Source organism: Saimiri boliviensis, chromosome 8 (genome assembly GCF_048565385.1).
Source record: "Saimiri boliviensis isolate mSaiBol1 chromosome 8, mSaiBol1.pri, whole genome shotgun sequence".
NCBI lineage: Eukaryota > Metazoa > Chordata > Mammalia > Primates > Cebidae > Saimiri > Saimiri boliviensis.
In genome coordinates this window covers 99,498,189-99,786,546 of record NC_133456.1, presented here as the reverse complement: position 1 = coordinate 99,786,546, position 288,358 = coordinate 99,498,189, and the positions used below count along the sequence as shown (strand labels likewise).

At 42.1% G+C, this 288,358-nt stretch overlaps 2 protein-coding genes and 1 long non-coding RNA gene across 6 annotated transcripts; 1 reads left to right on the top strand and 2 right to left on the bottom strand.

Annotated features, from left to right (window-relative positions):
- The first annotated feature begins 47,320 nt into the window (after positions 1-47,320).
- Positions 47,321-117,535, top strand: LOC141585445 (uncharacterized). Of its 2 annotated transcripts, XR_012518921.1 has the most exons (5): positions 47,321-47,398; positions 48,518-48,589; positions 113,049-113,175; positions 113,437-113,513; positions 114,172-117,535. It is a non-coding gene; the product is annotated as an uncharacterized LOC141585445 (long non-coding RNA). The 2 variants fall into 2 exon arrangements; XR_012518920.1 differs by having other exon boundaries at positions 113,437-117,535.
- PIP4K2A (phosphatidylinositol-5-phosphate 4-kinase type 2 alpha) lies at positions 103,311-275,928 on the bottom strand. Of its 3 annotated transcripts, none has more exons than XM_003930664.4 (10): positions 275,503-275,927; positions 175,191-175,288; positions 173,481-173,577; positions 157,382-157,534; positions 139,351-139,497; positions 134,004-134,042; positions 117,793-117,906; positions 109,653-109,896; positions 107,633-107,736; positions 103,311-105,565 (listed from the first exon to the last, which is right to left on the bottom strand). In XM_003930664.4, the coding sequence occupies exons 1-10, from the start codon at positions 275,644-275,646 to the stop codon at positions 105,485-105,487; spliced, it is 1,221 nt and encodes a 406-aa protein (XP_003930713.1). In that variant the 5' UTR covers positions 275,647-275,927; the 3' UTR covers positions 103,311-105,484. The 3 variants fall into 3 exon arrangements, with proteins under 3 accessions (XP_003930713.1, XP_074261028.1, XP_074261027.1); XM_074404927.1 differs by lacking the exon at positions 275,503-275,927 and adding an exon at positions 274,352-274,598; XM_074404926.1 differs by lacking the exon at positions 157,382-157,534 and having other exon boundaries at positions 275,503-275,928.
- Positions 120,535-122,358, bottom strand: LOC141585297 (uncharacterized; the record flags this gene model as incomplete). The annotated part of the gene is given in 2 exon segments (XM_074403512.1): positions 120,535-121,861; positions 121,864-122,358. Coding segments are annotated over 2 exon segments (693 nt in total), but the record flags the coding sequence as incomplete, so codon positions are not given.
- Positions 275,929-288,358: the final 12,430 nt, after the last annotated feature.

The following is a 288,358-nucleotide window of genomic DNA, read 5'->3' as shown; positions in this document are numbered from 1 at the left end:
TTGGAGGAACTTGAGGATTTTAGCCTCTGAGGTCTTGGGAACTTCCCTGGGCCACTTCTCCCTGGGGGAGGCTTAGTTGTTCAACTCTTCCTTGTAAGACTCTTCCTTCCAGTAAATTTACATTTTTACCTAAATTCTTTCCAACTGGTTTTTGTTATTTGCCAATGGAAGAAAGGCATTTTGGAGAAAACCAGTGGACCTGAGCTGGCCTCTGGAAGAATGGTGGGGTGGAGGAAGGAGAGTTGAGTGGAGAGGTCAGAGGAAGGCTCTTAAGGCAATCAATCAGCTTTCTGTCCTGAGTCAGCTAGGGACAAGAGGCTGCCAAGCAGAGAGTTGACTCAGCAGAGTACTGCAAGGGGCCACCCTGAGTGAAGCCGGTTTTTAAATATTCATTTCAAAAGCAACTGCTCTCTTTCCCCTCTCCTGTGCTTAGGTATGTCTTCTACATATCTTGTTGCAACCACTTGAACTCTTTTGTGTCTCCTGCCTCTGCTATCTTCCAAGGCACCAACTAATGTCCAATGAGGCCACAGAGTCTTCTCTTTGATCCCAGGATATTTCTGTGAATTATTAGCCTCTTTATTGAACCTAAGGAAGGAATTCAAATGGTGATTTAATTCGTGCCTTTCTCCCCTCCTGCCCCTTCCCAAGTATCCCATTGTGAGAATTTTGGAGACAAATTCTGCCTCTGATTCAAGCCATGTATGTAAATGAATTTATTGGATTTCACTGAGAAGGCTACATTAGGAAAGGAAATAGAGTTGTGAATTTAAGAAAAATGACAACAAATCTATGTGGGAGGAGGGAAGGAAAAAAGGAGGAATTTGGACCATTTATTTGTAGCCTGTCTTCCTGACAGTTAAATACAGTGGTTTGTTCTGTTTTCTGCCACTCGAGGGTTATTTAATTAAATTCATGACCTAGGACGCTAACCAGCCCCACATCTAAAATAATTGCTTCTCTGTTGGTGAGATGTAAAGCTGGGATTGATTTTCCCCTGGCTGATAGCGCTCCTTTCTGACTCATGAATGTCATCTCCACTCCCTGCCCCACGTAATTTGATCTCTGTATTTGATCCCTATTTAGTACTACACTTCACCAAACAGATGTCTGAGTAATTAAAATCCCACATGGGCACACTCATCAGTGAGTTACATCTATTTAATAGTCAGCTTAGAAACTTTTCACCCTCAGCTTTTCTTCCAACCTGGTGTCATATGTCAATAGCCTTTAGCAGGCTTTAAATATTAGAGTTCAAACCTGTTGTTTGTTTTCCTGCATACATAGAGACGTTCTTTTCATTTTCTAACTGAATTTTCCTCACAAGTCCCTGATCTCTTTCTCCTTCACCTCACCTGGATTTTCTCTATGGTTTTATACCAGCATTCAAATTCTCATTGGATGAGTCACCCTATATTTCATTCATGCCAACACTAGCAATTAAAAAAAAATCAGCCCTGGATTAAGAGTGCCTTTTATTTTTTTCCCTGGAGGCATAGCCAAAATATTTCAGTCTGAACAATCCTCCAATTTTTAAAAATTATTTGAGATCAAATACTGAAAACCTGTTTGGTTGCTACAGGTCACTGAAGGATTTTGATGGCACCGAATTAGGGAAGGAAAGAATGCATATTTGAAGCAGGCAAGGGAGGTCAAAAAAGGCTGATTACAGGGAATTTGTTCACTTTTGAGAGAGAATTTAGATGGACACTTATTTATGAAAATGTTGAATATGAATACTACAGAGACAATGTTCTTATGATAAAAACCTGTGCTACTAAATAACATTTCATAAAACTTCAGAAGAATGCTATATTTACAGTAAATAAAAGGATTTCCATTACAGTTGATGATGCATATTGATTTTAAATTCCAAAGAACTAAACAATGTGAAATAAGTGTAGAGTATATGCATCTGTTCTGATACTCATCAAGCTGGACTTCAACAAAATCAGATAAATGAGTAGGTAATAAATTATAGGAAAAGGATCCTTTATTTTCCTATTTTTAAACAGATGGATTTCTAGTACATTTAGCATGAATCATTTTACAAAAGTAAGTTTCTCAGAGCACACGTTTCTTGTGAAGTTCCTTTGTATTCACAATATTTCAGAACAAAAAAAAATAATGTGATCAAAAAAAACAAGCAACAAGTTTGGAGGTTAATGGACATTGTTTTAGTTCTATGTGAACAAATTCCAAAAGCATTTGTACAAACTTTATTACCATGATTGTATTTAAAAGCTAGATGAAAATCCTATTGTTCAGAGAGAACTTCATCTTGGTGGTTTGTACACAACTTCTGGTTTCATTATCTAAACTAACAAAGGCCATGTAAATAAACAGACATAAATTAACAGCAGGATTCTTAGACTAACAGTGACATGGATTAGTATTTCAGGATGGTAGACAGCTTCCAAATAATGTGAATGCTATGAGTGTGATTTCTCTCAATGTTTATTATGTAGTATCATTATACCCCTTGCTGGCTCATGAACTGGTATGACTTTCATTCTTGCTGTGTTCAGGATAACCTTCCCCAGCCTGTTCCCCAGCTCCTTTCTCTTCTATGCAGCTTGTGTTTAAAGTTCAGAGCACTTTTTTCTGTGATTCAAGCTTTTTAAGCCTTGTTTTCCCTTCAGTCATTCCTTATCACGTGTCTATCCATGCTCTGCAATCTCTTTCAGATATATATATATATATATATATTTTTTTTTAAATGATTAATTCCAATAACCTGTTTGTTGTCTCAGTGTAAATTGGGGAGAATGTTTCCTGACCTCATCACAAAGAAGTTGGGAATGTCAAATGAGCTCTTGCATATAAAAGGGCTTGGTACATAGTTACTAACTTCACGTAGCCAAGGAGCTCCCTCTCCAGTCCCAACTACCTGCCTGGCTCAAATACAGCTTGTACCATTTGCTAGCTGTGTGAACTTCAGCAAGCTCTGTAACTTTTCTGTGCTTCAGTTCCATAAAGTGGAAAATTGGGTTCATAAGAGTACCTAAATCCCGGGGTTGTTTGGTGATGGTTATATGAGATGATTCATGCGTATTATGAGGTCAGAACATGATGAGAACAGTTTCAGTTTTAAGCCCCCAGTAAGTGCTACCACAAGTGCAGGGAGGGATCAGATGGTATTTCCCCACTGAGGTCAGTGTACTTCACAGACTCATTTCTCTGTAGCCTGAGGCGAAAGCTAGGTTATATCCCTTGGGCGTGGTCTGTCACAACTAAGGATGAGGGTGGGGGTAGGGATCCTCCTGGCTGAGCACAGGTCTTTTGAGGACTGACAGGTACTTTTTTAAAAAGACAGAAAGCTGTCTGCCTTTCTCTAAATAGTGTTTACTTGGCTTGGATTCTCCTTTAATAACTTTATTTCGAATGACTTGTTTATGTTAGTTTTTTTCAGTTTGCCGCCTACTTATGCTTAAAGCCACAAAAATACATCCTTCTTAATCTGGAAAATGGGAATAGTAAGTGTATCTACCCCTGGGATTGTAATGAGATCAACTGAACCTCTTCCAAAGGATGTAGGGAAGCACAATAAAGGAACTGGAGAAAAAAGCATCTTCAAATGTCACCCTGAACACAGGAAATGAGGTGAGGACAAACAAAACAAAACATTCAAACGATAAAAACCTAACATTCTAAAAATTCAGTAAGTTAGTGATTCTTCCAAATGATGTCTCCTCTCAAAGTGGTTCTCTGAATTTAGGCTCAGTGATGCTTGTGTTGCCCAAAAGGTTTTGGAATTTCTTCTTTCAAAAGGGTTGTAAAGGACCTGGATGTAAATACTAACTCTTCACTTTATGATAGTCACGACAGATGTCTTTCTGCTTCACAACTTACTATTTGATATTGTTATAATTTTTGGTATACAGATGTTTTAAATGATTATTGCAGATAAATCTATTATTTCTCCCGTTGTTTTGTGGCAGTTCTTTCCCATCCAAAAATGACTTAGTTATCTATCCGTTTAGATTTTTTTTTTTTTTTTTTTTTAGTTATTTGGTAGTTCAGTTTTCACATTTATCTCTTTATCTGGAATGTATTTCAGTCGACTGTACGAACCTTTAATCTGATTTTTTTTCCCCAAATGGTTGGCTGCTTTTCCTAGTGCCAGTTGTTGAATAATCCATGTCCTCCCCATTAGTGATGCTTCATTTACTGAAATACTGAGTTTTCTTTCAGGGCTATCTGTTCTGAAATATTTGTCAACCTTTCCTCAGTAGTTCAATATTATTGTAATTATTAGGGCTTTATAATATTATTAACATCTTGATAGAGTAAATATCCTGTTATTAGTCTTTCTTTTCAAAGTATTCCTGCTGCTCTTTTTTTCCTCCAAATAGAAATGAATGTTTTCAACTTCCAAAAAAGTCCTGTTGGAATTTTAGTTACAATTGCAAATTAAGGGATAGATAACCTTTGTCTAGGAGTGTAACATATTTCTCAATGTATTCAAATCTTTTTGCTTTCATTTTTTTCTCTTTTTCTTTGCATAAATCCCTGTCAGTTCTTGTCAATATTATTTGTATGTGAATAGAGTTTTTTAAAGAAATATATTTGTTCCCAGGTTTCAACAACTGAAAAAAGTTATATTTCCGAACAGGTCATTGCTAGATCAGTAGAAAGTTAATGGATTTTAATAATTATTTTATAATAGATTTTCAATCAAGTTTCTCAAGTTTTCTAGGCAAAAAGTATATGCAAATAAAGGCAATTTGTCTACTGTTTTGCAATATTTTACTTAGTATTTCTGTTTCTTGTCTTATTACAGAATTATTTCAGCACAATTTAAAATAATAGTGGTGAAAGCAGGCCTATTTATACCTGATTTTAATGAAAATGCCTGTCTGTCATTGAGTATGGAAATTTAAAAATATATACAAAAGAAGATGGAATAAAGTCTAATGTGCCTATCACCTAGCCTCAACAATTACCAACATTTTTGCACACACTTTTAGTGGAATTGTAAATTAACCCATTCTGTTTGAATATTAATTTGGAAATATCTATCCAGCTATTGATCTGCAGTTCCATTGCTAGGCATTAATCCAACAAGTACACCTGCACCAGTAGGAAAAAACATTCAAGGATGCTCTGACTGTATATAATTGCAGAAAACTAGAAAACAGTCTAAATATTCCCTAATAGGTGAGTAAAAAATCATGTTTCATTCATGTAACTGTACTCAACCACTATGAAAATTTTGGTAGATCTATATGTGCTGATATGGGAAGATGTAGAAGGTACTTTATGAAATTAAAAAACAAAAAGCAGGCCAGGTGCAGTGGCTCACACCTGTAATCCCAGCACTTTGAGAGGCCAAGGTGGGTGGACCACCTGAGGTCAAGACCAGCCTGGCCAACATGGCGAAACCCCATCTCTACTAAAAATACAAAAATTAGCTGGGCATGGTGGCATGCACTGTAATCCCAGCTACTCAGGAGGCCTTCAGAGAGAAGGTATAAATTTAATTTGGCTGTCTTACCAGTAGCATTATTATTTTTATAAAATCTTATTAAAAGATATGATGTTGGCTATCAGTTTAACATTTACTAAAAGTTTTAAAATATATATAGTTGTTTTAATTGGGAGTAGGTGCTAGATTTTTATCACTTATTGAGATAATAAGGTTTTTATTCTTATATAGCCTACATGTATTTTTATATAAACTATTTTGCTAGTATTGAATCCTGGCATTTCTAGGATAAAATCTACCTGATAGTTTAAAATGATTGACTTTACTGAATTTAATTTGCTGATATTTTTGGTATTTTGGGGGGAGTTCTGGCATTGAGTGTCTTATGTGAAATTTCATCTTTTGAGTGTCCTTTTTTTTATCTTTTCTTTTTGTATCTTTTCTTTTCTTTTCTTATCTTTTCAGGCTGGAGTGCAGTGACAAGATCACGGCTCACTGTAGCCTCAACCTATTGAGCTCAAATGATCCTCCCACTTCATCTTTTCAAGTAGTTAAGACTGCAGGAGCCTACCACCAGGCCAGATAATTATTTACTTTTTGTAAAGATGGGGTCTCTTGGAACTCCTGTGCTCAATCGATCTTCCCACCTTAGCTTCCAAAGTGCTGGGATTACAGGTGTGAGCCATCATGCTTGGCTATACCATTTTTGATGGGTTTTATAGTGAAAATGGTTTCACTCACAAAAAAGTTAAATTTTAGTGTCTTTATTCATTTAGAAAGGGATTTTATGTCTTTCAAAATATGCAAGAATTTGTCTAAAGCCTCTCTCAGTCTTCGGGCCTTTTATTAATTTCTCCCCTGGCTTTAACTTACTTAGTTTTTCTACTTCTAGATTCAATTTAGGTGATACAGTTTTCCAGAAAAAAGTGTTTAGCACATAGCTAATATCACATAGTAGCCTCATATAATTTTTTAAAAGTCTCCATATCTTTCTCCTTTATAATTTTATATTTTCTTTTATCCTTTTTAAAAATAGGTCTATCAGAGATTTCTCCATTTTCTTGATCTTTTTCCAAAGAATTACCTATGGAATTGATCAAAAACATTCTTTTCTAATGATTAATTTCTGCTCCAATCTTTCCCTAATCTTCCATTTCTTGGAGTTTAATTTTTTAAAAAGCATTTAATCAGTTCACTCTTTCTAGTTCAATTTTCTCTGCCAAATGATGTTACTAAACTCGGGGTGGTTTCAAATGACTTGGGTATTTCTAAAAATCTACTCTCAGAGGTGGAAGATTTGCTATCATTGATGATGTCATTTAAAAGAATGTGACTCAGACTCTTGTACGTTTCTAAAGAATTCTAAAAACGTTTGAGTAATGGGAACACAATTGCAGCAAGCTTATGACCTACTCTGAAGAGCCAATTTGTAAAACCTGCACGTTTGCTGAACCTTATCTGCCTTTATGTATTTGGAAATAATCAAGTGCTGGGATTTAAAGAGGAGCTCTCACTTTTGTTTACTGGGATGCCTTCTGATACTGCATGTCTGTAGCCCAAGGTATTCTTTTTTTTTTTTTTTTCCTTCATGAAAATGTATTTAAACACATCATGTGTACAGACAGCCTGGCTTCATTTTTGCTCCCAATGGAAATTAACCTCAGATGAAACATTTTTCAAACAAGGATTAAAAATTTTTTCACAGGCTAGGATGACCAAGTTTTTCTTGCAAAAATCAATTCACTATGATGATGTGGATGAAGGCAGAATATGCTATTAAAATAATTAAATGCTCTGATAGGCTACAATTATAAGCAATGAAAACTATCTTTAATAAAATATATTGTGCCAATAGAAAGGTAAATTTCAGGTGTTACTTTTGCCAAGGTACGTAGTAGAACTTACTAGAGCCATGTGTTCGTAGATTATGTAACAGTTTTTGAGCGGTCAGGAAGGGGAGGATTTTGTGGTCAGAAAAGTGGAAATGTCCTATTTAACATATGACCCTGGCCAGTCCCATCTCAAGTTACTGTTGATCAAGTTACAGATGGTTGGCAGGCCCAGGTGGAAGGGAAGCCTAGAATAAGGCTTGACAAACTTGCAATAAACAGCAGGCCACAAAGCCAGTGGCTGTTATCATTAAAAACACTTACTGAAGTATTTAATATAGAAAATAATGGAAAGAAAAATTGTTTCGCAAAGCACTATAAACCAAAAGTCACTTAAAAAGGCTTTAACATATCCTCCTCTGATGTCTTTAGGAAAGCTAGAACTTGGCCTAAAACATAAGTAGACCCCAAGACTAACAGCTTTGTGATCATGATTTGAAAGCATTTTGTTTTGCACTTGCATGCATCTCAGGTTTAAGTTTCCAAATGTTTAAAGCGTTTAGGTGCCTATGCTCTAGGAATTTACTCTTGAGAGTAAACACCACTAGGAATCAGTAAGTGGAAGCCCAAACTTTCATGATCTCTAGCAACTTCAAATAGGGGCATACCTATAAAAATCTATGTATTCCTCATAGTCTCAATTGGATGCCTTTTAAAGAAGCACTTTGATGGCACTGTAAACTAGAGGCAAAACAGAGAAAACAAAAAATCCGAATTTTGTGTTATTGTGGTTGTGGAATTTTCAGAAAAGCACAGACCTAAAGCCCAAAGGCTGCTAAATGATTCACATGAAGGCAGAGCCTGAGGCCAAGTTTAAGTGGTAAGATTTTATCAGGAGATACAATTCCAGGGTAGTAAGCGTGAAAGGAAAGGTGAAGGAAGGCAAATGCAAGGTGGTGCATTATTGAGCTGAAAACAACTTCACATACAGGACAGCTTCCAGACAACCCATGCAGAACCAGCATGCCTTGGGACTGTGTGGATGGCGGCAGGGAGAGGAGTTTCTATGCTGGCTACTTGGGGCTCTAACTCTCCTACTCCTCCTAAGGCAGCACCTGACCCCTCCAGGTAACTGCTAGGGAAGCAAGGGCATTGCTTCAAATTTCTCACCTGAGTCTGAGTCAGAGCATCCCACCATCGGAGCCACTGTGTCAGGGAGGCAGTGCTGAAGCCTGACCCTCACCTGGGGGAGGCTGTGGGGAGAGGGCACTGGAGGCCAGTCCTCTACCCTAAGCAAGAGGAGCGGGTCGGGGTGGAGATCGACGATGGAACGAGTAAATCCGGGAAGGCACATCAACCGGGTCCGGTAGGGCATGTCCTTCTCGGACCTGAGCTATTCCTGCTGCTAGCGTCCACTGCTTCTCGATTCAGAAAGAGCACGGATTTCGCTCTCAGATTTTTTAAACTGTGATTTTTCTTCCTTATTCCCCAGCAACCCCCTAGCCACGACCTTAATTCTTCCCTTCCCCGCCCCCCAACTTTTGAGGAAATTTTTCTTATAATTTGAATGTTAATAAACTGTACCCATTTAGAAACGACAGTGTGATAATTTGGGGCAACTGTATACGCCATGTTGCCGCTGCTCCTATCAAGATACGAGATTGTCCCACCCCTGCCCCAACGTTCCCCGGCTCCTGTGCATTCCATTCCGTCCTGCTCCACTCCCTTCCCAGGCAACTGCTTTCCTTCGCCACGTTGCTTCTTCTAGAATGTCCTACAAATGGAATCTGGCCGACTATAGCTTTTGGGGTTCTTTCCCCCACAGCAACGCGTTTTTCAGCTCCAACCACTTGGTGTTTCGTGTTAATGCTATGTTAGGACTCGCTCACTGGGAGAACTCATGCGCCGCAAGGGAATTTTAACCTGCATCCTCTCATTTCTATTCTTTCACAACTGAGGAAACTGAGGCGTGCCAGGCGTGTGCACGTGGGAGGGAGCCCCAGGCAGACTCCCGCCCGTCTGTCGGCCTGGACCTGCTGACACCGGCTGTCAAGCCGGAGGGGACAAACGGGGCCTGGCGACGAGGCGAGGCACCGGCTCCGGCAGCCGCGCAGCCCAGGAAGTGGGTGCAACGCACGCCCCACGCCCAAACCCGGGAAGAGGGCACGGAGGGCGTGAGGCTGCGGCGCCCAAGAGGCCGGGGCCGCTAACCCCTCGACCCCCGGACAGCCTCCAGGTCTCCTTGCTCCAGCAGAGAGGCCCGCGGCGGCTACTCTGAGGCGCAGAGGCCAGGCTGCGGCGGACAGCTGGGGCCGAGAAGGAGCGCAGACACGACGCGACCTCCAAAGCGTCACCGCGGCGTCTCCCCGGGCGCGGCCCTATAAAGGCGCGCTGAGCCGTATCACCCTGCGCGTTTCCTTCCGCGCGGGGCCGGCGCTACTTCCAGCACGCCCAGGCCGCCGGGCCCTGAGGCGCGGAGACGTCCGCGAGGCCGTAACCGCCCGCGGCGGCCGCCTCCTTCAGCTCGAGAGCGCTCAGCGCGGTGCGGAGCTCGGCACGCCGCTTCCTCGCGACGGAGGTGGCTGTCGCGCTTCTGCCCGCCGGAAAGGATCGAGCGGGAAGAGTGGCCTCTGGTTTCTGGTGGTATCTGGAGACTTCGTTTCCTGGCACAAGGGAAACAAAGATGCTGGCTCGGAGCGGCCTGCCCACCGCTATTGTCTGGCTGCCTGAAGGGGAGCGGCCGCTTTCGCTTTCTTTTGACCAGCGGGTCGTGGTCCCTCGGGGGCCGCGGAGGGCCTTTCGAGGCAGCTTTGTCCGCGGAGAGGGCGCGCTGCGGGCGGCCTGTCTGAATGGTCACCGCCAGCTTTCGGCGGGAGGCGCGCCGGGGACCGCGGGCGATTTCTTCGCCTCAGCGAAATAAGAGAAACCGAGATTTGCGGCCGCCCGGTCTGCGTTCTCACTGGAGCGCTGGCGTCGGCGGGAGGGGACGCTGCCGTCCGCGCACACCCGCGCCGTCGCCGTCAGTGCCGTGCTCCGTGGGTTTCCGGAGGTTTTCTGCTGCTCCGAGACCGTCTGGGACCAAGTTCTCGCAGCATCGTCTTCTCCTCTCATCGTTTTATGACGTTTTTCGGCAAATCGCGGTTTTATGACGTTTGCTCGGCTGAATCCCCCGGGGCGCCTCAGACGTGGGTCCTGACGACGCCGCCGGCCTGAGGGAGGCGCGGAGAGAGGGGAGGGCGGCGGGAGGGCGGCGGGGCTGCGGGCCGCTTTGGGGATCCCATCATCTTAGGATTTGTATGCGGAGCCAATGGAAGCGCCCGGTCAGAGAAGCGGGCGGAATCCAAGCCTGAGACGGGGGCTCGGAGTCAGCCGGGAAGCATCTATTGTTTATTTTAGTTTTGTTTTTATAGATTCAGGAGGTAAAAGTGCGGTTTTGTTACTTCCAGTTATTGCAGAGTGGTGAAGTCAGGGCTTTCAGTGCAGCCGTCACCTAAATGGTGTCCCTGGGACCCATTAAGTAATTTGTCATCCCTCAGAGTGGGTGCTGTTTAAAAGACATCTATTGTTAGAGCAGGCAAGCTGCAAGGGCAAAAAAAAAAAAAAAAAAAAAAAAAAAAAAAAAAAAAAAAAAAAAGGCAGGGGGGTGGATCGTAGAATATTTTTTGACAGCAGCGAAGTAAAGTTTGGTTTTTATAGAGCTTTTTGTTACTGCCCATCTCCCATTCTCCTGTTTTATTTCCCTTTGTAGCATTGATAACCTCCTAGTGTGATAATGCATTTTACACATTTATTGGCTTCTCTGCCCACTTGATTTTTATCTCCTTTTGGAGAGCAGGGACTTTTGGAGCCTAGCATAGTATACCCAGCAGTGTACTGGGGCTTTGTAAATATTTACTGAATCAGTGGATAAAAAAGAAATAGGGCACATTATCTAAAGGCATTGTGAGACAAAACCAAAAGGCGAATGATGCAAGGAGTCACCTCTGAACCTGCTTTTTGCATTTTGGAGCAGTAATACATAAGGAACAGCCAAGAAGGAGTCACGCCAGCATTCCATTTTCCAAACAACAAAATGAAACAAGTGAGCTCTCACTTCTAGGATGCTTTCCACTTCATTTGAGGGATTGGGTCCCTGAGGTCAACCCACTAAAAATGTATGAAGAAAATGGAAGCCATTTCTTACTGTTCCTCCATGACCCTCGGACATACTCTCATTTCCAGCATTGGGGAGTTAGGGTGGCATGCCTGGTGAGCAAAACATGGGGCTTTGGGACGTTCAGAACACCTACAAGATGGTGGTGTACACTGTGCTTGGAGACATCTGAGGAGTGTTTCTGATGAAAATTGACTGGCCTCATCCTGCTAATACGTGTTTCAAAAATGGCCTTACACGATGCAGATTCTTAAGTGGTGGATTTGTTTTGAGGGAAGTGAAAGGGAGTACGCTTTATTTTTGGAGTGAAGAGGGTCAGAGAAGCCAGCTCCTCTGAGGAATTACTGCAGTCTCGATCTCCATTCCTTTGGAACTTTTCGTTAGGAAAAGGCCACATCTTGGCTGGGAAAGTTTATAACACCTGTTAGTACAGTTGGAAAGTTCTAAATAAAAAATAAGTTGAAGATTTCATGTGTTGATTCCTCAATCACCCAGTAATTATATTATCCTGGTACACAAAACTGGAGGTATCCTTGAAGGTCGTTTATTCATTCAGCAACTACACTGTATTTATTGAGCATTTTTCATGTGCTACGCATTGTTCTAGATGCTGTAGGTATAGCAGTGAACAAAACACAAAAATCTCCTCTTTCATATTGTTTCACTCTCAGGGCCGTTTTATCCTTCACTTCACGACATCTTTTTTCTTATTTTTACATTCGCCACATCTTCTTTGCTAGTTTGTTCCCTTCCTTCACCAATTTTTTAAAAACTCATTTCTATCTTCTGTCCCTCAACTCATCTGAAATATGAACATATAAAAAATATATGATGAAATATAACTTGCAAGTCAGATCCTTTTAAAAAAGCTTTTAACCAGGATGAATCCATTTCTCAAATTTTCTTTTTATGCCTGTAATATTTAAAAGCCTAAAAATGATCTTGGTGGGTTTTTTTTCAGTTGGCTGTTGCGTAGGTGAAAATTACTTGCCAAGTCCTACTACTAGCTATTATAATCAAATCAGCTTTCACTCTTGAGAATGTTTCGTCCTTCACAAGACTTTGGTTGAGAATAACCAATTTTATAGTAATATACAACAACAACAAAAAAATGTAGAGAATAGGAAAAGCACTTTTAAAAAAATACAAGTGTTCTTTTCCCAAGATTTTTTTTTAAAGGGTAAATAGTGTTTGCTCAGAGGCTTAGAATATAAATGTACAATGGGATTCTAGTGCACAGCACAGCCCCATAAGGAATATTCAAGCCTAACTTATCTCAGTTGTATTATCTCTGACTCTCTTCCACTGGTTTTCTGTAAACCTATTTCCTGTCATTCAGTCTAAAATGCTCACTGCCTCAAATGTTCCCTGAAGACTGTGGCTTAACTGTAATTCTTTCCCTTCCACATTTCATATTTAAATGTATTTTATTTCAGACTTGCTTAAACGTTCTTCTGAACTATTCCTACTTCCCTGCTTCTTCTCTTCAGCCTAAATCAAGGAAGCATACTGAGCTCTTTCCTTCTCTCCCCAAAATTGCTAAAGCCTAGGAGTCAGAGCCAGATTACCTAAAATGCTAGTGATTCTCAATGCTTGTAGGTATACTAGAATCACTTAGGAGACTTTAAATTCTGGTGTCCTGGCCTACCCATGACCAAATATATTAGAATCTATTGCATTGGTGTCCCAGCACTGATATTTTTATAGAGCTTCCCAGGAGATTCTACTGAACAGCCAGTTGGATAAACTGCAAGAGGCAGCCCAAGTATATGTCCATGGCAGTGATTCTCAAACTTCAGTGTTGCAGAGTCACCGGAAAGGCTTGTTAAAACACAGATTACTAGACCCTACCCGCTGAGTTAGTGATTCAGCAGATTTGGGTAGAGCCCCCCAAATTAGCATTTCAAACAGGTTCACAGATGATGCTGGTTCAAGGATCATTTTTTGAAATCCGCTGCTCTAAGACACGAACAGAAACAAAGTCATGCAAGAAAAATATTGAAAAGATTTTTTTATTTGATATTTCAAACAAAGCTTTGAAGTAATTATCATGGTACAAATTAGAAACTTGAGTTTCTTTATTGTTTAGTGTGATTTTTTTTTAAATTTAAAATTGTATTTGGGAAAACAGGACTACCATAATTCTTTTATTGTTAGGGGTAATTTCCTCTTAGGCCCTGTGCATATTTTTTTTTTTCATATAAACCTCAGCTTTCACCCTTCCATGAGAATCGTTCACCCAGATTTTGCCTGATCATCAGTCTTGTAGTATCCCACAACAAGGCATTTGTGGAGAATAGCAGCATAAAACACACACGCACACACACGAGTGAGATAGAGCAAGAGAGAGAGTAGAAGAGAGAGATCTCACTTCCAGCAAAAAACCTATAAGGCAGAAATAGTGTTTATCTTGTTTTCCTGGAGATAGGCAAGTGTTATCTTGCATGCTCAAGCCTGTGATAGAGAACTTGACACATGGAGGGCATGCAAATATCATGGCAGAAAACGTCTCCAAGTTATTGAAATAAAGAGTACTTTTGACTAACTTTCCCATCTGTTTTTGCAGTTTATGTTCTCTCCACTAGCTCATGAGATTACATGGAGAAAATCAGGTGCAGGAAGATTTCAAATTTGCCTAGAACCATACAGCTCATTAGGTTTAAAATGAGGGTTCTTGGCTGTCAAACTATTCTTTTCTCTAGAACACGCTGTAATTAAAATGCTAGAACACTGGATCTGACGGGAGGAGAGAAAAAATTTGGTACTCTTTAACCCTGTAAAGTGAAATGGAATAAAAACACACTGCGGTTTTCAAGTTCATGAAACAGAGTTATGAGAATTTAGATGCAATTTATGATACCTGAGGGAAGAACAGTATGAAAAGGAAATAAAGAGAAGTAGAAAAGATTTCAGGGAAAACACCTGTATAGTTAACTAATAGTCCTAGGGCCAGAAGGAGATTCTGTTGGACCTTAAGGAAGATAAGGCAGAAGACTCATCATTTTAGTTTTGGGTGTTACAAAGCCACCCCAAAATTAGTAGCTTAAACCAAGAGCATTTTATTTGCTCACAATTCTTTGGGTTAGAAATTCAGGTGGGGGTCAGGGAGGATGAATCTTTTCTGCTCCATGTGGTCTTGATAGCGGTACCTCAGCTAAGGCTGGAGGATCCAAGTTGGCCTAATTCACAAGTCTGGACCTTGGTCCTCCTCCTTCTGTCTCCATGTGGCCTTAAGTAATTCAGTGGTCTAGTTTAGGCATTTTTACATGGCAACTGTTTATCAAGGGGTGGAAGGAATCACACAGCATTACTTTCATTGTATTCTCTTGCTCAAAGCAAGTCAAAGGGCCATTCTGGATTCAAGGAGCTGGAAAATAGATTGTACTCTTTATGAGAGGATGATACAGGCACATTACAAAAGGAATGTGGTTAAGCTGAGTGAAAGAAACCAGGCACAAAAGAGCACATATATTATGATATTTATATGAAATTCTAGACAAGGGAAACTAGTTTATAGTGACAGAAAGCAGATCACTGATGGCCTGGGGCTAGAAGATGTGGATTGCCAGCAAAAGGGCACGAGGGAATTTTTTGGCATGATAGAAGTGTTTTGTACCTTGTTTGTTGCAGTATATATACAAGTGTATGTATATATTTGTCAAAATATATGCACTTTATTGTAGTTATTAGGTAAAGTATACCTTTAAAAAAAAAAAGGTATGAAATAGGAGGTAGGAAGGATTGTCATGACCACCATCAGAAATGATCTGCCACGTGTAAAAAGTTAGATCTGAAGGGACCTTAAATGATCCTGTGGTCCAATGTCTTCATTATACAGATAAGGAAAGTGAAGCTGAGAAAGCAGACCTTGCCAAAGGATACTCTGCTAGTTAATGATAAAAGCAGGATTGGAATCCAGACTCCTGACCACAGTTTTCCTGTCACTCCTCCCACATTCTCAACAGGATCAGGGAAAAGGATGACATGGCCTGTGTCCCACTGAAACACATAGAATTTCCATGGGTCAGTATAAATAGGTTTCTGTGCTCTGGTCGTAGTTCTGAGAGACTATGGACACATTCCTGTAACTATTCCATGAGTCAATCCTAAGGTGAATGGAAAAATGTTTATAAACCGAACAGAAAACCATGGGGAAAAAAAGAGCACCTATGCCACACATCTGTGACCAGCAGTGCCATCCTGGGTGTCCTAAGAAGGTATTTATGGGAAAAGACAGGGAGGGCTATAGAACAATTGAAGCATTATTTACTAAATTAATAACCCACCTTTCAGGCTTGTAAAGTGAAGGATTATTGCTAGCTTTTGTAATGTGCTCTATAGAGTAAGATAGATTTGAAATAATAAATAGCATAGCAACCCATAGTAAAATGCAAATGTTAGTGTTTCGGGAATCTGAAAAGTGAATATAGTTTACTCTCTTTTTAGTGTGCTTTCTTCACTCAGAAAAAAATGACTTTGAACCTTGTCCAAAGCCTCAGACATTTATCAGATGTATTTAATTCCTTTGGATGCCAAAGATGCTTTTTAAAAATTGACTACAAGAGATGTTAAAATGCTATCAGCTGAATGATTTGCTGCTGGGACATCTGAGAGTAATACCCCGCTGATCTGTGGCAATTACCTAGAGAACAATGGACTTGAAGTGTGGATGGAATCTGAGCTTTTTTCTAACTCAAAGTTATATTTGAAAAATGAATGATTCAGCAGGCAAAGTTTTTTTCAAGAGAACATTACTCTGATACATTTCTGAAAATTGAGTTTTTCTTCATTTTCATTTTGGTTGTGGTTACTTCCTCATTTTTCTAATACCTGAATCTTAAAAATGATTATATAATAAGCATTTTATGAAATGAGGGCTGGAACACTGATTTACATCTTGGAATTGTGGCCTTTGTCTTATAGTTGCAGGCTGGGAGGAGTCTGTTCCTTCACAAACATAAAATGCAGTTGCAGAATAATAACCACTGGCTTAACACTAATGCCGAGTGGAAAGTGATGCAATTACGAAAATAATTCAAGCCGAAAACGTCTACTCTTGTTTGGATAACCCCAGCTGGGAGATGCTTCGGTACCGAATAGATTCCCCTAGCTTTAAGTTGGGTTAAAGAGGGAAAAATGATATGGAATGTAAAGAAATCAGCTTAAGACTCTCTTAGAGTTTAACCTCAGCAATCCTACAAAATGTAGCTTAGCCTGGACCCACAGATTTCCACTAAAGACCTTTTAAAAAGCTGTATTTCCACTCTTGCAGCTGCCATTTTTTGAAACATCTGGACTACCGAACATGTGGTAGTATTCATTACCCATGCAGACTTTTTACTTGGGTAAATGCACATTTTGTCAGTTTTTTTTTTTTTTTTTTTTTTTTTTTCAGTCAACACTGGCTGTCATGTACAGATCACCAGTACTATCTTAGGAACTAAGGAGCCCAGCATGAAATGAGATTCATGACAGGAATGAACCAAAATTTCTAGGTCTCCTACATCCCTGACTACTTGGCTCCCACTTCCCATCATCACTGCCATTCCTGTGGGACATTATTTCTAGCCCACCATCTATGATGCCCTCTTATAACCGGGAGAAAAAAAAAAAAAGAGGTGGAGTGTGGCAAAGGATGCAGGCCAATCTCTTCCAGTAAATACTTTCAATTTTTAAAAAAGCAAATGTTTGCAGAATATCTTGATGTGCTAGCATTAGACTAGGCACAGGGACTTAAAGAGGAGTGGACCACAATCCTATTTGGAAGTAGTCACATGGAGGAGACGGGGAGGACACAAATAGATGATTATAAAACAAACGGATGGATGCAGGAACTGAGATTTGAGTGTGTACTGTGAGAGCATGGTGATGGGAGCATTTATCTAGCAAGGTGAAAGGTCACAGAAATAAGGGACTGTGGCCTGAGCTGGCCTTGAAGGATGAGTAGGAGTTTGCCAACTAGAGAAGGAGAGGAATAGGAGCATCATCTCAGGGAGCAGCCAGTAGTAGCTAGGAACATTGTTCCAGGAGGGTTGTTGGGGAGTTTTCTACTCCTCTCACTGCCCCCACCTCCACCACCCTGCATTTCCCTTTGGTCCTTCTTTCCCCCCTAGGCATCTTCTCTTATTTGTAGAATCAGATTCTTTTCTCATATTGTTCAGGGTCATTGCTGTTGGGGATACAAGTGATGGGAGCAAGAGCAGGGAAGATGAGAGGAGTATGGCAAGGGGGCTGAGGAAATAACAAGAATGAGCTTCACCCACCTGACCATCTTGCCAAAGGCTGCTTCTGAGTGCATGTGTAACACATGCCAGTCACTGGATATACCAAAGACCCCAGTCCCAGAGTTCTGTTATGGAGTGCTCGGATTCCCTGATCACTCATCTGCTGTCATTCCCTGGTGCTCTTGGAATCCTCTCCATACAAACAGCCCAGTTTTCTGAAAAAATAAATTACAAAGGGGGAAAAGGAGAGATGGAAGATGGCCTGTAATTAGAAAAAGACTTAGAAGACAGAACAATCAATTGCAACGCATGTACTTTATTTGGATCTGATTTTTAAGAAATTAAATTATGACAATATGAGACAATGAGAAATTTAAATGTTGACTGATTATCTGGTGACATGAAGGACTGTTAGTTGTTTTAAGCATGATGACAATGTCATGCTTATTTTGACAAGAGAGTAGTCATTATATTTTAGGGCTAAGTAATGAAATGTTCACAGGTGAAATGATATCATATCTAGAATTTGCTTCAAAATAATAAGGAAGGGAGGAAATGGACAAGAGGGTGAGTGAGGCAAGGTTGGCCTTGGGGTTGGTGGTTGTTGCAGCTGAGTGATGGGCACCTAAAGAGTCACTATATAAATATTGCTATGTATGCTTGAAATTTTTATTGTATCGTTTAAAAACAAAACACATGTAATTATTTTCCGGTATAGTATTTTAGGAAAAGAGTTAAAATGAATACTCCTTACCTCAATGTGAAACTGTTAAGTTTAATGTATGATTATATGCAATTTTTAAAATGTATTTTTATATGTGCTAAAATATTCCCCAAAGGGACATCATTTAGAAAAAAATAAGTAAATTCAATTAGGAAGATCTGGTTTTCGAAGTGATAGCTATACAATAATCTATCAATTAGTAACCTACTTTATTTTAGAATTATTACCAGATTATTAGAATTATTACCAGGCAGTTCTTAGGTGCAAAGCAAATTTGGAAAAACGGTTTCTAAGCACATCACCAACAATGTCAGCAATAAGTGGATTTTGAAGTTTGTTCACTTCCACAAAGTCCAAAGTTCTATGAGTTTATTAGTGCGTTTCCAAGGGTGCTTATCAGTGTGGTTGAATGTGGTATAGTGATACTGACATGGGCAGTGCTTTTGGGAAAAATAAAAGCTTTGTTGAATCAGTTTGCGCAACATGGGTTCTTAGAAAGAATATTAAATGTTTTATTATTTGTATCTTCAATTTAACATTGTCTTTGTTTTTTATGATAAATATATTTCAAAACCTAAAGATTCTGTGTCAAAACTTGTTTTTCTTATTTAAACGTGCCCGGTGGACTCTGAGGATGCAGGTTCAACGCCATGCCTCCTGCACCCCACCCACACGAGTATGGAAGTTCTGAATTCAGTGATCCTTGTAACTGATGGTTGTCATTAAAAGTGTGTTTAATTAAAACAGCAATGCCATATATAAAAGTTTTAAGTTTTTAGATTAAAAATATTTCTTACTTCTAAATATATCTGAGTTTTCTACGTGTATGTCTATGTGTGTGTTGCTATATAACTAGGAAGCAGAGGTAGAAAGTTAAGACCTAACCTTTATTGAATGGCTACTCTGTCAGCTAACGTGCTAAGTGCTTTTCAGGTATTGCTTCATTTAACTCTCCTGATACACATTCACAAAGAGTTTTACTATTTCCCCTTTGTACAAAGTAGTAAAGAAGGGCTCGGAGAAAATGAGACCCTTGCCCAAGGTCACACAGCTTGTAAGCAGGGGGAGCAGGGAGTTGGATGCCTATTACCCTGGTTTATACTCTTTCCCCATTGTATTTTGATTAATCATTTTCTCCTCAAGACTGAACACCCCACTCCCCCACCCCCTTCTGTTTTTTAGAGATGGGGCCTTGCTTTGTCACTCAGGCTGGAGTGCAGTGGCACTAGCACAACTACTGCTGCCTCAAATTCCAAGGTGCAAGCCACCCTCCCACCTCAGCTTCCCAAGTAGCTGGTACTACACGTGTGTGCCACCACACCCAGCTAATGTTTTCAAAAATCTTTTTGTAGAGATGGGGTTTTACCATCTTGCCCAGCCTGGTCTTGAACTCCTGGGCTTAAGGGATCTTTCTGACTCAGCCTTGCCATGTGCTGGGATCACAGACGCGAGCCTGTGTGACCTCTTTGAGAGCAGCCTTCCATTAATCTTTGGGGATTTCACAACTCTTTAACTAAAGTTGATATTTAATAGTTATTTGTTAGAAAATCTCAGCAAATCAAAAATGACTCCTCATTTAGCCCAACGTCTTAACAAGAACCCTCAGCATGTTTCTTCTTCCACAGGGCCCTCATGTAATAATCTTGGCAGCAGTAGTGGTACTAATTATAACAGCTAATATTTATATAACACTTTCTATGTATTGGGAACTGTTTTACTGTTTTCTATACACCTGAAACCATTTAATCCTCCCAACAACCCAGTAAAGCAAGTATTAAACTACCATCCTCATTATTTCATTTTATAGAGAAAACTGAGGCCCAGAGAGGTGAGGAGATTTGTCTGAGGCTATATAGCTGGTAGGGGAAGGAGTCAGCCATCAGAATAATGATTCTTGACTTTGATTGCAGTTTGTTGTTTTTGTTTGTTTGTTTTGGAGACAGGGTCTCCCTTTGTCACCCAGACTGGAGTGCAGTGGTGCAATCGTGGCTCACAGCAGCTTCAACCTCCTGGGCTCAAGTGATCCTCCTGTCTCAGCCTCCCGAGTAGCTGGGACCACAGGCATACACCACCATGCCTGGCTACTTAAAAAAAAATTTGTTTGTAAAGGTAGGGTCTTGTTATGTTGCCCAGGCTGGTCTCGAACTCCTGGGCTCAAGCAATCCTCCCATCTCTGCCTCCCAAAGTTCTGGTATTACAGGCATGCGCCACTGTGCCCAGCTGATTGCACTTTGAATGCCTGGGTCTCACCCACCAATCCCCCAAACTGCACTCCAGATTCTAATTTAATTGGCCAGAGATTTTTAAATGCTCCTTGGGTGATTCTAATGAGCTGCCAGAGTGGGGGCTACTGGTCTGGAGGCTGGCATTGCAGCATCATACTATAAAGCCCATGAGAAGCGACTGAGCAGAGGCTATGGCTGGGTTCTTATGACTTTTCCCAATTGGGAACAACTGATTAAAGGAACAGTCAATGGTAGGAGAAGTTTTGTGAATTAAATGACAGCTGGTTGGATATTTAGCTAGCCACATGGTCTTATGCCAGTGACTCAGTTTCTTCATCTGCAAAACAAAAGAATTTGAAATAAGGAATGATCCTTTGGTTCCTTGCAGTGCTATGAGTCTATGAAATCAATATATGAAACCCTGGATTATCCAGGAGTGGATGATCCACAGAAAATGTCTAATCTGAGGACCAGTGTCCTTCAGCCAACCTTCTCATTCATTAGTGTGTGCTCAAAGACTGCACATCAGTTTTATTTTTGGCCTAAGCAGAACATAAATAGGAAGGAAGAAATCATGTGTGTACACATGAAAATCATTCAAAAGATAAATTAAATGATTTGGAGGGATTATCTGCTGTTTGGGATTACCCACATCACTGCCCCCTCCAATAGCGTTGATAATTGAAAGATGCCTGTAGGCTGATTGCCGACAGCTGAAGGATCCATGTTGCCAAGGAACCTGTGGCTGGGTGCCAAGGAACGACTTGTTTCATTATCCTTTTCTTTGTGTCGTCCCGACTCTTCATATTCTTCCCTCACCATAGTGGTGTCCAGTATCAGGAGCATGGAAGAGAACAGTTAGTCCCCCAAAATAAACAGTCCCTATTTCTTGAGGCAGAAAATACGTTGGAGAACTTTTCATTTCCCCTCAGGTCCTATGCTGGCTGCTCTGCTTAGCTAAACCTCAGACCATAATGAAATCAAAGATGGTCTGTCTAGTCACACTGGCTTTCCACATGAAGGGTTTTGGCAAAATGCTGTCTCTTCTTCAATTGTATGCATATGGAGGTTGCAATGTGCAAGACTCCAGCATGAGGACAGGCTACCGTGGCCAACAGGCTAAACCTCATTCCTGGTGGCTTTATACTGACTGGGCTTAAACTAGTCTTTAGCATTTTACTTTGGAGAGTCATATAGATTTATTTATTTATTTTATCATGAACCAGGATGCTAGGTGAGAAATATCTTTATTTCAGGGGAATCTGGGGAAAAGTTTGCACACATTCTGCATACTGGTTACATAGCTAAAACCAGGTTACATAACTGTTTAAACTTGGTATAAGCCATCTATCTGTACACCCATCTGTAAGCAAGCTGGCTGCAGGGGCTGACCCCGCAAGTTTCAAGCTTTAAACAGCATATTGCAAATTCCAAATTAGCATTCCCATCTTTATCTTGACCAAGAGTCTGTACTTGACTTCTGGATAAGCATGGAGGTTTTTCATTTCAGCCGTAAGATAATCTTGTCTTACATATACTGTAATGCAAAAGATGTGGCAATGATTCTTCCTTCCTAAATTCATTCCCTTTAATTCACAGTTTATTTCATAGCCATATAGAATTATGAGTCTTTCTAAAACTAGTTTTTAAATGATTGGTTTTTACGGGGGTATTCAATAGCCATTGAACTGATGGCACTAGCCTGCTTATTTTTATCATTATTACTATTTTTTTATTCTTAGAGACAGGGTGTTGTTCTGTCACCCAGGCTGGAGTGCAGTGGTGCAATCATAGATCACTGTAGCCTTGAACTCCTGGGTGTAAGGGATCCTCATGCTTTAGCCTCCTGTGTAGGTAGAACTACAGGCACACACCACCACCAGCCTCAGCCCTGGGTTTTACTGGATGTGCCAGCCAGGGGCCAGCTCTGCACTCACCTGCTGGGACTTCCCAGTCCTAGCCCTATGCGGGTGGCCTCCGGAAACAACCTTCAGGAAGAAGGATGGTTCCACTCACATCAGAACCTTTTTTTGTCAACTTTGCGTCTTTTAGAGTCAGTTAAGACCTCAGGGCATCTGCTCCATCAGAGGGCTGGCCTCGCCTCAGTGGCTGTGATTATTGCCCTGAGAACTAGCCAGATTTTATGTAAATTTCAAACAAATCTTTTAAGAGTAGGGTCCTATCCTGGAGGCAGCTGGAGGGAGAGAAAATCCCTCTTAGAACTTGGCCTTTGAAGTGAATTCCTTCAGCAAGCTTGCTCTGAGCTTTTCCTGAATACAGCTGTAAATTGATTTGGGGTTTGTCCTAATGGGCTGAAAAACACAGCTTTCCTGTGTTGGGTGGCTCAGTGAAGCCACAATTTTAAAACCACCCAGAGTTCCTTGAAAAGCTACCCTCCATGAGATCATTACAGATACATCCTGAGCTCAATAAAAAAGAAGTTGAGCCTGTGTTTCTATTGGTAGAATAGGCAGGTTCACAGATATTTGGACACTGGTTTGGGCATAGATTTGTGCCTAAGCCATACAAACAGATTAGTCTGGCATCTAAGCCATATAGATTTCACTCTCTGTACATGTCTATAAATATATTTATTAGCTGGTTAATGCCTTCCTTTCAAAGAACAATTTATTTAGCCTTTAGAGAACACAGTGATTTTTTAAAATGTAGCTTTATTAAAGATCTTTAGCCAAACCTAAAATGATTTCACTGGTCCGCACATGCCACAGGTTTACTGGGGTATAAAATACCAAATTCTCTTTATGTGTTCACTAAATTACTTTGTAACCTTATCTTTTGCCCTAAGAATACTTGTTGCAAAATATGGAGGCATACTCAATTTTACTAGTCATTGAAGGAACATAAACTGAAACTAGAAGATAATGATTTTTTTCACCCATCAAATAGTAAAAGGAATGAACATTGTCACATCTGGCTGGTGTGACATCTAGGAACATATCCTGACACAGAATTATTTTTAACTAGGAAGCAGGGTATTATGGGCAAAGTGACTTGCATTACTCTGTAATAATTAAAATTACCCAACAAAGTCTAAATATCTGATTATAAGGGAATGGTTGAACGACTTACCATTTTGTAACTAACAGTGGCTGCAATGAAGACATTGAAAATGTTTCTGATATACAGCTAGGAGAAGAGCAGGACATGACACAGGGTAGAGACTACAACAGCAACTATAGTATTTTTTAAAATGCACTTATAAAATGTGTTTCTGGTAACAGCCCCACCCGCTCCTTCGGTGGCTGCTCAGTGCCTTAAGACATTTGAGGCAATTGCTGACCGGGCCCTCCACACCTGCACTGCTCTGCTTCCATCAGGCCGGCCTGCTGTCCAGTGCAGCCTGCCTCAGGCCTTTGCACTGCTTGTTTCCTGCCCTGATGATGCTTCTCTCCTCCTCATCCTCCTCATCTCAGGCGTTTTAAAATTTTTTGAAGACAGGATCTGGCTCTGTCATCCAGGCTGGAATGCAGTGGCACAATCACAGCTCACTGCAGCCTTGAACTCCTGGGATCAAAGGATCCCTCACCAAGTGCAGCCTTCTGAGTAGCTGGGACTACAGTAGCGTGCCACCATTCCCAGCATTTTTTTTTTGGCTTTTGTAGTGACAGGGCCTTACTATGTTGCCCAGGCTGATCTCAAAATCCTAGGCTCAACCTATCCTCCTGCCTCAACCTCCTGAAGTGCTAGGATTATAGGCGTGAGCCACCACGCCCAGTAAAAAAATAAAAAAGCAACTTCCATTATATATATATTTTTCAATGATTACTCTGACAGCACTGTTTGATGAACCTTAGAAATCGATACCACTTTAAAACTACACAAGAGTGGGTAGTCTGGAGACACTATTTCACAATTGGGTCAAGGTCATGACTATTTTCAATTCTGTGCTCTTAGGCCTCATTAGTCTCATTCTGAGGATGCTTTATTCTTTCCTGGATTGATTGTATTAATAAATAAAGAATGTGGAGGGAGGAATCGCTCCTAAAAGAGGAGCTCACTCATCCTTGAAAGTATGTAGGATTCTTTTTTAAGTGTCTGCCTGGGGAAAATGCTGTGGCGGCATTAATAGAAAACAGCATTTTAATTATGAATCTAATATATTTGTATCAAATATATTAGAAACCTGGCAAAACCTGGCAATTTCAACAAAGTACTGTGATTACACAATGCATTTTTAGAAATGACAAACCTCTGCTGAATATGATTACAAAACACATAAAGATTCCATTTCAATTCTCCTTAGTAGTATCAAATCGTATGGGTGGGTTGGCTGTTTTAGAATGTATTAAATGTAAATTGATTTTGTACTGTCAGAAATAATATTTAGAGACATTCTGCAGTCTCTGTCACGAACCTTGACTGATTCCTGCTCCATGTGTTTCTAATCCCGGAAGATTTATACAGCTTTTAAATTTTCATTATGTGTTCTCCTGCCTGCTTGATAGACACTTGCTGTACTTTGCTTGCCACCAATCTTAGACCTGTCTAACCTGAGCCAGGGTCCAGTCTGGGGACACACACTGAGCACTAAGTTGGGTAAAGCTTTGCAGGAAGGAGTGATCCCAAATGGAGGCTCAGGAGGCAGCTGCATCATTTCCAAGTTCTTTCTCTCACAAGATTGCTGGCTCTGCTACTACCCGGGCCAGCAAACTCTCATCTAAGCTGCAAACATAACATTAGTGTGTCACGCAATGCGAGTTAGGATTTGTCAAATACAGCTTTATTCCATATTTGGCTGGATCGTGAAGCACTCATTGCAAAGTTCCCTGGGGCCTGCAGCAAGGGACCTGGGTAACTGTAACTCTGGTTTGTTCATGGAGTACATTAGTGAGCATAATAAAGTAATCACATGCCTCCTAGGAACTTTCATCTTGTTGAATATGTGAAATCTGCCCCGGATAAATTATTTTTTCAATGAAAGCATGTGAAATATTAGAGGAGAATGCAAGACCTTAAATGATCAACTGCATGGCACAGAAAACTCTTGTCGAGAAGGATGGGGAGGGCCAAGCACAGTGGCTCATGCCTATAATCCCAGCACTTTGGGAGGCTGAGGTGGGAGAATTACTTGAGCCAGGATTCCAAGACCAGACTGGGCAACAGAGTGAGACCCTGTCTCTAAAAAAGTTTTAAAAATTAGCTGGATATGGTGGTGTGTGCTGTAGTCCCAGCTGTTCAAGAGACTGAGGTGAGAAGATTGCTTGAGCCCAGGCCTTGGAGGCTACAAGTGAGCTATGATTGCATCACTATACTTCAGCTGGGCGACAGAGTGAGATCCTGTCTAAAAAAAGGGGGTGGGGGAGGAACCATTTTTCCTTTTTGTTTCTTTTTAAAGGTTTCAGTATGCACAGACTAGCAAACCCTGTGCTCTATGGTTTAGAGGGATGAGGAGTGAGAATCTCCATCTGTCACCCACAGGGCTCTGGGGAAGGACACATGCGTTCGTTGTAATTGGCTGAGTACAGGAAAGCTGGACTTATAGGCAACAGTACCGCAGGGTGGGCCTGTGTAGAAAGCGCTAGAGAAAAAGTCAGGGAATATTCCTCCTTGTGTCTCTGCCCCCTACCAACTAGGTGGTCAAAAATCTCAAAAGAGTTTTGAGTGATGCTGCTCTTGGAAAGCAACAGTTTATTTCACCCATGAAAACAAGTGCTCACCCCAATGCCTTCGGCCTAAAAGAGACCAGACTTTTGGGCATCAGGGAGATCAGGCACTCGACCCTAAAGGTGAAACTGTGCCCAAAGAATTAAAGGAATTGGTAACTAATAGGAATTCTTGAGTTTATCTTACGGCATATAAGGAAGCAACTTGTAACAATCCCCTCCACTTGCAACAAAACTGGCCAGTGGGGTGGTTGCAGTGGCTCAGGCCTTTAATCCCAGCACTTTGTGAAGCCAAGGCAGGAAGATTGCTTGAGCCCAGGAGTTTGAGACCAGCCTGGGCAACATAGCAAGACCTCGTCTCTACAAAAAGAAACAAACAAATGGCCAGTCATGGTGGCACATACTTGTAGTCCCAGCTATGTCAGAGGCTGACGTGGGAAGATCACTTGAGCCCAGAAATTCAACACTGCAGTGAGCCATGATCTCATCACTGCACTCCAGACTCTAGCCTGGGTGACAGAGCAAGAACTTGTCACAAACAAACAAATACAACAACAACAACAACAACAACAACAACAAAACTAGCCAAACTGTCTGAAACTAACTGCAATCAATACGGCTGGTTACAGTCTGTGCAGAATGGTCTTACTTTGCCAGATGTGTGATCTTCTGATGTCACAGTTTGAAGTCATGCCGTATGGTTCATACTTATTACCCCCAAATTTGCACATACAACCACAAAGGAGCGAGAAGAGACAACCGCGCCCACTTAAGGGACTTTCCAAACTTCCCCTCCCTTTCCTCCAATCATTCACCGACCCCAAAGCCCCTCCCCCAGAATTTCTCCTTTAAATATACTGCTTTGAGACCTATGCAAGGAGATGAATTTGAGCCCATCTCTTGTCTCCTTGCACAGCCACCTTGCAATAAGACTTTCTCTCTACAAAAATCTGGCTTTGGTGTTTGGCTTTTCCTTGTGCATGGGCAAATGTACCCAGTTCAGTTAGGGGACGGGGCTCATAATATCCTCACATTCCTGTGCAGCTTGTTTTGCCACCTTTGGTTTGACCTTCATGAAAATTTGTACTGGTACAATGGAATTGACTAGAGCAGAGGCATCCAGCCTTTTGCCAACAAGAACTCTTCTTTATTATTCCTAATCCCCATCAAGGGAAAAAGGAAGTTATAACTAATTGGTTTTCCAGTTTTGTTAGACACTCAGAGCAACTGACCAGCAGTATCAACAAGTATTGCCCCAAAAAGTTGATGTACTTCTAGCCACGTGCCAAGGTTCATGGCATTTTAATTAGACATGGCAACCCTTACAGCAGACCCAGCTCTGATTGTTGTTAGACTTTCTGGAATATTTAAAATCATGTGAGGGGGCTCTTTTCACCGTTACTAAGACTCTTGGCCAGCTGGGCATGTGTGCTGTTGGGCAGAATAAAGCCTGGAGGAAGAATGGCTGGAGACGGCTGACATTGAAATGATGGGTCAGACAACAGCATTGGGTCCAGGACTTTACACCTTTTCTATAAGAAGTGCTGGAGCTGGAAAATGGGAACTCCTGCAGTGCTGAGCAGATCTGTTTCCAGGAGAGGTGGGAGTTGTCGAAGAGATGGAATAGGAACCAGTTAACCTAGCTAGGGGCTCCAGGGACTCAAAGGTCAAAACAAAACAAAACAAAATAAAACTCCTCCCCAAAATCACAACGATATATCTTTTAAAAGCTATCACAAAAGCTTAAAGCAGTAACACACACACACACACACACACACGGAGAAAATATAATGAAGTGTTGCCTTCAGACCATGGGTGACAGATGCGTATTTATTTAAAGAGGGGAAAGACCGTGTCCGCAGGAGAAGTCTGTACTATTGAGCAGGTGCTACGTGCCACATATTGCGTAGGCGCTTTATAGCATTGGGGGTTCTTATACAAGCATGGTGCTTGTCACTCACGATGTTCTCTTGCCTTATCCCAATGGACTTACAGCTAAATCCCTATGTAAAGGGGACAGTAATAGGAACAGTAGCAACATAACATTGACTACAACAAAGACGGCAATAACAACTAATGTTTACTGAATGCTTAACAAAGATCAGGCACTGTGGCAAGCTTTTTACTTGGATCAATTAGTTAAGCCCTGAGGACATCCCTAGTCCAGAGGTACTATTATGATCATCCCCATTTTATAGCTGGAAAAACTGAGGCTCAATGACTGACCCTGGGCCACATAGCTAAAGAAAAGAGTATCTAAAATCTAAATCCCAAGTCTATTTGCCTTCAGAGCCTTTGCTTATAATAGACTAGACTGTCTTCCATTAAATAGGGGGGAATAAAAGCTAAGAGCTGCTTCCCTAACATTTCCCTGGAACATGGAAGTCAAAAATAGCACTCTTGGTGGCCATGAAGATGGAGGCATTATTTATTTTATTTTATTTTATTTATTTTTTAGAGACAGAGTCTTGCTCTGTCACCGAGACTGAAGTGCAGTGGAACAATCATAGCTCACAACAGCTTCCAACTCCTGGGCTCAAGTGATCCTGCTGCCTCAACCTCTACAGTAGTTGGGACTACAGGCATACACTACCATTCCAAGTTGATTATTACTATTTTTGAGATGGAGTCTCACTCTGTGGCCCAGGCTAGCGCGCAGTGGCTTGATTTTGGTTCACTGCAACCTCTGCCTCCTGGGTTTAAGTGATTCTCCACCTCAGCTTCCAGAGTAGCTGGACTACAGGCACCTGCCATCACGCCCGTCTAATTTTTGTATTCTTAGTAGAGACAGGGTTTCTCCATGTTGGCCAGGCTGGTCTTGAAATTCTGACCTCAAGTGATCCACCCACCTCAGCCTCCCACGATGCTGGGATTACATGCGTGAGCCACCGTGCCCGGCCTTTAATTATTTTTATTTTGTACAGATAGGGTCTCAGTACGTTTTTCAGGCTGGTCTCAAGAGATCCTCCCACCTCGGCCTCCAAAAGTCCCGCAATTACAGGCATAAGCCACCATTCCCAGCTGAGACATTCTTAATACAGAGCCTTAGTAAACCCTGGGTGACTGAGGCAGGCCCTGAAGCTCCCTGCTCCCCCAGCTCCATGGCCACACATGACACCCTGCATTGAGTTGGGCAGAAGAATGGAAAATTTCACAATGGCATGAGAACCAAGAGAGACAACTTCCACTCTTTACGTCAGCCACACACTCCCACTGAAGTCCTAGGAGTATTTGGGAGGCTTCTGGGAATCTGAGAAAGAAAGGATGGGAGCTACTCCAGTGAGTCATACTGTGTCCTGAAAAACATGAAATCATGATTATAGATGGGATGCTGTTTCTACTCCCAAATGACGGGGCTGGGAAATATGGCTTACATTTTACATTGAATGCATAGCAGTCTATTTGGCTGATGGGTCTTGTATCTTTTCCACATCATTGTAGGTATTTTCTGAGTTGGAGTTCAGGGTTCTTTTCTACAAAGATTTCCACTGCTTCTTTGTAAAGAAGTTTGCAAAGTGTTGCATGAATGTCAACTTTTTATCTGTTTTTTAGGATGATGGCAAATATTACTAAGGCAAATATTTTCTTCTTCTTTCTCCCTCCTTTGCCTTTAATTCCTGGGGCCTCTCTCCTTGAGAACTCCTTGGTATCTGTACTTTTCCTGGAAATGAGGAAGATGCTCCTCTGCCTTTTTTTTTTTTCTTTAAGACAGGATCTTCCTTTATCCCCCAGGTTGGACTGCCATGGCACAATCATAGCTCACTGCAGCCTTCAACTGCTAGGTTAAGTGATCCTCCTGCCTCAGCCTCCTGAGCAGCTGGAACTACAGGTGCATGCCACCACACCAGGCTAATTTTTTATTTTTTGTAGAGATGGGAGTCTTGCTACGTTGCCCAGGCTGGTCTCGAACTCCTGGCCTCCAGTGATTCTCCCCGCTTCACCTTCCAAAGTGCTGGGATTACGGGCATGAGCTACTGCACCTGTCCTCCACTGCCATTTTTAAAGTCCATTGATTATGTTCACAGTCTGTTAGTTCCTTTGTCTAATACTGACACATCTTAGTTTTAGTGAGTTTGAGCCCCATCTAGGCCATTTGGCTGTTCTGCCATTGGGTAGATTGCTTTATGACCTGAAGTGATTGTTATAGACTACCAAAGTGACCAGAAGGAGGCTACAAGACAGATGGGGTTTCAAAGGCTTTCCCTGTATCACCCTATTCTAGACCTTACAGTGGCTCCCCATGGCTCTAGATCCACCTGAGATTCCATCCCACACTCTCGTTCCTCTTCCCGCCACCACCCACAGGCTCCTGGCTGTGTGCTGCTCTTCCTGCCTCAGCTCCATGTGCTCCGGTGCCTCCACCCGGGGGAGCTCAGGAGGAGAATGTGCTTCACTTCCCAGAGACAGCATCCTATGAAAACTAAACGAAGACAAGCTCCAGCACTTGAGAACTAACACACAGTTCACAGCCTGAGCAGCATCGAGCATTCTGAAAACCAAAATCAGGATTTTGTATTACTGTTTTCAAGAGGAGAGAGAAAGAGAGAAAGAGTGCGCGCTTTAGACTGTTTACCTGTGTCAGCAATTCTACCTGAAGTAATAATAACAACAATAATAATAATAATAATAATAAACCCAGAAAACAGAAGCAGCCTCCTGTTCCAAAGCACTGAGATGTATGAAAATACAAGCAGCACAGACTTCCTGTTACTTTAAAAATGTTTGGAATCCCAGATGCCAAGTAGGATGCTAGGAGCTTCTTGTAGCCGGCACCAAGGGTCAGGAAAACATAAACAAACAAAAACCCTTACATATTGACTCAGTCAAAATAAACATTTCATTACTCCCATAATAAAGACAAGTTCTTGACTGAGTAGATGAAATTCCGGGTAGTCAGATTTCTGGATTGTACTGTGCAGGAAATTTTCAGAAACACTTACTAGTAGTGTGAGTGATAAAGAATTGAATTTGATTGGCTAGAGGGAGATTGAAGGAGAAAGCCAGTACTGTGAGCTCGAGTAATAAGTGCTATTAGGGAATTAGTTGGATGTTTAGACCCACCGACTAACCTGCAATGTACTAGGTGCTTATTGTCAACACCCAGGCCTGCAAATGAACCAATTGTTAAACACATGAGGAGACAGTCTCTATGGACATGTCAGAAAAATAAATCTCAGGCTAGTTTGTGGAATTAAAAAACAAAAGATAAAGGAAAAGAGAGGGGGAGAAGGAAAGAAAGAAGAGGAAAAGAGACAGAAAGAGATGGAGAGAGAAAGGGAGGGAGGAAGGAAGAAAGGAAAAGAGGGGAATAAATGATACAGTGGCTTTGCAATTTTTCTCCCTGGTCACATGAGTAGCAAATCATCCCTTCATTCTGCAAGACATTTCCTCATATTTCATCTTGTTTTATTCTTACCACAACCTCAAGGGAACCCTTTTTAAATTTTTTCATGTTACTTCAGTTTTTTTGGAGATAGGATCTCACTCTGTTGCCCACGCTGAGTGCAGCGGCATGATCATAGCTCACTGCAGCCTCAAACTCCTGGGCTCAACCGATCCTCCCACCTCAGCCTCCTGAGTGGCTGGGACTAAAGGTGCACACCACCATGCCCAGCTAATGTTTTAAAAATGTTTTGTAGAGATGAGGTCCTGCTATGTGGCTTAGATTGTTCTGAAATTCCTGGGCTCGAGATCCTTCCACCCTGGCCTCCCAAAGCGCTGGGATTACAGGCATGTGCCACTGTGCCTGGCCTTAAATAACTGAGAACGCAGAGATTAAATTACTTGCCCAGGATAATACAGCAAACAGTCAAGGGGTGGACACCCCATCTAATCCCTCCAGTGAGCAAATCTAGGAGGCCTGTTTGTTCTGTGCTGTGAAATTAACCCTAATGGCTCTTGCTTGGGCTCCCTCTGCCCTCATGTTGCGTTGGGAGCGAACATATGGAATGATTTAGACTTTCTCTATGAAGGCAGGGGATGGACTTAATGATGCCCCTAGATTCCCTGCCAAATAATGGTTTTCTTGTGATTCTAAAGACACATAGTGGGCCTCTATGGAAACAGAGTCCCGTGAGCAGGAAGTGGGGACTGGGCCCCTTTTCTTGTCATTGATCAGTTGCATATGTCAGGAAAAGGCATGAAAGGAAAGAAACAGATGTTTCCTGATAGGGTAGCTTCCTGATAAGGGGATCTCTTTGCTTGTCCACCAGTGGCCCTACCTGAGTTGTGAAGCCCCAGCCAACAGAGTCAGGAGCCCCAATTAGGTGGCTTCCCCCACGAATCTGCCCCAGGGACTCCTTGTCCTCTATTCTTCCTGGCTCAGAACTGTGGAAGCCTACATCCCTCAGCCCCTTATGGTAGGTAGGGGGAGGGAGGCTCTTTTAGGGAACGAGTCCTGGTAGAGATCTTTGGGATGGGTTTCTTTTTCTTATAAAGATCATCTCCTGGAAAAACAAAACAAAACAAAAAAACCTGCTACCATTTTGACTCTACAACCACTTAATGTGGTGAAGAGTTGCCGTAGCAACATGATTTCTGCCTCAGCTTGACAGAAATTCATGCTTGCCTGTTTTGAAAAGAAAAATTGGACATTCAATCTGCGCTAGATAATGTATACATAGTAGCTGCACATTCTGACTCTCTTATTATTTTTTAACTTTTTAGTATGCATTTTGAGCACATACAAAAGTAGAGAGAATAGTATAGCAATGCTCCTTGTGCTTACCACGGGGCTCCCACAGTGATCGGCATACGGCCGAGCTCGGTTCATTGATCTACTTGCTCATTCCCCAGCCCCCACCCACTGTATTAGTTTTAAAACAAATCCTGGATATTACTTCATTTCACCCACAAATACTACAGTATGAATCTCTAAAAGATGGGGACTCTATTTTTAGCAAATGATTCTCACATGAATAATAAATAAAAGATAAGAATGAAGGAAGATTTCGTAATACAAATTCTGCCTTTCTCCCCAAACATTTTTTAAACTGCATCTATTCACTTTTTAAAAATATCTTTTCTGGGTACAGTGGCTAGAGCCTATAATCCCAGCACTTTGGGAGGTGGAGGTGGGAGGATCACTTGAGGCCAGGAGTTCAAGATCAGCCTGGGCAACGTAGTGAGACCTCCATCTATTACAAACATTTTTTTTTTAATTAGCCAGACATGGTGGCTGCACCTGTCATCCTAGCTACTCTGGAAGGCGTAAGTAGGAAGATCATTTGAACCTGGGAGATTGAGGCTGCAGTGAGCCATGATTTGCACCACTGCATTCCAGCCTGGGCGACAGAGGGAAATCCTGTCTCAAAACAAAAAACAAAACAAAAATATCTTTACTTCAGGCACAATGCTTTGGCTTAAAATATAATAGCATTACTTAGCAGGCAAAGTTCCAAGTTTACATGGATTATCTCATTTAATCCTCGCAACAGTCCTAATATTATCCCGTTTTACAGATGAGGAAAATAAGGTCTGGGGAGATTAGTAACTTGTCCAATATCAAATACTTCGGTTATATAAATAAGCAAACACATTGTTTTAGTTCCTGATCAAGCCTAATCTTACCATTGAAAAGGCTGCATATTTAGGTTACGACTTGCAACTCATCAGTGGTGCATGCATTCCAGTGCTTTGCATTTTTGTACCCACTCTTCAGATGTGACATTAACGTCTTACTGAGCAGATCCCTGTAAGAAGCCACTGTGTGATTTAAGGATTATCCTCAAAATGACCACCCATCTTAATCCCCTCAAAGTCTATTTTTGACTGTTGCATATATTCTATTAAATCCTGAGAAGTCTCCTCCAGTGGAAACTTTTGGGAGGTTAGATCCCTGAGAATCAGTGCTGGGAGGTGGATGCCATGTTAGTTGATGTCATTCAACCACTTTCTGGCTGTGTGACAAGGGAGAATAGCTGGCTGTCCCCCTCAGAAACTTGCCACATTGTTTTGCAATCGTCTACTTACTGATTTGTTTCCTTAGAGGCTTCTTGAGGCCAGGAGCCAATTTGCCATTTGTTGATTTGGCTGTTTTTTTTTTCTGTATCTGAGCATTGACAGTGGTACACAGTAAGTACTCAGTAAATATGCTTTTCCAGATACAGTTCTCTGAGTTCTTCTTATTTTTCTTTCAAATTGAACAAGCAGTGACATATCTGGCCATGACTAAAATACAGAACAGATCAAAGCAGCCATGTAATTCAGGGAAAGTTAACATTTTTTAATTGATTGATTTTCCATGATGTCTGCCTTCACTGACATTGCTTAATGTGCAGTTTCCCAAAGAATTTATTTTTATTTTTTGAGACAGAGTTTCACTCTGTTACCCAGGCTGGTTTGCAGTGATGTAGTCTCAGGTCACTGCAACCTCCACTTCCCAGGTTCAAGCAATTCTTGTGCCTCAGCCACCCGAGTAGCTGAGATCACAGGTGCATGCCACCAAACCCAGCTAGTTTTTGTATTTTTAGTAGAGATGAAGTTTCATCATGTTGGCCAGGCTGATCTTGAACTCCTGGCCTCAGGTGATCTGTCCACTTCAGCCTTCCAAAGTGCTGGGATTACAGATGTGAGCTACCGAGCCTGGCCCAACCAATGACTTTATAGACATAGTCTTTGGGGTTTAACTTGGAACAAATTAGTGCTATATTATCTGAAGATTAATATTTAATGTTTTCATAGTTAAGATTCTTAAGTTGAAGTCTCATTACTAATAGTAATTTTAGGTTTATAACAGATACACAAATGTATACAATAAGAAGTTCGAAAGAACAATTAAAGTCAATATTAAGAGTGTTTAAGTATTTGCAAGTCATTCCAAAATACTTTCCTCACATTTAATAGTACAGTGAAAAGGTCCTCTCATTACCATAGATTGTTCTGAATTTAAATAATTGCCCCATTTCCCAACTCTCTTGCATTTACCATGTCATATGCCAAGTTTGGGCTCAGAAGATATCATTACTGCGTATAATAGGGTAATAACAAAATCAGACTTAGACATTGACTTGACAGTTGTTCTTATTTGAGCTTGTACTTTTTTATTTTTAAATTTCTAAATTTTTTTAGAGATGGAGTCTTGCTATGTTGTCCAGGCTGGTCTTAAACTTCTGGCCTCAAGTGATCCTCCTGCTTTGGCCTCCCAAAGTTTTGGGATTACAGGCATGAGCCACCACACCTGGCCAGCCCTGCAGCTTGTGCTTCTTACTATATTTTATTTCGCATGGCACCAGATACTCAAAGTATCTCATATTATGTTTGTTGGGATTATATTGAAAATGATTTCTCTAGAAATGTGACTGTGTAGTCTATATAGCTGAAACTATATATCCCGAGAAACAGAAATAATTCTAGGCAAGCACTGTGTAAAAAAATGTCATAACTGGTAATTTTCTCTGGTCTTTTTGCTTATTATAAAAACATAGGAAAAAAGAAAACAACATAGAAAATAATTTAGCATTTTATATCACCTATTTTCTGCACTTTGGTCAAGAAAGAGTAAAAATGGTATTTTTGATACTGAAAGGTGTATGTGTTGGTAGAACTCAGAAGTAAGGTATTTGAAATTCCGGTTCAGCTAACTGACTTCTTTGCCACCATTGAGAAACTGCTTAATTTGGCGCAGCTCACTTTAACCTACCAAAAATGGGCAATGTAGGAATCTTCCCCACGGGGTTGTTGAAGATTGTTGAAGATATGACATTGCAAAGTTAAATTATTAGGAAATACAAACACATGTCTAGGCAGCATTGACTGAGTATTCAACAAACATTTATTTGATAAATACTTACTCTTTTGCCTAAAAAATTATCATGGGTGTTATTCCTGGCTCTTAGTCTCTACTTTCTAACCCCAGGGTTAGGTGAGGTCATTCATCCTAGAGTTCTTTTTTAACTCAAGGAAAATAATCAGGCAACTGAAACTTTAAGTATACTAAGAGCAAAAGAAAGGTTTGGTACTGCAGAAGTCACAGTGAAGGACTCTGGAGTGAGCAGGAGGGAAAGCATCTCTGCTGCCCACTCACAGTCCCTGGCTGACATATTGGTGCCCAAGAGCTTGAGAACAAATTGCTCCACTCCTCCTGGGATCCCCACAACCCTGTGGTGCTCTCCTGAGCCTGGCTCTCGATGGAGGCTGCATATGGGCGTGTTGGTCTCACACTGTGCACAATCTCTCACAGGTATGTGTCCCTGGATCTTTTTTCTGCTGGGTTGGGATCAGGCTGGATGTTAGCCAATTGCCATTATTGCTAGGAGCAAACTTTCTGCTAAGTTAAATGTGACCCCTTGTTAGAAACAAAATTGAAAATTGTAATTTCAGGCCAGGTACAGTGGCTCATGCCTATAATCCCAGCACTTTGGAAGGCCAAGGCAAGAGAATTGCTTGAGCCCAGCAATTCAGCCTGGGCAACATGGAAAAACCTTGTCTGTACAAAAAATTAGCTGGGCATCTATAGTACCAGCTACCCAGGAGGGTGAGGTGAGAGGATCAGTTGAACTTAGGACGCTGAGGCTGCAGTGAGCCATGATCTCACCACTGTATCCCAGCCTTGGTGACTCTGTCCCCAAAACAAACAAACAAACAAACAAATAAACACAAAGAAAAGAAAAAAAGAATATTGTGCTTCCTCTCGAAGCTGAGTTTTAGTGTGCCAGGTTCAGAGCAAGGAAGTATCTTCACTTGTGTTTAATGGAAGTACCTGATGCTTGCATAAGTTGTTGACACAAAAGCCAGCCTCTGTCATTCAGTCTGTTGGAGGTCACCCTACAGGCCTCTTTCAGGAACATTTGGAGAGCCGACAGAAGAGTCAACCAAACCAAAAGTCAGCAAGTGTTACATTCATCGGAGAAGAAAGAGCTTTTCCTTGTTGCTGTCATTATAGCTCAGGAGAAGCAGAGTGAGGTGCCACATTTACCTAAGAAACGATACTGAAAACTTTACATTTGTTTCTATCAATTTAAAAATTACAGTCCTTGAAATAAATAAGGTCATTCCTTCTAGTATCATTCATTTTAAATGCAGGCATAATTCTGTGGACAATAGCAGATTCTGGAATGAGTTGTTGGAAGAATCAGACTTTGAGAAGTAAATAATTTAAAAGATAACAACTCTCTGTAAAGAAAACTTGGCACCAAGAGAGTTAAGTGAGTTATCAGCACTAAATAAACACACTGAGACTTACTATGTTGCAGATACTGTGCTAAGGATATTACATGGATTACTGCATTAGTCTATTCAGGCTGCTATAACAAAGTATCTCAGACTTGGTAACTTATAAACAACAGAAATGTATTGCTCATGGTTCTAGGGTCTGGGAATCCAAGACTAAGTGGTATGACCAGTGTCTGATGAGGGCTCAATTTTTGTTTCCTCGCTGGTGACTTCTTGCTGCATCTTCACGTGGCAGAAGAGACAAGCTCTCGCTTACCTCTTTCATAAGGGCATTAATCCCATTCACAAGGGCTCTGTTCCACCTCTTAATACTGTTACATTTAGAATTAGGTTTCAACATATGAATTTTAAAGGGACACAGACATTCACACCACAGCAACTGCCTAATTTAATCTTCAAAACATGTAAGATAAATACTATCACTGTGTCCAGTTTCTAAAGGAGAAAACTGAGGCTTGGAGGTATTTGCTTGCCCAAGGTCACACAGCTAGCAAGTGATAGAGCCTGGCAGGGCTCATGTTCCCCTGGCTACCCTTATACCTGTGCTCTGTCTGCCATGCCACACTGCCTCTAAGCCATGGGAGTATTTTCTCCTTCAGCACTCATGCCAATCAGCCTATGTGATACAGCAAGGGTGATTTCTTTGTTCATAGGAATTAGAGCTTTATATTTTGGCATTAGTATTCCCAGAAAAATAAGCAAATGAGCTGGTTAGAGTGAAATACATTTATAATAATCTATTTTCACAAATCTTAAAACTCCTTGAGAAATTTTAAGATGGTTAAACACCTTGATCCTATATGAAGGAACTACTATAATTCTGTACATACTTTATTTTAGGATTGAAATATGTGTCAAATTTGGCTCTGAAGTGACTTTCTACGGAGTGAATGCTATTTTTCCTTTGAGATTTTCCACTGACTAAAGCTGTAAGTCTATTTTTCACAGGAAATTATCCTGACCTAAAGGTATTAGGATGAGGAAAGTCATCATACTCTACAAAACCTAGTCGTAGGCTTTAATCATGTTTCTAAGTCAAGTATGTCCCCTTTACCCCATTTTCTTCTTCTCTTTCTCTCTCTCTTTCCTTCTTTCCTTCCTTTCTCCCTCCCTCCCTCCCTCCCTCCCTTCCTTCCTTCTTTCTTTTTCTTTTCTTTCTTTTTCTTCCCTTTTTTCTCACTCTGTTGTCCAGGCTGGAGTGCAGTGGTGTAACCATGGCTCACTGCAGCCTCAACCTCCTGGGCTCAAACAATCCTCCTACCTCAGCCTCCCAAGTTGCTGGAACTACAGGTGTGCAGTGCCACACCTGGCTAATTTTTATTTTAATTCTTTTTTAAAAAAAAATGTTTGTGCAGATGGGGGTCTCCCTATGTTGCTCAGGCTGGTCTTGAACCTCTGAGATCAAGTACTCCTCCCACCTTGGCCTCCCAAAGTGCTAGGTTGACAAGCATTAGCCACTGTGCCCACCCTCCATTTTCCTATTATTTTGTCTTCTCTCTTTCTGGCTACAAGGATTTCTCTCAAGAGACAGGTTGGCTTCACGTGCAATTCTTGGTGCTCTTCTTGGGTTGAGTATCTATGGTACCTTCTAGAGCTGGTAATTGCAATGTGACCACCATGGGTACCCATTTGCATGTCTGCTCCACCCCTTCTTTGGGTACATTGCCCCTCTTGTTCCCCAAACAGAACCTAGAGCCTTCCTTCACACTCTCCTCTGCCTTCTTCCCCACATCCAAGTGGTGACCAGAATTTGCCTTTACCCCAGAACATTCTCTCCATGCACAGCCCATTCTTGGCTCAGGCTCTTCTTATTTCTCACTTGGATTAATGCTATGGTTTTTCCTCAACACACATGGTTGGCTTCTGTTCTGGGAGGCTTTTCTTGTCCACCTGCACTCCTCGGTCTTGGCTGGATGCCCTATATCTTTGCACCGCATCTTATCCCATATACGCTGATTATATATTTGACTTTGTCTCTTCGTCCCATTCACCATAATCTTCTTGAGGATGAGAAATGTGTTTTATCTTTGAATGGACAGCTCTGAACAATGCCCAAAACATGGCTAATACTCATTGTTGAGTAAATGGAGGATAATTTGCAGTTGGTGCTGTGTTCTGTGTTCCTGGAGGGAATCTTGTCCTGAGGGATCTGAGTGTGAACACACAACTTCTCTATCTGGCTTTGGGTAACTTGTTCTAGTTGTTGGTTTGTTTTTTTGTTTTGATTTATTTTTTGAGACAGAGTCTCGTTCTGACACCCAGACATGCTTGGCTAGTGTTTGTATTTTTTTTGTAGAGATGGGGTTTCTCCATGTTGCCCAGTCTAGTCTTGAACTCATATGCCCAAGCAATCCTCCAGCCTCAACCTCCCAAAGTACTGTAGGAATACACTTTTTAAATTAAAATAGGCATGTTGAATAGGGTTCAAACCTGAGGATTTAGTTTTTAGGCTCTCTGATGTAGAAAAACATCTATTTTTTCAATATTACCAAAAACTCAGCATATTATATAGTATAATACCTGGTTATAGCAGCTATTTAAAAACAGTAAATAATAAAAATAACAATAATAATAAGAGCTATCATTTGAATGCTTCCCATGTGCTATGTATTTTCTATTCTGAATATTATGTGAATATCGTATTTAGTCCTTACAATAGTTTTATGAAGTTAGTATTATTATTATTATTTTCTCTATTGAACATTTGAGAGCACTGGAGCCCATAGGACTTTAGTGACGTGGTTAAGAACATCTGCAAGTCAGTGATGGCACCAGAGATGGACCTGGTCATCTAATGTCAGAGCCCACTGTGTTAACCACTATGCAAAATCGGTGCACATGTCACTAAATCTGTCATCCTCTACTCAGTTAACTCTCAGCTGGTGAGAGTTTCAGCAGCTGCTGAAATCTGATTTGTAAACATGCAGAGAAAAACCAGGATTTCTGACATCCTTTCTGATAGTCACAGTTAGCTTACTCAAATTCAGGTAAATTATTGAAATAATCACACATGCTCAAGTATGTTTAATATTATGTCTTTTCTCAGCTATAACTGAAGATAGACTTTACTCAAAGGCGTTACTCTCAAAAGACTTATTTTACATCCTTTTCAAAATTATCGTTCTGGAAGATATTTGCTCATATTACTTGATTTGTATAGGAGTTGAGATTTTTTAAAGAGTGGATGAGTGCTAAAACATACAGATTTTTAAATCTTTTCTTGTCATGGCAAAAGGATGAAAACCATCTGCCTACAGCTACCCACACCTTTGGAACAGTCTTTTACCCTAGTTGGCTTGGTTTTTACTTGTGGATTGAGAAAGATAAGTACAACGTGGGCCAGAACCATGTTGGCATGAATATGGGCTGACTCTACAAGCTATTTCAGCCAAAAACTTTTAAAAGGCAGCTCTGAGAATTACCAACAGATGGCTTCTCGGATGACCAGCTTTATCTAAACATGGCCATGTCTCCACCACACTGGGCAGGTTTGCAGGTTTCTTAAAAATAGTTGGTGAAACACATCAACCTTAAAATTTACCCTTTCTCTCTGATGTTCACCACTCTGTATTACCAAACCATAAAAACGTGATCCACTGAGCCTACTCGTATAAAACACCACAGATGTGAAGAGGAAATTAGATTCTATTAATCTAGTGCTTTATTCACTTGTTTAAAATGTGTCTGCCTCAAGCTTTCAGTTATAGTACGTTCACAATGACATTAAGACCTTGGTTTCCTTTTTCCTCATTGTTAAGCACCAGTCCTAAGTTTTTAAACATTACTTAAAAATACAACTTTAGGGCTTACACCCTGTGTCAATTTCTCAAAGACTGAAGGACATGTGGAATGCTTTTTTTGCAATTTGGAGACTCAGTTATCTATGACAAAATTATCAATGTGATGCTGAAAAACATTTCCTCCAAGAGGTGTGCAGAAATAAATGCATTAATTATTGCTTTAATATTAAGAACTAAAAAACAAAGAAACTGTTTTTGAAATTTCAAAGCCATTCCAATAAACTTCCCAGATTAACTTATCCCTCAGTTTGTCTGGTTTCTTAAGGAGCATGCCTGGACTATACTCTGTACAGACAGGAAAATGTTCTTGAATTAAAAAAATCAGTAGCTTAACTTGTGTCCAAAAGAAGGCTGTTGAAAGTAAACTATCAACAACTCATGAAGCTACCATTAAGTTAATAGCTCTTTAACGACCTTTGAAATTGAAAAATGTTAAATAATAAATGAGAATTGAAAAGTCATGGGAAAATTTTTACTACGATGTGTATATACGCGGGAGAAACTAACAAATTAATGCCTCTGCAATATTTGTGAGACAGTATCTTAAATATCAGACTTGATGTTATCTGGGCAAAAGTAGATATCAAGAGTATGCAATGGTTGAAACTCTTACAACTGTAATTCAGATCTTTGCATTTCATTATATGTAAATTATACCTCCACTAAAAATGAAAACAAACAATCTGCAAAATGCTCAAGGTCATAAAAAAACAAGGAAAGCCAGAGAAGCTGTCACAGCCTGCCTAGGAGACATGAGGACTAAATGTGAAATCATGGATGAGATCCAAGACCAGAAAAAGTGGAAAATAAATGAAATCCAAAAGAAATATGGATATTAGTTAATAATAATGTGTGAACATTGGTTCATTAGTTGTGACATGTCCCACACTAAAATGTTAACAGTAGGAGAAACTGGGGGTGGGGTACAGAACTCTGCAACTTTTCTGTAAGCCTAAAACTACTTTATAATTTCAAAAAACTTATTTTTAAAAATAGAAATAAGGAGGATAGAGAAAACAGTGTGACAGTCACTGAAAACATTGCAGGAAGGTCAAGAAATGAACATTAAAAGAGCAGTGTATATTATCTATTTCAAACAATGTTTAAATTAGCGACAAAGGGCAAATTTTTTATCTACTGGGTATTGGCGCTGAATACTTTTTCATCACATTTACGTTCCCATGATAAAACAGGTTAGGTGGTCATTATCCCATTATCTTCTGGCTGGTTGGTGTTAAGAAAAGGCTTGGACACAGGCAAACGGCAATGAACAAATAAACAATATAGCTTTTATTTTCAGCACAAACATAATCCTCTTTGTAAATTAGCTAATGCTACTATTCCGTCCTGCTGAACCCCACCACCCAGGAGTTACACACATTCTTTATATGTATACAAAATCATTTTTGTGCCTGCCAAAACGTTTTGTTTTCAGGTGTGAGTGAGAGTGCGGAGAGACGAGTAAAGAAAAACTCACCATGCCATCTACATCTTTTTGTTAAAAATGCCTTTAAGAGATAATCTGTAATCCTTATCAAATTAAACCCTATGGATACCCATTTTAATACAGAGAGTCTTCCTCCTCATTTTTGGGCGTCGGCGCTAACCAGCCCTGTAAACGGCTCGGAGGGGCAGACCCCGCTGTACGGCGTTGTCCGCCGTCGCCGCATCAGGGCCTGGGTGCAGGAGGCCGGAACCGGGTCCTCGCGGGGTGCAGCACGAACCTTTCTTTGTGGCGTGTGGCTCCATCGGAACGCGGGTTGCGAAGACAAATTCCTCTCCTCCCCCCTCCTCCCCCTCCGCCCCTGTTAACAGTTCTGGGACAGAGGCTGGTGGAGAGAACCAGAGCCCACGTAGACCAAGATGAAGATGAGGAAGAGCAGGAGCAGGAAGAGGCTGCCGGCCGCGGCGGCCACAAGGAAGAGCTCCATGCGTGGCGCAGCCTTCCGCGACCGTGACTCCCTGGCTGAGTCCAGGAGCCGCGTTGCCATAGGAACCGTGGCAGCGCCCCCAGCGAAACTCCTCGTTTGTGGCAGAAGCAGCTAACTCTGGCCGCCCATTCCCACCCGCGCTTCCTCCCCGCCCCCACCCGCCGTGCGCTAAAAGCAGAGACCCGAAAACCGCGGGCAGTAGAAACCACAAACGCTTCGCGCGCATTTCCTGGGGGCTGAGCGCGCGGTCGCGGGCCAGGAACCCACCGCTCTCGGGCTCCCAACCCGGGCGCGACGTCCCCGTGGGCACCGCCTGAGCAGCCCTTTCTTCCCCACGGCTCGGGCGCGTCCCCAGGCTGGGACAGCGGTGCGGGCACAGGGAGCCCCTCCTGCCCATCTCGGGTTTAGCCGACACCCGAGAATCGCGGCGTGGGAAAGGAACCGCAGCGCGGCGTCTGGCCGACTGCGGACGAAGTTCGAGGAGGGAGGGCATTTTCTTTTTTGCAAATCTGCCCCAAAGCTAGGGCCTTATTTACTTACTGTCTCCTTTGCCCCACATACTCTAAGAAAGTAAGAAACATTTTACCCTGAGTCCTATTTATTGGTGAATTTCCTTAACTCGCGGTCTGTCCCCGTAGCCAGAAGGGTACTGCAAGACGCAATGTTTGGGTAATTAACAAAGAAACCTAGCCAGGCTTCTGAAACGCCCGCTGCTGCAGCCGGGCAGCCCTGCACTCGGGCACCGCGCGGTTCCTGGCCTTCGGGATGTTCCCGGCCAGGCCGGACCCTGACCGCTGGCGTAATTAGAAGAAACACAGAAGGTGGACGCTCCCCAATTTTCCCCATCGAGACTTCTCCTCCGGAATCATTGCGAAGCCCCTAGTTCCGGAGACACCGGCTCAGCGCCTGGGCCTGCAAATCCGCCTCCAGCGAGCGCAGGCCCCGTGGCTCCGGGCTATAAATATTAATAAGCTGCGCAGCTCCGGGCTTAATTATCTCCCTTTAATTGCAACTCAACAAAAATCTAGCCTTCTGCCACTCAGCCCCCTAGGTCGGGATCGTTTGGTTTCGGTGTCAGGAGGCTTCCCAGGCTCAGAGTCGTACTTTGTATTCCGCAGTCCAACCTGGAAACCATATGCTGCGCCTCTGTGCCGGTTAAAATCACCCCCAGACAGATTCGAGCTGCCGCCTCTTCGCGTTTCATTCTGTCGCCTTCGTACCCAGCAGCTCCGGGTCTCCAGTTCCCTCCCCTCCGCCAGAGGACCCTGCCTCTATCCTTTCCCTAAGTCCCCCCACACAACTAACGCTATAGCCTGAGGGGGCTAGGAAACAGAAGAGCGGGCCTGGGAGGAGGTGTGATTCGCCCCGGGTGTGACCCGAAGGCACCTGCGGCGGCCCAGGCCCTGGGCGAGGCCTGCGGGCCTTGTAAAGGCCTCCGCGTGTGTGCGCGCAGCAAGGAAGCCCTAACGGTTCCACCGCACCCAGGTCGCTCCTGTCAGCAGGTCCCGCCTGCCCTGCGCCGGACTGCATCCCAGCCGTTCTTCCCCACCGCCCCTGCAGCCCGCTCCCTCCCGCGGGCTTATCTTGTACCCCTAAGGGGCTGCGCGCTGCAGAGCAGGGTTGCCCGACTGGAAGGGGGCCGCTGGCCAGGAATTCAGCGCTCTCTCCCCAAGGTCGTCTCTAGGCCCGGGGGTCGTGCACTGCTGTAGTTCCTCATCATCCACTGCCCTCTCTGGAGACGCGACGCCAAAGTTGAGAGTCGGGACGGTGGTGGGGAGCCAGGGTCTCGCTGCGACTCCAGGGACGCCCAGGCCGACGCTGGCTGTGTCCACCGCTCAGGTCTCCCCCAACATGGGCTCTGCTTCTTGTACCAGGGGCTTGCGACGCCCCGAGGAGGCTGCTTCTTGTCCCCTAGGCTTGGAGCCATCAGCAAGGGGAGGCCTTGGGGGGAGGCCAGCCGCGTTCAGCCCAGGAAAACTGGAGGAGGCGGCCAGGAGCCCGTTCGGAGGACACACCAGTCGCCGCTTGAGAACACCGGGCTCTCAATGCACAGACCTGGTCGCTCGGACTTCTGAGGCACCACTGTAGGCTGAGAGGCGCTGGCTAATTATGTCTTGCCCACTTATTTCAGTTTTAGATTTGTGTGTCCACAAACCGGTGGCCAAGGGAGAGAGGTACTGTCTACTCCCTGGGGATTATGATGATCATTTAAATACATAATTGTCTATTTACTTGATACATTTCCACTTACAAGAGTAAAGTCCAAATTGCAAAATAAGGATTCAGGTAAAGCACCCAAATAAGTTAAATTAGCTCTACTTATATTTCAATTTAGAATGCAGACCCAGCTAAAAGAAATTAAGTGTTCCACAGCCGGAAGTTGTCAGTGATCAGAGTATGATGGTCACAGAGTTTCATGATTGCTAACCTTCCACTGACAAGAGAAACAAGAAATCCACCTGGACTTCTTCAAGACTGTAGCTCTTATGGGCAGTTTCGGCAGGTCACTCTAGGCAAGATCAGCTTTTTTGCTGAATCAAAGTTTTTTGTGTAATTGACATGGGTTCCAGGCTCTGGCGGCAAATAGTTAACTGATGCCCAGAGTTGGGGGCGCCCATTTTGGTGGGCAGGTGGCAGGTTAGTGCTGCTCCGAAAAAAACACTCTGGTTTGCATCTTCCCCTTTCTGTTTCCAGCCCCAACCCCAAGTTTAGCACTCAGGTCACCTGGGTGGGGAAGGAGGCTGCCTGATGGGCAAGAGTTGGTCAACTGGGAGGAGGGGGTCATTGAGGGCAGGAGCAGCAAGACAACAGGATGGCAACAGTGGGCATTTGGGCAGACATGGGTTTTACTTATTATCCCTGCACCCAGCAGGTATTCAGTAAGTATTAAAGGACCCAGAGCTACGTGAAGACCACGTGAGGTTGACCTTGTCTAATGGGGCTTTCAGCTAAGCCACCTCATTTAGAATCAGGCCTCAAGTCTGCTTGGAGTAAAGTGTGTTCTGTCCCACTTTTCTTTCTGTTGTGGTGTGGGTGGAGGCAGGCAGTGGTGGGAGCCAGGCAGCCACAAAGGCCTCCTGTCCCTTTGGAGCACAAGATGGCATCTGGAAATCTGCTAGTGGGAGTATTTCTTGGAATGTCTTGGAAACTCTTTTATCTTGTTGCACGAGGCTGGGATATGCGTTTAGAAATTGTTGTTTGCTAATGACAATCCTGGGTGCTCTCTCCCCTCAATCCCCCCGACCCAACTTTCTCTCTCTCTCCTCTCTCTTACACTCACCCACACATCCATATTCACAAATCTGCCTTCTTTGTATTTTATATTACCCTTTTTAGCTTGATAAAGATCAAAGTCACATATCAACTTGTCTCTCCCAAACACTACACACAACTCCTGGTCTCTGGCAGTAAAAATCTGAAAGCTGTTTTTGAATTCTGCTAGCTCAGCCTCACTCTACCCCTCCCCAGATGATGCAATACTAGAACAGGGCCCAGAAAGCTGCTGTGTCTGTCACCAGCTGGCTGAGTCTTGCCTCATGGTGCCACAGAGAACTGGACCAAACAAGAGCTGTGCTGAGTGATTTTCCCCCAGTGGCTGCTGCAGAAATCACAACATAACACCCTTTGTTGTTATGTCTTTAGATCTGACGGAATCCTTGCTGGTTCCTTATGACAAATCCTTATTATCTGCATTTACAGGTGAAGAAACAAGCCAAGAGAGGTTAAGCAATTAGTCTTGGGCCACATAGAGAGAATGGGGGTCTTGTGTGTCTCTCTTGGGGCTTTTGCTACCACACCCATCACCATCAGGAGTCAACAGGAGACCCTGAGCTATAATCGGTTTTTGGAGAGATTGTTTTGTCCTAGAATTCACATTGCATTTTCACTGTGTGTTGCTGTGTTTAGCAGGAGATGCACAAAACACAGCTCTCAGCAGCAAAGGGACTGGTGAGTGCCTGATATGGTTTGGTTCTGTGTTCCCACCCAAATCTCATCTCATCTCGAATTGTAATCCCCCTGTGTCCACGGAGGGACTTGTAATCCCTATGTATGAAGGAAGGAAAGTGAACGGATCCTGAGGGTGGTTTCCCCTATTGCTGTTCTCATTATGGTGAGGGAGTTCTCGCGAGATCTGACGGTTTTAAAAGGGGAAGTCTTTCCTCTCTCACTTCCGCTCTCGTTTCTCACTTCCGCTTTTGTTTCTCTCTCCCGCTACCTTGTGAGGAAGGTGTCTGCCTCTTCCACGGAGATTGTAAGTTTCCTGAGGCCTCTCCCGCCGTGGAAAATGGTGAGTCAATTAAGCCTTTTTCCTTTATACGTTATCCCATCGCAGGCGTTTCTTTATAGCAGTGTGGGAACTGGCTAATAACCGTGTCTGACAAGAAACCGGGTCCAGTCCAGGCCACAGAACCAAAGGCACTCGGGGGAGCTAGGCCTTTCCGCAGGACACGGGTGTCCAGCTGGGGATATGACATGCATAAGCTGGAAGCCCCCCTTCAAAAAGATAGATAGCACCAGCAGCAGGATCAGCCCCGATACCCACCCCCTTGGCGGCCATAGATCCTGTTTCTCCTCTTCCCCTGATTGGACACAGGTCCGGGCAGTTGCCCTTAATTAGCAATGCAGGCCTGGACTGGGAGTTTTTTTGCCCTCAGAAACTGTGGGATGTGTTACTTATCAGCCCTGGACATTCAGTAACCTCACACCTTTATAACCTACTGGATTTTATACAACATAGTTACCCAGACACACCCGCCACTCATGCTCATAACAGCCAACACTCCTCACACTTCACACCTGGCTAGAACTTGTGAAAAGGAGGCTGGGGTCTAAAATAATTGAATACAGTCTTTCTCTCTTTTGTTGGGATTTTCATATTTGCTACTCAGAGCTGCTCATGTCCTCAGCTTAGTGGCGTAGAAAATACTGGAAAGAACTAGGTGGGTATAATGGAAAAGATGGCGTTCTTTGATGGGTAGGCCTGGGTCTAATGAGCCTTTGGGGGCATAAAAGTTTTTTGTTCACTACTTACAGCTGTGTGAAAATCAGGCTCAGTTGCTATTCTCTAAAGTAGTGAGTCTGGTTGATAATGATAGTGGACATTTATGAGCACCCACTGTGTACAGGGCACTCTGAGCACCTATTGCTTCATTTCATCTTCACCGAAACCCTAATATGGGTTAAGTACTCTGACTGTACCCATTTTACTGGTGAGGTAACTGAGGCATAGAGATCTTCTGTAGCAATGCTGGTAAGTAACAGACTTGGGGTTTGACTAAATTCTGTTCACCTGTGAATTAGCACGAGCCATCAACCAAACAGGTGAAGCCAGTTTCACCAAAGTTGTCACTAATGCCAAATGATTTCATTTGGAAAGTAAATCTTTACTATCTTGGTTCAATCTCAGCTCACCACAACCTCCGCCTCCCGGCGTCAAGTGATCCTCCCACCTCAGCCTCCCAAGTAGCTGCGACTACAGGTGTGTATCACAAGGCTCTGCTAATTTTTGTGGTTCTTTTTTTTTTTTTTTTTTTTGTAGAGATGAGGTTTTGTTATGTTGCCCAGGCTGGTCTTTAACTCCTGAGCGCCAGCGATCCTCCCACCTTTGCTTCCCAAAGTTCTGGGATTACAGGCTTGAGCCACTGTGCCCCACCTAGTCTTTACTATCTTAAGGAGAACGCGTTCCAAGTCATTTTCTCCTCCTCTCACTCCCCTGAATAAGCTGAGATTCCTGTGGCCATGCCTGGAGGAAGGTGGCAAGTGTTAAAAATGGGATGACTTACTGCCCTTGGTTCCTCCTGTAACCTACACAGCTGTCCCACACAGCTCTCCGTCAGCAATGCCCTGGACAGAGTCTGGCCAGGCTGCCATGCACTAGAAAACACCTGCTGCCAGCCATTTGACACTAGATGTGTCTTCTTAGGTCAGTAATGATAGTGCTTTTCACATGAATTACTTGTATTTACAGTCTGTAAAGAAAATTCACTCATGGTCTCTCAGTTTAGGTGTTTCCTTTTTGCACTTGGGGCTTTCTCTCTAATTGCAGAATGAAGGGCTGCTTCACTTGTTAAAAAGATCCCAGGTTAGGCGAGGCTTCCCCCAGATAGAAGCTAGTGATTCACTGTGCCTTCTGAAGGAGGAAAATACAAACCCTTCAACCTCAGGATCAAAAGGAGGTGGGCAATCCTGCCCAGACACTTTCCTATAGGGAGTTTCACCTTCTTTCAACTTGTATTGGTGGTTCACATTGCAATAAATTTTTCCCAAATCGTTCTTTTCCTGTCTACCCTCCCTATCCCCACCCCCAGTCAGAGTTTGGAAACTCTTCTATCCAGGAGCCAACTGGAAGCATGGCTCAGAGCTGCTTTCCTGACTCTCCCGGCCTAATACTCCTTTTTTCCTTTTGGGTGACATTCGGACAGCAGGCCAAATCCAGACTGTTGGGGCAGTTTCTCCAGAAAGGGGATGTGTGTCTTTGACAACATAGAATGTGAGACAGTCACTTGCAGGTTTCTTGATGAGTGGAAGACTGGAGTCAGGTTCCTGTGTGGACAGACCCTTCACTGCCGTGTCAGTTTCCACTAGCTCTGTTAGCAGCATTTCCAGCTTTCTGACTTCTTCCCCTTTTCACAGGGCTGGGACTAGGGTGAGGTGAACAAGGCACTGGCCTTGGGCACAAAATTTAAGGGACTGCCGAAAAACTCTTAGTGATCAAAATAAATATTTTATTTCATTTGAGACACGGTCTCTCTCTGTTGTGCAGGCTGAGTGCAGTGGTACAATCACAGGTGTGTAGTCTGCCTCCTGGACTCAGGTGATCCACCTCAGCCTCCTGACTAGCTGGGACTACAGGTGTGCACCACCACACCTGGCTAATTTTTTTTTTTTTTTTTTTTTTTGTAGAGACAGGATTTTACCATTTTGCCCAGGTTGGTCTTGAACTCCTGAGCTCAAGTAATCCTCCTGCCTTGGCCTCCCAAAGTGCTGGGATAACAGGCATGAGTCATCCATCTGGCCTAGATAAATATTCTAATGCAGTTAAAAAAAATAAAAACACAAAAATTCATGGTCAACAAACAGTCAATTTTAACTAAAAATACTATTACTGATCTTTTTATCCCATGCTTCATTACAGTTTATCATAGCACTGCTTTTTATCTCTTTCTTAAATCAGAGGAAATGAACAGGGATAAAAGCTAACTGAAATAAACCTGAGAAAATAGATGTGAGTGAAATAAAAGCAAAAGTAAAAGCACTGGAAGTGAGAGAGCAAGAGAATGAGAGCAACTGGATTAATATATAGTTTTTAAAAAATCAATGGCTATTAAGGATTTTTGTAGATAACCGTTGGACTCTCCAGCTAGCATCTGATTTTCAGCAATTGTTAAAGATAACCCAACAGTTTACAATGGTTTTTAGGCACATATGTGTTTCCCTTAGTCCTCAAACCTTCTTTTTAGTAATGATACTCTGTTTTAGAGTGCTTCTTTACTTTGCAAAGCACCTTTTCCATGCATATCATCTCATTTATTCTTATATTAAAAGAGTGAGAAAAAACATATTATCCTTTCTCAGAAAATGGGCAGGTGACATTGCAGAAGAAAAAAGTTTTTTGAGTGCTAGGCACTGAGCTTGGTGCTTTACCTACACTTTCTTCTCCAGATATTTGTGTCCTTGTTTGGTGCTTTTGGTTGTTAGTAAAACAAAAAACAAACAAACAAAAAAGCCAATTACATTAAGAAGTTATATTCTGACTCAAAACATGTTTTATACTTTCATATCTGATCAAAGTAACTCCAAGATTTTCTCTTTGCTTCTTCTGAATGGTCCAATATACCTATACCAGAATGAGTCAATCTCTAAAGTGCCAGTTTGATAGAAGTAGAGGATCTCTTAAGATGGAAATACTTTTCATGAAGTAGATGTAAATGATAGCCAGCAAAGCAATTATTTATTTCTTCTTTACAAATGCATATGATTTATGCACTGCCATTTTCCCTTCTGTAAGATTGCAATAGTGAATAATTCTGTTAGCATTGAACAAGAAAACCAGTTTTACCTTAACCTTGATAACATCAAATGTGTGATTTCTTTAAAAAGATGCTACCTGGGCAGGTATAAAATGGTTTCTTGGGATTGTTTTAAATGCATACTTCTTTGATTACAAATGAAGACATATATTTATTAGATGTTCTAATTTGTCCTTCCTCTTACCTGTGAATTGTAGTTAATGTACTTTGCCCATTTATATATTAGTGTCAATGTTTTTCTCATAAATGTGGGTGATCTCTTTATGTCTTATACATAATAATCCTTGTCTTTCATATCTAGTTAAAATACTGTACTGCTCTCTGGTTGGCCTTGTAAGTTTTGGTAGACTGCATTTAAAAAATACTTTAATGATTTAAGTGACCAGTTTTGCAGCCTTGCCAGATAACTCAGTGGTAACTTGATTTACAGTTTATCAAAGCTAATTGAAGTTGATGAGTATGAAGTAGGGAGTAATCTACCTTAACTCTAACAAGTCAAGCTCAAGAAGAGAACACATTTCTGCCATTTTCTGTCATTGAAGTCAGACATACTTAAATAGATTAACTAAAGCAGACCTATGCAACCTTTACATTTTTCATTAAAAATAGTGAGTTATATTTATTTTAACAGAAATTGACATGACCTCTCTGATTTTATGCTTTTTAGCTGTAAAAATATTTCCATGCAAAGAATAGAAATATTTCAAGTTCTGTAAAAGTATTTTCAAGCGAAGAATAGAAATATTTCATTCAAGTCCACTTGAGTTGCCTGAAATGATAGATTTTGTTGTTAACTCAGATTTAGTTTTTACTTTTTTTTTTCCCTAGTACTTTTCCAAAATGGGAAAGAAAAAGTTTTCTGTAATCTTTTTAGGGAGTCTTCCAGACAGCCTCTGGGGGACTACACATAATTTTTCTGCCTTTGTTATAAAGGTTTTCTGAGGTGGAAATAGCATTTATATCAGTTATTTTTTTTTTTCTAATTTAAGGTGCAATCTCTGACCATATGCCTTAAGGTTGTGCATTTTTCTCATGCATGTGCATGCACCTGCATACACACACATGCATGCACGCACATACTGAATCTTTTACAATCCATCCATGGAGGTTTTTATGTGGGGGTGGCCATGGGGTCTCACTCTGTTACCCAGGCAGGACTGCAGTGGCATAATCACAGCTCACTGCAACCTCCATCTCCTGAGTTCAGGTGATCCTCCTGCCTCAGCCTCCCTAGTGGCTGGGACTCTAGGCATGCTCCACCATGCCTGGCTAATTTTTGTATTTTTTTAGAGACAGGGCTTCACCATGTCACTCATAGTGGTCTCGAACTCCTGGACTCATGCTCTCCTTGGCCTCCCAAAGTGCTGGGATTACAGGGTGAGCCACCTTGCCCCACCTTGTTTTTGTTTTAATCTATCTACCTTTAAGGACCAGAAACATATCCATTAGTTGAGAGAATGACATAACTAAAAAGTGTTGCTCTCTCCTGCTAAGCTTCCCCTCCTCCTTACACACACACACATACACACACACACACTCACTCACACTCCTGTTTTGTAAAGTGTCCAGCCCTGGATTGGTTCTGGTGAATCAGAGCTTTGCCTTGAGTTAGACAATCCCTCAGTTTCTCCTTTTTAATATAGGAGAATACATGTCTTTGGCTATCCTGGAAGTCTCTTTGCTGCAAATATGCAGAGGAAAACTCAAAGGATAAAAAGAAGTCAAGAAAATAAAATGTTTACAAAATAGTGCTCACTCTTTGTGAGGGAACTGGCAATTATGGGTCTATTGTCTTTTGGTTTCCTGGGGTTTTTTTTTCCCCTAGATTTTCATTTTTATTTTTGTAGAGGTAGAATACTGTAGAGACAGGGTGCTGCCATATTGCCCAGGCTAGTTGTGAACTCCTTGGGCTCAAGCGATCCTACTGCCTCAACCTCCCAAAGATGTGGCATGACATGCGTAAGCCACTGCACCCAGCCACAGCCCTGTTGTCTTAATGGCCATGGTTGGCATTGCCATTTTTTCTTCTCAGTGCTGGGAAGGAGCCCTGTGTTTCTCTAGGAGACCATCAACTTTTACCAAAGCTCTGCTACCAAAAATGGGTTACATATTCTCAGAATATCAGAGGAGCTTCTCCAGGACTTTGAAGGCAAAGTTCTGAAAATGTAAGTGAGGTGTCAGAGATTATATATTGCTTCCAACAGATGCTACAAACTTGTTGAAAGCACAGTAGCTTCAGAAAACAGGATATCCTTGAACCATGAAGTTAATTTGATCCATGTGGTGTCCAGAATACCAGGAAATCTGTCCTGAGGCAGTTTATCTTGCCAATGTTCTCTCTCTGGCATATTCTGATATGCTGCACTAGATGAACTATTTACAAATCATTTGGCCTTTCTTCTCTAATTATATATTTCCAGATACTTTTCTTTCTGAAATATGCCAACAAGCTAACTGTGTGCCCAGGGTGTGAAATATCTCCTTAAAATCTCTACATTTATACATAAAACCAGTTTATAGGCACTTTTTTTGAGAAAGAGGAGTTAGAAAACTGTGTCCTCTGATGGGTGGTGAATCTTTTTCTAAGAAAACAGATTTATTTGAAACAAACATTGTTCAAATGTTTAAAGATTCACCAGGCCTTCTTCCTACTTGAAGGGAATTCCCCTTTGCTATTTCCTATAAATTATCATTCCAGTGGCTGCAAACATAGCTCCCTGCAGCCTCAACCAGGGCTTAAGTGATCATCCCACCTCAGCCTCCCAAGTAGCTGGGACTACATGTGCATGCCACCATGCCCAGCTAATGTTTCGATTCTTTGTAGAGATGGGGTCTTACCATGTTGCCCAGGCTGATCTTGAACTCCTGGGTTCCTGCTGGCCCAGAAAAACCCTTATTGGCAGGAAACGGGAGATAAGTCATAATTCGTTTGAATTCAGCAGCCACTATATGTTGTACAAAACAGTTCCTGCAGTCTCCCGATTGCATGTTAGCTTCTCTCATTTATGGAAGACCCCGTCCACAGTTCTTTGCAATTTTTGTAAAGGACCAGAATTATTGACTCATCATCTCTGAGGTCAAGTAGGGAAAAGCATTTCTGTCACAGATTTTCTTCAAAATAATTCAACTCAAGTGTCACTGGACTATCAAATGAATACCCTATTGATTTAATAGATAGTAGCTCTTAAGTGAAAGGACCTTTGCTTAATTAATTCAGTAATTCGTTCAATATACATTTATTGTGTGCCTGTCACATGCCCCCACTGGAAGGAACATCTGCCCATCATTCTGTGCTTCCTAAACCAGAGGAATCAAACCATGCAGTAATAGCTGGCATTTATTTGGGTTCAAAACACATGTTGAGCTCTGTGCTAAGGATTCTTCACACATAATTTTATTTAATCTTCTGAACCATCTGTTCAGGTAGATGTTATGATCTTCATTTCAAGCATCAGGAAGCTGAGCCTTACATAGTTTCTCTCTCTGAAACTGTAACAGTACGGCCGGGGTTGACCCCACTTGGCCTAAATCCAAGTATGGCCTGGAATCACCTTAGGTCCCTGACAAGTTCTCCTTTGAGATAATACTAAGAATGTAATAAAGATAAGAGGTGAATCTGGATAAATCATAGAAGGTGTGAAATAAAGTCACTTTACGGCCTTTATTTTTAGTTTGATTGCGGCTGCTTATTTATTTCATATATTGTATTTTTTGTTTTGAGACAGGGTCTTGCCCTGTCACCCAGACTAGAGTGCAGTAACATGAACACAGCTAGCTGCAGTCTGAACCTCCTGAGCTCAAGTGATCCTACTGCCTCAGACTCTTAAGTAGCTGGGGCCACAGGTGTGAGCCACCACACCCAGCTAATTAATTAATATATATATATTTTAATAGTGACAGGGTCTTGCCATGTTGCCCAGCCTGGTCCCAAACTCCCAGGCTCAAGCAGTCCTCCCACCTCAGACTCCCAAGATGCTGGGATAACAGGCATGCGCCCTTGTGCTGAGCTAGATTATCTTATTGATAACCCTGTTGTTGCCTGTTTGTTTATATAGCCATCATTCCTGAATTTAAAATTGTTGTAAATGTATTGTTCCAGGCCTCTGATCAGCAGTCCTTCCTGGTCTGTAATACTTGCATATTCCCAGGGCTCAGGTAAAGCTAACCCTTCCTCTAAGAAGTCCTGCTTGATCACAGAGGTGATGCTGCTCTCTCCCTCCATGAGCTAAGCACAGCCACTGACACCTTTCACTGCACATTGCTTCTTAATGTTTTCCTCTTGAGAAAGAGGGCAGGGCTTCTTTTGTATCCTCCCTGGTGCATTCATCATGGTGGTTCTTTCTTTTTAGAGCCAGGCTCTCTCTCTGTTGCTCAGGCAGGAGTGCAGTGGCACCATCATAGCTCACTGCAGCCTCCAAATCCTGGCCTCAAGTGATCCTCTTGCCTCAGCCTCCCAGGTAGCTGGAACTACAGGCATGTACTGCAGTGCCCAGCAAATTAAAAAAAAAATTTTTTCAGTAAATGTTTAAATTTTTCCTACTGTGTTGCCAGGCTGGTCTCAAACTGCTGGCCTCAAGCAATCCTCTTGCCTTGGTCTCCAAAAGTGGGATTACAGGTGTGAGCCACTGCACCCAACCCACGTGGTACATTTTAAAATACCTACTTGCCAAACGTAGGAACACCACTTAAGACTTTTGAGCAATCACAGAGGTGCAAAGGGCCAAATAGTTTCAGGGTGTGTTGAGTTCTCTGCAAATAATAAGACCTTGGCAGGTGGAAAGGCTCTATCAGACAACACTGTCAGTTTGTTAAGCCCTCAAAGAATCTAGCCTAAAAGAAATGAAGTCCATGTAAAGACTCATAAAGACCAAGTAAGTGTCTTACATGGAAAATGACAAATTCACTGTCAAATTCCAAATGGCAAGTAAGCATGGAAAGTAGCAGTTTAATGTCCTTAAACTTGTCACCGATGGCCAGATGACAGAGCTCGTCAGAGAAACCAGGAGTCGCTTCAGAAACAGACTGCTTTGACCTATAGCATTCATTCCTGGGCCAGTTTCAGAAGACTGGAAGAGGGTGCACCATGAAATCTCAAAAAACCATGTGTCACTTGGCTGTAAAGTTTCCATTTCAGTTTTGCGGGTATTTTGGAAGCTGTATGGATTCTCACTTATGAAAAGGAGTGCTTGCCATGGGAGTCTTTTATGGGAAGTAAAACACATTTGAAAATGTACTCCAATTGCATCATTCCATGTAGTATAAGGTTTTTCTCTTGGAAGACACGTTATGAGTCAGATAGGGCAGGCCCAGCTCGTTTCTTTTATCATCAAGACTTCCTAGATCTGGCCCTGTTTATTAAGTGTATCAGTATTTGTTCAATGTAATGGGGAAGTAAGAATTGCCACACTAAAAATAGGCCAAAATATTCTGAAAGGCCTAAAGAACAACAATGGGGTAAAGAAAACAGTATGCTGATGGAAAGAAATGCTAAGTGGAATAAAGGAACCTGTTCACGACTCGTCTGTCCAATGACATTTACTGGGACTGCAGGTACATGCCACCATGGTTGGCTTTTTTTTTTTTTCTTTAAATGTAGAAATGGGGTCTTGTCGTCTTGCCCAGACTGTTCTTGAACTCCTGGGCTCAAGCGACCTTCCTTACTTGGCCTTCAAAGTGCTGAGGTTACAGGCATGAGCCACCACATTTGACCTTTCACAGTTTTATATCATGTCCTGGGCCCTATACTAGGTGCGGGTCATACAAAGTGAGACAAAGCAGTCATGGTGCTTCCTCTTATGACTCTTAAAGTCTAGTTGGTGAAAGAGACAATAATAGAATGACCATACACATTAATGTAAGATTGCAATTGTGGTTGGTTCCAGGAAGGGGAGAGTACATGGTACTTTAAACCCCTTACCAAAGGAGAGACTTCTTATTGTTGTGTCATTACCTGATGAGTTAATTCTTTAGGGAGTTCCAGTTCATGTACCAACAGAAAGGCTGAATAATGGGAGGGGGACTGGAATGGAAAGTTCAAGCAGCAGCGTTCATGTTGTTTATCCAGTATGCCAGGAGGACATCCCATGGGTTGAGTTGTTTTTCAGCTATATGACCTGGTACAGCTTAGATTACTGTACGAATAATGGCACCTCTGCTGCTAAATGGACAATTTAAATATGCTCAAAATTTTTGCAAATGAACTACTTTTTCCAAGGTCGCACACAAATTCCAACATAATTCAAGTTACACAAAGACAAGACCTTGGCTGTCTTATTCTGTATTGGCAGCACCTGACAGTCTCCATCTTGCCATAGATGCTCAGTAAGTATTAGTTAAATAAATGAATCTATCTAAGTGATTGGTTGGATGTCAGGATCTGCCTCCTATGTCCATTTGTACTGCAGCAATATTTCATCTTTTTCTAATAAGAGGAAGATCATACAAGTTTCCATGCTTGAGGAAGCATTTGCCCAACTCAAGGTCTTCCTGTGTCTGGAGTCTACCATCTCTGGTTGCAAACCTGGCTTTGACCTTCAGCTCTGCAGTGACCTTTGGGTTGGTTCTCTGTACTTAGGTGAGACAGTTGTCCAGCATTGGCTCATCTCTCAATTTCTGACCTTTGTGTGCCCCGAATCCACCTTATTTCTTTGGTTTGCCCTGACACTCAATTTGCAGAGATGCAGCCTTTTGTCTCTGGCTCTTTGTTCTCTCACTCTGATCTCATTACCCACATGACTATGATTGTCAAACCTCCAGCTTCCAAGGGGCAGCATGCCAGCAGGGAGCCAGTGGAATGAAACAACATGCATGGGGCCAGTTGCCTGCTGACTACAAGGCAGCCACAGTGTCACAGGTGCTGCTGCATGGCACCATTACAGAGGGCCAAGGAGTGTTTTTCTAGAGCCACACTATCTAGGTGCAGAGTTAAGGGGCTAGTCTTATTTCTTCAAGGTCTTTTGTAAATTAGATGCTAGTTTTATGTGTTGATAATACTCTTGCTTAAAAAGACTTTTTCTCTGATTAGGAAAGAAAGCATGTTTATGATAGATAATTAGGAAAACATAAGGTGTTATAAAGTAGACACATGGTCCCTGTCTTACTATCTAGGCATACTTAATAAGCCCTGCTAACACCTAGATCCTGATTAGATGCTGTGAGGAAGGAGCCCTGTCTTGCGGTGTATGTGTCATATAAGCCACAGGGACCACTTTCTTCCTATTTAAGGGGACGTCCCATCTTCCCTCCTTCATACAACACGAGAACTGGGCATTATGATTTCACCACAGCAGTGCTTTCCAGCAGCCAATATGGTGTGAGGCTTAGAGTAGCTTTCAGGCCCCTGCAACCTGTTTTGGAAGAAAGCTATGTATCAAGAAAGCAGCTGGCCTCGTGACAGAGATGATTAGCTGCCTGCCAAAACCCATCCTCTCCCTCTATAGGACAGATCTATAGCTAGGAAGCAGTGTGCAAACATGAGCTACATTGCCTGGCCCCCTCTGTAGCCAGGTACAAAGTCTTCATGTGACTGTTCCTCACCAAGACAATGTGAGCAGATGTGTGGCATCTTGGGGCCAAGACCTTTAAGAAGTGGGTGTGCCGCCTCCGTTTCCTCCACCAGCTGGGGTCAGATACTTAGCAATAGAAGATAATGGAACCACACACGAAAGGAGCCTCGGTCCCTAGCCATCACATTGGGGAAGGCCACCTTGCAGCTAGGGATACCCATCAGGGACCACAACTTGAGCAAGAACTAAATTCTAGAGTGTCAGCATCATTGTAAGTCTTGGGCCTATTTGTTACTGGAATGTAGGTGACCTTAACTAATACAGTCCTGCTAAATGTCTAGTGAATCATTAATAAATGAAGACAGTAAGACCACAGTGATATTTTGCCACCACACTGGAGTTTGTAGAGGTTGAGCAGGAAAGACAAACTTAAATACATCTTGTGAGAGGAACTGTTATAGAGGTCTGTGCCTAGCTGTTTTCAAAATGTCCATTGAGTTTGCTCTTGAAAAACCAACTCATTTTAGTCCTCTATTCATGGAGCAGTATTTCATGGGCTAAAACCTTATGCAAAGTAGTTGCTGGAGAAATAAATAGAAATATTTCTATAGAAATATGCAAACCACAACTGCCGTTAGGAATGTCAGAGTCATTCAGATAGGCAAAACTAACTGGTATAACTAGGAACCGACCATTCATGAGCCCATGCAATGGTGTAGACAGCTCAATCCTCTTCTCCAATAAGAAATGTCCCAGAGATTAGGTGTTCCAGTGCCAGGGTAGCTAGCAACCCTGCCTTAACGGTAAATGAAGGGGAGCTGAATAGGGGTGGTTACCATAGCAACCTCCTTTTACCTGGTGGGTGGCTTAATGTCTACCTGTGACCAGAGTCCTTCATGGGAAACTTGTTTATACTGGCAGATGCCCTTGTGGCTCTTGCCTGCCATGGCTGTGGTGCTGGGAGCCTGGCCTGTGTTCTCCTTGGCATCTAAGGGGAAAACCCAGCCTGGGGCAGCCCCTGGTCCTTCGATGAAAGGCACAAATTCAATATACTACCATAGTAGGGAATAAATTAAAAGGTTTTTACCTACAGATTCTAGGCAACAAGACTACAATGAGCCGGGTGGGCAGTCCTCTGTTCCTGGGTCACCAGTGGCAAGAATGAAGGATCAGGCAGAGGCAGAACTGCATGCAGCAATGAACAGTGCAGGAAGTCCCTGACCTGTGGTGGTTTGACTTCGAATATCTGGACTTTATTGTGGTGCAAAAGCCATATGCATCCGGTAGAAACTACTTCAAGGACCCATACAACCATTCTGTTGTTCACTTAGAGTGTTCAGTAAATTACATGAGACATTCAATACATATTACAAAACAGGCCTTGTGTTAGGTAGTGGTGCCCAACTCTAGGCTAATGTAAGTTTTCTGAGTATGTTGAAGGTGGGCTAGGCTGAGCTACGGTGTTCTGTAGGTTAGGTATATCAGTGCATTTCTACTTAGGGTATTTTTAACTTATGATGGCTTTATTGGGACATAACCCCTTTGTACATCAAGGAGCATTTGTATAAAGGAATAGGGCATGGGGCAGTTTAAGTTCACTAGCAAATGTCTGAATGGGTGGTTTGAAGGAACCGTTGTAAAAGTCGGGAGCCCAGCCTGCTAGGTGGGAGAGATGCTTCTCAGTGTTTATCTCTGGCCATTGGCTTAAACCATTTGGGTGTGGCGTAGAACTGGAAACTGTGTTAAAGGTGACTGAGCCCTGCTTCCGGTCTGATAAAGTTAAACTTCTATTCAAAATAGAGGCCAAGGCCACATAAAATAAGAACTCATTACATTAGGGCATTAAGTACTTTTATTTAGTTCAATACCCCCAGAGCAAAGTCCCTGCCTGGTAGCTAAGCTGCAGCTGTAAATTCTGTAAAGCGTGGTAGGTTTGGCTACAAAATTCTGAAATACCCGCTAGGCTTGGTTGCAAATTCTTGGAAGTCCATTTATTTCCAAAGCTGTGATGAGAAATGAATGCAGAAATCTTAGTGCCTTCTTATTGAATTTTAAAAGCACAATTTAGCAATGCCACTCAGATGCCTGTGTGTCTGTATTATGGGAAAGCAATGGCCCAAAGATTTGTTCAACTAGGTGCAAAAGAGCAAGGACTTATTGACTTAACTGTTCCACTCAAAACCATATCTCCTAAGCACTATGGCTGGCAGGTACCACCTCTGCCATTGTAGCTGGGGGAGGTCTGTGCCCCGTCACTCTCTGCCTGAAACCCCACTAGCAGAAAGACCAGTGTAAATCATGACTCCAAATAGCTCAAGATTTTCATCAAACAATGCGATCATTGTCATGAAAAGCAAATCTAGCTGACATTTATCCCGAGTATTTAATTAGTAAGAATTACCCAGTAAGACATGTGGGGTGGTGGGGCATGTGCTTGTACTTTCCCTTCTTCAGGTAAAGGCACGTGTGTGTGTATGTATGTGTGTATGTGTGTGTGTGTCAGTTGCATCCAATTCCAAAGCTTGGAGAGAGTTTCTGAAACATAGTATCCCATGGCTTAAAAACAAGGATTTGTGTGTAGCTGAATCCATTTGCCCTTCTTGGAGATTCCAAGGAGGTGGTGAAGAGGGAAATACTGGCTACATCGTGTCTCCTCTCAAACCCCCTCTGGCTTTCAGAACTGATCTCCAACCAGACCATGCCCTCAGGCTTCTGTGCTTGGGCATGTGCATGGAATACTTGGCCCTGGTAACAGGTGAGGAGAATAAAAATAAATGTGTCTCCACAACGCATTGGTTGCTGGCACCCCAGATGCTTGGAGGCTGGGGTACACCTTCATTGTTTCCAGGTGTGTTCCCCAGAAGGAAAGTAGGTGGAGGGGCTGTTGCACAGCATCATTTAGTTTTGGGGAGGCCTGGTGCCCTTGGAGGTAAGATAATGTCTCAGTTAGAGGAAGGGCAACGTGATCATAACTGCCTTCTGTGGGGTTGTCTCTAAGCCATCCTCTGCTACCACCAGAGCATCTTTTTAAAGCACGACTCTTCCCTTGTCACTCTCCTGCTGAAGTTGACTGTATTGACTCCCTGTGCCTTTTGGATAAAGTCCATCCTCTTAGCAGATACATACGCCCTTTTTTTTTTTTTTTTTTTGTAATCAACTTTATTGAGCTACAATTTACCCAAAATAAAATGCACTGATGTTGCAAATATAGTTCATTGAATGTTGAGAAATGTATTTATCCATGGAACCTCTGCCACCATAATCAGGATTTAGAGCAATTTGCTGACAGCCCTTTCATTTCCGTCCCAATCTGTTGTCTCCAGCCCCTGGAAACTATTGGTGTGCTTTGCGTTGCTGTACTTTTGTCATTTTTTATTTGTTTTAGAATTTTACAGAAATGAATCCTAGAGTATGTAGTCATCTGTGTGGTCTGCTTCTTGGAAGCAGGTGGCCTCTACAGGATGAATACATTTAAAAGGAAAAAGAAAAACAAAACACTCCTGGTATGTTGTTAGACTGGCTGCTTATTAGAGACACAATCCTCATTTCAGCCATGTAGATTTAAGCCACATGAAAGAGCTCATGAGTGGAATTATCTTTTTTTCCGGCAATTGTCAGAGGCAGTGATTGAAAAAGTGTAAGCTGCCAGGGGAGTTGATCAGCCAGCTCAGGTAGACATCAGTATTGCTTAGTTACAAGCAGAGGTGTTTCCATTTTGCTTAGTTACACATATGCACAGGCATTTCCTCTTTCCACATGGAAGAATGCCTTGTGTGGTAGAGTAGGTTCCATGGAGTGAGCTGGGGGAGCCAAGCAGGGGCTGTAAGGCAGAGACCCCGCCCCCAGGGGCACACTGGCCTGGCTGTGGGAGCTGACCTAGGGAGGAATGAGTGTGGAATAGTGAGTGACAATCAGCAAGCTCAGGAAGAAACCACCTGGCAGTTAGTGGTGCCAGAGTGATCAGTGACAACATTCGGGCCTGGCAGAGATGTCTGGGAAAAACTTTGGGGCCAGGACACTTCCGAATGTGGTCCTCAAATTAAATATCAATTTCTGTCAGGCAGAGTGGCTCACACCTGTAATCTCAGCTCTTTGGGAGGCCCAGCTGGGAGGATCACTTGAGGCCAGGAGTTCAAGACCAGCCTGGGCAACACAGCAAGATCCCATCACTACAGAATATTGAAAAAAGCCAGGTGTGGTGGATGCACCTATAGTCCCAGCTGCTCTGGAGGCTGAGGCAGGAGGATCATCTGAGCCCAGGAGTTTGAGGCTGCAGTGAGCTTTGATCACTCCCCTGCACTCCAGTCTGGGTGCTAGAGCAAGACCTCATCTCTAATTAAAAAGATATGTAAATTAAAAAATTAATTTCATTGGGAGGCTGAGGTAGGAGGATAGCTTGAACCCAGGAGTTTGAGGCTACAGTGAGCTGTGATTGCATCACTGTACTCCAACCTGGGTGACAGAGTGAGACCCTATCACTTTAAAAAATAATTTCAGTGACTTTGGATTAATTAGTTTCATTTCCCTTATGTCCCTCTTATGTTTTAGACAGAGAAATACAGAATAAGAATGAAAGGAGAAGAGAAAAAGGAGGTGAGAGAGGGAGAAAAGTTCTCAGACATTGGTGAAGGAACTGAAAAACTACAGAGTGAAATTGAATGCCGAGAAATACGTTTGTCCCAGGTCATTTAAGTTGTTAAAACCTACTGTCATTGGATAGTAAAGAAAGAGCTGTTTAAACTTTGGCAGCTTGGTAGACTTTTTAAAAAGCCTCTTTTGCAAGGTTGACTTTAACATAAATCTTGAGCAAGCATAACATGTAAAACACCACTCAGGGCCATTACAGTTATGTTAAGGTTTTTATTTTCCCTCACCAGTGGGATTTCTCTCCACTGGTATTATATATGCCTGCCAAAACCATGTAAAAAGCGTTCATGGAGAAAAGTTTCCAGTGCCAGAAACCAATCCAGTTTTCTTCCCAGATCTGAAGTTTAACACTGGGCCTGAGACTATTGGGAAATAGATGTTACAAAAGATGTGGAGTGAGGGAAGCGGGGAGGGAAGGTGAATGAATTCAGTGTCCAGTGTTCCCAGGCTTCAGGGCAAAGGATGCAGATGCTTCAATTCATTACTGTGAGAGCTGAAGGAAGACAGAAGTTTGTGGTGTTTTTCAGTGACATTTATCTGCTCATCTGTCAGGAGTTGCTTTCTGTCAACAGGGATAAGCTGCTAAAAAACAAAACCACATGCAACCCTGTGGCTCACAATAATCAGTATGTACCTTGGCACTTTTCACACATATTTATGCCAACACAAGTCATCTTGCTTCCTCTCTCCCTCTTAAAAATAGGAATTACAGAGAGGGCTATAGGAAAAACAATCATTGTCTATAGTAAATAGCTTTGGTGAAACACACACACATACACACACGTATCCTTCATGGCATTTAGACTAACACCAACCTGTCTGGAGCTGATAGTCATAGTTTTTAATGTGACATGGGCCTTATATTCAGGACCATTGAGATAGATAAGACTTTTGAAGGCCCTGGTGATTCTACTGAGTGAGGAACGCTTTGTTTGGCTTCAGGCTCTGTTCTCAGGACAATGGGCTGTGAGTGATATATGCAAATGTGTCCTTTTCCCATTACTGAAAGCGACCTTTATTATTAGATTGGAATAGCAACAACAGTTCCTGGGTTAACATGTCTTATTGGCCTAAGGGAGGAAAGATGTTCTCCTGGCAAGATTTAAAAACTGAGAATTAGGTAAAATTCTTGCCTTCACCATTGCTACAAGATCCTCGTATAATGTTGGAGATACATGTTACCTTTGTGTGTCTCATTTGCTCTGTTTGGAGATTTGGGAAAACCACCTCTCCTAGGAGCATTATGAGCCTTTATTAAGGGTTTCCCAAAAAAAGTTGGAAGAGATGCATCCCTACAAAGCACAATATTTGGATTACTTTAAGCCTAGTGCCATAGAAGAGGCCAGATTAAGAGAAAACCATGTCAGTAAAAATCATTATTAATGAATGTAATGGTTTTTGCTTGTTAGCAAGGTGGTCCTGTTGCAACTAAATACGGAAAGCACAAGAAGGTAATTTCCCTAAGGGAGTGGTGTTGACTTACCAAGCAAACTGTCCCTAGCCATCCTGCAAGCTGGCATCATGAGGCCTTTAACCGTGAGTCTAAGTATAATTTAATTGCTCTTTTCAGACTCATCTTGGTTATTTAATTATTTTGAGATGGAGCCTCACTCTGTTGCCCAGGCTGGAGTGCCGTGGCAAGATCTTGGCTCACTGCAACCTCTGCCTCCTGGGTTCAAGTGATTCTCCTGCCTCAGCCTCCTGAGTAGCTGGGATTACAGGTGCCCACCACCATGCCTGGCTCTTTTTATTTTTGTATTTTTAGTAGAGATGGGGTTTCACCATGCTGGCCAGGCTGGGTCTTGAACTCCTGACCTCAGGTGATCTGCCTGTCTTGGCCTCCCAAAGTGCTAGAATTACAGGTATGAGCTACTTGGGTCACAAATGCCCAGTCTTGTCTTATTTATTTGCTCCACGATAACACCTTACATTAAAAAAATGCCTTAAAATAACCTGATCTGTTTCTCCAAGTCAAAATATATTAAGAAGCAGGGAGAGATAGACTAACCTTAAATACAAAAAGCAAGTTAGCGTGTACTGACAAGTAACTTGGAGTCACTGGCAAAGTGAGCACAGATGAATGAGGTACGTTTTTTAGGAGTCTGGGATTTCAAAAGAAACAAAAAGTAGTAATATCATTGAAAGGAGGAAAGGACTGGCCACTGTTAGAGGAGAGTTGGAACATTTTAAAAAATGAAACAAAAACAAAAGACAAGATTTGCAATTGTGTGAACATTTACACAGTTTACACTCATGGCCTGCAGATAAACTGCTGTTTTAAAGCTCACTTAAAGTGTATCCTTCAAAGGAAGTTAAACGATCTCTTTGCTAAAATATCCTTCTACGTAAAAGAGGCGTTTTTGGCTGGGTTTCCCATCCTTAGGGTTAAAATGATTAAGTATTTAATTGCTTAGGAAGTAATCCTATTATTTCAGATTTCATGCATAATAAATCTTTTTTCCTAATTTGAGGAATTATGAAGGGAAAGAGAGATTCTCTGGTACATTTATTTTTAAAAGAACACTTGATAGATGTTGGAACTTGTAAGCAGCTCTGGTCAGGAAGAGGGTCTTAGCAGTGGATTGAAAATTCTGTCTTGGAGGGTGAGTATGTGAAACCCACGTGACAGTCAAATGAGGTGATGTCTGCCTTTGGTTCAGAGCATAAAATCACCATAAAAACATGACTTTTTAGAAGCAGAGCATAAAGGAATACTTTGTTTTATTAAAGCCTCTAATGTTTCTCATGGGAAGATGGGCATTTGAGCAAATGTCTCGGTCTAAGCATTTAATAGTAAATTTGCACACCTAAGCATTTAACAGTAAATTTACACACCAGTGAGAAGTTGGGGGAAACAGGGTCCGTTTTTATTTCATATTTTTGGTCACAAATGGCCAGACAAGAAGGTGATTCGAAACAGAGAAGAAAAGGACGGATGGGTCAAGGGAGGTGTTGGATGAATAGAGGAATTGCGAGTATCTCGGAGCTCCCAGTACCTAGGACAGGCACCAGTAAACGTTTGCTGCACAGATGGATGACTGGACAGACAGTGAAAGGTTTTGTGGCCACAAAGAAAGGTCAGTTACTGCTTTTTCTTGTAGATTCTCTTCCCTTCCCCCATGATTGGGGAGTGGGGACTTCTGATTAAGTTGATTAATATGCCCTAAACGAACTACTTAATGTCAAAAAAAAGTGTTCAAAGGCCTTAATAACATTCACACCACACAGACCAAGCCAACCATGATTTATGTGACTCTTTGGTGAGTCATAAAGCCCCGAGGACACTGCAGTGCCTGGTGTCATTTATCACCATGCAGCTCAGCAAAACCATTCTGCGAACTCTTGTTCGCAGATAACTTTGATTCTGGAGGACTAGGACTTTCTTTTATTTACATTTTAATTTTAATTTTTAGATGATGAAACATTCTGTTATCTATACTTGAAATTTTGACGAGAGTATTTTACCTGTTGTGGGATTGGGCACCAGCGTCAACCTTTGTGGATGGGTTTGGCCTTTGCTAAGTAGGATTCTCCTTGGGGGAGCTGCTGGGGCTCTGTGGGAAAGGGACCCTTTACTAGTGAGAAGACTTAAGCCACAGCAATAAAATGGAGGGTTTGGAATTTGTGTTGAGGTTTTTCTTTGCGACTTGGACTCTTTTTATAGTTTAATGGGATAAACATCCTTTTTTCTTACGCTTTTAAAACTGCTTCGTTGCTTCTAAGAAGTATTTTTAGGGAGGTTTTTTTTTTAAAAATTTTTGGTTGGCTTTATAGAGATGGGGTCTCACTATGTTGCCCCCTCATTAGGCTGGACTCAAAAACTCTTGAACTCAAGGGATCCTCCTGCCTCAGCCTCCCAAGTAGCTGGGACTACAGGTGTGCTACAATATGGCCAGGAAATTTGTATTATTTAACTTTTGTAATTCAGTGAAACATTTAAGGATCACTTATTCACAACATCCAAGAAGCTGGATGCTCACACAAGAATTCTTCCTATCCTTTCACGTCTCCCCACAAGACAGAGCACACTTATCAGTGTGGTTTCCTTGAATTCCTATTCGAACAGTTGGTTTTTTTCTGAGTTGTATAAAAGTTCCTCTAAAAAAATACTTCAGCAGAGGATCTGCACACATTTTACCTTTGGAGAAAAATCAAGAGAGGAAGCCTATTGTCAGAAAAGGTTTTAGGACGATATTGAGCAAGTGGCTAGATGTTAGATTATGAGGCAAAGCGAGGTTGAAGAAAAACATATCTTGGGTGTTGTTAAGACAGTTTCAGATAAGACTCTCATCCTGACAGACAACCCATCAGAGCAATGTATACATCAGGTCCTGGGAAGCTGTTTTTCTGTTACTGGAGGTGAGAATCTCTAACATGATCTGCCTGGGAGAAACTCCTGTTGGAAAGCTGGCAGCAGGCTGAACGGTCAGCTAGAATGCCTTACCTGTCCTGTTTCCTTGTCCTTTCTGTCAGAGCCCAGGCTTCCTGAGGAATTCCATTGGTTCCATAAAGCTATAATCTTCTCATCAGTGTGTTGCTTTCTTTTATTGCCGAAAAGACATTACTCCCTCTAGGGTACGATCGAATTCTATTTGGTGACTGACATTGGAACCTAACTTTGTCTTACATACAAATCAAATCATAACATCCAAACATTGACCTTGGGCTGACATTAAAGTAGGCATGGTTGGCCTTGCTCTGAAACATCATATGAAGATAGAAGAAAGGAATTTTAAAAGAAAGAATGATTGCAAGGGAAGGACAATGTTCTGATAATAGGGTTCATAAATAGGAAGGAATGAAAATGAGGCATAAAGACAGAGCAGGATGTATCCATAACTCTACAGCATCTGTGGCATCTTACCTGTCTATAATGCAGATGGTTATATGAATATGGCTTCTGTTATTCTGTCTAATAGGAAAACCTGATGAACACCCATGGTCCTGAATGGAAGTGCTAAGCCCTAAAACTAGTCCATAAGTTATCTCAGGTCATCACTAAAACAATCGTGTAACGTGGAAACCGAATCTCTGAAGCCTTCCCAGGGTCATGCTGAAAGGGCTGGGATTCAGCTTCAGATTTAAAGGATTCTAAAGTCTGTGCTTTCCTTACTATGGGATATGCAAGGACAGGCAAGAGGCTTTACACTTGGAATTTGAAGTATGTTGGGAAGACACGTATCTATCCATAGGCAGCAGCAGAGGACAGAGGCCCCGATGCTTAGTGAGAGGGTGCCCCCAGTCCTCCAGTGCTGGCATGAGGTTGCAGTTCTCTTCCAAGCTGGCCTGTAAAGTGCCATAGTTCATTGACTTTTTACAATGCCAGCGGCTCTCACAAGGCTTAACCCATAGTAGGAACCCAATAAAAGTTTGCTCAATGAGATTATGACATAAATTCTGTATAATCAAGTCTTGGAAGTCTGCCCTGTCTGTTCATCTAGAGATCTTGTTTCTTGGCAGCATTGACTCCATTGCAGCTCTATGGTTTATGGGCGTCTGGGACACCTCTGATGGCCCAACCCGGCCTGCCCACACAGCCTGCTGGCTTCCTCTGCTGACTGTTAGAGCTGCTCTCTGCACAAGCACTGGGGCTGCTGTTGACATCTGATTCACACATCTCAGTTGTTTTTGCCCCTGTGAGAATTATGTTTGGGGAATAACAAATAAATGAAAATAAGTGAGAAAATAAAAATGAGAAAGAGAAATCTAGGGGGAAGATTAAACATCCCCTTTTATACAAGTAAAGTTATAAGTGCTGAATTAACATTTGCTCAAAGAATAATGAGGAGGTAAGTCGACAACTGGTACCATCACTGATGCTCATGATTCAATTCAGCCACGAGAACGTCCAGCCAATCAACCAATCATCACCTGGGTGTTGTCAGATTTATGGGCTTTCCTTCAGGGTGCTGAGAAGGTGGAAGTGAGAATGGAACTCCTTATTGTCTCTGCTTAACACACTAGCAGAGATTTCCAGAAGCAAAACCACCAGGAGGAAGGAGATTTAAGTGCAGGCTTGGGCTGCTTTGTGGACGTCTTCCTGCTCTCTCTTCTCTTTAAGTGCCCTTTGAAGCGTCAACAGTTGGCCATTTCCCCACCCCAGAGCAGGCTCTGAGAAATCACACCTTAGAGGGAATGCAGGCTCTAGTGACGGGCAGTCCAGGAAACTTCCAGGCTCCCCCAACCATCAAGCCTCACTGTCTTCTTTATTTTTATGGAAAGAAGTTCCCAGAACAGGGGAGATAGTGAGTGCTCCATGTGATGACAAATAACATTTTAAAAGGCAAAGGTCTTTCCCTTGATTTCAATATCTTCCCATTTTTAAAGAGTTATGATTTAATTTGTATTCTGAACTAAGTAAATAACATGCAAAAGGAATAAAAGGATATATAATGGAGAGAAAGTCCTTCCCACCTGTTTCCTTCCCCTCCCCGGGGGCAAGCAGTGAAACTGGTTTCCTGTATTTTCTCCCTGGGATACTCTATGTATCTGCAGTCTGTACCTCTACATATACATGTAAAACACACAGGGACTTTTCCTCTATACACTGTTTGGCACCATGGTGGTTGTTTTTCTCATTTTTTTAGTTAATCTTGGACAGATCGTTCTAACATCTAACACTGAAATGTGCATCCTAATTTTTTTTTTTTTTTTTTTTTTTTTTTTTGAGATGGAGTCTTGCTCTGTGGTCTAGGCTTGAGTGTAGTGGCGCAATCTCGGCTCACTGCAACCTGTGCCTCCCGGCTTAAGCAATCCTGCCTCAGCCTCCTGAGTATCTGGAACTAAAGACATGTGCCATGATGCCCGGCTAATTTTTGGTATTTTCAGTAGAGATGGGGTTTCGCCATATTGGCTAGATTGGTCGTGAACTCCTGACCTCAAGCAGTCCACCTGCCTCAGCTTCCTAGAGTGTTGGGATTACAGGCGTGAGCCAGTCCAGCCCATCTTCATTCTTTTTAAGGGCTGTGTGGTTGCCCCTTTTTTGGGTAATATCTCATTTATTTAACAGTTCTCTTCTACCAGACATGGAAGTTGCTTTCCACATTTGCTATTACAAACAGTGCTTCAGTGAATGTGCAGACATTATTTCACACGTGTTTGAGTGTATATGTCAGATAGATTCTTATTGGAATTGCTATGTCAAGGGAGAAAATTGAGTACTGACTGTCATTTGCAGATATGATCCGGTGTGTGCTGCCTCATCTTGTTGAGCCTCCTAATACTCTTGGCCTTCAACTTTTTTTTTTTTTTTTTTTTTTTAAATACAGGGTCTTGCTCCGTTGTCCAGGGTGGAGTGCAGTGGCACAGGGCTCACTGCATACTCAATCCCATGGGCTCCAGTGATCCTCCCGCCTCAGCCTTCTGTCTAATTTTTAATTTTTAAAAATAGAGACAGGATCTTGCTATGTTGCTCAGGCTGGTCTCCCACCTTGGCCTACCAAAGTGCTGAGATTACGTGCATGAGCCACCGTGCCTGGCCTTCAAATTTACCTGTCAGCCAGGGGAAACCACTTGAAAATGCTACGCTCTCTCAGACCTCTCTGTCTACTGTTCTGCCTTCCCAAAAAGTCCCTTCTTATGAGCTACTCCACACCCTTTTCTGGAATAGGATCCTTTAGATCTCAGGCAAAATAGCACCATTTGCTTTTGGCAGCTTTCTTTCTCATCCAGAAATGTCATAAATACCTTGCCTAGATGTACCTATGGTACCTATGCTTCCACCTTATAGCAGGGAACTTGCAGAAAATAAAAGATAAGCAAACCAGCACAAATGAAAAACATTACAGGCCATGAGATGGATCATAATGGAAATAAAGAGAATATCATGATAAAGAATTATGGAACAACCTCAGTTTCACAGGATGTTCAGTATGAGAAGGAATGAGTGACATTCACAAGGAATGAGTGACACCTCCTGGAAGGAGATTCCAATATTTGAGAAGAGCAAAGACAAAGATCCTGGGTTGGAAAGAACTAGGCTTGTTTGAGAAACAGCAACAAATCAGGTGTAGTTGGAGCCCGGAGGGAGCTGCTGGGTGAGGGGGAGATAAAATCTACGAAACAGGCAGGGGCAAGGTGATTTCAGTAAGGCCAGGCAGGCCATGTGTAGAGTGTGGATTTTATCCTAAATACTATGGGAAGCCATGGAAGGGTCTTTAAAGATGTGAGTGGTATGTTTGATCTACCTTGTAGGAAGAGAATATACCTTTAAGCAAGAGGATACTCAGAGAGAGATGACAGTGGCCTGGGCCAGCCTCGTAGCAGTGGAAATAGAAGTTGATAGAATGAGATATTTTGAAAGCAGCAGCAGCAGGACTTGCTGCTAGACAATGTGGTAGTGAGGGAAATAAATGAGTAATGAATGTTCCTAGGTTTCTGGCTTGAGTAACTGAATGTACTCTGCTTAAACAAGGCTGTGGCACAGAGGGAAGTGATGGATTTTGAGAGCTCTTTCGGAGGAGAATTAGGAGGGTGTGAGAATCTTGGATGTTGGGGAAGCATGATGTAATTGAAGTTGGAAAGGAATGGCTTCCAAGATTTTGGCTTATATACCTAAATGAGTGGGATAAAATAGGAAAAACTGGAGAAATTCAAGATTTGGGAGGGATAATAGCATGAATTTAGCTTAGGATTGCAGAGTTTTGGGAGTAAGGGCCTCTGAAACAACCAGGTTGAAGAGGTTGAATAGCCAGTCGGCTAAAGAAATGGGCCTTTGAGGAGAGAGATGGGCAGGAGACTTACAAATAGGAGTTGATGCTTAGTTGAAAAGTGGACAGCATTTCAAGGCTGCATTGAGCTACGATAGCACCACTGTATTCTAGCCTGGGGGACAGAGTGAGACTTTCTCTCTTAAGAAAAAAAAAAAAAGAAAAAAGAACAAATTTAAACAGGGCTCCTGGCTGGGTACAGTGACTCACACCTGTAATTCCAACACGGTGGGAAGATCACTGGGGCCCAGGAGTTCAAGACCAGCCTGGGAGACATAGCAAGATCTCATCCCACAAATAATTAAAAAATTAGCCAGGCATGGTAGTGCATGCCTATAGTCCCAGCTACTCAAGAGACTGAGGTGGGAGGATAACTTGAGCCCAGGCAGTCAAGGCTAATGATGGTGCCACTGCAGTCTAGCCCTGGGTGACACAGAGACTCAAACAACATCTCCTGCTGTCCATCCTCCACTGTAAGCTTGTGGGTATGGAAAGCAGGAGAAAGGAAGCTTAAGACACTCAATAAAAAAGAGGAGAGGGGAGCAAAGAACAGAAAAATGTCTCCTCCAGAAAGTCCAATGCAAAATACTGAGTGCAAGTCAAGGCTTGCTAATTCATAGCACTGGCCAGAGGAAACTGACTTGAAAGTATGCAGGAAGAAAGTATTGCTTCTGGGGAAGCCTCAGCAATGTAAGGCAGGGAAAGTACTTTTTGGAGATGTGGCAGTACAGGGAAAAAAAATAGGAGGGGAAAATTAAGGATCCTTCAGAAAAAATGACAATTCCTCTTTTCACCCAGTATTCAAGGGAATATTAAACTCAGGAAAACAATGTAAAAAACTGTAAAATCTTACTAGAAACAAAGATTCAATTTCAAGTGGCCCAAGGAAGAATAAATTCAAATGAAATTTCAAGAAAAGATATGGAAAACCAGGAAAAAACCCAAGAGACAGAAAATGAGGTAAAGAAAGATACACAAAGGATTATAGCAAAACTAGTTGAAACAGAAGACAGGAAAAGTAGGACACCCTGGAAAAGATCAAAGCAATGGAAGTGAACTAGTATTTAAAATCATAATCTAAGAAAAGTTTCTAGAAAAAAAACCCCTGCATTTACCTATTAAAAAGACCAATCAGGCTGGGTGAGGTGGTGCATGCCTTCAATCCCCACACTTTAGGAGTCTGAGGTGGGAAGATCCCTTGACGCCAGGGGTTTGAGAACATCCTGGGCAACAATAGCAAGACCCTGTCTCTACAAAAAAATATATAATAAAACTAGCCAGGCACAGTGATGCATGTCTGTAGTCCTAACTACTTGTGAGGCTGAGGTGGGAGGATCTCACCAGGAGTTTGAGGCTGTAGTGAGCTAAGATGGAATTACTGCACTCCAGCCTGGGTGACAGAGTAAGATCCTGTCTAAAAATAGAAAGGAGAGAAGAGAAGAGAAGAAGGAAGAAAGACCAGTTGGTTCATAATAGCATTATTTACAGTAGCTAAAAATAGATGAATGTCTAACCAAAACATGGCGTTTACATGTAATGAAATATTACTCAGCCTTAGAAAATGAAATTCTGACACATGCTCTAACATGGATGAAGTCTTGGGACATTATGTTAAGTGAAATCAGCCAGTCACGAAAAGACAAATACTATATGATTCCACTTACATGAAATACTTAAATATTTAATGTAACATTAGCTAAGTTTGCAGAGACAGAAAGCAATATGGTGGTTGCCAAGTTCTGGGGTAAGGGGAAAAGTGGGAGTTGTTTAATGGGTACTAAGTTTCAGGTTTGCAAGAAGAAAGGAGTTATGGAGATTGGTTGTGCAACAGTGTGAATGTTTGTAACACGACTGAACTGTACAATTAAGGGTTGAGGTGGTAAATTTCCTGTTATGTGTATTTTACCACTTGGAAGAAAGGACCAACTGGGTACCCTCAAAATTAACCTGGGATGATCCACTTTGAGAACCCTTGTATAATTTTTATCTACAACTATGTAGATAATGATTGTGTTACCTATAACTGTGTAGGTAAAACTGTGTAACAAAAATTACCCCCAAATTTAGCAGCTTAAAATAGCAAACAGTTACCTCAGTGTCTATGGGTCAGGTATCCAGGAGCGGCTTATCTAGGTGCCTCTGCCTAAAGGTCTCTTGTGAAGCTGCAAATAACTTCTCCGTCAGGGCTGTGGCTTCATTTGAAGGCTCAGTTGAGGGAAGACTTTATATTGTTGCTTCAAAACTCTTACTTGTTAAGGTTTTCAGTTCCTTGTCTAGTAGGCTTCAATGTATGTTAGCCTACAACATGACAAATTAATGTCATCAAAGCATTCAAGAGAGCAAGCGAGGGTGAAGACTGGAAGCCAGAGTGCTTTCCTAACCTAATCTTGCAAGTGCATCTCGTTTTTATCATACTCTATTTTTTTTAGAAGTAAGTCACTGCTCCAGCCCACATTTGAGGAAAGATAATTAAACAAAGGCATGGATATCAGGAGGATGGGCTCATTGGAGCCTGCCTGCCAGACCTGATAACATGATTAGACTTCAGAGATAAAGAAGAAATCTTCAGGGTCTGCAAGGAAAAAGACAAGATAATTTTTAATGCTAATAGAGGAATAGCATTCTTAAGAAACTTAAGAAAGTATAAACTAGAAAAATTATTGAGCCAGGCATCCTTCAAGTATCAAGGCTATAGAAAAACAGTTCTGAATGTATGAGAACTTGGGGAATATGGGAGACAGGTGCTTTTCCTAAGAAACCTATTAACGTAGTGGTCAGCAAACTGGCCTGGTGCCTATTTATCTAAATAAAATTTTATTGGCATGCAGCCACACCAATTCATTTATGTAATGCCGATGTCTGTTTTTGCACTACAGTAGCAGGGCTGAGTAATTTCAAAGGATTTCCACAAAGCCTAAAATATTTACTATCAGATCTGTTATTGAAAAAGCTTGCCCACTCCTGTACTAGTGGATGAGTTGCTTCCAAATAAAAGAAACTTGAGAAAACTTTGGTAAAAGGACTGTGGTGAGCATTTCCTATATTTAATTCTAGCGCCCAGGCTAAAATAAGGATGGGGTTATGGATATAAAAATCCATAGTAGTTAATGAAATCAGTTCCTTGACTACTAGGCTTATTTTGATGTTCTGAAAAGTAGAATAAGACTCAGTGGGAAGAGGACAGAGACAGAAGGGAAAGTAGCACAGGATTATTGATTGCTATAGACATAATGGGTGTCAAAGGAAACCTATTAGAAGATAGTAAGAGATTAATAAAAAGAGTCAATTAGGCCATTACAAAAATGCTGACATCAAGGTAACCAGAAGAATAAAAATGCAAACCTTCCTAAATACTCCAAGAAAATGTAAGCAAAGAGAACACATCTAATACAGAAAGAAACGCAATAAATATAACACATCACATGTAGCAAGTGTAACAAAGCATGTAAGAGAATTAAGACCACACTTTTTCAGGCACAAAAATAAGCAAATGGGCATAATTTGTCTATTCAAATGTGCATATAAAGTAAAACACAACTCTGTGCTGTATAGAAGAGACTCATCTAAGATGTAGTGATTGAAAAAAGCAGAAAATAAAGGGGGGAAGATTTTACCAGGCAAGGGAAAAAAATTAGATTCTGATAGTAGAGAAAGCGGAATTTCAAGTGAAAAAGCATTACACGAGACAAAGGAATTTTATAACACTAAAAGTCACATTTCAAGATGAAGATGTAGCAATTATGAATGTGTATGCAACAAATAATACACCCATTATCTATATAAAATAAACTACAGGAGGTTCAAGGAGAAATACTAACAAGAGAACAAGAAACCATTCTCAGTACAAAATAGGTCCTGCCAGGACAGTTCAGATGGGCAAAATTAAAGATGTAAAAGATCTATCTTATTGATTATGCTGTAGATATTTTGTGTATGTATTAAACGTGACTCTGTGATGGTTGAGAATATACATTCTTTAAGTATACAGAAACATTCCTGAAACATGCTCATATGTGAGGACACAAAGAAAATATTACTCATAGTTTCTAAAGACAACACAGTAAAGCTAGATATTAAACACCAAATCAAAAAGGCACTTCTACCTGGAAGTTAAATACCTAAAAAAAAAAAAACCCTCCTATTGGACAAATCTTAGGTTAAAAGAGAAATACAGGCATACTTCGTTTTATTGTGCTTCACTTTATTGAGTTTTGCATGTACCACATTTTTTACAAGTTGAAAATTTGCGGTAAGCCTGAGTCTATCAGCACCATTTTCCCAACAGCTTGTGCTTACTTCATGTCTCCATGTCACATTTTGGGAATTCTTGAAATATTTCAAACTTTCAAATTATTAATAGATTTGTTATGGTGATCTGTGATCAGGGATCTTTGATATTACTGTTGTAATTGTTTTGGGGCATCATAGACTCCACCCATGTAAGATGCTGAACTTAAAATGTTGTGTGTGTTCTAACTGTTCTGACTAGCCATTCCTTCCTGTCTCCCTCCTCACTCCCCCTTTCTCTCCCCTCTCCCCCTCCCCTTCTCTCTCCCTCTCTCTCCCTCTTTCTCTTGCCCTCTTTGGGCCTCCTTCCCTGAGACACAGCAATATTGAAGCTTGGCCAGCTAAAGACTCTGCAATGGCCTCTAAGTGTTCGGGTGAGAGGAAGCATTCCACAACTCTCACTTTAAATCAAAAGCTAGAAATGATTAAGCTTAGGAAGGCAGGCAAGTCAAAAGCCAAGTCAGGCTGAAACCTAGGTCTCTTGCATCAAACAGCCAAGTTGTGAATACAAAGCAAAAGTTCTTGAAGGAAATGAAAAGAGCTTGAATGATAAGGAAGTGAAATAGCTTTATTGCTGATATGGAGAAGATTTTAGTGGTCTGAATAGATGACCAAGCCAGCCACAGTATTCCCTCAAACCAAAGCCTAATCCAGAGCAAGGCTGTAACTCTCTTCGATTCTATGAAGGCTGATGAGGTGAGAAAACTGCAGAAGAAAAGTTGGAAGCTAGCAGGGGTTGATTCATGAGATTTAAGGACAGCAACCATCTCCAAAACACAAAAGTGCAAGGTGAAGCAGCAATGCTGATGGAGAAGCTGCAGTGAGTTACCTAGAGACCTAGCTGAGAAACTGATAAAGGTAGTGACATAATTTATTTTTGGGGTGGGGGGCATGGGGGGTGGCAGTGGGAGGAGACGGGAGTCTTGCTCTGTTGCCAAGGCTGGAGTGTAGTGGTATGATCACAGCTCACAGCAGCTTCAATCTCCTGGCTCAAGCAATCCTCTCCCCTCAGCCTCCTGCGTAGCTAGGATCACAGGCATACACTAGCATACTTGGTTACCTTAAAAAAAAATTTGTAGAGGTGGGATCTCATTATGTTGCACAGGCTGGTCTTGAACTCTTGGGCTGAAGTGATCCTTCTGCCTTGGCTTCCCAAAGCGCTGAAATTGCAGGCACGAGCAACTGCACCTAGCTAAACAACAATATTCAATGTAGATGAAATAGCTTTATTTCTATTAAAAGATGATGCCATCTAGGTTTTTTGGTTTTTTTTTTTTTTTTAAGTTCTGGGGATACATGTTCAGAACATGCAGGGTTGTTACGTATGTATACACGTGTCATGGTTGTCTGCTGCACATATCAACCTGTCGTCTAGGTTTTAAGCCCCACGGGCACTAGGTGTTTGTCCTAATGCTCTCTTTTCCCTTGCCCCCCCACCCTTCTGACGGGCCCCAGTGTGTGATGTTCCCCTTTCTGTGTCCAGTTGTTCTATTGTTCAGCTCCCACTTATGAATGAGAACATGTGATGTTTGGTTTTCTCTTCCTGTATTGCTTTGCTGAGGATGATAGCTTCCAGCTTCATCCATGTCCCTGCAAAGGATATGAACTCACTCTTTTTTATGACTGCATAGTATTCCATGGTGTCTGTGTGCCACCTTTTCCTTGTCCCATCTATCATTGATTGGCATTTGGGTTGGTTCCAAGTCTTTGCTATTGTAAATAGTGCTGCAATAAACATACATGTACATGTGTCTTTATAGTAGAATGATTTATAATCCTTTGGGTATATACCCAGTAATGGGATTGCTGGGTCACATGGTATTTCTAGTTCTAGATCCTTGAAGAACTGCCACACTGTCTTCCATAATGATTGAACTAATTTAGACTCCCACCAACAGTGTAAAAGCCTTCCTATTTCTCCACAGCCTTTGCAGCATCTGTTGTTTCTGGAGTTTTGTTTTGTTTTTTTAAGATGGAGTCTTACTCTGTCACCAGGCTGGAATGCAGTGGCATGATCTTGGCTCACTGCAACCTCTGCCTCTTGGGTTCAAGTGATTCTCCTGCCTCAGTCTCCTGAGTAACTGGGACTGTAGGTGCACACCACCATGCCCAGCTAATTTTTTCATATTTTTAGTAGAGACAGAGTTTCATCATGTTGGCCAGGATGGTCTCGATCTCCTGACCTCATGATCCACCTGCCTTGGCCTCCCAAAGTGTTGGGATTACAGGCATGAGCCACTGCGCCCAGCCTGTTTTCTCACTTTTTAAACATCACCATTAGGAACTAGCATGAGATGGTTTCTCTTTGTGGTTTTGATTTGCATTTCTCTAATAACCAGCAATGATGAGCTTTTTAAATGTATATTAGCCACATAAATGCTTTCTTTTGAACAGTATCTGTTCATATTCTTCGCCCACTTTTTGATGGAATGTTTTTTTTCTTGTAAATTTAAGTTTTTTGTAGATTCTGGATATTAGGCCTTTGTCAGATGGGTAGCTTGCAAGCATTTTCTCCCATTCTGCAGGTTGCCTGTTCACTCTGATGGTGGTTTCTTTTGCTGAGCAGAAGCTTTTTAGTTTGATTAGATTCCATTTGTCAATTTTGGCTTTTGTTGCATTGTTTTTGGTATTTCAGTCATGAAGTCCTTGCGTATGCCTATATCCTGAATGGTATTGCCTAGGTTTTCTTCTAGGGTTTTTATGGTTTTAGGTTTTACATTTAAATCTTTAATCCATCTTGGGTTAATTTTTGTATAAGGTGTAAGAAAGTGGTCCAGTTTCTGTTTTCTGCATATGGCTAGTCAGTTTTCCCAGCACCATTTATTAAATAGCAAATCTTTTCCCCGTTGCTTGTTTTTGTAAGGTTTGTTGAAGATCAGATGGTTGTAGATGTGTGATGGTATTTCTGAGGTCTCTGTACTGTTCTACTGGTCTATATATCTGTTTTGGCACCAGTACCATGCTGTTTTGGTTACTGTAGACTTGTAGTATAATTTGAAGTCAGGAAGTGTGATGCCTCCAGCTTTGTTCTTTTTGCTTAGAATTGTCTTGGCTGTACAGGCTCTTTTTTGGTTCCATATGAAGTTTAGTTTTTTTTCTAATTTTGTGAAGAAAGTCAATGGTAGCTTGATGGGAATAGCATTGAAAGTATAAAGTACTTTGGGCAGTATAGCCATTTTTATGATACTGATTGTTTCTGTCCGTGAGCATAGAATGTTTTCTATTTGTGTCCTCTCTTATTTCCTTGAGCAGTGGTTTGTAGTTCTCCTTAAAGAGGTCGTTTGTGTCCCTTATGAGTTGTATTCCTAGGTATTTTATTCTCTTTTTAGCAATTGTGAATGGGAGTTCACTCATGATTTGGCTCTCTGCTTGTCTATTGTTGGTGTATAGGAATGCTTGTGATTTTGCACATGTATCTTACATCCTTAGACTTTGCTAAAGGTGCTGATCAGCTTAAGGAGTTTTTGGGCTGAAACAATAGGGTTTTCTAAATATACAGTCATATTTGTCATCTGCAAATAGAGACAATTCGAATTCCTCTCTTCCTATTTGAATACCCTTTTTCTTTCTCTGGCTGATTGCCCTGTCCAAAACTTCCAATACTATGTTGAATAGGAGTGGCAAGAGATGGCATCTTTGTCATGCATCAGTTTTTGAAGGGAATGCTTCCAGCTTTTGCCCATTCAGTATGATATTGGCTATGGGTTTGTCATAAATAGCTCTTACTGTTTTGAGATACATTCCATCAATACCGAGCTTATTGAGAGCTTTCAGCATGAATGGGTGTTGAATTTTATCAAAGGCTTTTTCTGTATCTATTGAGATAATTATGTGGTTTTTGTCATTGGTTCTGCTTATGTGATTAATTACTTTTATTGATTTGCGTATTTTGAAACAGCCTTGCATCCCAGGGATGAAGCTGACTTGATCATGGTCGATAAGCTTTTTGATGTGTTGCTGGATTTGATTTGCCGGTATTTTATTGAGGATTTTTGCATCAATGTTCATCAGGGATATTGGCCTGAAATTTTCTTTTTTTGTTGTGTCTCTGTCAGGTTTTGGAATCAGGATGGTGCTGGCCTCATAAAATGAGTTAGAGAGAAGTCCCTCTTTTTCTAATGTTTGGAATAGTTTAAGAAGGAATGGGACCAGTCCTTTGTACCTTTGGTAGAATTTGGCTGTGAATCCTTCTGGCTTTTTTGGGTTGGTAGGCTATTAAATACTGCCTCAATCTCAGAACTTGTTATTGGTCTATTCAGGGATACATCATCTTCTTGGTTTAGTCTTGGGAGGGTGTATGTGCCTAGAAATTTATCCATTTTTTCCCTAGATTTTCTAGTTTATTTGCATAGATATGTTTATAGTATTCTCTGAAGGTAGTTTATATTTCTGTGAGATCAATGGTGATATCCCCCTTATTATTTTTTTATTGTGTCTATTTGATTCTTCTTTCTTTTATTCTTTATTATTCCAACTAGTGGTCCATCTATTTTGTTAATCCTTAAAAACAAACAAACAAACAAAAACCCAGTTCCTGGATTCACTGATTGTTTGAAGGGTTTTTCATGTCTCTATCTCCTTCAGTTTTGCTCTGATCTTAGTTATTTCTTGTCTTCTGCTAGCTTTTGAATTTGTTTGCTCTTGCTTCTGTAGTTCTTTTAATAGTGATGTTAGGGTATCAATTTTACATCTTTCCAGCTTTCTGATGTGGGCATTTAGTACTATAAATTTCCCTCTAAACACTGCTTTAGCCAAGTCCCAGAGATTTTGGTACACTGTCTTTTTGATCTTGTTGGTTTCAGAGAACTTCTTTATTTTTGCCTTAATTTCGTTATTTACCCAGTAGTTATTCAGGAACAAGTTGTTCAATTTCCAGGTAGTTGTGTGGCTTTAAGTGAGTTTCTTAATCCTGAGTTATAATTTGATTGCACTATGGTTTGAGAGACAGTTTATTATGATTTCCATTCTTTTGCATTTGATGAGGAGTGTTTTACTTTCAATTATGTGGTCGATTTTAGAATAAGTGCTATGTGGCTCTGAGAAGAATGTGTATTCTATTGATTTAGGGTGGAGACTTCTGTAGATGTATATTAAGTTTGGTTGGTCCAGAGCTGAGTTCAAGTCCTGAATATCCTTAATTTTCTGTCTGGTTGATCTGTCTAATATTGACAGTGGGGTGTAAATATCTCCCACTATTATTGTGTGAGAGTTTCAGTCTCTTTGTAGGTCTCTAAGAACTTGTTTTATCATTCTGGGTGCTCCTGTATTGGGTGCATATATATTTAGGATAGTTAGCTCTTGTTGCATTGATCCCTTTATAATTATATAATTCCCTACTTTGTCTTTTTTTTTTTTTAAATCTTTGTTGGCTTAAAGTCTGTTTTATCAGAGACTAGGATTGCAACCCCTGCTTTTTTTTGCTTTCCATTTGCTTGGCAAATCTTCCTCCATCCCTTTATTTTGAGCCTACGTGCATCTTTGCATGTGAGATGGGTCTCCTGAATACAGCACACTGATGGGTGTTGACTCTTTATCCAATTTGCCAGTCTCTGTCTTTTAATTGTGGCATTTAGCCTATTTACATTTAAAGTTAATATTGTTATGTATGAATTCAATCTTGTCATGAAGTTAGCTGGCTATTTTGCACATTGGTTGATGCAGTTTCTTTATAGTGCCATTGGTCTTTATATTTTAGTATGTTTCTGCAGTGGCTGATAACAGTTTTTCCTTTCCATATTTATTATTTCCTTCAGGAGCTCTCATAAAGCAGGCCTGGTAGTGACAAAATCCCTTAGCATTTGCTTGTCTTGTCTGGAAAGGATTTATTTCTCCTTCACTTATGAAGCTTAGTTTGGCTGGATATGAAATTCTGGGTTGAAAATTGTTTAAGAACGTTGAATATTGGCCCCCACCCTCTCCTGGCTTGTCTGGTTTCTGCAGAGAGATCTGCTGTTAATCTGATGGGCCTCCCTTTGCAGGTAACCTGACCTTTCTCTCTGGCGGCCCTTAACATTTTTCCTTTGTTTCAACCTTGGAGAATCTGATGATTATGTGTCTTGGGGTTGCTCTTCTTGAGGAGTATCTTTGTGGTGTTTTCTGTATTTCCTGAATTTGAATGTTGGCCTGTCTTGCTAGGTTGGGGAAGTTCTCCTGGATAATATCCTGAAGTGTGTTTTCCAACTTGGTTCCATTCTCCCCATCGCTTTCAGGTACATCAATCAGTTGTAGGTTTGGTGTTTTCACATAGTTCCATATTTCTTGGAGGCTTTGTTCCTTTTCATTCTTTGTTTCCTCTAATCTTGTCTTCATACCTTATTTCAATAAGTTGATCTTCAATCTCTGCTATCCTTTCTTCCACTTTATTTGGCTATTGATAACTTGTGTTTGCTTCACAAAGTTCTTATGGTGTGTTTTTCAGCTCCATCAGGTCATTTATGTTCCTCTTTAAACTGGTTTTTCTAGTTAGCAGTTCCTGTAACCTTTTATCAAGGCTCTTAGCTTCCTTGCATTTGTTTTTCTTCTAAAAGTCAGGCCCCTCTTCTGCAAGCTGCTGCATTTTGCTCAAGGTCTACTCAAGACCCTGTTTGCCTGGGTATCGCAAGTGGAGCAAAGATTGCTGCCTGCTTCTTCCTCTGGAAGCTTCTTCCCAGAGGGGCACCAGCCTGATGCCAGCTGCAGTTCTCCTGTGAGAGGTGTCTGTTGACCCCTGTTGGGAGGTCTCTTCCAGTCGGGAGGCACAGGGGCCAGGGACCCACTTGAGGAGGCAGTTGTTCCCTTAGCAGAGCTGGTGTGCTGTGGTGGGAGAATCTCTCTTGTGAGGATCAATTGCTTCCTTCAGAGCCAGTAGGCAGAAACAATTAAATCTGCTGAAGTTGCACCCATAGCTGCCCCTTCCCTCAGGTTCTCTGTCCCATGCAGATGGGGGTTTTGTCTGTAAGCCTCTGACAGAGGCTATTACCTTTCCCTCAGAGATGCCCTGCCCAGTGAGGAGAATCTAGAGAAACAATCTGGCCACAGCTGCTTTGCCACACCCAGCCCAGATCTCCAGCCTCCTTAGTACTGTCAGGAGAAAACTGCCTATTAAAGCCTCAGTAATGGCAGATGCCCCTCCCCATACCAAGCTCAGCTTCCCAGGTCGACTTCAGACTGCTGTGCTGGCAGTGAGAATTTCACCTCAGTGGTTCATAGCTTGCTTGGCTCCATGGGAGTGGGACCTGCTGTGAGATACCTCTTGGCTCCCTGGCTTCAGCCCATCTTTCCAGAGGAATGAACAATTCTGTCTCAGTGGGGTTCTAGGTGCCACTGGGGTATGAAAGAATACTCCTGTAGCTAGCTCAATGTCTGCCCAAACAGCCACTGTTTTGTACTCGAAACCCAGGGCCCTGGTGGTGTATACACATGAGGGAACCTCCTGATCTGCAGACTGCAAAAACTGTAGGAAAAGCATAGTAACCCAGCTGGGTAGCACAGTACCTCAAGGCTTCCCTTGGCTCAGGGAGGGAGGCCCCCAGCTCCTTACACTTCCTGGGTAAAGTGACACCCCACCCTGCTTCTGCTTGCCCTCCGTGAGTTGGACCCACTGCCTAACCAATCCCAATGAGATGAACTTGGTACCTCAGTTAGAAATGCAGAAATCACCTGCCTAGATAGACCTGTAGCTAATTTAATCAAGGACATATGATGGAAGCAGAGCCAGAGAAAGATGCTATATTGCTAGTTTTGAAGATAAAAGATGAAACCACATACCCAAACAATACAGACAATCTGTGCTGGAAAAGGCAAGGAACAAATTCTTTACCAGGGCTTCCAGAAAGAATGCAGCTCTTCTCTTGGGTATGTTCCTAGGACAAATTCCCAAGTCATAGGTAACCTTTATTTAACCATTCAAGAAAGTCCCAGACCATTTTCCAAAGTAGCTGTGCCATTTTAAACATTCACGGGCAGTGTATGAAGGTTCTAATTCCTCCATATCTTCACCAACACTTGCTTTTTTTTTTTTTTTTTTTTTTTTGAGATGGAGTTTTGCTCTTGTTACCCAGGCTGGAGTGCAATGGCGCGATCTCGGGTCACCGCAACCTCCGCCTCCTGGCTTCAGGCAATTTTCCTGCCTCAGCCTCCTGAGTAGCTGGGATTACAGGCATGCGCCACGATGCCCAGCTAATTTTTTGTATTTTTAGTAGAGACGGGGTTTCACCATGTTGACCAGGATGGTCTCAATCTCTTGACCTTGTGATCCACCTGCCTCGGCCTCCCAAAGTGCTGGGATTACAAGCTTGAGCCACTGCACCCGGCCAACACTTGCTTTTTTATTATAGACATCTAAGCCATAGCCTATGCCTATGTTTTCTTCTGAATCTTAGTTCTTACATTTAAGTCTTTGAAGCACTATGAATTAATTTTCGTATATGTTGTGAGGTAGGGGTCCTATTTGATTCTTTTGCATGTGGATATATGGTTGTCCTAGCATCATTTGTGGAAAAGACTACTCTTTCACCCACTGAATTGTCTTGGCACCCTCATGAAAAATCAGTTGACCATAAATGTAAGGGTTCATTTATGAAATCTGTGTTCTATTTCTTTGATCTATATGCATATCTCTGTCCACACTTTTGATTGCTTTATTTCTGTAACTTTGAAATCTAAAAGTGTGAATCCTCCAACTTTGTACTTTTCAAGTTTGTTTTGGCTATTCTGGGTCCTTTGCATTTCCATACAATTTTAGGATAAGTTTGTCAATTTCTGCAAAGCAACCTGCAGGAATTTAGATAGGGGCTGGATTGAATCTGGAGTATTGCTATCTTAATGATGTTATGCTTTTCATAAATACAGGATTGCTTTCAACTATAAGGTCTTTTTTAATTTTTTTAATGATGTTTTACAGCTTTTAGTCTACAAGTTTTGCATTTTTTGGCTGAGTTTATTTCCAGATTTAAAATTTTTATCAATGTTACTATAAATATAATTGTCTTCATTTAATTTTCAGATTGTTCATTGCTAGCATAGAAATAAAATTGCTTTTTAAAAACTGTTCTTATACCATGGAATCTTACTGAACTTGTTAGCCCTATTAGTTTCTTCTGGTGGATTCCTTAAGATTTTTTTATATGCAAGATCATGCCATCTGCAACTAGAGAAAGTCTTATTTTCTCTACAGGAAAGGGCACTCATCAAGAACTTAACCATGCTGGCATCCAATCTCAGACTTCAAGTCTCCAGAAATGTGAGAAATGAATGTTTGTTGTTTAAGCCACCAGTCTGTGGTAATTTGTTACAGCAGCCCAAACTAATTAAGACAAATGCTGAGTAGAGGTGGCAAGAGTGGGTATCCTTGTCTTGTTCCTGATCTCAGGAGGAAAGTATTCCATCTTTCAGGATTAAGTGCAGTACTGGCTGTGAGTTTTTCACAGATGTCCATGGAGGTTAACAGAGTTGCCTTTTTTTCATAATTTGTTGAATGTTTTATCATGAAAGGATTTTATTTGATGCTTTTCCTGCATTTGTTAAGATCATCAGGCTGTTTATGAATAAAGGCTTTGAGAGTTTTTAGTTTTCAATGTAGTTAGAGTTCAAAAATTTTTCCTCTAAGCATGATTTTGCCTGCATCGGAGTAGTTTTGGCATGTGTGTTTGTTTTCATTCACTTTAAAGTGTCTTAGAATTTCCCTTGTGATTTCTTCTTTAACCCACTAATTATTCAAAAAATGTTATTTAATTTCTACATAGTTCTATGTGTAAATTTCCTAAAATTGCTTCTCTCACTGATTTCTAATTTTCTTCCATTTTGGTCAGAGAACATGTTTTGCATGACTTTAATGGTTTTAAAATTGATTTTAAAAATTAATGAAGGCTTTTGTTATGAACTTAAATAGAGTTTATCTTAGAAAATGTTCCATGGCATTTGAGAAGAATGTGTTTTCTGTTGTTGGGTGGAGCATTCAACAATGTCTGTTAGGTCTTCTTGGTTTATAGCGGTGGAGCAATCTTCTATTTATGTTATGTTCTGCCTACTTGTTCTACCCATTATTGAAAGTAGGATATTGAAGTTTTCAACTATCATTGTTGAATTGTCTATTTCTTATTTTATCAGTTTTTGGTTCATGTATTTGGGGATTCTGTTGTAAGGCCTATACAAAATTATTGTATCTTCCTGATTGATTGCCTTTTTATCATTATGAAATGTCTTTTTTTCTGTCTCCAGTAATAATTTTTATTTGAAAGTCTATTTTGTCTGATAATTAAAATAGCCCATTCAGCTCTCTTTTGGTCACTATTTTTATGGTAAATCTTTTCCATTCTCTTTTCAACTTATTTGTGTCTTTGATTTGAAAACATGCCTCTTGTAGACAGCATATAGCTGTCTATAGCATATGGCTGGACTATATATACATATATATGTGTGTGTATATATATATATATATATATATATATATATATATATTTAAGTTATTCTGCCAATTTCTGCCTTTTGGTTAGAGTGCTTAATGCACTTATGTTTAATATTATTATAAATAAGGTTAGATTTATATCTATCATTTGTTTTCTGTATGTCTTATGTATTTTTGTTCTTACATTACTGCCTTTTTTGTGTTTAATAGATATTTTGGAGTATATCATAATTCCCTCGTTGCTTATTTTTGTGTATTTTTGGCATATTTTCCTAGCAATTGCCCTAGGGATTACAGTTAACATCATAACAATGTAGGCCAGATTACACCAATATAATTTCAATTGTATAAAAAACCTTTGCTCCAAGGTAGCTCCATTCTCTTTGCCTCCTTTGTGCTATTATTGCTGTACAAATTACCTGTTTATACATTATGTGTCCATAAATACAGTGTCATAATATTGTTTTATGCCATTTTCTTTTAAATCAGATTTTTAAAAGGTAAAAAGTTATATTGAAAATTACATTTGTATTTACCTATGTAACTTTATTGGTGCTGTTTATTTTTTTTTCTTTCTTTTTTTTTTTGAGACAGAATCTCACGCTGTAGCACAGGCTGGAGTGCAGTGGCATGATCTTAGATCACTGCAACCTCTGCCTCCCAGGTTCAAGCGATTCTCATGCCTCAGCCTCCCAAGTAGCTGGGATTACAGGTGTGCACAACCACACCAGGCTAATGTTTGTGTTTTTAGTAGAGGTGGTGTCTCACCATATTGGCCAGGTGTCTCACCATATTGGCAGAATAACTTAAACTTGAACTCACCCCAAGTGATCCACCCACATTGGCCTCCCAAAGTCCTGGGATTACAGGTGTGAGCCACTGTGCTCGGGCAGGTGCTGTTTATTTCTTAATGTGCATTTGAATAACTGTCTAGTGTCCTTTCATATCTGCTTGAAGGACCTCATTTAGTATTTACTTAGGGCAGGTATGCTAGCGACAAACTCTGTTTTTGTTTATCTGGAAATGACTTAATGTCTCATTCAGTTTTGAAAGATGGTTTTGCCGTATTTGGAATCCTTGGTTGACAGTCATTTCATCACTGTGCCATCTCACTGCCTTTGGCACTTCATGATTTCTGATGAAAAATGAGATAAAACCTTATTTGAGGATCTCTTGTACATGATGAGTCAATTTTCTCTTGCAGCTTTCAAGAGTCCCTTTTTTTCTTTGTCTTCTGATAAGGACTCCAGTGTGTCCAAATGTGAATTTATTGGAATTCATCTTACCTGGAGTTTGTTGAGTTTTTTGGATGTAATTGTTTTTCCTCAAGTTTAGGAAGATTTTGGCCTTTATTCACATTTCTTGTGTTCCTCTCTTCCCTGTTCCTCTATTATTTATACAGTGGCATGTTTGATATCTCATCAGTCTCTGATAAGGCTGCTCATTTTCCATTACTTTTTTCTTTTTTTCCTTAGTCTGGATAATCTCATTGGACCTTTCTTTAAGTTTGCTTTCTTTCTTCTGCCAGTTCATATCTGCTGTTGTACCCTTATACTATTTTTTTTTTTGCTCCAGTTGTACTATTTTTCACCTCCTGAATTTCTATGTATTCTTTTTCATAATTTTTATTTCAGTATTAAAATTCTCCATTTCTTAAGATAATCTTCCTTTCATATAACTTTTTTTTTTTTTTTTGATACTGAGTTTCACTCTATTGCACAGTCTGGAGTGCAGTGGTGTGATCTCAGCTCACTGCAACCCCCATCTCCTGGATTCAAGCAATTCTCCTCCCTCAGCCTCTGCAATAGCTGGGATTATGGGCACCTGCCACCATGCCCAGCTAATTTCTATAGTTTTTTTTTTTTTAGTTTTAGTAGAGCCGGGGTTTCACCATGTTGGCCTCGAGCTACTGATGTCAAGTGATCTGCCTGCCTTGGTCTCCCAAAATGCAGGAATTAACAGGCGTGAGTCATGGTGTCTGGCCCCTTTAACTCTTTGGGCATAGTTTCCTAGTTTCTACCAACTGTCCTTAATACAAGAGCATATATTCGCCCTGCATCCTTAATGGGAATGATGGCAAAACCTGTTTTCTACTGCCCATCAGTGTTGGTGGTGAGTACTTAAAAAGTGTGCTGGAAGTTTTCAGAGGTCACTAGAGACAAGATGGTGGCAGCAGCAGTAGCATTTAAGCCTCCTGAGGAGGAGCTTGGAGACCTTTACTCCATTGTTCCAGAGGTGCTTCTTCCCCTTGTTACTAGAAAAGCTCTGGAACATCTGGGAGGCTGTTGTAGTAAAGATTCCACCTGAAAAACACAACCAGTAGGTGGTATGTGTTAGGTTTATTGCAAAGGATTGGCTTATGTGATTGCAGGGTAGATTAGACAAGTCTAAATCCATGGGGCTGACTGTCAGGAAGGGAAGGCTGGAATGTCAGGCATGGGCTGAAGCTGCTGTCCACAGGAATAATTTCTTCTGGGAAACCTCAGTTTTGCTCTTCAGGTCTTTCACTGATTGACTCATACCCATCCAGATCATCAGCAGTAATTTTGCTTTGAAGTAAGTTGATTATAGACTTAAAATGCCTCTACAAAATACCTTTACAGCAACACCCAGATGAGTGTTTGCTAGAATACATTAATCTGGTCTCTGGGGAAACTGTGGGGTCAACTCTCAGAAGAAAACAGGTTTCAACAAAAGGTAGAAACAAGGCAAGCCAAATATGACTGTCCAAATCAGATTAAGTATGAACTTAGAGTAAGCAGCTTGACTCTGCATGGATTAAATAGAAGGAAATAAAACAGAACATCTCATATTGTGCACAACTTGACAGTAGAGGTGGTATGATGTAGTGCAATGACCCCTGGCGTTGGATGAGCCAGATGAAGATCTGGCCCACAACTTACTACCTCTCGTGTTCTTAACTGTACAGGAAAATGATAATTAAAATAAAACCATGGGTATGAGGTTTAAATGGGAGAATGTGAAGAAAAATGCTTTGTAAACTGTAGAGCACGATGTAGACCCTTGTGTTTACTCAAGGACTTGGTCAAAACTAAATTTCAACAAACTGATGATTTAAAATCATTTTACGTAACACCATTTGGAATAACCATGAAGAATGGAAGAAGTCAGGAGCATCTACATATATACATACATATATATATATATATATATATATATATATATATATATATATATATACACACACACCCATCTATATACCTATGGCATATACTCATGTGCCTGTGTGAGTATCCTCTACCTGGCCAGGCGTGGTGGCTTATGCCTGTAATCCCATCACTTTGAGAGGCTGAAATGGGTGGATCATGGGGTCAGGAGTTCAAGACCAGCCAGGCTAAGAAGGTGAAACCCCATCTGTACTAAAAACACAAAAATTAGCCAGACACAGTGGCAGGCACCTGTAATCCCAGCTACTCGAGAGGTTGAGGCAGGAGAATTGCTTGAACTCGGGGTGGGGAGCGGATGTTGCAGTGAGCTGAGATCATGCCACTGCACTCCAGCCTGGGTGACAGAGCAAGACTCCATAAAAAAAAAAAAAAACCCACACAGGCATAGTGAACTGTGCCCAGGGAGCAAATCTCAAATGCCATAAGTCTGGCCAATCAGAGCTGTTGTGATTAAACACATAATTCACGTGCATATGTTGGCATGTTTGCTTTTTCTTATTGTTGGGCAAAATGCTCAGTTTATGGTACTTAATTAAAAATTAAGTTCATGTGGGAAAATGTTAAAAGAATGAACGGTTTCATAGTTAGACATTCAGTGTTTGCTTGGAAACTTGTGTTTGACAGGGGGGATCCTCTTCTCTGCATGCCCTGAAGTGCATCTGCATTCACTGCAGTACCATGTTCTACTTACTGTGTGTAATTTACGTATTTCTAGAAACTTAGACCTGCTGATTTTCATGACATAAACTCCATAATCTGGTAAAAGAAAGAGGTGGAAAAGGATGGGTTCTATGCTCAGGAGTTAAACAAAAAACTCCTTCTTTTAGTCTGTTCAAAGCCTGGTTTGGAGAAATATAAGTACAACCAAATAGGAAGAAGTTCCCTTCTGGAATCTGGGGGGAAAATATCGGAGGCCATCTAAGTCACTAAATCCACAGGCTAGTTAGCTGCTGACTCCAGATTACCAGCAAGCTTGAGGGAAAAAAATGCTAAGTAAACACAATCTAAGAAAATACTTAAAATTTAGTACTGCATTTTAGGTTTTGGGGTACATGTGATGAACATGCAAGATTGTTGCATAGGTACACACTTGGCAGTGTGGTTTGCTGCCTTCCGTCCCCTCACCTGTATCTGTCATTTCTCCCCATGCTATCTCTTCCCACGTCCCCACCCCCCGCCCCTCCCCCATTTCCCCCCAACGGACCCCAGTGTGTAGTGCTCCCCTCCCTGTGTCCATGTGTTCTCATTGTTCAACACCCACCTATGAGTGAGAATATACGGTGTTTGATTTTCTGCTCTTGTGTCAGTTTGCTGAGAATGATGGTTTCCAGGTTCATCCATGTCCCTACAAAGGATGTGAGCTCATCGTTTTTGATGGCTGCGTAATATTCCATGGTGAAATTAAGTAAAAATAGTACATATTAATTGCCATGGACTCCTTAACTAATGCGATTGAGGCCAAAAATTTGTAAGTGCCTATAGAGATACAGATGCTGCTTCACTAATGATGGGAGTTTTGTTCCAGTAAACCCATTATAAGTTGAAAATAGCAGAAGTTGAAAATGCACTTAATACACTGAACCTACTGAACATTTTAGCGTAGCCTACTCACTTAAACTAGCCTACGGTTGGGCAAAATCATCTGACATCATGCCCATTTTATAATAGAGTGTCAAATGTCTCATGTAATTCATTGAATACTACACTGAAAGCAAAAAATGCAATAAATATAAGGGTCCTTGAAGTACAGTTTTTACTGAATGCATATGGCTTTTGCACCATCGCAAAGTCAAAAGGATTATAAGTGGAATTATGGTTAAGTTGGGAGCAGTCTGTAGTAAAGGTGTTCTAGAGAAAATAAAATGTCATGTGTTGAAGAACACAACCATCTGTTTTTACAGGATTTTAGCAAACTGACTGAAAAGTTATGACCCTTTTCAAAATGGGTTTCAAAATGACCCTTTTCAATGGGTTTGGATAATCAACTCCATTGGTAACTGCGATGGTAACTTAAAGTTACCACAGCAGTTTACTAAAAAACAAATGCAAAAGGCAGTATAACTTAAAGGGTCATCTGGGGAGCTTTAAAAAATACACAGTCAGAAATTCTGGTTTAATTGGAGAGTGGCTTGGGCATACGGAGTTTTAAATTCCCTCCAGGTGGTTTTAACTTGCATTAAATGGTGGACATGTTGCACCTTTGCACGTGCAAGAATCTGGTTTGTTCTCTTAGACGGGAGGATAAGTCTTCCTTTTGGTCCTAAGTCAAACTGTGCAAAGTTCTTCAGCCCTTGCAGAGGTGGGACTTGATAAAGGCATCCTTTTGACTCAGTGGTTTGCAGTCAGGGGCAATTGTGCTCCCCAGGACATCTGGCAGACACGTTTGGTTGTCACAGCTGGGGTTGGGGCAGGTGCCACAGGGATGGAATGGATGAAAGACAGAGTTACTGCTACACATCGTGCCATGCAACCAGACCGCTTCCCTCCACAAATAACGGTGTGACCCAAAATACTGATGGTGCTGAGGCAGAGAATCTCTGGTTAACTTACCTCATTCCTGCCTTCAGTGGGCTGGGAAGTTCAACATTTCTTTCTTCAATGACTGTTGAGAGTACTGAGCTACAACAGCTTTAGTGAAAATGAAAGAAATCTTGCCACCAGATGGAAGGGCAAAGTTCTCTGTGGACAATACAGGTCTCCAGGAACAGACAACACAATAGTGCAGCTTATGCTTACATGATAAAAGGATCCTGACATTTGACATGATCACAGGAGTTTTATTATCCCCGTGCTGAAATTCTGAGGCATCTAATTAGAGTAAATATATACACTATTAAGAGTAATATGTACAAGGAACTAGAATGAGCCACAGTTGAGAGGCAAAAAAAGGTGATTTGACTTATAGTCTTTAAAAATTTTAGGGGTTCTTTTTTTCTTAACCCCCTAAATCTATCATCCTGATTTGAAAACTAAGGGACTCCAGAACTGGTCACTAAAGTCAGTTACTGTGGATATATATGATGGCGTTAAAAAGCATAATTTTTTCAATCCTAAAATATGCCAAGTTTTTTTTTTAAGTTCTGGGATACATGTGCATAACGTGCAGGTTTGTTACACAAGAATACATGCGCCATAGTGGTTTGCTGCACCTATCAACTCATCATCTAGGTTTTAAGCCCCGCAGGCATTAGATATTCGGCTCTCCCTCCCCTTGCCCCCCACCTTTCAACAGGCCCTGTTACATGATGTTCCCTTCTGTGTGTCCACATGTTCTCATTGTTCAGCTCCCACTTATGAATGAGAACATGTGGTGTTTTGTTTTCTGTTCCTGTGTTACTTTGCTGAGAATGATGACTTCCAGCTTTATCCATGTCCCTGCAAAGGACATTAACTCATTCTTTTTTATGGCTGCATTGTACTCCATGGTATATATGTGCCAGATGGGCATTTGGGTTGGTTCCAAGTTTTTTTCTACAGCAAATAGTGCTGCAATAAACATACATGTGCATGGGTCTTTATAGTAGAATGATTTATAATCCTTTGGGTATGAACCCAGTAATGGGATTGCTAGGTTAAATGTATTTCTAGTTCTAGATCCCTGAGGAATCGCCACATTGTCTTCAACCATGGTTGAACTAATTTACACTCCCCAACAGTGTAAAAGCCTTCCTATTTCTCCACATCCTTGCCAGCATCTGTTGTTTCCTGACTTTTTAATGATTGACATTTTCACTGGCATGAGATGGTATCTCATGTGCTTTTGATTTGCATTTCTCTAATAACCGGTGATGATGAGCTTTTTTTCATATGTTTTTTGGTCACATAAATGTCTCCTTTTGAAAAGTGTCTGTTCATATCCTTTGCTCACTTTTTGATGTTTTTTTTTTTCTTGTAAATTTAAGTTCCTTGTGGATTCTGGATATTAGACCTTTGTCAGATGGACAGATTGCAATAATTTCCCCCATTCTGTAGGTTGCCTGTTCACTCTGATGATAGTTTCTTTTGCTGAGCAGAAGCTCTTTAGTTTCATTAGATCCTGTTTGTCAATTTTGACTTTTGTTGCAATCGCTTTTGATGTTTTAGTCATGAAGTCTTTGTCCATGCCTGTGTCCTGAATGATATTGCCTAGGTTTTCTTCTAGGGTTTTTATGGTTTTACATTTCAGTCTTTAATCCATCTTCAGTTATTTTTTGTATAAGGTGTAAGGAAGGGGTCCAGTTTGTTTCCTTTATATGGTTAGCTAATTTTCTCAGCACCATTTATTAAATAGGGAATCCTTTCCCAATTGGTTGTTTTTGTCAGATTTGTCAAAGATCAGATGGTTGTAAATATGTGTTAGTATTTCTGAGGCCTCTGTTCTGTTCTGCAGGTCTATATATTATCTGTTTTGGTATCAGTACCATGCTGTTTTGGTTAACGTAGCCTTGCAGTATAGTTTGAAGTCAGGTAGCACAATGCCTCCAGCTTTGTTCTTTTTGCTTAGGATTGTCTTGGCTATACAGGCATTTTTTTGGTTCCATATAATGTTTAAAGTAGTATTTTTCTAATTCTGTGAAGGAAGTCAATGGTAGCTTGATGGGAATGGCATTGAATTTGTAAATTACTTTGGGCAGTATGGCCATTTTCATGATATTTATTTTTCCTATCCATGAGCATGGAATGTTTTTCCATCTGTGTCCTCTCTTATTTCCTTGAGCAGTGGTTTGTAGTTCTCCTTGAAGAGGTCCTTCACATCCCCTGTAAGCTGTATTTCTAGGTATTTTATTCTCTTTGTAGCAATTGTAAACGGGAGTTCACTCATGGTTTGGCTCTCTGTCTATTGTTGGTGTATAGTAATGCTTGTGATTTTTGCACATTGTATTCTGAGATGTTGCTGATCAGTTTAAGGAGTTTTGGGGAGATTATGGGGTTATCGTTTATTGATTATGAGATTATTGTTTTCTAAATCTACAATCATGTGTGTCATCTGCAAACAGAGACAATTTGACGACTTCTCTTCCTATCTGAATACTCTTTATATCTTTCTCTTGCCTGATTTCCCTGGCCAGAACTTCCAATACTATGTTGAATGGTGAGACAGGGAATCTTTGTCTTGTGCTGGTTTTCAAAGGGAATGCTTCCAGCTTTTGCCCATTCAGTATGATACTGGCTATGGCTTTGTCATAAATAGCTCTTATTATTTTGAGATACGTTCCATCAATACCTAGTTTACTGAGAGTTTTTAGCATGAAGGGATGCTGAATTTTATTGAGGGCCTTTTGTACATCTATTGAGATTATCATGTGATTTTTGTCTTTGGTTCTGTTTATGTGACGGATTATGTTTATTGATTTGCATATGTTGAACTAGCTTTGCATCCCAGGGATGACACCAACCTGATCGTGGTGGATAAGCTTTTTGATGTGCTGCTGGATTCTGTTCACCAGTATTTTATTGAGGATTTTCACATTGATGTTCATCATGGCTATTGGCCTGATATGTTCTTTTTTTGTGTGTCTCTTCCAGTTTTGGTATCAGGATGATGCTGGCCTCATAAAATGAGTTAGAGAGGATTCCTTCTTCTATTGTTTGGAATAGTTTCAGAAGGAATGATACCAGCTCCTCTATGTAACGCTGGTAGTATTTAGCTGTGAATCCATCTGGTCCTGGGCTTTGATTGGTAGGCTATTAGTTAGTGCCTCAATTTCAGAATTTGTTATTGGTCTATTCAGGGATTCAATTTCTTCCTGGTTTAGTCTTGGGAGGGTGTGTCTAGGAATTTATCAGTTTCTTCTAGATTTTCTAGTTTATTTGTGTAGAGGTTTTTATAGTATTCCCTCAAGGTAGTTTGCGTGTCTGTGGGATCAGTGGCGATATCCCCTTTGTCACTTTTTGTCTATTTGAGTCTTCTCTGTTTTTTTCTTTATTAGTCTGGCCAGCAGTCCATTTATTTTGTTAATCTTTTCAAAAAACCAGCTCGTGGTGGATGCTTGATTTTTTTTAAAGGGCTTTTCATGTCTCTATCTCTGTCAGTTCTGCTCTGATATTTGTTATTTCCTTGTATTTTGCTAGCTTTTGAATTTGGTTGCCCTTGCTTCTCTAGTTCTTTTAATTGTGATATTAGAGTGTCAGTTTCAGATCTTTGCAGATTTCTGATGTGGGCATTTAGTGCTATAAATTTCCTTCTTAACACTGCTTTAGATGTGTCCCAGAGATTCTTGTACATTGTTTCTTTGTTCTCATTGTTTTCAAAGAAGTTCGTTATTTCTGCTTGAATTGCATTATTTATCCAGTTGTCATTCAGGAGCAGGTTGCTCAGCTTCCATGTAGTTGTGTGGTTTTGACTGAGTTTCTTAATCCTGAGTTCTAGTTTGATCATACTGTGGTCTGAGAGACTGTTTGTTATGATTTCCCTTCTTTTGCATTTGCTGAGGAGTGTTTTACTTTCAATTATATGGCTGATTTTAGAATAAGTGCTATGTGGGGCTGAGAATGCATATTCTGCTAATTTGCAGTGGAAATCTCTGTAGATGTTTATTAGGTCCACTTGGTCCATTGCTGAGTTCAAGTTCTGAATATCCTTGTTAATTTTTCTGTCTCATTGATGTGTCTAATACTGACAGTGGGGTGTAAATGTCTCCCACAATTGTGTGGGAGTCTAAGTCTCTTGGTGGGTCTCTAAGAACTTGTTTTATGAATCTGGCTGATTCTGTATTAGGTGCATATATATTTAGGAAAGTTAGCTCTTGTTGCATTGATCCCTTTGCCATTACGTAATGCCCTTATTTGTCTTTATCTTTGTTGGTTTAAAGTCTGTTTCATCAGAGTAGGATTGCCAACCTGTTTTTTTTTTTTTTTTTTTTTTTTTGGTTTTCATTTGCTTCATAAATATTCCTCTGTCCCTTTATTTTGAGCCTACGTGTGTCTTTGCACGTGAGATGGGTCACCTGAATACAGCACACTGATGGGTGTTGACTCTATCCGATTTGCTGGTCTGTATCTTTTAATTGGGGCACATAGTCCATTTACATTTAAGGTTAATATTGTTATGTGTGAATTTGATCCTGTCATCATAATGCTAGCTGGCAATTTTGCACATTAGTTGATACTGTTTCTTCATAGTGCCATTGGTCTTTATATTTTAGTGTGTTTTTGCAGTGGCTGGTACCAGTTTTTCCTCTCTATATTTATTGTTTCCTTCAGGAGCCCTCATACGGCAGGCCTGGTGGTGACAAAATCCCTCAGCATTTGCTTGTCTTGCCTGGAAAGGATTTTATTTCTCCTTCACTTATGAAGCTTATTTTGACTGGATATGAAATTCTGGATTGAAAATTCTTAAATAATGTTGATTATTGGCCCCCACCCTCTTCTGGCTTGTCTGGTTTCTGCAGAGAGATCTGCTGTTAGTGTGATGGGCTTCCCTTTGCAGGTAACCTGACTTTTCTGGTGGCCCTTAACATTTTTCCTCTGTTTCAACCTTGGAGAATGATGATTATGTGTCTTGGGGTTGCTCCTTTCAAGGAGTATCTTTGTGGTGTTCTCTGCATTTCCTGAATTTGAATGTTGGCCTGTCTTTCTAGGTTGGGGAAGTTTTCCTGGATAGTATCCTGAAGTACATTTTCCAGCTTGGTTCCATTCTCCCTGTCGCCTTCAGGTACACCTATCAATTGTAGGTTTAGTCTTTTCACATAGTTGTATATTTCTTGGAGGCTTTGTTTGTTCCTTTTCATTTTTTCCTTTAATCTTTTCTTCACACCTTATTTCAGTAAGTTGATCTTCAATCTGATAGCCTTTCTTCCACTTTATTCAGCTATTGATACTTGTGTATGCTTCACGAAGTTCTTGTGCTGTTTTTTTCAGCTCCCATCAGGTCATTTATGTTCCTCTCTAAACTCGTTATTCTAATTAGCAGTCCCTGCAACCTTTTATCAAGGTTCTTAGCTTCCCTTCCTTGCATTGGGCTAGAACATGCTCCTTTAGCTCAGAGGAGTTTGCTGTTATTACCCACCTTCTGAAGCCTACTTCTATCAATTTGTCAATCTCATCCTCCATCCAGTTTTATGTGCTTGCTGAATAGGAGCTGTGATCATTTGGAGAAGATGCATTCTGGTTTTTGTAATTTTCACCATTTATGTGCTGTTTTTTTCCCCTCATCTTTGTGGATTTCTCTACCTTTGATCTTTGAAGCTGATGCCCTTTGGATGGGGTTTTTGTGTGGTGGTCTTTTGTTGATGTTGATTTGTTAGTTTTTCTTCTAAAAGGCCCCTCTTCTGCAAGCTACTGCATTTTGCTTGTGGTCTACTCAAGACCGTGCCCACCTGGGTATCTCCAGTGGAGGCTGCAGAACAGCAAAGATCGATGCCTGCTCCTTCCTTTGGGAGCTTTGTCCCAGAGTGGCACCAGCCTGATGCCAGCCAGAGCTCTCTTGCAGGTGTCTGTTGACCCCTGTTGGGAGATCTCTCCTAGTTAGGAGGCATGGGGGTCAGAGACCCACTTGAGGAGGCAGTCTGTCCCTTAGCAGAGCTTGAGCACTGTCATGGTGGATCTGCTTGTTTCTTCAGAGCCAGCAGGCAGGTATGTTTGAGTCTGCTGAAGCTGTGCCCACAGCCGCCCCTTCTCCCAGGTGCTGTTTCCCAGGGAGATGGGTGTTTCATCTTTAAGCCCCACTGCCTTTCCTTCAGAGATGCCCTGCCCAGTGAGGAGGAATCCAGAGAGGCAGTCTGGCCATAGCTGCTTTGCCATGCTGTGATGAATTCTGCCCAGCCCAAACCTCCCTGGGGGAGAGAGAGAGATTGCCAAAAAAAGTTTAAAAGCACTGTTAGGGGAAGTCCACCTACTCAAGCCTCAGTAATGGTGGATGTCCCTCCCCCACTGCAAGCTCAGTAGTCCCAGGCCAACTTCAGACTGCTGTGCTGCCAGTAAGAATTTCAAGCCAGAGATTCTTAACTCCCCATGGGAGTGGGACCTGCTGAGTGAGACCACTTGGCTCCCTGCCTTCAGCCCCCTTTCCAGGGGAGTGAATGGTTCTGTCTCGTGGGGCTTCCAGCCACCACTGGGGTATGGAAAAAAGAACTCCTGCAGCTAGGTTGGTGTCTGCCCAAACAGCTGACCAGTTTTGTGCTTGAAATCCAGGGCCCTGTTGGTGTAGGCACATGAGGGAATCTCCTGATCTGCAGATTGCAAAAACCATGGGAAAAGCCTAGTATCCAGGCCAGGTGGCACAGTCCCTCATGGCTTCCTTTGGCTGTGGGAGGGAGGTCTCCTGGCTCCTTGCACTTCCTGGGTAAAGCAGTGCCCCACTTGGCTTCTGCCTGCCCTCCGTGGGCTGCACACACTGCCTAACTAGTCTCGATGAGAGGAACTGGGTACTTCCATTGGAAATGCAGAAATCACCTGCCTTCTGCACTGGTCTTGCTGGGAGTTGCAGACCGCAACTATTCCTATTTGGCCACCTTGCCAGATCCCACCAAGTTTTTAAGATTCAATTTTGTTGGCAAGTCTTGAAATGTTTCTCAAACTTTGCTTTATATCACAGCTGATGGAAAACTTTAAGGAACTGTAGCTGAAGCCCATGGTTTTGCAGAAACTAGGCTGTAATACTAAAATGAGGCTGTCTCAGGGATCAGAAATTCTTTGCTGTGAAGGGTTGGATGTAAATGTTTTGTGGGCCATAATGTCTGCCACTGTGGCTTGAAAGCAGCCCTAGAAAACACTAAATGAATGGGTGTGGCTATGCTTCAGTAAAACTTTATTTCCAATTAAAATCATGTACTGGGTTGGATTTGGTCTTAAGGCTGTAATTTTCTGACTCCTGCTCTAATCAATGAGACATTAACCTGTTAATACATTAGGAAAGAGTACAGAAAAGTGGGTAGAAAGAGGAGGCGGGAGATAGAGAGGGATGAGGGGAGAGAGAGATTGCCAAAAAAGGTTTAAAATTAGTAGCCTGGGCAATGTAGTGAGACTCCATACCTACAAAAAAAAAAATTAAAAACTTAGCTGGGCCTAGTGGCATGCTCCTATAGTCTTAGCTATTCTGAAGGCTGACGAGGGAGGTTCACTTGAGCCCAGAAGTTCAAGGATGCAGTGAGCTCTGATCAGGCCACTGTGCTCCAGCCTGGGCCACAGAGTGAATGCCCATCTGAAAAAAAGAAAACAAACAAACAAAAAAACCCCGTAGTTATCACTGGGAGGGCTTCACTACCTAAGACAAATCTGGTCATTTGGAAGCACCCAGGAAGCCTATTCATGATAGATTTTGAAGTTCTATGTCCACAGACTGCCACTCAGTAGGTCTGTGAATATTTTTATATTCCCCAGTGAGACTCCCTGTTTAAAAAATCAAGAGACTTAAAAATCCACAAAACTGTTAGACTAAGAGAAAGAAACAGGGAAATGAGGTAATATAGATTAATTCTCATTAGGGAAATGGTGAGGTCCCAGGTCCAGAGGGCATGCATTCTATTTTCACTCTTGAGTTGGGGCAGAGAGCTGAGTTCGAATCTTGGCTTTGGCACTGACCACTGCCTGACCTTGAAGAAGTCACTTAGCTTTTCTGGACTGAGGTTTCCTCATCTGTAACATCTTTTCCAGCATCAAGTTCTATAAAAACACAGATCTATCACAGTAGATTCTGGGAAATTCTCATCTTTTGTCCCCTCTCTTATGAAATTAAACCTAGTGTTTAAGAGAGAGAGACAAGCACAGATTAGGGCATTTAATTGCCCTTTGACAGAATTGTCACAGAAATGCAGAACTAGGACAAAATTCTGAAGGGCATGCAGTTGAGAAAAAGTTACTTTACTCCTCAGGATTTTTTGAATGAAATAATTTTCATTGATCCCTCTAGATTAAATTAGCAATTGTAATTTTCCCGGATCACTTCGTTGGTCTTCTGGGCTACTTTACCATGAGCACCCCTTCAATTTGCCAACTGTTTAAAGATACCAGCTCACAGTAACAAAAAGATGGAGTGAAGGCAGGCTGGCCAGAGGCTCCACAAGGTGATGCAGCTGACTCTCTGGGAGAGGAATTCACTATTTAATTTTTTTAGAGACAAGTTTGCCCAAGTTGGAGTGCAGTGGTGTGATCATTGATCACTGCAGCCTCTAACATCTGGGCTCAATTAGATCCTCCTGCTTCAGCCTCCTGAGTAGTTAGTAGCTGGGGACTACAGGCATGGACCACCACACTCAGCTAATTTTTTAAATTTTTAATTGTTATATTTTTAGTGACAGGGTCTCTCTAGGTTGCCCAGGCTGGTCTCAAATTCCAGGCCTTAGGTCCTGATTCCCCTGCAGGTGTGAGCCAGTGAGCCCGGCCTAGCACAGGAATTAAAAAAGCACGGCAGAGTTTCTGCCCTTTAGGAAGAATGACTTCTATGTTTTTAATACAGCAATCTATATTAATTTTTATTTTTATGCTTGTAATATATCTGTATTATAGGAAGGAATGGGGGCTAGTTATTTTCAGAGCTAGAAGATGCATATGTACAAAAGTCACTACAGTCACTGATTTTGTGCTACTTAAAAATTTCAAGAAGGTTGTGTGCAGCAGTCTCGTCTGTGTTCAGCCTCTCAGCCTCATTGTGTACATTTGTACACTATATACATCACCATTTCACAACATGTAGTTTGTAATCTCTTGCATTTAACTCTTTTTTTTTTTGAGTCCTCTTTTTCTGTCTGATACTTTTTTTTTTTTTTTTTTTGAGACGGAGCTTTGCTCTTGTTACCCAGGCTGGAGTGCAATGGCCCGATTTCGGCTCACCGCAACCTCTGCCTCCTGGGTTCAGGCAATTCTCCTGCCTCAGCCTCCTGAGTAGCTGGGATTACAGGCATGCACCACCATGCCCAGCTAATTTTTTGTGTTTTTAGTAGAGACGGGGTTTCACCATGTTGACAAGGATGGTCTCGATCTCTCGACCTCGTGATCCACCCGCCTCGGCCTCCCAAAGTGCTGGGATTACAGGCTTGAGCCACCGCGCCCGGCCGCATTTAACTCTTAACCACCGTTTTCAAAGTGTTGTATTCAGGAGTAATGTTTCATGCTAACTTCTGCCATTCTATGAATTAGAAATAACTTTCCGGAACTACTGTGGATTCTAATTCAGGAACTGAAATAACCAAAACGAATGTCCACATTTAAACCATCCACAAAGAACATTGAATTAAAGCTCCCTGCTGACCACCATCAATTCTACAATAATGCAACATGTCTGTTCATAGAAATCACTGCCCTAGGCAAAGTTGTACAATGAAAATCCCAGAGCTTCCGGGAAAAATGAGACTAGGGACACAACATCCCAAAATGTAATGAATTCCACATTGCAAAGAAAAATTCAATAAAAACAGCAGTTACAAAAACGCTAACTGGTTAGGAAATGTATAAATCATAAAATAGGGCAAGTTACCCTGAAAAAGATTTAAGGCACGCCTTTGGTTGTGGGCATCAGAAGGATAGCAGCTCTTAGGTTATTGTAAAGAGGAGAAAGGTGATCTGATATAAGGTGGAAACATGTAACTTCAGATATGGCCGAGTGCAACAAATCACAGGCGCAGGGATGTGAGGTGCTGGAGATGTCTGAAGTGTGGGTGTGCTGTGTTTCCTTATGCAGCTCAGTTGAGTGCAGTTCTCACCATTCACCTAATGTTCCTTGCACACCAAACAGCACACAAGCAATGTGAAAAGTGCGTTATGCTCAAATTTTTCTCTAGTATGGTGGGTCCCCAATCTTTTTGGCGCCAGGGGCCGGTTTTGTGGAAGACAGTTTTTCCGGACTGGCAGGGGGCTGGGGGGATGGTTTCAGAATGAAACTGTTCCACCTCAGATCATCAGACATTAGTTAGATTCACATAAGGAGTGCTCAACCTAGATTGCACACATGTGTAGTTCACAGTAGGATTCGCACTCCTGTGAGAATCTAATGCTGCTGCTAATCTGAAAGAGGCGGAACCCAGCTGGTAATGCTGGCCAGCTGCTCACGTCCTGCCGTGCAGCCAGGTTAACAGGCCATGGACTGGTGCTGGTCCATGGCCCGGGGGTTGGGGACCCTTGCTATAATACATCAGTTGCATTCAAAGAAATAGGAGTTATCAAAGCAAGTGCTACAGACAAACTGTGGTAACCTGGGACCAAGTGGAACGCTGTAAGTCTTGTATCCATCAGTGACATTCCAGTGAAGTTTCAAAAAATGCTGACACACACAGAACTCAGGTGGCTCAAAACTAAAAACAAAACATATGACTGTATAGGGTATTTATGGAAGAGATTATTTTCCTCTACTTGTTTATCTTGCAGTAAAGTTGTAGAAGTTTCTGTTATCACTGATTAAATAGTTCCCAAACTGAAGGCAAGGCTCTAGAAACTAAAAAGATTAAATTCCACTTTTGTTTCCTTAAGGATTGGCTAAAGACGGTCAGGACCGAGTATTTAAAATGTGTTTGCAACAGAGACACGCAATTGGATTCATCTTGTGAGTCATCAAAGTGCTTTATTTTGTAAAGCCCGGCTCATGACTGGAGTGTATTGTTAGCACTAGGAGATAACAGGGCAAACGTCCTCACTCTGTCCAAATAGTTTATCAACAGAAATAAATGACAGAGACTGTTACAGACAAAAATAATAGCATTTTGTAAACTTCTAAAAGCATATACAGATTGGCCACCAAGGAAATAGTCAAATAACATATGTGTACCTTATCTTTACTTCAGGGTCTCATGGTTATAGTCTTGGGTCAAACCACAGTAAAACTTAAGGACACAAAAACTGATCTGATGCCAGAATTAGTGGTGCAGGAAAAAACCAAATCACAGTATGGATTACTTGAAATACATAAAATACGAATTTCTACACTATGTTACAGTGGTGTTAACACTGTCTGCTGAGGATAACAAATCTATGTAAAATCAGACAGTATAGGGAGGGCATGACCGCTGGCTTTCAAAGATGCTGTGGACTAGATCCATGTTCACTGGGCGCAGCTGCCGTCTGGAGAGCCCTGAAGTAAAGTCCCTGGAAAAGGCAGGACGGCAGGGAGACCTGTTGAGTTGCGATTAATAATTAAAGGGAAGATTTTTTTTCATCATCTTTTGTGAAACTGCCCATAAAAATCGTATCATGTTTTAAACAAGGAGTTTCAAAGGCACGCCTTTAGCGCAGCGTCATATAAGTTGATAACCTATTCTAAGCAAGACTAATATTTAAGCTCAATGCCTTTTGGAAAATGCAGGAGTTGGTAGATACATGATCTAGGTTGGAAATTTATAACATGATTAAAAACAGTCAGCACAGTTTAGGGCAATGAACTTACATAAACCAGATTGGGGTGAACTCTCTTTCTAAAAAAAATCGTTAAGTTGATAAATGTACATTTGGAGTGGAAAAAAATCCTTTTCCTTTTATTTTGAAAGACTGTCTACCATGTACTTTGAATAAAACACTCACGTAAAAACATGACTGCAAGATACGTCTCAAAATATGACAAACATTATTTCACCTACACTGTAAGTGATTTTACATGTAAACTTCAAAAATCACATGCTATACATCAGATTTTTAGATTCAAAAGATATCCCTGTTTTCCTAATAATGTAAACAGTAAAACTGAGGGTTTCAGTTAAAGGGACAATTCTTAACAAAATCCCACTGGTCAAACATGAACACCTTATAATTCAGATCTGTATTCAGTAACAGGAGAATTGAGAGTTTTGACGCTTTGCTGGTTTTCCCACAGTGGGAGATGTAGATACCATTGCCCCAAACCATGCACTTCTCGGGTAAGCTTTACTTTTATTTTGTAGCATTAATTCCTATATTGCAACGTAGGGGTGTAACAATGAAGGCTCCAGGCAAGAAAAAAGAAGCAGTTTTCCTGGACATATTGGCCGGGGTGAAAAATGTACAGGGAATCAGTGGGGCATCAGCTGCTTGTTGGGGGAGGGGTGGGAGCTCTGGACACGGAGGTGGCGGGGCGGTCCTGACAAAGCTGGGGACAGAACCCTGAACCAGTACACATGGAGACGCCAGCATTCTTCCGTCTGGTGCTGGGGGCTCAGGTTACCAGTGTTAGGGAGTGTCTGCGTGCAGGTAGAAGTGGAACATTCGCTGTAGGTTTTTTCCTTGGAAGAATCATCATTATTATTATCATTATTATTATCTTCATTATTATGAATACTGTCTCACATCTTTAAACTCAAAAAAACAAAACGGATCCACAGTTTGTTGTGTGATGCCAACATGGGTGCCTGACATGCACTTCCGTCTCCCCTCCCCCACACATAAGTTCATCCATTCACTCATTCGGCCATGGCTGGAATCAAAGGGTTTCTGTTGGGACACATTCTGACCAAAGTGGATCAGTTTTCATTAATGACTTTAAAATGCACACACACACACGCACACTCACCCCCCCACCCCCCCCACAAAACACACATACAAAGTCAGAAATAGCTAGAACGATGCTGGGAAAATCAGGTAGCTGTAAAGCGAGTAGCCCCCCAAATCAGTCATCTTGGCCTGAAGATGTAAACAAGGAGGTTTGCTTCCTGCAAGATGAGTACTTCACCGAGTTTGGTTTTCATTTTTCCTACACCGAAGCCACCTCTGTCCATCCCATGTTCACGTCCGCCTGAGGCTGCGCGGGAGGTTACGTCAAGATGTGGCCAATAAAGTCCAAAAAGCGCTTTGAATACTGTTCCGGGTTCACGGTGGAGATCTCCGCGCCAGCCTGGGCAGTTGTGAAAAAAGGGCATATTCAAATGATGTTTATGATTTCCCCAAATTACTACTCAGTATCTACAGCTAGTTCCAAAGGTAGCTGAATATACAGCAAGTAATTTTCAAATCTATGCAATCTCTGCTTTAAAAATCATCACTCAAAATACCTTGGTGCTCGTGGCTGAATAATTGAGGTTCTTACGAATCTGCGTCTGCACATGAGACACAAAGGGTGTCGGAACACCAGACGCTACCACACACGTCAGGGCTGTTGCAACTCACAAAAAAATCAAACTGGCCACGTTTGGGATGTTCCTCTCAAACAGTGGAATTGTTCAGAAGCCACAGAAACAATACTTTTATTATAATACTTTCCAAGAAAGCAGATTGGAGCCAGCTTGAGAATGATACCAACATTTGGCAAAAGGGAAACCTTAATGATAATGGCTTAGGACTGCGTCGTTTCTTCAGGACCCCCTTAGTTTCTGACAGAGGCACCCAGCTCAGTGTTCTACCATGAGGGGCAACAACTGCAGTCACAGGTTCTGGGACAGCTGCCCCTAGCCCATTCCCTGCACTGTACCCAGGTGAGGTGCAACACTGCTGGCTGCATGTCACTCACGGGGGAAGGGGCTGGCTTCCCTTGGCAGCAGCACACAGGGGTGCCACTCTTCCCCCTGCACAGAGTCCTGCGGAGAACAAGCAAGCCAGGCCCCTTCCAGAAGCTCAGTGGGGGATTTTCCATTGTGAGATGCAGGGATGCAGGCCAGCACACTCAAAGGAATCACTGGCCAGTTTCCTGAACTGCAAAGGGCAAGATCAGAGTTTTGCTGAGTGAGCAGGTGCTGTTTTTAGACACCCATGTTCATGGGGGAACTTGGAATTCCCAGGCCTCGGCTGCTGGGGTACTCCATGGAGAAGCCCAGGCTCAGAATGAGCGAATGGGTGGTGCACCTGGTACAGACAATGTTTAAAAAGGGTACTCAAGTTTCTGTTGGGTGGAAGCCACCATGTAACTTCCTGACGTGCTCAGGGGTGGTGAGGTCTTGCTCTGCACACAGCAGGACCATAGCTATTGACAGTGTGACTGAAATATTTCTTTGGCAAACAGAATATGGTGTTAGGCTGATTTCCATTTTAAAATAGAAAAAAGGTTTCAAGTGAGTTTTTGGTTCCAGTAAATCTTGGCTAGCTCTATACGGTCTGTGGGAGGCACCTCTCATTCCAGGGACAACAAGCCAGGGCACACATGCGTCTGTGTGAGGTGGATTCTACATCTGCAAAACCAAGATGGTGCCCTACAATGCAAGCTTGAAACTCAGTGAGTTGTAAAGTTCAGCCAGGCAGAAGGGTGGAAATGAACGTGGAGCAGGAGGGGTTGGGTCCTGGGGAGGAATCCCATCTCTAAGACTGCCTAGTATGAGGCCCTGACAAGTTACTCCTGAAGCTGTCCTCAGTTTCTCTAACTGACAAAAGCAGGTATCCTAGTATCTCTTTCATAGGCTACTCATGGGGGATTCAACAGCTTAATACATAGCCAGAGCAGTGATAATTCCTATCAAGCACATTAAAGGTGGGTAATTAATATTATGCAACTCGGATCTGGCACTCAAAAGATTTCTGTAGTGGAAAAAGTACAACTCACTGTGAGAAAAATATCCTGTATATTTTGGAAGTGTCTAAGCAGACAATCATGCATCGATTTTAACATTTCATACTAAAATACTCAAACTATCTTCTTTAGCACTTTTATCTCTGGAACGTTTTTCAAACAGAAAAGAATCTGTATCACATCCTAGTGATGCACATGCCTGTTAGTGTCCCCCCAGTGTAAAAAGAGATGTTCGTGTTTAAGTGTCTTGCGGGAAGCCACGGGGAGCTGTGGTCAGGGCAGGGGCGAGCAGGAGCATTTGTGGGTTCTGCGTCTTACGCTCACAACACGACTCCCACAGGGCACAAGCGTCACTAAAAGGCTTTCATGGCTCAGTAGAAAGCTGAGTGGCAGAAAGGAGTGGTCCCTGCATTATAGACCATACGGAGGAGCCAGGAGAGAGAGAAAAACAAAACAGATACTCACGCCATGTTTAACAGTTTTTGCAGCATGGGCAGCTTTCTTTTTTGCATCATAATGAGTAAGGATGTCAATAATTGCCATGAAGTACACCTCCTTCCTAGGTGAGTCTGCAGAGAGACGAGAGTAATGACTGTGGGATATGTGCCAACACGGGGCCACATCGCTGCTGAGGGAGGGAAAGAGAAGTGAGGCTGGAGGGAGGGGATTCGGCAGGACGCAGATGGAAGGAGTCTAAAGACAAACTCCATACCACTCCTGCGTTTCCCGACTAAACAGGCACCCTGCCTCTCTGATCCACTCCCCCTCCAATTAAAAAGAACAACAAAAACCAGCTTAACACCTGGGTATTTTAAAATAGCATATTTCTTCACACCAAAAACAATTACACAATCATTAAAATGCAGATTAATAGAAGACTCAGTTCCACCCCTGGACCTCCACTGTTGATACCCTGGTGTTACGATGCTGTTTTTTGTTGTTGTTACTGCTTCTTTGTAAATTGGAGGGAGACTGGGTCACAGAGGCAAGCTATTTGTTTTACTAAGGATACAGAGGGAGTGCTATGGAGTTTGTCTGCTATTTAAAAAAGACTCTATAAGGCTTGGTGTAGTGGCTCATGCCTGTAATTCCAGCACTTTGGGAGGCTAAGGCGGGTGGATCACGAGGTCAGGAGACTGAGACCATTCTGGCCAACATGGTGAAACCCCACTTCAACTAAAAATAAAAAAATTAGCTGGGTTGGTGGCGTGTGCCTGTAATCCCAGCTATTCGGGAGGCTGAGGCACAAGAATTGCTTGAACCCAGGAGGCAAGAGTTGCAGTGAGCCAAGATTGCGTCACTGCACTCCAGCTTGGCAATAGATCAAGGCTCTGTCTCAAAAACAAACAAAACCTCCACATACGCTATAGAACAAGTAGAATTATGCTCATTAATCCTTTTCTACCATGTGATGTACTGTTCGTAATTCTTACTGGAGACAGTATCAGAACTGGAAACCCGGATAAAGGCCTACATCCCTCCAATGTCTATTTTTCCAAAAATATGAACAGTAAGAAAAGTACATTTGACTGTATCTAATTTCTTTGTTGAAGAAAACATTTTGGTGAGCAAAGCAGAAAAAAGCAGAACTCAATCCCTTGGCTGATAAGCCATTTGGGATTTAAAAAAAAAAAACTGATGAGCCACACTTTTTATTATTCAAAAAACAATAGGCTGTTTTTATCCTATCACTAAAATATTTTGCTTTTGTCATCGATGGTGCTCAGCTAGGATATAATACTTAAATAACTCAAAGACCCAATCACCTGGATACTGTGCACGAAGGTCTATCTGACTCTAGGGAAGACGACTACAGGCTGCTCCATGGGGAGGATGGCAGAGTCAGACGCGGCAGCAAATCAGATTCCCACCCGACACATGGGGCCCAGCCTCATACCTCTGAGAGGGACAGGGCTGTGGTGATGACAAGATGACAACCCAAGGGTCACAGGGGCCTGTATGTGCCCCAAGCTTAGATTCAGGATGCTTTTGACTCACAGAAGATAACTAGGCAAAAATGCATTAATACTTTAAAGCATTTCTAACGTCATCTGTATATGCATGCGTACATCTGTACATGTGTGGTATAAGTGCGCGTGCGCATGCACACGTGTATTGTATGCATGTGTCTATGCACATGTGTGTTGTATGCCAGTGTGTATACAAGTCTATGTACATAATTGTGTATGTGCATATGTACATGTGTGTTGTAGGTGTGTATACGTGTTGTACAGAGTAGTCTGTGGTTTTGCTCTATTCCCTCAACACTGCAGAATTCAAAGGTTCGATCGCCTTATGTTTCAGCACCGAGATCGTGGTTACCTTTAACATGCTCTTGTCCCCAGATCCATTTCTTTGGAGTTTGGAGAATGAATGAGTGCTGCCAAGCAGCACCCTTGTAACTGGGGTCACGAATACTGGTAAATAACAAGGCCAAAGTCAAACCACCTCATGTGCAAATAGAGTCCACAGTGATAAAACTTACTTTCATGGCACTTAATTCCATAGACGTCGATGTTTGGATCAAACTCCCCAGGAGCCAGGGGTGGTGAGCTGTTCAGTGTATTCCCGGGGCTATCTGGGGGGGTCCCCACCGGGTGGGTGCCATCGCTCTCACCCTCCTCCTCCCCGTCGTTCTCCTCACACTCCACCTCCTCCTGTTCCGCTCTCTCGACATCGTGAATTCCCACCAGCAGGCTGTAGTCCATGAGCTTCAGCTGGGCCAGAAACTGGGGACAGAGGCGACAGTCAGTCAGCCACACCTTAAACATACAAGCAAACATTTAAAGGAGACAAGCTCCAGTTACACTCAGAGGGAAAGCTGCAGGCTGGGGCAGCAGAGGCGCCAGGAGCCTCCTTTCTGATGCTCTTACACTCTTGGGCTGTTTATCTGAAGTGTAGCCTCACACTTCAGGCTGGCTCAGAGCCCAGATTATTTTCCCTAGAAAGCCACATGGATGGGGAGAGGCGTGTGTCTATCACAGGGTGGCTGGATTTGACTAAAGAGAAGGGAGCAGCACCAGCCAGAGATCCAGAAAGAGCCTCGGAATGGGCAGGTTCCTCCCAACGGTTAAGACTGGTTAATGAGGAAACCCAGGCACCTCCTAAGTAGCTCCTGATAGCATCTCCTGATGTGGTTCGGGAAAGCACCTTGGAATTCAGCATGCTCTCTGGAGGCGATCATTATGCTGTGGCAAGTAAGTAAAAGCAAAGGCACCGTGTCCATATCTGGTGAGTAATGCGGTCCTGTCGGGGTCAGCAAGGTGCCAGAGGGGTTTCGCTTTCCACAAGGCAGGGCACACACAGGATTCCCGTCCTCCCCTCCTCCAGCCATGGCTAGAACACAATGTGGGGGCAAGACCCAGCTCTGTGTGTTTGGCTACTCTTGTCTGCCCAGTTCTTTTTTGACTTTTAAGATGATTCTTTTTCTCTTTTCTTATTTGAGACCTTCAGCACAATGTTCCCATATTGCCGTAAAATGTGGACGGTTGTGCTGAGCGCAAACAGTGGAGCCCCTCAGTGGGCTCGACCCATCCAGCTCCCTGACCCCCAGCTGCTGGCTCTGCACAGGGTCCTGTTCCGCTCTGACCTTGGGCTCGGGGTCCAAGAAGGTTCACGGTCCTGGCTCTGGAAGGACTCAGAACCACCTCGCTAGGGAATGCACACTGGCTGAGCTGCCTCTGGGCTACACTGATAGAATTTAAGAAGCAAATGTCCTCACGCAAAGGGCAAGCAGATGAAATTATAGGTCTTGAAGTTCTGGCTAAAGATGAAATCAATTTGCTGAGCCCCGCAGAGCCATTTCTTTTGAGCCTGCTGGGAAGCAGTTCTGTCTCGAAACTTAAAAGAGAAGCCCTGACTCCTTACAGATAAGGAGGAGAGGACCCCTGGGCAAAGGTCTGTCCCACTCTCCAGCTGGTTCCGCTGCCTGCAATTCTCCAGCTGGCACCCTGCTCAGCCCAGCAAACCTGCCAGAGCTCCCACTTGGCTGCCTTCCCACCAGGAATCCCCCAGGGCCAGCTATACATTCTCTATTTGTTTCAAGCTCAGAAAAGAAAAATCACAAATCTTACATTCAGATATTTAAGCAAAGTAGGAAAACCTGTTTGTTTAAAAATAGACAGAGGCAAACCCCTCGTGGAAACAGCGAGGGGCTCCTGTGTTCAGCTTTCTGGACCCCAGAGAGGAGAGGAAGCCACTGCTCCTTGCTCGGGCCTTTCCCCAAACTCCCCCATTACATCAAACATGAGAACTGACTTTTCACCTGCACCTCTCTCTGCCAGACTTCCTTTCCAGCAGTCAAGAGACTGCACATCCTCCCCTAGCATCTCGGCAGCTGCCAGGCTCCGGGGCGCACCTGGCCAGGATCACCTGTCGGAATCGTGTTTGTGGGGGTGGCTGCAGAGGAGAACTCCGTAATATGAGGCTCACCTGAGTCCTTCACCAGTATGGTGAAGCCAGCCAGGTAGCCGGGTCTTGGGCACTAGCTCTGCACACATGGGCCTGCGGATGTGGAAGAGAACTGGGCACTCCGGGGTACAGAAACAAGTGACAAGATCCAAGGCATGTGTGAGACAGCAGGCAGGCTCAGCAGCTGGACAAGAGCCCAAGGATTCAAATCTAAGGAGGGTTTGAATCCAGGGCCTGTTCTGAGCCCGCACTCCCTGCTCTGTATCAGCTACCCCTGGAGGCTGCCTTAAAGCAGCTTTCCTCCATCCTTTTCGAAACCCGAGGCAGGTAATGAGTTAAACAATATCAGCTAGCATTGGAGTAGGCCCTCCACCTGTGACTCAGCGCTGTGGGTCTCCCAAGGGCTGGGTGGCCAGCAGCATGCCTGGCACCACTGTGATCATGAAACCTGTTTCCCCGTCAGAACGCCCTGTGGGCCTGGGGTTTTGGAAGGCCTATTTGGAAAATACTGCATTAGAAGTACCTAGTCGTGCTTTCCAACTCTTGAGGAGTATGACGGGGAGGTGCTCATGGTAGCCCCACTTCTCCTGGACCTGTTGTTCCAGGGCCTTTGGGCTCCTGGAGAACTGGGCCAGGGTCTCCTTTGCCACCTCCACTGTCCCTCCCAAGCCTAGTCTGGTGCCTGGCTCTGCTTCCTGTATCTAGGGCTTCCCGTCTCACTCCTAGAAGCCTCTCTAGGGGTCAGGGAGAGGGCACTGCTGGAAGCACCAGGCTCCAGATGGCAGCATCTGCTCCCAGCATGGGTAGAGGGTGGGTAGGGACGGAGCCAGGCTCCGCCCTGCTAAGCTGGAGCGGTCACAGGGAAAAGTGCCCCTCCCTGCTCCCTCTGGGTGCTTGGAAGGTCCCTGTGAAGTGGTAAAGGCTGAGTGGTGACTCAACCTCCTGTCCAGTCCTCTGCAAAGGGCAGCAGTTTTCAGAATGTGAACCTGATCATATCCTGTCCTGCTTAAGACATTCCTGTGGTGCCATGTTTCCCACGGGGCACAAACAAAACTCTCACGGCCCAGATAACTAGGCCCCATCCCCACTTGAACCCTGCTCCAGCCCCGTTCTGGACTTCTCCCCTGCCGGCAGGTACTTCCTCGTGCGCCTTCAGGTCTCAGCTGCAGGACACCATGTGGGGCAGCACAGCCCCGGAGTCTGGGTACTTAGGGCACCGCATGCTCCTCCCCAATGACACATGGCCTCCCTGCACATTCATTTTTGTTGGAGTATTTGCTCAACTTCTCTCTTAAGCGGGGCAGTTTGACAAGAACTCTCTGGTTTTGACTCCCACTGCATTCCTGACTCCCAGCAGACAAAGGGCTCAGGGAATACTCAGCACTTGTTGGACAAGTGAATGGGATGCCTGCTGCTGTTCCCTACCCATCCCCCCAACTGTCCCTAATTCTCCCCGATCTGCTTCCACCAGGACAAAAAAACCGAAGCCAAATACCAAGAACAAAAGCAACAACAGAAAACCTCTGTCTACGACTGCAAGAGGCAACACCTTTGGGAAGGAAGCCCAAGGCGACTATTTAAGACTCTTCCCTGAACAGGTAAGGCAGGTCTACTGGTTGACCTTCAAATGTTCTTTCAAGTGTGCTTTATTTACAGAAGTCAGGGCTGTCTGTGATTAATTTGCCAAAGGGCAGAGAGGCAATGGGACAACTGGGACTGGCCAGCCGCACTCACCAGGGTGAGCCTTCAGGCCTCTGTCTCCTCTGGCACCCCATTGGAGATGCTCACCAGGCCGGGCAGCCCAGAGAAATTTCCTGGGCCTCAGGCCTGTTGTCAGACCGCTTATTCTTGTCTTGCAGTGAGGAAGAAATAAAGGTGCAGTCGGCTCCTAGCACCACCCATGAAACCATCCGTGCAATGAAAAATGCATCTCTAGGTAAGAAGCTGTTCTGAAGCACCCAAGAAGCCTGAGGAAATTGCAGTCTCAATGGTTATTACACATTTTGTTTTTGAGACGGGGTCTTGCTCTGTTGCCCAGGGTGGAGTACAGTGGTGTAATCACAGATCCCTATGGCCTTGAAGTCCTAGGCTCAAGTGATCTTCCTGCCTCCCAAAGTGCTGGGATTATTCATGTTTTCAAATCTCTGAGACTGAGGCAGAAGTGGAAAAAACCAAGTACAGCACAGTGGTTAAAAGGACAGGTTAGGCTGACAAGGGAGCCCCCTTCCAGAAACAGAGAATCAGCTCTGTAGATGGGCGAGTAAGTCTTGTTTGGTCTTACTAGCTCCATGCTTGATGAGTTTGCCTCTGGGATCCTCAGTCCTTCTGACTGGAAAAGGAGACAATGCCACTTGCCTCACAGGAGGGTGGAAGGATTAAGATAATGAATCTAAGACAAAAAATGTGGTGCCTTGCACAAAATCATGGAAGTTGTTCTTTGTAACTGTCAATGTTGTTTTGATTATGGTAGAGGTCTTTTTTTAACATCAAGTTTCAAATTTAAACAGGTTCCAGTTTGTGGACCAGCGGGGAAAAGCCCGTCAATTCACGAGCTCTTATTTTCACAGCCTTTATTACATTTCTTGATTTTTCAGACAGGATCTGGCTCTGTCACCCAGGCTGGAGTGCAGTGGTGTGATCATGGCTCACTGAAGCTTCAAACACTGGGACTTGAGGGATCCTCCTGCTTCAGCTTTCTTGGTAGCTGGGAGCACAGGCAAGTACCACCGTGTCTGGCTAAGTTGTAAAATTTTCTGCAGAATGAGGGTCTCACTATGTTGCTCAAGCTGGTATCAAGTGATCACCTGGCCTCAAACTTTATTTTAAATCTGTTCTGAGGTAGAGTGAAGGAAGTATGGCAATAAATCTTGAGATTTTCCTTAGGGAAAACTCCTGTGGGCCAGATAGTCAAGGGTGAAGAAAGAACACAAAGGGGGCGTGGGCTCCACTGTGGGGTCTGCTTCGGGCTCACTGCAGGACCACAGTATATATTCGTTCTTTAAGAACATGAGATTCTAAAATGTGAAGACTTTTCCAACTTCCTCAGAAATTACCTGCTAGACCTCAGATCTGCCTCTTTTCCAGCCAGAATAGTCCGTCTCATCTAATTCCTTACTGATTGCTCACTGTGACACATCTGTGAGCCAGGATATTCCTCAAGATCTTTCCGAATCTATGGCTGTCCTTCACAATGGTTTTAAATTGATTTTTTTTTTTTATACTAACACACTGTGTACTGCCAAATCAACATATTCTAAAATGCTATTCAACTGTTTAACAGTTGTACCTTACCACTTGTTAAAAATTATAATAATCCCCTCTTGGAGCAATTATCAGATAACAAAGCCTACACTGGGCTCTCAAAAGCATTTTTAACCTTTGTTTATGTCAGAGTAGTTAAGGATTGTGCCCTCTGAGGGCCTGATGCCCCAGTCTGAATTTAGAAGCTTTGTGCCTTCGAGCAAATTATATAGTGTCTCTGGGCTTGGCTCCCTCATTCATCAAACTAGGGTAGTGACAGGACCACTCTCAAGGGGTGGAAAATGACAAGCAGCCATGACTGCATGGGAAGGACTTGGACTCCATGTGCTCCGCAGATGCTGGCTGCTGCCCGTCCCTGTACTCTTCCCACCCTTTCACCCATCTCCAAGGATGGCGGCTGTACACCTCAGCCAGCTGAAATGCCCTGTGGTGGGATGCCACAGAGGGAGAACAGAATTCTGCATTGTGTGAGTTAGTGAGGAGAGACCAGGGTTGACTCTCCAGGGTCATGATCAGAGCTGACAACAGACAGGGCAGAAGGAAAGAGTGCTTGTCCCTCCTCATTCACTACTTTGTGTGTGCATGCAGAGAAAGACTCACCTGTGTTTAGTTATGTGCAAAGCTATGGGGATGAAAGGGTCCAGCATGGCACAGGAATAGAACAGGGCTTCAATTAGAGAAAATCAACTAGAATCTGGGATGAAAATGGTTTTTCTTCACATGTAGATTTCTTGAGCTGTAATACACTCAGATCTCCTACTTGAGGGATTAAGGAAAAACAGCCACAACAACAAAAACAACTGTACTGAAACACCAACGGGTCAGTCAGCTGAATCAGAAAGCATGGAACTGATGAAAAAATAAAACTCGAGTAAGTTCTAGCCTCATTATCAAGATCAGATGTCAAGCTACTTCACCATAATTACCTGCTTAAAAATTTAATGATGCTTCTGCGTGAATTTCAAAACCACAGACACCGTTACCAGCTATTGAGAATATTTTTAAATTAAAGAATGTTTTATGCCCTGCCTCCATTTCAACGAAACAGCTAAGTGCTTGAGCCATGTACAGGGATTAGACGATCAAGTCCTCTAATCAATTGGTATTATTAGAGACAAAAGAGCTAAGAGGATCCTTCTGTAATTAAACTGTCAATTTGAACTGCTCCAGTTACATTATTTCTGGAGTCTAAATATTAAAGTGATATACTGCCAACAGAAACAATTCTTACCAAAATTGCTAAAACAATATTCTCTGTATCAAAGATTTGCTGATTAAACAATAAAAATTCAAACGAGTATGTTTACTGAGAGTACTTAATAATCAGATCAAATAGATCCCAAAGCAAGGGGGAAATGCTTGACTAATACATTTTATTAATAACCACTGACAACTGATGAAAACTAACCATTTCTTAATGAAAGACTAGAGGAAAATGTTACATGAGAAAAGCAAACTCTTCTTTTTGTTTGAAGTAGATGCTTAAAGGCCAAGCACAGTGGCTCATGCCTTTAATCCCAGCACTTTTGGAGGCTGAGGTGGGAGGATTGCTCGAGGCCAGGAGTTTAAGACCAGCCTGCACAACATAGCAAGAGTCTACACACACCCACAAAAAAAAAAATTCAAAAATTAGCCAGGCACCAGGGTGCAGGCCTGTAGCCCCTGCTACTATGGAGCCTGAGGTGGTAGGGCTGCTTGAGCTGAGCGTTCAAGGCTGCACTGAGCTGTGCTGCTGAAGCCCCTGCAGTCGAGCCTGGCCAAGAGAGCACAACCTTGTCTCTAAAAACAACAATGGCAACAAAAAAGTAGATGCCTATACCCTACACAGTTAACACACAGGTTCTAATCGAAGTATACACCATAAAGGGTAAAAAAGTTACTAATTTATGATCTAACAATAGGAACTATTTATAACTTGGTCAGAGTTTCTTACAATAAAAAGAGCTGTCAAGAAATTATACTGTTTCTCCCTTCATGGGAAACACAAATGTCTAACATTCTTTGGCTTTAGTCATTTTCTTTCTCTGTTTTTTGTTTAATGACATGAAAAAAATCATCTCACAAAGCCTCCTAGTAGCAGATCCATACTGGTGGGCTGGAAAGTGTTTCAAAGTTTTTTAGAAAAGCCTACACGAACGAATGAAAGTCACAGCTAAGAAAAACTTAGGGGCTGCTAAATTCTAATTCCCACTGCACTGTCTTGTAACAACATTAACCTTTTTTCCTGGATTTATTTATAAAAGACTTAAAAGAGCAAATCCAATGGAAAAGCTACAATGCCTTTATCATAAACTCAATGACAGGAAAAGGTACACTTTAAATGTTTAGAACAGTGTTTAAAAGCAAAACTCCATCATTATGGACTAAAGCCCCTTGTACGCCATTTTATTTCTCTCCACTGTCCCCCCATGACCTAGGGTCCCCAGCTGCCCCCGTTCTAGTCCCATGATGTGTAAGGGGGCCTCCCTGGGCCTCATGACATGGTCTGTGATGACTGGTGGAGATAGGAAAGCATTAAGTGACCCAGCACTGACATGTGCTTTAGCGGGAAAAGTGCCGACTCTGATAGTGACTGAACATTTGTCTTTACTAAGCTCTGCTGGTAGACACAGAGTCCACTGCTCCCCCGGCCCCTCCCAAGGTGGTTGGTGTGGGCAGGTCAGCCTCCATGCGCCATCCCAATTCAGAACACAGGAGCCTGGCGCCGGGGATTCCCGGCACATGACAGCAGGTGCTTGCTTGTGTTTGGCGCCAAAATGAGAGGAATGCTAAACCGGCATGGTTTTACTTTAAATCCTGCCACATGCGACACCTTCACATCTGACTGTGATAATGTAGAGTATACATGTTTTTACCTTGGTTGCAGATTTAAATAGATGGTTTTAAAAGCTCCTAAAAACTAACAGGGCGGACACGTACACAATGGGGCTGGCCTCTATGCTGCCTGTTCTTACCTCAACATCCTTCTTCAGTTTTTCCAGGAAGACTTTCTTGTTGTTGTCATCAATATAAATCTTTTGGCCCTCATTAATGAAATCGTTATCTTTCAGAGTTGGCAGTTCTTTGGCCTAAGACAAAGAAGAAGAAGAATGACGAGGCTTGAATAAAATAGAAAAAACCACATACAGCTTCCAACCCTGGACACTGAAGTTTGCCACCCCTCATCACCTCCACAGGGGTCTTACCCAAACAGTAAAATGGAAGGCCTGAATACCACCGGGGGGCACCATTGAGCTGCAACCTCTGGAAGCATTCCCAGTAGCAGTGAGGTGGGGGTCCGACGGACTCCACGTTATAAGGGTTTTTGTAACACATTTCACATTTTTCAGAGGAATGAACTTGACTGCTTTCTTAGATTCCCTTTCTTACAAGAAGTCTTCTGAGTGTGGAATTTGTATTCTTGGACTATTTTCTCAGGAACCTTCAATTTTCTTACTGGTACAACCCAACTCCATCCTTCCTCCCACATTTGGGTAGCCATTGCTGGGCTCACATTACAAATAACATGGTATCTTGTCTCGCAAATGCCCCATCCGTAATCATATCTACTTTCTGCACCACGGAGAACCTGCGGCACGCGGTTAGCCATCTGCCCTTCCAGGCTTTCCTGTTCGCCACTCAGCCAGGAAGGAACTTCTCTTCTCATTTGGACAATACTAAAGAAAATAGGCCTGTCTTAACATAAACGTATTAACATGGGAGGTCTACCTTTTACAGCTGAACAAGAGGGTGAGCAAGTAAACCGCACTTACACCGACCAACACAAAGCAATGTGCGACTATCAGAAATGGGTCATGAGCAGAACACACTGCAGCTTGCATTGCAGCAAACAGGATCATATAGGCATATGGTTTCAAAACGGTGTAGATAAAACTTTGTGCAACCTGCATTCAGTACAAGCTCAAAATAAATCTCCCATCTCTTTCAGCTACCCATGGCTTATTTACTTCAGTGGAAAGAAAGCCAGTGTCATGCACTGCCTGCCTTTCTCTGTATGCTGATGAACCTGGAATGGTCTTTTCCCTACGTGTGAACCAGATGAAAACAAAATAAGCCAAGGAAACCACATGCTGTCCTTCCTGGCTCCCACACTGTTCATCTTCCCTCCTTACTCAGAGCAATACAGGCAAACTCCCTGGGTCCATCTCCCGAATCTCTCACACGCGCAAACTGCTCGCTTCCCCTCTTCTCTGTAAAGTATGGACATACATGTAAACAGTCATATCTATGTACACCCACACATGTATATAAATTATGCATTTCTAAATTCGTCCCTTTGGCTCCTAAGTTGGAAAAAATCTGAACAGTTTTGCAACTTTAAATTAGACATAACCACAATCTTTATAAGCCAAATAGAATTATCCTTACAAAACAGGTACAGCAAAGCTCAGAAATGTCAAGCTTCAACTCAATAGGCAGGTAGTGAGTCAAGTACAGAGATGCAAATATGAACAGTTCACAATTTCTAATGTAAAGGAGTCTGTAATCTCATATGGGAGAAAGACATGAAAGCAAGTAGGTAGAAAATAAAGTAGGATGTATATGTAAGATGTAAAGATAAATACGAAGATTCCGGGGGAGATGGATAAAATTTCAAACACTTTTATGCTGAGTTATTGAATCTTTAAGAAAGGAAAATGCAATGCCATTCTTCACAAAATTGTAGGATGGGCCTGCTAGACTAACCCCCTAAACCTGTCAATAATTACTTTAAAGTAATACAAAACATGCATCCCCCCAACTCCCACACACCTCGAATGTGACGGCACCACACTAATGTTAAGTGTTTGAGGTCATCACATTAGATTATAAGGTTTCTCTCCTATTAGAACGGTAAACATAATGAAATTTCACCAAAAATGAAACTTAGGTTCTGAAGTCAACAAAACTCACTCGGAGGGCAGTGAGAAGATAAACATTGGCCAAAATACAAAATTGGAAGCATGTTAGAAAAAAGGGTTGAAGCCAGACCTACACACAAAAACAGGAGAGACCAAGGAGGATCATAATTTTCCAGGCAGACACGTTGGGCATTTCTGTGTCATTATGTGTTGGCAATGGGAGGTGTGTGGGTGTGGGTGTTAAGGATTAAGACATCTGCTTCAATTCCACAACTCATTTTATACATGTAGGAAAAGAAGGGGAGAGGGTGTTTTTTTTTCGGGTTTTGTATAAATGTGAGAAACCTGAAGGCAGAGATGACAGATCCCAGACAAGGCTGTAAATTACACGCTGGATGTGTGTTTGTAACACAAGTCACATTAATGAAGATGAATGCCACTTCAGGTTCACCCCAGCAGAATTACCTCATGTGACAGGGAAAGTATAATCCTACCTCATAAAACTCTGGACACCCTGTACTCTATGACTAAGCTGACTTGTGAATTTCACAGGCACTAGGGACGTATTTAGATTGGATCAAGTTCAAAAAAGGGCACCCAGATTGGTTAAAAGACTTAAGGGCTTACTGAAAGGATCAAGAGACGAAGGCGGGTCCTGGCAGGGCAGCTGCATACACGGAATCCAACACTGGTCTACACATTTCCACCTCACAAACGCTTACCGCAAGACAGAGTGTGCAGGGCATGAAGGTTTTGGAGTCATGAGTCCTGAGGCTGCAAACCTGGTTCCACTCCTTACTTGCCAGGGACCAGGGGCCAGGTTCCCGGACAACTCCAGCCTGTATCATAGATACAGAAGGGGGAAAATACTGCCGCGACCACTCGCAGCAGCCTTAGACACCCTGCTCAGTGCTTTGCATGAGTCATTTCATTCACGTCTATCATCTACCTTTAGTCTTTGCAACAACCTTAACTATCATTCTTAGCCATGTTTTACATTCAGGGAAACAGATTATGTAATTTAAGTTCTCAAAGTTTGGTTGAGCTGAGATGGGAAACTAAGGTAAACGATGTGCTGGGAACTTAACCAGAAGCCATGTGACAGATTCAAATAGTGAGTGGTGCTTGTAATCGCCACCGCCATCATCATCCTCACTGAGCATTTAATAAAGCACACAGATTTAAAACGGGTATTACAGGTTGATTTTTTTTTTTTTTTTTTTTTTTAAACAAAAACTTAACTGTTCTTTTTTCTACTAAGAACAAGATAGGCTGGGAGCGATGGCTCACGCCTGCAATCTCGGTACTTTGGGAGTCCAAGAAAAGATTACTGGAGTCCAGAGTTTTAGGCCAGTCTGGCTAACAAAGTGAGACTCCATCTCTACAAAAAAAAAAATAAAAAAACATATAAGACAGGCATGCTGTATGTCTGTCATCTCAGCTACTTGGGAGGCTGAGGTAGGAGGATCGCCTGAGCCTGGGAAGTCAAGGTTGTAGAGAGCCATGACTGCACTACTGCACTCCAGCCTGGGTGACATAGTAAGACCCTATCTCCGGGGGAAAAAAAGGTAACAAAGCTTAAGTCACCTGACAATGATTCACTATCAAGAATATCTTACTGCTTAGCTTTTAAAAATAAATTTCAATATATCCCTCTGATAAAGAGCAGTACTTATGTTAGAAACATCTTTTTTTTTAAACGTGGAAAACTATTATACTGTGATTTAATGAACTTAATAAACTCTTGGTGTAAAACTGCCTACCCAAGATGACGTCTACAGAGCAGCAGAAAATTAACTGTGGGCAGCAACAGCTTAATGTAGCAACAGATTATACCCTTTGCTTTTAAACACTGGATTATTTGCACTTAAAAGTTTGTAGTCACTGGGTCTGGTTCTTTAACGAGTGTCTTTGATATCTTTCCTAGCTCAGTGCAGAAACAGCGAGAAGGCGGAGGAAACCCCTAGAGCTAACTAAAGGCAGCTCAGAAACGCTTCTTGGTTGTGGACTCTCCGAGGCTGGCTTCCAGCCAGCGGTCTGCAGCCTTTCTGAAGTGGTGGCAGGCTGAGCCTTTATTTGCTCTGAATTCAGCTCTGGCCAGTTTTGTGGAGATCAGAGCCTCTAAGTGAGGCGGGGCGATTGCTGTATGACCCTCGGTACTTGCTGGGTGGGGACACTGAGGAGACGAGGGTAAGGAAGGGAGCTACCCTTCCCCACCCCGTCCTCCTCCATGTGCCCAGCCCTGAGCTGGGACTGCTCTAAGACCTGCTCCAAGGCCCTGGCCAGCTGTGGCCCCATGAGTAAATACAGCCCAAGGCAGAGCCAGGCCAGCACTGGCAGGGCTGTTTTCTCTCTTCCATGAGGTCATCTGCTGCGGTGGGTTGGATTCCAACTGGCATTCATCTCCACTACTGTGATGTGTAAATGCACAAACACAGCCACAGGCACCAGAAGAAGGACGCTGTGCCCCCTGCAGCCTGGCTGTCCTGCTTCCAGTTCTGATAAAATGAGCCCTTTACTGTCCTGTGTGGTGATGCCCAACCCCAGGTAGATTCGGCATGGCCCAGGTTTCCACGAAGGAGACAGACTGCAGCCCGTGGTTATGAGAACACACTGGATCCAGGCTGCCTGGGTTGTAGCTCCGCAACTCCAATTATTAGCTGTGTGACTCTGAGCAAGTTACCTAACCTCTCTATGTGACTTGGTTTTCCATCCTTAAGGGGGATTCACAAACATAAGGTTGTGAGGATTATATGAGTTCACACATGTAAAAAGGCCTAAGATGGTGCCTGTCACACAGTGTGTTATATACAAACATTGTTATTTGCTAGGCATGTTCTCAAGTATGGCTTATGGATCTAGAAAAAACTCCTCGCTGATCAATCCAGAGCAAGATTTTTCTTTTAGAAAAATGTATTGACATGTTTAACATTCTAATACTAGCTGGGATGTTGTGGGCCAGTTGCTTAATCTGCACAAACCTCAGTTTCCTTATTTATATAATGGGAAATTAGTTAATACTGCACCTGTTAATAGGGTTAGCATATGAATCAAATGACACAAAGCACATAGTGCCTGGCAGTAACTTACTATATATTTGTTTCTTCTTTCCCGACTTTCTAATAAAATAGGGTCTTTAAACCTAGGATATCTTCTCATTGATACCTGAATGATTTAAAAAACTGACAATTTAGCATGTCCGTAATCTAAACCAAGGTGTCCCATCCCGTGTGGCCAATTCCAGTGTGACTTCCCTGGGTCACACTGGAGGAATTGTCTTGGGCCACACATAAAATCACTGAACACTAACAATAGCTGATGCGCTAAAAACAAACAAACAAACAAACAAAAAATCACAAAAAAATCTCATCACATTTTAAGAAAGCTTGCGGATTCGTATTGGGCCACATTCAAAGCCATCCTGGGGCACATGCAGTCCATGAGCCGTGGGTTGGACAAGCTTAATCTCAAAGATGTTTAAAATTTTCTTTGTTTTTGGGTTTTATCTGCGAGTCACACACATGTCACATGAATCCTCTACATACTGCCCTCAAATATGGAAGACACTTTTGTTACCGCACACAAACCTATGATACACGAGCGCAAAGTTAGTATTTCATGTCACTGCACAGGACACACAGGGAACACAGGATACACAAGACAGGATGCATCAAAGGTGACACAGCCAGAGGCGCTGAACCCTGTCTCAGTGCCTCTAGTTCCCTACTCTAGTTTTGCAAAGCTCCACTTTGAATTCTCCTGGCTAGAAAAACCTCTGCGATCACCTGCAAAAGCTGAGGAAACCTCACTGAAAAGACATTTTTTTTTTTTTTAACTGAAATGTAAATGAGAGTAACATGTTCCTATCTTATAAAAAAAATTGGACTAAAGTTCCTGGAGTAATAAAGAATCTGAAATTTATGATATTTATTCAATGTATGGAATAAGTGTAATGATTTTACATTATCTAGCCAAAGATAGAAATTTGTTGACTTTTGTCTTACCTTAATTTTCCATGGGTTAGTTCTTCTCAGTGAGGACATTATAATAGTGGGTAATTTAGTGAATGCTATTTTGCTGACCTAAAGCAAAAATCCACAAGCTGAAATCTTAGTAGCCAGAAAATATAACCAAAATACTAGGGAACAGTGAACTCACTGGGAACATTTAACTTGCTATGAGCTGTAAAAAGAAAATTTATTATAAACATATGCATATAGATATAATACATTTATTACAGACATTTCTCCCTCATTTTGAAAAGTTTTTGCCATCTTTTAAAGCACAGAATCACAGGCCTCAGCAAGTCTCCTGTAAGTCAACAGCAAGAAACACGCTATGTGACAATATAGGTCATGGTCAAAAACAGTTTGTGTGTCATTAAAACGCAGATGAACATGAACGTGAGAACTGAGATGCACACTCAGCTGCATCAGAGCCTGAAGATAACCCACATATGCATAAGGCTTTTAGCATATAAAAGCGTCTAGACAGAATTACTTATTCCCTAGGGTTCAATAAAAGTTATAAATGATCTCTAAGGACAGATTTGGCCAGTGGGTTGGAATTAAAAAAGGAAAACCTATCAGGACAGTTAAAAAGTTTAGAGCCCTCATTTTTAGAATTTCTAAACACATGCCTCCCTTTAGCAGAGACCTGGGGTACAGAAATTGCAAAATTCCGCAAGAACAAAGGAGATGCAGCACTGTTTGCTTCCCAGAAGAACTGGTAAAAAGGAGCTGAAAAGCAACACCTAAAAAATTCCCAAGTACTTATCTGGTACTTTTATGCTACAAACTTCCAAATGACTAAGAACTTTTGCAGAATCTCTGAAAATGAAACCAAAACCAAAACAATAAATGTGTTTACCAAAAGGAGTTAAATGCTTTGTTTCAAGTGGGAATTAACTGATTTGTATCTGTGTATTACACTTATTTCTTTAGGTTCCGTGATATGATGTATAACTGCTGTCATTCATATGGAGTTTAGCAATATTGGATATTTTAAGGTTTAGTAAAGCCAGAAGTTATATGAATATTTTAGTGAGATTTTTTTTTTTTTAAATCTTCTAGATGACACACGTTTTTTGTTTTTAAATCAAAGAATTTCAAACTACAGTTTGAAACATCACTTTAAACAGAATTCAAACTAAAGTATCATTGGATTTTTAACGATCTTTATAAACTTTAATTATACAGAAAGAGCCAACTGAATGGGTAAATGGCCATTAATAACTGGCAATAAAAAATACATGAACTTAAAATGCACAGAGCCAAATCTTTAAAATACGGAGCCAAGTTTTTATTTTATTCTGGATGGAAATCTGACTGGGAAGACGAAATGCACCCAGTCACACTTGAGGGTTGAATCCAAACAGGATGCTGGCACTAGATTTTAATGCAAAGGACAATACATATCATAGGACTGTGATTAACGAACTTGTATTTCAGAATGAAATGAATTTTTGTTCGATACACTCATTTGGCAAACTATTTTTTTAAGCCTCTATGTCAGAGACTGCTGCCGAGTGTCCTTTTGATGCACTCTTACTGTGACACCCAGAGCTGAATGCTCAACATAAAAAATATGTAGTAATTGTTTTATGTTAGGAACTGCTTGTGTTGCTGATTTACTTGTTATTCCAAGCTCACCCAAATGAAAATAAACTTGTAAAATTAACATCCCTTTGGCTGTGTCTACAAAAATCTTCGTAAAAATCAGAATCTATGGAGCTGAAAATATAATTCACAAGTATTTCTATAAGGGAAGGTATTTTAGGTAATCTTTACGCTGGAGCTAGGATAAAAATAATTTGATGGAATATCGTCATATGTGTTATCAATTTTGGGGTAAGAGGACATGCTAGGGATTTATAATGACATCAGTTCTGCTTCTTGAAACATCTAAGCCACAAATTTGATACATGAAAAGGTAAATAAGTGAATACGGCTAAAGTTCATACACAAGTAGCAAAGAAAAAGGGTGGTTTTGCACAAACAGAACATACGTGCACATCTGTGACCAGCATCCAGATGCGAACATTTCCTAATTTTTATTTTGAATCTGTTTTGTATGAATGTGGAAAGAGAACATACCTCAACAGACTCGTGAAACGGTGCTGTAATTAAGCAGAGCAAAACTGGAGAAGCGCTGTCTTACGGCTGGTAAGACCTAGGGGTTGGCAATTTTCCCTCAAGCTAATGTGTAAAAAGTGTAATTTACTCCTTTTTTTATACTGTCCTATTTTATGACCACAACTCTGTGGTGATGTCAAAGGTGACGGTTGGTTGTTCCTCCACAAACTGGGCTATGATGGCGAACTGCACACAAGACCTACAAAACAGGACCTACAGAACGGGTTTGTTCTAGCCGGAACAGAAGATTCTGGTGTGCAGATGGCTGTGGCAATAATCTAAGAAATGTCAAAGGCTGAACACTCAAGATGTTTGTTAACTCCTATAGCTTTCTGGTTTAATACTAACCTATTAAAGATCATTACTTATTTCAACGATTATACATCTGTAGCAGCTTGGCTTAAATTCAGACCACATATTAATTTTAGAAGTCTTCTCTCCGCCCCCAACTTTTTCTAGAACCAACTCAAAGTTGTTAGCTTAAAATCATTCCTCTACCTAACAGCACTGTTCCACGTGTGCTTGTGATAATCCGAGTTGATTTTGTTCCATGAGATAAAAATGAATCTGAGGCAACTGAGAACTAATGCAGCACCGTTAAGTCATAAAGCCTTGAGGACTTGAATGCTGTCATCTGAGTGAAAATCTGGAAGGTGCTCACAAGAGTCACTGCATGTGATCTTTTTGTCATGTGCCATGCTGCTCAGTTAGAAAAAAATTCTTTTTTATTTATTTTTTTTTTTTTTAAGATGGAGTTTCACTCTTGTTACCCAGGCTGGAGTGCAATGGCGCGATCTCGGCTCACCGCAACCTCCGCCTCCTCGGTTCAGGCAATTCTCCTGCCTCAGCCTCCTGAGTAGCTGGGATTACAGGCACGCGCCACCATGCCCAGCTAATTTTTTGTATTTTTAGTAGAGACGGGGTTTCACCATGTTGACCAGGATGGTCTCGATCTCTCGACCTCGTGATCCACCCGCCTCGGCCTCCCAAAGTGCTGGGATTACAGGCTTGAGCCACTGCGCCCGGCAGAAAAATTTCTAAATGAAGCTTTAAAACTTAATTCCCAGAATTCCCTTCATGGGTTACATATGGGGTTCTTTATCTGCTGAAGAGAACTTTTTTCCCCCATCAGTCATATCAATCACCTTAATCTATATCTAGAACAGAGAAGATTTTAGTGATGGCCAGGGTCAGAACTTCTCCAAGTGGGGCTGACCACTGAACCACATCTCTGGAGGAAGGTCCAGGAAAGCTTCACTGGAAACAAGAGATTCTCACCAACACTAAAGCATGCGGACCAACGATGCAAGCAAATCCTTTAATTTTACAAATGGGGGCAAAGTCAAATGACCTATACTCAAACCCCATTAATGCAGCCCTGTACCCCCAGGGCTGGGACTTGGATCCCCTAATCCTCTGTTTGGAGTCCTTCCCCCAAACCTCTCTTTTATAAAACGTCTCTGGTCCAGAAGGTAGATGTTACTGGTGCTGCCTTTAAGGTCTGAGAGAGCAGCCCTGCTTCTGCCCTAGTGGGAAACTTTCCTCTGCACTTTAGGTAGCAGGACTGGTGTCCCTAACAAACACTGGCTGGCAAAGGAGAATGATTCCCTTCCATCTCAGGAGAAAAGGAATTTTAAAGAAGGAGGTTAAAGCATTAGCTGAACTGAGGGCCTAAAAAGCTTGACAACCCCCCTTTAACCGACGATCCGCTCACAGTGGAAAAGGAGGCACTTCTTAGCTGAGCGGCAAAGAAAGATTTCCAGAAGGACATACTGCTGTGCCTTTGTGTCATGTTTGGGGAGCCTGCCACCCTGGCCACCTCGATTCAGCAGCAGCCCAGATGACCAGATAGAGGTAGTAATTAATTATAATTTGTTACAATTTAAAGACCACAAAAGAAATGCTGAAAACTGGTTTAGAAAAAAAAGCATTTTTAGATGTAAGGGTATTAATGATTAATCCTCTCGAACCCTCAGTTCGTAATAGGTAAAATGTCAGAGACGGTGACAGTCACTTAATTGCTGGTGCAATTCACAGTGCCCGCGAATCAACAAGGCAGCTTTTTGTAGCCCATTATCAAAGTGTCAACAGTGATTATTGCCAATATAGTTACACAAATGCCAATTGCAGGGCAGCTGTTTTCTTTCAAATGGGTTTCAGGGAGAAGGCTGTATGTTGAAAGGAATCTTCTTATTGTGACCCTACGGCTCCATTACACAGGCTTTACTATACCCAATAAAATCAGACATGAGTTTTGAGAAGAACTGTGCAGGATGATGAACAAAATGCATATTTGTGTAAATCCCCAGGACTCTCTCTCTCAAGAACATGGGCTTTTTAAAGAGTCAGGTCAAATCCCCCAGAAATCAAGTGAGTCCAGTTATGTTTTCTTTTACTTCTCCAGGTCCCCTGCTGAGTCGCTCGCTAGCAGGCAGCAAGCTAAGACTGTCATTTGTAAAAAGCAGCCCGCTCAGCTATAATTACTAATTTGATGTCACACTGGAATTGCAGCGCAGCTGTGAAAAGATCGACCACCAGGGAGGTTCGCATTTCTCTGTCTCATTTAGAGGAGGCGAAACTGCTGGAGCCATGAATGGGAGATGCCCTTCCATTAAAAAGGAAAGAATTAAAGAATAAAACAAGTCATAGCAGCTGTCAGAATTAGACAATAGTTTTTTTTTTAAGCACTGTTCTGCTCTTAAAAAAACAAAAAAAAACAAAAAAAACCTCAAGACATCTGTACATGCATGTTCTGAGACTTGTTGCCATGAAAGTGATTCCATTATTGTTAGACTATAACTTCTTTATTTCCTTCAGTTCCATCTTCATGATTATGCTAATGCAAATCACGCTAATTACGTGTCAAGCTGTAATCTAAGGGATGAAACTTGTCTGCACCTATATCGCTAAATATTTGAAATGACAGTTTCAAAACTTGTCATCAACAAGTTAAAAGCATGGGCAATTAAAACAGTTATAATGATTCATATGAAAGAAAACCTAGGAAGAATAAGAATTGAGATTACTATGTCAGTAGAGATTCTCTATGAAGGTTTCTTTTTTTTGAGACAGGGTCTTGCTCTGTCACCCAGGCTGGAGTGCAGTGGTGTGATCATGGCTCACAGCCTCGACATCCTGAGTTCAAGCAATCCTCCCACCTCAGCATCCCAAGTAGCTGGGGCCAGAAGTTTGCACCACCAAACCCAACTAATTTTTCTATTGTTTGTAGAAATGGGGTCTTGCTATGTTGCCCAGGGTGGTCTTGAACTCCTGAGCTCAGGCTATCCTCTCAGCCTCCCAAAGTGCTAGGATTATAGGTGTGAGTCGCCATGCCCAGACCTCTACAAAGACCGCATTGTAGCGTAACAATCATTTGGAAAGGACTATAGGTACACATATTAGCCATGAAAATAATATTCTTGCGAATCATTCGATTTCATTTATAAAATGTAGAAAATAAGGATTTTTAGTCTTCCCCCAATATTTCAAAGCAGAGGTACCAGTAGACTGTTTTAAAAGCATTTGTTTTTTTTCTCCCAATGTCTGATCATTAAAAGCGGCATTTATGGTTTTGTGAACACAATGAATGGTACGCTTTTTGGAAGAGGCAAAAATCCTAACTCATCATAGAAAGAAAACTCTGAAGTTGGCAGAAAAGGGAAAGCAAAGACTTTTTTTGAAACTTAAAAAAAAGCCGGGCGCGGTGGCTCAAGCCTGTAATCCCAGCACTTTGGGAGGCCGAGGCGGGTGGATGACGAGGTCAAGAGATCGAGACCATCCTGGTCAACATGGTGAAACCCCGTCTCTACTAAAAAAATACACAAAAAAAATAAGCTGGGCATGGTGGCGCGTGCCTGTAATCCCAGCTACTCAGGAGGCTGAGGCAGGAGAATTGCCTGAACCCAGGAGGCGAAGGTTGCGGTGAGCCGAGATCGCGCCATTGCACTCCAGCCTGGGTAACAAGAGCGAAACTCCGTCTCAAAAAAAAAAAAAAATGCTTTTAAAAGTTTAGCCCTATTAATACATTTTCTTTGATCTCTTATAGTTAATAAACGTTTCTAGAGTATACAGAACACTGCCTGATCAGAAGCAGATGCGTGATCTCCACTGAGCCATGTGTGATGACTTTCTGCTGGGTCTGTTCTAGGCATACTTCTCTTCCCCACATGCTCCTTCTGGGTGACCTCACCCACCTCCCTGTCTCTGCCTACCGTCCTTCCAGGGAGGATTCCCAAGCCCTTTGTTTTTAGCGGAGACCCCCTGTGCAGCTTCTCATGCTTACTGGATATCTCCGTTCTGATGCCATCCTGAGATTTCAAACGCCTCCTCCGTCTCTTGTCTGGGGGATGTATTCACAGGGAAATCGCTGGGGATGAGGTCCACGGTCTGAGGTCTGTGAGGGTGGATGGGAGCCAAAGCCACCAGACAGCAGCAGGTGATGAAGTGAGAAGGAGAAAAGGAAATGGTAGAGGCTTCTTCGGCCATTTGCCCTTTTACTGTGCATGAATGAGGGTGCAGTTTCATTTCTACCCGACTGTCAAGGCAGGCTCACTCGCCATCACTTACGCATTTCTATTACTTTGACATTCCACATCTTCAAGCTATTTCCTCTCCCTCTTCCCAAGTGAGCATTTCCAACACAGAAGGGTGGGTAGGGTAGCTTTATGCAGCCTCTGTCTTCTGGAAGAAGAGCTATCATAAACCTCAACTGCAAAAAGAAGGCTGGGGCACTGAATTCTTCCTCAGGGCAACAGTGCAGACAATTCTAATGTCTGCACCGTGTAAAGCAGTAATCAAGACTGCATTCTATGTACGAGTTATACAAATACGCATATTTGAAAATATGAACAAAAATGTTCAAGCTCTTCAAACAGAAGAAATACAAATTGGTTGTTTTGCCAACAAACTATGAATCCAAATATCTTACTATTTTAGAAAAAAAGTCTAGTTTTAGAATCAACTGTTTTAGCACGATAATAATGTTTTTGGTCAATGTAGTAACTTTTTCCTCATTCATTTTCACAATTAATGGGATTAATATGACTTTTTGGTAATACTCCCTTTAAAGGGAAGGAGAGATGAACTCTCAAACGTTTAGTGTGGCATCGTCGTTAGAAATGTGCACTCTGGGACTGGTGACCGCAGGCTCAAACCCTGGCGCTGTCGCTTCCTAACTGTAGGACCCTGGATGAAGTTACTAAACCTGTCAGTTAAGCAACTTCATCCACTGGAAGTAATAACAGCACTGATCTCATCTGGTGACTGTAAGGATTACATGACATAATTCCTGTAAAATTTAAAACGGTCTGGCATATAGTTTGTATGCAACCAGTGCCAGTTATTCCTTTCTTGAAAGCCACCTCCTAGGGAGATGTCTTAAGGAATGATGGGTACATGTCATTTTAGATTCAGTATACAACAAGCATCCTAGCAGAGTCCTAGAAAGACGAGTTCTCATTCAAACAAATTCTACATTCTCTTTTCATAAAAAGCTACACCAATAAAGGGGCTAAACATTTTTGGTGAGGAGGGCAGTGAACTGTGGTTCATGCCATGGGTTCTGGAAAGTATGTTAAGTCCTATAGGGGAAAGAAAGATAGGTAAATTAATGTCCTGCTTTGCAGGAACCGTTACAGCTACAGGAAGTGAAATACATGTGGCTTTCCTTTCTGTGTGCCCTTGTTTTATAACTGAGGCGTCAGCAGCAACCACACCATTAGCTGTAACTGTCCTTGCTGGCAGTGTTTACTGTCACAGCAGACAAAGCTTTTGTTGACTGCACTTGAATAAATCAAAATGAAGGAAGGAAAAAACCCTGCTAGTGGTAGTCCCAAGGAACTGGTGAAGAAAGTAAAAATGGAGCCTCCAATGTGGGGTGGTGATATCACCCTGTCCACAGATCTCACTCAGGGGCTGGCCTGTTATGTGATGACGAAGAGTATGTGTGGCTCTGTACACACTCTGGTATTTCCTCCGAGGAGAAAATCTGAATAAAATTTAGCCTCTGAGCTTCTCGTCGGCTACAGACCTGCTGAGTCTTCAGCACCTGGAGAAACATTCACTCACGGAGCATGGAAGTCGACAGTCAGTTTCTGCCTCTTCTGGCCAAAGCCAGTGCCTTAGAAGGGGTTTACATGACGGTTGAGTTCTCAGAATGTACATTCACTCACGCACAGTACAAGGGCCAATGGCCAGAGAAGCTTCCACCATTTTCTTCTCTCCTCCTCGCCTGCTGCAATCTGGCTCTGGCCCCCACCCACCCTCGCCGACCAGGTCTCCAGCAATTTGTGGGATGTCCCCAGACAGCTCTCCGTCCTTATCCTACCTGGCCTCCCGGAAGCATCTGATGCTGGGGAGTTCATTTCCTCTGGTTCCTGGGACATTACTAGAGTGAAAGTTTCATAAGGATGGGGACTGCGTCTGCCTTGTTCCTCGAGACATTTATTACAACGCATGGCAGACTGCGTGCTCATCAAACACGCTCAATTATCTGAGCGACTGACCCAGTGTCTCCTGGCTCCTGTAAAGGGCCACGTTCCGCTGGGCTTGTTCTAGTCGTGCTCTTCTATCCACACGCTCCTCCTGGGTGACCTCACCCACTTCCCTGTCTCTGCCGACTGTCCTTCCAGGGAGGTCTCCCATGCTGTTTTTTTCAGCTGAGAGTCCCTGTGCACCTCTTGTGCTTACTGGATATCTCTGTTCTGACGCTGCAGTGACATTTCAAACTCCTCCTCCTCCTGCTCTTGTTTGCTATTTCAGGGAGCAGAATGAATACCTACGCAACTGCCTAAACCAGAAACTTGCTGGTCATCCTTAAACCCCCTCCCTTTATGCACACTCCCTGGCACCTCTGGCATTCAATCCCTCAGTTCAGTTCTGTAGATTGGTCTTCCCAAATCTCTCTGTCATCCATCTACCTCCACCACACCCCAGCTCAGGCTAGCATCTTCTTGGGTTAATTCATCAGCCGCTCTGACAGGTCGGGCTTCCTTCCATCCGTGGCCTCCTCTCTCCCTGCAGCAAATGCACCAAATGCTCCCCACCCTGCCTCTCATGCCCTTGCACCTGCTGCTCTTCTTCTAATTCCTATCGATCCTTCAGGTTTCCGGACATCACCTCCTCCAGGAAGCCCTTCCCTGACCCTGCCCAGCCTGAGCCAGGTGCCCCTGCTATGTGCTCTAGAGCTCCCTGAGTATTCCATCCGAGTGTTCACCCCATAACATCATTTCCTATTTGAGGTCTGCATCCCCTGCCAGAGCTGCCTGTGGGGCTCGTTATTTTAGCCTCTGAAGCTAGGATAGTAACCAGGAAAATATTCACAAACACCTCTGAATGAACAAATGAAAGTACATTTGCAACTCTGTAAAATTCAACTGGAAATTGCTATCATTCTAAAAGTAACAAACAACCTGGAGCTCTGTTTTCAAATGGAATAGTTAAGAAAAAGGCACTTCCCAAGGTGACAGGCGGGCATAACTAACAGTACAGATGTACCCTTTACAGAAGCATGTGCTGACTTGCGTTAGTTCAGGTTACATCCAGGAAGCTACTTCCTAAACTCCTATTCAAACCAATCCTTCAAGCTGACTATGTCTATCATCTTGCAAAGTAAACGAAATGTCATTAAAATACTACGTAAGATCCATTAAGACCAGAAAAGAAAAAGAGATGTGGCCTTCTTATCCTTAATTTTTTTAAGCAAAAAATATGCTAATCATGTCTTAATAGTTGGAAAGGAGTTTGAGGCTCATCCAAGCCAACATTTTACAGGTGAGACAGCAGACTCAGAGATGCAAAGAAATGTCTTCAGGGTCACATCCTGTTTGGTATTGGTGAGGCGGTGCTAGGACCTGGTTCCCTGACCTGCAGGAACACACTCTCAGCTGTCACTGCCATTTTCGATTATACGTTTACTACACAGGTGGCTGTGTTTTTCAAGAGCAAGCTGCACGTAGAATGTTCCCTCCAAGCATGCTACAACAAATAACTTTCATTTTTCAACAATCTGATAAAGAGAAATAAAGTAAAACTCTCATCAGGTCAATAAAGTGTTTCTCGCTGGTGGCAGCTGACGGCGTAATGGAAGAATCGCAATGGCAGGGGTGGCAGACTAGAAAGAAAGAAAGAATGTGATGGGGACGGCGTGAGCGTGCCCCGGGGACGCGGGGAGACAGACAGCAAGGTTCTTACCTTTTCTTTGTCACTAGCTTCTCTAGCCACTGTAGAGCCCTGAAACACAAGGAAATAATAAAAACATACATATGGGAGGCACTGGGTTTCACACATGGAAAATATGAAAATGGCTCGGGGCAGGGCAGATAGCCAGCTCAGTACCCGCTCTGCCTCGCAGCCCATGCAGAACGGGCTTCTCACCCCTCCTGGACCGCAGCTCGCGGCCAGGCCTCTGCCCCCTCACTGCAGGTATTCCCGGCCACTGGCCACTTCTCCAGCCCTGACTCTGTCGTGCTTATCTGTGTTTCTGTGGTTCTGGTCCACCTGCTGGAAGTCAGAAAACCTGCCCACCACTTGAGCAACAACTTACTCAACACTGGATCAGCCCCACACTTTCCTCCTTTATCAACTGGCAGAAATACTTGGTCTTGTTATCCTAAAGAAGAGTCCCACTAGCTGGCTGCAGTGGTACCATGGTGGTGTTAAGAGCCTCTTTCCCCACATTACGTCTTCCAGATGTGGGCACAGTCTCGTCTGCTGTTTTTTTCTGTAACAGTTTTCTCCCCTGTCTTAGAGTTACTGATGAATACTCTTTCCTCGCATGTTATATATCAGTCCCCCACGGCCACTCTCTGACCCCATTTACTTTGGAGAGTCCTTCAAAGACACACGGTTATTTGTACCTCTTTTGTGCCAAGTCCTATGCTGAGTGTAGAGGTACAGAGTGGAGGAAAACACGGCCCTTGATCTCAGCAGTTTGTGCTCTACTGCGGTGGGGTTCAAAACTCTGCCTCAGAGTTCTGGGTTGTCTAAGGTGACCTGAGTCTACCTCAGAGGCGGATAGGAGCCTTTAGGTGTAGAGTCCAAGCAGAGAAACTTCCCTTAGCTTGTGGAAGATTTTAATTCAAAAGAAAAGTTGGGAAACAAACGGTCTAGTGAATTCCTAAGAATGGATGACAATCACAGTGTCTCATACACAGCAGATGTTCTATGTTTACTGTATCAATGGCTAGAGAAGACTTACAGAACAATTTCCTGGGTCAACATCCCGTCCTGCACTGGACACCCCCTAACTACCATGAGGTCAGCCAAGCCACTTGCTTCTTGACCACATAATGAACAGACATCTATTGCTCTGGATTACTTCAGTTAGCCATTCATTAAATGAACTTACAGTTGACCTGGGAAAAGCAAAGTGCCTTTTAGATTGGCCATCTGCAGAGAAATCAAAAATTTTGATTACTGGCTTTCATCGAGCAGCTCAGGCATTGATTAGGATGTATGCTGCCTGTAATTCACAGATGTGGAAACTTGAAAGGAGGAGACTCCTCGCACTGGGGAAGGGAGCCAAGACCAGGCTGGGGGTCTCCCCAGGGCCGATCCTCCATCCGCCTGGTGCTCAGTGTTCCCAGGACTGGAATATCCGAGGGACCCTGCTGCTGGCCCAGGGAAAATGTTCAGTGTTTCTTGGGGAGAGTCAGAGCAGCACAAAGCTGACCCATCAGATGGAGATGGATAATGTGAACCATTCATGAAGGCACACCTGAGAAGCCATTCTCTGACCACAGCCTGCAACCCCTCATAGCCTCGCCCAGCAGCTGTTACTTGCCATGGTCTACTTTCCTTCCTTTAGGGATTCCTGTATATGGGCCACAAATATCTTCCTTTCTTTACACACCGAACTTGAACAAAGCATGTTCCCAAATTTTTTTTAAAAATTGGGACGCTTGTAATACTTAAGTACTGCTTATGCTGCTGTGCAGAGGAAGCAGCTACTCTACTTTGTATTCTTACTAAGTTGTTGAGGGGCGGGTGCGTGGGTGGGAGTGCGTGTGCATGTGTTTTCCCTCCTACAACATGATCCACCCTGCTTCTGATTCTCAGGGAAGCTTCATCTTTATGTAAATGCTGATCATTAGCTTGGGAACAACAAAACACAAAACTCATCCAAGTTTAAATTAATTCCGAAAAAACTCTTAACAAAACTAGAAAAGGAAGGCTAAGAGTTTAAGCCATGAAATGAACAGGTTCCATCACGACAGAGCACCGGCAAGAACAGAGCTTAGCGATGCCACAAGCCAGAAAGAGAGATGGAATTGTGAAATGCAAGGCAAATTAAAACTAGAATATCCCATCTTCAAGTATAATTTACTCCAAGATATGTTTACCAGATGCCTGCTTGTCTGAGGCACTATCTTAGGCACTGCAGAGGGATTAAAAAAAAGTTAGAACAAAATACTTCCTCTTGAGGCACTTCCACATCAGGAGAATGAATGAGGCAACCAATATTCACTAACTCCCATGTGCCACGCCTCATGCTGGACATGACATATATGTACCTGATTTAATCCTCAAAACATCCCTGCAAATGTAGGTAAAATTATCCTGCCACTGCACTCCAGCCTGGCGCCTGGCGACAGAACAAGACTCTGTCTCAAAAAAAAAAAAAAAAAAAAATCCCTGTTTTAACAGATGAAGACAGAAGATCATAGAGGTTTAGCAACTTATACCAGGCTAACAAGTCATGAAAGAAGAACATGTGACCTCAGAGGTCACTCTGGCTTTCCTCCCTGGGACAGTCAGAGTCCTGTGTGCCCTGAGCAGTACCACCGAGGCTTCAAGAAAAAGCTGGTACTGGCCAGGCCCCTGGAGGGTGGCTGGGATTTCCCCAGCGGCAGTTCCAGGGGCACAAAATGGGTTGGGCTAAGACTTGGAGGCAGGACAGGACAAGGCTGTATTTGGGAAGTGGATCCAGTGGGTTGGGACGTCAGAGGTTAGGAGACAAGCCTAGCCCATTTCCTTCACTTAGACTAGCATTTCTCAAAGTGTGGTTCAGAACCCTAGGGTCCCGAGATCAAAACTGTTCAGGCCAAAACCATTTTTATAATAGTACTGAGACATTATTTGCCTTTTTGACTGTCTTGATATTTGTATGAATACTGCAAAAACGATGGTGGAAAGAACTGCTACCAGTTAAGCGTAAATCAAACAGAGGCGCCAGTAAGTACTAGCAGTGGAAACCCAGCGTCATGCAGAACCACCTCTGAAGCCTTACATCCTTGTTTTTATGACTTGTGAGCCGTGCATGACTTGCTGAACCTATGGCTAAGACGGTATCTCCTACAAGTAGGCATCTATAAACACATGAAAGCATCAAATTCAATGTATCAAATCTAGACCCAGGAGGACATGTCTTTTCAATATTCTGTGCAGGAAGTATACGTAAAGTACTTCCGTTTATAAAGAAGGAATGGTGTCTTAACAACTGTTTTCGTGATGGTTTGAGTCATGAGCTGAACTAGCCACCGTTTTCATGAAACAACACTTTTAATTGAAAGAACAACCGACAGTCCATGTTGATCCAGATCTGGGCATCTGACAGATGTTTGCTACGAAATGAATGAAGCCGCTAGGCTTGCCTATGTGCTGGGGTGCTCGATACATGCTGTCATTTCACAGACAGTAACTGACAGGGCTTGTTGCCAGTGATAAAATTTGAGATTCCCAGTAAAAAACTGATTTTTAAAAAACTTATATCCACCATCCTGGGCTTGACAGCTTCCTAACATGTAGAAAACTTTTCTGACATTGGTGGTGACAGTGTTATGACTTCTTGATAGTGTATAATGAAATTCGTCAATATTTGGAAGAGTCACATAACTCAGTGAACCAGTATGTTCCAAATGGCAAGTTGCATGCCTTGACCAAGTCACACATTCAGAACAATGCACACAAACCAATCAACGGATTTTGATGAAGAGCACAAAAAAATCATTGATGTGATTTCAGATTCCATAATGTCACGCTAAGCTTTGAGAAATTACCTCTTGTCAAGCTTTGGTATACTATCAAAGAAGAGTATCTACAATTATCCAAAAAAGATGTTAAAACATGCCTGTCCCACCTTCCAGACTTCATTATTTGTGTAAGTTCAGATTTTCTTCACATACTTCAATGGCATAACACCGCACAGATTGACAGCAGAATCAGACATGACATTCCAACTGTCTCGCGTTAAGTCAGACATTATGGAGATTTGCAAAACTCTGAAACAATACTACTTGTCTCACAATGTTTTTGCTTTTGGAAAATACTTATTTTTCATAAAAATGTTAACATGTAATGGTTTTCTCATTTTTAAAAATACATATTCTAATTATTTCTTATATTAATTTTTCATACTGTAAGTAACCACAGACACAACTTAAATCTGCAAAAGCTTTTGAGGGTCCTCTTTTAAGAGTGTGAAAGGGTTGAGACCAAAAAACTTGAGAGCCAAAATGTCACAGACCAGAGTTTGGCAAACTTTCTGCAAAGTGCCAGAGGGTAAATGTTTTAGGCTTTGTGGTCCCAAATCTTATCTGTGGTTAACTACTCAACTCTGCCACTGCAGTGCAAAAGCAGCAACAGACAGTACAGAAGCAATGGGCATGGCGGTTTTCCATAAACATGCATTTATAAAATTGGCCCAGCCAGGCGCACTGGCACATGCCTATAAACCCAGCGCTTTGGAAGGCTGAGGTGGGTGGACTGCTTGAACTCAGGAGTTCAAGACCAGCCTGGGCAACATGGTGAAATCCCGTCTCCACCAAAATATACAAAAAATCAGCTGAGCATGGTGATGCATGCCTGTGGTCCCAGCTACTTGGGAGGCTGAGGTGGGAGGACTGCTTGAGCCAGCGAGGGTGAAGATTGCCATCAGCCGAGACGGCACCACTGCACTCCAGCCTGGGCAACAGAGGAAGACTCCGTCTCAAAGAAAAGGCCCTCAAGTTGGATCTGGCATGGGCAAGTCAGAGTTTGCCAACTCCTAACTTGGACATTGTTCCCCAAGGTGGTGAGGTCAGAAGCCAGATGACGTCACTCCACTCTCACAGTTTCCAGGGGGCCCCCTTTCCCTCCAGGCCTTTGAAATGGTCTCTACTTAACTGTTCCCTCTGCCAGCAACATTCTCCTTCAGCTCATTTCCTCATCTCCTTCAAGTCTGCTCCAATATCATCTTCTCAGGGGAACCTTCCTTGACAGTTTATTCTGTCTACTTACTGCTGTCATGACCCACTAGGATGTCAGCTCACTGAGCGCAGGTCTGGTTTGTTCATCCTGTTATTTCCAGCACCTCTTAGGACAGTGCCTGGTATGTAGTTGGCTGAATATTTAAGTAGATGTGATATCTCTAACATATGCAAGTTTTTTTGGTGATGCCAGCAAGCACTGATAGCCTCATCAGAAGAGGAATACACTGCTACCTGCCTGGTAGCTTTAAGCGCCGAGTGATTCTTAAGCATTTTTGATATCAATGACAACCTTTACAATGTAAAAGAGTAAGCTTGAGATACTTAACAAAAATTAATAAAATCAATCTCACCTTTAAGTCGTATTTCCTATACACAGACAAACGGTGGCTGAACACATTTCTTGTAACAATCACATATATTTCAACTCCATCAACATTAAGCCGATACATGCCCAAGAACTGAGGAAGAAGGGTGATCCCATGACATTCCACTATGTACTGCACAGGAGAGAAAGAAAAAGGAAAAAATCCAATCAAAAGATTGCTTCCTTAGATGTAAACTACATACAACTATGGTGCTTATACAAGGTGAAAACCTCCAGCCATTAGGGTCCCAGTTACAGAAAATGGCCACATTTGTACTGCTTACCAACCACATCTGTGTTCACCATCTCTACACAGACAAGAAAATTCAATTTCATCTCCAGACAGATTTGTTCCCGCAATGTTCCAAATGAATTTGTAAGGTCAAACCTTGGATACAGTAGTGCAAGGCAAGAGGACATGCGATTGTCTTTCTCAAATTATCTTTAAGGGATACTGCACCCCACCTAGTGACTCTGTCTATCCCCGAAGCCCCGACTACAGGGTTGTGGCAGAGCGACGTGGCCGCTCAGATCAGATTCTCTAACAGTGTTGAAGTCGAGATTAAAGAGGAAATTGTGGAGAGCCCGGTGTTAGAAGCTGGGAGGGCTGAGCTGTTTCCCACAAGAGCAGGGAGAAAGGGGCAAGCCCTGCGGCCGCGGCACCCTCGCTCCTGCTCTACTGGCGGATGCGGACTGCCTGGCCCCTGCTGGTTTCCACTAAGTTCACTGGACAAGCCCCAGGATTGACACCATTTCCAAGGGGAGTTGCAGAGACACACCAGGACCTTGGCTGTCTTTCATGACCACACTCCACAGGGCCACAAGATGGAGCCACTTCTCCCTGAGAGCAGATTTTCATAAAACAGGGGTCCCTCTGCACTTCCCAAAGGAAGCTTAGGTTTTCCTTCCTTTAAAATGAGGGGGAAGGATTATTTCAAAAAAGCTCTCCTATGTCCATGACATATATGTGTAATCTCCGGGATAACTAACAGCACAAATGGCGAGATTTCATTATTGTAAACACCGTACATGTTGGGCATATTCAGAGATGCTGGGAAGAACGTTCACCAGATGCTGATGATGCAGCTGGAGGGAATTCTGACCCTTTTTAATTTTTATACTGCTTGAATTTCTTTTCTTTTTTTTTTTTTTTACAATGAGCATTTTGTAAAAAATACAAAAGTAATTAGAACATCCTTTCAAACTTTTCATTGTAAACAATTCTGGTGATACTTAACCGCCGTAAGAATGAAAAGGCCTTCAGTTTTGTTCATTAAAGATAAACAGCATTGGCACCTGACTTTGATTTTTGTCATCTAGTATTTTGGCAAGTTTTAAAGATGCATCTCCCCTTTCTTTTTTCTTGCTGACAATAACTGAGCTATGTATTTTAATCTGATGTAATTCCTGAGTAGAGTTTCACCTTGTTATTTGAAATCAGATGAGTGAAACATTTTCTGTTTCTTTCCTTTCAAAATATAATAAATTGAGTTTTGCTACTGCCAAACAGGTAGTAGCCACTGGGTGAAAAGAACATTTCTCACATCTGAGCTGAAGAAGTAAAAAGGGTTGTTGTTTTTGGCCTCTGTAGAAAGATGGCCAGATGAGCCTTCAAACATGGAGACTGGGGAAGTCCAGCGTGAGGAGAGAAAATGTTCGTTTGCCAGCCAGAAAGGCATGTATATGTGTCCTGGCACCTCTGTTTACTAGCTGTGAGATCTTGGGCCACTTACCAAATCACTCCACATTTTACTTTCATTTTTCTAGAAAAAGAGCCCAATTCCTACCTTGAAGGTTCTTTGGAGGATGACAGATAGGAGAATGTCAAAATACTTCACACAATGCTGTGTACTGTACTCTACTGCAGATGATAATGATTATTTTCATTCATTCAAAACTCTTGTTAAGAAATTTTTTGGGAGGCCGAGGCGGGTGGATCACGAGGTCGAGAGATCGAGACCATCCTGGTCAACATGGTGAAACCCCGTCTCTACTAAAAATACAAAAAAACTAGCTGGGCGTGGTGGCGCGTGCCTGTAATCCCAGCTACTCAGGAGGCTGAGGCAGGAGAATTGCCTGAGCCCAGGAGGTGGAGGTTGCAGTGAGCCGAGATCGCACCATTGCACTCCAGCCTGGGTAACAAGAGCGAAACTCCGTCTCAAAAAAAAAAAAAAAGAAATTTTAATGTTACACCTGTTTTGTGCTCCAAACTGACATACAGACATGTGCTGGGAGGAATCTGCTCCGAGGCAGTTATTTTTGGGGCCCACAAGACACAGTCCTTCTCCCGGGGCACACACCAGTTTTGCTTTTGCTGCTCAACCCCCTCTGCGCTGCCTCCTGATGGACTATCTTTACAGAGTCCTGCCATGTCTCTTGATTCAAGTTGCTGTGCAGAGCCACAGACAGCTATGTCTCCTTTCCTCACAGTGGAAAAAAACCATTATTCATGTTGACAAACATGGTAAAGAGATCTTTTGAATATTACAGAGGAAATCATTGACTAACTGCCCACCTCTCAGGAAAAAACTCCCATACAGATCACATTCTGTATCTCTCCTACCTTAAAGACGAGCTAAATTAATACACTGAGAAGAGACAGATCACATCTGACTACTTTAGCAGCAAGTCTACGCGCAGTTGTTCTCAAACCTATGGTTCACATATGGGGCTCTTTGACGAAGACCTAAAACTCCTCAGGATATAAATATGTACAAACCCACAAGTCAAACCAACGTTTTTCTATTAGATTCCAGTATTGCCAAGCTGCAAGTGGTACCAAAGGTTTAGAAAGCATTAATGGGCTAACATTTTGCAGCAGAAAAAATTCCACCCATTGACTGAATTTCTGGAGGGGGAGCACTGGGAAAAGGGCACACTGGTGCATTTCCGTGGAGGAACGTTTAACTGGGTCTTGAACGCCTGGGCTAGGGACCTCTGTTCTCTAGCACGACGTACTGTTGTAGGTAGATGTCTACACAGAGAGGGCGGAATGAGAATCCTGGTAGATTCTCCCAGCTGACCCAGAGAATGCTGAGCACAGATCTCTAACACCAGTGGGCGATAACTCCAAGGATTCCTAAACACACCAGCTGCTGGAGGTCAGCCCCGAACCACGGAGATTGTAGAGTCACAGCTGCAGCTTCAGCTGGTGTCTCCCGAGCCTTGGCCACATTACACAGCTAGGAGCCCTGCTGGTCCAGTTCTGTGTTCATTATCTGTGTGCCTCTGAGAGTTACTCAACTTCTCAGTCCGCATTTGGAAAATGGGGGATAGTAATAGTACTTAACAATGATTATAACGTTTTTAGAATAGAGCCTACCACATAAAAAGTAGTATGGAAGTGTTATGTATCTTTTGAACCTTTTCCAATTATCAAACCTCAAAACCCCCTTATCACTCTCAGTATCGTTCATAGAGGCAGAGTATGGTGGCTCACGCCTGTAATCCCCGAACCTTGGCAGGCCGAGGTGGGCAGATAGGTTGAGATCAGGAGTTTGAGACCAGTTTGGCCAATACAGCGAAACCTTGTCTCTACTACAAATGCAAAAATTAGTCAGGTGTGGTGGTGCGTGCTGTAGCCCAAGCTACTCAGGAGGCTGAGTGACGCATGAGAATCGTTTGAATCCAGGAGGCAGAGGCTGCAGTGAGCTGAGATCGCGCCACTGCACTCCAGCCTTGGTGACAGTGCAAGCCAGTTTACAAAAAAAAAAAAAAAAAAAAAAAAATGGTTAACTCATAAATTCATTTTAAAAATATGTACTAAGCACCCATCATATGCCTGGCACCATGAGTGGTACTGACTCTGCATCAGGGAGTGGGGACGCCTGGGTCTTGTCTGTGTGCAACTTATCCTACTTCAGGTGGAAAAAGGTGCCATGGGAGGCGAATCGCCTTGACTTCCTGTTGCCCATCTCCCAGTGATACGGTTTGGATATTTGTCTCTTCCAAACCTCATGTTGCAATGTGATCCCCAATGTTGGAGGTGGGGTCTGATGGGAGGGAAGTGGGTCACGGGGAAGTCCCTCATGAACGGCGCTGTGCCATGGGGAGAACTGCTTGTGGAAAAGGGCCTTGTACTCTCCTCTCTGCTGCCCCGCCTCTCGCCAGCTCCCCACTGCCTTCTCACATGAATGGAAGCTTTGTGAGGGTCTTACCAGAGAGAGATGCTGACACCATGCTTCTTTGACCAGCCTGCAGAGCTGCAAGCCAAATGAACCTCTTTCCTTTACAAATCGCCTAGCCTCGGGTATTCCTCACAGCAACACACACAGGCAAAGACACTCAGCGCCCACACAGGGGATCGCCTCCCAGGACCAATCTCTTCAGTTACTCTGAAACCTGACTTGTCGGGTCCTTGGGCATCCTCCCTCTCAGTCCAGGATCCTCAACCTCTCTCCCTGCACTAGCAGCTTCTCAACAGTGTTTCACTGTGCTAAAGTTTCTCTCACGAAAGCAACAAAAACAAAAAAACCAAAACACCCCTCCTCAATTGCAGAAATGCACTGTCTGGCACTGCCTGGATCCTGGCTTGAACGTACACTTTGAGGGCAACTGGGGACACCTGATTCTGCCACTCACTAGACATTTGGTGACAGTAAGAAATTTATGGGCCATTTTCTCAGCCCGAGGAGTCCCTATGTTTCAGAGAAGGATACCAAAGTTTGACAGAGGAAATGTGTCTGTGATTTACTTTTGAAAAATTTCTGCAAAAATACAATGACGCAAACATGGCAAAATGTTAATAACTGTTAACTCTAAGTGACGGGTATATGCTACCAACTTTCTGTATGTTTGAACACTTTTATAATAACAAGTAAAAAGAAACGCAAATCCTTCTTTGACTCCATGTCTTTCTCCATCTCCAGCCTCTCTCCTGACTGGCTTCTTGGCAGAACTGTCTATGCTTATTTTCTGTTGCTCCGTAACTCTCATCCATTCTGTAGCTCATTCTGCTCTGGATTTTACCTTCCCATCCCTTCAGAGCAACCGTTCCCCCGAGCTCTCCATGACCCTTGAGTGGTTACATTGGACAGATGCTTCTCCGCCTTTCTCTGTCTTGAACCCCATGAGCACACAGCGCTCTTGTCCAGGGATTCCTCCCTTGGCTTCTGAGATGCCATGTTCTCCTGGCAGTCCTCCTCCTACTCCGTCCACCTTGCCCGCCCTTTGGCCAATCCTTCCTCCTCTGCATGCCCATTGTCAGGGCTCTGACCTACATGTCCTCTTACCTTTTCTTCTTCACTCTGTACCTGATCTATACCTGTTGTTTTCCTTTCTGCGTCTCAATAACCCCCAAACTTATGATTCCCAATCCACGACCTTTCTTTTCAGTTTCACATCCATATACGTACAGGATTCATCTAGTTTGTAATGCGGCTTCCTGCCAAATGTGTGCTCCATGAGGGTGCCAAGCACTGCTCTTAGCAGGACCTCACATATTTAATTAAAAAACATTTAATATACAACTGTTGAATAAAGAAATGAATGCAGCAAACAATAATTTTTAAAAACCAAGATGTTTCCTAAAGATGCCTACTCTCTTTACTATCTTTATAATCAACACTGTGACTCTTAGCACCAGGTGCCATAAATAGGACAATTCTAGATTTTGAAAGCAGAAAAAAAACCCGTCATTCATGATGAAAGGGAAGCCCTAAATTCCTCTCATCATGGCCATGACAAATGAAGAATTTTACACAAGAAAAAGTAGGAAAAAAGCAGGCATGTCAGCCATCAAAGAAGGAAAAGAGAGTACCACAAAATAACTGTTGAAGGATGTCAATCTTAAAAAAAAAAGGCAGTCACACTGTTAACTTGGGGAAGAATTCAGAAATGGTCACGGTTTATCTGTTCTATGGTTATTACTGCACATGTAAACTGTACCACAGGATCCTCATTCTCTAGCGTCACGGGAGGAATACAGGTTTGAGGGTAGAGAAGTATAGCCCTAGTGATATCAACCTGTCACTGACTAAGAGTCAAGAATCACACCCAATGATTGATACAGGATTCACACTTAAAATTCTCTCAACTTCCCAAAGTTTGTGTGCACTAACAAAGCTGATAAATGGCGTTCTCTTTAAACCACAGAATCACGTGCACAGCAATTAGAAAATGCCTGCCTCCTTCCCCTCCAGCTCCTCTCTATCCTCACCTCTGTAGGGGAGGTGATCTTTGGGCGTAACACTGCTTAGATGTGATGCTCCCATACAAACAACAGAGGAACCTGCTGCCTTGAAGATGCCTCATTCTGGCCGGGCACGGTGGCTGTCGCCTGTAATCTCAGTACTTTGAGAGGCTGAGGTGGGTGGATCACTCACTTGAAGTCAGGGTTTAAGACCAGCCTGACCAACATGGTGAAACCTATCTCTACTAAACATACACAAATTAGACAGGCATGGTGGTGGGTGCCTGTGGTCTCAGCTACTCAGGAGGCTGAGGCAGGAGAATCGCTTGAACCTGGGAGGTGGAGGCTGCAGTGAGCCAAGATTGTTGCACCACTGTACTCCAGCCTGGGTGACAGAACAAGACTTCGCCTGAAAAAGAAAAAAGAAAAAAAAAAAAGACACCCCATTCTAGCGAATGTGGAGATAAGGGAAACAGGTCCTGCTCATGACCCAAGCAGGGCCAAAATGCAGCCAGCACCCTGGGATGAGGGGTGGAGAGGGCAGAGGTGGGCAGAGGCAGGAAGGAGTCAGGTAGGGCGACTTCCACGAGCACCTAATATATGCCCCAAATGCTCTCAGAGACACGAATTATATCTTTAATGCATGCCAGGGATTTAAATTTCAAGGACTCTCCATGATGAATAATGCTGCAGGGTCTCTGTGTGTATTTATGTATAAAGTGAGATTTTTGTAAACACAAAAGAAACACCAAAAAATTATTTCTATCTTATGTTGCTTCTAGGATCATCACCCTGAATAAATTTTTCTTCAAGAACTTAAACATCATAGCCAAGTTAACAAAAGAATTTGTAAGACAATACTTCAAAAATATCAAGAAGAGGCTAGGCATAGCGGCTGCATACACCTGTAGTACCAGTACTTTGGGAGGCCAAGGCGGGCGGATTATCTGAGCCCAGGAGTTTAAGACCAACCTGGCCAACATGGCAAAACCCCATCTCAACAAAATAAAAGACAGCAGGAAGAGCATGCACTGGGGGCACCATTATGCCACGCTTTTGATAATCTATTATTTGGCCCAGGTATTCTCTTCTTTGTAAAAGTTTTAAACATTCTACCTATCACCTTTTGTAAAACACTGTTGGCTCAATCACAAGACAATCTAAGGAGGCTTTACTTCCTCTCTTCTACACGTTTAACTTCCAGATTACAACAAGAATGGCAAAGTTCTAATTTCGTCCTCAGGGCTGCTCTTCTAGAAAGGTACATTCCTTTCACTTTCAACCACGGTCTAGACGTGGCTACAAGGCAGTCCTTTCCCACTGGCAAAAGGACATCATCAACACAGTTGTCCCTATCTGCAATGGCAATGTCTCACTCTGCAGACTCGACACGTGCAGCGCTCCGATGCGGCCCGGGAGGCTCCTTTGTAGAATGGATGAGTCTGCCAACTCCTGTCTGTATCCACTTTGACCTCCCAAGGCAGATCAGGCCGCAAATGGACCAAACACTGAGCAATGCTGGCCGTCCCCTGTGTGGCTCAGAAATTAAAAGCACACACCAGATAAGTGGGCTTATTCTTCTGTGAGAGCACAGGCAGCATGCACACAATACTGGAAAGTGTTCCTTTCAGTGGTTCCTTGAAGAGGGCTTTTCCCCAAGGCATTCTTCCTGGTGGTACAACGCTCACCTGTCATTTCCACCTGTCTGGGCTCTGTGGGTCACCTATAGCCAAACCGTCTGCTCACATCGAACTGCAGCTCTGCCTGGCACCTGGAGCGGTGGCTTCAATGCCTGCAACGCAGCTGTGGCACTGAACTTCCATCTCAACAGGTGCTGAAAATCTACTCTCAAACTTCATAAAAGTGAACCTGATTATCACCAATTCTTCCTATGCTTATTATATGTAGCTAAATCAATCACACTTATTAGTGGGGTCAGCTTTCCTATTCTCAGTGTTAAACTCACTATATTACTTATGCTTGCATTTTAGAATATTGCTTTTGCCCGGCAACTTGGGAGGCAGAGGCAGGATGGGTGCTTGAGCCCAGGAGTTTGAGACCAGCCTGGGCAACACAGACAGATCCTATCTCTTAAAAAAAAAAAAAATTAAAACAGTCCTTTTATTAAGTACTGTTCACTTCTGCACTGTCATAGCTGGTCACCTCTTGTCACTTCCCTTCATTACTTCCACATAATAGCTTCTGTTACTTCCTAAGAGTGCTCTCAGACACTTTGCTATTTGCTGACTTTTTTTTTGGTCTGTAACCTGCATTTCCAACACTAACAGTTTTTATTTTCTGTCTTTTTAAAAAAACAGTTTGCTTATAGCTGGGCATGGTGGCTCATGCCCGTAATCCCAGCACTTTGGGAGACCGAGGCAGGAGGATCACTTGAGTCCAGGAGTTTGAGACCAGCCTAGGAAACATGGTAAAACCCCAACTCTACAAAAATAAAAAATAAAAGAAATTAGCCAGGTGTGGGGGCAAACATATATTCCCAGCTGCCTGGGAGACTGAGGCAGAAGACTCACTTGAGCCTGGGAGGTTGAGTCTAAGGTGAGCCTCACCACTGTACTCCAGTCTGGGATACAGACCAAGACCCTGTCTGGGAAAAAAAAAAATTGACTTATAAACGATGTCATCAATAAAGGTAAAATTTCTCCCTTCCTAATTATTCCTCAGAACTTTCTTCTGTATTACTGTGGGCTTGTTAGCAATGTAATGCACAATGATAAATTAAAGTCATGGAATTAGGCTTTCAAAAACATAAAATGTAGCAGCCACCAGACCCAGGTTTCCTTTGCTCTTAGGCACTCACCGAAAATAACAAGGGTTACGAAGGCCTGATTTGTTGCTCTTCTCATGGAGAATGAAATGCCGTTAAGAGATTCACAGCTGAGTGAAGGTTGCAGCAGAGAGGGTTCTAAGTGATGTACTGCGACAGATAAATATTTATATCTCTGCATGATAGTGCGAACCTGGGCTCTGGCTTTCGGAAATTGCTGTTATTATCATGTTTCACTCACTTTTTTTTTTCAAAGCTTGAAGTGACAATTTAATACAGCATCAAATTAGTACTTCAGTGTAAAGTCTTGTTTCATTTAATGTTTCTGAAAGGTTAAATTATCTATAATCTTCATTGTGCCTCGGGCTATGTTTATAGATTACTCCTACAACATACTTTACATAAAAGAAAAGGGTAAGGAAAGTAAGGGAAGAAAAGAAAGAAGTCTAGGCAGCCAGAAATTACGGATTGCTTTGGTGGACAATGACCAAATAAATAACTTAGACAATTTCCTTTGAGTGGATGTCTTGGTATGTTTGGGGATAATGGTCTGTGTCAGTTAATATAATTTATTTTGACTTCTAATCGTCTTGAAGTAAAAAAAAAAAAAAAAGTAAAGATGACTACATTTGAGCAAATATAACAAAACTTTTCTTAAGCTTGACAAAATCAGGCTTAAAAGAAACAAGCATTCTTCTGTAGTGTTTACACAAATTCTTAGTACTGAGATATGCAGAAATGCCTAAATGCACACATGGATGTGCCTAATTCCATTTGTGACACACCATTATGAAGACCCATAAATAAAAAAATCATTAAAAATGAAGTAACTTTGTAAAAGATACAGTAAAGTGCTTTATCATATATACAGATGCCATTTGTCACAAGAAGCACAGAATGGCTGTTCCACACATGACCGCTGGCTGGGGGCTTTGACGAGCCCAAGGCCTCTGGAGAGCTGCATCCCAGACAGGAAGCTTAGCTGGTATCAAAGGCAGGAAGATTCCAGAATGGCCTCTGTACCCCACACACAATGGGGAGCTGGGCCCTGAGTGGCCTATGCCTGTAGGAGGGGGGCTGAGCATTGGAGCGGGTGCACCAAAGAATAGGTGTGCCAGAGAGCATGTGAGGAACTGGGGTCCAAGCCAAAGTGTTGGAGGTGCTAGACAGGGCCTGTCAGGAGCACATGGGTGCAGGGACACTGAGGACATGAGCATGGTCAGGGAGTAGGCCCAGGGGCTCCTACTCCTAGCAAAACCCTTGAGGGGCACTGATAGGGTCCAGGGCTGAGATTCCCCATCCTCCTCTTTTGCAGAAACAAAACTCTCTGAAAAAGAGCTTCCCTAAATTAGAGTCAGAGGCCTTCCCAAGCATTCCAGAGGTGAAAATGAAGCTATGAGTTCAGCAAGACTCTCAGACACTAAGGAAAGCAAGTGTAGCTAGAGATAGGATGCCCAGTTTTCCTTTAAGGAAGGCGGTGCTGCCCACCTGAGGGTGTGCAGTTCGCAGAAGGCCTGCAGGGGCAGCTCCTTCTACGTCTGCCTTCTGAGGGCAGCCTGTCATTTCAGCCCAACATAAGAGCCTCTGGAGGCATGTTCCATAGTGCCCTGCCAGGTTAGCCGAGGCTTGACCGGGCCAGCATGGCAGTCTGACTTCTCCCTCTGCCCAATCTCACTTCTTTCCTCTTCCCTACATAAGCTTTGGTCCTGATCAACCTGTTAACCCCAAACTGTGTCAGCATCTGGTTGGGTGAGTCACTGTGTGTGAGAGTCGGCAGACTGAGACAACAAATTCAGGCTCCCAGGAATTACAGAGGTGGAGACTCTCAGAAATAGGTTTGGAACAGTTATACACAAAATGTTCAAAGAAACCAAGGATGCAATTTCAGAGATGAGCATAAAACAAGAAAGTTATCAGGAATGAACTGTCAGATTTTGAAAAATCTTCTGGGAAACATCTAGAATAAAAAAGCTAATTGTTGACATAATTAAATAATGAATACAGTTGAAGAGAGACTTAGGACTGGAAGATATATTTTGAGGAATTCACCCAGAATTGGGCGGAGAGATTTGGAGACGGAAATGGGAAAGAAAAGTTAAAGATGGGAAGCCAGGATGAGCATGTTAAAGATGTAACGTTCAAGAAACAGGACAGAGATGAGGCTGAAAGAGAAAAGGACCACAGAACTTCCAGACCCTGGGGAAGAAGTGCTGCAGGAAAAGCATGCTGGGAAGTGCGCTGGGCAGCACCCCACAAAACCTGGGAGCAAATGGCTGCGGATGTTGGGAAGAGAGGGCTACAAATGCCGCCATCAGCAAGCTACGAGACACCGCTCAGGCCACAGGAACTCCCAAGATGACAAATACCTTCCCCATTTCTGACACAGAAGCAAGATGTGTCCGCAACTTCGGATGGCAGCAGAGAGTCTACTGGGAGCTCGTGTTTAGTCTCGTAATCTCATGGTACTTACGGCACTGAGAACATCCAAATACTTTCCAAATTTCAATTGATCACTCCTCCAGAAAAATGGACAAAAGAGCCGAAGAGCAGACTCAGAACCGAGTGCTCAGAATGTTCTGTTTCTCTGTCACTCACAGGGGCACATGAGCATCACCTGGGAGCCTGGTAGAAAGGCGGCCTCCAGGTACTCGCAGATGCTCCCTGCCCCATGGCCCCTCCAGACCCGCCCAGTCAGAGACAGCCCTGATGAAAGTCTAAGAAGCACGGATGCAACATGGAACCTTTTCTCTTTTTGGTGCTGTAACCCTCTCCGCTCTTTTGCTTTGGTTTTTTTTCTTAGCTTCTACGGTACCTATTTTCTCCGTTTTGCTCTACTGAAGCCTCGTCCTTTGAATAGTAGTAACACCAATGTCTCTGACATTCAGGAAAGGATAAGCGATGTAGTCTGAGGTGGTTTCAAAGAAGTCACATGCTTACCCTAAAATCCTTGACTGAAATTTGAGGTGCTTAGCTTATTTAACAGGGAGCTCAGATTTTGGCGTGAAACTTCTGGATTCAACTAAAGGTATTAATTGTTCCCCAAATAAAAGGATAAGAAAGGAATTTAAGTTATATTGATCAATTTTACCCATTTATTGATTCAGTCACTTTGAAATTAAAAAGTTAATTAAAACATTGTGTTTCAAAAGCCATTAAAACACTCAACCGATTCAACTGAAAATAAAATATTCAAGTGATTATCATGCCTCAGCCTCCTGAGCAGCTAGGACTGGAGGCATGCCCCACGACTCCTGGCTAATATTTTGTAGTTTTAGTAGAGACCGGATTTCACTGTGTTGGCTAGCCTGGTCTTGAACTCCCAGCCTCAAATGATCCACCCACCTTGGCCTCCCGAAGCACTGGGATCACAGGTGTGAGCCACCGCACCCGGTCAATATCTTTCCATTTTAATTAAAGTTGAAGCTGTATAACAAAGCTCCCAAAGAATTCAGGTCAGTGGGAGGAAAAATCAGTCGATTTAAGAGAAAAAGACATTCGAGTTGGTTCTTTACCAATTTTGTCCTTTTTGAATGTTCTAACATTGTTTAGCTAATCAGCTGATAATCAACATTTGTAAGACCTGAGAGTTTCTTACAGCCTAACAGAAATGTGAAAAGAATATTTACACCAAAACATCATTTTCCCAACTCCAAATAAGAGAAAACCAAATGAAGTAAATGAAATTTATGAAAGTTTGCTGTGCTTAATATGAATTCTCTTAATATGGTCTGAGAGACGATGCTTTCCTTCCTTTGCACAGAGTAGACACTGGGGTAGAATTTGGGCAGAAAATAAAGAATAGAGCATGATACTGGAACTTGGGGGGAAAATCTAATTCCTTATAGCTGAAATCTTCGTAATTCTGCATCAGTGCCACAGCCTACCAGGAACCAGGCCCCCTAGTGGATTAAAAGAGTTAAGGACTTAACGCCACATTAGAATGATTTCAACACTGAGGTGTAGGAACTACAAGAAAGATATTTAATTAAAAATCTGATTCAGTCACTCATTTAGCACTTTGTATTTTTTCTTTTCTTTTCTTTTCTTTTTTCTGAGACACAGTCTTGCTCTGTTGCCCAGGCTGGAGTGCAGTGGCACAATCTTGGCGCACCCCAACCTCCACTTCCCGGGTTCAAGTGATTCTCATGCCTCAGCCTCCCGAGTAGCTAGGACAACAGGCATGCGTCACCAGGCCCAGCTAATTTATTTTTTATTTTTTGTATTTTTGGTAGAGATGAGGTGTCATCATGTTGGCCAGGCTGGTCCTGAACTCCAGCCCTGGGATGATCCACCCACCTCGGCCTCCTAAAGTGCTGGGATTACAGGTGTGAGCCACCACGCCTGGCCCATTTAGTACTTCTTATATACCAGACGTTGCTCTCAGCATGTTATAAATATGAATTCACCTAATTAACACAACACCCAAATGAAGGGGGTACTATTATCCAAACATTATAGGCCAAGAGGGGTTGAAAGTGTAGGTGACTTGCCCAAGGTCATGCCACTGGCCAGGGGCATGGCTGGGACTGGAAAGCGGCTAGCTGGCTCCAAGTCCTTGCTCTTGAAACACCTGCCGCACCACACTGCTGGGAAGGGTGGTTTGTCAGAAAATTAATCTCAGGAAGAAGGTATTCAAACATTCAAATAACTAGCCATGTTCTACTTCTCCAGAGGCTGGCCCTGGGATAATATTAACCCTCCAGAATACAGCTGCAACTGTGGCTGCATGTCATTAAAACAAAAAACAAAAAACAAAAAAAAGAAAAAAAGGGCTGTCGGGTAACCAAAGCTGTCAGAAAGTCCATGCAATTCTCTCCACAGGAGAAACCCTCTATGAGAACCTCTCAATGCCTGATACGCAACTGAACAAGCTGCATTACTTGTCCAGACTTGGAAAGTTCAGAAGCCCAGAGAATTCCAAAGTAAGAGTAACAACAAGCAAGAAGAAATGGAAGTAGGAACTGATGATCACTACTGAAGCATGAAGTGGAAAGTTTCCAAGATAAACCCTAAAAGTACTCTCGGCCCACATAAAGTAGGAACGAAGGCCTGACATATACCCTACACACCTCTGAGCATCTCAGACCCCAGGGAGAGAAAGACAAAGCGTGACAGGCCTCCCTGGGGTTATCAATGAGAGGCCTGTGTCCGGTCACACAGAATCACATGATGGTGTGCCAGGCTGAGCTCACTACCCTGTAACGTTCATTAAAACCCTGTAAGGAAGTGGCATATGAGAACAGCCTGAAGAACATTCAAATAGAAGCTGGGTTGGCAGAGGGCTAGGGAGCCAGTGTGCACTGTAGCCTTTCTCCGTAGAACAGCATTTACTAAATGTACACTACACGCTGGAGTGGCCTTTGCTAACTGCCGCAGGTGTGGTGTTTGACTCGGCGGACCTGAACTTCCTTCAGGAATACCACCAACCTGAGCAAGGTCCCGGCCCTGCCCTCAGTGAGCCTCGCAGGACTCACCCGGAACAGGTCAGTATCTAATAAGCTGCGTGGATGACGAGCCTTTTATGAGGTTTCTGTGGAATTCTCTGATCATGGAATTCACACGATTACTCTTCACTGTTGCTGTATTTTTAAAAACCTCTTCTATATGAGATTTTGCTGAGATGTATGCAAGGGGCATGTTCATTCTTCAATGGTCAACGTTCGTGTCCCCCATACATTTCCTTGTCTTTTTTTTAAATGTAATTTTAAAACGGACAAATTGGCAACACCAGAAACCAAAACAAATGGTGCTGCAACTGTGGCTGTATTTATACATGGCCCACTTGCTCATTAGCAGCCTATATAGGTAATTTTTTAAAGTTCTCTGGCATTCTTGTACGTATCTCAAGTTGTGGCAAGGAGGTTGTTTTATCAGGTCAGGTGTCCTGTGTCTTCCCTGTGGGGAACTCCTTAGAGTCAACTCTGTCGGCTCTTAGTACCAAGACCACTTACATTTCTCCTTGGCAACAGACTCAAAGTATCAAGCATGCTGGTCATCTTGACATGAATGTCTACGCTCATTCCAGGCTCCATTTTGTGCCTTTATCTTTCTGCCTCTTCCTTTTCTTTCTTTCATTTATTCTATCTTGTATTTCCAACTTCTTTGAAGGCCACCTTAAATCCTTTCTGGAATAAGGTCAAGAGTGAATACATGAATAAATGAATGAATGAATGAATGAATGAAATGCAGGTGCAGAAGCTGAGTTCAGAGGTCATCTGAGAGGCAGTTCATAACAGGTTAGGATCTATGTCTCCTGACTTCAACTTAGTGCCCTTTAAATAATTTATATTAATAACGTGATTCACAATCACTAAGACCCTGCAAATTATATTTAAAATATTCCGTTTGTAAAAAGAAAAAAATATAGATGTTGGATAAAGGAGACTTTTCTGAATAAAGAAAACACCAAGAAGATAACAGTTTTGTAGCACTGGAACAAAAGGAAGTCTTTATACTGTTAAAGCTCCTGGGAGGTGTCAACAGACTTATTTTGATCCCACATTTATTTTATGTGACACTGGGGATATGTCAAATCCCTGTGTTAGGTTACAGTAACTACCCCAGAGAAAACATCTCAAACTGTGATAGTAAAGTCAAAAGATGCTACACTCAAAGTTGTCATCAAGAAGTTGATACTTTAACTGTGTGTCATATTTTATTAGCATGGTATCACAGCCATTTATCAGAACAATATGTTTTCATCAGTCATGAGATATCACTTTGCTTTGAATGTTGAGACAACTGAAAGAAAGTATAAAAAGAATGTATAAGCCTGACATCAATTTCCAGAGGGGAAACAAATGAAAAACTAGACAGTTTAAAAGGTGAAGAGTTAAAAGTTGCAACCTGTAATTCAATTCATTTAAATAACAGAGCCTCATGTCTTCTCCCTCACAGGTACCATCCTGCCACTTTAAAATTTCCTTTAGAATAAGAGACAGCAGCATAAGCAGTAGAACGAATTTCAAAAGGAATACCTATTATAAAAGATTTATTAGATATTAAGTGAATTTAGAGGCTAACGATTTTAGAAAACAAATTAGAGGCAGTACCAAGTTTCAAGAAACAGAATACAGCTCAAACATTTTTACAGACTTCATTGCAAGCAAAATGAAACTGATCATATTTTCAAAGACTGCAAGAATAAGCAACTGCCAAGGAAGAATCCACGATAATAGAGCATCACGCATGACTGTAAATAACGCTTTTAGAGGGATGTTTAAACAGACGTCTAGGATCTCACAAGTCCAGACCACTGCTGCCTTCAAAGCAGATACTTAGTAAGTGTGATTGTTTACACTCTGAGAATCCTTTTATTAATGCAGTCAGGGTCTGCAGCACTTTATTTTGAATACTCTTTGTGACAACCAATTTTCACCTTTGGGGGAGTAGCTATTTAAGTTAAAAACACAGTGTGATTGTGCTATGAATGGAAGTTTGTATCCCCCAAAATGCTTAGGTTGAAACCCTAATCCCCAAGTGACAGTATTAGGCAGTGGGGCCTTTGAGAGGTAATTATGTCATGAGGTTAGCACCCTCATTATGGGATCAGTGCCCTTATTCAAAGCGACAGAAGAGTGCTTTCGATCTTGTCCCACCCACTCTGCCCCTATACACACGTGAGGATACACTGAGAAGCTGGCTGTCTGCGAACCAGGAAGAACCCGACCATACTGGCACCCTGACCTCAGACTTCCAGCCTCCAGAACTGTAAGAAATACATTTCTGTCATTTAAGCCACCGAGTCTATGGGGTTTTATGACAGCTCAAACTAAGATCCTAAAAGCAACAATGTGTGTTGCTAAAGATGATTCCTGGGAGGTTGCAACAGCAGACATGTTCATACCATATGACTATTTCTCAAGGTGACTTAGTTGTTATTTTTATACCATAGATGTCATTTTGATGATAGTGACGCTATGGCTACGACCACACATTTTGAGTATCTAATGTGTGACAGACACTGCTAAATACTCGACATGTATTTTCCTATTTAATCTTTGGAATGCATGTTAGGTATTATTATTATCCCCATAGTATAAGGGAAGAAACTGAGGCTTTGAAGTCCAGTCAAGGTGTGGGGGCTCACACCTATAACCCTAACACTTCAAGAGGCCAAGATGGGAGGATTGCTTGAGTCCAAGAGTTCAAGACTAGCCTGGGCAACACAGCAAAACTCCATCTCTATAAAAACAAAATTAAAAAAGTTAGCCAGGCATGGTGATGCATACCTGTGGTCCCTGCTACGTAGGAGGCTGGGGCTGGAGGATTGCTTGAGCCCGGGCAGTTGAGGCTGCAGTGAGCTGTGATCACCTCACTGTACTTCAGCCTGGCAAAAGAGCAAGACCCCGTCTCTAAAAAACAACCAAGTCCAGAAGTCACCTGGTTAGTAAGTGACGGGGAACTGTTCAACACTGGACTTCATGCTCTTATACTCCACGGTAAAGGAGGCCTTTTACAGCTCGGGCTGGGCCTTGGGAACATGTGCTCTACCAGGGAAGCTTGTGCTGGAATTTATTCCATGAGGGGGAGATTGCTGCTCCCGAGGGTAGTCTATTTTATCTCCAGTGATTACCAAGAAATAATGCTCAGGGATGAAAAGGGGGCGAGAAGCAGACCAACACTCATCTTCTAAAATCAGAGCGCTTGCTCTGTAGCAGCAGCATGTGAGTGGGGTTGGCCCTGCTGGGGCCAGGACAGAAGAGACCAGTGACAGCAAAATGGAATTGGGAGGTGTCACCTGGATGTATGCTCAGAGGTCACTACCTAATCTCTGGCACAGATAAAATCTTCTGAAAAGTTGCCAAATCTTAAGCTGAATGATTTCAAATTCAGAGCAGTGATAACTGAAACTAATATACAAGAGTATTTAGGTTACAACATTGTATCGACAATGAATGACCTTTATAGCATAAGCATGCCTAAAGGTTAACAGCCAGGAATCTGGCCACTGTAATTTTAGGACACTGGGTTAGAGGACACTTTTATGTGAAATGGGTTCTTCTTCTTCTCTAACTGTGTATTTAAATCTTTGGCCTTGGTGAGAAATCGTTATGCACGGTAACCTTCTCAGAGTTTCAAATAAAGATTAAGAAAAATTACCTGATGGTACTTCTTCAGGATGTTGTGCATTTCGGCCACGTCTTCACTGGTAATGGTCTTGATGACGTATCTTTTGTCATAGGAAGTGTGAAAACGAGCTCCGCTGCGGGCCTGGGAGTCGTTGGGGAGGGGTGCGCTCCTGGTCAGGGAATTCTTCCCGGGTAGGGTAGGAGGGGAAGGAAGCGGGGAAGATAACTAGTTAAAGGCGTGGCTTTCTGATTCCCAGAGCATTTGTTGTCACTGCAAGTTTTCAAAAAACATTTATGTCTGGAATAAACTGCTAAGTAGGATGACAACATTTTCAGATGCATCGTAACTCACATTGCAAGCCTTTCAGATGAAATGAAAACAGCTTGAATTGTACTATGATTCTAGTATCCTTAAATTGTAGGCAGGCTAATGCCTAGAATTATAATCAAAGTAACTTTAATCACTTTATTCTTCTTTTCAGAGTTGGACAAGATCTCAAAGTTTTCTTCTGAATAAAATTAGGTTCCAGTTATAAAAGAAAATTTTATAGTCACCGAGCATTTCCTTACATAACATGTATCGTGCCACACATTTTGCACAGATTATTTCCCCCAATTCTGATAACATTCTCATTTAATGGTTACGATTGCTATCACCATTATTTTACAGATGAGGAGACAGGGATAAGAGAGGCTCAGCATCTGGGCAAAGGGCACACAGCTAGTAAGGGGGCAGCTAGAATTCTGACTCGAGCGTGGTTGGCTCCGGACCCAAGCTCTCAGCTAGTAAACTACGCGACTAGTAGAGTACTTAACTTGCAGACTGTGCTACCTGTGTGCCCGGGGAGGAGGAGGCAGGAGTCTAGACAAGGGTCTTCTAAAATAGTTCCTCCTTAGGCAATCTGAATTCGGCCCATCCTCCAAGCCCTACCACCAATTTTGAGAACTACTGATCTCCTGGAGGGTGGACAAGGAGGGGCTCTGAGTAGGGGCTCTTCTGACATCATTCACTCTAGGATCTGGTTCATGCTAGTGACACTGGCTAGGTAGGTCTACCCTTCTCCTCCCATATGACTCTTCCATGCAGATCTCCTCTTTCTTACATCCTCCAGGGAGCCTCCTCTTGCCCCAACCTCCCAACACCGGCCATCTAGGCCACCGGGTCTAGCAAGCCCCTTGCACCCTCATCTCCATCCTTGCTGACTGCTCTTGAGCACTGACTTTCATTTCCTGTCTGGCCCCGAGGGATGGCCTGTGCGGGTTTCAAACACAAACACACTTTCTCTAACTTCCTCTCTAAAGTGGGCATTCAAAGGCCTCAGTGACAAAATGCTGTCAAGTTAAAGGAACATGGATACCTTCAGAGAGGCAAGTGATAGCTCTGCCTATGGATTTGCAAAAAAAAAAAAAAAAAAAAAAAAGAGTCCTTTTCTGTCTAGTATATTTCAGTCTCCTTATCCTTTCCTTCCTTTCTGGATGAAATCAACAGGACTGAACCACTTAAGTAGAATCAGACCGCAGCAGCGCAGAGGCTGACGCAGGCCATACCTGTGCCTGAAGAGGAGAGCGCCCCATGAGCAAATCCTCATCTTTCAGGATCCTCACCTCACCACCCTGGCACCCCTGCTGTGGATCACACATTCTGCAGTAACACACCTTGATCTAAAAGCAAGCAAGTGCACCTGCCAGACGCAGAGTCAAGGCCACCAAGTAACTGAATTTGCTTTCCTTAGCCTATTAGAAATCTTGAAAGAAGGAAAAAAAATCGACGCAATCCCCAGTGACTTTAAATAGCAGGACTTGGCAGTGTTCAAATTATTCTTAAGACAAGCAAAATTTATTAGACAGACTGAGAAAGAGAAAAATGACTTTCAGGATGAAAATGGCTATATTAACAAGAGTTTAATTCTTAATTACATTGTTTTTTTTCTCTAAAACATGAACAAGACTCCTTTACATTACTTCCCACTTAGAATAAAAAGGAAGAAAATCAAAGTGAATTTCCCCTTGTAGGGTTTTAAATGCTAGCCCCCAAAAAGCAATTATTGCTCTTTGTTAGTGGTCTTACTTTTTTCTCGAAATCACTAATTTGCAAAAGGGTATTTCTTCCAGATAAAATAAGAACTCCAGGAACTATAAGATTGCAAATTATCTTTGGCATAAAATCAAAGTGGGAACAATCAAGTTTATGAAAGCCAGGTGGAGCAGAGCAAGTGGAACAGACCTTAAACTTTGTCAAACTGACAATACATGTAAAATAACTTTCGGGGGGATGGGGAATAGTCAAGGGGAACTGTATTCAGCACAGGATGAAATTCCAGCAGCATCAGTTTCATAGATTGTTTTCTTATGCATTTTAGATGGGACAGTATAACATTCTCTCATGGGCCAATGAGGTGAAAAAAAAAAATCAAAAGCTGCATAGTCAGTGCTTCTCAAACTTAACAAGCAATTGAATCATCCAGGGATGTGAAAATGAAGATTCTGATCCAGTAGGTCAGGGGTGGGACATTTTCAGAAGTAGACGATGCTGCTGGAGCCGGTCTGCAGACCACACGTGAGAACCAAGGTCTATGGAATGGTGTTTATGCTGTGTTTTGCCAGTGTGCAGCATGTACAGTCTAGTGTATTAGGTACATTATAATTACAGACTTACCGGGACTCATACCTTTCCCATTATAGTCTCTACACCTCTAGTTCAATTAAAATAGGAAACTTTAGAGTTCAGAAGAGTAACTCACAGCATTTACTTTACTAATTAAATAACTGTTTAATAACACTATGTACAAGTACTCATACAATGTATGGAGTTTTATATTTTTATTTTTTGAGACCGGGTCTCACTGTGTTGCCCAGGCTGGAGTGTAGTGGCATGATCCTGGCTCACTGCAGCCTTGATCTCCTAGGCTCAAACGATTCTTGTGCCTCCGCCTCCTGAGGAGCTGGATTATAGGTGTGTGCCACTATGCCCAGCTAATTTTTGTATTTTTAATAGAGATAGGGTCTCGCCGTGTTAGCCAGGGTGGTCTCGAACTCCTGGCCTCAAGTGATCTGCCTGCCTCAGCCACCCAAAGTGCTGGGATTACAGGCATAAGCCACTGTGCCCAGCCCAACATATGGGTTTACAAAGGGCTAGAAATGTAAAAGCAAATAATGTAAAAACTCCTTAGCTCAGATACTATTTCTTCCCCAATTTTTTGCCTTTCCTTTCAGTTTCAAAGGCATTGTTATAGTCATGTATGCAGACACTGCATTAGGATTACCAGCCATGTCTTCATCCTGGGATATAACACTTTAAAAATTCTAATATTGAATCTGTCTCAAATCACCATTTTAATAATCACATGAGTAGCCCAACCCACACTATCTGAGTATTTTTAAGATTCATGGATATCAAATAACCAAAGAAGCTAGGAACACTGTGTCAAAACACAGACTGTACCTTTCATATCACTATGAATATAAAAATACACAAATCAAATGTATTAAAAGCCTTATCTGATAGGACAAGCAGGAAATCAAAAGAGTTAATGCAATTCTAACACAAAATGCCTGATCCTTGGAATGATTCTAAGGCCTGGAAAATTCCAACTCATTATTTTATATTTATTTTCACAATATTCCTGTGAGAGAGGAAAGCCAGGTCCACTTTCCTACCAAGCAATATGTCTAACATTCCATGTCTAAAGCTTCCTCTGAGCTAACCAAAAAGGGTAATTTACAAAGAAAAGACTAAACTTCTGCCATTAATAATCATGATCATGACTTTTTATAGCCTTTAAAATAAAGTAAAATTGTTTATGTATTTTTATTATTATTCTTCACTTTCTTGCCGTCTTCTAAGGCATGAAGCAGACATGTTTTTAAAGGCAACACAAGCCAACTGCAGTGGCTCATGCGTGTAGTCCCAGCACTTTGGGTTGCTGAGGCAGTGGGATTACCTGAGTCCAGGAGTTCAAGATCAGCCTGGGCAACATAGTGAAACCCCGTCTCCGCTACAAATACGAAAAGAGCCAAGTGTGGTGGCACGCACCTGTAATTCCAGCTACTCAGGAGGCTGGGGCACGAGAATTGTTTGAAACTGGGAGGCAGAGGCTGCAGTGAGCCGAGATTGTACCACTGCACTCCAACCTGAGCGACACAGTGAGGCATTATATTCTCTACACCTCTAGTTCAATTAAAATGGGAAACTTTACAGTTCAGAATAATAATTCATGGCATTTACTTTACTAATTAAAGAAGTGTTTAATAAAACTATGTACAAGTACCAATACAATGTATGGGGTCCATATATATATATATGGACCCCATACATTGTGTATGTATATATATATATATATATATATATATATATATATATATATAAAATAAAGGCAGCACAGTATAATAGTGAGCGTACTGGTCTGGGATCCAGAACATTCATCAGTTCTTGTAGATAGGATTTAGCCTCTTTGAGACTCAGTTTCCAGGTCTAGAAAGTGATGGAGAATAAGCCTGGGTAGAGGATGGGCTGAATTAGACTCTACTTTGGATCGTTTATGACTCTAAAAATGGATTTACTCGAAGACACGACTCTCTGCTCTAAAAACTGCTGTAAAGCATGGACCTCAGAAGGTGAGTCAGGACACGCATCCCAAGAAAAAGAGTCCAATCAGAGGACAGTACAACCATCACCTCAGCCAAGATGAAAGAGAAGATGCAGTGAAAATAACACTTCACAGATTCTAGATGTATTCAGGACAACGTCAGCTAGAAGGAGCACATGAGCTCAGGGAAGGAGGTCTTGTATTTTAACACAGTCACTATGCTGCCTCAAAACCGTCTATCTATCAACACTGTAAGAAACTCCTTGGTGTGCTTAAAGTTCTGTCACAAAAAAAAAAAAAAAAAAAGACACAGCATGATGTTGGATGCTTAGCAAAGTTGGGGAATCCCCTGAGGGAAACAGAGCTTGGGAATGACCTTCAGGTGCTCCTAAGGGGTCTTTCCATGTATAAATGAATCTCAAAGAGCATTCAAGTTGGAAGCAACCTTGGAGATGATTCCAAAACACACACTATACAGAAAGGAAAACAGACCCAAAGAGCAGAAATGACTTGCCCAACTCAGTTCTCCAAATCAGGTGGGCTGATGTACATGGAGCACCCTGCAAGGGCCCCGCCCAGAGCCTCCATCTCCCCCGGCCATGCTGCTTCCTCGCCTGGGCTCTAAAGTACAGTGGGCATTATAAAGGGAGAGTTGATTTCTCCATAGTAACAAATACCTTCTAATGCCAATTTAGAGTGTGAGCCACCTGGCACAAAATCAAACCCGTCTTTAGGTTTTCAGTTTTGCCAAGTAAACTGTGTAGAAAATATCATCAATAACAGCTACAGTGCTAATGCAGTCCAGAGTCTGTTATTTACACTTTTATTAGCATGTGTACACAGCTATCTGAACTCATTCTAGGACTGTTCACTGCTTTACATTAACTGAGCAGGAAGAGTAGGAGCTGTCTTCTCTCCAGGCAGGAGCTGAGACAGATGTGTCTGTGGAATAAGCCTTTGAGACAAGAAGACTGTGCTGCTAAGCCCTGGACCCAGAGTCCGCTCATGCAGAATAAAAACAGGGCTCAGGGAGAACAAGCACTTAGCATTTCCTGTGAGTCCTGTAGGCTGTGGTGACGATGTCCACCCTAAGAATTCTTCACATTTCTGACCATGTGGCACACTGCGTCATGTCTATTTAAATTCGTTTATGTGGTCTGAGATGGTTGGAGGTTTTCATTTTCCTCCTGTCACGGGTTTCTGCCTTTAGAGGACTGTCCCATCTGCTTTTTTTTTTTTTTTTTTGGCTTAAAACTGCATGGGTTTTCCTCACAAAGAATGCCAAGGTTGAAAGGAGCAACTTTATACTGGGAGTGCTGAATTCTGGGTTACTTCTATACTCTAAATGTACTCTATACATTACTAAGCTGGGTGGGGGGGGGGGGGAGGGGAAAACGAGAAAAAAAGAAATTAAGATGAAATTTGCAAGTTAAGACCAGCTCTGCATGGAAAAAAGAAGGCCTAGTAAAAGGCCTCACTTAGAAAAATTCTTTCTCATGTCACCTAATTTAAAAGGGCAAGTCTGAGATGAAGCTGATCCTAAGGCCTTAAAAACACTTTATAGAAGGTTGGTTTAGCCCTCTTCAACTCCAAAGCAAAATATTCACTTTCTGAAACATTTACCCTTATCTACCCATCTGTCTTCTTGAGAAAGCAGCCAGATAAAATTACCCAGTGAAATCCACTCAGGCTTTGGAGAGACTTACTCTCATTAAAAAACAAATTCCTTGTCATGGACATACTTGGAGAATTATATGGTCTTCAATAAAGTGACATTATTTAAATTCAAAGTTGGGGCCAGGCGCAGTGGCTTATACCTACAATCCTAGCACTTTGGGAGGCCAAGGTAGGGGGATCACTTGAGACCAGGAGTTTGGGACCAGCCTGGGCAACACAGTAAGGCTCTGTGTCTACAAAGTATTAAAAAATTAGCCAGATATGGTGGTGTGTGCCTGTAATTCTAGCTACAAGGAAGGCTGAGGTTGTAGGATCACTTGAGCCCAGGAGTCTGAGGCTGCAGTGAGCCATGATTGCACCACTGCACTCCAGCCTAGTTGACACAGACTCTGTTAAAAAAATAAAAACAGACAAAATTGGGGATTCTGCATCTATTAGTTCAAAAGGGACAGTGTTATTTCCTAAAGCCTTAATAGTAACTTAGATATTAAAAGAAGAACTTAAAATTTCACAGAGAAGTTTCAGGTTGAAAATTCCCACCCTACAAGGTCCTTCTTCTATTTCTGGCCCCTGCTCACTTCCCTGTGACCTCTCAAACCAGAGATGTGCAAATGACAAAGATGATAACCAAACAGAATGGACCCACGAAGCAGCCTGGGAGTGTCAGAGTGACCCCTCCCAAAAGCAATGGGCTGAAGTCAAGGCTTTGAATCCCGCCTCCAACTCCCCCTTCCCACCTCCCTTACTGTTATCTGATTATCTGCAAAGAAAGACAGCTGGACTTAATGGTCTCCAAGCTTCCTGCTCATTCTTCTAATTACTATTCTGCTGTCAGTTTGTAGAGACTTAGGAAATGGATGATGATTTACTATTAGTTTATGGGGGAAAAAAATCTAATGATAAACATGCACGAACCGCAAAAATATACTTTCTTCAATGGCTATTCTTTTTCTCCTATCCATTTCATAGTTTCATATGATAAATTATGAAATTATTTAAAGTCACTAGTTCAAAATTACCTGATACCATAACCCATCCCCCAAAAAACAGCAGCCAAAGTCAACTTTGAGAAAAAATGTCTCTTAATGAAACTAAAAATTAAAATAGTTTCAAACTCCAAACATTCTTCTTCCTAAACAGCGTGAGATATGACTCACATACCATACGATTCACCTATTTAAAGTATACAATTTAATAGTTTTTACTGTATTCACCAAATCATGCAACCATGACCACAATCATTTTTAGAGCATTTTCATGATTTCAAAAAGAAACCCCGAACCTATCTGCCATCACTCCCATTCCTTCCCCTACCACCCAGCCCAAGAAGGCCACCAATCTTTGTGTCTCTATATATCTGCCCATTCTGGACATTTCATATGGATGTAATCATATAGTACACAGGTGTCTGTGACTGGCCCAAACACTGATCTTGCAAGTGCCCTAAACACACTCATCCACCATGAGGTGATGCACTATGCCAGCCACAGCCCCTGGGCTGTCTCTGGGCAAGTGAGGTGACCTGGCAAGTGCTCCCTATTCAGGCCAGCACCCAAATACGATTGCAGTGGACACGTCACAGCCAATAACTGCTGCTTCTAAGCTTCTTCCTCGCACAGGCAGGGAGCTAGAGAAAAATGAACAGTTGGACAAACATTCAAGTTTTAGGGCAAAGCTGTGAGATGCAGGGCAAGTAAGAGTATGACAATTTAATTCATTTTTGCCTATTTTGCAACTTGGTGAATAAACATACTATTTCCATAGCTGATATCGTTCCTATCTTACACTACCTAGCTCAAACCTCAAAAGCTGTGTTTGAGGCTCTGGTGCTATCTCGGTCTTCGCAGCAGCAAATAAAGGAATATAATGAGAGATAAAGCTCCCTCTTCAATGCCTTCTTATATTTGTAACTGGAAATTTATTGTCCTTTCCCTTAAGAAAAGGATTAATGAGCTAAGATTGTGCCACTGCACTCCAGCCTGGGCAGCAAGAGCGGGACCTCTCAAAAAAAAAAAAAAAAAAAAAAAAAGCAAAGGATTAATGGTGCTGTCCTTTCCCGCTTCCTCTAAATGTCTGTGCTGAAGATGTTTATTTCCGCAGTCGGAGGTCCAGGATTAGTGGAGCCCCCAGAAGGGGGAAGGAAACATAAATGTCAATTTAATTAGCTCATTCTTACCACCAATCTTTTATATCTCTCATAAAAGTGTCCTCATTTAGTAAGTTACTTTTCCATGTATTTTTTAAACAGCCAAGCATTTTGCATATTTAATTCTCTTGAACTAATCATGTAAGTCTTGCATAATTTTTCTTTTCCACTTTGACAGTCATTTGTATACATTCTGCTAAAAATCACGTATGAAAAGTTTTCATTTTTAGTTGAAGAAGAGGCCACTTTAAACTTTGCCATGCTCAAATGTGTAAAGCCACCCTCATGTAAGGGAGCATGTCAATGCTGTGCAGAAGATCTCACATGACAGCCATATCCTCATGGTGGCATAGTAATACATTTAGAGCCCTGACAGCTGGGGGACTTCAGGGGCACTGAGTTTCTCTCCTCATTTTACAGATGAGGAAACTGAGACCCGCCAGGGGTGAATGAGTGTCTCATGGTCATAGCATCAGTCACTGAAGATCAAAGACTCAACCAGGCCTCGTAACTTCCCAGAAATATTCTTTCCCCCAACCCTAGCTACCTGTTTCATGGACTTGAAACCTGGAAACCAGTCACTGCCCTGCTGACAGCTCAGTATTACGATTACATGCCTGGAATCACACAGCCCAGGAGACAGGAGCAACTTGCCCAGAGAAGGCTGCTTTCTGGGTCTGCAGTTGACATATCTGAGTGAGCACAGATGGTCCTCTGACCTCGCCAGAGAGTTAAAGACCAGCATGTGAATTTGAACATTATCATCAAGGATTTATTAAATGCCCACTGTGTTGAAAGCCCTGTCTTAAGCTCTTGGGGAATTTTAAAGAAAGTCTAAGCTGTGATCTCAGGCGAAGAATGGCTTTCATTATAGAGGGGAGCAAAACAGTGCAATTTAGCACTTATCAATAATGAAACAACTTATCAGAAAAAAAGAATATAAAAATGAAAGGCAATGACCGATAGGGAAAGCAGCAGAGTTGCAGAAACTTCACAAAGTGCCATGAGATCCTCTTTGAAATCTCAGGCTGCTGTTTGATGATGGAAATTAAAATGATAGGGACTTGTCCCCAAGACTCATGGTAAACCAACATAGTGTTTAACCCGGAGAGAAGCACCCAGCTGCAAGGATGACTGGCTGTCAGCTCTCTGTCAAAAGCCACAAGGCAAAACCCAAAGCAGGTCTGAGGCGGGAAACACAGGCGAACAGGAAGCTGGGGTCTTTGATGAGGGCAGGTGGCAATGGGAACAGTAATTTGCTCAGCTTGTAAAAAGGACCTCAAAGAGCGAAAGAAATGCCTGATGACCCTGATGGGTGTGAGGGAGCTTCCCCCAGTCTATCAAGAGCACATCCAACCCGAGAAGGGCCTCCCTTGGGACTCAGCCCCAGTGCACGTTTGAGCGGGATGGAATTTCCTTCCAGGGCAGCTAACCTGTGAGGAGAAACAGTGCAGACCCAACAGACAACAACTGGTGACAAAGGAATGAGAGAGCTTAGGCATTCAAGAAGCAAGCACAGGGGTGATGGTGCAGGTTGAGTGTTAAGAGCTGGACCAAGGAGGAGTCCCACAAGCATGTCTGTGCCGATCCTCCCCGAGCTGGACCTCTCCTCCTGACCTCTTGCAGAGTTGTGGGCCAGGATGCCCCATGTGCGCCACAGGCCTTACCTGGGTATCCCACCCCCACCGCCAGTCAACAGGTCAAAAATGCAACTCCATCTTCCTTCCTATCCACCCGCAGCCCCAAACTTCCCTCCCTCCGTGACTGGCATCCCTGTTCTCTCAGCCTCTCAGGTCCCAATGCCTCTGTGGCTCCTGTCCTTTGCCATTGGCCACCGAACCTGTGAGTTTACTCCTCTCAATGTCTTTTGAAGTTGCTCCGTACTTTACATGGTGGGCGACAGAGGCTTGGTTCACTGGGATATTTCATAACCTCCTGATTTCTGTATCTCCCTTCTATGCATTCTATAAATTACCATGCAGTTATCTTTAGAAAATACAGACCTCAGCTGGGTGCATCGGCTCACGCCTGAAATCCCAATACTTTGGGAGGCTAAGATGGATGGATCGCTTGAGCCCAGGAGTTCAACACCAGCCTGGGCAACATGGCAAAACCTGTATCTACAAAAAAAAAAAAAAAAATTCAGCTGGGCACAGTGGCATGTGCCTGTAGTCCAGGTACTCAGGGGGCTGAGGTGGCAGATCAAGTGAGCACAGGAGGTAGAGGGACTCTGTCTCAAAAAGAAAAAAAGAAAAATGAAAAGAAAAAGAAAATATAGACTTCATGACATTGCCATTCCCCTGAACAAAACCCACAGGGCTGCTCGCTGGCAGCAGAATCAGCCCAGTGCCCCTGTGTCCCTATGTATCTTGTTATTTTAACATCTTTATCTCCCACCATTCTGCCACCATCCAAATTCCTTCACATTTTATGGGCTCTCCTGCCTTCTGCTTGGGCCCAGAGGGTTCACTTCTCTTCAAATTCCCCGTCAGCCTTCCCTCACTTTCTTCCATGAGCATTTCTTATTTACTTACTTATTTTTCATGTTTTTAGAGATGGGGGTCTCACTATTTTGCTCAGGCTGGTCTTGAACTCCTGGGCTCAAGAGATCCTCCCTCCTTGGCCACCTGAGTAGCTGGGATTGCAGATGTGACCACTGCCCTAACCACAAATCTTTCTTAAGTCCCTCCTGAGCCAAGCATTGTGCTAAACAGCAGACAGGCAGCCAGGAAACACAAACACTGCTCCTGCCCTCAGGCAGTTTAAAGTCAAAGTGAGAAATCTACCAGTCAAAGACAGTTTCACAGGACAGACCTGATACTCTAGAGATAAAGGCAGAATTCTTGCCCCCCCCCCCCCACTTCAAGTATAGTATACACTGAAGGTCTTAACACCTTAGAATTTTATTTTTAAAATAGAAGAACATCAGAAGTTTAAAATGTTAACTTTTAATTATTTTAAAATTAGAATTCTCTGTTACAAAGAAGAAAGGGCATCAGACGTGAATAATGAGGGATTCTAATTCAGGAGACCCAGTAGGGGAAAGGGAAACCTGATATTATCCTCCAAAGTGAACAAGAGGCCTCACTTTCAAATATGTGGTCTATTTAGGTTTAACAGCTTCGGCTCCCTCCTGCATTACTTTTTGGTTTCTGGGAGGCAAGCCTCCCTACCAGCTCCGAAACATAACTGAAGCCTCCACTTGACTTCCCAAGGCTGTTTAAGGTTCTTCATAAAAATCTGCACCCCTCTTACCAGTTTCTCTGGATATGAGCAAAAGAGATGAACAAATGAGCTTAGGAGACTGGAAAGAGCAGTGCAGATTCTCATGAAGAACGTTAAAAATCAAGATGCTGGGCTTCTGTAAATCTTGTTAGCATCTAACACAGAATCTGGTATGTAGTAGTTTTTAAAGAAAGTGATGCTTCACCCTTTCTTCTCTTCTGCATTCCCGAAAATGTCTAGCACAGAGCCTGACATGTGGTAGGTAGAAATAAATACTCTCATTTGGTAATTATGCATGAAATCCCAGACCTAAGTGTAATCAAGGCTTAAGGGGACAGTGGTAATGGTAGACATAGGACTGCAGCTACAGTCACAGAAGAGGCATCCCAGGCAGCATTCACCCTGAAACACGCCCTGAAAGTATGACGATGGACATCACATTGGCCAAACAATGATCAGAACATAATTCAACTCTGAGCATTATTACAAACCAATCATGCAACTTTAAAATACCGTAATGAATCGGAGAAAGTTCTGAATCTAGAGGTATTGGTTACATGCACGTGTGTGCGTGAGTGCGCGCGCACACACACACACACACACACACACAGGTTTACATATGTATGTTACACTGTACTGTTATTAACAATGAATATTCTAGAACTGTGCTTTGATTTTGCCTTCAAGGAAACGACACTTTTAAAAGATACTCCAGAAACTGAAACCAGAGGAAAGATAAAAATGTTTACTGAGAGCAGGAATGTTTTCATTTCATTATCCTTTTCATTTATCTTAAAATCTTTTTTTAAGAAGTGTAAATTCACTAGTAGGGGTCGATCACGTAGGTTATTTACTATGTTCTACTTTAATCAGAGTGGTCTCCACGGACCAATACCTACTTTTTTCAGGTGTATCAAAAAGGTGGTCACACAAACAAGGCAAGTCAGGACCATTTACCCACCTGGCTGAATGGAAAGGTCTGAATATGAAATAAGCCAGACGACGGAGTTCCTAACCGCCACAATGATTTAGAGCCGCCTGTCCAAAATGCAAGCACTTCGGAAAAATAAACACAGCAGGCAATGCCTGGTCTCCTTTTGCTATCCAGTGCCCTCCAAAAGACTATGAGGGCCTAGGTCACTGGTCCTACTTTCCAAGTCAGTTGGGAAAGAGTATTCAAAATGCAGTTCACACTGATAAGCTCAGAAAAAGAGTTTGGTTTTTTTTTTTGAAATACAGTCTTCAGTAGCCAGTACTCAGGAGTGACAGAGTGATAGTGGGGGACTCCACTCAGCAAAGGCACATTAGCCAGCTCTGCGAGAGGAAAACGAGGCTGCTTTTAGTCATTTTTTGCCACATGTGCCAAATGATATCTGTTACTTGAACTGGGCATGAGGATTGAACTGCCTGGGCAGTGACAAAGTGCCACGCATCTGGACCCAGGTCCTGGCCCCTGACCATCTGCCGCCTGAGTCCCTGCAGTACACAAGGGCCTGCGAGGTAACCCTGGAGCCAGCATTGTCACAACTGCCCTCCTTTCTTCCAAACCAAGCAGCCAACAGACTAGGATACAGCCCCAGATTTACGATCCTGTCTTCAACTGGAACTCAGGGTCCCTGACCCTGCTGAAGAATTTTTTAAGAGATACAGACACACTAGGAAAGAAATATAGCAACGAGGAGGGAAGAAAAGTATACCTCTGGAGTACTAAAGTGACTCTGAATACATACTTTTTCTTTCTTCCTTCTAAAATAGAAATACAGTTGCCAAAGAGAAAGCAGCAATTTAAATGCCAGAAGCAGCAGGCAGAGCTAAGGAAAGGAGTGTTCGAATGATTAATCACACTCACAACGCTCTCCCCAACCGGGAGCTCTCATGTGAAGAGTTTAACGGACTTGCCAATTAGTTACTTGTGAATCATCCTCCATTTGCCTAATTTCCCTTCAAAGTTTGTACTCAGCAATTTGTACTGCCTTCAAGATCAACTTATGAAGTTCTGTTTGTAGGGTGAAAAAAAAAAAAGGAAGGAAAACCAGTTCATGCTTTTGCATTTCAGCAACGAAACTGGTCATTTGAGGAAATTTTAAAACTACCTTTCTCTGCTATACTACGGAACTCAGAATGTAATGGGTTTATTTTGGATCTCATTTGACAGAATTGATTATGACAAGAAATAGACTTCATTTCAAGAATGAACTGAGGAATCTAACAGGTAAGATGCATGGGCCCTCAAAAGTCAGTTTCTGCGAAATGCCAGTGAAATTGTTTTATTAAAACAAAAGCCAACCCAACAAAAAAAAAGGATGTGGACAGCAAGAGGAACACACTGGTGTTCAGCTTTTCTTAAGGCAGAGGAGATTTTCTTAACACACTGAACGTATCTGCTGTTAATTCCTATTTTAAAAACTGCCTAGTTCATTTTCATATGGCTTCTTTAAATGAAGTCCTAAAATGATATAGTATTATTCATTTAAATTCATACAAACTTTTTATTATTCCAATAATTACTTATTAAAAGTTAATTATTTTTACAGCAGTAAATTTCAAGTCCATAATTGTGATCTAAGTTCTGTCTTAAAAGTTAAGCCCCGAGGCCAGGTGCACTGGCTCACGCTCTGGGAGGATGGCTTGAGGCCAAGAGTTTGAGACCAGCCTGGGTAATTCAGTGAGACCCATCTCTACGCGCCCTCCTCCCCCACAAAAAAACAACAAACCAACCCAAAAATTAGCTGGGCATGGTGGTGCACACCTGTAGTCCTAGCTACTCTGGAGGCTGGGGTGGGAGGATTACTTGAGCCCAGCAGTTTATGAGGCTGCAGGGGATTATGATCACACCTGTACTGCACTCCAGCCTGGGTGACGCAGCAAGATTGACCTTGTCTTGAGAAAAAAAAAAGAAATGCCTTAACAGGAGCGTTGGCTCCCATGCAGTTTTAATAGCAACCACGTCCTTCTTGTCCCACTAGCCAGCCCTCAGCTCTCCTGTCTACACAGACCCTCAGCTCAGGGTCTGGACCTCCCTGAAAACCACAATCCCAGGACATCGTGAGACAATGTCACTGGCAGCCCAGTCAGCACTGGCTTTTCCAAACATGGCACCTCTCATGCATGAGAGAGCACGTGAGAAATTTCTAGAACTTTTTGGCAACAGTATGGAGAGGGCAGTGGGAGCACATATCTTTAGAAAAGCATGCTAACTAAACTCAGTTTGCTTCAGGGACCCTGTTCTTTAGAGGAAAATACAGGGAAAGCCGTGTCAGTACTCAATCTGTAGTCACCCAGGGTGGCAATGTGTCACTTAACACAGGAAAAATTCAGATCTTAAATTGAGGGCAAATTAGAGAAAGTGTTTACTAGATTTCAAGGGACTTAATACGTCAGTACAGGTTGAGCAGCCCTTATCTGAAATGCCTGGAGCCTGTCATATTTCAGATTTTTTCCAGATTTCGGAATATTTGCATAGACAATGAGATATCTTAGGGATGGGACCCAAGTCTGAACACAAAATTTATCTATTTCATATACATCTTATACTCACAACCTGAAGGTAATTTTATACAATATTTTAAATAACCGTGTACATGAAACAAAGACTGTGTTGAGCACTTAACTGTGAAATTTCCCACTTGTGGCATCATGTTGATGATCAGAAAATGTTGGACTCTGAAGCTTTTGGGATTTCAGATTTTCTGATCAGGATGCACAACCTGTCGCTCAGATTTTCGCTTAAAAAAAATCCTTAGCATTTAATTTGGCTTGCTATATGAAACTGGGGTAACCAATATCAAGCCCTTTTTTAGAAAAAAATGATCAGGGCCCAACAGTTATTTAAAAAGTTAAAATAGATGTTTAAAAGTTAGAATGAAGAACCAGGCCCGTGTAGAGAGGAGGGCAGCAGTGCACATTTTTATGTGGTGGGAACCAAGGTGAAGAGGAAGATGCACCACAGAACAGGCCCAGGATGTTGGGCTCCTGGTGCTGACCAGTGCCATGGTCACTCCACAGTCCCACACTGCAGTGTAAAAAGGGTGGCCGCTGACAAAAACGCTGCAGCCAGCGTCTGATCAACTTGAAAAGCAAGAGATCAGCAAGATAACAATTCCTGAGAGTCCTAAGTAGCCTCTACAAAGTCAGAAAACACGCTCACTCACACAGGCTACTGACATGTCTGACAGCAGAAATTAATAAGCAGCTCTGCTAGCAGAACCTTTCTACCTGGAAATGAGAGTATTCTATAAAACCCTCACATGCTTAGTCTCCTTCCAAAGAACAATAATTTATTTCCCTACTGACTTTTATACCAAAATCATATGTATAGAGGTTGCCAGTCAAGAGAAGCCTTTACTTCAGAATGAACATTAAAAACTTCTTACAGAAAATGAAAATCACTATTACAAAGTTACTTTTATTGACAAAAATACAGATCCTAATTTACAGAGCAGAAGGCATGGCAAAACCCATTTCCTACTGGAAGCCAACGTGACAAAAGCACTCACCTGGAAATCTTGATCATCAATTCCAAACCTCTCCCGCAGGTTACGAAAGACCATCGGGCAGTATTCCTTAAACTTGAAATGGCTCGGCATGTTTTCTCTGAAACAGTCACAGTGTGGAATAAAGCTCAGAGAGAGTCAACCAGACCCGCATCTGCCACCGCTGAGTTCCACATGTAGCCAAAGAAAGGTTGGAGTTCCCTGTCTACCAAAGAGCCAGGACTAGGACCAGGTATGACCCACAAGAAGATCCAGGAGACACAAGGGGCCAGAGGGATAACGTCTGTCTCCTTTGTCACAGGCATGCTTGCACTATGTGACCTCTTGAAATCCTGGCCACACACTGTAGCCATTCCTCAAAGAACAAGAGGTGGGGAAGGAAGGGGCCAGGCAGGGGAGCAGTGAAGGAAAAGCACAGTGGCGGGACCGTGAGTGAGACGGGCAGCGGAGCAAGCCACCATTGTGGCCTCCAGGTTCACTGCCAGCTACTGCCAAGGAAAGCAGGGCCATCTCTCCCCCACCGAAAGGCCTATTTTATATAAATGCCACATTCTAGATTTGCACAGAGAAAATTCTCTCAGAAAGTCAGCCTCTGAACACTATCACAAGGAAAAATTACCACATCAGCTTCACATGAGGACAACAGCCCCCCTAAGAAATTTCATAATTGGCCAGGCATGGTAGCTTCTCATACCGCTCATTTGTAATCCCAGCACTTTGGGAGACTGAGGTAGGAGGATTGCTTGAGGGTAGGAGTTTGAGACCAGCCTAGGAAACACAGTGAGGTCTCTATCTTTACAAAAAGTATTTTTTTTCAAATCAGCTGGGTATGGTAACCTGTATCTGTAGTCCCAGCTACTCAGAAGGCTCAGAGAGGAGGACTGCTTGAGCCCAGGAATTTCAGGCTGTAGTGAGCTCTAATTTTGCCACTGCACACCAGCCCAGGCAACAGAGCAAGATTCTGTCTCACAAAAAAATTCCTAATGATCCTCATATGGGAATGATTTCTTTGAGGCTCACCCTAATCATTGAGAATTGCTTCCCTCTTTGTGTTCCCAGGGAACCAGCTATGCATATAAATTACACACACGCACACACCCCTCCCTTGTACTTTGCACACTGAACTACAGCAATGTGTAGGTGTCAGTTTTTGTACTGTGAGCCCCTTGCGGGCAGGGCGATGCCTTACATATCACTGCATCTCTAGCTCTCAATGGACCACCTAACATACAATAGGTGCTTCACAGCGACATCTAAAATGACATTCAAATAAAGGAGAAATGTTCTCAATGCCCAACATGGCATCTAATTGTGCCTTATGAAAAGGTACCTTCAGTCTTTATTGTTCTATGATGTAGTCATTGCTGTTCATAAATCTTCATTTTCAAAGTTCTGTGTATAAGAGCAGAGGTTCATAACTGCTCAAAAAGCCAAGCAATTTACAGCTTCAAAAATTTGAATTATAATGAGAATATCACTTTCAACATATAAGATATTCATAGAGAACAATATGCCATATGGCAAAGGATATTATCCCAGAGAGCCTGCTGTTGCTTCTCTAAAAATGACAGATGGTTATGTTTATCACAGGATTAACTTCATCAGCAAAACTTTACTCCCACCCATTGAAAAAATTACATGATTACAGAAATTCACAAAACTTGGACTCCTAGCAGCCACACCGGTCTTATGAAAGGTCATACTTGTACTTACTTGTTAAAAAGGTGATTGTCCACCTTTATTTTTGAATAGGCTTTGAAGTCATCTGGCATCAACATAACAGGGATTTGAACATGGCTCAGTTCATTGATCTAGAAAAATATAAAATAAAGAGCATGGGTTATTACTGCCCAGGTGAGGAGGACTTGACTTGAATGTGTACCTTGGGAAAAAAACACGGTGGGCACAGAAATTTCCCTTCCCTCCCACTCACCCTTCTTCCCTCTCTTATCATAATCTCCCTTCCTGCCTTCCTCATTCTCACTTCTTAGGTCTGTTTGATGCTGGGTCTGTGGTGGCCCCTGGATGGCCGTGGCGAAGGAGAAACAGTGGAGCCTCAATCCTCATGTCACCTGTCCCTGCTTCTTGCCCACCCACTCTCCCTGATTCCTGCCCACCCACCCTCTCTCCCTACTTTCCCTCCACAACCTTATCCTACAGCCCCTTTGATCACATGTCCAGGACAACTTCCCTCTGTAAAGCAAATGTTATCCAAGAAAGAGAGCTTTTAAATTTTTCATGTAAATGTCTGTTGCATTAACGGACGTGATTTATATTTTTGGACTTCAAGAACAACACTCATCTGTGTGCTGCTCTTACTTCCTTTACAGGAACTAAGTTTAAAACTAAAGATTAGGGCGGGGCATGAATTTACCAAAAGAAGAGCCTCCATTCAGGGAGGGAGGAAGCCATGTGGCCCAGGACTATATGAGAAGGAGGTGTGTTGGACAGGAGTCAAGAACAAAAGCAAAGATGTGCTTCCAAAGGACAAAGGGTAAGATCAAGTTCCAGTTAATGACAGGGATGGCTTTGGACACACGATTTTGAAAAACCTGAACTTTCTCTTGGTTAATTATTTTTGCGTATTGACTTTCCTTGTTGCTAGCAATAAAAACCATGTCAAAGATTTATTCTTCCAGTAGGATAGAAGGTAGGCAAGGTGAAGGATTCTCAGTGACAAAAACAAAAACAAACAAACGACAAAATAATAAGCTGCTTGATTGGAGCAGAGTTTTTTTTGTTTTTTTTTTTTTTTTAAATCACATTGCTGTGTTTAGGGATGTAGAGAGAATCTCCAAGACACCTGTCTTCCCCCAAAGTGAGTTTAATCCACAGGGAGTGTGGGGACCATTAAGCACACCTGAAAAGAGGGACTCCCTGAGGACAAATGCCAATTTCAACACTTACCTGGGCCAAAGGAAGGCTGGGAGCTCAACCAAAGGCTTCCACATTAACCTGAGATCCTTGAAGGAAGCCTTTGGTCCCGACATCAGTGATCTCCTCCAGAGATCATCTGTGAAAGTAAATGCAAATGATCTCCGGAGGAGAGCGCCCCCTGCCAGGCCTCCAGGTTTCCCACAGGTGGAGATCAACCAAACATGAGCTCACAGAGATAGCAACGACTCATTACTATTTTCAAGGTTTTAGCTTGATGTCATCAAGGGGCTTGATGACATACTAGAAATGCAGGGAAGATGGAGGGAGTGCTGCATGCATGACAGAGGAGCTGGCGAGTCCACTGACTGGCCCAGTGCTTTTTAAGAGAAGAGTTCAGTTTTGAGCTTGTTACGTTTCATGTGCTCTTGGGACATCTAAGTGTCAGTGTCAGGTCGGCAGTGGACAGGTGGGTCCAAGGTTCCCAGGAGCAGCGGGGGCAGGCGATAAAAATGTGTGTATCTATGCATCAGACATTAGCTCCCCAGAGGAGTGAACGAGGTAACCTGGGGAGGGGACAGAGTGATGGCGAGGAGGGCAGAGAAGCAGTCTTCAAGAACAAGGGTGTTTCACAGCCTGGAGGAGAGGATGAGAAAGGGGAAAACTGCTATGGAGGCAGGAAGTGAAAAAGCACAGGGCCACCCAATGGGAGTGCAGGGAAAAAGGGGTTCAAACTTGCTAAGGGATGAACATGAAGCCTTGAGAAGGCAGGAACTAGGAACTGTCAGCTGGACTGAGCAGCACGGGACGTTCTTGGCAACCCTGGCAGAGATGTTTTGGTGAAGTGTATCAGTGGAATCCAGACTAGGCTAAGGTGAGGTAAGGGAATGCCAGCACTGCACATGGCTGGTTTCTAAGGAGCCTAGAAGCGAAGGCAAGGAGGGAGATGAAGAGGGACGGGGAACAGAGGGAGGACCTGAGAGAGAAGGGATATTCCCCGGCACTTCTTGAGAAGGTGGGAGGGGAAGGGATCCAAGCACAGGAAGAACAGGCTCTGGGGACGGTGGCGACTTTCCGATTCACAGGAGAAAAAAGAGACAGGTGCCACTGGGAGAAGGCAGAACTGACAGAGAAGACGGGCGCTCCCACCCACTGGCTCCTATTTTCTCTGCCAAGTAGGTCCACGGCTACCAGCTGAGAGGGAGAGGCAGGCTGAGGACTTCAAAGGTTAATGAGAACACAGAGCTAAAAAAGGGGACTGCAGAATGTGGATGGACAAGTTTAAAGAGAGACAGGAGGCTGGGCTTCTGGGCAGAGCTGAGAGCCATCCACAGTTTCTGATGGTTTACATACAGGAAGCAAGCGAACTTGTGGAGTGACATTCCTCTTTCTGGCAGAGCTCAACCCGACCCCAGGGTGCAGGCGCAGGGACAGAGGATGACAGGGGTCCTTCGGGATGGAGGTGTTTGCTGGCTGAGTGTGACATATAGGGTAAAAGAGTTCCAGGATGATACCTGGAAATGGAAAGTCAGTGCAAAACAAGATCCCTGACCATAAGGAGTTTTCCACAGTAGTCGGCAGGGGAGGACCTTCACACGTGGTAAAATACCAAGCAGCAGAGAAGAAACGCTGAATCCAGACAGGAGCCCGCGGCCACAAGTGTGGATACAGGGCTTCTTGGAAGGAGTGTGGCCCTACGTGGCCCTTGAGGAATGGAGAGTTATGACTACTGTGTCATTTAAACGTCAGGAAACACAAACTTTTAGCTAGGCCCCATCTTCCGAAACCAGACTACCCCAAGAGGTAGAGAATGTCTGGTCCTAATTATCAAAGAAGACATGAAATGAGACAAGAAGAAAAATCAAAGATAGTTACACTTAACACCTTTGTTTACGGGTTATCATAAGACGCTAAAATTAAAAGAAGTTCGGAGATTGTATAGTCTAACCTCTCATTCTGCAGACCGCAGTATGTCCTGGTAGAGCCGTACTTACACCTTCATAACTGAGTAGTGGGGCAGGATACTGAGTCAGATCTGACAGCTACTTCATGGATACTTTACCTTTCGTTCACACGTGTGTCACATTGCTTTTGGCTTTATTTCCCCCTCCAGATTCCCCCCAAAAAACTTCTTGGTCAGATGGTAGCTAGATTTAATGACCTGTCAACAATCACTTCACAAAACAGAGGATCTACTACTTAAAAAGAGTTTTTAACTGGTAATCTTTCAGTAGGAAACTCAGGAGCCCCTATATTATTTTTTCTACAGCACGTTTTATTTAGCTGTATATGAGGCTCAGCAGTCATTCGTTTAGTTTTACCAAAATGGGTTACTTGTAGAGCTGCTTAATAACTGAAAAGCTGTTTAACTTTCTGAAAAACTCTCTCCTTTAGCCTGTTACTTTACTATTACCCAAGCTAAAATATTGCTTGTCTCTAGTTCAAATTCTGGAGCAAATGCAGGTAATGACAATGAACTCTCACAGCCCGAATAAGGCTGGTTAATCCCATTTGTTAACTTCAATATTTTACATAGGGCTCTAGGCTGTGAACTTTCAGATTTCAAAATAAAGATTCTTGGGTTTCAAAGTCTTCAGTTTTACAAAATTTTGAATTATCAGTTTGGTATACTACCTAGCTCAACCATTCTATATTACCTACCCTAAAACTGATAGCAGAACAATGATTTATCATCATTATTTTACATTTATTATCACTTTTTTTTGTTTTTTAAGCTGGAGTGCAATGGCATGATCATGGCTAACTGCAGTCTTGAACTCCCAGGCTCAAGCGATCCTCCTGCCTCAGTCCTCTGAAAGCACTATAGGTGCACACCACCATGCATAGCTAATTTAAAAAAATTTATGGCCGGGCGCGGTGGCTCACACCTGTAATCCCAGCACTTTGGGAGGCCGAGGCGGGTGGATCACGAGGTCGAGAGATCGAGACCATCCTGGTCAACATGGTGAAACCTCGTCTCTACTAAAAATACAAAAAATTAGCTGGGCATGGTGGCGCATGCCTGTAATCCCAGCTACTCAGGAGGCTGAGGCAGGAGAATTGCCTGAACTTGCTGTGTTCCCTGGGCTGGTCTCAAATTCCCGGGTTCAAGGGATCCTCTTGCCTCAGCCTCTCAAGTGTTGGAATTACAGGCATGAACCAACCCACTTGTCTTTTTATCAGTGTTTTTTTTACAAGAGGAATGGACACCTTTCTAAGATACTTATATTGGGAACACACACACACACACACACACACACACACACACACACACACACACACAGAGGTCTATCTATATATGTTACATAATATTCCTAAAGGAAACCAAAAGATTTGTGTTAACCATTGCTCTTCTGAAGGAAAGAATCACACACCCTTTTAGGAACAAGCATACATTGTGAAATCCAAACCGGTTTTAATTCATGAAGATGAATGTGGTTTTTTGAGTTTATTAACATTTTCTTAGGTTAGCTGAACAAAGCGAAAGCACTATTACATACAGGCCTCATTTAAGCTTTCTTCAGGTTGCAAATATTCCATAAAATCCTCACAGCAAAAGCGCAATATCGTCTTATACTTGTGAACTACTTAATGGCTGTCAACCCCCTTTCGCAAACACAGGACAGTTCTCTCTTTGTGCTGCCAGTCACACTCACAGGCCTGTAAATCAAGTGTATTAGAAATACCCCACCCGACGCAGAGCGGCTGGGGGCTGGGGCCCCGGGCGTCCTGGGAGGGACTACTTGTTCCTGTTTATGCTGTGCCAGGTACCCCCAAATTGCAGGTGTGGGTCTGCAGTGCTTTGCTGCCCGGCCGTTGGACATCAAAGCTACCCACGCTGGGGCTCCACAGATGACATAAAATAAAGCAGCTTTGTTGCCCACATCAATAGAAACCGGGTCAACGGGGGTGGAGAGGGCTAGTGCAGAGGACCAAAATGTCCCTGATTATATCATGACTCGAAAGTGGGGACAAGGGCGAGGGCAGAGAGGGAGATGGCATGTGGCTGTGGGAGGGAGGAGGCCGGAGAGGGCTCCTCAGTCTTGGCTCAGCTTTGCCCTAACTTGCTGCCATACTTGGCACTAACCTTATGGCTCATGCTAGTGCACATGTGCCAAGACCCACATGAGGCACTCCAGACACAGTATCTTACCTGACCTTTACAACCAAAGGTAGTAGGGGCTATTATCATGCCCATTTTACAGATAAGGAAATTAAGGCTTAGTGAGATTACAGAAGTTCCAAGCCATTATACAGTAGAGCTGTACCTGGAACTCAGCCTAATCTTAAATCTTCTTCTGCCAACATAACTCACAGGAGTTACCCTGAATATAAAATTTAGTGAGCTGGACTGGCTGAGCCCAAGATTCTTTCAAATTCCTAACTGCCTGTAAGGTAAGATTCCCAGCAATTTCACCCAGCAACTTCTTAAGATGTCTGCCTGAAATTTCAGTCTTCATTGTGTTAAAACAACTTCTAAAAGATTCCTTATTTTCAAAATAACAGTAATTAAGTACATGTTTAGGAGAGATGATGAAATGCACACTTAACTGAGTAAGTACCACGGGCTACTATGATGATACCAGCTGTGGTTTCAACAGCGCAATATAAATCTGGAAAGAACTGTGTGACTGGAAAGTTATCATCTCTCTAACACTTCTTGTCATTTTAAAAAGGGAAAATAAATACTCCTCGAAGCTCCATTAAATCTTAATGAATCTTACACAGTAGACTTGAAGGATGTAAAATCTATTTCTAAGGCAATTATTTATTAAAGCCAATTGTCTGAGTTTCCTTCATGAAAAATATAATTAACACAAAACACAGTAACATTTATGTGGGCCTTTCCTTTTAAATTATTATATAGTTGAACTCAGAAAAGGTACCTCGACTCCTCTCCTGAGCAAGGCATTGAAATTTACATCCCATGAAATTTCCCTCCAACACTGCAAAACACAGGTTTGTTTTTTTGTGTGAGATCGGCTGACTGCAATGAGTATCACTCTTGCAGATTAAGACTGAATTCATACAGGATGGAAAAGAGAGGTTGCAATTAGGCTGCAAAAATGGGTATACTAAATAGCTCCTGGACAAGGAATAAATGAGTGAGACCCAGCTGGTCCAGCTGGTAGCGGTTCGGAAATTAAGGCATACAGAGGTGTCCCCACAAAGCCATCTCACACTGCGATATTTAGAAAATAAACCTCACTAATTTATATGATTTTTAAGTAAATAATATGCTCCTAAATCGTGAAGCATTATTAATGACACTTAATTAATTCAGATATATTCACCCTCAACAGTATATTCTCAGACTGATATATAATTTGCAATTGGTTTTCATTCAGCCAAGAATACGCGAAAAGGACTGAAAAAGCTTCTCACATGTAGAGGAGACACTGAGACACTCTGATTATAATTAAGACAATTCCCTACAAATTATGACATACTGAGATGAAAAAGGAAGCACCCCTCATATGGGGCCCCTGTGGGGTATAAAGGCTGACGGAGGTGGTGTGGGCCTGGAGAGGGGGCTAGTTCATGGCGGCATGAGCATGGAGGGAGACGGGAGATGTCAAGAGTGGGGTGGGAATTATCTTGAAAGGCCCGTGGACTGCTCCTCAAAAATCTCAAGACACAGACTGAAAAAACAACTCACTTTATCTCCAAAACAGCATTTCCACCACTTAAATATGACGGCCTATTTTAAAACATAATTCAGTAGTAACAGTAACCGAAGCAAGATAAGCACCAAGGGTACAAGATCAGTGAGGGCCCAACAGGAAGAAGTGTTGATATGATGATTACACTGGATACTATTTTAACGTTAATTAATTTCATAGGGAAATCAAAGAGTAAATATGTCATAGCAGATTCCCTAGACTGTGCAAGTTTTGCAATTGCTTCTGACTTCCACAAATGGATGCCAGCTTCATGACCTAAAATGTGATATGAGTTTACCATTACAGACAAAAATCTCTTCCCTCTTTCCCCACATCCCTTCCTATCAGTACATGAAAATAGCTACTTTCTACTTACTGGTCTCATCCTAAAAAAGCAAAATTCCTTTGTGACTCTGCGGCTGATAAAGCACACAAGGATTCCTTCAACCAAACAAGTAACTGAACATTTTTTGCCCTGAGGTTCATTCGTTTTAAGAAGTGAATGAACAGAGAACTACAATTAGGACTATTAGGAGATAAGAGCTGAGAGTATGCCAGAGCTATTCAAGTGACTCACAGCTGGAAGTTCCGACTTGCTATGTCCCTGTCCGGAAAACAGAAGGGGCCTGCAGATGCGATCAGAACTTTCACTGGTTAAAACAGAAGGGTCCTGCAGATGCGATCAGAACTTTCACTGGTTAAAACAGAAGGGGCCTGCAGATGCGATCAGAACTTTCACTGGTTCTCCACAAAGGTATAAAAAAACGACCTCAGGTCCATTGCTAAGAATATATTTTCCATAATGTCACCTAGAAAAGGCCATCACGTTGCACAATCCCCTCCACACCATGCTCTTCTCCAGAGCTGTCTGCACACAATTTATTTCTGGAGAGGGTCCAGAAGGCTTAGCTGGGGAGCTGAGAAGCAGAGACAACACAGCTTCGAGGGTTACAATCACATGCGTGAATATAGTAGTCGGCTGCCTGGCTTGACAGAGAATTACCCACGTTAGGTGCAACAACTATAAGCCCTCCTTCAGAATACCTAGAAGTTGTGTCCAATTTGTTTGTAAAATAGGGAAACTACCACTATTTATACACCAGAGTTAGTATTTTTGATGCATATTGGTAGCAATCAGAACATACTTAGAATAAAGACCATTATAAACGCATCTCTCTTACTTTTTTCTACTAAGTTTCCAATAGGGAGAATGAGGGAGTACCTAAAAATTTTTCCATCTGATTTTCACTATCTGATATTCAGGGACAATTGTTAATTTTGTACTGGGGAAAAATCACCAACTTGAGCATTAGCTCTCATTTGCAAATACTTTTTATAATCTTACAATCAATATAGGTTGAAACAATTAAGAACTTAAAAAAAAAAAAATGAAGTCCTAATATGATTCAGGCATGTAGCCCACACATGGAATGCTGTGACTCTCATTACAATTTACCCTGGAAATCAAATAGCAGTTTGAAAGCTCTGAGGTTTCAGAGGGACAAGCAGGGCAAATCAGAATCAGTTACAGAGGTAGGAAAAAACATGCAGCTGAAAAAGTCTGGGAAATGTACTTTTATTTGTCTTGAGGCAAGAGGTCAATTTTCCACAGCAGCTTCATCAATATTCATTTTCTTTTCTTTCTTTCTTTTTTTTTTTTTTTTGAGACAAAGTCTCACTCTGTTGCCCAGGCTGGAGCGCAGTGGTGCAATCTCAGCTCATTGCAATATCCGCCTCCCAGGTTCAAGAGATTCTCCTATCCCAGCCTCCCCAGCAGCTGAGACTACAGGTGTATGCCACCACATGTGGCTAATTTTTGTATTTTTAGTAGAGACAAGGTGTCACCAAGTTGGCCAGGTTGGTCTCGAACTCCTGATCTCAGGTGATCTGCCCACCTTGGCCTCCCAAAGTGCTGGGATTACAGGCATGAGCCACCACGACCAGTCAATATTCATTTTCCAAGACCATTTTTTAAAAGTTGATGTCTTTGTATCTGCAGATAAGACCAAAATCAAAGATCCGATATATTTTAATTAAAACTTTCTGCTGAAATCTGAGCTACCTTCCAATTTCTAGAAAATAAATACTTTTTTTTTGACAAGGCAAATAAAATTGTTCCGATATCAAAGCTGAGTAGGAATGAGAATAAAAGCACAAAGGTCGGCCTTTCCAGGGTCCACAAACCCAAAAGTCTAAATTAATTCACTCCGGTGGATTTTTCAGTTGAACAGGAATCGTTAAGTCAATCTTTTGATTAGTGGCTACCTGACTAAAATTAAAATGTCATCAGAAATATTTAAACTCTTGCTTAGAACCTTATTTTAATTTATAACATAGACACAAACTCTACCATCGGTCAACTTCATCCAAAAGAATGTAGTTATATTAAAATTCTACCTTTCATGAACCACAGAATCTGACATTATTGAGTTCAGGCCAAAAATTTATCATCTAGCACAGAGGTAATACTGGCTTCAAAAAAAATTAAAAAAAAAAAAAAAGAAGACATTGCCAATGAAAACAACAGCTTACAACATGGTCCATGCAAAAGGGCCCCAGGCTAGGGGAGTCAGGAGACTTATGACTGAGCCCTCGTCTTAAGTTACCACCCTCTGGCCTTGAACAAAGTGCCCCAGCACTCTTAATCTCGCTTGATACTTTAAAAAATGAGTTTGAGAAGAGATCACAAATGATGTGTGCTTTGGCCAGACAGTGATTTAGAAACTGCTTGAATTAATTACCAGTCTTTTCAGACTTGAGAACATTTACATATAAAATTGGATTTCTGGCTTCCTTTAAAAATGGGAAGACCTGGCACCTGGCCTGGCATCACTCATCTGGTACTGAGTAGCTGTGGGGATGCACCCTCTAGTTGGGCACAGTTCCTGCCACTCCCTGGAGTCTCCTGTCTGGATGACTTGGCCCATTCCAGGGCTTCGGCCAGCACCAGGCTCTGGTGCCTGCACTTGGGAAGCATTCCCACAAATTCAAATGAATCACAAAACAACTTTCCAGAGATCCATTTAATTCCTGGAAGGCACAGATGACCTCTTTAAGTGTTTCATTTAGGTGGATGTGGCAGCGCAGGGACAAAGGTCAGAAGAGAAGCCACAGCTCCAATATTCTAATCAGAGGCATTTCATGCTCCTGGTCCTTCTTTGAACTGACACAGGGACAGGGACGAGATGCTAAATGAAGCTAGTATGCCTGCAGTTGCCTGTAGCCATGTCTTTACCCATGTAGATAAGCATCACGATTGACGCACAGAAAAGACAGCATAAGACAGACAAGAGCCATGTGCAGATGACATCATTTGAATCTCTGGACCCAGGGGATCTTGAGGCCAGCCTAACTCAACATCCTTTCCAGAGACAGAAACCAATCAATCTCCTAAGCTAGTGAAAGGTAAATTTCTGCTACTTGCAATTGAAGATACTCAAATACTTAATGGATGTCAAATAAATAAGAACTTCACTCATCCAAATGGCACGGAACACCAGCAATTACATAGCACTCTAAGAAAGTGATCCTGAAAGTTTCAAATAAATATTTTACTTCTTAGTCAGATATTTAATATGTTAAAATAATTTAATATTTCCTGTTATCTTTCTGCCCATTCATCCTGAGATAAGGATGCCCTAAAGCTAGAGTTCCCCCAGTAAGCTGGGAAGGCAAAGCTTTCCAGAAGGTTCCGGACAATGCCATGTTGGCAAGAAGCCCTAACTCTCACACCCCTTTGGGACAGGGTCTGGCTAGCCATGGAGAAGACGGGGAGGGATTTTGGTATGTTACACAGGTGTCCCATGGGTACCCTCAGAGAAACACATCTGCTAAAAAAGTAAGCAATGAGTGACGGGCACGCATTTAGAAAATCAACTACTGAAACACATCATCATAAAACCTGTAAGACGACGGACAAGGGGATGGCATCGACGGTGCAGCATTCTGAACTGAGATTTGTTCAGCAGCCTTCACGGTTGGGACCTATGTTAAGATTCCAGAAGGAAGGACTGAAATCCCAATTCTGTTAGACCAGAACTTTCATTTGTCTTTCCATGAGCAGAACAGAGGAGCCGCCTGCTTTCCTGCCCAGCATCCATTCCGAAGGAACAATGAGAGGAAGGGTACCATGCTGCCGTTTACCCTGCTTTCCAAGATTCCCATTTTAAGAGATGAACTGACTGTGCATTTTTATCTCTTTTCCTTCCAGAAGTCCTGCTAAAATGACAGTAAAGGAAGTTAGAGATTCGGGGAAAAAACAAAACCACCACCAATAAACATGACAAGAACAGCAGAGCAGACAATATAAAGGGGAGAATTAAAAAAAAAAAAAATTAAAGACAGAAAAGAAGTAGAGGATTGTTAGTAGACAGAAGACGAGAGAAAGCTGCCACCTCTGTGCCAGTGGCCACCTGATGCCGTGTGTACCACAGCTGGGGTTCAGGTGGTAGAAAACAGTACGCTGTCTATTGCTGACCACATCATCCCACCCATCGCATGGGAGGCAGAGGCTTGATTCCTCAAAGACCTCACCCAAGAGGCATCGGGCTCGGGAAAACCCAGTTTACACAGGGCTGGGCTGAGGGTCGCGGAGCATGGGAGGAACCAGTGACCATCAGCACTCTGAGGCCTGGGCCATCCGCCACTGTCCCCTGCTCTGCTGTAATCACACATGTGGTCTGGGTCACTCCCCGAGGGGACACTGGAGGATCTCGCTCTGCGGGGAAAGGCCCCAGAAATATTAGTGACTGCACCACTGGGCGGCAGCATGAAGGCTGGCCTGTTCCCCACTGTCAGTGGACAGGCACCCCCACTCCACATACCCATGACAGCTCGTCTGTCTTCCAGTGCCTCATTCTGAAATCTGAATGGACAGCAACAAACCACCAGACATACAAGGAAAGCCTTTAGCATAAAAGAGACTAAAACAGCTCTATAATTTTTTTCAACACTGTTTAACATCACGGAATACTAAATCACAAAGTTTAGTACTTTATACAGTACTAAAAACAGCTCAGTCATAGTAAGGTGAATGCTATTATTTTACCCCCTTGCAAAAAAAAAAAAAAAAAAAAAATACCCACTACGCATTATTTCAACAGAAAAGAAGGATAAGGGGAGAAGAAAGGTGGTGTGAGAGCGCCAGCATCATCTGCCGCAGCAGAAACTCAACAGAAAATACCTAATATTACAAATTTATAAATAACAGGACAAACATATTACCTGGCAAACACTGGGGCAAATAATTGTGTATATCTGTGTAAACCAACATGGAAAGTTCTCTAAGAAATAGCGTGGAGTGATAAAGGCAGGATAGAGATGGGTTTAATGTGCTACCACTGACCTTTATTTTTTTTAAAAAAGGTTACACATTTATATGTTTGTCTATGAAACTTAGAACCAAAAAAAACAAGAAGATCGAGTTTGGGTGTCTGGGGTTGGGGGGTGAAGCTCACTTGTAATGGTGAGCCTCGGTACTATTTAAATTTGTGATCACTTGTTATTTTCATAGTAAGGAGGGACAGAGAAACCAAAGTGCTCACAAAGCGTCTAACTCAGCGGCAGGCCACAGCTCTAAGGCAAGGGTCTTTCACAAAGGCGGTTTGCTCCCCAGGGAGGAGACAGAGAACTTTTCTATGTACTTTATACTAAAGGCTGCCTTTACAAAGCTTGTATGACGGATGTCCTCCTCACTCCGACGTGAGCTTCACGAGCTGTGTCTTGGAAGGGAGGTACCCCAAGGAACAGCAGGAGCTTTGGGGTTGGCAAGCGACATCCGTGCATTGCTCCGGTCCAATGCATTGCCGCCAATTGTAGGTTACCTATGCCCAGTTAAGTGGATTTACAGATCATACCATCTGGCTTTAACTAAGGTAAATCAACCCTCACAAAACAGACAACTGCTTAAAAGGAAGCCTAAAAAACCACCACACGGGCTGAAGCTAACGTTAAACACACAAGGACCAGTTAACAAGAAGCCATGTGGCAGGGCTAACAGGAGCCCTGACCTCCCAGGGTTCTCACTATCAGTCACATGACGAGGTCAAAGCACTGACAATTTCATTAGCTATGACAAGAATAGTTCACAACAATTAAAATGGATGGGCAGACTTTATTTAAAATGCCGGCTTCCATTCATTTTTGTTCATGATAAAGCTCCCCTAGGTGTACACTGTACCTAGAGATACCAGCTAATGACAGTACAGAGCTATTGAAATGGGCAAGTCATTTAAAATCTAAGCACTCAGGACCTGAAGACGACTCTAGTTTTTTTCACTATGTTTAACATTGTGCAGCACTACTCTACAAATTGAGTACTTCACAAAATTTTATTAATTTAATGATTAACATGTAGAAGCTTCTTTCTGGGTTCCTTTGCTAGCAAAAGACTAAAAACCACCTATTACTGGAGAAGCACTTGCTATTTCAACCAAGGTAAAAAACGGCTTAAAGCATGTAAAAAACCAACATGGCATCAAATTTGAATGAATTCCTTTGTCAGCAAATACTGTTGGCAGAGGCACAGGAACACCAGTCAGTATGTGAAGACTCAAGGATTAGAATAAATTACACAGCCTATGAAGTTGGCTTTAGAGTTGCATCAAAGTAAAGATGATTCTAACATTTCTCTGCTTCGGGTATTTGCTAACTTATTTCCTGCATTCAAAGAACTACTGTGTGTGGTTGAGAGGGAAGAAGAACTCAAGCACTTTAAAAAAGTTGTGGAATTTAGGAGATGAGTCATGCTCTTTTCCCTTACAAAACATGTGTTCCAATTCATGGACCTTTGCAGGGGCCAGAGGTGCTTCTCAGTAGTATGTTACCTAGCAGGGGGGAAAAATCAGCACACTTACACTTCCTTTCAAAGTAAAGGTGAGACTCAACATTGAGTAAGAAATCAACTGCTTTTCAAGAGAAACCAAAGCTTTGAAAGAGAATATTATACAAACAGATGTTTGGAAATATTTCCACTGTTTTGTTACCTTGTTGCCAAAAACAATGTAACCGTGTCACCTATGAAAACTCTTACATCAGCACACTTAGGAACTTGGAAACAGAATATTCTAGTCCACTAGAAATCCTGCCAGAGAGTTTCAAACCCATTTGTTAATGGTTTTTGAATCTATTTGTTAAATAAGAATACAGCAACCCTCCAATAACTTTCAGAATAAAATTTTACCATCTGAAAGTCAACTAAAAACTTTTCTATAACTGGTAGGATGTGTTGAGAAAAAGAGTGTGATAATTTACTAAAAATGGCCAGTGATACAATTCTTCCATTTGTATTTACAAATCTTTGTGAGGTTCATTTTCCAGCAATGAAAGCCATTAAAACCAAGAATCAATGGCTGAGCGCAGTGGCTCATGCCTGTAATCCCAGCACTTTGGGAGGCTAAGGCACACAGATCATAAGGTCAGGAGTTCGAGACCAGCCTGACCAACATAGTGAAACCCAGTCTCTACCAAAAATATAAAAATTAGCCGGGCATGGTGACGCACGCCTGTAATACCAGCTACTCAGGAAGCTAAGGCAAGACAATTGCTTGAACCCAAGAGGCAGAGGTTACAGTGAGCTGAGATTGCACCACTGCACTCCAGCCTGGGCAACACAGTGAGATCTGTCTCAAAAAAAGAAAAGAAAAGAAAATGAATCAAAATATGCTAAACTTAGAGCTAGGCTTTAAAAAATCATTATTAAAACATTTTCAAAAAATTCCAATTAGTTACACTGCTTTCATGAAAAGATTAATCTCTAATGGAGGGCAAAAGATTTTTTTTGTAGTGTTAAAATTACTGAAAATATTTAACCTTACCTTTCTCAGTTTTTAAATATGCTTTAAAATGTACAGAACACTCATATTGATATATGAATATAATGTACACTTCGCAATACATGTTATTAGTATGCTCAGATTTCACATACACACAGTTATGTAATTCAAAAAAATCTGGAGTCTATTGTTCTAAAGAGAGACGTTTTCAAAATACACATATCTTTACGCATCTATTACCCCAGAGATGAGGAAACAGGATATTTGGCGGTAGGCTTTGGAGTTTAAAAAAAAAAAAAAGGCCCCAGGTAGTTGTGATACAATCTTCTCCCCTTCTACATTTTCCTGGCATTTAGTCGGTACTACTGAGAAATAAAGTGATGCTCTTCTATTCAGGCTGGCCAGAGGCCAGAGGCAGGCACACAGCACAGCATTCACACTTAGCCACAGCAACATCAGGTTTTAAAGACTGTCAAAAACCTTTCACATTGAGCAGTTTTCACAACACTGAAGTAAGATTATTCTTACTGAACAGAAGAGAAACTTAAATAGCTCAGCAGAGAGGGGAAATGTCTTTTCTTAGGTCGTAAGAAGGAAAAGTAGATTCAGACTTCTGATGAAGGTTTGTGCTTACACCAATGTCATCTGCACGCTGGACTCCAGAGTCCTTTCTAGCTAGACTAGAGCCTTGAAGTGGATGCCACGTGGACAGAGACGACATTATAGCCACTCCATGTGGTCCCGCTGAGTCTCCTTCCATGGCCTGATGGCAGGCTGCATTCCTGGAGCCTGCAAAACTATGGAAGTTGGGACTATAAATTGACATCAGATGACTGCACGTGATTTGCAGCATTTTTGATATCTAAATCCTAATCTTCTATGTTAATTTCTCCTCCCCAAATTTCTAAAATATATTCTGTTTACAAAAAAAAAAAAAGTGGCTAGGCTCAGTGGCTCTCGCCTATAATCCCAGCACTTTGGGAGGCTGAAGTGGGCAGATCACCTGAGGTCGGGTGTTCGAGATCAGCCTGACCAACAGAGAGAAACCCCATCTCTACTAAAAATACAGAATTAGCCGGACATGGTGGCGCATGCCTATAATGCCAGCTAATCCCAGCTAATCGAGAAGCTGAGGAAAGAGAATTGCCTGAAGCCGGGAGGCGGAGGTTGCAGTGAGCCAAAATCACGCCACTGCACTCCAGCCTGGGCAACAAAAGCGAAACTTTGTCTCAAAAAAAAAAAAAAGTTAGAATAATTTGCTTTTGAGTTCAAAGTTTTTCTGATACACTGAATTAACATGTTTTCCTGGTGAGTTGCGTTCTTTAGCCTAAGAGACTATTTCTAAAAACACATGTTTTTTAAAAAATAAAAGCCAACGGGCAACTCAAGTTTTGTCTAAAAAAGAAATAATCATTTAGCAAATAATATTTCAAAGCTATTGTATTCAGAACAAGAGGATACTGTTTATAAGACATACCACACTACATTTCTTACATAATTTTCTTTTGTGCCTGAAAACGTTTCTGAAAATTGAGGCGAATAAAGAAGAGCTACCCAGTTCAGCAAGTTGTTACAACGATATTCCACTTTAGGTTTTAGCACACCTACTCCCATCATCACAATGAACTGCAGAAAATCACTTCCTGGTATAAATACAAATTTACTTCATATTTTAATGCAAAGCATAGGGGTGTGGTTTACAAAACAACCATTAGCTCAGCCAATTTCTTTTTCATGGCTGAAAAACAGGATATTTTCATCTATATTTAGATGCATGTATACTCCCCCCCCAAAAATACTTAAGAGCTTTACAAATAACCAAAATAACAAGTACTTTCTTTTAACCTAGTAAAAAACAACTGTCAGTTTCATGATTTTCAAAAATATGTCATGCCAATTAATATATCTCCTACCCACAAGTACTCCTATTCATAAACTGTCAAGAGAACAAAAATGCCACTATTTGTTTTCATTACTTTAGGAAAAAGGGCATTTGCCATCACATGAGTTTTGCATAAATCATTCTCTCTTTTCCTCACCTCCTCCCATGCATTCTACGTATTCTATCAACTATAAAAACAGATGAGCAAAATAAACCAGAGAAGTAGATGTCGGAGAATCTTAATTCCTAATCAGATCAACTAACATTAATTTCTCATTCTCCATATGCCATGAAAATGAATCCAGGATGCAATCCACCCATATTTAATCCAGGTAGTTATCACTACCTTGTAAACATGGAAACCTCTAAAAATTCTTCTGAATCATTCGAGGCTAACAGTTTTCATCAAGATAAAGAGAAGACTGTGAGTATTTAGCTCCCACGCTCTCCCACGAAACCACCTAGCATCACAAACATATTCCTAGGAACAACACAGATTGCCCTAAGTGGTCTCTCAAAGGTTATTAGGTAAAATCACGCACATCTTAAATAGTGCATTAGTTTCTTTAGTATTTTCTCACAAATACCTCGTTTATATAAATTCTAATACATTGCCTTTTTCTACTCATCAAGAATGTGAAATCTAATAAATACTGAAAATAGACCTGCGTATGTTTAACCAAAAGCTAGTATGTTTAAAAAAAAAAAAAAAAAGAAAGGTAAGGAAAGCCACTTGCTGTGGCTTTGTAAAAACCTGCTGGGATACATGACAAATTGTGTTTTGACTGCTGCCATCTCAATATACAAGGGCTTTATCTGTGTGCAAGGCCTTTTATTGTCAAATTGAAGAATCCTCATGATATTCTTTGAGGACTCTAATAATTTCTTATCTAAAGACAGTCTAAGGAGAATGTAAAAATGTAAGCATAAGCTGTCACAACAGGATAAAACAAAATTTTTCCCAATAAGAGAGAAGTTGGCCTATGGTTGTCATTATTCTCTACAATATTACAGCCACCTTAAAGGTGGGGACCAGATCTCTTCATTTTTACACACTTCGGTCCATCCCGAGGAACCAACTACAATAAATAGTTGTTGAACAAGTTTAAACTCATTCTTTTGCTTATAAAAGTGACTTTACTATATTATATCTAGCAAGGAAAAAATCCTGATATTCATATTCATCTCTCAGAAACCTAAAAGCTACAATGACAATGATTAAGTTCCTGTTTACCAAGTGATCAAAGTTTAGAACGATTAAACACAAGATGACTTTAGTAAAAGATTATTTTACTGGCATAAAATAAATACAATAAAATATTCTCTACACAGCAATTCCTCAGCTAAGCAATTTTTGAACAAGTTTTTTTGTAAAGTGCACAGCATTTTAAACTTAAAATATGTTCATATCCATTATTTAAGTCCTTTTTATAATATGAATCTTGATCATTATAAAAAGTCTCAAAAATCACAGAAAAAATGGTACCTTAAATCCTGTCAAGTGTTCCTGTATACTCAGGAAAAAGTAACTGTCGATGCAGAGTTAAACTGTAATTTAAAGAGGTTTATCATAAACCAAGTATGAGTGACCAATGGCTCATGACAGAGCCTTCAGGAAATCTTAAGAGCATTTGCCCATGGTTGGGGCACAGCCCAGTTTCACACATTTTAGGGGGATATGAGACATCAATCAGATACATTTAAGATTCACATTGGTTTGATTTGGAAGGACAGGACATCTTGAAGAAGGGGCGGGCAGGCCTTCCAAGTCATAGACAGATTTTAAATTTTTCTGATTGGCAATTGGTTGGAAGAACTATTTCATAGAAAGGAATGTCTGGATTAGGATACGGGTTTTGGAAACCAAGGTTATACCACGCAGATGAAGCCTCCAGGTAGCACGCCTACGAAAGGAACAGATTATAAACGCTTCTTATCAGACTTAACATCTGTGTTGAGATTAATGCTGGTTGGTTTTTTGTGAATTACAACAGGAAAAATGGTAGAATGAGGAATCAGCATGTCCAACCCCCTTCTTCCATTATGGCCTGAACAGGTCTTTCAAGTTAACTTTGGAATGCCGTTGGCCTACGGGAGGGGTCTGTTCAGACGGTTTGGGCACCTTAGAATTTTGTTTTTGGTTTACATAAGTCTCCATACTAAAAAAAAATCCAAAACAATAATTTTCTCTCTTATTTCTTTATGATTTTTTGACAGCCCATCAAAAAGAACATTTATCAGTAACTTAATAATGCTTAAGGATTATTAAGCTTTAATATACAAGCACTTTTAAGTTCGCTGCCTCAAAACATACACTATTGAAACCTTCAAAATGACAGACTAGCTATTAAAAGCATGCTTCACTTAACATTTTCCTTAGATGTGGTTAAAGGTCCACCATACTTGCATTCTTCAAAAACCTGGAAGCCTAAAGCACTCACTAGACCTATGATTATTCTAACACAACTGCAGTCATACCTCGAGTCATACTGCAATTGGCAGAGGATGTTGGAGCAGAATGACGATTTTTATTTTGAGGAAAGCAATCTATGTTAATTATAAAATAAGTTGTCCTTTTTAAATAAAGTTCTGTATTATATTTTTAAAAACCAAGAGTGATTTTAATAAACAACACTGAAGATAAATTTAAAATACAAATAATGACATACCCTAAAAGTAAAATTCCAGGTGGTTTACTATTTCTACTGAGTAGATAGGACTAACCCCATGAGAACTTTAGGAAATGTCATTTTCCTAATGTGTTGACTAGCTAAATCAGTCTCACTAGTTTTCTCGTACCCTTTTTAACACTCCTGGGGAAATATACTTCCTATTCCAACCAAACACAACCCAGTCTTGTTAAGTCTTTGTTTTTATTATCAAACGTAGATACATGTGATAGTGACAGTGTTCAATTCTCAAGAGGGTGTGAGGAAGTCCATTTTTACAAGATTTCCTTCAAAACAGGATTAAGAAAAAAAGATATTTTACTTTCACTAGATGATGACAAAATGAAGAGGTATTAGATGTTGTCCAAAAATGTCTTGACTGGACTAGCTACAAGATGCTTTCTCTATTTTGTAAGCAGTTTCCATCTGACTCCAAAAGCACACCTCAGGCCAGGTGCAGTAGCTCATGACTAAAATCCCAGCATGCTGGGAAGCCCAAAAAGGGGAGATGCTTGAGGTCAGGAGTTTAAGACAAGCCCACGCCACGTACGAAGACCCTGAAACTACAAAAAAAAAAAAAAAAGGCCAGGTGTGGTGGTAGGAAGACTCCGTAACTACAAAATAAAAAAAAAGGCCAGGTGTGGTGGCATGCACTTGAAGCCCCAGCTACTTGGGATGCTGGAGTTTCATATCAAATAACCGCCTTGTTTGATATGAAGTTGGTAATGACACCATGCCATTTCTTCCACCTAATTTCTAATTCTAATAATGACTTACACTGCTCCAGATGATCATGATAGCAGTTTAATCATGTGGTTTATAGTCTTTCTGCTAGCCCTATGGCACAGAACACTATACTTGAGAGTTCTGACCATGTTTTTTATATACTGTGATATTTTAGAGATTGTTTCAAATGCTCTGCTTTGTAGCTATTCAGAATATAAGCAGCTAATTAGATGTTAAAACAGAATTACTAGATGACTGTTAAAAACAGACTGAATAGGAATCATCTTTCTTATATATGAAATGGAGATTTTTACAATGAAAACTGCTTTCTGCGGTAGATGTGAATCCACCAAGTCAGCAGCTTCTATAACTGCTGTATTTATCTGCTTTATAGCAGTGACCCAACTGTTGTTTTTAGACATTAGCAAATACATGATTATCAGCAAAACATCAGAATGAGCCACAAAGGGTAACACAAAACTCAAAAACAGCAACTACAAAATTCATATTCTGTTAAGTTTTGGTTTAAGAAACCCCAATAGTCCTCTAAAGCTGGGACGAGATATGCAAATTGCAAGGATGACTCACCATCTATCAATGACTACAACACACTTGGGTTCTGAGTCCTTTTACCTTCCACCATCATCCAACCCAATTAAGTCAGCAGACTCAGGCAAGGTGTGACACATCAATTCTCTTATTCTTACAAGAGTAAATACTAAAGGACAGGAGCATAGAAACAGGGACAAGACAGTAGGCAGGAACTAAAATGACAGCTTTTCAAGATCAGGAGTCAAGTCACATACCCTGGCCAGAAAGAGCGAAACAGGCCAACAGCACACTAACACACTGTATGATACGACGTTCAGTTTTACTTTTCAGTTTTACTTTTATTGACAGTCAATACAGAGTTTCTTTACTTTAGCAATAATACCTCTTCCAAATATTTTTTAGTAACCTTTTTGTAAATAGTAATAATGGATTATAACTGTCATGGGCTCAAAGTTTTTGTCTGCCCCAAATTCCTACATTGGGCCCCTAACCTCAAGAGTGACTATGTTTGGAGATGGAGCCCTCAGGAGATATTTAAGATTAAATGAGGTCATGATGGTGGGTCTTGATCTGATAGAATTGTAAGTAATGACACCACAGATCTCACTGCCCCCATCCCCAGCCCAGGCCCACCATGTGAGGACAGGGCCAAAAGGTGGTCATCTGAAGGCCAGAAAGAGACCCCTCACCAGAAACTGAAACCTGTCAGAACCCTGTTTTTTAACTTTCCAGCTTCTAGAACTTGGACATAATAAGCATGTTATTTAAGCCACCTAACGATAGCATTTTGGTAGTGCTCTGAGCAGACTAATAGAGTAACCACAGAATAAGAATCTATGAGGTCATGTTCTATGGAAGAAAGGAAACTCTTCCTTTTGGTACATTTTCAACTATGAAGACGGAGTATGAAAACAAAAACTCAGCAATTTGCAAATACCACAGCAATAACTGTTACACATTAAGAATCAGCAATAAATGCCAAATTTAGTGAGCAAACATACGGTGAGAAACAGGATATTTACACAATCTCTAAGTATCTACCCACAACATACTTAAGAACAAAGGGAAACAACAGTGACTTTGCAGTGGAGCAAGCTGACATTGACATCACCGTTAACCAAATGACCAGAGTCAACAGCTTCAGTGATGAGATCAGCAGACATCATGCGCCTTCTGATACATGTGCTGAGATGGACACAGCACTAACGCTCTGGTATTCTCATGAAAACTGCATAATGAATGTAATCATTAGGAAGCAAGCTCCCCTGGAGAGCCATTCTACAAAATAACCAGTCTTCATAAAAAGCATAAAGGTCATGATAGACAAAGACAGTAAATGGTCCAGATTAAAGGAGACTAAGGAGACATGACGACCAAATGATCATGTGACTTGACCAGAAAGAAAACAAAAGTGAACAAGTGTAGAAATGTAATTAAGAGCTTTCTGTCATGACGCAGTAATCTTTTATCAGTGTTAATTTCCTCATCTTCATAACTGTCCTATTTGTTATATAAGATGTTAACCTCTGGGTGAAGGCCATATGGGAGTTCTTCCTATTATTTTTGCAACATTTCTGTATGTCTGAAATTGTTTCAAAATGAAAAACATTAAGATGGTATTTTTAGTACAGTACATACAACATTGTTTCTCTCCATAATAATCTGCACCATGCCCACTCAAGTTGACAAGTTGGTGTTAGGACTCAATTTGTAGTTTCTGTGCCACATATGCATCTTACATTCAACCAATTGGAATATTTCTCTTACACCCCACTGGAATAATCAATGTCATTTCCACGTGCAAGAAGCATGACCTTGGATTTAAGTCACCAGGCACACTCATAGCCCGGGCACCTAACTCAGTGCCCAGCTCACTGTTATTTATTTTTTTTACTCCATGACCTGCTGAATCCGCCCATTGCTGAATGAATGAATGAATCCTAGAGCTCTATTCCATGTGCAAGAAACATGACCTTGGGTCACCAGGCACACTCAGCCCTGGCACCTAACTCAGTACCCAGCTCACTGTCATTTATTTTTTTATTTTATTCTATCATCTGCTGCATCAGCCCATTGCTGAATGAATGAATGAATGAATGAATCCTAAAGCTTATTTTGAAATTAAAATTAAGGGCAAAGAAAGGTAGGGGGAAATAGGTTATAAAATATTCTTGACTCTGTTACATTACCAAGTTTTATGAACAATTTCCAATCAAAAGAAAAAATATGTCTCAATTGTAGAAAGTGGTTGAGTCTTACATTTGTTCTGTATTCTTTGTTTTTTCTATTTGTTCAGCACCTTTTCATCCTCAACATTCATCATTTCAAAAAATGGCCCAAAACAATACATCACCAAGGCTAACATTTATTTAAGCCTTAGTATATATACATCGGGTAATCTGCTGATCACCTTAACAGCCTCTTGTGTAACCATTGTTACCCTGTGAAATGGGCACGACTATTACACCACTCCCCTCTGTAGACAGGAAAACAGGGGCTGAGTTAAGTGATGGCTCAAGGTCATAGAGACCTCTGCGTGGCGCACGGGATTCAGATCTGGGCAGCACAGTTCCAGAACCTGGGCTCACGGCCATGGCTCTCAACAGCCTCTTGTTTCATAAACACATAAATAAATGAAAGGGACATAAATTTTTAAAAGAAAAACCTGCTCAACTACTTAAAGTAGCCAGAGGGAAGCTGCTCATGGGGTAGATGGGAGCTAGATTAAACACACAGCCTCTCTGTAGAACACACTTACTTTCTCTAAGTCTATGCGATCCTCTGCTCTTTTTATTTTACCCACTCACCCACAGTAAAAATGCCCTCATGGAAAAATCCCAGCTTTGTCCTGGCTACCAGCAAAGAGAGAGGAAAAAAATCTAATGATCCTCATCTTTCAGGATAGGCTGGAAATTTGGCGTGCTCCTTGGAGCCAGGAGCAAAGGGTGGAGGCGGGGGAGGGGAGACTGGGGCGAGAAAGCCAGGACAGAGGGCTCCAAGCCTGGCGGATGCTGAGTCCTTCTCACCTGGACCATCAGTCATTCCTCCATGCCACACCTAAAGCTGTCGGCAATATGCTCCAAAAATGCTTCACACATTTGGTCACCAAAGGAAACAATAAATGCTAAACACTCGAATGTAGTTTCGTTTTCTCAAATCTTTGCCCCAGTGTGGAGGCAACTGGGCATAAGCAAGGGGGAGACCAAGCAAGCGAGTTCACAGGTAGAAAAGTGTCGGCTTCTCAAGGCATCTCAGATGCAGTGCTAGGGGCGTGCAGCTGCTGTGAGGACAACCCGAATCCATGACAGTGCCCAGCTCAGGCACTTCACTGTCACTAACATCACTGTCCCCAGAGTAGACATTCAATAAATCTTTGCTAATTTTTATTGAAAATAAAATGTGGTTAAATCAAAGTATGATTATGTGACTTAGGGTCATTATAAATGTGGACTCAATGGAGAACCTGCAGCCGATATACCACAGAGCAGCTGAGAGGCAAGGCCACCCTGGGCACCTGTGAAATCTGTGTCCACAAATCACAGCACAGGCCAAAGAGCTCAGCCAAACAGGATGGGAAGGAACAGAAGTGGCCTTGTCTGTTTTATTTCATTACTACCGGCAAATCTAAAACTACCACGCGTCACACCTCTTGCCACGGGAAACTAATCTCTTGCTCTGGTATATCAACTTTCTTTCCTATAGTACTTCTAGTTTACTTTTCAAGTTCATTTCCTTCAGTGCTTGCAGATTTGGGAACATTTAGACACTTGCTGACAAGCCTGTTCAAACAACTTCACTAAGCTTTATCCATTTTGGTTGAGTTCTTTGCAGCAATATTATACCGTATTCTGCATACATTAATGCTAACCTGTTAGGCATTTACTCGATTGTTTATTATAACAGGATCTCTTAAAAGTCCAAATGAAGAAAACCAATTAAGAGGTGATTATCCATATTAGAAATAGAGATGGCCTTAAATAAGGATCCACTTAAGTATTCCTCACCAACGTCCAACTCTTCTCTCTTCCTCTCTGTAGCAGAGGTGAAAAGTGTCTTAGGAAGCATAGTTTTGTTTGTTTGTTTAATGTATAAAGAAACCACTAAGAAGGGAGTGCACACAACTAGGACATAAAGCAAAAATCATCTCTAATGCCATCAAATACTTACTGACCTTTACCAGGCTGAAAAACGTCTCCCTTAACTGTCCAGTTTCAGCTTAAGCAACCACTAACCTTGGTAGCTTCTGTTCCCCAAAGAAAATTTCCAATTTATGTAAAATCTGAGCCTTCCTTAGGAGATAATAACAGCCCTTTAACTGGGGTTTCGAAGACGTAATCTGCACATTCACATTTTTTAGAGATCTATGTAGTAACAGAAGTCCATGACGGGATGGAGGGGGTCACAGGTGAGCGACAGAACAGTAGGGTGAGTGTGAGAAATGCAGCCGATTTAGGGGGAGAAAGGGAGGCAGAGGTGGAGCATGCTGGATTCTGAGGGGCAATGCACTTTCTGTATGGTACTATTAATGAAATGGTGGGTACATATCCTTACACATTTGTCAAAGCCCACAGAATGTACAACACAGAGACAACTCTAATGACAACTGTGGACTGTGGCTGACAATGACATGCTAAGGCACGTTCATCGAATGTAACAACAGTCCCGCTCTGATGCTGACTGGATGTCAATGATTGGGAGTGTGCGTGTGTGTGTCTGGAAGGGCTCTGTGGGAACTCGCTGCATAGTTCTCTCAATTTTTTGTGAACCTAAAACTTCTGTAAAAACAATCAAGTCTATTTTAAATAAAAAGAAAAAGTGCTAACAGCATGAAAGGCTGTGATAATGTTGAGAGGGAAGAGCCTGTTACCCACTGAGTTTGTCTGAGGAGGAGGAGATGTTGGAGCCAGACCCTGAAAGAGGGAAAACACTGGGATTTGGATTCTTATCCTAGAGAACATGTTGTTAAATACAGGAAATGACAGTGAAGAATGTCAAGGGCCCAAACTGAGAAGGATCTTCAGTGCCAGGCTGAGAAGGCCGGTTTCTGTTCTCTGAGCAGTAAGGAGTCATGGAAGGTTATGAGCCAGGGGGTTTTATGATGAGGACCCTCTAAAGTATTTAGTAAAGTGTGTGGAACAGAATTTGAAGCGAGGATGAGGGCTGAAGGCCAAAATCACAATACGAGGCCAGAATCACAACGCAAGACCAAGTGACGGGTGCTAAGGATGCTTAAGAAGGTTCAAGCCTTTGAGACTAGAAGAGCAGTGAAGCCATTACCTAAAACAGGAAACGCAGAAAGAGAAGTCAATTTAGGGCATGACAAAGATGCATTATTTTGGTGTGTCCACAGACTATTCATGTGGAGATGTTTAAAATGCAGCCACAAATGTAGTTCTGAGGCTAAAAACATTTTGAAGCAATCAGTGAAGAGATTTTATTTAAAGCTTTAGGGAGAGTGTAGCTATGGGAATTGATAATGTCACAAAAGGATTCAGAGAGAAAAAGGAAAATGGTGACAATCTTCAGGAAGAAGACTCCACAATGGAGTCTTGAAAAGGAACTAGAGAAAGAAGAACCAGAGGGAACAGAAAACATTCTCTCTTGGCTATACTCAGGAAAGTACAGACACCCACCTCTGTCATCACAAATGACTTATTTTTATTTATTTTTAGTTTTTAAACACAGGGTCTCATACTGTCACCCACACTGGAGTACAGTGGTGACCACAGCTTACTGCAGCCTCAACGTCCCGGGCTCAAGTGATTCTCCCACCTCAGTTCCTTGAATAGCTGGGACTATAGGTGCGTGCCACCATACTCAGCATTAAAAAAATAAATAAATAAAATAAAAAATTGTAGAGACACGGTCTCACTATGCTGTGCAGGCTGGTCTCAAACTTCTGGCCGCAAGCAATCTTCCTGCCTTAGCCTTCCCAAAGTGGTAGGATTATAGGTATGAATCACCACACACAGTCAAAACTAATTTATGTACTTGCCTCATTTACTGTAAGGGCGCAAACACTGCCAATCCAGACTTTCCAAACGTTTATAGCCTAAGACAGCGAATATAGACATGTCCTTCAAGTCTGTAGTACTGACTTTCAAAATACGATCTCAGGGCATAAATATGTGGTCGATTGCATATTAATGATTTCCAATCAATCCACCTCTTAGGTGTTCACACTCCTACGCAGCCCTTTCCTACAGGGACTCTGGTCCTGGCCGCAAGGCTTGCGTTGGCAGTGGGACACCAGCAAACAAGACCATAAGCACAAGCCTGACAAGCACTGAGCCCTGGGTTTGTCCTTTTGGAAGGCGGTTACACAACAGCCCCAGGCCCAGTGATTCCCCAGGTGACTGCGACCATGTGAGTGAGACCAGAAGAACTGCCCAGCAGAGCCCAGCTGAAATTGTAGAACCCCCAGCAAATAAAGAATTGTTGTCTTAGTCCACTTATATATGAATAGTAATAAGTAGGTAATAAAGAGTCTTCTTTTGAGAAAGAGTCTCACTCTGTTGCCCAGGCTGCAGTACAATGGCACTATCTCAGCTCACTGCAACCTCTACCTCCCAGGTTCAAGTGGTCTTCCTGCCTCAGACACCTAGTAGCTGGGATTACAGGCACGTGCCACCATGCCCAGCTAATTTTCGCATTCTTAGTAGACAGGGTTGCTTCATGTTGGCCAGGCTGGTCTCAAACACATGACTTCAGGTGACCCGCATGCCTCAGCCTCCCAAAGTGCTGCGATTACAGCCGTCAATCACTGTACCCGGCCAAGTACTACAGAGCATTTTAAAGGTGGAGGCAATGTATGCCTATACAGGGTGGCAAGGAAGAGCAAACACTGAGGAAACTTTAGGTTTGGAATAGAGGTTATATTTTAAAACCCACAGAAGATTGAAAATGGCCCCTTGATTTGAAACCTACGTTGCTGTCTCTGGGAACTACAAATGTAGTTCTCTAATTTCTCCATTCGAGAGTTAGGATTAAGAGTTTTTAAAAAGGTATGTATACGTCCAACTGTTCTTAGGTCCAAACTGACTTAAAAATGAGTAGGGGAAAAAAAGTGGGTAATATACTCAATATACAAATTGGCAAGAGCATAGTGTGTGCACAATTCATAGAATATCTTGAAATTTCTTTAAAATTAGAGCACTTTTCACAACACAAAAATGCCTCAAACTTTCCTAAAATCCTTAAGTGAACTTATTATCTATAGCAAATAAAAGGAAGTTGCCATAGCTGAAAACTGAATATACTTTTACTGATTTAATCCCTTCAAGAAACATAAAAGGATTTTTATGAACATCATCATCAAAACTAAAAAGTTGTAGGTGGGTGCGGTGGCTCACGTCTGTAATCCCAGCACTTTGGGAGGCCCAGGAGAGTGGATCACCTGAGGTCCGGAGTTCGAGACCAGCCTGACCAACCCTTTTCTATTAAAAACACAAAATTAGCCAGGCGTGGTGGCACATGCCTGTAATCCCAGCTACTTGGGAGGCTAAGGCAGGAGAATTGCTTGAACCGGGGAGGCGAAGGTTGCTGTAAGCCGAGATTGCACCATTGCACTCCAGCCTGGGCAACATGAGCCAAACTCCATCTCAAAAAGAAAAAAACTAAAAAGTTGTATTTAATTCACAAAAGCAGGGATAATTAAAGTCAGGCAATGTCTTCACCCACACAAATTCACAGTCCCTGCTGCAGAACACGAAGAACACGTGAAGGAAATTACTATGCTGAATTTCATCCAATTTCCAGCCACATTTCAATTTTCAAACTTAATTAAAACTGGAGGGTTTACCAAGAAGAATCAAATATCAATCCAATGGATGCATGGACGTGTTGTCCCTTTTTTTTTTTTAAGGAAAAAGAAAAATCAAGACATCCTAAGCAAAAGATTAACAGAGCTTTGGCTGGAATTGAAACCCGAGTTAAACAGGTGTTTTGAATGATCACTTTTATTAAAACACAATCCTCTACATGAAGCTCACTAGATTTTTAAAATTAATTTTAGAATATTGAAAGAAAATGTTTGTTTGACTTAACAGGGACTCATAAATGATCACAGAAAGATGATGGGTATTACATTCGGGAAATTCACTCCTACCAGTATCTCCCTTGTTAGCACCAGGTACTATTTTGGTACCAGAAGAAACCCTGGCAACAATCAGGTGCTCTTTCTGCACACAGAAGAGCACCTCCCAGTTGGAAGACTCATCCCGCAGGAGCCTCAGCTTGTTTATTCAACACAGGTCCTTTTAATGTGTGTGAAGCATGAAGAGTTCTAAGGACAGCAGCTGTGGGGAAAACAGGCTGGCGAAGACCCACCGCCCCACAAAGGGATCCGGGAGTGGATTATGCTGATGCTGTGTAGCAGGGCAGTGTGCCCAGTGACCCGTGCCGAACCTAGGGGATTGCCTGCCCTCTGCGTGGAGTTCTGCTGAAAGAGACAATGATGGGCACATCCTAATATCCAGGCTTCTCACTGGATCCAATTTATTTACCTTCTCCTCCGCCTGGGAAAATGGAATCTAAACTGGGTGATGGACACTGCGTTGCTTCAACATGGCTCAGTTTTGTATTCCCTAATGCAAAGTGGAAATAAAGTGCAGATGAAACAGAGAAGCGGTGAGATGAAAGGAAACGATGTTCAATCTTCTACATAAACACAGAGCAAGGATGTGGAGCCCAGGGAGACCTAGTGGAAAATTATCGGCAAAAAAAAGTAATGAAACAGTTCTAAGAACCGAGAGAAGACTTGGGAGAAATACACAATTTAATTCATATTCCATTTTGAAAAAAAAATTTAATGCCTCCAATTATCTTATATGATCAAGCCTCATCAACTCAACAAATGGCAATATATGCTTGTGTAGCAGCAGTGTTTTTAAAATTTATCATCTTAAATCTTATTTTTAAGTCTATTATCTCTTATGACACATGAGACTGCAGACAAAAACAGCAGTTTTAGACTCAGAGGGTACTCTGGAGACCACCTAATCTAACCCCTCATTTATAAATGAAGAGACTGAGGCCAGGGCCATTCATGGAAAAGCTGACGGTAACTCCAGGGACTTTCTAGCTTCTACTCACAGACTGCGCAGCAGGGTCCCAGCTTACCAAGGCCACTCTCTGCCACTACACAGTCTGTCTCAGTAAATGAATCTATACTAACATAATGACATTGACGTAAGAGTGAATTTTTGTTCTCTTATATAGATTTCATGTTTATTTACTGTATACTTGTCCTTTTGTTTTGTTTTGTTTTGTAAGATGGGGACTTGCTCTGTCACCCAGGCTGGAGTGCAGTGACACAATCATAGCTCACTGCAGCCTTGAACTCATGGGCTCAAGTGACCCTCCCACCTCAACATCCCAAGTAGCTGGGACTACAGGTATGTGCTATCACACTCAGCTAGGGTTTTAAGAACTTTTTGTAGAGACGGGGTCTGGCTATGTTGGCCAGGCTGCTCTTAAACTCCTGGCCTCAAGTGATCCTCCTGCCTCAGCCTCCCAAAGTGCTAGGACTATAGACGTGAGCCACCAACCCGGCCTACCTTCTTTTTTGAATGCTCAGCTCACTGCCCACATCTCACCCTTCCCTGAAGAACAGATCTATCCTCTGGCCATCACAGAGTTTGCTCTGCAGCCATAACTGTTCGGGGCTGTTCAGGGCTGGCCCCAAGCCCAAGCAGGCCAATTAAGTTTTTTTTTTTTTTTTCCAGGATCTGATCTTGGGACTTTCAAACATCACTTAATGAGAAATAAAGAATAGACATGGTCATTGTTCACCAAAATTTGGCCTGGAGGAGGCAGAGATGTAGATGGAAGCAGAGGTGAGAAACAGAAAGGTCCTGGCAGCATCTGCATCCCTGGTTCCAGCTGCGCTGTGGGCTCAGCCACCCCCCTTGCTCCATATCCCTACCTCGGGCCTCCAGTATGCACCCTGGGATCCTGGAGACAAAGCCCTCTTTCTGCTCAGTTTGAATTGGGTTTCTGTCACTTACAACCACAGTCCTATAGCACTTCCAAGTTTCACTGAATTTTGCTTTGAAGATATTTAATATCTAGCGTGTGGCTTGAGGCAAACCAATTTATTCTGGCAAATAAAATCATACCAACAAAGAATATTAGGACAGGCTGGCAAAATCAACCTTGTCACTCAAAATCTCACTAATAAGTATTTAATTTAGATAAATAATAATAATGAAACATGACCACTTGCATCTTGAGAACTTTTAAATATAATTATATTTTCAAATTAGAGGAGTATTTATAACAATGTATTTATAAACAGATCTGTGTGTGTATATTTATGTGTATTTATAAACAGATCAGTGTGTGTCTGTATATACATATATAACAAAACAGATACTGTTTTGATATGCTAATACACTATCCTATTATATATCTGTTTTGTGTATTGATAAAACAGATCAGCATGTGTGTGTATACATATACACATCTCATTTCTGCCAAGAAGTTTTCTTTTGTGCAATGCAAACGTCTCTGATTACATCTTAGGTCTATTTCCTCTCACCTGTCTGCTGTGAAGATGAGGAAAAGCTCGTACAATCCTGAATATGAGACCTGGGATTACCTGCCTCTTTCATTAAGCAATTTTCAAAAGGCTCCAGCACTGAGGAGGAGCAGTGGAAATGCCTAGTTCTCCCTGTGGGTGAGGGATACCTCATCAGAATGGGCACAGACCTAGGACTTGGCTCCTAGAGCTCCAGTTTTCCCAACTCCAAGTCCGAGGCCCGTTCTTCCCACCCATCTCCTCGTCCCTCCCTCACCAACTACTAACTCCCTAGCCTACAGGCTGCCACACTACCTCCTGTGGCAAATCTGGCTTTTGTAAATAAAGTTTTATTGGAACAGAGCCAGGCCCATTCATTTCTGTGTTATTTATGGCTGTGTTTGTGCTATGACGGAGTTTTGAGTCATTGACAGAAACCATATGGTCTAAATACAGTGCCTAAAACACCATCTTTTTACAGAAAAAGTTTGTTCACCCTTAGATCTGTCTCAGAAAGGCTGATTAATCCTGGCAGGCCTTCCATTCCTGTTTAATTCAGTTGTTACAAGAATACCAGCTACCAGTTGTATTCAGCTCCAAAGATCGCCTAACCTGACCCAGTTGACCTGAACCTTCCCCATCCCAAGCTGCCAAATTCCTCCCTGGGGCTCTCCAAGAGTCATAATTTCTCATTAGAAAAAAATTAACCTCTCACCGAACCTTTCTTTTCATGCCAGCCAAATTCTGATTGTGAAGGATCACACTTCCCTTGCAGCCCCCCTCAAGTATTTTTCCTTCTGCCTAAGAACCGCTGAACCAGGAGATGGAGAAGGGGCCCTGTCCTGACCACTCCCAGACCCCTATCCCTCCTCGTTTCTGAAGTGGCCACCCCTCTGAAGCACCTACCATCACATTATACCATGCCTATGCCTCTGCCTCTTGGAAGGCTCCTGGCCACCTCCCCTTCCCTTGGAGGGTTTATTATCCCCCAAAACCCAGCCTGCCCCACCATCTGCAGTGTAATGGCTCTCATTTTTAAAAACATTTCTAGCCCTAATCTCTCCACTGAATTCTAAACTCTTGCTAATCAACATCCCCAGTTGGATCTCTAATAAGCATCCCAAAACCAAACGACTCATCCAAATCTGAAGTCCTAAGGTTTTTTCAAAGAAAGATGGAAAGCTGCTTTTTAGATGAGGCTTTACTGCTCTCTAGCTAAAGCGGAACAGGAAATGCAAGGCTTCGTAACTACTATTATTATGACTCTCGTTATTTCATGGATTCTAAGGAGCCTATTAAAAGTGTGCATATGTGCCCACGTGCCATTTTCAGTAGCACGGTACAGGGTAGGAGAATCAAATTCTAAGTCTTGTCAGATAATTCAATATCTAGACTCGAAACGTGTGTGTGCGTGTGTGTGTTTTCAAGCTTTGTCTTAAAGCAAATATGTTACTATTTTGTGAAAGGCTTTTGGGACAGAAGAGGAGGCAGGGACGCAGATAAGAAAGTGAAAAGACTGAGGTGTGATGGCAGAGGCATCCCATCCTAAACCATAGGAGAGAGCCATGGGATCTACACAATGTGGAGAACAGTGACACAGGCCACGACAGTAACTCAGTCTGCACTCAACAACATGGAAAAACAAAGTGACTGGTGTGAGACGGGTGACACGGAACACTCCTCCCAATCAGCTACCACATCTTTGTTCCAAGTAAGAAGGGCAAGGCCCTGCAAAGATCACAGACGACAGGATTGTGGGGACTTTCTGCACATCGGGTCCACTGAGGAAGTGGCGTATTAAACCACGGTAAATGACCCAATGAAAACAGGCTACTGGTGGCAACAAGTAAATGCAAGCGACCCTTTGGGATTTTACACAGCAAAATCTCCAGTGAGTTGCAGGAAAACTCACCGTTAGCTCTGGAAGCAGAGAGCTGGGAAAAACAAAAGAAAAACACTGTGAAAAGAACTATGTTCCAAAGAAAGCATTTAGAAGATAAAAATAAAATATTGAGAACACCTCAGCCACTGGATCTCTACTTCTGTTACCTGAAGACCTTTCTGAATCCTTTCCTAAGTCAACCCATTCTTCCAGGCTGTTCACAGACTTTATTTCCTTCCTCCTCAAAGCCTCCCTGGAATATTCGAGCCCCGACTGATCTTCCTTCCAGTCTCTGTCCTTTCAGAGTTAACACACAATTCGGTGTGTTTAAATATGCAGTTTTCTTTCTTCTTGCTACAAAGGTTGTATCTTATACTAAGCAAAAAGGGGGAAAAAAAGTGCTAAATAATGGGTGAGAATATGTACAGAAAATATTCAGGCAACCAAAAAATTGAGTTAAGGGCGGTGTGGGGAGAATTAATTCCTTAAGTCGGCTTAGGAGTTATTCTGTGAATACTTTATTTGCTGACATTAAATGGCCCTCCGGTTATTACAGTATCAAAGAAGAGGAAAAGTAATCTTAAGAAAATGTCTTCCATGGGACAGTTTCTTTTCATTATTACTCATTTAAATTTTTATGAATGTCTTTGAAAATCTTTAACTACTTGTTACACCGAACATTTTGCCTTTTCCAAGTATTTTCCTTGGACTGGAAAAACATTCTTCCTGTCATTTCATACTATCTCTAATTTTGCAGGAGAGGCCCTGAAACATGTGACCTTTTCTTATGCAGTTTATCTCCAGGAAGAACAGAAAAGTGATTAACCACAAACATTTAAAAAATTCCCTTGCTCTTGTGGTCTGAAGCAGGCACATTTCCTTCACAGGCTTCAAGGAAACAATTGAATATAACTATTTAAAACATACTGCCAACCTTAATGGGCAAGAAGCGGCTTCGCCAGACCACAATGTCTTTGAGAGATCAATTTGGCCAATAAAGACTAGAGAGGATACACGTTCCTGAAACACAAAGCAACTCAGAGATACTTGTGATCATCAGAGTATCGCAAAGCCGTACCATTTGCTTGAAGGCAGAAAGCATATTCCAGGACATCAATATCATACTTTCAAGAATTAACCCTCTGATTTCCCATAAAATACCAGTTTTTAAAGCCAGAAAGCTCAAGTAAAAATAATTTACTATCTGGGCATATTTTCACTGATAGTTCCAATTTGAGTTTAGCTACACATCATCCAATTTATAAGAATAAAAATTTACCCAAAACTTCGTGCTGTTGCATGCATTTGTTTAATGGATTCTCTAGAAGGCTTTGCCAAATTCTAAATGTTCCATCATATATTTATTCACCAGTTATTCAGCAACTTATGAATAATTTAACATATTCCTGTATTCTACAATCAGATGGGTCTATAATGTCTGTTTTTCTCCTTTGACTATAGATTTTCCAGCCACCAAAAAGTTTATTAAGTTCACACTTTTAAAATATTAACTTGGCTGTCAAATGAATCATCTTCCACATAAAAGGGCTGAGTGACTGGAGTTACTGTTAAAGTTGAGAAAAACCCCTGAGCCAACACACATGTCAAATGGCCATTTTGTTTCCACCTAAGTGCCATGTTGCACCCAGCACAGTGCAGAGGGCCAAAGAACAGAGAAGAAAACATGCTCCCTGTTCTCCAGGAGTTAATCAAGTAACTAGAGGGTGACATTACAGACACAAAGGCAGGAAGAAGTCTGAAAGCATTAGCACACCCGGGCTTACGGTTAACCTGAACATCCTGACTTAGCTCACCTCCAAGAAAGGGGCATGCTCCCTTAGGGGTGAGACCAGGAACAGGATGCACGGTTACATACAGGGACAGATTAACTCGGTAAGAGAGACGGCCACACCTACATCTGTCTCCTCCCTGACTTACAGAGTACACATAGGTGGAAGGACCTCCCTGGGGAAAATGCTTAATTAGACTCATGATTCAGCAAATGACACCAGCCCTACTTTTTTCCTGTATTTCCTTTATGGCCATTCATATCACCCTCCCCTCCCACTGGGTAAAATAGGTCCCCTGTATCTCTGCAAGAGAATGGCAGGAACACCCAGAGTTCATGGTTCTATCTGCCTTCCTCGTTAGTCCATGAACTCCTTGGGGACAGGGACTGTGTTTCTCCCCGGAACCCAAACATGGGATTTAGCTCAACAAACTGACCAATGAAACTAAGTTTGTGTCCAAATTTCGTCTGGGCTATTCCTGAATCACAAGGGGCCTGCCTTGTGGGCCACTCCCATAGGGACTTCCCAGGTGACAGGGCTCTGATAATCTATCAGTGGAATTTACAAGGGGGTGTGAATGTTTTACAGTCATATCACTTACTCTTTTTTAGCCTCAGTTTTGTTTTTTCTGAGACTGGGTCTCGCTTTGTCACCCAGTGGCATGACCATAGCTCACTGCAGCCTTGACCTTCCGGGCTCAAGGGATCCTTCAGCCTCAGCCTCCAGAGTAGCTCGGACTACAGGGGCACACCACCACACCCAGCTAATTTTTGTAGAGATGGGGTTTCGCTACGTTGCCCAGGCTGCCTCAGTTTTCATAACTATAAAATGGAAATGGGGATATCTGCCCTATGTAGTTCTGCACAAAATATCAGAGCACTCTATATAGCACTCTATAAACAAGATGACATACCTGAGCTCAATTTTACTATGATACTGTGAACAAGCTGGACTTCTGGCTTGAAATATATACTCTCTCATTTAGGTATCACTCGTAGTATAGCAAAACAGTTAATAATCTCAACAGCGATGAACTCATTCTTCATTTTAAATTAACTTCTCCAGGCATAGCCTAGGTGCTAGCAGGATGGGATACGTGAACCAACTTCTATACTTTTTAGAAATGGTCTATTTCCAAACATAAGAAGGTTCCTTCCTACACTAGATGGAAAGTTTCTCCTTTCTGGAAATCTACTGAGTTTTTTCTTCCCTCTACCTTTTCTACAGGCTGGCTGTTCCTGCTCTAGCCTGCTTGTACCTGTCCAAGTGGTCTGCCTCCAGCCACCTCAGGCCACAGTCTCTCTCAAGCCTACCTGGTTCACTACCAGGCTTTAAGTCTCATCGGGAGGTGACAGCTCCCACATACGTAGCATACATAGCTCTAGTTCCTACCCACCCTTTGAGCTCCAGACTTCCATGTCCAATGGCTTTCTTAACATCTCTACTTACAGGGCTCAAAAGACACTCCTACCACAAAGTTATTTAAGTCAGAAAACCACGCCGAGTCTGGACGAGTGGATCCGAGTGGAACCCCCGTTTCTTTCCACCGACTCTCTAAGCCCCACCAGCTACCTGCACTCACTGAGTCTGTCCAACAAGCAGATCCTTAACTGGTCTCCTGCCTTTCACTCTGTTCCTCCTCCAAGACTTTCTCCAAATTGTGGCGACTGTGATTATTTCAAAGCACTCCTCTGCCACCATTCCAGGCCTCAAAAGATGACTTCTAATTACTCTTAAGAAAAATCCTTTTGGTGACCTCAAAGCCCTACCTGATCCACCCTGTCCCCAGCTCTATGCCCTGTGGCCTTTCCTCTGTCCTCCCAGTGAGCCTGGGGCCTCCCATGCAGCAACTCTGCTTGGAATTCTCTCATTCCCTTACTCTGCTTCTCCTGGCCAGCTCTCAGCTGAGATGCATCTTCCTCTAGGAGACTTCTTAGGTGCCCACCCCACCTCCAGTTTGGACTCTGTTCCCTTATTATTTACTTCTAAACATTGTGGAGCTGTCCTTTTTAGCCTCATGCAGTTGTCAACATTGTTATTTGTATGATGTATCTGACATCTGCTCCCCGACAGTGGACCCGGTGAGAGCAGGGCCACACACACCGAGGTGTGTGCTGGTGTCTGGAAGGCGGCTCAGTGGCTAGCAGGGTACCAAGGACAGATGCATGGGTGGCTGCTCACTGCTTGGGTAACTTCTTGTGCTTCTTTGGCTGGGGAACTAGAAATTAATTTCTCAGATTTCCTTGCTTCTAGTGATCTAGATATAAAATCATGATTCCCAATCTGCCAGCACAATCCAGAGCTGCTTTTTCAGCATTTGCAGAGAGACTCTGAGCCACTATTAACACTCACTAGTACATTTACTGCCTTACTATCTAAATCAGCTCCTGTAGATTCTGTATTACATAACTGAACCCTATAACTGATACAGTGCTCAATTTGTTAATAACCACTAATTTTCATGAAATAACTGAAAATATTTGAATTTATTCAAATTTATTAGTTGAATAACCACCAATTAATTTTCATGAAATAACAGGAAAAAAATTTTTTTTTGAGACAGACTCTTGTTCTGGCACCCAGGATGGACTGGAGGTGGCATGGTTTTGGCTCACTGCAACCTCCATCTCTGGGTTCAAGCCAAGTGATTCTCTTGCCTCAGTATCCCAAGTGGCTGGGACTACAGGTGTGCAGCATCATACCTGGCTAATATTTTTATATTTTAGTAGAGGTGGGGTTTCACCATGTTGCCCAGGCTGGTATCTAACTCCTGTCAAGTGATCTGCCTGCCTCAGCCTCTCAAAGTGCTGGGATTACAAGTGTGAGCCACCATGCCTGGCCTCAATTTTTAACTATCCCACTTTCGTGACTGCCTGATAATAAACCACTGAACTGTGACATTTTGAGAGACGTTTCCCTTGGCAAAGCAATGTCTTCATAGTAATCAACACTGTGGTTATAATAAATCTAAGACATAACTGAAAACAAAGTTTAACTACCTGTGATAATTATCTAGAATATTATTTCACAGGCTAAAAGTGACATGTGCTTTTAAAATATGCAAATGCATATTAAACCAAAAATTTAAAGTGTATCACTGTGTGATAAATTCATCTTGCAACTCAGGTTATATAAACATGTAAGTAAAAAAATATGTTCTCAATGAAAAATACACAATTCCCAATTGAAAAAGCTGCTCCTTGTTCTGATTCAGTGCTGCTTGAAATATTTATGAGGGGTCCGTCACAGTGGCTCACACCTGTAAGCCCACAGCTTTGGGAGGCTGAGGCTGGAAGACCACTTGAGCCCAGCAGTTCAAGACCAGCCAGAGCAATATAATGAGACTCCCATCTCTACAAAAAAACCACAAAAATAAGCTGGGACTGGTGATATACACCTAACAGTCCCAGCCATGCAGGAGGCTGAGGAGGGAGAAGGGCTTGAGCCCAGAAGGCTGAGTTTACAGTGAGCTATGATGGTGCCACTGCATTCCATGGGGGTATGACTCATGTTGTACACTAAGAGCAACTCCAGCAAAGACAACTGTAAGAAAAATAGTTCCAAAGAACAGATAAAGAATATATGGAAAAGGGAAAAACTCCTCCCCTCTTGCCTCAGATGGGGGAGTAGCGCGTGGGAGGTAAGGAAATGAAAACAGAGCAAGACAGCCAAGGCAGGCCACTTCCTTCCCTCTCCTCCCCCTCTTTCTACCCAGTGTTATACTGCAGGATCCCCTAAGACCCTGGGCCCCTTACTCTGAAACTTCTACATCCCTTTGTCTTCCTGACAGTTTCACTGGGGAAAGTGAACTGTCATCAACAACAGGCTCACCTTCTACCCATCTTAATCTTTCTCTTAATGATTCAATTCAGCAGATGCACACTGGGAAGGCCCTGGAGGCAGACAGAAGGGAGGAGGCAGGCCCTGGTGCTTTGGGATTTCCATAATTGCTAGGTCCGTCCAACACACCTAAAGTTAGCGGAGATTTGGGGCCTGGCACAGTGCCTCTTACCTGTAATCCAAGCACTTTGAGAGGCTAAAGTGGGTGGATCACTGGAGGCCAGCAGTTCGAGGCCAGCCCGACCAACATAGCGAAATCCTGTCTCTACTGTAATCCCAGCTACTCGGAAGCTGAGGCAGGAGAATTGCTTGAATCCAGAAGGCAAAGGTTGCTGTGAGCCGAGATCGCACCACTGCACACTCCTGCCTGGGCGACAGAGTGAGACTCCATCATAAAGTTAGCACAGATTTGGGAAAGGTCTGAATTCTGAACAACTGGCAATCTGCAGACGGGCGTCAATGCTGAGAGGAAACAGCTGCTGTCTCTGAAGTACCCGCACATTCTGTCAACAGTGGCTTTCTGGCGAATGTAGCAGTGTCCCTCTTTGCTACAAGGCTTACATTTAATAAACGGACGAAAGGAAACCCTGCAGCAAGGGGTTCTGGAATGGAAATGGCTTTGCTGGCCACAGATGCCCACGGCCATTAGTATTTCCAACTTAATTTTGAAAAACAGATGTTTCCGCAAATTTTTCCAGGAAAATTTACTCTCGTAATTATTTTTTTAAATGCTATGAAAATGTTCTTCAAGGTTGAATTATTTTATTTCCTCAAGGTCGGCTGGACACCCACTCTGATTAAACTTCCCCCTAGCAGAAAAATCCGCTAAGGAAATGGAAAACACAGCTCTCACCTTCCAAGAATTTGCCATGTGCAAAGAAAAAAAAAAGATGTGTAAAAATAGATACTTAGAGTAGGTAAACAATCCAAAGCATAAATACAAAAAACTAAAAATTGGAGAATCTTAATAACAACATCTGTGAAAGGTGTTCTTAACCTGGGCTAAGCTTTCAAGATCAAAAAGGCAACAGGAGGGAAAGGGGTTAAGACGACCCAGCAGTGCTAGGGAAGCTGTCGCTGAGAAACAGTGTCTCCAGACGACAGGTGAGTTGCGTGTTTTTTAATTTTAAAAAACCCGTATTTACTTAGAAGCATTCAGAATATTGCTTCTAACAAATAACAAAACAGCTGCAACGTTTTTTTTTTTAATAGAGTGGTATGCAGTTAACAGAACAATTATTTCGTATAAGCTGCCGAGACAAATGAAGATGAAAAAACTACCATCCCCATAGTTAACTAATTTGTGCTGTGCACCAACAAGAACCTGCTTTAAATTTCCATGCCAATTGACAACCCCCATACTGTACCAGGCAAGGTTAGTGGCTACTGAAAATACCACCACCACAGGGCTATCTAAAGACACATTCGGTAGTGTGTTAACTAAAGACACTGCACAGTTTAAAACAAATCTAACACAGCCTTACATTTCAATCTTTTCTGTCAAAGGAGTGAGTTGTGTACACGTGAGTTTTAAAGTGATTTGCAGGTAGTCAAACGTCCATTCCTAAGGAAGGGTCTGGTCCTGCTGCTGGTCACTGTGGGGAAGTCGTGGGAGCTGGAGTTAGGGAATCCGGGTTAGTTCTGGGCAAGTTAATAGCTCTGAGCCCTCCCCTCACACATTTTAATAGGGGTGATGGCCTCATCCAGCTCAATCACAAGGTAGCAAATGAGATGTGGGAGACTGCTTTGAAACCCATGAAAGGTTTGACTGGTGAAAGCTCAAATTCAAACAAATCAAAGAGGGAGGGTACAGCAAAAGTGGGCCTGGGGCTTTACCCAAGGAAAATGCAAGGGACAGAAATAAGCAGACTGAAAACAACGGTGCACCAGGAGAGTGGCACATGCCTGTAAACCCAGTATGTCTGAAGGCAAGGGAGGAGGACCACTTGGGGCCGGGAGTTTGGGCAAGCCTGGGCAACAAAGTGAGACTCTGTCTCTAAAACAAGAAAATTAAAGAATAAGAAAATTTAAATAGGAAATGCTGCCTCAAGGGGGTTGGGGGGAGAGCAGTACACAGGGTAAATTGATATAAGCCCTGGGATACCACCAGGTGGAAAAGTCCAATTGAAACATTTTGCAAAATACCACCTCTAAGGTGGAGGCAGAGGTCTGAAGATTTTTAAGAAAAGCTGAAGTTCTTAACCCAGTGTAACAACAGGCACTGATGCCTGTCTATGCAGCCGTGCAAGAGATGAGATCTCGAGGGCTGGAGCCCGCGGCAGGAGGTGGAGGCCACTGTGAATTCTGGCCCACCTTCCAGACCTGTGGTAATTTATGTTTCTTCTCTGCACAAGCCTGATGCCCCATGTTTCAAATGCTCTCTCTTGATTTAGCCAGTTCACAGCTGTGCGGTCTTTTTCATTTGTCCTAAAATTACAGGTAAGCATAAAGAACAGAAACCACCACATATCTTTCTGATGTATTTCCTTCTAGGCTTTTGTGTTCTAAGTCCCTTGCAGATGGCTGAACTCATCCTGTCAACAATTCTGCAGCTCAGCTTAAAGCGTTTAAAAATTCTTCCAAATATTTTCACGAGTAGGTGCTCAACAACTACTTATTACAATGTAAACATGGCTGGATGGCTAGAAAATATTCCGACAGGCATCTATACCGTAATTCGTTTACTTACTGGCGGCTGAAGCACGCCCTGGCTTTTTGGCACATCCATGATTTGTGCAAGAGCAGATTTCTGGGTTCCTGGGTCAGCCTTGAGGGCTGGGTGTGTTGTGTGGTGGTGCATCACTCCACTGGAGGGGCACAAAGGGCTGGAGTGGGCATCAATTTTGACTCCAGCCATTCTCTCATTAGCATTCTGGGGGAGTCAAACCAAGAATGCATCAACCCTTAAGGGTCAAGTTCATATTGGTCTGCCGCACAGAGCATTAATGCCTCAATGACCCCAGGCCTTGCTGTCGTCCTCCTCACAACTCCTGTGGCACATTTAATGAAATCACACAGAATTGCTCCTAAGTGTTTCATGTCATGTTATTGTTTCCTTGTGGATGAGTTCTGTCTCCGTGTGAGGGACACCGGCTGTGCCCGCTCCTCCATGTCCACCCTGCTCCTTCTGGTTAGTGCCCCATGTTCCCACCTGGGGGCACCAGCCCCTATCGCACTCCCAGTCCAGCTACGCAAGTAGGAAACAGGAACTGTGCCCCAAAATAAGCACTTTCCATTTTCCTGGACAGGGCAACTGCTTCAGGAACTGACACATGACCCAATTTGGGGAAGGGACAGTCAGGCCTAAGACTTTTATTCCACTGTTAAGGGGAGAGACACTGTCTTGCTGGACTCAGTGGTGAACACTAAGGCTGGAGCTGCTGAGACCATCTTGCTGCTGCAAGAGTACAAATAAAGGTGCGGTGGCTCACCCCTTTAATCCCAGCACTTAGGGAGGCTGAGGCGGGTGGATCACCTGAGGTCAGGAGTTCGAGACCTGTCTGGCCAACATGACGAAACCCCATGTCTACTAAAAGTACAAAAATTAGCTGGGCGTGGTGGTGGGTGCCTGTAATCCCCAGCTACCCAGGGGGTTGGGGCAGGAGAATAGCTTGAACCCAGGAGGCGGAGGTTGCACTGAGCCAAGATCATGCCACTGCAATCCAGACTGGGTGACAAGAGGGAGACTCTATCTCAAAAAAAAAAAAAAAAAAAAAAAAAGCAAAGAGAAGAGCCAGGCCATGGTAAACTACATGAGACTCCAAGTGGAACTACAACTGGATTTTTTTTTTTTTACATGTGAAGTTCTTTTTCTGATCCAGTCAGTTTGAGTTATTTTATGTTACTTTCAAAACTGACTTTAAAAATAGAGTCCTAAATGATTTGCCAATTAGATTCTAAACTTGAAGAAGCCTCGCCTGGTTCCCAACAGGGCCAAAAGCAGTGTTCAGCATTTGTTGTATACTTTGGTTCTAGGGCCATATTTTATTTTGCTTTCTATCTGCCCCAACATCTAATACTGTGATTGACACATCACACATCTGTGTCTTACTCTGCAGAACTCAGGCCTTCAAGTGGAACAAAACATTCTCAGAAGCACCAACCACACCACAGACAGCCGGTAGAGACAACTTTGTTGGCAACGCAGTACTTCTTTCCTCTGTAACAGGATGCCTTCACCTCCAGACATACACAGGGGACAGCTGGGAATAATCCCAAAACACTTAAGCCAATGAATGATGTTTAAGAACAAAGCATCGGTCTTCCATCAGTCCTTAACAAAAAAGCCTCCAGATTTCAAGCAACTAATATGTGTCTTTTCAAGGAACTTCTTCAACTTTACTGTTGACTGTTGTGGGTCGGTAACAATTCTTCCAAGAGCAATTTCAGACTTTTTCTCGGCACCAGGAGGATCTCCAAAAGATGCCTTTCATCTCCCTATTCCAAAGCAAAGACAGACAGACTGCTTTGACCAGACAAAAAAATCTGCTAAAACCAATTTAGATTCTACACTGGTAAACTTAAAGAGTCTTTAGCCTTGATATAAAGGTCTTCTGAAAGAATATGCTCCACCAAATAAAAGACCTGATATCATAGCTCAAATTTTGGAAATGTGTCCTTTAACCAAGTGACTACTTGGAAAGGCAAATGTATAGCTGGCCTGCCCACTTGAAAAACTAAAACCCATTTTGCCCAGGCATGGAATGAGAGACAGTAGATAAGAATACTGTTATTAAACACCATCAGTTTTTTAATATGGGTGCAGCTGTGCTCAATTTCAAATCTAGTAGTTCCTTTTTTCTGGATACAAATTAATGCTATTGTGAAATCATGTTTTAGCAGGACGTAGAAAGTGGGATCTATTTTTTTAGGCTAGAAACCCTACTGAGATCACTACTACAGAAACGTGGCGCCAGAAGGACAGACAGGAAAAGAAACCTGTAATTTTTTTTCCTAAGCAATCAGCTATGAATAAAATGCAAAAATACTTTACTCACCCCACAGGGAAAATGTTTTGTAAAAACTTCCTTTGTTGATCTTTTCAGAATTAGACATTTGAAGGTTTGCTCTACTTTGAATATGTGGCATCAAAATGTCATGGCGCAATACAAACCATTTTGGAAAAATACTAGAAAACTAACAGTTACAAAAGGCAACTAAAAGTGTTGAATGTGACATAAACAGAAATGGAGGAAATACTTGGATAACAAGCAAGGTTATTACTGGAAAGAATTGAAATACTGTGCAAAATAACACCATCTCTAACACTTGAGGTACATGTATTGCTGGAGAAAGGGACCACAGTATATTAATGTTTCATATACCCATGAGAAAATGAGAACTTAAAATAATACTTACCTGTTAAACTGATACAAATAAATTAAAAAGTAAAGCAGGAAGGATAATAGGCTTAAACTACCAAACATTCAAAATAGGGAGACACTGGATTCAAGAACTGCAATTAGAAGATATTCTATACCTGCTTTTTAAAAAAATGTAAAGGATAAGCTGCTTAGACAGGATCTTCACCAAATCTCCTCCATTTCCCCAATCCATTGGAATCATATGGTTGCTATGTAGCAAAAGATGCCATAGGAATGAGAATGAGAACATCTCTCCAGCAGTTATCCTAAGCCCGGGAATCTCACAGGCATTTTACACATGGGATCTCAAAAAGTCTGCAGAGCAATTCCACTGGTGGATATAAAATTTGTCTCCATTTCATAGAAAAGAAAAATAAGTTTGGAAAAGTTAAATAACTCACCCAAAGTCACAAGGTCATATTTAATCCCATATTAGATGATGACAAAGCCTGGAGCTTTTCACATCTTTCTGATAAGGGCTCCATACTGTTCTTAAGCAAATCTCCAGACCCCTTGGGGCTGCTCAAGGCTGTGGAATGTACCCCGCCCCTCTACCAGAATCCAAGAAATTTGGGTCTGCCCTGGCTCGGGGCTGGGACTGGTGGTAATCTGGGTTTGTCAAACCACTAACCCTCTGGCCTCAGGTCCCTCGGCCTAATTTGAAGAGTTGGATTGAATGGGCCCTGGATCCTTCTGGCTCTAACATTTGGATTCCACAGGAAATACTAGCTTTACCTAGTCTTCAATGAGTTTTTTTCCTAAGCACATACTACCAAATATACTCATAATATGTGTCTTTGTGGTCACAAAGGTTTCAAGCACCATGAGAACTACAGACAAAAGGTTTTGATTTGGCTGATCCCAGCACTTTGGGAGGCCAAGGCGGGCCGATCATCTGAGAGGTCAGTAGTTCAAGACCAGCCTGGCCAACATGGTGAAATCCCATCTCTACTAAAAATAAAAAAAATTATCTGGGTGTGGTGGCGGGCACCCATAATTCCAGCTACTCAGGAGGCTGAGGCAGGAAAATTCCTTAAACCTGGGAGGTGGAGGTTGCAGTGAGCTGAAATTGCACCAGTACACTCCAGTGTGGGCAACAGATCAAGACTCCACCTCACACACACACAAAAGGCTTTGAATTAATAGTCTAAAGGGCAGGTCTATTAGGATCTCTTCCTATGGCTGTTTTCAGACTGAGGCAGGACTGGCTATCTTCAGTTTAGCTTAAGCGTCATTTATCACTTGTCTGGTGAAGCAGAGCTCTGGGTCCCACCTGGCTGAAAGGTACAGACATTGTGTCCTTAACTCCCCCCCCACCACACAGATTGATGACTGTTTCCAGGACTTTCTCCCTTGCTTGATAGATGTGGGCCCCTGATGGACATGGAAACTGTCTCACTTTCCCTACATCCCAAGCACCTACTCCTTGCTACCATGCCTGGCGCATAATCGGTGTTTATAAATGCCTACTAAGGCTGGGCACAGTTGCTCACGCCTGTAATCCTAGCACTTTGGAAGGCTGAAGCGGCCGGACTGCCTGAGCTCAGGAGCTTCAGACCAACCTTGGCAACATGGTGAAATCCCATCTCTACTGAAATACAAAAAAATTAGCCAGGCGTGATGGTGTGCACCTGTAATCCCAGCTACTCGGGAGGCTGAGGCAGGAGAACTGCCTGAAGCCAGGAGTCAGAGGTTGCAGTGAGCTGAGATCATGCCACCACACTCAAGCCTGGGTGACAGAGCAACACTGTCTCAAAAACTAAAAAAACTAAAAATAAATAAAAATAAATGCTTACTGAATCCTGAACTTTCTTTTTCTGAAAGGCAGGCAGGAAAGAGGATTAAAGAATCTAGGTGATCCGTGTGCTTTATGACTCACAGGATCCCACTGAACAAATACCAAGCACAGCCCTATCTCGCTTTGCACGAAAGATGAGATGTGTTCCTGAAAGGTAAGAGATTTATACCTTGATTCAGCTTGATATTTTCCAAGAACCTAGCCTTAATTTCAAATGCAGCCTTTCCTTACATTTTTCTTTAATAATCTGTACACCCTAACTCCTGACATCAGTAATTCAATACACTGCACTTCTAGAACTCAAGAAAATGTACAGTACTTTAAAGCAAAAAAAAAAAAAAAATGTGTATATGAGACTACAATGGTGGATACCTGTCATTATATTTGTCAAAACCTGTAGAACATAAAACACCAAGAGCAAACCCTAAGTTCAATTACGGACTCGGTGATAATGACGTGTCAATGTACCTTCATCAGCTGTAACAAACAAGCCACTCTGGTGTGGGAAAACAATAGGAGAGAGTTTGTGTGTGTGTAAACAGCGGTTTATACAGAACCTCTCCATACTTTCCACTCAGTTTTGCTGTGAAACTAAAATGGTTCTAAATATAAAGCCGATTTTTAAAAAGTGAACACCACTTTAGTTAATTCACATTGTTAAGGAGTCAAATGTTTTAACTTAGACTATGTATTCACCTTTGCAGTTGCAAAGCACAACGTTACAAAAATCACTGTTAACTCCAAGTGCCTAAAAATTTATCTGATGGAGTTTTTCCATGAAATAAATGTATTTATCCTCCAAATTCATCTTGTTTTTGATTCAGACTTGTATAGATTAGTGTATACCTATCTGTAAGGATGCTGCTGCTTCTGTTTTGTTTTGTTTTTTTTTTTTCCCTAAAGAGATGGGGTCTTGCTCTGTTGCTCAGGTGGGAGTACAGTGGCACAGTCACAGCTGACTGCAGCCTCGAACTCCTGGGCTCAAGCAATCCCTCTGCCTCAGTCTTCTCAGTAGCTGGACTACAGGCACGCATCACCGTGCTGGGCTAAGTTTAAAAAAAATTTTTTTTTGTAGAGACAGCGTCTCACTTTGTTGCCCAGGCTGGTCCCAAAGTCCTGTCCTCAAACTATTCTCCTGCCTCAGCCTCCCAAAGTGCTGGGATTACAGGTGTGAGCCACTTGCTGGCCTTAAATAGGAGAACACTTTTAAGTTAAACTGTAAGCTACCTGAGAGCAAGAAACTTGCTTCTCATTGCTCTTTATTCCCCTGATACCTGGTACATCGTTCGTACCCAAACACTGTTGGGATGAATCAACTGGTAAATGAATACATTGTTTTCATGGTTTCTGATCAGGAAGTTACAAACACTGGATGCAGATTCTAGGATGAAGGACTAGAGAGAAGAGGGTGAAACAAGTGTCACTAGGAAAGCAAAGACAAAACACTGTGAAACATAAAGAACAAGACTGTGACGTGAAAGGAATTCGGTAAAATTTAGCAGGATCCCAAAATGAATCTCACAATTTGTGAAATTAAAACTCGTTAACCAGTCAAAACATCCTTGATCATTTATTATAAATCCAACTCCAAAAAGGTGGGTGCAACAAATAAATGACAAGAGAAAACAAAAATGTACCCACCATTTATACTGCAGGAAGCAGGGGGGAAAAGCTGTCTTTATCTTTGATATTGGATTTTGCATCACTTATTTGCCAGATTCTGTACGCTGCTGTTCCACTTCATTTTCACTTTTACAAATGTCAATTGTTTAATCTAGGCTTCCCCATTCTTCTACCAGACTGCATTCTTCCATCACTTCCATCTATCTTCCCACATTCCAACTCCCCTTCTTTTCCCTTATCCCAAATACAATTCGAAGAATCAAGAACCTTTTGTAAGATCACAAGAGTTTTCTCTCTGGTTTGAGTTTAACATTTCAGGGAGGGTCTGCTGAATGCAGATTTCAGAAATGTTGTGCTGTGAGGTTTCCAAAGGCCAACCTCAATTTGACATCTGTGTGTATGCCAATTGATTTGATTGAAAACATTTTGCACATATAATTAAGGGTTCTTGCCTTCAGTGCTCAGCTCTGCCCTTTAATATGCAGAGTACATCATTGTTTATCTGGGAGAAAAAGACACTCTTGAGCTAGCCTAAAAGCTTATTTGCCGAGTTGTGATGTCAAGTAATGTAAAAGAAACTTTTAGCCCGATGACCATTTGAATGCTTAAAAAATTCACGGGCACTCACCAGAAAATGAAGAAATCATACTAGCAAAGTATATCTAGAGATACCACAGGGGTGAGGAATTAACTAAAACTCTCCCTGCTGCAATGATGGGGAAACCCAAAGATTAGGATACAAATTGTCCCTTCCCATAAAATCTGACCACCTGGTCAACCTAGGAGAAACGAAAAAACCGCAAGCCTGAGCTTAGAAATGCACACATCTGCATAGGATAATGCAGCAATGCAGCCCCCAAGCAGTTCCACAACGTCTGGTGTATGTTGCCCCAGGGTGAGGAGAGAGGAGGCAACTGATGAATCCAAAAATCTGGAATTAGATGCACATTCTTTTGGGTTTTGCCACTTCTAGTCACAGTATGGTGACCTCTGGTACATCAGTCATTTGAGCTTCGTGTCAACAGTAAATTGAGAAAATCCTGACAATTCCAGCTGCATTTAAATTCTTGACTTTCCACTTAACTAGCTGTGTGATCTCAAAGGTCATGTCTCCGAGACTATTTCTTTTTCTGCAAAAAGGACTCTCTGTTGTGACTGTAACATAGGAAGAGGTGTCTGATATATATTTGCTAAAGTGAATCAAGGCTTAGTTGAAACAATGTATGTAAAGAACTGGCCTACAATTAGTGCCTAATAAATGTTCACTACCTGGATCCTCCTGTTCCTCTTTAACTTTGGAGAAATCTTTTGTGCATAATTTCCATGTGGTTGGTTGTTTGGCTTTTTCTTAGTATCTCAAATGAACAAAGCCAATTCCATTTTTTTCTAATTATAAAAGTAACACGTTCTCTGTAGAAAGAACAAATTATATATTATATTTGTAAACTGAGAAATGTATGTAGGTAGTATATTTCATTAAAAGTTTGGGGTTTATATCAGAATGCTAAAACAATATGAAGAAAATAAAAATTGCTGATGATCATCCAGGGACAATCACTATAAATGTTTTTGATAAGCATTCTTCTTTACGTTTTTCTATACAATGCTCTATCAAAATTTTTTATAAAAGTGGAAAGCATACTATACATACTATTTGCAAATTAATTCTTCATTAATATTCCACATAAATACACAATCACATGATTTGGCATGACACAGGACTCAATAGTGTAACTACACCAACTTAATCTCCTTGTGTATTTACAGTTTCCCCCTCATTTTGGCCATTATACACAGTTGCATGATAAATATCACTGTATATGCATTCTTCAAAAAAGATGTTCCTAATTAGCTAAATCATAACAAATTCCTAGAAGTAGAATTACTAGGTTCAGGGGTATACCTATTTAAGGCTCACTCTCTCTCTCTCTTCATTTACACACACACACACACACACAGACACACACACACAAACTATTGTTCAGAAAGACTATTAAATTCTATTCTCATCAGCAAGGTGTAACTGTTGTTTTAATTTACATGGATGACTACCGTGGCTGAACGTCTATTCATGTTTCTTGGCTATTTTTTTATCTGTGGTTTTTATTCTTGTTTTTTTTTAATTCCATTTTCTACAGAATTACTTTTCCTTATTGATCACACACACAAGTAGTATGCCTTTATGCTTGCCAATTTTTCTCCATTTTTTGTCTTTTGATTTTGCTTATGGTAAGCATTGGTAACAAAAGTTTTCACTCTTACGTGGTTCAGTCTATTATTTAAGTCCTTTGTTTTCCATTTGGTATTTATGCACTTTTAAACAAAAATTCTACAATCCAAAATATTTTTAATGCTAATAAACAGTGTCTTAGAGTTTCAACACAAAAGAAACTTTTAGCTATATGCTTTCAGTATGAATTATTACCACAGAGCCAGAAATATCTTCTAGATCTTAAAATATATTAGATTTCAAAGTATGAACTCTATTTGGGTGAATTAGCAGATTTCACTAAAACCTTGAGGTTTATATTAGAATACTGATAACACAAAATGGAAAACTGGACATCACTGTGCTTTTGTCCTCCATTGCATGAGAAGTTTTATTCTCCTTTCACAGTACATAAACATAGGGTGCTTGAAAAAATTCAAATAGAGAAAAATCAAGGAAAAAACCCTAACAGTACTATAATTCCAATACCCAAGATAACCTCCATTAATATTTTGATTTTTATAGACATCTTGAGGCATATATTTAATACATTCATATACAAACACATACACACATATATAAACAGAAAACTAGCTCTATGATACCTGTCTTCATCACTTTTTTCCTTCTAATCATCCTGTGACTTTCGAATCTTCACAAGCCCAGGTGGGCAGCTTGGTTGGTATGTGTGAGGACAAAAGCAACAACAGAAATGCCTTGCGTTTTAAAAATAGGAAATCTTATTAAAAATATTTCTCTAAACTTGCCTTTTCCTAAGTTACATCATACAGATCCCTCTTACACAACTGGTCTAGCTCACTTTTAATTATATTGCTGCAGAACGTGAATGCACTGTAATTTATCTACCTGTTCCACTACAGAAGGTCATTTACTTTGTTTCCAGAGTTTCTTTTGAAACCTGTGCTGTCACCCATGCTGGAGTACGGTGGCACCATCATGGCTCACTGCAGCCTCAACCTTCTGGGCTCAAGAGAACCTCCTGCCTCAGCCTCCCACTACTTGAGACAACAGGGGTGCACCATCACACCTGGCTTTTTTTTTTTTTAATAGAAAAAAGTAGAGGGGTCTCACTACGTTGCCCACACTGGTCTCGAATTCCTCTCAAGCAATCCTCCCACCTCGGCCTCCCAAAGTGCTGGGATTACATATGTGAGACCACTGCACCTGGCCTGTTTCCAATGTTTAGATGCAATACACAATGAAACTATATATATATATATATATATATATATATATATATATATATAGACATATACATATACACATACACACATATATACACATACACATATACACACAGGCAATTTTACTAACCAGTGCTTTTAGTTCTATGGGATAAATTATCAGAATTGAGACTGTGAGATCAAAGGCCGTATGTATTTTTAATTTTGATAACTATTTTCAGATGGCTTTCCGGGAATGCTACATAAACATAAAACATTCTCTACAACATCTGAGATAGGTTTCTAATAAACTTGAGCAAGGAAAGGTTGCCTTGCCACCTATCTTGAGGAAAAAAAGCTAGTACAACACATTTTAATTATTCTCCCCAAACTCCAATACGTTTCCATGCTTTCATTACTCTGTTTCCAATAATGCTTTTACCAATTATTATTACATAGGAAAACAGAGAAAAGAATACATTACACAAATTCTTCCACCATGAATTTCAAAATAAGCATCTGAGAAATGTTGCGAGCTACAATGACTTTAAAATATATTGTATAACTAGCTGATTATCCATCAGTTTTTATGTTGGCCATCTAAACTACAGGGGAAGAAAAACATACCTTCATATAAAAGTCACAGGAGAAACCATGACCTTTCAATGCTCCTTCCTCAATTTACCAAAGAAAAAAGAAGAGCTTTTTTTTTTTTTTTAAATCTGGGCGGCCATTGCAACTGGTGCCTGGAACGCCTGGAAAAAGAAGAGCTTTTTATGCAGCAGGAAGGCATTAATTTAGGAAGCCTGTTTCGAAAAATTATCGATCCAAAAAGATATAATCAAATACTTAAAGAGAACCAAGGAACAACTCTAAAATGCTACTCAGGAGGCAATTCTAAACACCCAGGCGAACACAGCCCCTGTGTCAACATCCTGCAGCGGGCTTGTCATCAAATGCTTTCTTCAGCCTGCACAAACCCCAACTGCGGTTCTTCTCAAGTTCTCCTACAGTTTCCGGCACCAACATTTTTTTTTTTTTTTTTCTGCAGGCCTCATCTGAAACAGGGCTCTCCAAGTAGTCACTTGCATTTGACAAGCCCTACGACACCTTTGCTCCCCAAACATCCATTTTCCCATTCCATTTGTAAAAACTGTTTAATAGTCCTATGCTGATAGGAATAATAGGCCAACACAGCATCAGAACAACCAACACCTGCATCTCTGCAAGAAGGTTAATCATTGGCCAATGCCATCCTATGAGGTACATGGGAAAAGGGCAGGTGAATCTATTCACTACTTGCTTAGTAATAATTACTTTACAATTAATATTAACAACTATACCAAATAACATGGAAAAAAAAATGCCCAAGTTTCCAACTCACAGACTCTTGCTTTGTAAAAACAGTAATATGTTGACTGGCACAGAAGTTCTTCATTAGATTCAGAATAGTATTTTCCATGATCATGTAAAAAATCTTATTTTGCCAGGTAAAAATGGAAACTAATGGTTTCATACGATGTTTAAAAGAGCAAGATTTTGATCAAGTAGCAAGGAAATCAAAATAGTGTTCAGCTGGGTGTGGTGGCTCACGCCTATAAACCCAACACTGTGGGGGGCTGAGGCGGGTGGATCACCTGAGGTCAGGAGTTCAAGACCAGGCTGACCAAAAAGACAAAATCCCGTCTCTACTAAAAATACAAAAATTAGCTGGGTGTGGTGGTGCGCACCTGTAATCCTAGTTACTCAGGAGGCTGAGGTAGGAGAACTGATTGAACCTGGGAGGCAGAAGGTACAGTGAGCCAAGATAGCACCACTGCACTCCAGTGCAAGACTGAGCAAGACTTCCTCTCAAAAAATAAAAATAGTGTTCAACTATATTCCACTAACTAACCTTAAATTAATTTAGTTTCTCAAGTAGAAAAAAGAAAGCAACCACAGAGTTTTGATGTGTGTTTTCAAATATAGCACACTAGTCTTGGAATATTACATAATTTTTTAAATACCAAATTAGAATTATGGTAGCAAATGCCTTAAGATTCCACTGTAAGTCCTTTCGCTTTCAATGTGTTGTTTTCATCCAAAAGACTAAATTTGATAAGTAACAACTATGTGGTTTTACTCATTCTTCAACAAACTGACAATGATTTATAAAATCGATAGTCATAAAAACAAAATAAGCACCTAACAAATGACATGCTTCTTGTGTCACATTCCATAACATACACATTTATACACAAACATTAATCTGGGAGGTTATAAAATTATCTTAGAAAATGACTGCTTTGCCTTTATTTCTTAACTAGAAAATTTGTCTTCCAGCTCTTCCCAGAAATTCATACCTGTAAAAAGAAGATTTTGAAAAAAACTTTTTAAGTTTTAAAACTCCTCCAGAAATTTTTAAAACTCCTCCAAAAGTGAATCATACTTTCATAATTGAAATGACTTAGCCACAGAAAATCCTGAAGTTTCCAATGGACTTCTGAGTAATGTGTGTGTGTATGTGTGTATGTGTGTGTGTGTGTGTGTGTGTGTGTGTGTGTGTGTGTATATATATATATATATATTTTTTTTTTTTTTTTTTTGAGACGGAGTCTCATTTTGTCACTCAGGCTGGAGTGCAATGGTGTGGTCTCAGCTCACCACAACCTCTGCCTCCTGGATTCAAGCAATTCTCCTGCTTCAGCCTCCCAGGTAGCTGGGCCTCCGGAGTAGCTGGGACTACAGGCACGTGCCACCACACCCGGCTAATTTTTGAATTTTTAGTAGAGACCAGGTATCACTATGTTGGCCAGGGTGGTCTTGAACTCCTGACCTCATTATCCACCTGCCACGGCCTCCCCAAGTGCTGGAATTACATACAGGCATGAGCCACTGTGCCAGGCCCTAAGTAATATTTTTTAAATTGGTCTTTACCAAATTCCTCGCATTAAAATTGTAAAAGATTCAACATTTTTCAGTAGGCCTTTTCATCACAGACTATCACTAATTAACAGATAATGGGCTGATGTCAAAGCAAAACTAAGACCTCTCCTGGCTAACTAGCACAAAGCTTTTTTTTTTTTTTAAGGGTATGCTAAACTAAATGCTTATAATCATATTTAGATCATATTTAAATATCATACCAAGTAAAAGCCCTTCATTGGCTTAAAAGGTAGGCAGCTCCCAACATACGACAGACCTGTGTTTCAAAATTGAAGTTCTAAGCTCATTGTTTGGAACTCAGAATGCATTTTCCTGAAGAGTCAATGTTATATACAGAAGTTGGTTTTCGAACTAGTCCGCAAAATTCTATATGACCCATAATGTAAATGAAATACTATGCGTGTGGATCAGTGTGGAAAATACTAGAAAATAAGTTCCTTTACAATACACAATCTACTAGCAACAGTAGACATTAAACCAAACAACACATGAATGGTTATTTATATGAGCAACATTCACTTCTCTTGAAGCCTGATGCCTGAAGCAAAGCATGGTTGGGGCTGTTGTGGGGAAGAAAAAATACCAAATAAAATAATTTAACAGCAAACTTCGGGGATGTTACTTCATGTCTTCATTCTGTTAGCTACATTTTCTGTTTTAATACATTTCATTTTTAATAAAACACTCATTTAATAAAAATGAGATTTTAATACTCATTTTTTTGCTGCTAGTTCATAATAATATACCATTATTGGCTAGAGAATTATTAAATTTGTTTAGGAAAAGCATGTTTAGCTGGAGAGAAAGGCCATTTGAACATGTCTATAGAGCTTTCAAGGGCTCTGGGGACTAAGAACACTGCATTCAAGTCTCACTTTGCTTCAAAACAATGTGGCTCTGAAATCCTTCGACAGGGAAGTGTCACAGTACTAGCCATATGCTTTGCAACTATAATGAGGGGAGATTTTTGGCTCACAAAGAGAATGAGTAAAACGGAAATAAGAAGAGACTGAAGATCAAAACAGGAAAGAAGGAAAGGTACGTATAGTTATGAGCCGCATAACCACACTGCAGTCAAGGACACAGCCTACAAACAACGGTGGTACCACAGGATTATAGGCGTGTGGCAGGCAACAGCACCTAGGTTCATATGAGTACACTATGTTGATCAAGCAATGACGTAATTGCCTGACACATTTCTCAGAACATATCCCCATCATTAAGCAACACGAGACTATATATACACATGAAAAAAAAAAAAAACCAACAAAACTGTCAGAAGTAAAAACCGAGCTCTGAAAGAAAGAAGGGAGGCCAGGCGCGATGGCTCACGCCTATAATCCTAGTACTTTGGGAGGATGAGGCGGGCAGATCACGAGGTCAAGAGATGGAAACCATCCTGGCTAACAGTGAAACCCTGTCTCTACTAAAAATACAAAAACTAGCTGGGCATGGTGCTATGTACCTGTAGTCCTGGCTAGTTGGGAAGCTGAGGCAGATGTATCAATTGAACCCAGGGGGTGGAGGTTGCAGTGAGCCGAGATCGCACCACTGCACTCCAGCCTCACAACTCCAGCCTCTTAAAATAAATAAATAAATAAATAAATAAATAAAGATGAAGAAGGAAAAGGAGCACTCCTCCCCACTAACTCCTCTCCACTGAGTCAAGAGAGCAAAGCCTGTAGGTAAAGCAGCTGAGGCTGTGGACACCGGGTTTATCACAGGTGTGCCCGATGGAGAGGCTGCACACACAGGACACCATGGATGCAGGATGCAGTCTGCAACTTGCCAAGTTCCAGGTGCAGGCACTGGGGCAGTAGAGCTTGGAAGACTTTGCACATTGACTTTTTACCAAATAATTTTTGCTAGCAAAAAATATGAAATGGCTTTCTGATTTCTCATCTGCTTATTTATTTGCAGAATCTCAGTGAAAACGAATGACTATGACCTGTTAGTTCACAAGCTGACCACAATTACATAAAGCAAGGCTGGGCCAGCCACTAGAAGCACAGCACATCATCTGGACACAATGGGGCCTCAGCATGATCCAGACATAAATTAGAGCCCCAGGCTACCATGACCTACTGTGTTTCTTAGTGCTTCCATTAATTGCAGTCTTAATAATCAAATCACTACATGTAATTTACAACTCACTGACAACTAAAAGGTATGCTAAGCCAGATGTTGTGGCTCAAGCCTGTAATCCCAGCACTTTCGGGGGGTCAGTGCAGGAGGAACACTTGAGCCCAGAAGTTTGAGACCAGGCTGAACAACATGGTGAAATCCCATCTCTACAAAAACTACAAAAATTAGCCGGGCGTGGTGGTCTGCTCCTGTAGTCCCAGCTACTTGGGAGGCTGAGGCGGGAGGATCACTTGAGCCCAGAAAGTTAAGGCTGCAGTGAACTGTCATGGCACCACTGTACTCCAGCCTGGACAACAGAGTGAAACCCTATTTCAAACAACAAAAAAAAAAGTATGATAGCACACACAGTCTTTTTTGTTGGAGACAGATTCTCACTCTGCCACCCAGATTGGAGTGCAATCGAACGAACTTGGCTCACTACAACCTCCGCCTTCCTGATTCAAGCAATTCTCTTGCCTCACCCTCCCAAGTAGCTGGGACTGCAGGCAGATGCCACTGTGCCTGCCTAATTCTTGTATTTTAGTAGAGATGGGGTTTGTTTCACCATGTTGGCCAGATTGATCTTCAACTCCTGACCTCAGGTGATCCGCCCACCTCAGTCTCCCGAAATGCTGGGATTACAGACATGAGCCACCGAGCCCAGCCCACACACTCTTTAAGGTCTAGCTAACTAATTAATTTCTCCAATATGTAAACAGCTGCAACCTTACTTCTACAGGGTGTTCACTACAAAGCCGTGGGTTTATTTATTTATCCTCTCAGCAATTACTTATTGCATATGTACAGTGTATCAAAATTTGTTCCAGGGGCTAATAGTACAATTAATGCAGTTATTAAAATTTTTCTCACCCGTATTTTCTGCATTTTTCATAATGAAATGTTTATATAATTTTAGAGCTCATTTAGTAAGAACTCACTTTTCTATTTCTCCATAGTATTCAAAAACAGTTCACGACACACCCTAGAAATCTTTAAAAATCCTGTGCACTTTTTACATATTACAACCAACTGGTATTTATCATTAAAAACACTTGATTATCTTTGTCCAATAATAAATTCCTGCTAAGGACAGTAACATAATTCTACTCCTTATTTTTTTTAATGGCAAATGTAAGTGTGACAGTAGAAACTATGATTTGATTGTAATTATAGTCACAGCTACAGTGAGCACAAAGTTCCTGGAATAAATTGGCTCAGGGAAGAAAGAGCAGAGAAGTAGTCATCATATTGGCATCGTCCCATAGGGCATCCAGTAACTAATGGCTACGATGTGAATGCCTTTCTCTTCACCGAGTACCCAAGAGACACTGTGGTAAATCCTTGGGTTTCTTAGTGAAAAGCCAGGGAGAACATACTTGTATTTTATTTATATATATATATATATATACACACACACACACACACACACACACACACATATATGTAATACGCACATATGTATACATTTACATATATTTATATATACACACATATTAGTCTAAAATATAGAAATGGCTAATTCAACCTACTACTGAATGCCTTTGGCAACAAACCATTATAGAAAGAAATATGAAAAAAAAACTGCAAAGAAAACCTGGTAAGCCTTAACTACTGGTCTCTTCTGGGTGGAAAGAATACACTTGATGAATTTTTAATAAGAGCTGGCACTTAGTAATTACTTGCTCTGGTCAGCCATTGCTCCAAGGAGTTTGCCTACACCGTCTCACTGAATCCTCAGAACCACATTCCTAGGGTGGGCCAATGGAGGGCAGCAGCCCGATGTCCAGCGATAAACAAGACTGACGACCTGGGTCCTGCCACACAGGTCACATGTAGCTCCAAGGCTGGGCAAGTCATCAGGGGCATCATAAGGGAACAGAGGATGCTGAGAGGCTAATGGGTACAACCAGATCTAGGGGACCCTCTCGAAGAAATATCATTTACGTTAAGACTTGAAGAAAAGGAGACTGAGAAGACAGTTTTCACTTAATTGCCTGTATATTCTGATTTACTTGGAAAATACACACACACACACACACACCCCCACACCCTACAAACTGGTGGTCTAGGACTCTCCTCCAAGAAAATCCTTCTAGCTAAACGCAGAGCAACGATTGTTCTTTCATGAAGTAGACAGGCCTATTACCATTAAGAAACACACAAAAATGTGTGAACTAGCACCCACTGGGAGGAGTAAATTATCAAAATAACTAATAATACAGCATTTGTTAATGTAAAATAATTTTTTTGGCAACCAATGTTTCAATGTAAGTCAAAACTATTAAAAATATATATGCAGCTATATTTTACATATAGCCCCTAACAACAAAAACAATATAAGGTGTATCTCAACCTGAAGCACTGCTTCTTCCTCCACAAAGACTCTCTGTAATTCTTACTCTACTAAAGAAAAAGATAATTCAACAATATGCAGTTATTGTTAAAGGAAAAAAAGGTGGCCAGCCATCTAACACATTTAATGCCACTACCTCATGAATAATATATCAGTATCAGCATTCTGAAAACAAGGTTCCCTCTGGCTGCCCTGACAGCTCTGGGGTGGGGGCAGGCGGGAGCGGATGAGATTAAAAAACAGAGTCAAAGGCACTGTCCTTGAACAATGAACTACTCACACCTTCCTAACTACTTCCAAAGAATTACAAAAATGGATAGAGATTTGTCTATAGTAATTTAATCTGAAGAATGCGCTCACTTCCGTTTCTGATATGTGCCTATTTCTTGCTAATGCCGATTTCTGTAATTACAATACTTGAATGTCACAGGTGTACCTGTGAATATGTATAGGGATAGGAAAAATCCACCCAGTTCTGCAGGGCATCTGCATACAAGGGGCATGGGAGCTGGGGAAGGATCAGAGAAAACAGAAATGAACATTTACGTCCAGAGGAGATGGATGCAGGGATCAATGACAGCAAGGTCTATTAAGAGGGGGTGGCAAAGCACGAAGGCCTGGAAAACCAGACAGACACAGAGACAAAGACCAACATAGACACATCTGACAACTCACACGAGTCACATCAACCTTAATTTAGGATGTCCTTGTTCAAAATGTTACCAAACCCAAGACAGTTAACACCAGCCCTCAATGTCCAAAAAAGGTGAGCTGAAGGTTAACATGTCATTCTCCAACAAGCAGCAATATGAAACCTTTCCAGAAAATGAGTGAGTTCCCAAGAAGTCTTCTAGTATTAACACAGTTTCACTTCTAAGTAAGCACACAGATCCAGTGATCTCTCTCATGCCTGCAGCCTCATTTCCTGTGTCCCTGTCCGGGGCTGCCTCCTGGAGTGGTGCTTGCTCTCAACACACCTGGGGTCTAACTGCCTTGCTACCTGATTGCCTCTGACCCAAATACCCTACTAAGCCCCTGATCCCCACAACCATGACTTCTACTTAGTTCAGGCATCACTTCCTCCAGGAAGTCTTTCCCATTGCTTCCGGCCAACGATGGTTTGTGTTCCTTCCCTTATATGTCACAAAATAGTCCATACACATCTTTATCTAAGCTGTATTATAATTATGCTTAACTCTGTGATCCTCCAACTAAACTGATTCCTTATGGGAAGGAAGTGGGTTTTATTCATTTCTGTATGCCCAGGACTCAATGAAGAAAAACGCGATAAATATGCATGCATGAATTAATTAGAATAACCACAACAGTCAAAGGCAGCCCCAGAACTAGAACCAGCTGCCCTGGCCCTGGCGTCTTGTATCAAGCCCAGGGCATACTACACTTGAAGTTGCATGAGATAACAATAACAACAACAACAAACTTTAAAAGGAATACAAATTATTTTAATCCAATTTAAACATACACCAAATACAATTCCAAAACAATGATAACTTACTGTTCTGCTCCTGTAGCTCCTCACACTGGGCCCTTGTGAAGAAAAAAAAATCCCACTATTCATGTAATTGCGGACTATTATGTAACAGGAATATAGAAAGCACTTTTCCAACCCAGCCAAGTAGACCCTTAACCAAAATGACTGACAGTCCTTATAATTTTAGCCCAGGGAGTTGGGGATACTATTTTTATTCATGTATCACTATTTAATCTTTTTTATTCAGTAATATACTAGATGGCACTAATTTCTATGGTTAATTATACAGTCCCTCAAATGGAATAGGTTTTTCTTTAGCTTTGTTTTATTGAATTCACAGAGCCATCCCAGAGGAATATTACAGCCAAATGAAAACTTACTTCAGAAATTTGCTGTGTAAGAATGGCTTTTTTTTTCTAAGTAACTCCACTGTCTTGGTTATATACAAAACCTTTGCTTTTCTTCTGCTGCTTTCTCCTATTTCTAAGTTGGTGTCTTATCTATTTCATGCACACTAACAACCAAATGTTTAGCTACAGGGACACAGACTGATCATCTTGGAATTCCAGCAACCAGCAGACACTGTCTTATGCATGGTGGTTATTCATAAAGCATTAACTAGCCTTCATATCAACACTATTCTCTTCTAATAACCCTTTTGGCTTATATCATATTCTTTTGATGAATTCTCCCTCCAGAATTTAAGTATATACCAGACACTTTTCGACTCCTAAGAACCATGCTGTGGAAAAAGAAAGGGAAGAAGAGACATGGGAGGAAAAAAAAAAAAAAAAGTAACACCAACTGTTTCTCCTACTCAAAGTTCATTCCAGTCATTCAATTACACATTCGGCAAATATTTATTTTGTATCTACTTTATGCCAGTCACTATGTTAGGTGTAGTTCTTTAACTCTTGGCTTTAACTGACAATAGGTGAAAATGTTTTCTGAAACTAGAATTTTTTATTTTTTATAGCATTGAAAATATATTTGGACCACGGAGTTTTGTTTCATTAAGAAATTTCCTGCCAGGCACAGTAGTTCATGCCTGTAATCCCAGCACTTTGGGAGGCCAAGGTGGGAGGATGCTTGAGGCCAAGATTTCAGGACCAGTTCAGGCAACACTGCAAGACTCAGTCTCTACCACAAAAAAAAAAAAAAAAAAAAAGGCCGGGCACGGTGGCTCACGCCTGTAATCCCAGCACTTTGGGAGGCCGAGGCAGGTGGATCACGAGGTCAAGAGATCGAGACCATCCTGGTCAACATGGTGAAACCCCGTCTCTACTAAAAATACAAAAAATTAGCTGGGCATGGTGGCGCGTGCCTGTAATCCCAGCTACTCAGGAGGCTGAGGCAGGAGAATTGCCTGAACCCAGGAGGCAGAGGTTGTGGTGAGCCGAGATCGCGCCATTGCACTCCAGCCTGGGTAACAAGAGCGAAACTCCGCCTCAAAAAAAAAAAAAAAAAAAAAAAAAAAAAAAGCCAGGAGAGGTGGTGTGCCTATGGTCTCAGCTACTCAGCAGGCTGAGGCAGGAAGATCGCTTAAGCCCAGGAGTTTGAGGCTGCAATGAGCTATGATCATACCTGTACTCCAGCTTGGGCAACAAAACAAGACCCTAGGATCCTGTATTAAAAAAAAAGTCCAACTATATTTTTCATCGGCAGCTAAAAGGTAGCCATTGTTAACTATTAACCAAAGAGAACTTACTTTATTGCTTTAAGAGAACATAGCTCAGAATAGTCATCACTGATATGTGTCATCTTTCTGGCCCTTCATTCTTATAATTTACCTATTTATTATTTATTCAATGTTGATTGGTACACTGACTAAGAATTGGGAACATTTCCATTCACCTAAGAGTGGAGATAGTGGCAAGCAAACAAAATTCCTCTATCACAAGCGCCATTACAATGAAGTATTACCCGATACCTTTGCTTTACCTCTTAGAACACTGTTGAGGAGAGGCCACACACGGTGGCTCATGCCTGTAATCCCAGCACTTTGGGAGGCCAAGGTAGGCAGATCACAAGGTCAGGAGTTTGAGGCCAGCCTGCCCAATATGGTGAAACCCCATTTCTACTAAAAATAAAAATATTAGCTGGGTGTGGTGGCATGCACCTGTAATCCCAGCTACTCAGGAGGCTGAGGCAGGACAAGCACTTGAACCTGGGAGGCAGAGGTTGCAGTGAGCCGAGATCGCACCACTGCACTCCAGGCTGAGTGACAGAGCAAGGCTCCGTCTCAAGCAAAGAAAAAATAAAAGAATACTGTTGAGGAGAAACAGTAAATAAGAAATGTCAATAAACCAGCCATTATAAATAATGGAAAGACTCTCCTGAACAAGCAGAATGGTTCCCTTAAATAATCAGTGTAGTACAACTCTCCTAATACATTCCATGAATAAGCCCTCACGTCCACTCTACATAATGCTCAGAGAAGAGGGGTAATGCCAGGGGGTGCTCAAGCCTGACAAGTTCCTGGCTGTCATCCTTGAACAACACAGTGCTTCTCTGACACTTCCCCACTTGGAAGAAGGAAACCGATTTACAAAAAACATCACATCATTTATGGTACATTTTCTATTCCTTAAATACTTTGCAAACTGTGGCTAGTATTTCTCAACCACCATTAACAGGGAAACAAATGCACTGTTGCCACTTTTTGGCCACTTTGTCCCTGTGCTCCATGATGGCACATGGAGCTCCTTTTCCTGTCTTTTCATCTCTTCTTTCCTGCCTTTTCATCTTTTCAGCTCCTTTTCCTATCTCTTCATCTCTTCCTAAGCCTTAGCGGAGAGCGTTTTTCGAGTGTCCGTTCCCACTGACAGCAGAGGCTCAAAAACTGTGATCCCGATCATAGTGCTTTCATTTGCCAAGTTTCCTCTGCTCAATAAGACTCTTTACCAACTTGCATTAAACAGCAAATGAGGTTAAGACTTCATCTAAAGTCATCAAAATGTATTCCCTTTGTATGGAAACCAGTACCAACAGAAGTTCACAGTGATGACATACTGCTCCCAACGGGACATGTGACAGCCCAAAGACTTAAAAGGACCAATCTTCAAAGCTGTCATCTCTCAGGTTTGTCTCACTGCTTGAAGGAAACAGCATTTACTGTGTATATGGCCAGATGGAGAGGGGCATTCTAAAAATCTCAGTGTGGCATGACAGAATTATAGGTGGAGAGTCTTCACCTGCGACATCATCTCTCCCAGCAGAGAAGAACAAGGGCAAGACACTAACCAGGGGGGAATGTCTGGCTCAGTGATGGGCTGATGAGGGAGACCTTTCATAGGCTCTTCTTGCTGACGAATCAGAGGGCAAGAAGTAAAAGGTGCATTTGTTCAACCAGGCAACTGCTAAGGCTCAGGCACTGTTCTGGGCACTGAGGATACAGTGCTGAACAAAACAGAAAACATTCCTTTCCCTCATGGAGCTTGTTAGTAGAGGGGGAGACAGACAATTAAAACGACCAGAATGTCAATCGGTACTAAGTGCTACAGGGAGAAAGGCTTAGTTCAAAAGGATGGGAAGAGCTGAATACTGGGGGATGCTGTTTTGCCTAAGAGGCTTACAACTATTTATTACGGGCTGGTGGGTTAGTCTGACACAATCTTATCCCACCAATACTAGAAATAGGGGAGGAAAAGCATGATTTTATTGCAAATTACTTTCTTTATATTTCTCTTTCCTCTTATACTTATACTATTCATTTTTTAAAAGCTATCGTGAGTTTCACATCAAGATAGTAAAGGAGGTTACAATGTACATGTTTCGCAGAAAAGAAGGTGTTGGGTCCAGCTGGGGTTGAGAATTCCTACTGGGGTGTGTTCATTTACCCGGTGGGCTCTGGGCACCCATTCCATACCAGGTCCTACCTGTCATGGAGACTGTATTATCATAGGGAATCAGACTGAGACTTAATGGGCATGCCCAATAATTAAACAGTGAAAAGTTGTTAAAAGTGTTTTAAAGGAAAGAAAGGAGGGGCTTACACAGAGATAGGCCTGGGGCGAGGGTCTGTTTAGATACAAGGAGCCCCCAGAGGGAGAGTAGGCTGTTGGAACAGGCTCTCAGGTTGTATTTTACACTGGGGCACATCTCCCTGTCAGACCACAAGGCAAGCATTCAGTGGCCACACATGGCTCTTGGCTGCAGGCAGGATCCTGCAGAATGATGAAACAGAATGAGCTCCGAGAGGATGAACGTAGAAGCTGAGTGACAAGGTTCACATGGGAGTCCCTACTGTATTCCCTCTACTTTTGAAATGTTTTAAGTTTCCCTCAATAAAACGGTAAAAGAAAAATGAAGTCCTCAAAACCACTTCCACTTGTCAGTTTCCCATAAACTATTCACTTAGTTCATGATAAGCAGTAACAGATCCCTCAAACCATCAGAAAATGTTTCTAAGATGGGGCTAACATATAATTTAGCATCTCAGTCAGTCAGTAAGGCGCTAATGTAGCCTTCTAGCTAAAGTTTAAATGACGATAACAATTTGGAGGTTTGCTAAAAGGAGGCTGCGTGTGGTCTAAGGAAGAGTCAATATAACAAGCCACTACGGGCTCTTAAAAAGAATCTAAAAATACAAAAACACTCACCTGCTACTCTGGCTTCTCTAAATGAATAGCTGACCATTAATCACATTAACACAGATTTTACAGGGCAGATACAGGTTAAAGCTCCTGTGTATTTTTCACTCCTTTTAAACCATGAGGAATGAATAAAAACTATGTTCCATTTTAATTGCTGGACTTTAAAAAAAAGTCTCTATTTTGTCACAATTGCCTGAAAAACATCAGTGGCCTCAGTGTTAACCCTGCCAACCCCTCTTTCCACAAAACAAATGAGATACTATGGACCAGAGCAGATTCAGCAGGTCTCCACTTTCTCAGTGATCCCATCAGGTTCATACGTCAACAGACAACTCCACGTGTGAGTGTCTTCATGTGATCCCTGAATTCTTAGTAGAGCATAAAACACACACACACACACACACACACACACACACACAGACACACACACACTCTCTCTCTCTCTCTCTCTCTCTCTCTCTTTCTCTCTCACTGACTCACTCTCTTTCTCTCTCTCTCTCCAAATACAAGACTTAGAATAAACGCTGGCATACTTTTCTTAATGGCTACTTCCCAAACCTTTCTTCATTTCTTTCCTTTGTTGTTCCACAGGAAAAAGTCTGTTCTACTTCCTTAAAGACAGTAAAAAATAATAATAATAAATAAAAATAAGCTGTTGAAAGTACAACAGAATACGAAGGCAATCCAGCTTTAAGAAATGAGTTTCCTGTGATGAAAACTCTTCTCCAACAGATTTCTGTTCCTTTTTTCCTAACCGTCTGACTAGCGTGCTCAAATTCTAGTGTCAGACAAGTCTTGATACTTAGATTCTGAAAGCAGCTTCCCATTCCACCCTAAATAACGTATCTTTTAGGAATAAAGATACGAGAACAAAATAATAAATGCACACAGAGTTTTGCAGTCTTATTTGTGGCAAAACCCAAAAAACTGGAAGTAGGTTATGCCCATCAATAGGAAATGGTTGAATACATGAAGGTCTGTTTATACCATAGAGTATTAGACAGCTATTAAAAAGACTATATTCCATATGCATTATCCTTGAAGGATTTGCCTTTTTAAAAATATGGCACAACTAGTTATAAAGCATAGAATAAAAAAAATAACATTTTTAACCATTCTCTAAAATCTTTGTGACTTGTGTTAGTCAATGGTTTCCTGGATGTGACACCAATGGAAGAAGCAACAAAACAGAGGAATTGGATGGACTACATCACAATTTACACCTAATGCTGCAAACAATACTACCAAGAAAGTGAAAGGAAAACCAACAAAATTAGAGAAAATATTTGCAAATGTGACAAGGAATTTTTACTCAAAATATATAAAGAACTCTTATGATTCAATAAAAAAACTAATTAAAAGATAGGCAAAATATCTGAACAGCGACTTCTCCCAAAAAATATATAAAAATGGCCAATAAGCATATGAACAAATACTCAGTATCATTAGTCCTCTGGAACATGTGAATCAAAACCACAATGCGATACCACTCTTTCATGCCTATTAGGATGGCTATTGTAAGAAGGACAGACAATATCAAGTATTAGCATGGATGTAGGGAAATTAGAACCTTCATACATTGCTAGTAAGAATGCAAAATTAAACAGTCGCTTTGGCGATTCCTCAGAAAATTAAACACAGAGTTACCATATAACCCAACAATTTCACTACCAGGTATGTACCCAGAAAAATAAAAACACATGTCCAGACAAAAACTTATACACAAATGTTCATAGCAGCATTATTCACAATAGCCAAAACATGTACATAACCCAAAGGTCCATCAATGGGTGAAAGGATGAACAAAATTTGGTATATTCACACAATAGAATATGTATTACTGGACCCCCTAAAAAGGAATTAAGTACTGTTACAAGGTACACCATAGATGAACCCTGGAAACCTTATGTTAAGTAAACAAAGCCAGTCGCAAAAGCCCACGTATAAATCTACAGTGACAGGAAGTAGATTAGTGGTTGCCTAGGGCTTGTGGTAGGGGTCTGGGAGAAATAAGGTTTGGGTTTCTTTTGGAGAGGATGAAAATGTTCTAAGATTAGATTGTGAGAACGGTTATACAACCCTGTAAATATACTAAAAAGCAATGAATTGCATATTCTAAATGGTACTTGAATTGTACACTTTATATCATATATGAATTATATCTCAATAAAGCTGTCTAAAAAAGGGACTGCTTTAAAAAAATACTCTAGCAAACTTAGAAACGGTAGAAAATGAAGATCATGCAATATTTTTGAATTATGTGAATTTTAAATAAGCCACTTAAATAGGCTGCTGTGGTCATTAAAAATTATGTTTTTGAAACACATTTAATGTTGGTTTATTACACGAATAAGGCAGATTACAAGACTATAAATAAATTTTATAAAGCAAGAATATATTTTTAAAGAAAAGGCTGGTACTAATCGTGATTATCTCTAGATGGCAGAATTATGAGTAATTTTAAAACTGCTTTAGAATTTTCTATCCTTTTCTTAATCTTCTCCACTAAGCATGCATTGTTTTTATAATCATAAAAACAGCTATTTAATGTTTCAGATGAGCCACAAGGAACTCAAGCATGCAGTGGCGGAAGTATTTAACTACATTCTTTGCTGACATCCTGGATTAGAGGCTATTTTCCCTCTGTAAGGCATAAAAAAAAAAAAAATACCCCAAAACTTCATAGCTTAAAACCACCGCCATTTTATTGGCTCATAATGGCAGGTGTCAAGAACCCAAGGAAAGCTCGACATTGCATTCCTGCAACAGCTGGGCGAGAGCTGGTGATCCAAGGTGACCCTACACATACACTGAGGTCTTGGTGATGCTGCTGAAGGAGTGAAGGACAGGCCATACCAGAATATGCCAGATTTTTATATTGATTAGTGTGAGCTGAAAATACAGAAAAAGTTGTAGATTCCAACTTGATCCCAACAATCTAGGGGACCTGGCTTTTCCTGCGTGTAGCAAGTCACAGAGATTCTTTTGGGAGGGGCACCCTCACCTGTCCAGGCGAGAAAATAGCCCTTATCCCAGAGACTGGGGATGGGAAGTTCTTATGACCTGAATACATACATTTCTGGAAGGAGCCCTTATCTTCTACCTGTTTTATACTCGCTATGTGTCTTCCTAGTGACTCCCCTAAAATTCACTGCCCCAGACAGATTTTGCCTGGTCATTTCTTCTCAAATGTACTGTTCTTAGCATAAAAGTGTCTTGCTTTGGCCACTTCCTTCAGATTTCACTCTCTTTTAAAGATTCCCATGTACAGGTGTGGTGGCACAAGCCTGTGGTCCCAGCTACTTGGCAGGCTGAGGTGGAAGAATCGCTTGAACCCAGGAGGTGAAAGTTGCAGTGAGCCAAGATTGCGCCACTGCACTCCAGCCTGGTGACAGAGCAATGTGACATCTCAAAAAAAGAGATTCCCAGGTACATGTAAAACTAAGAAAATGTGTATACCTTTCTCTTGTTAAACTTCCTGATGTCAATTTGGCTTCTAGATCCAGCTGGAGAGCTCACTAAGAGCTACAGGGGGGTTGGTGGGGACCTCTGTCTCCCCTATACTGTCAGCGAGGCCTTCTGGGCCACCTGGCTTTTTAAGACCTGGCTTCTCAGACAAGCACATGCTCATGTCTGTAATCCCACCACCTTGAGAGGCCCACACAGGAGGACTGCTTAAGTTCAGGAGTTTGAGACCAGCCTCAGCAACATAGTGAGACCTTGTCTCTACAAAAAATTTTAAAAATAAGCCAGGTGTGGTGGTGTGCACCTGTGGTCCCAGCTACTCTAGAGGCTGAGGTCAGAGGATGCCTTGAGCCTAGAAGTAGAGCCTGCATTGAGTCCTAATTGTGCCACTGTACTCTAGCCTGGGTAACAGAGCAAGAACCTATTTCTTAAAAAAATAGTAATTAAAAAGTAAAACACAGGAAAAAAAGTGAAAACTAATTTCAGCTATCAGCAATACTTCACTGTAGTGGGAACTGACAAACTTCCCCTGTAAAGGGTTACACAATAAATATTCTAGGCTTTGCGGGCCACAGTCTCTGTCACAATGACTCACCTCTGTTTGTGCAAAAGCGGCTATAAACTGGCCAACAAATGAGTGTGGCTGTGTTCTCATCAAACTTATCTATGGACACTGAAATTTGAATTTCATAGAATTTTCATGTTATGAATTTTTTTTACATTTTTATGTATGCACATAAAAACTATCTTTACTTCGTGGCCACACAAAAAACAAGCAGCAAGCCAGATCCAGCCCGCCAGCCACAGTCTGCCAAATCCTGTGCTATAGTTAATTCAAGATATAAAAATGTCCAAATAGGAGCATTCAGTTGCATACCTTATCCACAAATCCACACACCATCCCTGTGTAGCGCACACAGCCCTTAGCTACTGAATTTTCTACTGTCTTCAAACTGTTCTACTTAAACTTTTCTCTGTACTTCCACTATTGTTTCTTTTTAACCTGTTTTGTTACTGAGAGCAACTGTCAGGCCTACTCATTTCCTCTGCAAGGAGGCAATCGTAGCCCTCAAACCTCAAGTAAGCACACCTTGCCTTTATTTGCTAAAAAAATGCCAGCAATCTAAAAATTAGCAAACTACCCTGTTCTGATCCTGCTATTCCTAATATAGTGTTTTATTGTACTGCTACAACAAAGCACTGATGACTGACAAATTAAGGGACAATAACAGTGTCCATGAACCTAAAAACAAAGGTTGACACTTGAGACTTTAGCTAACAAAGTACACAAAGAACAAACCACATGGTTGGCACTCGGTGGTGGGGGTGGTGGAAGCAGGAACCCGGTGACAAGCACATCACAGGACCTCCAAAGACCTCAGAGTGTCTGTTCTTCCATTAAACCTGCCTCACTTGTGAATTCCTCCAGACCTGAACTTGGCTCCCAGACTCTCTATTCGGGGAGGGAAAACCAGCACCCGCGGTCAGTCAGGTTCATGCACCACACTAACCCTTGCTGGGAACACCTGGTAATCTCAACAGGCATTTGAAAAGACATAGATAATCCAGTCGTCTTTGCACATGCTTCATTTGCGTCTGAAAATCCTGGCACTACCCACGACCTTGGGAATGAACAACGTGCGGTCATCAACCACGTCACCTGCCATCTTCTTTGTGATAAGACTGATCTTTCAGATCCTTCTTATTTTTGCATAGCTGAAGCCATCTCTGAAGCCAAAAAAAAAACCCAGCTGATTTTTACATGTACAACATAAAAAAAAATGAATAAACTTTATGTTGGATCAAGTTGACAAACTACTATTCAACCAGCAGCCTCTAACAAGGGCAGCTATCTGAGCTGAAGACAGGTGGACTGCTCTCTGACTCAACACTTCTGAGTTCTGCTCTTATCACAGACTCAAGGCTTTTCCTTAAGGCTTGAACACTATTTGCAATTGCCATTTTTCTCAGTGATCCTAAGTCTTCCACACTGTGGTACAGAGCCCAGGTTTTCACAACCCAGAGGTGGGACAAGTGCAGGAAACCTGAATCAGAGCCAGGTTTGATCCTGACCGCAGAGCTGGCAGTGTGGGCTTAGCCGAGTCACTTACTCTCTCTGACCTGTTTGTTCATCTGTCAAATGTGAATAATGACTTGTCCCCACCCTTCGGTGCTGGGTACAGATCAGGTGAGATGACAAAGGTGAAACTCCTTCCTCAACTGTTGAAAACAAGTGATTTTCTTCTTCCATAAACTTTCCCCCTCAAGCAGCAACTGCTCTCTTCTGTTCGGTTCTGCAGGGTTTGATAAAGAAGACTCTTGAGCCCATGTATTGTTATGGTTTCAATCACGGCTTCATCTTTCGAGACTGGAGGGTCTCTCCTGACTGTAATTTCTTCTCATGGTTTGGCAGCTCTTTCAGATGCCCCTCCCTTAGCCTTTCTCAGTCTCTCCTGTAGCTTTCCCACCAAGCAGTTCACACACACACACACACACACACACACACACAATTTAAAGTGTAACATCTTGAAATATTTTCTTCATATCCCTCCTGAAACCGCCCAGCACTTTCTTGCCCAAACCTTCCTGGCTAATTCAATAAGCACCTCATCAGGCCAATACCCATTAGAAACTGAATGATTCCGATCTGAAATAGTAACAAGAAGCCTGGGGCTTGTTACTTTGTACATATAATGTAGTCTTTTTTTCTTCCCCCTCAGTGTACTACCTCACATTTGTCTGTATTACAATTTAGTATGCCAACTTCTCCACTGGGTTTGCCACACACCTGAAACAATCTTTCAGTTTATTTTCCCCACTGGCTTGCTATTTAATGACAAAAATACTTGACAGCAAAATGTAAATGTAGGCAATTTCAAAGATATTACTGATTGGGTCTTTTTAATTAAAAACTAGCACTGGTATCTCTGGTACTAAGAGTTAATCAATACTAGGTACACTTTGCCTCAATCCCTTGTTTTTTCTCTTATAACCACTCCCTCTACTTCTTTCACCAGAAGGTTGTTTTAAAAACTTTTAAGCTTATACACCGTCTGCCAAAAGCTAACACCCAATGTGTTTCACCATTATTTTTTGTAAAGTACTTGTTTGTTTCATCATACTCTAATACATATATGTTCATATTTTAAAAATACCTACTGGCTTGTGTTGTCCTCTTAAAAATATTTCCTACCGCAAACAAAACATTCTCTTAGTGAAACATAATTTGTCTATCCGAACACCTGACACTCTCCAATGTCTAGTTATCAGCTCAAGCTCCCTGGCATCAGAAAGATCCCTGGTCTATAGGATGCCGCCCACTAAAAATCTTTCCAGTGTCTCAGGCATATGGCAAAGTGGCCACTTGTAAATTATCCTGGAGTTCCTTGAATACTTCTGGAAAAATGCCCAGCCAATGACTGCTGCTTCCCAGCATGTCACTGCCCTCCCAAGTCATCTCAAGTTGTGCTTTGGTGTGTCCTTACAGCACTGCTTAGGACATCTTGTCCGCAGCTGTCCCACGCACAGCTGCTTCACTTTTTGGCCACACTGCCAAGTGTTCAGCTGTTAAAACAGGGGGCTATTAAGGGTTATTTTTACACCTGTGGAACCTGCGCAATGACAGCAACCTCATTACTTGTGATACTATTGTCATTTAATCTCAACCACGGATCTGCCATGTATATATTTTTTCAAGAAGTCTAACATTTACATTTCCAATAGGACTTTGATTCTGAAAATGGTTCTGCTTGAATTAAAGGGTGTTTAAAGTTACGAGAGAGAAAGTACAACTTATAACTACACAGCATAAGAGATGACATCCAGATAACTTTTAAAGAGGAGTTTAACAAAGTCTCAGTGTATACTCTTAACTGATTCTCTTCTTCTTTAACAATGTTTTGGATATTTAGCATCTGGTGAGATACTTACTGCAGAACAGGCAGAGTGGGCTAAGACATGGCCAGGCACGGTGGCTCGAGCCTGTAATCTCAGCACTCTGGAAGGCCAAGGCAGGCGGATCATGAGGTCAGGAGACCGCGACCATCCTGGCTAACAGTGAAACCCCATTTCTACTAAAAACAGTAGCCAGGTGTGGTGAAACACACCTACAGTCCCAGCTACTCAGGAGGCTGAGGCAGGAGAATCATTTCAACCCAGGAGGTGGAGGCTGCAGTGAGCCAAGATCATGCCACTGCACTCTAGCCTGGGCAACAGAGTGAGACTCCATCTTCAAAAAAAACAAAAAAAACCACACACACACACAAATCAAAATCATACTACTAATGAACCACAATTCTAATCAATCAGAAGAAAAGTGAATCATTCAGAAAACTTTCCTTGTAAAATTTTGGTCACGAATGGCAGAATCCAAGTCTCAGGGTTAAGAAAATGAAAGGGAAGGGGCATGGTGCCTTGTACCTGTGATCCCAGCACTTTGGGAGGCTGAGGCAGGAGGATCATTTGATGCCCGGAGTTCAAGACAAGCCTGATCAACAAAGCAACACCCCATCTCTTCCAAAAAAAAAGAAAAAAAAAAAGTAAGCCATGATCCCACCACTGCAAGCCAGCCTGGGTGACAGATACTGTCTCAGAAAAAGAAGAGAAAAGAGACTAAAAAGAGGGGGAGGGGGAGAAAGAGAAAAGCTACCTAGTCCTATCACGTGGCTGGTGTCATGCCCCTCAGCAATGGCAGGCCATGAGGTCAGAAGACAACACCCTCCAGTCACTCACACTGGTGACCGCAATACTCAGTTATCTATTTGGTTGTTTGTAATTTGCTAACAATAATTAGAATTCTGTAATAATTTACTTTTTACATATGAATGTGAGTAGATTCAATGCAATGCCATCCTTTCCCTCTCATTCCACTGTTCACCTTAAGTGAGGCAGGGATAGAGTGACAGTGGGCGTGTCAAGACTGCTGTTAACTTCTGACAGCGCCTAAGGAGTCTGCTCTGCTTGCGACGTTCATCCATCCTGTCTATCGCTGTGGAAAGCAACCTGGAAACATGCTGCACCAGCACACGTCAGATAATTTCAGGATCAGGAAACTCTTTATTCCCAAAGGCAGTTGGCTGAATCCTTGGACAACTTGAACTCCTAGAAAGTTGTTCTCTACTGAAGGAAATATAACCTCCCAATAGATTCCACAAATTACATCTTAATTAAACCCCACAAATCATTTGAGAGAAGGGACTTTAAACACCTAAATTCCTTTCAGGGTTCTGAAAAGTGACATCAGTAGGCATCAAAAAGACTTTTCTTCCTGTTAGTTCTACTAGATTGAGGAGTCCCTCAATAATTGAATAAAGTTAAGTTTTATTTTCTTCTTACTGGATTTTTCTTTAAAGAGATAGGGTTTTAATATGTTGCCCAAGGAGGAGTGCAGTGTTGCAATCATAGCTTACTGCAGCCTTGAACTCCTTCCACCTCAGCCTCCTAAGTACTGGACCACAGGCATGTGCCACCATGCACAACTGATTATTTAAAAATATATATATATATATATTTTTTTTTTTGTAGAAATGAGGTCTTGCTTTATTGCCCAGACTGGTCTTAAACTCCTGGCTTCTAGCAATTCTCCCGCCTCGGCCTCCCAAAGGAATGGGATTATAGGGTGAACCACTGCACCCAGCCTTTTTTTTTTCTTTAATCTATGAAAAAAGTAGAGCATAGTACAAAGTAGGTAACATTTCAACATTTTAAATTTCTCATGTTGACGCAGCTGAATTAGACTATTTGAATTTTTCATGTCTGGAGACCCTAGAAGTGCATTTAGGGCCCTCTGTTAGGAGAGGTATTCTGCAGCTGAGGAACACTCACATTCTGTCTCCCACCCACAGTGACTTAACTCAGCACATGCGTGCTCACTCATAAATAGCAGATGAGACCTTACTTGTTTTACTGGATTAAGTCCTTATACATTAAATGTGATATTGTGACATGCTGGTGATACAGCATGCTATGTGACAGTAAACTAATTTGCAATTCAAGAAGGTCAGATAAAAAAAATAAATAAAAGGATGAAGGAAACGTCTACCTCAGATTAAAGAGAAACCATTCCTGAGATCCGGCCATTTGCCACAACACGAAGGGACGTGGAGGACATTAAGCAAAGTGAGATAAGCCAGGCACAGAGAGAAAAATGTTGCATGATCTTAAATATTTGGACTTTTTAAAAAAAGGTCAGGTATGCATTTAGAGAATAAAACAATGCTTATCAGGGCTGAGGTGGAGGATGAAATAAAGAGATGGAGGTCAAAAGATACGAAATAGCAGATACAGAAGACGAACAAGTTTAGAGATCTAATGTAGCCCTTATGTATTAACATGAGGACTAGAGTTCATATAACCGTATTGGGGATTTTTGTTAAATAAGCAGATTTTAGTTACTCTTGTTACACTTACACACACACACACACACACACACACACTAATTAACCATCATCATCTTTCTATATCAGTGGGCAACTGGTTCCAGAAATCCCTCAGGATACCAAAGTCCACAATGCTCAAGTCACTGATATAAAATAACGTAGCTTTGCATATAATCTGCACACATACTCCTGTATATGCTAAATCTCTGTAATCCCTAATATAATGTAAATGCTATGTGAATAGTTATACTGCATTTTAAACATCTGTATTATTCTCACTGTTATATTATTATTTTTTGGTTTTTCTCCCCAGCATTTTCAATCTGTGGTTGGCAGGATCTGCAAACACAGAATGTGCAGACACAAAGGACCTACTATGTGCGAGATCATTGATAGGTGAATTTGCTTCACTCGAGTCACTAATACCTCTGTGAATCCCATGACATCATGTTGTAAACCTCAAATATATAGAATACAATTTATTTTACAAAAAGAAATAGGGGGGAAAAAATGAAGAAAAAGTACTCCATAGGTCAGATCTTCACACAGACAGGAGAGCCTGCGGCACGAACTGAAACATCTTACCTGAAAATGTATTCGGTTCACATTTTATTAGAGACGAGTAAAGGGCCCACTGAAGTGAAAATAAGCTGAAACATTTTTAAAGAAAATTATAAAGAAACTTTTCTGAATACAGTAAGAAAACTGGTAACACTGAGTAACTTCTGCACAGCATCAGTAGAGGTCAGGATTCTATACAGACTCACAATGAAGGACGACAGCTAAGAAACCTGTGCACATTCTCAGGTGTCCGGCACAAAGTTAAGAACCATTTAGATAATTTACTCACACGGTTCTTTGGTAGTGGTGATGGTATTTGGTGGGAAAACCACACAGTATCTAAAAGTATGAAATACTGATTGACATATTAAGACAGGGTCTTGCTCTGTTGCCCAGGCTGGAGTACATGGACACCATCTCAGCTTACTGCAGCCTTCACCTCCTGGGCTCTAGTGATCCTCCCACCTCAGCCTCCAGAGTAGCTGAGACTACAAGCAAGCACTCATGATCATGCCTGTTTAACTTTTTTATTTTTTGTAGAGACAGGGTCTTGCTATGTTGCCTAGGCTGGTCTTGAACTCCTCAGTTCAAGTAATCCTGCCACCTCAGCCTCCAGAGTAGCTGAGACTACAAGCAAGCACTCATGATCATGCCTGGTTAACTGTTTTATTTTTTGTAGAGATAGGGTCTTGCTATGTTGCCTAGACTGGTCTTGAACTCCTTGGCTCAAGTGATCCTCCCACCTCAGCCTCCCCAAGTGCTGAGATGATAGGCACGCGCCACCATGTCCAGCTGAAATGTTTTACTCATAGCAGTTGTGGCATTTCAACAGTATTAGGTCTTCAGTTCATAATATTTTGTATCTGGTACAATATGGTGGTTTATTATTAGACTAGATAAAGGGTTGTTTCTATTCCCATTAAGTTCCTCACAGATATGCATACCCAGAGCTAAGGGTAAAAGGTCTGGGCTTGTTATAATTTATCACATATCTCAAGTAACTATCATTAAGAATTAGATTCATGCAAATAAGCACTTAAAAATTCATTTGTCTATCACGTTAAAAACACTAAGCCATCTTTTTCTTCTTCCTTAGCAATTTTTCTTCAAGGAGCCCAGAAGTGGCGGGGTAGAACCCTTCAGGAGCTAGGGAGCCTGGGGGCGGGGCGGGGGGGTGGAGCTAGCCCAAGTCCCCTGTCCTCCCCCTCCTCCTCACTCCCAAGCTGCCCCTCAGCCCCTCTATTATCCATGAGAGCAATCCCCCTTCTCCATGCTGTGACACACACTGAGCTTATTCCTGAGACACTTGGTTAATAAAGGCCTGTACATCAGAAAATATTTTTAAAAACAAAAAGACATTGTTCTGCAATGTCATTAATTGCTTAGATGAAGCTCATATAGTATGTCCTCTATCTTTGCAGGTTCCACATCCTGTGAAAAATGTAACTAGGCCTACAATGGGTGCAGCTATACTGAACACGGAAAGACTTTTTTTTGTCATTATTCCCTAAACAATATAGTATGGCAACTACGTACGTAGCATTTCATTGTATTAAGTACTGTAAGTAATCTAGAGATGGCATTTCAAGCATGCAAGAGGATATGCACAGTCTAAATGCAAACACCATGCCATTATATCAGGGGCGTGAGAATCTTCAGCATTTTGGGGTGGGGGGTGGTCCTGAAACCAATCCCTCACAGATACTGAGGGATGACTACACAGTTTTCGAGGTGCATGACAGGAAAGGAACGGATGGCTTCAATTTGGAATTGTAAATAATGTATACAGGCATTACCGCAGAGAAAGTGGAAGCATACGAGAACAACCAACCATAGGGTAATCACTGCAAACTGATGGTTGTTGCTGCAACACCCCGCGAGATGCCTTCACCAACTGCTCATGCGTTTCTTTGCAACATTTTCAAGTCACAAAAGACTGATGCACAAAAGTAGCGTCCCTGTAAGGACATCACTGAGTAAGGCTGGAATACACTTACTCTTTTCAAACACTCGAGTTTTGCAGAGAGAAAAAACCAAGTCCTTATAACTGCTTGTTCAAAGAAGACATTTCATTTTAATTAATATTTCTGGAAACTTGCATTACTCTTGACCTTATTCACACTATAGCAGCAGCATCATAACAATAATAAATAACAGCAAACAGGGCCAGGCATGATTCTAAGGGTTTAATGTTTATTAACTCACTTAAACTTCACAACTACCCTATTTTGAAGTAGAGGCTGGGAGAACAATCCCATGATCTAGATGCTAATACTAGCCCCATTGTATAAATAAAACTGAGGTACAAGAAGGTTAATTCGCCTGCCCAAGGTCACACAGCTAATCAGTGCTGAGTCCAGCCAGTAGGCTCCTAAATCTGAATTCAGGCACCATGCTAGGTTCTAGAAGTTAAGTCACCTTCAGGGCACATAAAAATCATTAGGGTTCCCCCTACTCGGAAATCATTAACTCCACTAACTTACTTTAAGATTATTTGCCATCTTAATGTGTTTTCCACAAATTGAAAGATTAAATACAATTCTGAAAGGTTTTCGTATCTCCTCTTGTGGAATAGAGTGACAAAAACCTAACATATCTCCTCTTTCCAGAGAATTTTCTTCAAAGAGCACAAATACCAAAGAGGAAAAGGAAAAACCCTAAGATTAACTGAATGCACTCAGACTGACACTTTGGTATTCCTTACCTCATTCTGTCTTCTTCATAACATCGCCAGAAATAGCCATTTTATAGAGGAGGAAACTGAGCTTGAGATGATAGGTACTCATGCAAGGCAAATGGGAGGGCTAGAATCTGAAATGGTCTGGCCCCAAGGCTAGCCCTTTAATTATTACGCAATGCTGCCCTGACTGCAAAATCACGTGTATTTCCTCTAAACAAGAAAAGAAATGAACAAAGGGATTCAATACAAACAGGAGAGCAGAGGTATCTCAGAACAATAGCTGGGTTTTGTTTTTTTTTTTTGAGACAGAGTTTCACTCTTGTTACCCAGGCTGGAGTGCAATGGCGCGATCTTGGCTCACTGCTACCTCCGCCTCCTGGGTTCAAGCAATTCTCCTGCCTCAGCCTCCAGAGTAGCGGGGATTACAGGCGCGCACCACCATGCCCAGCTAATTTTTGTATTTTTAGTAGAGAGGGGGGTTTCACCATGTTGACCAGGATGGTCTCCATCTCTTGACCTCATGATCCACCTGCCTCAGCCTCCCAAAGTGCTGGGATTATAGGCGTGACCCACTGCGCCCGGCCAATAGCTGGGATTTTCAATTCTTTGCCATTGTCAGGCTGGACTGTGTAATAGAAAACTGTCTTAGACCAGCAGTCCCCAACCTTTCTGGCACCAGGGACCGGTTTCATCGAAGGCAATTTTTCCATGGACTGGCGTGGAGGGGGGATCATTTTGGGATAATGCAAGACCACTACTTCTATTGTGCACTTTATTTCTATTGCTACGGTGTAATATATAATGAGATAATCAGACAACTTACCGTAATATAGAATCACTGGGAGCCCTGAGCTTGTTTTCCTGCAACTGGGTGGTCCCATCTTGGGGTGATGGGAGACAGACACACATCATCAGGCCTTAGATTCTCATAAGGAGTAACCTAGATCCCTTGCATGTGCAGTTTGCAATACTCATAGGGTTCGTGCTCCTATGAGAATCTAACACTGCCACTGACCTGACACCAGGTAGAGCTCAGGCAGTAATGTGAGCAATGGGTGCGGCTGTATATACAGATGCCGCTTTGCTCCTTTGCCCGCTGCTCACCTCCTGCTATGTGACTCTGTTCCTAACAGGCCATGAACTGGTGCATTCATGGAGCAGGGCTTGGGGATCCCTGTCTTAGACAACAGAAAACTGTTTAAAATCCACACTAGATTATTTGAGGACTAGGGCAGGGTGGGATGTGATTCTAAATAAACATATTACAGAAGCTGCATGTAGATTGTTCTGTGAAAAGGGTAGGCACTTAGTGTCTCTTTTCCTAGACACTATCTTTCCTGCTCTGTAGCTTAGAATTCAGGGCTTCACTGGAGTACTAACTGTTATCTCAGAAATATTCAGGGCCCACCTATGGCCTTCCCTTAGACAGAGATGAAACAGCCCTTTACACAAGACCAAGAGTCAGGTTCTCATTTGACCCAATGGGACAAGGTCTTCACTACCTACACACCAAGGTACCTACACACCAAGGTACCTTCTTTCAGTCAACAATGCAGAAAACATGTCCTTTAGGCACTTAATAGTGACCTCAATTTTCACCAAGCTGGACTGGAAAATGATTCTTGAAATCATCATTTATTCAAGGTTGATCTCCGTTTACAGCCTGGTTCGGAGAAAAATGCACCTCTGGGCTGCCTCACTCTGACACCCGGTGTGTGTCCTCTTTTGCTTTGGCTTTCAAAGGACGCAGTAACAAACAGTTCTGCATATCCACTATTTTAGTCTTGTTGTAATCTACTGGGGTCATAACAAATTTTCCTCAGAATTAGGGAGTGAAAATAAACCAGTCTTTGTCCTGCCATTAGACAAGGATAGTTAGATCACAAATTTGTCATGGTTGCTAAGAAACTCAGACCTTAGTTTCAAGTTCAAGTGTCAGTTCCTTAACCAAGACTGAAAAGTTTTATGGTAAATGTGTATTTCTCTCCCCATCTTTATAACTTAATTTAAAAAAAAAAAAAAAAAAGCTGATTGCATTTTGCTTTATTTTACCTATGCATTCTTTGTTAAAACTCTTGAAGGGTTTTGGAGAGTAACACATAAAAAGATTTCACCTTCGTGACTAACAACAGTTCAAGAGTGATTCTACGTGGCATCTTGATTCACTTAGAAGGTAACTTCTAAGGAAATTAGAATCTATTTATGAGTATTCTTCACATTTCAGTAATAGCTAGACAAAGCATCTGTCTATAAGAAGCAAAAAAGATAAAACTAAAGATGATTTCAAGGCCGTATGTCTGGGAAAACAAAAGAACAGAGCAGAGATATCTGAGACGGAAACTGGTCTTTAGGAAGTCAGATATCAACAGATCTCCACTAGTTCCCATCTGGGGAGCTTAGTCATCAACACACTACCCACAGATGACCTTCACACACACACACCCAGCCTAGTGCTGAGTGAGGAGACAGAATTCTGGTCCCAGCTCTGTAACTGAGCACTGTTTCTTTCTCAGTTTTCACATCTATAAAATGAAGAGATTAGGAAAAAAAAAAATCACAACTACCATCAGATTCTGACGGTTTGTGGTTTTTTAAAAAACAGAATTCAAGAAATGAAGAGAAACTGATGAAAGAGGTGTTACGTCCAGAGCCACTCTCTCCTTCATTTACACACTTTATCTGAGTATACAAAGTAATAGGATTCCAGCAAGGGCGATTCAAAAATACAGTACTAGCTGGATGCGAAGCCTGCGGATACGGAGGACCACCTTTTCATATCCGGGGCGCCACAGGACTGACTGCAGGCCTTGAACATCTGAGGATTTTGGTGTCTGCAGGGTCCTGGTACCAATCCCTTAGGGATACCAAGAGGCTTACTGTACCTGAAAATCTAAGTGGTGAGTATAAGGGAGGTAGGTGTAGGCAAGACAATCTACTGAGGGCAAGAAGAAACTGTCAGAATATCTACTGACACTTAATTTTACCTTAAAGGCTAAGAAATGCAGCTTTTTATCAACACTGACAGCCCTTATTTGGGTCTATAGGTTAGATGTCACATGCCACTGAAATGAACTCAAGATGTGGCAGTGGGCCTCTCTGCCATCTGTTCAGTTTATTCACTTGGGGATATCATCTTTGTGGTGTAAGAAAACAAAATCTAAGTACTGAGGTGGGGCATGACCCCAAAAATATTTTATACCATACAGAGGTGTTCCAGTTCTCTTGTGGCAAAATATATAGAATTGTTTTAAGGATGATTAACACATTTTTCCCTTACATAAATACAATTTGCTCCAAATTTCCTGACCTACTCTGTGATCACAAGTGGCTGTCAGCAACACCTGGCAGATGTTTTTTTAAATGACCTTAATCAGTCCCTTCAAGGTAAAGATGAGGTTTTCAAGAAGTACAAGAAAGTAACTGCTTTTTTTGAAAAGCAGCTCATACTATAGAGAACATATTTTGAACAGGGATGTGTTTTTGTATCTTTTGTACAAAGAAATTAGAAAACACTTCTCGTCTGTTTTAAAATTTTCAATGAATGTAAAAAGTTTATTTTTAACCCCCTTTATCCTTATTAACATTAACTGGAACATATTTTATGAGATCTTAGCTCTATCCACAAAAAAAAGAAATTGACTAGAAGAATTTTAATCAAATTGTTTATATAACTGGCAGTGTGAAAAGGAGAATCACTAGTTAAAAAGCAGAGTCAATAATGTACTTCATCCATTTGGATCAGTTTATCTTTGCAAGTAACTTTTTAAGCTATTAAAACCAAATAGCAAAATGAATGTAGGACCAGACCTTCAAACTGCTTTACCATAAAATATTCACCATTTTTAAAAACAGTGACATGAACTCATCTACATAACCTTCATTTGAAAAAATAAAATCCACTACATAGTAACGACAATTTTTAACAAGTTTTAGTTGCTACTATGTACCTTCAGTGCATCCTTTAAAAATTTCTATGTATTATAAGACAAAACAATTCAGTAGTACACACAGGAAAATTTATAAATATTCATGTATTTCGAGTACCTGCACAGACTTTTTTCACTGCTGAGAGGCAATAAAAATTTGGATACCCGTAAGTTAGTTAGTGGTAATCAAGACCAACTCACAAAAAGTTACAACTGTTAGAATCATTTATTACTTACACTTATTTCTCCCAGTACAATCAAAATTTCTTTTGGTCAATGGATCTCCTAGGACAGCTACACAGAGAAAAAAAATCTCCTATCTATATTTATTTCACAAACCAAAATGTACAGGTTATTTCTGCCTCACTGAATTCAATATGCAGTCTTCCCTTGGTATTCTTGGGGGACTGGTTCCAGGATCCCCCCAAGGATACCACAATCCCCAGATGCTCAGTCTCTCAATAAGCTGTATTTGTGTAAAACCTGCACGCATCCACCCACACACTCAGTATCATCTCTAGACCATGTCTAAGTACCTAACACAATGTAATGGTCACAGTAAGTAGCTGTTTTACTGTATTGGTACTTCTACTTATTTCATTATTTATTTTTATTTTTTTCCTTTAATATTTTCTATCTGAATCTGCAGATTCAGAGGCCTTGGATAGAGAGGGCTGACTGTACAGATTTCTTCCCCCCACCCATGTCACCTTAGAACATGTCTTGAGTTTTTTCCCTAATTATACAAAGGCTGCATGCCCAATATTTTTTTTGAGAAACCTATAAAAAGACTTAAGTAGAAAGCAAAAAATCATCTGTACTCCCTTCTCCGAGACACAAAATATCTTAAAGGCACACTAGCTATGTTCCCATCCAACATATCAGTCATGTGTCCAGATCAGTACACCAACCTCAGCCATGTATAACGTAGGGAGTATTTCAACATATGGCAACATCGTCTTTTATTTAGCCCAAATATACCATCAACTTGTTTACTTTCATAAAAGAACCGTGTTTTTGTTTGTGTAGGAAACAGAGGCTATATGGGTCTCTCCTTGGCTAACATACCCAACAGTTGTAATTGTGTTTTTAGCTGAGTCCATTACTTTAGGACCATCCCATATGTCACTAGAATAGTCTTTTCTTCTTATAAATAACCAAACTGAAATGAATCTTTAAATGGTCTCTTGTTTTGAAGGTTCAAACATGGGAATAAATTTGTTGTGAAAGAGCATTTGGCCACTCTGGTTAAACGGAAGACAACTCATTCCATTAAATATATTATTCTATATGGAAGCTTGTTCGAATCTTAGAAATTTTTCACATAAAAAGGGTGGTTTCTTTAAAAGGGTATAAACATTTATATCCATAATTTTTAAAGTTCTTACTTTGAAATTAATGAAAAATTACATATCATTCATTCACACTGAAAAGTCACCCACTTCCCAAAGCCTATTCAGAATGGTCTGTTTTCGTGTCAAACATTGAATATTTTAAAATACTAGAACAAGGAATAATTCTCTATTAGGTAATCATCCAACTTAAATATGTATTATCACGTTTTATAAAAACCCTTAATTTTCTACTTAATTCAAGCTTTAAAAAATAAAGATCAATTAAAGTTCCGTTTTAAAAGAAATTTATTATCCTAGGGCTAATTTTAAAGCCTGAATTCATCTAAAATAGTCAGTAATTTAGGCCTCCTGAAAATTGGCAACTGTAGTTAGCACTGTCACAATAAAATACATCCACATAAAGTGGAAATAACAGTTTATCTAGATGGCTATAGTTTATAAGCATGACCTTTCCTTTCTTTCTAAGAGCCCTGCTTTTGTTCCTTCCATTTTCTCCAGTGTTCTCTGGAGTTCATTTTCTTCAGTTAAAAAAAATAACAATAATAAAAGTTAGTTTGTATTTTAAGTAAGAGTTAAAAATTAAAATTGCATTGCTTTCTCCTTTCTGAATGTCTTGTTATCTAAACAAAGAAGCCTGGGCACTCACAGTTACACAGCAAAGCATTGAGCTTCCATACTTGCCTTGTCAGGCTTCGGAATTTTTGTGAAATCCGCACAAGTGACCAGCATTATTTATACTAGATAATGCTGGACAGAGTGGCCAGCACACAGAATCAAGCTTCAAGCCAAACTATAGGACTACAATAGAGGGATGGTAACATCCAACATTTAAAAAGCAAGGCTGGGTGTGGTGGCTCATGCCTGAAATCCCAACACTTTGGGAGGCCAAGGCAGAAAGATCCCTTGAGCTGAGGAGTTTGAGACTATCCTAGGCAACACAGCAAGACCCCCATCTCTACAAAAATTGGTTTATGAAAATGAGCTGGGTGTGGTGGCATACAACTGTAGTCTCAGCTGTTCCAGGAGGCTGAGGCAGGAGAATTGCTTGTACTCAGGAGTTCAAGGCTGCAATGAGCTATGATCACACCACTGAACACATTGCCTGGGTGACAGAGCAAAACCGCATCTCAAAAAGAATTTTTTAATACACTTAAAAACATATATATATATATATATATATATATATATGCTGTAATTACAGACTCTAGCAGAGTCACATTACATTTTCTGAAATGTTTCATGTGAATCATCCATAGCTGAGTCGAACGTTAAGCAATTAGACTGAACAATGAACTGCAAATTCTTGACTTGTCTACTCAAATGGGAGGAATTCTGCCTGCCATTAAATACTATTAGATTGGGTTTAATATAAATCGTGTGGGTTATGGCCAGCAGAAATTAACCAACCATAGACAGTGGACAAGGATCTGCTTCTGGCATGCAGGCACTCTCCGCCTAGAGTCCAATGAAGAAAAACTGGGAGAAGTAGGTCAGTTGAAAGCGGCTCTTTTTAGAGGGCAGACTTGGACCAGGCAGCCTACGTGGTAGCCATCCTCCAACCTCAGACCTGATACTCCCACAGTGCACATGTGTGTACATCTTCCGTTAAACTGCTGAAAAGCCCTATAAACAGATGATCTGAATGGGTCAAAGCACATGGAAAGAAAAGGATGTCTTTTCATCCAATCTTTGCTGCTCAACTTAGAACCCTGAAAGCAGGGGATGTGGGAAAGCGGCTCTTAGCCACACTCCTCGGGTTATAACCCTTTTTGAAAGCAACTTGGCAACACGTACCAAGAGCCTTAAAATATAATGCACACCCTGTGGCCAAGTAAATTCCCCCAAAAGAGAATCTATTCTAAGCAAATCATTCCAAGTAAGAAAGTTTCCTACAGGGAGATGTTGACAGCAACACTATTTATGGTGGCAGAATACTGACCAATGTATAGGCTACTAAACTTCATTAAACTCTTTAGATTGGTGCAAAAGAGCAGTTTTTGCCACTGAAAGTAATGTCAAGAACTGCATTTTTGCACCAACCTAATTATTAAGCAGTCATAAAAAAATTAAAATCATTGTGAAGAATACACAGGAAGATGAAATACACAGAACAGTCTCAATGAGATTTTTTAAAAAGATATTGGAAAGAAACACACTTAAACACTGACACTGGTTGCTTCTTGAGAGAATGGTTATGGTAATTTTTCTTTAAATTTGTGTGTGTGTTTCAAGTTTTTCAGGAAATATGCTACATATCTGTACTTACTAGAACTTAAATTCCACTGAAACCGTATTTCTAGTTCACCTAAATAAGCATATGAAAAAAGAAGCTTTATATAAAACATAAGAAAAATATTCACTATTGGCTGTTTTCTGGTTCAAATATTCATTGGCATGTGTCACATTTGTGAGCATCTGATGCCAGAACTGTGAGAGAAAAGTGAATTAGACAATATTAGCTTCTCCTAACCTATTTTTTTTTTAATGTCCCTAAAATTTGCTCCTGTCCTACTACTTTGGTGTAATGTGCCAAAAAATCAAGTGCCTTATGGATTTATCATCATTTCAGAAACAATATCTGTTTCCCAACAGTTCTTTTGATGCCAAAGCATTTAACTTTCCATCTGGGTGCAGGCAGAGCTTAATTTATGAATGGGTTGCGTTCCAAACATTCATTTGTAAGTTGGCCCTTTGATTCTACAGGAAATGTACTCCTAGGCCTAATGTGGTAAAAGCCTGCAGACTTCATCTAAGAGACAGTGGACAGTTGAGAAGCAAACTTCTGCTCCCGTTCCTGGTCACAGAAGCAACCTAGGGCCAATGTTGAAAAAGATAACTGCTAAGTAGTGCAGGGACAGAGGTCATTTTGGAGCATGGCGACATAGGGGTCAGGACACACCGGCTAAAGACATCCGAACACACGACACCTGGGAATGTGCAAAAACTGGGAGGGCAACATGGCCGGGCCAGAGGAGGATTAGTAACAAAACTCAAAGAGCCCACAAAGAACTTAATCTTCTGCTTGTTTAGAGCAGTATCTTCAAACCTTTTAGGCTATGGGCCACTTAGACAACACAGCTCCACACCTAGACCTGCTTATCCTTGGAAACAAAAAAACCAACAATAATTACATCTTTTCTTTGGGAAGCCTCCAGCCTGGAGATAATAGTTGTTCAAAATACACTGTAAATACACTTTTATTGTAATGCAATATATGTATTTCTAAAAACTTCTAAGTTTTATACACAATAAAATCCAGATTTTAGGCAGACCACCCAAAAACTATGAAACTCTATCACCAGAATGCTTAAAAATAAAAAATCCTAAAAAAAGAAAAACAGTATTTTAGCATAATTTCTAGTAAGTATATAATGGACTTTAGAAATACAAAAGTGAGGATCAAACTTCTACATTACAGAGACTAGGACAAAATACTCAAAGATTGGAGAGAACCCTGAAATGAGTACTTCTGGGATGGAGCACCCAGCTGCTGGACTCAGGAGGACACAGATTCAAGAGTAAGGAATGCAGTCCTGCTTCCCAGTCTGGCTTGCTGCCTTGGGCTGTATTAGGGCACTTTGCTCCTAGCTGCTGATACTTGGAGGCAGTGGTAGACTCAAGGAAAACTGCATATGGACTGATTCCTACATCCTATGCCACATTCCAGATACGCCAATCTCATACGAGTACATCTGTTATAGAGGCATGCATGTAGCAGCAGAAAGACTGTACAACTGTGCATTTTCTAAAGCAGATTCAGCTCTCCAAGGGGACTTTATAAAGCCCACTTTCTTTTCTTCTGTCCAGCCTCAATACCACCTGAAAGCGCCTTCAAAGACACCAATGCTCGGGAATGTGACATGAGAAATTTTGGATGCATGACCCGAGAAAAGCAGGGCAAAGCGGGGCAGCTGCTAGCACACAGGCACCTCTGTGCACATCAGAAAATGAGCCTCCTCTGTGCAGACAACTCACAAAAAGGGTTTCTGTCTCTAGCTAATGCAGCCCCTTGCTATGGTGCGCAGGTGGCAATACGGATGCCACCCCCACCTGCCCCCACCACGTGGAGCCTTGTGCAGGTCATATGGAATGCTACAGAGGTCATTCTTGGGTTGACTGATACCAAACACCTTCCTTAAAGTCCAAGTAGAAAAACAAAAGCAAGGCTTACTTGCTACAACTACAAATAAACCAAGCTCTGAAGGTTAGGGTGTCTAGCAACTTGCAAATATGTGTCTAAGCCCAGATGACCAAGCCTAGAGAAACTAACACAAACAAAAGTAATATAAATAAGAACATGCCCATAAGAATGCAAATGAATAAAAGCATAAAATCAGCAGGCGATAAGTATAGTGGCATCTGAAGAAGGGTTTGGCAGTTTCCTGGAAATGCCACATACCCTTTATGCTTTGGTATGCATTACTCTGCCTGTAACATGTTTTTTCCAGCTTTGCCATCCACCGTGTCAATTCTAACTCAATTCTTGCAGAATTTCAAGAGCCTACCACTAACTCTCCCAGGGCAGTTTATTAATCCTCTGCTGTCTCATCGTATCTGTGTGTATGATCCCAGTCCTGGAAAAGGGACAGGGGCACCCCGCCAGGAGCTAACAGCCCCCAAATAACAATAATGTAATGAAGAGTGTCAATGGTAAGAAACTGACCTAAGTGAGTCATTGTTGACTCTTTCCTGTCTGTTCCCTAACAGTCACCAAATCCAACCGATTCTACCTGAAATATCTCTAAGCATATCCTTTGTTAACCCTGCCCAAGCTCAGGTTCCCATCACCTGTGGAAGACAGCAATGGCCTCCTTCCTTCTTGCAGTCCCACCTCCTGTCCCACTGACTCCCCTCAGGGATCCATCCCTGGACGGCCGCAGAAGCACCATCATGCTCTGGCTTCTCACTGTCCCACTTACTGTCGGATTCCCTCTTTTGAAACTCTGATACCGATTTGCATTTCTGCTGATAGGGTTATTTAGGTCAGCTCTGCACTGAAAATAAGTAAATATTCTGAATACAGTATTTTAAAACATCTTCTTGAAGGCATCAAAGAGTTGGAAGAGGCAGGAGAGAGCTGGCCTGCCAAAATCTTAGTGAAAACTGGAAGCGCACAGAGTAAGGCAGTCGTGGAAGCCACTTTGGCTCTAAGGGCTTTGATGCTTGACAGGACCATCACAGGCTGACAGAACAGGAATCAAGCCTAGGGCCCACCCAAGGTGTGAAGTCTAACAGGAAATCTTTTCTCATAAGGCTACAACAGGTCTACCCACTCCACCCTAGGGAATGCAGTACAATTTTATATAATCATGAGGTCCAAAAAATTCTAAGCTTCACGCGCATTTAGTTTCAAATGGTCTTGGTCTGCAGTACCCCTAGACATGGCAAAAACAAACAATTCTCTCTGGAAGGATACATCTTTACCCCTAAGACTTGAGGACTGCTCCCTGAATAAACTATCCAAGGGAAGTGAGCAGCTCAGACCCAAAATGAACCAAACATAAATGACAACAAGGCACCTTGAAGAGGAACCAGCAGAAACGACACGCACAAGAAAGACCCACAAAGGCTTGAGATATTGCCATTATCACTATTCTTCCAGTGTTTATGGAATCCTAAACTTATAGCCCACTTCTGAATACTAGAATTTGTAGAGGCATGTCTGAAGCCATTAAAAGAACAAGTCAGTATTAACACTGCAGCACACTCTTCTATATAGTATTTCGGATTATTTAGAGATGCATTCATACTCTTCATGCAATTCACTTGGCGGCCCTTCAACATCTGACATTGCTTGAGAAAAGCTGTTTACTTTCTGAATCTTCTCTGTCGTGTTCACAAGACACAGTTCTTGCATGCTGCTGTAAACATAACCTCTTTCTTTGGCACTGGCTTGCAGTTACCCCATACCTCTTATCTCCAATTTGCAGCAAGCTTTTCCCCACTCTCTAACGCATTGCACAACCCACTCAGCAAAATGCTCTAAAATGCTCTATGCTTGATTATAACAAAAATAAACTTTACATATTGATGAAAATTGAATGTGGGAGGCCTCATGGTGCACCATCTGAGCACTAATGGCCTAGAGTTTAGAATCCCAGCCCCACTCATTCATTCAACAATACGCATTGAGTGCTTACTATCTAAATGCACTGTTCTAGGTGCAGGGATACAGCTAGTAAAGAAGAAAAAGTCTCAGTTGCCAAGGAACTTATTGTTCTAGCTGGGGGAGATAAACAAATATGTAAACAACTCAGTTTCAGATAGTGTTAAGTGTCACGGAGAATATAATAGTGTGATAGTGGAGGGGTTCCCCTAGCTTAGAGGGTCAGAGAGGCCATCTGAGAAGCCAACTCCTTGGCTAAGAGACTAAAATGACTAACAGGAACCAACCATCCAAAGATCTGAGGGAAGGCTGGGCATGGTGGTTCATGCCTGTAATCCCAGCACCTTGGGAGGCTGAGGCAGGAAGGTTACTTGGGGCCAGGAGTTCAATATCAGCCTGAACAACCATCTCTTACAAAAATTTAAATTTTCCAGGCATGGTGGTGCACACCTGTAGTCCCAGCTACTCAGGAGGGTAAGGCAGGAGGATCACTTGAGCCCAGCAGTTCAAGGCTGCAGTGAACTATGATCGTGCCACTGCACTCCAGCTGAGGTAACACAGCGAGACCTTGTCTCAAAAACATAAAAATAAAAGTGGGAAAAACATTCCAGACAAAGAAAAATAAAGATGGAAGATGTGTGGCTGCTCTGAGCTTGCGTTTAGAAACAGAAAAAAGCACAAGGTAGCTGGAACATAGGAATCATGAAGAGGGTATTGTGGGATGAGGTTAAGAAGTAAAGGGGGGCCCAGGCCAGTAAGATCTTGCAGGTCAGAAAAGGTTTGGATTTTATTCTAAATGCAACGTAAAGCCTTTGGAAGGTTTAACTGAGGACATGATACAAAATCATGTACAATTCAGAAAGATTTCTCTGCCACTGCTGCAGAGAAGGTAGACTGAAACAGGGCAAGAGTGAATGCCGGGAGACCAAACAGGAGGCTACCATAGTGTTCCTAAGAAAGAGGATTCAAATAGAAAAAGGGAAGCATGTGGATTCAGGATTCAAAAATGGGATATGGGGAAGGAGTGGCGAAAAACCATAATCAAGGTTAGTCTCTAGGGTTAAGCTTGAACACCTGGGTCTATGGTGGTCCATTTTCTGAGATGGGAAGAGGCCAGTTGAAGGCATGATGAGGACAGGGTGGAGTGTGGGGAGGTTATCGAGGGCCTGCTTGGGACATCTGAGATGTCTACTAGGAATTCATGTGAAGATACCTGGTAAGAAACTGAATATAGAGCTCAAGAGGAAAGTCAGAGCTGAAGTTAAAAATTGCTCAACCATCACTGTAAAACGGTATAAAAAGCCGTAAGACTAAATGAGATCCTGTAGGTAAAGTAAATGTAATTTTAGAAGGTGACCCCGGACAGAGGCCCTGGGCATTCCAACATTTCCAGACTGAGCAAAAGAGAAGCCTATGCTGAAGGAGTGGCCAGTGAAGCAGAAGGAAAACAAGAAACAAACGAAAAAAAGGAGCCCCCTCCATTTGAAAACATGAGCACTGCCAGTGACGCTGACATGAGCAGCTTCCTCAGCGTGCTGGAGGTGAAAGCTAGAATGGAATAAGGACACCATGACAGGTAACTTGAGGGTGGGGACTAGGGTGTCTCTACAGAAATAGGAGACCTCAGCTTTAGACAAGGCCTTTCACTCTTGCTAGAAAAGGAACAAGGCAGGTGCAGTGACTCACATCTGTAATCCTAGCACTCAGGGAGTCTGAAGCAGAAGGACTACTTGAGACCAGCAGTTTGAGTCAGCAGTGAACCATGACTGCACCATGCACTCCAGCCTAGGCCAAAAAGCTCATTGCCTAGGCCAAAAAAAAAAAAAAAAAAAAACACCCAAAAAAGGAACAGAAAACCTGAGAAGACCCTAACTAAAGCGAGAGACGAAGGGTGAAGGACAGCTTCTGTTGTTATTGCAGAGTTTATTTTGCTTTCAAGATGGGAAGCGCTGGAGCAGTGAGCCAGGTCAGTGGAAGGTACTGCAATGGCGGGAATCTTCTGTGTCTTCACTGTCCGATCCAGTAACCACTAACCACATGTGGCTACTGGGCACCTGATAGGAAAAACTGAATTTTAAGTTTTATTAGCCGAAATTTAAATTGCCCTGTATGGCTAGCAGCTGCCAAACCAGGCAGGGCGGCCCCTCCAGCACGTGTGCAGACTGGCAGACCCAGCTGTCCACAATTTAGATGGGATGGCAGGAAGGGCAGAAGCTGATGGCTTCTATTTGTTCAATGCTTTCTAAATGAGGTTACACGCCGTGAGGAGGATGGAGGGGCAGGACGCTAGGTGGAAGTTTAAGGGGAACGGAAAAAGAAGAATGACTTCAGAGAGTCGAGAAAATACTAAAAGAGGCAGTAAAACTTCCGGGTCGAGTGCCATTTGAGATTTGTGGCAAATTTTAAAGAAACCCTGGTCAGAACTGTTAGCTTTTCTCTGGCAAACATCAACTACTTGGCCCTTCAAAGGTGGCCTCAAAGTACCCTTTTAGCCATCTCCTGACATTCTCATTCTGTTCCTCTGCAGTTTTCAATCTTCTTGGCTGCAGGACATTTTTTACCCCCTTTACATATTATATTCAGTGCCCTAGTTTAAGAAAAAACAAAGAGAGGCAGAGATGACAATGAGAACAAAAACCAGGCTGTTCTGGAGGAAGCTGAAGTAAGCCTAAATTCCCCCACCAGCTTGGCCCCCTCCCACCATCCCGAGGCACATCTAAGGAACCTCCGGGCTTGAAACCAAAGATTTACCCTGATAGGTGTTTCTCAAACTTAAATATGCTGTTGATCACCGGCTCTTGTTAAAATGTACATTCTGCTCCAGCAGCTCTGCAGAGGCCCAAGACTCTGCATTTCTCACAGGTTCCTTTGGACTGCCACTGCGCCCACAGCCACAGCCAAAGCCAGCTACTCACATTCTCCGCTCTGCTTGCTTTTTCCAGCAGTCCGACCCTCGGCTGCATATGCCTTGCCCTACTGTATTAGTCCGTTCTCACACTGCTATGCAGAAATACTCAAGACTGGGTAACTTACAAATGAAAGAGATTTAACTGACTCATAGTTCTGCAGGGCTGAGGAGGCCTCAGGAAACTTACAATCACGGCAGAAGGGGAAGCAAACACGTCCTTCTTCACATAGCAGCAGCAAGGAAAAGAATGAGTGGCAAGCAGAAAGGGAAGCCCCTTATATAAAACCATCCGATCTCATGAGAACTCACTCACTATCACGAGAATAGGATGGGGAAAACCGTCCTAATGATTCAATTATCTCCAGCTGGTCCACCAGCGGCACCTGGGGATTATGAGAACTACATTTTAAGATTAGATGTGAGTGGGGACACAGCTGAACCACGTCGCCCATCTTCTGCAGCCCTGGAGATTTTATTTAACCTTTTAGGCCCTCCTCTCAAGGTTTCTCCAAGTCCCCCAGGCAGAAGTAATCATGATCCAGTCCTAGTTAGCACCTTGGCCCCATCTCCTTCCGCTATACCCCACTCTTGATGTGCTCCAGCCACACCAGCTTCCCTGCAGTAGTCATAACAGACCAAGCAAGCACCAGCCTCAGAGCCTTTGCACCAACTGACCCCTCTGTTGGAAATGCTCTTCTCCCAAATTGCCTCATGTCTAAGCCCTTCACCTACTTCATGCCTTTGCTCAAAGTTGTCTTCTTCATGAGGCCTATATTCTGCACACTCTATTTAATACCCTTCACCCCAGCATAGCATTCTGGACACTGTAGTTATTTGTACATTCATTCATTCATTCATTCATTCATTCATTCATTTAGACGGAGTTTCGCTCTTGTTACCCAGGCTGGAGTGCAATGGCACGATCTCGGCTCACTGCAACCTCTGCCTCCTGGGTTCAGGCAATTCTCCTGCCTCAGCCTTCTGATTGGCTGGGATTACAGGCACGTGCCACCATGCCCAGCTATGTACATATATTTATTTTATGTCTGTGTCCCCTGCAGTTATGCACAATGTGAGGACAAGGTCTACATGTATTCATTTTGCATCTGACGCGTCTTGCATTGTTTCTATATTTAAAGACAAGGTGAAATATCAAGTCACTAGCTGACATAACTTCCAAGTAATGAAGGTGAATTAGATTTCTGACACTTCAAAGAACCTAATTGCTAGTGGAAGTGTGAAAAATACAAGAAAGAACATGATAACAAAATAGATACACAAAGTAAAGCAAGGGCACAAGGATAATTCTAAAATGGTAATTCATAACTCAAAAGTACACAAGGTGATATTCTACTATGAAACGGGATAAAGTAACCATTGATTTAGCATACAATCTAATAATTTGCTACACCTTAGCATTTAAGATACTTAAAAAAAAAAAAAAATTGGATAGGCACAGTGGCTCAAGCCTCTAATTCCAGCACTTAGGGAAGCTGAGGTGAGAGGATTGCTTCAGGCCAGAAATTTGAGACCAGTTTGGCCAACATATCAAGCAAAACCCTATCTCTATTTTAAAGAATGGGAATAATGAGAGCTAACATATTAAAAAACTTACTATGTGCCAGCAACTATTTAGGCATTTTGCAGGCATGAATTAATTTAACCCATATAACAAACTTCCAAAGTAGGTACTATTATTACCCCCTTTTATAAACAAGGAACTGAGAGGCAAAATAACTTGTTCAAGGTCACACAGCCAACAAAACACTGGCTCCAGAGCTCTTAATCGCTGTGCCCAGGTAGCTGAAAAACTATAAAGATTTAGAGTTGCAAGGCTTAGCTTTAGGTAAGTTACTGTTTTAAAATTCCCTACATTTTTCATAAATAATGTATTTGTTATCTCCCCATATGCTTTGAACATTAGCAATGATATCTTTCTGTAAAGGAAAAACAGTTTTTCAAGTAGTTCTCTCACATGTTAACAGCTAATACTCTGTACATCCAAGAACAGCTCTTAAGACTAAGAAAATAAAAGAACTCAAAGAAATGAATGACTTTTGAGCCTGGCCCAGGCAGCACAGCTCAGTGGTTAAGGGTACAGCTGTAAATCTCAAGTACTAGGCACTGTGACCCAGGCAGGTAATGAATTCAGCCTATGCATGTTTCCCCCTTGAGTATTCTTCCTGGCTGCTGCATGCTCTCCCCACTTTCTCACCCCACACTATCCCCATCTTATTCTTGCAAGGGTTCTTAATGGGGTTCCATGAACTCCCAAGTGGTCCGTGAATAGAATTAAAGGGATCCTTGAACTTGGTAGGACATATCCTTTGTATTTTCATTTATTCCTTTAAAAGCCTCATTCTGAGAAGGGAATCTATGGCCTTCACTGGACTGCCACAGGAGTCCCTGGCACAAAAAGGAAAAGAAACGTGTATAAATGCAGAAACAGGGAAATAAGCTAGGACGTTTTAATATCGGTCAAAGAAAGAGGGAAACAAATCTGGTTAGGAATCACAGAGGTGGGAAGGGAAACAAAGAGATTGAGTCAAGGAAACTACCAGGTATTCCTAACAAAATGTCAATGTCACCTTACATCTTCCTTCTACTTACCTCCCAAAAAAGAAGAGTTGCCTCCTCCACTTCTACTCATTCATTCCTTAGGTCGTTAAATTTTCACACCCTCCTCCCCAATCAACCACTTTAGCTCAAGCACAGCCATGACCCTCAAGCACTTGGGAGCATCTAATTCTGCCAACTTCTGTTTTCTCTTGCTTCCTGTTTCTTTTTCCTTTGTCCTTACCACAAAGCTAAGTGTCCATGGGGTCCCCGTTCCTCCAGTGGAGATCTGACTTACCAATTCTGTATGGGCAGGTCTCAATGGTCTATCCTAGCCCTAGTGGCTCTCAAACTCCAATCACACCTTTCCAGCATCCCACATAGTACTCTAACTGCAGGATCCACCCACCACCACCTACAATTCCCCATTCTTAAATCTTAATTGCTTGTGTCCCTTTCCAACTCCCAATTTCTTGTCCCAAATTTTCTGATCTCATGGGGCCACTATTCTTCTAAGGGCTCATCACATACAGTTGGGGCTGGAGGAGGAATCCTTAGTGGTGAAGTCTTTCCTTCTACTGCTACATAGCCTGTGGACCTGCAGCATCAGCACCACTCAAGAGTGTGATCAATCACAGTCTCAGGCAGCATGTCCACCAGATCTCTGAATTAAGACTCTGCATTTTAATTTCATTTTTTATTTAGTTGGAGCCTCGATCTGTCACCCAAGCTAGAGTGCACTGCACAACCACGGCTCCCTGCAGCCTGAACCTCCTGGACATAGATGATCCTCCCATCTCAGCTTCCTGAACAGTTCAGGTTACAGGTGTGTGCTGCCATGTGCATCTGTTTTTTAATTTTTTGTAGAGACAGGTTCTTGCTGTGCTGCCCAGGCTGGTCTTCAAATCTTGGCCTCAAGTGATCCTCCTGCCTCAGCCTCCCAATGCATGGCTAGGATTACAGGCACCAGCCACCTGCCCAGCAGAGTCTGCATTTTTTTAAAGTCCCCAAGTGATTGATATGCCCCTTAAATTTTGAGAAACAGGGATCTGATTCTTTTAATATATCACTATCCTAACTGCATTTGAACTTTATTATTTTTAGGCATCATTTACTGAATACTTATGATGTGCTAATTACAGTACTAGGCCTTAAATACAGTATCTCATTTAACCCTCAACCCTGTGAGGTCATCCTCATTATCCGCATTTTAAAAATATATAAATTGAGGCTCAAGTGACTGAATCACCTGCTCAAAGTTCCCAACAATGCCAAAGTCAGCATATGAACCTCATCTGTCCAACTACAAACCATTTTTGCCAAATTGCGCCAATTCCCTTCAATTCCAAAATTTGTATTTCAAAGGCTATGCTAGCAGAATTAATTACTCTGGCTGACTGCATTTTCTAATCAATTTAAGGTAGATTTGCTGGTTTATAATTCTTGCTGGCAACCCTTCTAAAGGCACAGCAGATCAAGGCACCTGGAAAGAGAAATCATTGACCTGACATGGGGCATCATTCTGAGTAATTAAGTTTAGTAACTCTAAGTACTAAGTAACACTAAGTACTAAGTATAAATACTTAGGGTTCACTCTAAGTATAAATGCTTAAAGTTCACTCTAAAGTATCTAATAAATGGAGAGGAAATGTATTCTGTTCTCTGGATATAATCCCAAGTTTTAGGGAGTATAAAACAACTTCCCTAATAAACTTTCTGTATGTCCGCTTGGTGTGTTTCCTTCCATTGAAGGTTAAAAAGAACAAAAAAATAGTGTGAGGAGACTAGTTCTTGAATGAATGGTAGCTGGGTTCCACTCAAGAATCTCATCTAATGTCTAGAAAACTCTAATTTTAATCTCATTGCTTTATTATATCCTATTAAGTCAAGGTCCTCAGTTTCCTTATCTTTTTTCAGTGCCCAAATAAAAACCCATGAACCCAAACAAAAAATTATGATGTGCCCAATATAGTCTTCATTTATTCCAAGTCCCAGAGCCTGTGGAAAAAATAATCAAAGCTACTGATGCTCCACCAGGGACACCACAAGTTCTCCAATCCACACCCCACAGCACACGGCATTCATCAGGCTGGCCCTTACAGATGCCCATGGGAAGTACCCAAAGACATCCAGAAGCATCCAGCTCTATCAGCAGGACAGAGTCCTGTCTGACACTGCCTGGCAGGCCCTTTCCCCTCTCTGGGGACTGTTCTTTCCCCAAGGCCAACAGGCAGGCACTGCCATGTTTTTATAACTACTTAGTCCAAGGGATGGCCACAAATGACTAAAGCTAGACCAATCTCAAGTGGAATCCTTCCATGGGATTTTTATAACTAAATTAGAGACAGGAAGCCCTTTCAGGGAGCAGAAAAGACAAAATGTGAAATACAGGAACCCTTCATTCCCTGCTCTGTGGAGGAAATCAGTCATCTATGAAGGAGAACAGAGCCAAAGGGTACAGAAAAGTCTCACGCACTCACGCACTCACACTCTCCAGCACCCAGCTCTTCACATGGTTTTGTTCAATCTTTCCTTCTACTGTGATAGGCCCCCCAAACCCCTCAATACCCAAAATGTTTGCCAAAGCTCATTTGAACTTCTACAGCTTTAAACCAAAAGCCTCTAACATCAATACTTGGCCACTTCTAAATACTATATTTGTTTTAAACAAGTTTTATGTGCTTTAAGATTTCTCCATACAGATAATGTTTTCCTTTGGATATTTATACAGGTTTTAAAATACTAATTTCTAAAAGGCTCACATTGCACTGTGTGTAAAAGTCTTTTAGAATATCTATTTAAAACAAGTCTTGGCTCGTATCATTCAACATGCTCCCCACACTATTAAAATATCATCTTAAGATGCTTACTGCTTGATCATTTTTAGTGTAATTCTAAATGTAACAAGACAAAACTGCCTTCCTAAGTCACTTTCTCCTTTATGTATTCAGTTATATTCTTTGCTTAAAATACTTAAAATAAAAATTGGCAATGATTCATTCACTGATGAGTATTTTAAGTTAGAAAGCAGTAACATATCAAATTAAGCACACAATGGCAGGCTTATTCCCAACTCTGATTATTGCCCAAATCAAGATTTTCATTACCACCTCAGAAGACTTGAACATTTTCACCTTAATTGCAAGTTGTTACATTTCAATCACATCGACTTTAGCTTAATAGACTGCAATGCAGTTCAGCTACATTCAATATAACAAACTTAGTTCACAGTCTCTTAAAATCACCATAGATTTCCTTTCCATCTAGTCAAGGTCTTAAAAATTCCCTGAATGTTGCTGCATTTGGAAAGCTATAATAGTAAGACAACTTGTATTATAAAGTATTCTACAAATCCTGGTATAACACTGTGCACCTCATAGACTGAAAAAGCAGTAGAATCTTGAGTTAGAAAACAACCTGGAAATCATCCAAACAGCCCTAGTTCACAGGTGTAAACACTGATGCAAAAACCTGACCTTAACATGCCCGAGGTCAACAATTAGAGCAGGCGTCCCCAAACTTTTTACACAGGGGGCCAGTTCACTGTCCCTCAGACCGTTGGAGGGCCACCACATACTGTGCTCCTCTCACTGACCACCAATGAAAGAGGTGCCCCTTCCTGAAGTGCGGTGGGGGGGGGGGATAAATGGCCTCAGGGGGCCGCATGCGGCCCTCGGGCCATAGTTTGGGGATGCCTAAATTAGAGTTTAAGAAAGATTTAAAGCGCCAATCCAATGAGCATTTTACCACAGAATGTGGAAGGTGCTCATATACAACACCATGCTTGTTTGTTCAGACTGTTGATGTATTTATTCTCCGATTACCTGTATACCAAAAACTTTGGTGCACAGAAGGTCATGTAAAACATTTACCTAATATCAGACATTGTCACCTAAAATGAAATCAAACCAGAAATACATGGCATCTAAGTGTTTAGATTTCAGGTTTATATTACACATCCATTCTTTTTTCAAAAATAGCATAGGAAATAGACATTTTGAAAAAGAAGGCTGTGAAAGAGACCTTTCTTATGTCAACTCAGAGTCCTCAAAATAAAGATATTTGGACAAAAATATTACAGGTGTTTTAGCAATCCTTCCCATAGTAGTTGACACTGTATGTGCCCAATGTATCTGCTGAATGAATTACATGCTTACATTGATATACATGAAATGGAAACTTCACTCCTTTGGTTGTGGATACTTAAAATTGCAAACTTTTCTTGAGAGCAAAAGAAAATAACCCCAAATATAATATTTACAAGTCATACACTATGAAACACTTAAGTAGTTTCAAAATATTTTCAATGAGCAAGAAACTCTAAAATAAATGTAGCAATTCATAAATATAAGGTAGCAACGTAAGTGGTTACAGTAAAACATGAACGATTACAAGATTTTCTAAGGCAAACTGGAACCCAGACGAGTTCCCAGAAAGCACACTCTTTTTCGGCAGCATATTGTTGACACTATCTTACTAAATTAAACCCCGAGACAGAAAGACTCTCCATACCAAAACACCAGAACTCCAAAGGAGATAAAGGCACCATAAATATGAGTAAGCACTACAGTATTCGTCCTTTTTTTAAAAAAAAATTATGTTTCTATTCTAGTAATAAGGGACCCAAAACTAATAACAAATAATAAAAGAGCTTACCAAAATTATATGTAACTCTACATTATAAACTTATTGCATAGGAAAAACAGCGTTTCATTTTCTGTAATAAAACTTGGGAGAGGAGTTTTTGGTGCGGTAATGCATGCTCTTGCAACAACTTGCACTCCCAGATAGCTAAAGAAGTTGTCAGGAAGTTAAAATGAACTTCAGTGAATCAGTCATTAAGCTGGATAAAAATAATCATTTCTCAACTTTTTCAAAAACACTCCATGCAAACACGATCAATCCTGATACTGTTTCGCCCTTCCCCCTGCTCAACTTGGGGAAGAAAAATACAAAAACGATGCTTTTGAGGCATTTTTAGACAACTTCACTACATTGAGAGTGTTCTTTTTTAAAAAAACCAACATGGTTTTCAGTCATTTCCATTACGCTGAAAAGGACATACAGACAGTCATCGAAATCAAAAGCAGGGGAAGCGGACTTACACTTTTCCCAAATGCTAAGTGACTGCAGTGGCTAAGGTCATGGTCAAAATTCACAGGCTCATTTAAACTTTCCTGGCTGAGCCAACAGCTCCGATCATGTTTCCAGATCCTATCTAACTGGATTAAAACTGCAGGAGTTTCTCGCTGTCAGATCAGCAGGAGGCTATTTCAGACCCTCGAACCGCAGTCCGCATAGCCCGCAGCAGCGCATCCTCCAACCCCCGACTGTGAGTGACGCTAACCTTTCCACGCGTTCTCCTCCAGCATTTCCCACCCCCCCCCCACCCCCACAGCGGGCGCGGCCAACTCCGGACCCCCTCCGCCCGCGCCTGCCAGGACCCTTGCCTGCCGTCTCCACCCCGGCCACCCTTCCGCAGTCGGTGACTTCTGCCCGGCTCCCCAAAGTGGGGGTAGGCGACGAGGGGAGGAAGACTCCCCGCCAAGGGCTCTCCAGCCCGCACAGCGACAGGGCGATGCGGGAGAGGCGCAGGATGTCGCCCGACGCCAGAGCCATATTTACATCGGCTGCTGCTTTGCCAAAAAGCCGAATTGTGCCCAATAATATTGCCTTTAAAGGAAAAAGAAAAGACCTAACCACTAAAGCTGCTGCCCCAAATCTGCTCGCTCTCCGGTATCCTCGCCCCAGTGCCCCCGTGGGAGGCTCGCCCGCGCCCAGTCCGGGACAGGTACACCCGCCAGCCGGCGGAGGACGCGGGCGCCGCGCCGCCCCCACACTGGGCAGCGGTCGCCGAGACTCGGCCCCCAGCAGCCCCCGCCGGGGCTGACAGCCGAAGCGGCGCCTTGCCCCGCACAAACTTAACCACTTCCCAGGCTGCGGGCACAGACCCGCGGGCAGGCGGGCGAACGGGGGGCGGCACGGGCACTGGCACCAACCGTGAAACTCACACGCACACGGGACCCCAGTCCCGCAGCCGGTCCTAGGTCTAAATGGGGCGCAAATGGTGCTCGGGGGGCCCGGAGGGCTTGGGGGCGCGCGCCGCGGGGCTGGAGGCTCCGAGGCGGGCGAGCAGCCGGAGGGCCAGGGCAGGCTGGGGCTCCCCGCCCCGCAGCAGCTGCAGCCGGAGGAGGAGGGGAGCGAGGAGGAAGAAGAGGAGAAGGAAGGGGACCGCGCGCCGCAGCCGAGCCCTTACCGAGTGGTTTACCCCCCACATCAGGACGCTGAGCAGCGGGTCGCTGGCCCGAAACAGCTTCACTTTCTGCGCTACGAAGTGCTTCTTCTTGGTCTTGGTTTTGCTCGCCAGGACGGAGGACCCTAGGTTGCCGGGGGTCGCCATGGCCGCCTCCTCCGTCCCCTCCACCGCCGCGCTCCCGAGGCCGGGGACCCGCCCTCTCTACACCCCGGCCCGGGAAGGTAGCCGCATCCCCCCGGTGGCGGCCCCGGCGCGCCGCGCTCCGCTCCGCCTGCCTCCGCCGCTGGCGCGCTCGGCCCCGCTCGGCTCGCTCCGCCCGCTTGGCCCGGCAGGCTGCGCTCGGCTCGTGCCCCGGCCCGGATCCCGCGCCCGCCGCGGCTCCGCGCTCAGCCCGCGGCTGGACCCGGCGCTCCGCGAGCGGCTTCCGCGTTGGGCGCCGGCGTCATGACGCAGGGGGCGGGAGGCGACCGCGGCGCCGCGGGCGGGGCGCCGGGCGCGGGGCGCGGGGCGCGGCCGCCGGACCGTTAGGCTGCGCCCTCCCGCCCCGGCTCCGCTGCGACCCGGCCGTCCCCTGTGCCTGGGCGAGCTCGGGACGTTCGCTCCCGGCCCGCGGAGGAGGCCGCGGGGTGCGCGCGGAGAGCCCGCAGACCCCGGCCTGGCGTCTCCTGCGGCTCCCCGAGGAGGGAGAGGACAGGGAGGGCAGAGCGAGGAGGTTGGGGAGAGGAGTCCCCAGGCGTCGATCAGGCGAAGGAGGGAAGCTCACGGACCCGCGCTCGCCCACGCCGCGAGTCGGGAGACCCAGCGAGGCGCGAAATGCTGCAGGGAGACCTGGGCTTCCCGGCACCGAGGGGAAGGACCTGGCCACGTTTCTGGTCAGTCTCGGAGATGAACTTAATACCGTTGTGCCATTCACCGTGGGGCCTTTCAGACCCTCGATATGGGCCGCCTCAAGTCATTCAAGAGGGAGACTCCCACCTAATAGTTTCTACTGTCACTGCCACCCCACTCCGTGCCCAGGGCAGGACCCTGGGACCCTCATCCAGAGCCCCTGGCTTAACCGGGAGAGTCGTGCCCCAAAGTGCATCTTCTGCTTGGAATCCATCACCGTGGTCCTTGCCATCCCTGCCTGTTTTCCAATGCATTCAACTTCTTCCGTGGAAATCCGTTCACTGTCTTCCTCCAGATACACCTAATGTAACCCGTTATTATGATGAGAATACCTGGCTTACTTCAGGAAGCTGCCATTCCAAGTATGTCTAAAACCCTGCTGCCCCCATGTCGCCCCCGCAGTCTTCATCCTGTACAATGTATTTACTCTGACCCAGTCCACCAGTCCTCACTGAATAGGTTCTTGGAAACTATCGCCTTAAGCAAAACAACATAAAACAAAACCAAATTTGTCATAGGCTAACATTTCAAAAAGAGTTAAGTTCCTACAGCATTATTTCTGGTCACAGAAACATCACCAAACTTCAAAGTAAAGACTCAAAACACTTCTAATATTAAACATTGAAATAAATGTAAGCTATACCGCCTTTTAAATTTTTTTTCCCCCTTGAGATGGGGCATTGCTCCCAGGCTGCGGGTGCCCTGGGGCAATCACAGTCCGCTGCAGGCTCTACTTCCTCAGGCTCAGGTGATTCTTCCACCTCATCCTCCCCCGTAGTTGAGACTACAGGCATGAACCTGGCTAAGTTCTATTTGGTAGAGATAGGGTTTCACCATGGTGCCCAGGTTAGTCTTGAACTCCCAGGCTCAAGGGATCTGCCCACCTCAGCCTTTCAAAGTGCTGAGAATACAGACGCCAGCCACTGCACCAGGCCCACCTACATTTTTTAAAGATTGACAAAAACAAGATAATGCTTTGTCAAATTTCTGGTCAATCAGTGAGTAATGGTTGCTGTGGTGCTGGGTTAAATCAAGACATAAGTGAAAAGCAAAAAGTTGTCAGGAGGACCTGCTGCTACCATGAGATTTAAAAACTATCACAAATATGGTAGCTGAGTGCTCTCCTACCTCATTCATTGTCATACATTTTTATGATTATTGTACACTTACATATTTTTATTTTACAGTCATTTGTTTCATGGATTCATTCATTTTTCCAACTCATTTATTCCAGTTCAAGGTCACAGATAGTGGGAGCCTATCCCAGCAGCTCAGCTTGAGCAAAATGTGGGAACCATCCCTGGATAGGATGCCATTCTATTGCAAGATGCACCCACCCACCTACACACACACACACACACACACACACACACACACACACACACACACAATTTACTTAAACTAGGGCCATTTAAGATGGGGGTGGTGGCTCATGCCTGTAGTCCCAGCACTTTGGGAGGCATGAGGCAGGTTGATTGCTTGAGCCCTGTAGTTGGAGACAAGCCTGAGCAATAGGATGAAACCCCACCTCTACCATAAATACAAAACAGGGCATGGTCGTACGCACCTGCAGTCTCAGCCATTCAGGAGGCTGAGGTAGGCAGATTGCTTGAGTCCAGGAGTTGGAGGCTGCAGTAAGCTGCGATTATGCCATTGCACTCCAGCCTGGGTGATAGATGGATATCCCATCTCTTAAAAAAATAAATAAAAGGAAAAACTAGTGGTATCATGTAAACAAGCCTATGAACTGAACGTGCATGTCTTTAAGTTGTGAGAGGAGGCTGGGTGCGGTGGCTCACACTTGTAATCCCAGCACTTAGAGAGGCTGAGGTGGGTGGATTGCCTGAGCTCAGGAGGTCAAGACAAGCCTCGGCAACGCGGTGAAACCCTGCGTCTACTAAAATACAAAAAATAAGCTGGGTGTGACAATGGGCACCTGTAATCCCAGCTACTCAGGAGGCTGAGGCAAGAAAATTGCTTGAACCTGTGAGGCGGCGGTTGCAGTGAAGCCGACATCGAACCACTGCACTCTGGCCTGGGCAAAAAGAGCAAAACTCTGTCTCAAAAAAAAAAAAAAAATGTGAGAGGAAACCAGAGTACCCAAAGAAAACCCTTGTAGACATGAGAAGAACGTGCAAATGCAGTGGCCCCAGCTAGAAATCCATTTTTTTTTCCTCATCAACATATAACAAAACAACGTTGATCAAACTTACATTATTTGAGGACCTGCCGTATGTTGTCCGTTGTCATTAGTACTCCACTCAAATATAGTAGATACCTACTGTGCCCTTGGTAGGTGGGTTGTATCACAGAGATGAAGGACAGCAGGCCATTATCCCTGTAGGATCTTGAGCCTCGTCAGGGGTTGAGGGGTGGTCATATGGTCACCTTCATTTGCTCCTATTCTTTCTTTGACTGTTTTTTAAACACAAGTTTACCCCAAAGTCCTCTCGTAGTTCTTTCCTGCTTGCTTTCATCCAAAATGATATCTGCTCCTCCACCATCCATCATCAGTACTCTTAGTGGTTTAAAAAAATCGAAAACCTAAATTTTTAGTGAGACAACAAGGGACTGAGCTTGAGCAAAAAAAAAAAAAAAAAAAAAAGGGAGACCTTAAGTAGGTCTCCCACTTACTTGAGCAAATCACTTAACCTCCCCCCGCTTTGAGTTCTTTGTGTTAATAACAGGTATCATCAGACAGAAATGTCACTTTAGGAACTACTCTGGACCTAGTAATATAATCCTGCCTTACCTATTTTATAGGATGTTTGTTACAATCAAAATCAACAGTAGAAAATGGCTATGAAAGCCCTTTGTAAACCAGACAACACAACGGAAAATGTAGAGTGCCTGCAAATAACTCATGAACTCTCCTCTGACCTCAGAAAAGTGCTTGGTTGCACATTTTGACATCATTTATCCGCAGGCATCTTTTAAAAGTGTCTAAAACTGGCTGGGTGCAGTGGTTCATGCCTGTAAATCCCAGCACTTTGGGAGGCCAAGGTAGGAGAATCACTTGAGCCCAGGAGTTCAAGAGTAGCCTGGATATAATAGTGAGATCTCATCTATACCAAAAAAAAAAAAAAAAAATGTTTTAAATTAGCCGCACATGGTGGTATATACCCTGTGGTTTCAGCTACTTGGGAGGCTGAGGCAGGAGGATCACTGACACTGTAGCTATGACTGCACCACTGCACTCCAGCCTGGGCAACAGAGCAAGACCCTAATATTAAAAAAAAAAAAAAAAAAAGTATCTAAAAGCAAGTTTGACATCTTTCCCCATTTCACAAGTTACTTTATTTCTTGTATTATGTTAGAAATGGCATTCATAATACTCAGTTACCCCAGTTGGAAGCTCATTTATTTTACAAATTTCATTGACCAGCTTGAAAGTTTACCATCATCATCAATTATTGCTTTTCACCACCACCAGACCTAAACTCCTTTACCAGATCCTGCCCTTGAAAACAATTAGACTCAAAAATTGTCTCTTCCCTGATGCTTTCTGATCCTCCTAATTCAAATTAATCCTTCCACCTCAGTGTTTCCGTAGCATTTATTTGTTCCATAATAGCGTATTATACTTAATTTTATATTAATAATTCAAGGCAATAAGCTTGCAACTGCCAAAGAAACTGAATTTAGTGAAGATGGAGTGCTGAATGAGCCTAGAGGAGGGGCAGATGGATACCTGTTGCAGGAGAGGCTCCACCTTAGGAAAGCAGCAATCTATGGGTGGGTGCAGAGGCCAATCATGTGAGGGACAGATAGGGGCACAGAGTGGTATTTTTAGGTAGTTATGAGAAGACTTGCATCTTTCGAAGGAAAGAATTTCTGGTGATTTACATGTTTTGATTGGCATCTAACACAATGCCATTCACGATACATCATTAAATGACTTATTTATTTATTTATCGTTTGAGACAGGGTCTCACTCTGACACCCAGGCTGGAGTGCAGTGTCAAGATCACAGCTCACTACAGCCTTGAACACCTGGCCTCCAGCCATCTCCTGCCTCATTAAATGATTTTGCCAATAACCTTTCACATTAGCTTTGTGCTCTGTGGAGTGTATGTGTGATGCAAGAGCTCTAGAGTCACAGAAATGACCTTAGCTCACGCCTGTCATCCCAGAGCTTCAGCAGGCCAAAGCGGGAGGATTGCTTGAGCCTGGGAGTTTGAGGTTATAGTGAACTATGACTATGCCACTTTACTCCAGCCTGGGCAACAGAGCAAGACTGTCTCTAAAAATAAAAAAGAAAAGAATAATGAAGTTACCTCAAAAGTGTGTAATCCGATTCTCAAACTGTATGCATTACATAGACAACTGAGATCTAGAGAAATGTAAAAAGTAATTTCTTGAGTGATAAGAAAGTTTGAAGGCAAGGACCATGGTGTACCTGCTTCTAGGGCCTCTCAGTAAACCCAGCATACTCCCTTTCTCATAGCACCTATGGTGAAATTTTTGTGAATAAAGAAAAAGAAATGTTTTATGTCTCATAACAAAGTTACAGATAAAGTTTGCATAGCTAGACAATGTTCTGTGCAAGGTTCCATTCAGAAATACTTAGGAAATTAGGTTAGACTTAAACTCGAGGGCTAGATAACTACATGTGGATTTAGCCACCTAGCAATTTGACCACTGTTTTTCTTCGGAGTTTGCATGCTAATGAGACAAAGTATATGTCCTGCTTGTTCTTGGTTCAGCAACTGGTTCAAACTGCTTACCTTGTCAAGGCTTGAAGAACCCAAACTATCAACATTCACCAACTGGAAGAGACACATGGCTAGAGAAGGAAGATCAAGGGAATGTGACTTCGAGAATGGCATGTGGTTCTGTGAGTCAAGAAGAATGCAGGCCCTCCTCAACAGCCACATCCTTTGGCATTTGCCTGGTGGGATGTTATCATCCAGATGGCAAACCCATCACAAATGGAAAAAGGCTCCAGTAGCCGTGTTCATTAAGAAGAAAGAAGGAAGGGCCGGGCGCGGTGGCTCACACCTGTTATCCCAGCACTTTGGGAGGCCGAGGCGGGTGGATCACGAGGTCAAGAGATCAAGAGCATCCTGGTCAACATGGTGAAACCCCGTCTCTACTAAAAATTCAAAAAATTAGCTGGGTATGGTGGCACGTACCTGTAATCCCAGCTACTTAGGAGGCTGAGGCAGGAGAATTGCCTGAACCCAGGAGGCGGAGGTTGCGGTGAGCCAAGGTCGCGCCATTGCACTCCAGCCTTGGTAACAAGAGCGAAACTCTGTCTCAAAAAAAAAAAAAAAAAAAAAAAAAAAATTAAAAAGAAGAAAGGAAATATCAAGAGGATTTAAAAGGTTCTCAATACTAATATGGTTTTATTTATTTATTTAATCATTTTTGAGATAGGGTCTCCCTCTGTGCCCCTGGCTGGAGTGCAGTGGCATAATCATGGCTCGTGGCAACCTCAACCTCCTGGGCTCAAGTGATCCTCCTGCCTCCAGCCTCCCTAACAGCTGGGACTATAGGTGTGCACCACCATGCCCAGCTAATTCTTGTATTTTTTGTAGATACAAGGTCTCCCTATGTTGCCCAGGCTGGTCTAGAACTCTTGACCTCAAGTGATCCCCCCACCTTGGCCTCCCAAAGTGATGGGATTACAGGTGTGAGCCACTGTGCACAGCCCCCAATACCAACTTTATACTTCTTGTTGCTCTGGTTTTGTTTTTGCTTTCTTTTACTATAATCAACTTTATTTAGTGTCATAAAACTGTGTGGTGTAGATATTATGTTGTCTAAGGTATACAAGAACAGAAGAAGAGGTTGAATAGGGTAGATACTCTTATTTTTTATATTACTCTGTTTAATAAAACAGAAAAACTATCAATCAAATAATTTCAATTCCAATTCTTCTTTGAGAAAAGGAAACTGGTAGATTTTTTGACTTAGTGCTATTTGGAAGCTTTGTGCTTTTCCTTGCTTTATGAAGATATCCGAGCAAGATGTGAGACAATTCCATTCAGTCTTCTACAAAGTCACCCTGAGCTTTGCCATGCAAAATTACTATGTTGGAAGCCCATTCTTCAAGTGCATCAGCTGTCAAATTTAGCCAAAAAGCAATAAGTGAGCTACCGATGCAATAAATGGGCTTCAAAATTCAACTGTGACACGTGAGTTATTTTGGGGGGCATAAGTTATTGATGTGACGCAGCACATCTTGCTATCTGGGAGTTCCAGGGGTTGGCTATACTATCCAAACCCTTCCTGTACTGGCTGTGGTTTCATGCTAGCCGGTTGGGGTTTTCCACTCCAATTTAAATATCAGTGGTGATTCTTCTGGCTTCTGTAGCTGGCTGGGACTTCCTGGACAGTGGCAGCCATTCCAGTAGTCTACCAGTTAGTTGGCACCTATCTGGTTAGCCTGACTTGGGGAGATTGGACTGGGAGAAGATGGAGTAAAAAGCACGTGATGCGCAGACTAACCATTCACCGACCACCCCACCTTCTCCACTCCCCAAGCAGGAACATGAGAACTTGAGCTAGCCTCCCATGATGGAAGACAGAAACCTGTGTGAAGGATATTACACTTTGACCATATCTACCTTTATATATATGAAAGAGTTCTTTATTATAGAAACGGCAATTTCAACACTGGGGAAGCACATGTCAGAATATAATGCATTTGATAAACATGATATTTTCAGAGAAAATGTAATGACATAAAATTATCATGTTCATATAAGTGAAAAAATAGGATATATATCATATATATGCTATGGTTTTAATATTATAAAATGGGCCAAGCATAGTGGTTCACACCTGTAATCTCAGCACCTTAGGAGATCTTGATGGAAGGATCCCTTAAGGCCAGAAGTTCAAGACAAGCCTGGGCAACATAGCAAGGTCCTATCTTTACAACACAAAAATTAAACATTTTTAAAAAGTAAAAAGTAGAGTATAAAATGTGTGTGCATGAAAACACTGAAAGAAAATACAGCATACTTTTGACAGTGGTATATCAGGGGTACAGTTGGATTATAGATAATTTTTAAAACATATTTCTGCATTTTCTGAATGTTATAAAATGCATATGTGTTACTTTTATAATAATTTTTTTAAGTACAACTATCTTTCCTGGCTAAATAAGTAACACAATAATGTCATTTAACATATTAACCCAATACTAGTAAGAGACTAAGATTTTCAGTTGCTCCTTGCTATTTATTAGTTGTTGTATGATTCAGGCAACAGTGAACTAAGCCTGAAGTAAACAGACCATTTTCCTATATGAAGGAAAAAGGGAACCTCCCGTGTTCACAAAGAGTCCTTATGCAAATGGAAGTTAACAAATTGTTTATCTATTAGACATCATCTCCCCAATGCATAGAGCCTATGCATTTTTCAGGGACCTAGAAAAAAAGTGAGATGTGAAAACAAAAATCTTGATTCCAAAAGCAAACTGCAAAATGTATATCAATAATAAACATTTGATTAAATGTTGCCAAAACATAATACTGCCAAGTTTATTAAATTTAAATTTAGTAGTTAAAAAGCCATTACATGTATAAGAAGAGCAAACATGTGAGTTAGCTTTTCTTTATTACAAGTATGCATAATGATTTATTAAAAAGATAGTAAATAGTCAATCAAAAATTAAATGTTTGGCTGGATGTGGTGGCTCATGCTTATAATCCCAGCACTTTACGAGGCTGAGGTGGCAGAACTGCTTGAGCCTGAGAGTTAGAGACCAGCCTGGGCAACATAGGGAGACCCTGCCTCTACAAAGAATAAAATATTATCCAGGCATGGTGGTGTGTGCCTGTGGTCCCAGCTACTTGGGAGGCTGAGGTGGGAAGAACACTTGAGCCTGGGAGGTTGAGGCTGCAGTGAACTGTGATTGTGCCACTATGCTCCAGTCTGGGTGGATTGAGATTATGAATCTCAAAAAAAAAAAAAAAAAAAAAAAAAAAAAAAAAAAAATTAAAGTGAAGCATTCTTAGAGCAAAATTATAAAAATCTTCTCTAATGTATTTTATAGCAAAAGTGTTGTATTAAATGTGGACTGTGAATGCATTTTTGTATGTTTGATACACTGAAGGTTTGGAGCCTCCAAAAATAAGAATGCCCAGCCCTTCAAAGAGTTTTTAAATGTCTAAGGGGAGAAGGGGTTCTATTCGTTGATCAACAATGTCCAGACAAATTGATATGACCTTCAGACTGGAAGCCAACACTGAATGCCAAGACTAGAGGAATTAGAAGATTTTACACTTATCTTAGCTAAAAGGCCAAGACACAATGGAATCAGAAGATTTTAGCTTGAGCCTTTTGTCCTGGGCAAGGAAAAAGTCCAGAAGCAGGATGCAAGAAGAAAATGCGAACTTAGCTTCCCTGCCTAAAGCGGTGCAAGTTGAAGATCTCAACCACACCTTCGTTTGGGCTTTGTTAGCTCACTGCAGCCTTGACCTCCTGGGCTCAAGCGATCCTCTTTTCTCAGCCTCCCAAAGTGTTGGGATTCCAGGTGTGGGCCACAAATGACTGGCCTTATTTGTGCTTTCCACATTCCGGCAATCAAGGGACACTCTTGATTTATGTGCCTACGGCTTTTAATGGGAAGGCAACTAGAGGGAAATCTCACCTAAAGTCTGCTTTCATCGAGTTATTTTTAATTTTAAAATATAGTATACACTGTACTGATGCTACAGTGAAGAAAACCTAGAGAAATAATTGATGTGCATATTTGAAAAGCATCTAAAGAAATGTAACTTGAGATCGACCTAAGAAAAGCATCTAACGAAATGTAACTTGAGATCAATGTAAGAAAAGGATCACAGTCTTCTTCAGGCTGCTGTGTCCAGTGGCCAGGAATGGGGCAGTTCCCAAGATCTCTGCTGCCCTCGAGAACCAAACGGAACACACAGAACAACAGCTTTGAGATTTAGCAAGGGACAAAGGCTTTGCTACCGCAGTAGTGCTGAGGGTCTAAGTTGGTGAACCCTGTGTGATTTCCGTTCATCAACCCAGGAGGAAGAGTTGAGGTAGGTGAGAGGAACAAGAGGTCCCAGAGAGATTCCTGGTGCTACCCGGGCTGTTTCCACTTCCTTCTCACCACTCTCAGTTCCTGAAATTTGCTGTTGTCGCCTCCCGCAGAAGCAGCGCCAGGACAATCACTCAGGAGGCCCCCACTGCAAAGGCATTCCTAGATCCATTTGCTCCCCACACACATGCTCCCAAACTTGGGGAGCCTATCCAGTTTTACCCCAGGTATATAGAAGTCTACAAACCTACGGAACCCTCTCCTGTCACCTGTGCAAACATTACGAAATTCTACCCCATGAGTTTTCTTTTTTTTTTCTTTTTTCTTTCAGACAGAGTCTCGCTCTGTCTTCCTGGCTGGAGTGCAATGGCGCAATCTCAGCTCACTGCAACCTCCGCCTACTGGATTCAGGCGATTTTCTTGCCTTGGCCTCCCGAGTTCTCATAGTTTTGGATCTGAGTGCCTGGTATAAACGGCTGGTTACTTTCAATTAATAATCTGACGCTCATCTTGTCAACCTCAGACATGGCCGTAGTCAGTTTCGCAAGTCTCAAAATCTCAGAAGAGGTGGAATTGGGCTTGGGGGTTTTTCAGACTCTGAAAAACACCTCAAAAAAAAGCCTTCCGTATTTTTAGGGGCAGCTAACATTTGAGTGTTGCACTAAAAGGAAGTTACAGATGAAATTGTTGTTACATAAAATTCTATATCTGAATTTTAAAGATAGGGAACGTTTGATTATTCATAATATTCATGACCCTGGTTTGTGCTTTCATCTTAACTAGGATAGCTCTTGCTTAGAGTTGATGTCACAACTAACTTTCAATGAATAGTCCTGTTTTTCCTTTACTAACTGATGCTTTTTCCGTTTTCGTTTTCAAATTCAAATTTTAAGTAGGTCATAGTACTGGTATTTTAAAACTTGATAAAATAGAACTGAAGGACTAATTTGAAATCAGAGGTAAGTTTATTATCATTTTTGCTCATTCATTCATCGCATATGTGTTGAAATCCTAGAAGATCCTGAGCATAAAGGTGAGTAAGACATGTTTCTTGCCCTTGAGGGGTGCATAATTAAGCAGGGAAGATAAAGCCATAAGCCAACCATCTGCAATGCAATATGGTACCTTCTATAGTAAGACAATAGAGATAGGACTGTAAATGCTTAAAGGGAGGAAGAAGCACAGATCAGCGTGTGGGGTGGGGGAGGAGGGGGAAGAGAGGTGGTCACAGCCAAGGAAGGGGCCCCTGAAATGATCATGCAGTAGGTATTTTTTTAAAAAGGTTATGTAACATAATAGCATCTTTTTTATTTCATTGTTGTATTTACACAAAAAGGAGCTAAATATATTTCCATTAATATATTTCAAACAGGCCGGGTGTGATGGCTCACACCTATAGTCTCAGCACTTTGAAAGGTGGAGATGGGAAGATTACTTACGGCCAAGAGTTGGAGACCAGCCTGAGCAATATATGAGACCCCGTCTCTACAGAAAAATTTAAAAATTAGCTGGGAGCGCTGGCACGCACCTATAGTTCCAGCTTCTAAGGAGGCTGAGGTAGGAGAATCACTTGAGCCCAGGAGTTGGAGGCTGGAGGCTGCAGTGAGCTGTTAGCTGTGATCATGCCACTGCCACTGTACCTTGGATGACAGAGCAAGACCCAGCTTAGAAAAAAAAAAAAAAAAAAAGCAAGCAAGCAAGCAAAATAAAGCTTGAACAGCACAGAATGGCATAGACTAAAAAGGGCACTTTTTAGTCCCTCCTCCCTCTCTTCCACTCCCGCTTTCCATTTCCTAGCTCCTTTCACTTCCCCTTCCATCCCTTCCCCTGTGTTTTATCTGAGTAGATCAGGTCATTCTATGTATTTACACATATAGGTACATGCACTAATTATGTTTACTTTTGTATGTTGTTTTCCATTTTTTCACCTGGGTTGTGATCCTCCCACCTCAGCCTCCTGAATAGCTGGTATGTGCCACCACATCTGGCTGATCTTTAAATTTTTTTATAGACACGGGATTTTGCTATGTTGCCCAGGCTGGTCTCCAACTCCTAGGCTCAAGGGATCCTCCCACCTCAGCCTCTCAAAGTGCTGGGATGACAGGCTGAGCCAACACCCCTCGCCATATGTTAGCTTTTTATATAAACGGAAATATACTGTACATATTGTTCTACAACTTGCTGCCGTTTTACTCAACACTGTGCCTTGGAGATCTTTCCAGATCAGAGTAACAGGAACAAATCATTATCACAAATCTCATCTATATGAAATTACAGTTTTCTTAATCCATCCTATACTTTGTTTCACTATTAGCTCAGTTGCTAGCTGAATAGCAGAGGACTTGATCAAGTCTATTCTAGATAAACTTGGTCAAATTGTGAATTTTCCTCGGTCCCTATTAGGGAAATACTCAGTGAAAAGTCAAGTCCCTTCTCCCTTGGAGCAACCGGAGTGGGGATAGGAGGCTTACGTGTTGTGGTTTTGGGATGGAGACTGGATGTTGCTGGCCCGTTGATCTCTTCAGTTCCTCCCAGGTAACCTCCATCACACCATTGTCTCTTCTATGGAGGCCCCTGTGATGTGGAAACTTCTCTCAACTTGATTCTAACTCTCTGTGGGTCTACCCTCCCCTCTCAGCCACCTCTGCCTCAGGGAGATCATGGGGACTTCGGGCTGCCCTTGGCCCTTCCACCTGGCACCTTAATCATCCAGCACTATTGCATACTCTGGTCCTGCCCTGGTTCTTCTCAGTGGAGCTTAGCCTCCTGGGACACACCTAGTAATCAAGGCCTAGGTCTGCTCTGATATGGGACACCTCCCGGCCCACACCAGGGCCGATTCGACACTCTCCAACTCTGAGAAACTCTCCCAGCTGCACCCAGAATGTTCCCACCTCTCCATCTAAAAGGCACCACTGACCTTGCAAGTATTTATCACAAACTATCATTTAATAATAAGCTTTA

Excerpts from the sequence above, each read along its gene's own strand:
- PIP4K2A (XM_003930664.4), bottom strand. The coding sequence starts at position 275,646 with ATGGCGACCCCCGGCAACCTAGGGTCCTCCGTCCTGGCGAGCAAAACC. Across the intron at positions 175,289-275,502 it reads TGTGGGGGGTAAACCACTCG|ATCAATGAACTGAGCCATGT; the intron begins GTAAGGGCTCGG and ends ATATTTTTCTAG. Across the intron at positions 117,907-134,003 it reads AAGCTAGTGACAAAGAAAAG|GCCAAAGAACTGCCAACTCT; the intron begins GTAAGAACCTTG and ends TCTTTGTCTTAG.